A 288,358-nucleotide genomic window follows, 5' to 3' on the forward strand; every position below is an offset into this window, starting at 1 on the left:
AAGGAAGGGGCTCACTCCTGGGGTGGCATTTAAAGTAATTTCTGAGTAATAAAACTCTAGACTCAGGTTTTGTCTGTCCAAGATTGTTTTTACTTCATCCCTTTGTTAAAGAAAAAAAAAAAAAAAAAAAAAGGCCTTTAATATTACCTAATATGAAAAAAAGAGAGCAAACCCAGAAGAGAAGTGATGTGAGAGAGCTTTGATGGACACATGGGGTTTGCAGTGGCTTGAGCTCTCCCATCCATCACAACCATTTTAGTCTTCTTTAAAAAGGCAGAGTTTCTGGGCAAAGAACAGGATGCTGAGAGAAGGACTGAGCTGAAATAGCTTTCTCATCCTGGCTATTTATTTGATCTTGAGATGAAATGAAATACTGAATTACACCATCATTTCTGGAAAGTTGCAGAAAATCCTCACATACTTGGATCATGAAATTTGAGTCACTCTCTTCCTTCAGACTGCTTTTTCATTCTCTGCTTTACTCTTGCTGTGTCCTGAATGTCTTTTTATTTCTTAAGGATTGGACTTAGCTAGTCAGAATAGCAGCACTGCTGTAAGCCCATGATGAAAAGACAACTAGAATGTATCAAGCGAGCTGATGCTGGCTGATGTTACACACATCTTGGAGTGTCTGAAAATGTTTTAAAAAATCATTCTGTGCAGGCATATTGCTACTGTAGAAGGAACAGAATTTCTTTAAGAAGAGACCCAATACAATAAATAAAAGCTGTGTTTTGTCTTTTGTCATTCCACCTACTTTGCAAACTACCTTGGAACTCATCATTTTGACCAGTGTCAGGTTTGCTCTGACTTTCAAAGCTGCAACAAAATGGTTTCAGCCCATATCCCCTATCCTTTCTAAGTTCTCATTACTCCATACAAATTTACTTGCTCTTGCAGGGATTTGATGAGACCAGTGTTTGCAAAGAACTCTAGTACAGCTCAGTTGAATTTACAAGAGGTAAATTGTGGGTGCTGTTTACATTGCTGACCTCTGGGAATACCATTTGGAAGCATGGAATTTTGGGCTGGGGTTTTTTGTATGTTGTATACTTGGAAAACAGAACTATGCTATTGCTTTTCTGCTTTTCTCAGTCTTAGTGCTTCAGAAATCCACCTTTGGTGGTTAACTCCCCAGAGCTCTGTTCCTACTACCTACCTCACATGGACATGAGAATGGATCAGGTTTGACACAGCTGGCTCTTCCAGATTTAGAGCACTGAAAGAAAAATGTCATGCTGAATTTGTCAGCTCTTTGTCTGTGTGTGCCATGATCCCCCAAGGCTTCTATCTCCATCTAGCAGTCTCACACCCTGTCAATTATTTTCCCAGATTTGTTTCAGCAACACCAATTGCCTTTCTGCCAGGTAACTTCTTCCATTACCTGGAAATTGCCCTGAACATCTTTAACAAACACACAACAATCTGGCCCCAGCCCCACCTCACTTCATCCCACAGAGTAATCATCACCCACCTCTGCAACCTCATTTTCTGGATTTGAGATGGTAAAGAATGTGTGTCTTGGAGCCCCTCAGCTCGGCAGGTCCATCAGTCACTGCAGCTGTCAGCAGAGCAGGCAACTGCCATGGAAGTCATGGTTCAGCCTGGGAAAAGACCCTTCACCAGGTGAGTCAAATGCAGCATTTACACAGCTGCTCTGAGGGAGCCACAGAAACAGCTACAGGAGCAGTGTGTTACCATTCAACCTCCTCCCTGTATTACAGAGAATGCCAAAATTGCCTTCTGTGCTTCATTTTAGCTTCCAAAAGCTCTTGCCAAGCACAGAACGAGAGCTAAGGGCTTGTGCTGGCATCCATTTTGAGAAAGTTATCTGGAGGATAGCATGGGAACCAGAGAGCTTCTGAGAGCTGCTTTCACCAGGCCAGAGCTTCCTAGGTTCCCAAAACTGCTCGTGCATTACAGCCCACAGGAGCTGATCCAGATGCTCTGGGGTAGTTAACCAATGTGTAGCAACTGCAGTAAGAGCAGATGTGTGCTGTAAACTACACCTGATTCAACATGATGAGCACAGACATACTATACAGCTGATGCACAGATAACACAGGTTTAATTATGCAGTTTGATTACCCGGTGTTGACATGGTTTTTATGACTAAATCACCCCTGAGACACACGGAATCTGGAAATTGCAACCACAGATAAAAATTTCCTTGCAGCAACATAAAGTCACAATACTTTTCTGACATTTTGGCTGAGAGTTTTGAGCATTTTTAACTTATCTGGTGTGCAGTGTATTTTACAAGGAGTGAAGTCTTAAGGCATAAATCATTGACTTACAGGAAAATAACTGTGTAACAATATTACAAGATATACAGAACAGGATGCACTTGGGTTCCAATTTCTGTTCACTGGCTCACCAGAGACAAGGATCATAAATCAAAAATAGAGAATGGAAATCAAAGAAAAGTAACAGGAAGTGTCAAAATGAAAACCTGGCAGAAATTACCAATAGGAAGAAAAAAAAAAAAAAAAAAAAAAAGGAAAGACTCCAGATGGTTTTTTGTTTTTTTTTAAATAAAAACTTGGGAAAGACTCGGTGAACAAAAGATCTACAAGCAGAAAAGAAAAAATGATAGCTTGGGTAGGGGCTTCTCTTTCTTTCTCACATACAAGCCAGGTCTATTGAGGCAAGAAAATATGTATCTATTAAGAAGATGAGGGAGGTGAGGAGGGAAAAAAATCATATAAACATCATCTCATCTCCTTTCTTCCCATGAAGCACAGCTCTGGAAACTGTGATCCTAGAATTATTCCTATCAGGCTTACAATTCAAAAGGTTTGTTAAATCCAGGATTATTACCATGAGAGAACTTGATCAGAGCAGCCAGGCTGTAAAGTTTAAGGGGCTCCTTATTCACACATTACGTACAGGCTGCAGCACTCGCAGTCACACACCAGGAGCGTGTGAATCCCAGCCCTGCCAGCACCAAGCTCTTTCCTCTGGGGCCATCTGCTGGCTTTCCTGCAGATGCTTTCCAGGACCTTTCTGGGACCACGATGGCTTTATCAGGTGCATCAAAGGTGAGCAGTGAGGAGTAATTCAGCATAATTTCTCAGAGAGCTGCAATCCAAGCTGTGCTGGAAACTGCATCTTTCTTTCCCACATGCCACCACAACTCCCATTATTGGTGCACATTCTACAATCCATCTTCTGAAGACTTTAAAAACAAAATCCAATCCCACTTCCAATACAATCGGATTTTCTTCCTCCTTCCCCATATGTGTGCCATATTTAAATGGTCCTATACTTTAATAATTTTGGGAGTAAGGCACACTAACTCTTACCTCCAACAACTCCAGCCAACATTAATAAATTTGCCTAAGACTTTCAAACAAAACTGTGAAAGAGAAAATTAAGTTGAACACTGACATTTAGAAAGAGTAATTTACTGATCCATGTTTAAGTTCTCTAAAAATCCAACTTAGTCAATAGACTATTAAATCAAGAATACATTACATTTTTATTTTTACAGGATAATTTCAGGATAATTTTACCAACTGACAAATATTTATACCATGCTGCTACTAAACTACAGCGTATTACTGTAAATTCCTTTTCAAGTTCCTTAATAGCTAGATGCTTAAGGCTATCATTAAAAAAAAACAAACAAACAACAAAATACCAAACACAAACAACCTACCCACACTGCCCCACACAAATCAAACACCTTTCTCCCTTTGCCCCCCAGCATATTTTACAAGTTTTATGATTGTTTGAACAATATTCATGAACCGTACTGTAACATGAAGAAAACTTCAATTCTAGCACATTCAATACAAAACTAAATTCATGTTTTGAGGAACAAAAATATCCCCTATTATTAACACAAAATGTGTGCTGACCCTCTGTGGCATTCAGTAGCAATTTGCACCTGAAATGCTTATTACCTTTCAGACTAGGGAGACAGACTGATACGCTTTCCAGTTTAAAAGCTCCGGTTGCTATAATTCAAAATTACATAGCTGGTCTATATTTTGTTTGTAGTTAATTTAAGCATTCAGCTTTCTTTACATAGGTCTGTTGCACTGCAGCCACATCTATTCAGATATGAGGAATCAGGAAAGCCACTTGCTATATACACTGGATCAGACTGCATGCAGTGACATGTGAAACTGCACTGTAAATTTACAGTCCATCTGAGCAAAGACTTCAAAAATTAACATGATGATTTCCTGTATATTGTTATAGCATTCACTGCTTTGAGGAGAAAAAATGAAGAATATGCTTTTTAGAGACAAAGAAGATCATAATGATCTGTTAGAAATATTTAGCAATGCAGACATCAAAAGTAACTCTAGTCTCTTTAGGCATTAGTTATTTTCTTGAATAATGCTGAAAAGCTTTTTAATTATTTCATAATCTTAGAGCTGTTTGAGCTCAGAATAACCTCAAATTTGAGACAAACCAGGAAGGCCACAGAATACAAAACAGAATTCTTTGGTATTTTTGGCATTCTACTGCACTGCAATGATGCTTAAACCTCAATATTAAGTCTTGCAAACCTGTACTGTAAAGATGCTGGAGTCCTTAACAAAACAAGCCCTTTCTTATCTGCTGGCTGGTTGTGTAACATATAAATTAACCCAGTCAAGCTAACAAAACCCAGTGCTTCTCCACAGCCTACAGCCAATGAAAAATCCCCTCTAGTGACATACCCCAAGACAGTTCTGGAGCAGTGAGAAGTAACATCTGGGAGAGCATCTGACCAAAGACCAAGAATGAAGTCTTCATGGTCCTCAGTTGCTTCCTCATCTGGAATGCCTGCAGGGTCACTCTCTAGGGACTTCACATTATCCTTTTTCTTCTTCTTCTTCTCCTCTTTTTGCTTCTGTACCTTGTCCTTGAATATGTCACGATGCTTGGGTTCTTGTGGACCACAGAAGAGTTTGTCTTTGCTTAGATGCAGCAAGTCATCTTCTGTTGGGATGCAAATCATGGCATGTAATTCAGGGTTCCCCTTTCTCAAGAGTGACAAATTGACCCAGATGAGAGCCCTTGGGTAGCTCATCAAAATTGGCAAAAAAACATCTTCAGTCATTTCCTTCTGTCCCAGCCGAGAAATGAGGCGGATTCGCCGATCTTTCCCAGCAGTGGGGTAACACCAGGCTGACAGCTGCATTAGTAGTTTCTCACTCCTATTAACATTTTTCAGAAATAAAAATCACAGATAGTTATTAATAAGCAGTTTAACAGAAATCCAACAGCCCACATATTTGCAAGAGCACACTTTAAAAAAGCACTGAGGCTTTCTGTAACCTTCCAAGTTGATAATTGTATCACTCTTAGCCTAAAAAGAACATTGGTGAGTGGAACTCCTGAGTCTTCTTCAGAAGGAAGGAGACATTACTTGCTAAAACCTCCAAAGCTTGTTAAAACCACAAACACTCTTAAATCTCCAGTGACACTAATGCAGTCTAGAACTTTCAGTGTTTTCTTCCCTTGGTAACCACACAAAAATGAAAGACCTGTGTTCAGGCACTTTCCAATACTGTTGCTGCCCTCATGTGTTGCATTGGAATGCAGAGGATTCTCTGTTTTCTGGAGACCTTGTTAAGGAGTGCAAGAACCACCTGTGGTGATTCTTGTGAAAAGAATGCAAGATGATTTTCACAGCAATAGTACTCAAGTTACAAATATGAGCCTCTAAAAACTCCATCAACCTGGAAGCAGACAGAATATGCCAACTCTAAGAACACAGTAAACACCAGAGTGTTACATTTAAGAAAATTTAAGGAGTTTTCTTTAAGTAGTCATCAAGTTTTCTGGATAAAAGCAGAAGGATTTCCACTCAACAGCAGATTCTGATTCATGATAAAGCTATTTGATCTCACTGTATTTGAATGAAATAATTCTCTCATCTTAATAATCAAGGCTGAGCTCTTCCTTTCCTTAATTCCATAAATACCAATAGAGAACTAAAATGCATGTTATCATTTTGTCATACCTGAGAACAATAAAGTCACTTGTCTTAGTTTCATCTCTCTCACCAAAATCTTGGGTGCTTGTAACATCCTCTGTCTTCAGGGCACCTTCAGAACTTGTTATTTCCATGGTCTCCTCTGCCTCACCATTCTCAGGGGAAGCTTTTCTGACCACTTCTGCTTTGGGGTCACAAAGGGTCTGCCCTTCAGTTGTGCAGCAGTCAGGGTGTGGGGAAGAAGGACATAAAAGTCCTCCTGAAGCTTTCATTCTTTCTTCCCAGTTCTTGGTCAGCTGCCCCCAAGGACAGATGAAAGGAGACAGAGTGCCCAGCTTGACATAATTTGCCCTTTTTGCAGGTGGACGTCTAAATGACAAATCAAATAAGTAGGTAAGAGTATTTTCAAAATCAAGTATTTAAAACAGAAAGGGAATGCACAGTTAACTTTCTAACCTCACTGAACAAGAATTTTAAAATTGCAATCTAGAAAATGCTGCTGTGTTTCTGTCAGCTATATCCTTTCAGCCATGTTGGAAACATCTACCTGCTGTGACTGACACCACCACTTTTTCCTCTGAACTTCTCCTACTTTCTCCTCCTATCTGGAAGGGGAACCAACACCAGTTGGTGCAGAGGACACTTCCAAACTCATGGTTAAGAGTTCTCTTTGTTGCAGTAAAAATGAATGCAATCTTCAGAATGCCTGATATTTAAAATTAGATACCAAAATGTACCTCTTAATTTACTCTAACACTTAGTACATAAATGGATATAATCCTTTGCATTCTCTTATCTCCTCCCCCATTTGCTGCTTAGGGATCTCAAAATAGTTTTGTTTATTTTATTCCTATGCAGCCTTGTTACAGCTCTATAACTCAGCATGTCTCTGGGAATAAAAGGGTTTAATTTATATGCTCTGTTTAGCAGAGTTAAATGTATCTATGATTCCTAAAACACTGCTGAAAGATCTCAAAAAGTCCAAGTCTAAATTAACATAACAGATAATTAAGGTAATATTTTAAGCAGTATTCATTTTTGTTATTCTTACCATCAATTTTTAAATTAATGTTACCGTTTGAATTTTTCAAGAAGACTCGTTTCCAGTTCTTTAGCAAACTGCATTCCTGCCCGGCAGTCTGGGAAATCATTGGGAGTGTGAGGTGTTCTTTGGTATTCAGAATGCTTTAATGCCTCTTGCAAGCCACCAACTCGTACACCTTGATATATCTGTTATAAAAATCAAAAACCCAAAAAGGCAGTGTTTGAACCAATTCTGAGTTCCTAGCTGAAACAAAGTCTTAATTGCCCAGAGGATACTTCCTTAGAAAACTGAAAGTCTAACACTTAAGCTTTAAAAAATGAACTTAAGCATTGTTTCTACAGTTCTAAATGCTAATTTCAACAAAACAGTCATGCTTTAAATTTCATTCTGCAAAACTATCAACAAAACTGAAGAGAATTTCACAGGTTCTGATCTTGTACATTGCCAGGAATGTTGCATTACTTCGACAGCCACGGCCTGATGTATTTTAACCATACAATAGGTATCACTGCAACTAAATCCCCTGCACATTCAAAAGCATAATTTTAACTGCAGTAAGGCATTAAAACTGCCACCTAAATACTCAAAGCAAGATGCTTCAAACAGCACCAAAGGAGTATTCAAGCTTAACTGAAACTTTGTTTTAAGCTCTCTCCCAAATCAGAAGCAACCTTGGTGACAGACGTGTAGATAGCCAAGCTGGAAATTGATTAGCAGCAGGCACCTAATGATTTCTCTTTAGAGGAATATTCTTGTAGAAACACAGAGAGCTTCAGCTTTCTCTCCTGACTCCCAACTGATCTGCTGCTTCTAGACTGCCATGTGGGCATAGCTGTTTTGCAACAGAAGACATGGAAAACTATTGTTTAAGCTTCAAGACTAAACTTCTGTCATGAACCAGTTCATACACCATTTTTTAAAGTGAAATTTTGATCCTGTAATTGGGAATTAGTTATACAATGTGAAGTACACTCTCTAAAATAAATTAATTTAAACTAAATCATATAAATTATCAAATTGACTTGCAATTTGCCATCAAAGTCACTTACAAAAGGAATCCAGAAAGCCATGCCCCAGCCCTTTGGGAGACAGATATCCCAGCCACTCCCCCATCCTGGTCGATCTTCTCCAGCCATTTTCCCTGGCTGCTGCACCAACAGTATGGGAATCTTAGACTCACAAGGACCCAAATCAAGGTGTGATCCAGGTATCAGTAACTGAGCTCTCATATGGTTTAAATCCTGAGAAGGAGGAGACATTTCCCATAAGTTAATAACCATTCTTCTTCCCTCTTCCATATACCCTTCCAAGATACAGAGAAAAGGTGAGTTTACAGCTAGGAAAAATATAGTAGTAATACACTATATATTTGAAAAGAATTTCATCAAGGCATGAAAAATTATTTTAGACAAAGAGTATTAAGCACCGTTTTTCTCCCCTTCTTACTTCCATAGTCCTTCATAAAGAGCAGGTACAAGGTACAACATAGATGAAGGAGGAAAATCAAGTTTTATAACTTTGTATTTATAGACTTGTGCACAAGACTAGATTGAACAGGTGCTTTCAGTCCATCAATACATGGAGCAAATCTGAACTATATCCAAGGAGATGGGAAGATTTGGCTATCAAACAGTTTCACATAAAGCATGGTGGCACCAAGGTTTTGTCCATCACCAGTTATATTCTGTTGTTCCATATTAAGAATACATTTATGAAGAAATAGACCATCAGATTCCCCATGTTTTATCAGGTAAACATTAAATTTCATGACAGCATAAAGAACACTATCTTATACAAAAAGATTGTGGTGGTAACTGTCATGTGCTAGTGTAATATTTTTAAGTACTCTGCTTTTTTACACTATGTCAGACAGTTTGAAAGAGCACAAAATTAAATTTCAGAAAGAGTATTTAAAAAGATGTTTTTTGCTATACAAATATTTTTTCTTTCGGATTACAGGGTGCCAAAAGTTTATCACCTCTTGGGACTATATCACCTTTTTATCCATACACTTTATGGGCTGCCCTCCACTGTCAATGAAAATGTCAAGATAAGAGATTTCAAACCCGCAACAGCAAATTTGAAGTTCTCTACAAATCACAAATTATTGCCCAGCACACCCACAGCACAGTGTGCTGCAGTTCAGAAACACAGGATTTCTCTCCTTTCAGCTTCCACAATTCATCACAAGAATCATCCTGACTACAGCTGAAGGCCAGAGCCTTCCTGTGTCACTCTTTTCTGCTGCACGAGTCAAGGTGATGTATGAAAATCCAAGTCCAAACCCTTCTGTTATATAAACCTACAAGTACAGTCCTGCAGGCAATCCAATAAAAATTTATTTAATTGAACCCATGGACTCTATGAACCATTTCCTCAACGGAAATCCACCTAGTTACCTGCTCTGAGATTTTATTTTCAGTGACGTTCTTACAGATGTCGTGGTCCCAGATAAAGCTGTGAGCACAGTCTGCAGGTACACCCTTCAGGTACAGCTGCCTAACTTCATCATTATCTACAAAAGAAAGAATCTTCAAAAAAAACTCAAACTTCTGTGGTTTAAGTATCAAATTACCAAAGCCATTTCCACATCATAAGTATAATGAGCAGACAACCAAGAAGAGCCTATTAAAAGTTCCAACAAGCATCACTGCTTCTGGCATATCTTATTATCACATGTTTTTCCAAATCCAAATATGAAATCAACTGTTAGTGTTAGAAAGACTAACCTTGTATTTTCTCACCAGCATTTCTTCATAACAAAAGACATGACTGTTGGCAATATAAACTAGTTTTTTACATACCACCTTTAATATTCTGGAATCTGGCAGAGTGTGAAGCTCAACAGATTTGGTGAAAATCAGAAAGAGCAACATTATAAAGCCTGAAGTAAGTCTGCCTAAGTAAACTTGTAAGAGAAGCAAGAGCTACCTTTAAGAAATGTACATACAGGAAACATTCGTATGGCTATGCCTAGCATGCAACACTTATCTAGTACTAGATTTTTGCTCTGGATCTTTTCAGGCTGTGTGCTTCAAGGAAGGGACTGTTCTTGCTTATGCTTGCACAAAGCAGCAGTTGTATACATTACTGAAGAAAAACAACAATTGCAGCTTCAAAATGGATTGCTGAAGTATTAAACCTATCTAAGGAAAGGAAAGAAAATGTGTACCTACCTTTAGTGATCTAAGGATTAACAGCCTTCAATGTACAGTACAGTATGCAGTGAATGCTGATCCACTTAAGCAAAGTAATTATTATTAAGAAACAATACAATAAACCTATTAATAGTTCTGTGATTAAAAACTTAGAGGGATTGTTCTCATTTCATCATCCACAAGGTGTTACATATTAAAGAAACATAATATGTCAGGGTTTGTTTTGTTTTTTAAAATTATTTAAACCCCTTTAAAAACGGTTCTGCTAAAATGTCCAGGTAATGTAGACAAAGACTCAAAACCAAAAGATTAGGATTATTCAGTGGTACTAATGGTATCTAGCAATAGGTACTGCCAAACATAACTGCAGTAATTATTTATTTAAAATCCACAGTCTTTAAGATGCACCCATTGCTAAAAGCTGCAAAATCCTTTGCAAGAAATATTAACTACTGCAGCACTTGTAACCATTTGGTCATGTTACTGATACTTGCCATGCATTCTTGCTAATGAATTAGATCTATGTGAGGAGAAGAAATGCAAAAGAAATTATCAGATTACAGTGGCATTTCTTCACAATAAGAACAATAAAACTAAAAAGGGAATCCTTGCCAATTAAACAGAAGAATTCCTTTTCTGACCAAAAATTAACAACAGTAAACTGATGAGAACCTAAGAGAACTCAACACTCCTACAGGCAAAGCACATTCTGTCTGAAGGTAAAGCAAGAATTAATGGCTCAAAAGAAGGAGAAAAAGAGTAACAAAGTGTGTGGTGGTAGTAGGAAATGCCTTCTTGACTCTTTACAGATAACCAAGGGGGAAGGGCACATAATTACAAGCATAAGGTAAGGAAAGTACTTTTTCCACCTTCTGTACAGAAAGCATTTGTGAACACCAGAATCTCTTTATATTAAATTCTTTAAACATGTTCTAGTTCCTTCAACTGAAAATTTCTCTGCTTTAACATTGCTTTCTATTACTACAGTTCAGGCAGCCTATCCTTGTCATATTCTCAGAGTTCTTTGCAATTCCTCTATTCTATAATGGCATGAATATTTGTTTTCCCACTACAAAAGACCTTTTAAGTCAGTCTCTTTTCATAACCACCACTCATCCAATATCCTCCTTATTAGCCTTAAACATCCTTCTCTAACGTGGTACATTGCTTCTCTTTGATCCTTGCTGAACCTTGAGAATTTATTCTTTCTACTAAGCATACTATAATTCAAATCATAATCCCAAATCCTCATACCAGTTCTTCTTACCTCTCTCCTGTTTTCTTCAGTCTATGTTTTAAGATTTCTGGGGAAATAACCTTACTGATGAATAAGTTGCTGGTAATAGTGAAAGTAAGATGTTAGGGCTAGTACAGGAAATAGGAATTTTCACTACTTAAACACATGAACCTCATCAACAAGCCACTTCTGCTGGTGTCAATAGCTGGTGTTTAGACAATACAGGCAGATAGAAGAAGGCTTTGTTCCATTTCAAGCTATAGATCCGATTTGCATAGCTAATTAGCTGTCTTATCTGGCCTAAGAGTTCTACTTGAAAATTTTCCTTCCTCCCTTTTGCAAAATAAAGCACAAAAAAATAAAACACTGCCCATGAGCAGTCTGAGTGCTCTATGTCTGCAGGAGGGTGGGTATCAGGACAGATGGGGACACATACCTACACCTCTGCAAGAGGTGCATTTACAGGCATGGGCCCAGGCTCTGTGTCTACAGAAGGAACTTTAGTTCACATATCTTTCATGGTGTATTCTCCTCCTACGCATCTCACTCACTGATTATGTAGATGTTTCACCATACTCCATGTTGAGTGTTTTTTAAGGCAGTGGGATTTGTTTTCTCCATACAAGACAGTAACAACATATCAAAATGTCAGAACTGTACTTTAAACTGGAGAAAATAGCAGCACTAATGTGCAGTCATGTGGGAACTGACTGCTTACTGGGAGTCTTGACTCCAGCCTGAAGAAATAAAGACAGTTGATTTGGTTAAATCCGATCAGCCCGTGTTCATGACACACAGCTTGCACACATGCATATGCATTGAAGAGATAAAGCAACTTGGAAAGACTGGAATTATATTTGACTTGTGTGTTACTTACAGGGAAAAACTACACAGGCATATCTCAGAACAGCATTTTGGGAAAAAAACCAGTATGAACAGATGTGTATCATTCCACAGACTGCATGTATGACAATCCCTAAGCAAAGGTGATGGCCATAACTTACCTAAACTAGTCACTCATTTGACAAACAATGCATCTTTAAATTAGTAAAGATAATCTAAGAAAATCATTTGGCTTTCATACAATACTGAAGAACAAGAGAGGCTAAAATCCATATGGAATCTGTATGCTGAGGTACACAGTGCTATTTCAACCTTCCTAATATTAATCCTAATAGTACTTGCATGTCCAAGAAGCAAAAAAAGGGGGGAAAAGTGTGGAATACACCAGTGGTTCCCTTTTACTGCTCAATAAACAAGATGCGATTAAGACAAATAAATTACTATTAAAATTTTTAATAGAGGTCAGCTCATGATATTACTATATCTGAGTAAGTTCACAACACAATCAAGGCTCAGAAAATTTATGTAATTCTAAGGCTTATAAAATGATTTTTTTTTTCAGAAGGAGGAAATTAATAGCACTGAAATGGAATTACAGATCTTAGAGAAGTCTTTTTTTTGGGCAAGTTCTGCTGGAAGACAGTGGTATTGTCTGTCTTCTTTCATCATTTTGCCTACTCAACTTTTTCAGTTGCATGTAACAGTAACTCATTTGGCAGAACCTAAATTAGAAGGAATTACACCATTTACCTTTCCTTGCTAGCTGAACAAGGGCCTCCTCCTGCTAAATAAAAGTCAGAAAGAGCAGAAGCAGTTTTAAGTTCATTATGAAAAAAAAAAAGAGACTTAGAAACAAAAAAGCAACACCAGGTTTTCTGAGTATCTGTGGTATGGAAGATATTTTGCAAGGATAACCCCAGGTAGAAAGAGTTGAAGATGGACATTTCTACCCAGCCAAAGGAAAAAAATACAGAGGTGCTCTTGACTCCCTATCTTACACCATTACATCTTTACCATGGCCATCCTTCCTGAGGGAAAACCAGATCCAGCAGTGGGGGAGAAACTACTGTTGCCCATTTAAAATACCTAAATGCCTTCTGTTGATCCTGCCTTCTTGAACACATCCTCATAGACATGACAAGCAAAATAAAAGACATCAAATTACTTTCTGTAGCTGCTAACTCTTCTAGCAGCTCAAACTGGTATCTGTAAGCAAGTGCTACATATCTCACCTTACTTCTCAGCAGGGAGGAACCAAAGTAGAGGTCATGTATGCTGCAGCATTTCCAACGGGAACACTAATGAGAAAGTTAGCTGAGCAGAACTAATTAACAGAAAGGGTGATCCAGATACAGAGGATAGAACAGGAGGATGTAATTGAAAATAGCAGAATTTTGCAAAGAGCTGAAAGTAATCCTGAAGTAGGTGTTCAACCTGACTTTAGTGATATGTAAGACTAGATCATTCTAGTGTCTTGTAAACAGACCACCAAGGAAATTCAGTATTTTGAAGTCTCTGGAACTTTCAACTTGTCCTATTTGCTACTGCTTGCTACCTGGCTATCATGTTTCTCCTATTAGGTGAGGCAGTCTGTGTCCAGTCAACCTAGTTGGGAATGCTCTCACTATATCCTGTGCATACTTTTGCACATTTCTACAGGACATTCACATCCATATCAATCTGAATTCTGCACTGAAACAATGTGTAAGTCAGCACTGAAATGAAAATTTCAGAAGTTATGCTTGCATCTTTCATTTTCTATCATAACCAGCATCTTGGGCATCTGAAATACTAATCCTGCAAAGGTAGTCACTTTTTTGCAGTGGAATTGCAACTTTCAACATTGTAGGTCTATAAACCAAAAATAGCAGATATCTTCTTGGAGACAGAAACAAGAAGACTGAACACCAAACAGAAAGTTACTATGGAGCTTTTAGCACCTGGTTGGCCTTGCCAGGATTCGAACCTGGATCATCTGTATGGTCAGACAGAGGCTTCCATTGAGCACAAGACCAGCTTTGGTGCATGTCCCTCCCTCACAACTGCTGTTCTAGAACCTATGCCACTTCCAAGCTGTTTCTGTTCTGCCAGGGGCTCTGAAAATGGGAAATATTTTGAACCAAAACCTAGAGGAAAACAGCAAGAGACGATCCATAGAAGATGATAGTAAATGAAAACAAAAGCATAGAAAGAAACTAAATCTTTTCATATAATATTGACAAGAGATTTTACCTTGGTATTTTTCAAAGTCTGGCATGGCTTTTGTCTTCTTTTTTGGCAAATTGACTCGAGGATCTCCAACTGTGAGGCCAAGTATTGTACCTGGTGGCATATCTGATGGTGAGCTTAACCCTTTAAAAACATACAGATGGACATTGACATGAAACCAATTAAGCTGTGATCTTTTTCTGCACTAGTATTTTGTGCATTTTTGCCTGCAGTGGTGTGATACCACTGTAAGCCAGTGAAGCAATTCAGAATACTCTATTTGCTTTGAAAACTCACCAATGCTTGTTAAAATGTTCAGTAACAAAAAAGTCAACAAGAGCATGCAAGGCTTGGTTTGCAATAACATTTACATTTAGCATAAAAATGAAGCCACTGTCACAGACTCATTTCATCCTTTGCATTTGACAAATTTCAAAGAACTATCAACCTTTGTTTTACACCGGTCTTCAAGAGAAAGGAAATTTATAAGTGTTTTGTGAAAGCTTTACCTCATCTCTGCTTAACTGCCTCACATTGGATAGACAGCTTGAGTACAGTGTTGAGATCTACCAAAGTGCCTTACCTGTTTCAGTGCTAGAAACTGAGAAGACATTGTTAACTTTATGATACTTTACAATTCAGCCAAATACACAACTATTAATTTAGAAATCAACATATATAAATGAAGTATAATATTTTCACTTTGGATTGGAGGCTACCATTTTATCTGCAAATGTATTGTACAACTTATATTCTTAATTTGAAGTGTGCATTGAGAGAGAGAGAGCATACATCAGACTCTATACCCCATCAGCAATCCCAGATCTAAGTTCACAAAGATAACAAACAAGATCCAGTTTCTCTATTAAGTTTGAACTACACATAGGGTTTAAATTCCTTTAAATACCCCCAATGTAACATTTTTCAATTCTTTACCATGCCCTAGCAAGCACCTAAGCACATTCTCAAAGGCATCACTCTCTTGATCATGAAAAAACTAAGCATGTACAAAATGAAGTCAACTTTATTAGCATGCCAGTTTTGACACTAGATTTTAAGTTTCCCCCCCTTCCACCAATAGCACCCACAAGCCCAAATACCTTCCAATAGCTCAAAGACAGCACTTTGACATTGATGGAGAGAGACTTTTTCAGAGTCCTTGCAGTTTTCTACCCACCAGTTATTCAGTCCTGTTTCTGAATCTGCCATCTCCTGGAAAACAATGTATCTAATTAAAATGAAATGGTTATTCATTATTTTCTATCAGTATGAATTAAGTCTCAGTTTGCCTTAACCACTATAGTCACTTTCTTCCTCTTCAAGTTTTAAACCAAAGTAATTTTTCCTGATGAAGTGTAGTCCTATACTTTACAATAACCATTAATAAACTATACAATTTAACCTGTGTTCCAAAAAGAAATAAAGCAATCCACAATACTTCCTAATTCTGACATTATTTCTTACAGAAAGCCAGAGATTTCATGGCCTCATCATGTTGGTTTCAAGAGACAGAAACACTCCATTAAAACCACAGTGATGCTACATGCCAAGAAGTGGATGAAACACCTAAATCCTGGAGAAACTCAAATTTGATTGAAAACATCTAAGTTTTCTGTACCTTACATGTCTTGCTCCCTAGTTCTAGGTGCTCTAGCTCATTGCTGGAGAAACAGGATGTATGGTTTGTCAAAGAGAATATGAATTATTCTGGACCTCTCAGCAGAAACTACACAGCCTGTTCAACAGCACCATTGTTTTTATTTTATTCCTACACCCACTGAAAATCCAGGTGGGAGTTCTTCCTGAGATCAACATTAGTTAAGAGACTCAGAACAGAGAAGCACCAGGATAATACAGAAGTTAGCCTTTATAAAAAGTAAGGCTACATAATTTAAGGGTCTTTCTAGCAAAAAACAAGCTTGCATATTCTAATAAGCAAAGTCACATTTCCTTACTGTTTGGACAGGAGCTGCCTTCAGGGTCTCTGTAAGGACAGAGTGTGATAATGGGCCAATCAGTCGGTATCTGAGAATCTCCATGCTTCTGTCACTGAAACAGGAAAGCTTCAGGTGAATGTACAATTGTACAACACACATCCTTTTCCCCAGTACTGTTAAGCCAGAAATGCATTATGTGTTATGGGGTTATGGGCCACAGCTTCTGACTCTACTGTGAACAAACCTGATTGTAATGCCAGTAGTCTGTGAGATCCAAGAGTAAGACTGGAATGGATCTCTAGTGCCGTCACCAATTATTTTTTTCACTGGCACAGCCTTTTCTCCTTCTTTATCCTCCTTCTTTCTTTTATTGCCAAGGCTCATAACTTCCACTTGTTCTTCCTCTTGAATTGATGTTGTAACAGGCTCAGAAATACAGATTTCTTCAGGTTCTGAACACTGAAAAATTGCTTTTAACTCCCTCAGTATGTCCTTAAGAAAAATGAAGTCTGAATTAGGATGATATGCAGTGCACTGCAAACCTTAAGTATACTTTTGAAAATTATACTCTATTATTTAATTTTCCTATATGGATTTCAAGGAGTAAAATTCTGCTGAAGTCAGGGGCTTGCTAAAAAAAGCTGAAAGTAATATTGAAACTTGCTAAGAATTTGTTCTCTTGAAAATTAACACAAGAAAAACTGCCTGTGCACAGCATTTTAATTGTTTTCATTTTCTTTTTTTTAAAGCTGATACCTAAATATCAAATTATATTTATCCATTATGATACTGAACTTATCCTGCTGGGTGTGTTAGTGGAAAGGATGTGAATCAACTAACATCATATTGCACATAAATCCTGAAGCAAGCAACACTGAAAAATTTTACAGAAGCTCAAACACTGAACACCCCAGCAGCACACACTTTGTGTATAAGCTTTATAAAAACAAGTTGAAGAACATGAATATTGTTAGAATGGAAACAGTCTTCCAAGTTTTAGTTCCTGAAGCCACGTATTATACCCAGTTCTTCCATACTTTTCAGATGACCCATTAATGTTTCACATTAATAACACCTAATACATGAAGAAATAAGAGTTCAACTATATAGGAAAAACCACCTGCTTGAGAGCTGGATGCACCCAGATCCACAACTGTCTGTTTTCAGACCCATCCCTGGGTTTCCAAATAAATGTAACAGGACCAAGCATATCCTCAGGATAGCGATCTGCTCGATAAAGATTCAGGGAACCCTCAAATCTTCCAGACAGGCAAGAAGCCTCTTGAAATGTCAATCCTAAAAAAGGAAGATACTTAGTGAAGAACAAAATAATATGCTGTTTAATAAACAAAGTAAAATTGAAATTCAGTCTGGCTGCTGAGTGGCTAATGTTGTACCGTAATTTGCTTATTAATAAGCCACTGAAATAAAAATGTCTAGTCCTACTATGACATCTTAATTACATATTTCACTCAAAATGACAACTCAGTATCAACTCTGTTACTACTATTGAGTAACTACCACTGATACATTACTAAAAAAGGAAAAAGATGGGTCATCTTTTAGTCTATTCAGAATCTTTATTTTGAACTATGTAAATTTTACCTGTGTCAATGCTACATATTCGAGCAAGTTGCTTCAGAAGCTCATTCTCTTTACCCTTCAACTCCAAGCAACAATAATATGATAAGTCCTGAAACAATATAATAGAGTCAAAGTGAGGATAACTCTTTAAAGTGAGCCTGTTAAGAAAGGATCTTACAGGGCCTCACAATTTTTCATTCTCTAGAATTCGCCAAAGTGAAATGAGTTTCTTTTTAACTTAAAATTAATAGCTGTAGGAGAGTAGTGAGGCATTTCTCATGAGGGCCAACTTGCCTCTCAAAACAACAGATCAAAAAGGACATAGAATAAATTATCTCTCCTCAACAGCTGCTCAGGTAGGTGATATAAGGATTCTTAGCTCTTGAGAAAACTGAAAATGTAGTATTTCAGTCCTAGTTACCATAAGACTCTTTTAAAGGTTCATCTAATTCTCTCCAAAACTTGCCACCCAGAATTACACTTATAAAATGATTAATTTCATACTTATCAGTCTTATTAAAAGCTGACCCAACAGTATTCACAAAGACAGAAATATTCATTATAACTAAGCAGTTGATTACTTCACCTTGGCAAAATACCCAACAAAACATGTAGATGTGGTACCTGAAGAAGGCATTGCTTTGTCATGGCTCGGTAACAAGCCCTGTAGCTCTTCTCTGTAGGGCTGTTTCCTAAACAGTATCCCCATTTCTTTACCATATGAAATCTCTTTGCATGCCAAATATGGGTTTCCAGCCAAATATTCTTTCTTTGCCTGTGATTAAACTCTGCTACCAAATTTATGTGGCGTCTTCTAGCTTTGCGGCATTTAGTCTTTGACTGTTCCTTTTTCTGATGTACAGCTTTCTCTGCCTGTTTTTTAGAAGAGAGGATACTGAAGTAAATCTCAAGAGAAAAAAAAATCTGAAAAGAAAAAGGCTGAAACATAAGAATACAGGAAGCACTAACATTAAGTTATGCCATGTTGGATCATTCCTGAAGGTAATTAACTTTGAAATTGTCTATGCAAATCACATCCACAGAAGTGCATTAAGGTTTGACTGAAATCCATATATAAAACAAAATTGCCACACATTCAGAAACTTAACAATGAATAGTAAATGCTACTGCTTCCTGTGTGAAGTTTTTGCCACACATCAATATGAACAAATCAATGTGACCTGGAAAATGCCTGGAGATTTGAGCTCATACAGAAGCAGTACAGACTATCAGACTCACAGAAAGGACCCTATCAGTTCTATAACTCATAGAAGCTGATGAGAGAGGACTGTGGTAACATCCTGAAAAATTCTTGATAACCAGATTTAATCAAGGTCTGAACTATTACATGTAGATGCATGACTAGAGAGGAAGGTGTGACTCAATCAATGGTTGAATTTTATTTTTGTGAAGAAAAGTAGTAAAAAGAAATAGGACTATAAGGCATACAAAAACATTCTTAGAATATTCTTTGTAAGCTCACCAAGAAACACTTGACAACAGACCACTGGTTATAAGAATAGCAAAGGAAAGAAAATGACAGAAGATCAGTGCCAAGAACACTAAAAACAATGAAGCAACCCATGAAATTAAAATAGGACAGGAAAAAAAAAAGAAAGTATTTTCCCTTCAGACCTATCATTCACCACAGAGAAGGAAATACAAGCCATTGGATCAATAGTAGGTGACTGGTTCAGAAAGGCATTTACAGAAAAAGTAATGAGGCATTGTAGGTGAAAAACATACATCTTTAAACTTATTAAAGAGATAAGAGATGGTCCAGGTAAATGTTGCAATGAAGGACAAGGGGTCTTAAGTCAAATGAAGAAAATGCAGCAGAATTGAAGCAGGTAACTTTGAAGATGTAGATCAAACACTGAAAAGTAATAGGCAGAACCTCTACAAAAACAAATAACAGAGATATGACAAGATGCAAGAAAATGTGAGCGTGTGCAAACACATAAGCCACAGCAAAAGAACTGAAGACAGAAAATGTAGAAGAAATACAGTTGCACCAGGGCAAATTAAATCATTTCAAAAATCCAGTGGAATGGAAACAGGGATGGGAGAGGAAGTGTGAGCATGTATACAGAAGTCAGACAGACTGTCATATGAAAGGAGTTAAAAAAGCAGGACACAAAAGAACCAAACATAAACACTAGAGAAATCTAGATTTAACAAGGATAACACATAACTAACTATGCAAAACAGTCCATGCCTTCTTCCTTCAGTTCCCAGAAAAAAGGCCCAAACTGCCTCTCTTATCATGTCTGACAAAGCAAAAAGAATGTGAACCGAAACAGTAAAATGAGATTCAGGTTGTGGAGATCCAATAAAACACCCTAAAAACATGTAATTGGCATGTGGCAGGGAAGTAGCCAAAGTGATTTCTGAACCATGAACAATCATCTTCAGGAACTCAGGGTGGAGGGGGCAAGGTCTCAATTTAAAGACAATGCAAAGAAAAAAAGAATCCAATGAATAAATTTATCAGTCAACCTTAATACACTGAAAATTTACTAAGCAAACTCAATTGATCACTTTAAGAATTCCAAGAGATGATAAAGTGATCAATGCCAAACATTGGGAAGATCATTTCTCAATAACATCCTGCTGAACCAATTTTTAATTTTCCTTTTTAAAGATGCAGGAAGATCACAGTGAGTAAGGAGCAAGTAACCCCCATAGGCATATTCTGACTAAATGCTGAGATATTGCACAAAATTAGTTCCATGAGCATTTAGGACTAGTCAATTAGTAAGTCTTAAGCTGCATGCAGCCTGCCAATAACCCCAGTGTACCTCCCACATTTGAGCTATCACACTCGAACCACTGCATCAGCTGTGCTAGCTTGAGGCTGGCATGGTCACATCCTAAAGCTGTGGTGGGATGCAAGGCAGACAATCAGGAATACTGAGGACTCTTGGACCACCTGGGACCAGTGCACCACATGAACAACCTCTACTGCCGTGGACTCTTTTATCAGTGTTCTAAGAACTTTTCAAGATGTCCAATAATCACAAAGCCAGGTGATTAGTGAGACTTATTTGAGCTACCACCTGAAACTGAGGTGTTCCTGCATTTTGAATCCAAACGTCAGTCAAAATTTAGGGTACTCAGGGAAGTCTGGCAGACGTTCAGGTCTGAACATTAATAGCTGTAGAGCTGAGCACTGTGCTTTGGCTGTACCCACTGCATGAAATGCTGTAAAACACACTTATACCTCTTTCCTGGCCATCTCTTGGAGCCGCCTGGGTAGGCGTTTCACATTGTGACTCATTGCTCGCCTCCGCATGTGCCTAGGGAGGGTCTGGAAAACCAGAGAGTTGGAAGACTTCTGTGAAACTGCTTTCAACATGGCACTGATCTCAGCAGCACGAGCTTGGGCAAAGGTAGACACTGGAATGAAAAGAACTGCATTAGAGCATGACAAACAGCAAAAACACCAGAGAAGGATACTGTAGGTAAATTACACAATTACTCCGATAACAGCAGTCCGATATCTTCTTGACATAAAAGTAAGTACTGTACACTGTCCCTGAAGAAATTTCAGTTCTTTACATATGCTGAAGTTTACAGATATGGTCAAGCAAATATTTATACATTAATGAATCTCAAAGCTGTTTAACCAACAATTCTTTTTTGCACGAAATACTTCTTTGTTAAATAAGAATAGCAATCTTTTCAGGTGGTATTCGTGGAAAGGAAGAAATCTTCATCATGAAAAAAATGGAAGCAGCAACATATTACAGACTGTTTTGCAACAACAAATAAAAATCCAGAGCTTGGTCTCATTTCATGTTTATAGACGTGTTATCTACTATCAGAGCACTGCCACATTTTGCAAAGCTGATTTGCTCTCCTAAGTAAACATTCTGTTAGACAAAAAGCTATATCTAACTTATATCATGAGTAAAATCAGTTTCACTGGCTACATCAAAAGCAGATGACTGTCAGTACTCATTTTGCTGGCAAACAGCAACCAAAATGCATATTCCCTCACTACAAGCAGGTGTAATTTTTCCACTCAGAAATCTGAAAGAACCCATTGAACAACATCTAGTCATTCACTCCAGTTCACAACTACTTCTGTGTTTTGGAGAAAATCAGGAAAAACAGAAGAACATAGCATCAGTTCTAATTTTTGCTCTTGCACAAAAACAAAGACAGCAAACTTAATGGCCAGCAAATTGCCCTGGATATGAAATTATGATCTTTTCACATAAACAAACCTGTTATGTATTTTGGCATTTCCTCAGAAACACTTGGGTGTCCTCCTTGCCATCCTCCTCTTCCTCTGCCTCTCTCTCCTCTATTTTGCCCCTTTGAAAAATTTTGGTCTTTCCTGTAAGAAGGCCCAGATGACTGATTTGAAAATTTCTGCTGCTGCTGCTCAGAACGAACATCTCCTGGAAGGTTTAGAGATTAAAAGAGGTTAGAGAAACACAAATTAGTCTGAGTAACTGATAACTCTTATCAGTCTTTCCTCATAAAACTGCACTGCAGACTCCTATTACATTTAATACATGTAACTGAAAAAGCCACCAAAAATCAGAAGAATTACATTCTTTCTTACAGGAATAAATAAGAATTTTATGCTGCCCTCAAGCAAACTTGTGATAGATTAAGTAACTTTTACATGCTCTGAAAATGGCAAGCAATCCAGACTTTGCCTCCAAGAGTCAAATCGAAATCAGTCCATGCAACATCATAGTGACTTTTAATATTGTCTTGTCAGAGCTTTAGTAACAAACCAGCAAAGTTATTTTTTCCACTTTTTTTTTTTCTATAAGCAAATGTATTCTTGCCCGACATATATTTCTTTCACAGCAATAATTAAGGTAAATATGACACGTGTATGTTGGTGCAGTAAGTTGCTTGTCTGGTACAAGCAAACCCATACTGAAATTAAATAACTAAAGCCTGCAGTAAAGCTTTCTAAGGTACAGACATACCTTTCAGGAGTGCTAAGCACCTAGCAAGTACCTAAAGTTTCAGAGAGCCTTGAAGTCCTTATTCAAAGACCACTGTATATTCAGCCTAACAAATATTATATATTAGTTTAGATTACTTTATGTTCAGTTAAGCCCTTGAGATATGGTTCTCAGGCAGTTCATGCTGGACATTCCAACTAAAAAAGCTGCAGACAGCCACTCCTATGACCCCATCCACTACATCAAGACAAGTGCTTGAGAGAACAAGGGGCTACAGCATTCAGGGATCTTCCCTAGTGAAAATCAACCTGTGTGTCCACAGACATGGAAAGAGAGATTAAAAAATCCGGTTTTCAAGTTGATCAGCTTCTTAACCAAGCCTATCCCAAAAATGCTACCATTGGCATGAAGACCAGCCAGGAGCAGACTCACATCCAGCAGCATCTCAATTTATGAGAACTTAAAAAGACAAAGAATCCCCTTTTTCCATTTCAAAGAAGCAAGAAACTGAAGTTTCATGTTCAGCAGCAGTAGTGTTGTAGCCTGCTGCAACCACACATCATGCAGAACTGCAGTAAAACTGCAGAAAAAATAATTTGGTGTAGAAACAGAAATTAGCTTTTATGTGGAACAATTCCCTGACCTGGTTTTCCACATACTTGAGAGCAGCATCATCCAGACACTGAGGTGAAGGTGAGAAGGAAATAGCTGGGAAAGAGGCATGGAAGCTGTCTCAGCAAATCTGTGTAGGGCTACAGCCTAAAATTAACTCATATCACAAACACACCCTCTTAACGGAGGAAGTAAAAATTGTAATCAGAAGACCAAAGACTGTTTGGCAAAACAGTCACTGACTTAATAACTAAAAAACCCTTATATTATCTTAGCTACTGTATAGATCCACAGTTTTGTAACTCCAATTTACATTTTGGACCTCCAATTTTCTCTCCTATTTCTACAAAACAGCTTTGTAAAACTGTGATACTGACACTACAGAAGAACGCTACATGGATGAAAATCCACACCTTATAACATAACAAAAAAACATAACCATGTAATCTTGGAAGTTCCCTGCTACAAATACAGTTAGAAAGACGTATTGATCTGGCAGTACTCCTGCAATGACATTCCAAAATCTTCAGACATAGCTAAGCATAATTTGCTATGTCATTCTGTCTGCATAGGAACTCTTCGGTCACCTAAATACACAGTGATACTTCAGGGTTTTTTTTTCATTCAATGACAAAGATGCAATTTGTCAGCTTCTGAAGGCCTCACAGTAACAAGTCCTTTTATGTGTGGGGCTTTTCCCAGAAATAATGCAGGTAACAAAATATCTAAATATGTAGATGGTGGTGGAAACTGAGGTCCGATAGAAGCATAGAGGATTGCAGGTCAAACCACAAGGACAAAAAGAGCATCTAGCATACAAGCTGACAGGCTCTTTCAGTCTCTTGCTGCAAAGGTTACCTGGACAGGACACTGCTATTATGGGACACGTCCCGCTGCCTCCTGCCAATACCTTCACAGACAGAGGAGCCACAAGGCGCAGGAGGCAAAGGGGCGGGCGTGCAGATGTGAGGAACAGCAGCGCAAGCATCGCAGCACCAGCGATACACGGCCCTCCCGCAGCTCCCCGGCCCCGCGGAAAAGCAGGGGAGACACCGGATGGGCTGTAGCATCCAAATTCATTTTAGACTAAGAACCGTAGGGATTCGTCATGTAATCGAAGGGATGATAGAGAGAAGGGCCTATTCACAGGGTACAGAATAGTTTGGGTTGGAAAGAGCCTCTGGAGACCATCCAGCCCAGCCCCCCCGCCAAGGCAGGGTCACATAGAGCAGGTTACACAGGAACGCGTCCGGGAGGGTTTGGAACGGCTTCAGACAGGCTCCCACAGCCGTACCTGGGGTCGGGCAGGCTCTGCTCCCGCCGCCGGCGAAGGGCCCCGGCTCCGCGGGCAGCGTGACGCTGGCCGGTTGGTTCCTCATCTTCTTGGCTCGCTTCTTCTCCCGCGCCCCAGACATCTCCGGCGGGGTTGCGGAGCCTCTGTAGCGGGAAGAGGCGGGCAGCGGTCGGCGGGCGGTGCAGCCGCGGAGCTCGGCACCAGCCCCGACGCGGCGCTCACTCGCGGCGCGGCCTCCACCGACACACGTGGACACCCACGCCCCGGCACTGCGCATGCGCACTCCTACAGCACAGCCCTGAAGGACTACATTTCCCAGAGGCCCCCGCGGGCGGTGGTGGGCGGGCCGTGCCCCGGCTGGCGCCAAGGGGAGGGAGCGCAGGGGGGCGGCCCCAGCACTTAGTGCAGCTTCAGCGCCGGCTCCAGCCATGGCCTCGCTCGTGAAGAAAATAATCAGCACTACCAAGGCCCCTGCACTGGGTCCCTACAGGTAATGCCTTAGCTAAGAAAGATGTGAGAGTCTTGGTGGATAACAAGTAGACCATGAGCCGGCAGCGCCCTTGCAGCCAATGCTTTCCTGGGGTGCATCAGGAAAAGTGTGGCCAGCAGGTCGAGGGAGGTGATCCTGCCCCTCTGCTCGGCCCTAGTGAAGCCACGTCTGGAGAGCTGTGCCCAGTTCTGGACTCCTCAGTACAAGAAAGACAAGGAGCTACTGGAGAGGGTCAGCGGAGGGGCACAGAGATGATGAGGGGTCTGGAGCATCTGAGGAGACTGGGGGAGCCGGGCCTGTTTAGTCTGGAGAAAAGAAGACTGAGAGAGGATCTTATCAACACTCATAAATACCTCAAAGGCAAGGTGCCGAGAAGATGGTGCCAGACTCTTTTCAGAGGTATCCAGTGACGGGATAAGGAGCAGTGGCCATAAACTAGAACACAAGAAGTTTCAGCCCCACATGAGGAAGAGTTTCTTTATTGAGAGTGGCAGAGATTGGAACAGGCTGCCCAGGGAGGCTGCAGAGTGTCCCTCTCTGGAGACGTTCCAAACCCAGCTGGATGCATTCCTTTGTAACCTGCCTGCCTTGGCGGGGGGCTTGGACTGAATGATCTCCAGAGGACCCTTCCAACCCTAACAATTCTGTGATTTTGGGAGCAGGTTTTGCTGGCAGGGTTTTGGCAGGTCTCTGCAGGTCAGGCAGGCAGGCCTGGGGCTGAGGTGAGAGCAGGACCCCTGAGTGGGGGCCAGTCCTGGCACTCCCTCCCCCAGTAGCCCCCAGGGAACCTGGAGTCCCAAAGCACGAGTGGGGCTGTGCTGCCATGGCAAACTGCAGGCCAATTAGGGGAGGGGGTATAGTTCAAAAAGTTAGTTTAGGGAAAATAATTCTGGAATTAGTGGTAAGGAGTGAATGGGGGAAAAAGAGGAAGAAGAATGATTGTTCTCCAGAAAAAGGTGCTTGGCTAGAGACGAGTGTGTTGTGTAGGGAAGCTGGAAATGCTGACTGCACAGGTGATACAGAGTGAAGGCTGAGCCCAGTCCAGGACAAGCTTGGTTAGATGTATAATTCAATGCCTGGGAATTAAAAATCCTTTCTTATTTTAAATAGTTATGTTTTTCAGTCTAAAAAACTAACTGCTGTAAAAATATGTAAGATGTTCAACATTTTCACAAATATGTTGTTGTAGCAGTTGTATATAGAATTAAAATAAAGAAAAATACCAGTTTTAATTAGATAAAGACTTCTCTGAAATTTGGATGTGAAAAGATGTTCAGTCAGTATAGTAGATTCTCATAGCTAAAGTACTAAAGGGTTATTACCAGGACGTTTTCTAAAAATTTTTAATTCTGTATTCAGGCTTTATGTTCACAATAGCATCTTCGTGCCTTCCAGGTGCATTTTTGTCTCCATTACACTGTGTCCTAAGCTTTCTAAGCTTCAAACTGTGTGTTTCTTACAGGCTTTATAAAGATGGAAAAATACAAGTGTAGAAGCAGAGAGACATGGCATGAAGGTTAACTTCTGTAAACAATAACCTGTTTGTGGATTGCAGCCAGGGGCCTGACGTTGCTTGGCATCAGGAGAACATCTAAGACAGGGGAAGGCAACAATTCTTTGCACACACACACCAGTGTCCCAGCCCTCAACATAGCTTTCCACTCTGAAATGTTGTGCTTATTGGCAGTTTTTGATGAAATGCTGCTTATTGTGTAGCTTGTTAAATGTGTGACAAGTCTAACATCAGTAAGTTTATCAGTAACTTATTTTATCAGATTTTAGTAAACTTGACAAAGTCCAGAGGGCAGAAGTTGCACAAGAAATAACTGCCACATCTCTGCTGTGAGGTCTGAGCTTGGTTATGCAGGGATGAGGGCTTAATGTGGAATGAAGAATTGGGATGAATGAGCTGCATTCCTGGTTCTGCTGCAGCCCTTCAGTATGCTTTTTGGTGACCTATTTTTACTGTATTTTTCTATTTCCTTTACTCCATCCATTTGCCAATACCTTGAGGTAGGTAGATATATAAAAAGAAACATATCTATGTGTGGGTCTATATATCTCATTAACATTATTAACAGGATACTGTTCTTGTATTAATCCACAATAATTTATGTAAAGAAGATCTGATTAAAAAAGAGCATGGTTCCTAACACCATCTCTCTGACAATGTTGTTCTAAGGTCACAGTGTCAGCCCAGTTATGCGTTTAGGTACACTGAAGCCTGAATTACTTTAACACACATTCACATCCCTGCTGATTAATGAGTAGCTACCGTTGGCCCTAGTTATGAGGTGCATCTACAGTTGAAGAATGATTGGGGTTTGTGGAGTTGAAGTTTCCCTTAGCTGCACTCATGCATTTGAGTGCAATGCAAGTCTGTTCCTTGGCTGGTAAATTGTTCCTAGTCTCAGTGAATGGAGGATTCCACTGGTGAGCACACCAAGAGCAGGAAGCTGATCAGACCCAATAAGGCTGCTGCAGATGTTGATCTGGCAGTGGTATCAGAAGGCTTCAGCCCGTTCTTTCCCAAGTTAATAATGATTTAGGACTCTCAGATGACCTCTGAGATAAACATTTCACTGTCATTGTGTTGTACTGCTTATCACAAACCAAATCTCTTTTAGTGGAGAACCCGTACCTTCTTGTTGTACAGCTCTCTGTGCTTCAAACAGAAACAGAAGTTTGTGCTCTGAGGGGCCCCCTCCACAGCAGGAGTGGTAGGAAAGAAAACTAAAGTGTGTACATGCACACATTTCTATCAACAAGACTGTGTCAGCTAGAAAACTATTCAGTGGTTTCTCTTTGTATGGTGTAGTTTTGTGATTTTCTCCAGTTTTGTTAGTTGATGACAGAAAAAATAATCCCCATGTAAGATAGTTTACTATATCTGAGAAGTTGCTGGCTATTTTTTCCCCATATAAAATTACAGGAGAATGTAGGACAGGTGTAAAAGGAAAGATGGGAATGATGGTATTGTTCAAGCTGCCTAACCCTGATTATTTGACTGAGTCCCTAGATTAGGTTTGTCCCCTGTGAGTCCAACTGAGCGAATCTCAGTTGAGAGATGTACTAAAAATATTCTCTGAATGTGCCCCTCTATTTCCATCAACATTAAAGGGAAGAAAACCTCCTATTTCAGATACCTCAGGGAGGTAATTCTAGTTTGTGTAGCTTGAGAGAATTGTTGAATGTTGAAAACAATGCGTTTCCTTGTGGAATGAGAAGAGATAAGAAAAACAGTTCCAAAATAATCTTTCTATAATTTCTTTGCAAAATATTTTTAATTACTGGTTGAAGAGAATTAAATTGTGTCTCTTGTATAATGTTTGCTAGATAGTTTAAATCTTTGTTTTCAACTTTTAAACTCTTTGTAGTAGAGACACTAATACTTGCCAACTCAGCTTCAGCAAAAGCACATTTGACATTTTTATATAAATGTTTTGCAAATAACTTGAAGTTTGCATTCTTCTGAATTAACCCAGCAAAGAAGTCACTCAGGTTATTTGGTGAGAGGAGAATGAGTGTTCTGGGGATGGAGTGGTCAAGGTGTTTTGCTGACTGGCCAAATTCATTACTCCGGAGGAATACTGCCAGAGAACCAGGGTGCAGGTATCACCTCACAGCTGTAACTCATTTTCATAGTGCCTGTTTAACAAGAAATATGTTAAATCTCTTTTTTATTTTCTTTTGGTTTTTTTTTTCCCTCCATTGATCTGCAGCTGAATTTTGGTTGAAAGGTATTGTTTGCTTCTCAAACTAGGATGGAATATTTATCTGGGCAGGTGCAAAAAATGTTTTTATTTACTCTGCCTTCCCTCTGTGCTATCTGTACAGAAGCTGTATATCTGTATGGAACCTGTAGCTCAGTTTAGTGTTGTGTTGCTGCATTCACACCTTGTGCCTTTGCAAAAAACAGGGTTTATCTCCTCAAGGGAAGAGCTATGCACTCCCATAGGTGATATAATCCCAGCTCTTCAAAAGTTTAAGCAAATTGGTGTATGACTGCATGTACAGGCTTGCATGTGCAAAACTCAGTCTGACACATGATAAAGTACTGTAGAAAATTTGAAATGTGCTTTTGGATTTGAAGTGTTTTTGTGGGGAAACATTAGACCTAAAATGCCACTTGTGTTTTCAGCCAAGCCGTGCTGGTGGACCGGACAATGTATATTGCAGGGCAGATAGGGCTGGAACCTTCCACTGGGCAGCTTGTCTCTGGAGGGGTAAAGGAGGAAGCCAAGCAGGTAAGAAGTCTTCCAGCAATGAACTTGTAATGGAATTGGCATGTGTCTAATTAAAAGTGGAGTTGTGAGAAATTGAGGAGACTAGAAAGCACATCACATCTTCCAGATGGGGGAAAAGCAGGAGGAAGTCATTCCATCTTAACTAACTTAACTTACTTTAGTCATTTTTCCAACAACTTGGAAAACTTGGAGGTCAGGCTAGAAATCTGTTTTGTGTAGGAAGGTAAGAAAGAATCAGTGTTTGAAGCAAAGGTTCACACCCCAATAAAAAACCTGGCTTGAGTCAGGGAAAGTTTTACTCCCTTAGGACCAAAGAGGTAGAGTGAGATAATAGGATGAGATGGAGCTGTGTCATGTATTTACATCTAATGAATGGATGGTTTCATATTTATTAAATGCTCCCTTTTATTAATTTTTATTTAAGTCAGTCTTTTTTTGACAGTTGAGATTTTGCTGATTGAACTTACAGTAAACATGGATTCGGCAAAGTCACAAGTCAAACTTACATACTTACAGAAACATAACCCAGCTGATAGCTAAAATATTTTTGTTTCATTTTTCTTTAGGCTCTAAAAAACATGGGAGAAATCCTGAAAGCTGCAGGCTGTGACTATGGCAATGGTAAGTGCTGCTTACAGATGGTTGTTTTTACCTGAATTAAAATATAAAAAAATCAAGTGACCTTTTAAGAAAAAAAGAAAAAAGCTATTTGTTGGACATTAAATTGTTACCAATAGCTGGAAGAAACAAATGAAATAGTGAATTTAGGTTAAAAAATAAAAGAAATGAATCTATATGCAAGTTTTGCAATGGGTATCCATTGAACACTACCTTTCACCAAAAATTTTTGGCAGTGGTACTAATATTTTAACTCCAACTGGGGAAGCCCAGGTACAGAGACTGTTGCAGTGACTACAGACATTTTAAGGCTTTGCTCCAGGTGAAAGCAGGTTTGTAACTGTGCTATTAATATTCTAGACATTATCAATACTTTTTGGGTGGAGGACTCTACTGATGAAGCCACACCAGAATTGCTGCTGGGTTAGACAGTCCTGAGAAGAAATTCTAGCACAGAGTATATTTTCAGACCTTCCATGATTTTTTTTTTTACTGGCAGCAGATATTATATCTAAGTTATTGCCAGCAGCTATTTTAATTGATCTGCTTATTAGTTCAGTGCCTCATGGGAGGATTTGGCTTTTTCAGAGCTAGTCAGGAATGGCTTAATTTCTTAAAGTTTTATTACACACTAGATGCTCGGATTTTTTTAGATAGTTCCTTACGTTGTAGCTCTAATGGTTAATATCTGCAGAACTTTTCAAAATGTTTAGAATACTTGAGAGAATTCTATGAAATAAAAGCAAGAAATGCACTAAAGTTTTTCAATTTTTTATGCAAGTCAAAGGTCTAAAATTACTGCACTTACATAATTTCTAGTTGTGAAGACTACAGTTTTGATGGCAGACATGAAGGACTACAATGATATTAATGATATTTACAAACAATGTAAGTAGATATTTTGCTTGTGTTTTACCATTATGGCTTGTGGAACAAATTATGTTCATGGTAGTCAAAGTGTTTTAATGGCTCATATGATGTAGGTCCACATTCTTTGAAATTCCTGTATAAATTTTTTTTAATATTTAATTTTCAAGTATAAGATCAAGCAGAGCCTAATTTCATGTGGATTTTTATTCTACCTTTCCACTAACTCACTGTCCTGTGAAGATCATCTCCTGCTATCCTTACAGGTTGATCTTCTTTGCCTCTTACCTTGCTTGATGTTTTGCTGTCTTAGCTATAGTTCTACTGTAGGTAGCCTTCAAATACTGAATTTCAGTCTTTATATCTCCATTTCTTTTGAGTCTGTACTTTTTGAACAATTTGAGGGTCATTGTTATAGGACTGTGCTCATTCTTTATACAAGGATGAGCGATGGTGCTCCCCTTGAAGTAAAAAGAGAACAATGCTTGGTCAGCAAAAGTGAATGTAGACTGAAATAGGTGATTCCAATGAGCTGTTTTGTGCAGAATAATTTGGAACAATTTGCATGAGCTCCTTATTTAGATTGCCACATCTGTTCTTGAATGAAGTGTCATTGATAAACAAGTAACAGTCTCCTACTTGTCAAACTGTACTGGGGGGTGTGCCTGCTTAAGCAGAGTAAAACCAGTACTTGTTGCTTCCAGCCTGGAGTTTGAGCACAGTTGCTGCTGTTCTCTTATTGTGAGTTACTATCTCGATGCAGGACCCCTATATTTCCATTATTAACAGATTCGTGATAACTGTCACTAGTAAAACTTTGACTTCATTATGCAAATTTCTTGGAAGTGATCAGTCAGGGTTGGATGGGATTTTGAGCAATCTGATATAGTGAAAGATGTTCTTGGCCATGGCATGGTGGTGAAGCTCCTATGTCTTTACCAGTACCCTTCCCCATGCCTTACGTAGTTGTAATATCTGTGATTGTCAGGTCTAAATGGGCACGGAGGAATAAATCAAAAGCCTATTTTTCCTCTGTTTTCCTTTGATATGAGTAAGGTTGGACTCCTGGTGACTTTATGTGAATCTGGGATCCTTGCTCATTACTTTTTTGGCAGAGGCCTGTTTCTCTCTCCTGCTCTTTCTGTGAACGAGCCATCTCCCACTCCCTGGTGTTTGAAACTCATCACCATTCTGATTTAATCTTTCTTTTTCAGCCAAGTTGGTGTGATGGCCCTGCAGTGTCAGCAGAATACAAGTTATCACTGGCCAACAGATCACAAATGCAGCTGACTGCTTGGGGATGAGTGGTGGCTTGCTGAGATTGAGCAGTCAGTCACCAAAACAAAAAAACAAGGGGGAAATGACAGCTGGCATGGATGATTTGTAGCCTTGAAACTGAAATAGTTCCAATTATTTAATTTTATACAGATTACTTTGAACTGTGTTTTATCAAGCCAAGTTTAGTGATTGCTGGATGTTTCTGTTTAAATTACAGTTTTCAAGGCAAACTTCCCAGCCAGAGCAGCCTATCAAGTTGCTGCTTTGCCGAGAGTAAGTGTCACTTTTCTATCTACAAAAAAACCCAAAATTTTTTTGAATACCTTACTACTGAAACATTCTGACAGCTTTTTTAAGTCTGAAATAGCTTTGATGGCAATTATTTTAATAAAGACTCCTAATTTCTTTTTTAAGTATATTATTGTTACTCTCACATATTGTCAGAGTCTGAATATGAGATACATATTTCTTTATGGTGGAAGACAGATAAAACATTAGAAATAAGGGGTTATGATACTTGAGTAAGCATAAATTTAATTTACAATATTACTGAACATTGCTAAATCAGTAATACAACTGTCAGAAATTTAATCTCTTTCAAATGTCACTTTTTTATTAAGTTGTATTGTTCATCCAATTGTTTCATAAAATAGATACATTAAATTCCTAATACGTTTCTTCATTGCTTTGTCACAGGGGGCCAGAGTTGAAATTGAAGCTATTGCCATTCAGGGACCTCTCCAAGATGCTTCAGCATGACTATAAGTAGAGACTGGATATCTTACAATGACAGTTTTAGATTTAGTTAATACTTCCTTACATCCAATTCCTACAGCTGATTAACAGCAGTTACACACAGCTTAAATCAGTAAACTTACTGAGGAGAGGTGCTTTCTTCAGGACTTACAGTGAGTTCTCTGCTGGCAAACTCTGAAAAGGGCCTGAGTCCTGCTAAAATCAGCTGAGCCAGATTGTAGGACAGGACCTGCCCTTTGTGGAGGTGACTGGATATTCAGGTATTAAGGTACATACCTGGGTGAATGTATTAGAGTTATACTATGGGTGATCTGGACGCAGAAAACTATATTGATTTGTAATAGTAGGTTTTTAGTAAAAAAATTTAAATCGGAAAAAAATAACAAATGAGAAAACAGAACACTTGAATTGCTTAGCATACATCTTCACTTCTGAGGAATTTTACTGTATTTGCTTCCGAATTTTCTTAACTTCTTTCTTTACACAACAGATTACTGTTGGGACTCAGATGTTTTCATATGTAAGCAACTGCTTAACAAAGTTAATATTGATTTCAGAAAGAAGACAATTACAATTTTCTGAAGTAAAGTGGTACCCTTATAAATCAGATTAAAATTAATATCTACATGTAACCTTTCTCATGATCTTTTTCATAGCAATTCAGCTTTATCTTGATTTAAAAAAAATAAAAATTAAAATATGTTTAATGAGATTAAAATATAATTGCAACTGCAAAAATGTGTTTGTCTATTATGGGAACAAACTTTTCTTTTCCTGATTATGGTTTGATACTCCATTACAAAAAAAGTCTCCAGCTTGCTTATCCAATAACAGATAATTTGAACCAAAAGAATAGGCTTATTATCTACATCTTATAGCTAAGGATGAAATTCTCCAGGACAGGAAGCTTTCAGCTACGACCATTACAGTTCTTGTAATTTTTTCCTCAGTCATTAAGGTCAGAAGCATAGATTTGATGGAGTGATTAATTAATATTAAGAAATCCAACTGGTGATGCTAGTTACTTAGCCCATCCTTCTGTATTGATCTTCTATCGAGTAGAAATGGATACTGTGAGAATAGTCAGCCCTACTTACCAGTCCTAGATTTGATGTGAAACAGCCATTCCTTCTTTTCACTGAGCTTATAAACTGCACCGTTACAGAACAAAGACTCATAATGAGGTTGTCACAGAAAATATGTGCAGATATAAGGATTTTTTTTATTGTATTACCTTGCTTTCTTTGGGGGATAATTATTTTTATTAGAAGCAAGATAATGCCTTTGTTATTTCAAACAGCAAACTTCCAAACAGCCTTTAAAAAATACCTGACTTTTCTCTAAATAAACTTCCCATACATAAACTTTGATTAGTTTTTGCTGCTGTTCTTTTTCTGTCTCCTTGGTTGTACTAATAAGGCATCTTATGCTCTATAGCTCTGATTCCATAGGCAATCCACCTAAGAAAAAACATGGTCAGATGTGTTAGGAAGGAGTTAGTACTAACTAATATGGCAATGACTTTCCAGGAAACACAAAGCAGATGTTCCTTCATTTTGTCAATTAATAATAATTTAAAATAATGTAATTGAAATGTTACATTTAAACTTTTAAATGGAGTTTAATTCCTGATTTATATTTAAGTTTCTCTGTTACAGCTTTGTTTAGATGTAATTATGTGGTTGGGATCTATTTCACTGATTTGCAGGAGATTTAGTTCAAGTTCACTGTAAACCAGCTGGTTTCAATTGTTTGAACATGAGCTGTGTTCAGCCTTTTGTAACCAGTGATTATCCCTTCTTACTGCTCACGTTCTTCCCACCGCATTCCCAGCCTGTGTCCCGCAGCCTCCGTGCACCTCCAGCCCATCACTAGATGGCAGTTGCGGTATTTTTGTGGCGTGCTGACTTGTGCATTGGCCGGTAAAAGCCCATTACAGCCTCCTTGAGACTGTGGTGGTAGGAGAGCAAATACACCATTGCTCTCCACAGTAAGGGACAGGCTGAGGCTGAAATGGAAATGAAACACCTGGGAAAAGTTCCATGCTGGATGCAGCCAACATTTTGTTTCCATTAAGTGTTTTTATCAGTAAGTAGGTGCCATTCTGCAAAAACTTAAGAACAGAAATTCCCTCTTAGCTTTATGATTCTTCAGGTGAAGACAGTTAAAGTTTTTAGACTATATATTTAAATCAAAGCCATTCAAGATATTTTCTTGATACGTATTCTTCTGGTACAGGAAGTCTAGAATAACTGAAATAAAGTCTCTTATTTACAGCTCTAACATAGTAGTTCTCAAAATAAAAAATCAGCCTTCCACAGAGAAGTGTAAAACGTTTATTTTATTTAAGTAGAGTTATGTTATTTGATTCTATTCTTTAAAACAAAACCCATGATTCTCCAATATGAAAAGCCTATCTCTTAGCACTTAATTTGCAAACTACTAGCTACGTAGACATTTAACAAGTTCAGTTTTAAATAGAGATATGCTAAAAACAGGTGGTTTTTTTTTTTTTCCTTTGCTAAACTGAGCTGCATGCAAAATACAAAGTTGCAATTCATCTTGTGGCATCCTGATTTTGGCATTTAAAATCTGTTTCTATCACATATAACTAAAAAAACCACAGCAAAATGCCACTTTCTGTGAAAGTAAAGCAATATATAAAGTACTGAAGTGTGTATGTTCTACCAGGTGTTTCTTTTAGTAAGACTTTTTCTTCTTTAAATTATTATATTTTGCATGGATTAAGCAATGCAACAAATAAATTTCAGTACCTAGTTTTAATAAAACTGTTCTCTTAAACCACATAAATTGCCCCAGTCTTCTTCTAGCAGCACTTGCTCTTGCTGCAGTGTTTACCTAAAAGCAGCTCCTCATTGAGTGAAAGAGCCAACCCCAGCCAGCCAGATGGGCAGGGATCTTCTGAAATCCTGCAGAGGGCATATGTGTCTGCACAGAGCTGACAGGGAGCAAATTTAACCTCTTCTAGGGCTGTATTTATTGGTAATTAGAAAAAAAAATTCTAGCAGAACTTTCTTGTTAGCTTGGAAATTAAGCTTGTTCTTTCAAGTGCACTGCCCAGTACTCCCTTCTGTGAGGAAAGGTTACTTCTGCCTTGGATGAAGTTGAGGACTGAATTGTTTAACTTTTGATAAAATGCAAAACAATTATAAAAAATGCTTGACTGTATTTTTAAAAAAATATGTTGCTTAATATCTGGAAAACACAAATATTGGGGCATATCTTCCTTTTCCCAGCCTTTAACAGCAGAAAGCTGGTTGACAGACCAAGTACATTTGCATGGTGGAGATGTCTTATTTCTCAGGGCAGGAGTGTTCAGCATATTTTTAGCAAGCACATTTTGATAATTTAGGTGATTCAATTTCTCATGTTTAACATAGATAGTATGAAGCATATTTCCTGTTTGGGAAAGGAAAAAGAAAATTCACCTGTTGTGATTATAGACTATGTAAGGATGAAGATGTTGAGAAAGTCTGCTACTGTTGAATCACTGACTGGTTTATATTCCTCTTGTTTTCATCTGCATTGCTTTGTGGCCTGAAGAAGCTGAACACGAGGAAGAACATACATAGTCACCTGTCTTCTTTGTTACAACAGTAGTAGAAACAGTGACTGTGAGGTGAGCAGGTCATTTTGATTCCCTTGTATCTTAACATTTTATTTCCAAGTGCAGTCTCCTCTGTTGCTATGAATACTACTGATCTCTGTCACAGAGCTCTTGTTGGTTTATGCTTAAAAATAATTTAATGCTTGCCAGACTGCAGTTCATGATCTTGCCAGTAGTCAGCCTGCCTCTGCCGATTTAACCTCCTGTGTTTTTGAGTGGAGCTGTGCTGGCACATGTGCTGGTGGCTGAACCGAATTCCCAGCTCACAGGAAGAAATCAGCCACGAGATGCAACTGAAGATGGAAATGCTTAGGGCATCCTGGAACATGGCTGTACACCCAGCCCAGTCCTATGTCACTTTGGGGTGTTCTCATTCTGCTCAGTACCTGTTCCCCCACTCCTCAGCTCTTGAATGTGCATGGTGTTGTTTTTCATTCCTTCTTTTTGTGGAATGGTTTGAGTATGTGGATAAAAACTGTTGACAACTTCTGTTTAATTTTTTGATGCTCACATTAATGGTAATAGATTTTTTAACAGAACCAGCAGCTTGTTTTAGCTTGTCTATTTACAGAAGGCTAGAAAAACTAAAAAATAAATTAAAAGTTACATCTGCCTAGCAAAAATTCCCTAAAAAGAAAAAGGTATGCATTTGGATTTTATGATGTTGCCTACAGGCAGTTAATATTAAATGAAGCTGACAAGTTCATAAGAATGCTGCTAAGCAGAAAGCCTTAGATTTAGTGATACGGCCAAGAACTATGAGCTTATACAAAAGGTTAACAGGCCAAGGATATAAATTAATTATTTAATACAAACCAGAGTCAGCTGGAGTCAGACATGTACATGAAGTTTGAAATTATTTCTTAGAGGGGATTTGTATAATTTGCTGGTGACAGTCAGGATTTTTGTTAAGTTCTATTATACAATAAAGCTAATAAAAAAGCAATGTTGTGCTTGGCATTTTTAGGTAACTGACCTTTTCTCCTACATCCTTATGTCAGAGATCTTGTAAACACAGTCCCCAGCAATGTATTATATAGAGTCCCTTTGCACAGGACATAGCCTCAAGCTGTGCCAGCGGAGGTTCAGATTAAACATCAGGAGGAATTTCTTCACAGAAAGGGTTGTCAAACATTGGCATAGGCTGCCCAGGGAGGTGGTGGAGTCACCATGCCTGGATGAGAAATGGCTGGACGTGGCACTTACTGCCATGGTCTAGTGACAAGGTGGTCTTCAGTCAACAACTGGACTCAAGTAACTTAAGAGTTGTTTTCTAACCTAATTGATTCTGTGATCCTGCAATGTGAGTTTTTGGGGCCCACTCTGGGCAATTCCTTGAGGACTCCCCTGACAAGGGGAAACCCTCCTGAAGCAGTTCTTTGTCAGGAAAAGCAAACTCACAGGACTTTTTTGGTCTTCAGGTTCTTGTTTTATTGTTATCTTATGATGACTTCAGTACACTGTCTCCCCAGACCTTGCATGCCCAAAAACAGCACAAAAATGGCCAATGGCCTCGTGTTGCAAGGCCTTTTTAAGTCTAATCAAAAACTAAACTACCCAATTAAGAAATTATGTGGTAGTCTGTTATTTTACAGTTGGTTCTTCTAGTAGTATGTTTTAATATTCCTTGTTATAAGTTTGTAACGGTTCAGTCTATGTACTCCATTTGGCTTCCCCAATGGTTCAGTCCTGAATTGTTTACCAGTTTTCCTGGCCAAAATGTATGCCAACCCACATGTCAATCCACATGTCGTCCCTCGTTACCTTGTCTTACCCCTGTCTGTCAAAGATAGCACACTCCTTTGGTTCTGGAGAGTTCCCTGTCTCTCATCCCTTCCTCAAAGCAGAACTGGGTTGTGAGGTTTGCTCCCTCTCTGTCTTGACTTCTACTGGGGAACCCTTCCCCTGCAGCCCTCCCCTAATGCCCTCCTACTGCTTACAGGTTGTGTCCTCCCTGAGTTCCCCCACCCCTTAAACGTAGCCCCTTTGGGTTCAGATTGGTTCACTTGTTCTGCCCCAACATCGTCATTAAAGATTTGGAGATTCAGACAGGTGTCCTTCCCTTATTCCTGTGCCTCAGTTTCCCCGTGCTCTGTGCCCCAGCTGTGCTCTCCATGCCGCAGCGATCACCGCCACCCGCAGCAGTCTCGGCAGAGACTCGGGGGCAGGCAGTCAGTGTCTGCCCTGCGGCCACTCACGGGACAGCAGCTGGGGAACCTCCATCCCGTGGCCACTGAGAGCCAGGTGCAAAGTGACACCTAGATTATTTCTCTTTCTAACCCAAAAACTGACCCCTAAAGACCCGCAATGCAGATTTTTCTGCCCAATTACAAGATACTAGCCGAACCCAAGAAGAAGAAGGAAGGAGAAAGGAACTCGAGACAACACCCTGTAACCTCCATCTTGTACCCATCTACAGTATGCTAAAAATCCTGAAACTGAAATTTCTCACCCATGTGACATACTAAACTACTCTCTACAATCCCTACAATCTATTTCACACTGGAATGATTTCTAGTTTACTTTGAAGCTTTGGAGGCCTTCTCCATGAATGAGGGTCAAAGTCAGTGTTTTCCTGGGAGTCAGAGCAGCCCAGGGCAGACAGGGGGATATTCCCCCTGCCCTGGGTTCCCACATCTCCCCCTTCTGTTTGAACAAAAACCACTCCTCTGACAGCCTCATCCATCATCCCTTGGACACACTGAAGTAGGCATGGCACAAATATTAAAAGAATAATGACGCCAATCAGGACAAAAATACCTATCTTCACAAATTCTCTCCATGCTGGAGCAAGATTAAACCAATTGAACATGCCATCCAGCCATGACCCATTCTCTTCCCTGAGTTTGGCCACTCCATCCTCCAACTGTTGTATGCTTTCATGAATAGATTTTGAACGATCAGACAAATTCATCCAAGACATTCCTTCAAATTCTTCACATCCATGTCCATGCACTGACAAAAGATTTCCCAATGCTCCACGGACCACCTTTGACATTGGAAGGGCTGGCAGGCCAAACTCTGTCCCCACAAATGAAGACGATTCCCTGCAGTAATTGCAATGGAACCTTGTTGGATGGTGTGACCATCACTGTTGTGAGATTACACCAAGATGTTGCATTTTTATATATGATATGATTTGGGGTTACATCTACTATTTTATCCTTATTTTGTTTTGACCCAGAAGACCAAATATTTTACAAAAATTCATCTTCACTGAGCCAAGAATTTCCAATTCTTGAGGCTCATGAAGAGCCTTAGGGAGAAATTTGGTCCTAACACCCCAGCTGTCCACTGGATTCAAAATGAATCGTGACCATTTTAATGGAATATTTTTTGGAATTGGCCTTTTGTCTACCAGTAAACAGACTAAACATGTGGAGAATGGCTTTTTCGGCCTGGAGTCAAACAAATGGTGTCCAGACCTGATGCATTGGCCAAGGTCTCCCAAACATTTTCCCTTGGTTGACTCACTGGCAAGACCGCATTGCTTAAAGCAACCAGTAAAGAGATCAGGCAGAAGCATGATACCTGCTCGAGCTTCATGCTTATCCCCCACAAAAATCTGCAATCCCGACACAACCCGCCCTCACAAAACCCCAGTCCACAGATTCTGCACGCAAGATGAAGAAATGACTGATGTCTGATGTCAACTACAATCTTGACACTGGTTCATGTCTCTTGCTGCTCGCTTCTGTGCTGCTGGGGTCACCGCCTGCTCATTTCTGGACTCAGTGTAGTTTCACATGTTTTGCCAGAATCCACTTCGGTCCCGCACCTGTGGAGACACAAGCACACTCCCGGCCCCAGGTCATTAGCTGGAATGGGCCTTCAATCTGCCCTGTCTCTAGGTTTCTGATCAAAACACTTCCCCCTTAGTTTCGCCTGGCTACTATTTGAAAAATGCCCAGCAATTGGTGGAGCAGGTTCTGTGAAAGAACTGTTCAGAAAGTTTAAAACATGCACTTTGTTCAACCGCATCTGAGGCGTAGCCTCTGCCTCCCCCCTTTTCTGTTTATCTAAAAGAGATTTTAAAGTGTGGTGTGTCCTCTCAGTGATGGACTGTCCCGTGGGAGAATGAGGGATGCCAAACTATGAAAAACACCCCAATTTTTTAAGAATGTATCGAGGGTTTACCCTCTGTAAGTTGGGCCATTGTCTGTTTTGACTTCTTGAGGAACACCTAATGAAGCAAATGCTTGCAAAAAATGCTGACATGCTTTACTGTTTCACCTGTGTGGAGGGAAGCAAAGACTGCACCTGAGGAAGTGTCTACTGACACATGAATATTTTTGAATCTCCCAACAGACGGGTATTTTGTGACATGTTTGCCACAGTTTGCAGACTCTGCAACCCTCTTAGATTGACCGCTCCTGTAGAAACAGGAGGTTGCACAAGCTGACAATCAGGGCAAGCACTTATGATGGCTTTTACTCGATCTTTGGAAATGTGAAATGTGTGCATGAGTGCTTGTGCATTCTGATGAAAGAACACATGACTCAGCTTTGCCTGTTCAAAAATGTTTGGCAAGGTGTTTGAAACTATCATGGTCAGGCTGTCTGCTCATGCATTCTCTTCTGCTAGGAATCCTGGAAGGGAAGAATGTGCCCTGATGTGAGAGATAAAATATTTATGTTTTCTCTGTTGTAATACTCTTTGCATGCTTACAAGACAAGAGTACAAATCTTCATTATCTACTTCTTTTAGAAGCGACCCTTCTATTCTTTTGACTATGTTGGCCACATATGCTAAATCTGTAATTAGCTTGAGGAGTTCTTGAAACATTTCTGACCACTACAGCTAATTATACAATTTGAGATGAGCCCTGTATTGTTTGAATGTCTGATTCCCATTCTTTTGCCGTTACATTCTGCCAAGTTATGACTGATTTATGTGTTTTGCCCAAACCATCAGTGAATAATGTTATCACATCCAATGGCACTTCACTTATCATGGGTTTCCCTGTGAAGCTTAATTTTATTTGCAGCAAGCTTATGACCTGGAAAATGGCTTGAACAAACACCCAAATAATTTAACAATGCAGTTTTTAAGTCCTCTGATTTTTGCAATGCCCAATCAAGATAGTCTTTTTTCAACAGCAGATAAATTGTTGTAAAATCTTTGCCCACCATTGTTTGCAATCTGGTTCTGGCCCTGATTATAATCTGGGCTGGCATTTCTAATGTGGTAAAAATATTTTTGGGAGAGCTGTAGGGCAAGAAATCCTACTCTAAAGGGTCTTTTTCTGATGAGTCCCATTGGACTATGAGACCATAGAGTTGTATCTTTTCTCCCAAAACTGCAAGGAAAAATGGTTGCATCATTATAAAATAATGTGCTTGTCTTTGTTGAAGAGCTTCAGCAATCTTCTCAAGGGTGTCTTGAGCCTCAGGCGTGAGAGTTCTGGGGGATTTTACAGTCTCCTTTAAACAGACTGAAAAATGATGAAAGTTCAAAATTTGTGATCCCCAAAATTGGTCTGATCCAATTCATTTCTCACAAAAGTTGCTGTAAATCCTGTAAATTACTGACTTGAGTCCTGATTTGTATTTTCTGTGGTTTTGTTGTGATTTTGTGGTGATTTTCTACCTCAAGCAGTTCCATGGTATCCTTCTGACATTTGCTTAGTTTGTCAATGAAGCATCTCTTTGGCTATTTCTGGGAATAGGAGCCACATCTGGTGGGGTTGCCATTTGCCTGGATGCATCTTCCTCTGGCCCGAAGGGTGCATACATTTCAGGCACCCCTCCCCCTTCCCCTTCTGTTTGGGGGGAGATAAAAAGGCTGTCGGGTTCTGGATATTGAGGAACTGAAGAGGCTGTAACTGCACTTGCTGTCTGTGTTGATGATGAAGTGAATGGAACAGAGTGAGTTCAATGCTTTTGTCCTGGAAAGCACTGAGCAAATTCCTGAAGTTGGAGAAACAGTTGTTTTATAAAATCCTGAGAAAGTGAATAAAATCTTGGTTGAGTTGAAGAAGTGGACTTTTGACCTGAAAGACAAGTCTTTGGAGCAGGCATATAAAAAGCTGAAGTATCTGTTGATGTCCAGAAGCCAGGTGGTTCTTTAGATAAAATAGGAAAGCCTTGTCCTGCTGTGATGGAAATAACATTCTTGTCACTGTTCTCCTGTGGTACAGGAAAATGTCGTTGTGGATCATCCATGGCTTGAGTGCTTGTGTCCTGTCCAGTGTGTGAGGTGCCTTGGCTTGGCATGTCCATTTTTCCTGTTATGATGACTATTGTGTCTTGCTCTTCTTCTGCAAGGCATGCTTTGAGGCCCTCGATTGATCGCGGACGATTCTGGCTATCCTGGATTAAAACGATCTTGCGTTGTTTTTTCTGCAGCCTTTGCAACGCTTGTTGCAACGTTGCCTTTGTTCCACAAGGCGGCGCTGTTGTTCCACGGATCGGCTGTGAGCCGCTTTCCCTGCCGCGACCCGGGGCGGCCGGAAAAGCTGCGCTGTGCCGAGATGTGGCGCTGCGTGCGTCTCCTCCGGGGGCGGTGGCGGCCGTAGCGGCGTGCTGCTTGCCCGCATCGGTCGCTGGCGCGGGACCGCAGCCGCGGCGGCAGAGGGAACGCGGGCTGCGGGAAGGCGGGCAGCCGCGGCTCCGGCTGCGGCGGGCGCGCTTGCGGGCGGGCGAATAGCGGGTGCGCAGGGAGCATGCGCCAGCCCTGGCCGGGACTGAGCCTGCGCGGCGCGGCAAGGCGGGCGGCTGACGGCGGAGCCCGCGGGTGCCCCCGTGCCGCTGCTCCCGGCGCCGGGACCGCTGGGATGGCGCCGGCCGGCCCCGGGGCCGCTCTGGCCCCGCGGCCCGCTGGGGCGAGCCCTGTGCCGTCTGTGTTGGAGGCTGGCAGCCGCCCGGGCTGGGCGCGGCCCGCCCCGAGCCGAGGGCTTGGCCACGAGCGCCTGTGCCGCCTCCCGGAGGTGGGGAAGGGAATGGAACGGCCCCTCCAGCCCCCTTCTCCCACCTCAGGGATGTACACAGACGTAAGAAAGTCAAAATAAGATACGTCTTCTTCCTCCTCTTTACCGATGAGTAATTTACACCGTGGAAGCCGCTGTCTGTCGGGCTCCTCCCGAGACGCAATCGCTTTATTTTCTCCTTCCCGCCCCGTCCCCTCTCCCGGGGGGTTTCTCCAGAAATCCCCTTTCTGCGGCGGCAGACTCCTGCCCTTCTTCCCCGAGGGAAAAACTCTCAGTTGTTTGGGGATTTTTTCAATGATTGATGTGTAGCAGATTGCGAATATTTCACATCATATGTAACTTGATAAACTGCTCTAGAAGCCGCAAACAACACTCCTGCGTGTGGATCGTGGGATGCCACGTCCTCATATAATTTGACGCTAGCATCCGCCCAAAAACAGGGCTGAAATAAATCTTCCTCTTTAAGAGATGGGTAATTTTCCTTTGCCCAAAGTAACAAATTTTCCAAATCCTTTTTGTGTAATTTTGATGGGTGCTGTTTCACTAAGGATTCTAATTTTTGGAGTGCATCTAAATCACTTTTGGCGAGATTCCCTCCCATTTTTGTCCCATGCAGAGCTTACCAAATTTGGGGTTCAGCTCTCAGTCCCAAGATCCGTCCAGCAGAGCACGGGATGCGATTCCTGTGGCCACCAGGAATCGAGACGTTGAACAGCTGAGTACTTTCACCTCCAGAGGAATTTTGATGGATCGGGCTCACTTCCAGGGACTGTGTGGGATGATCTCTTCGGAGCTGGATTCTCTTCTCACTGGGGCACCAGCTGTGAATTTGTGGGCCCCACTCTGGGCAACTCCCTGAGGGCTCCCCTGACAGGGGGAAACCCTCCTGAAGCAGTTCTTTGTCAGGAAATGCAGACCCACAGAACTTTTTTGATCTTCAGGTTCTTGTTTTATTGTTATCTTACCATGACTTCAGTACACTATCTGCACTCAGACCTTGCATGCCCAAAAACAGCACAAAAATGGCCAATGGCCTCGTGTTGCAAGGCCTTTTTAAGTCTAATCAAAAACTAAACTACCCAATTAAGAAGTGACACCTATATTATTTCTCTTTCTAACCCAAAAACTGACCCCTAAAGACCCGCAATGCAGATTTTTCTGCCCAATTACAAGATATTAGCCGAACCCAAGAAGAAGAAGGAAGAAGAAAGGAACTCGAAACAACACCCTGTAACCTCCATCTTGTACCCATCTACAGTATGCTAAAAATCCTGAAACTGAAATTTCTCACCCATGTGACATACTAAACTACTCTCTACAATCCCTACAATCTATTTCACACTGGAGTGGTCTCTAGTTTACTTTGAAGCTTTGGAGGCCTTCTCCATGAATGAGGGTCAGTGTTTTCCTGGGAGTCAGAGCAGCCCAGGGCAGACAGGGGGATATTCCCCCCTGCCCTGGGTTCCCACTCTGTAACATTCACCATCAGAACAAATTTCTACTCTTTACCTGACCCAAAACACAAATCATATCCAGGGCCTGTTTTCACAGGAAATTTGTTTGAAAGTATTGCCATTCAGCTTCATCTCCAAAATGATTATTCATCATTTTGGAAAAGAACCCAGATAGTCTCTGATAGCATATTTCTCCATATTTGTCCTGGAGGACAGCACTCCAGGGAAATATAATAGATCACCTTTTCTTTGGGAACAGGCTTATATTTGTCTCTTAGACAAGTTTGTATTTTCTCTCTTAGAAGTCCATTTTAGAAGCCACAAATGCATATGAGAAGTGCTTCACAGCTAAAGAGAAGTTATTACTGGCCATGAATGTTAACAGCTGTGAAGTTCTCTTCTACGATTTATACAACTAAAACATCCCACTCAGTTAAAAATGCCCATGTACTGTACTACAATCCCTTCAATAAATTTGAGTTTTAAAATGGGGAGTGAGCAGCACACAGCTGGGTCCTGGACACTGCACTCTGTTATCTCCTATTTTCTGGAAAACTCCCCTCTACATTTAGTTAGAGCTTGTTAAATTTCCTCTCCCAGTCCTCTACGAGCTGTACACTTCAGCAGTTCCCTACATTGTTAGTCCAGGCACTCGGAAAACCTGCCTACTTACAATAATTGAAGAGAAAAAAGCTACACTCTATTCCTCATTCTATGTAATGTTGGTTGGAGGTTTCAACAGTTTGAAGCCAGTTAATCTGAACCTGGGAAAAACTCCCAATTGAAAAAGGAATGATCATACTTCTGTTGAAAAATTATCCTGGTATGTAAAGAAGGCACTCTGGCAGGGAGATGAAAGTTTGGATATTTCAAAGACACACAAAGTCTTGGCAGCTTGACTTCAAAAAATCTGTATTGTATAAAACTTTTTCCAATGCCTCCTATTCATGTGTCTGTAGCTTGTGGTTCAATCCATAAAAGCCTTTATATTTTCCCAACCCAATTAGATTTAAAAATATTCATGTGAACAGAAGAGCAGGCCCAAGAAGAGGACGTTCATTGAGACACAACTTCTATTCCTTGTTATTAGCTGTCTCTGAAACACATGGAAAAAATTAATTTAGCAATTAATTGAAGGTATAACTTGATGTTCACTAAATCTGACAGGAACTCAAAGTGAAAGTTCCCTGGAAGTATCACAGGATGAAGGGGATATCTGCTCTTCTCCCAAATCTGTAAGAATGTTCTGTGCGGACCCAAAAGCAACCACTAGTTCTGCTTCCTCTTCCCCCATCCCATTCATACACAGTTCCTGTTACAGACATTAACATCACCTCTGTGATGTTACTCATCACTGCTACATTCTCAAGCTCCTCCTCACCTGCAGCCTTTTAACAACTTTTGAAATCACTACATCCTTCCAGTCAGATTTGACATAAAGGCAGGCACTTCACAGACAGTAAATCCTAAGTAAGGACAAGAGACAAAGGGCACAAATTGAAGTACAGTGTATTACCTTTAAATACACGGGGTTTTTTAGTTTTTCTGTAAGGACACTTAAGTTATGGGAATATGCTGCCCACAGTTGATGGAGTCTCCACCCCTTGGGATTCAAAACCCGGCAGGACAACCTGTTCCTGTTTGAGCAGGAATAGACAAACTCCAGAGATGTTTTTCTACCTCAGCTATTCCATGACAAAGTATGGCTGAGGAACTGTGTCGTCCAGCCCCTGAAGCTACTGGTGGCCATCAGCAGCTGAGAAGCTCCGGGACTCACTTGATAGCTCAGTGATAGTGCCCAAGGGAGTGACTGGCTGAAATCACAGTGTCTGATTTTTTATTTTTTTTTTGTCTAGGATCAGCTTGTATCCTCTTAGTCATACCCTCCTAGAGATAAAGCTGTGAATGTTTTTGATGTCTCTCAAAGTAAGAATTTTTCCATTCCCTTAAGCAATCCTGCTTTCCTGCCCAGAATCTTGCTTTATTTCTTCAATATCCTTTCAAGATGGAAGAATTGCTCCCTTACACAACAGAATCCCAGGTTTAGATCGTCACTATTCCATTCTTAGTATTGTTTGCTCTTCTTGACTGGAGCTGTTCTCTGAGCTGGGTCAGTGCACTCCCATCATCTGAAATGCATTACAGACAGAGAAGCAGGGCTCCTCTTGCTGCTCCCTTACAAAACTGTCAGGAGAATACTGTCAAAGCAGGCAAATGCAAGAAGAATTTCAATAAAGCTGTAATCATTACTGGGTGAAATGTCTGGCTATGTTCAAGGCCAAGCTGGATGGAGCCCTGACCAACCTGATCTAATGGGTGGCATCCCTGCCCATGGCAGGAGGGTTGAAACGAGGTGATTTTTAAGGTCCGTTCAACCCAAGCCTTTCTATGATTCTCTTAACTCTTCAGGAGCAGGAAGATGTTCTTTGAGGTTTTCTAGAATCAAGTTAAGTGTTCTGCTGAATTCACAGCGCACAGAGATGATTCTTTGCAAAAGCATAGGAGCTTTTAAAAACGACATAATTTTAATACATTAAAAACAAGTTGATTGATTAAACTTGTTTTGACTTCATAGGCAAAACTATCTGGCTTAAATTTAGAGATACTGCAAAAGAAATCAGTGGCCAAGAACTGCTTCTCTTCATAGGCTAGCTTATGTAAGTAACAATATGTACAAAGATGAGCAACTGCCAAACATGAAAATTAAAGAGAGGTGAGCATTTTTTTTATCACTGCTGATCTAATTTTACTTGGGTCATAAAGGCACATAAGCCTTGACCAAACTGCTTGACCATCACTCTACTTGTCTTACAGACTGCAGTTCTTGTGCTGAAAACCATTTCCCTTGGCCCTGTGGCAGAAGCATAAGCAGCAGCGCAACACGCTGGCTTGCCCTGAGGCTGTGACATACTAGCATTGGGAAGGAGCCAAAGACTGCTCACCCCAGGTGCAAGGGGCTCCTTTGGAAGCCATGAAAGACATTTGTGTAAGGTATCTGCCACTCTTTCTGCTGAAGCTGTTCTCTTCTGAATTACAGAAATACTTGCTAGCCCAGAGAGATTTTGAGTGTGACTAAGTATGCCAGTGATTAGGAGGGAGGGGAGAGGGAGAAGGCAATTCCAGCTATTGCAGCAACATTTGCTGGGAGAAGGGGGAGCTGTCTGCATCTCCTGCTCGTCATTTTCCATATCCCACCAATACCACAGGGTAACCTGTGGTGGTGGAATCACCATCCCTGGAGGTGTTCAAAAAATGTGTGGATGCAGCACTTATGGACAAGATTTAGTGATGAACCTGTCAGCACTGAGTTAACAGTTGGTTGATACTTTCCAACCTAAATAATTCTGGGATTCTAATTCTGCCTTCTGGGGCATGTCAACACCTTACAAGATAGACTCAAGTGTGAGGTTCTTAGTAAATGTGGAGGAAGAAGAATAAATAACTTTTGTAGCAAGATTGTGGTGACAGAATTTTGACCATAATCTCAAAGTCTGCCAGAGATAATCTTATCCCCTTGAATTTTTCTCTTCAGTGGTGTGACAGTTTTCCACAGGAATTTTATTTGGCCTGTGACTTTTCCTTCCCACCATGTGACCGAATATGCTGTGTAATGTGCTTTCATCACAGCACCACACTGCTGATTTCAGCTGATAAGGAGAACAAGGGGGATCTAAAATGACTGGCATAGAATGGAAATCACAAAGAAGTATTAAGGCTTAGCTTACAAAGACAAGCCTACAAATAATAATGAGCAGAGTCATGACTTTAACAAAGGTTTTTTATTTTCCAAGACTGCATGTTACAGTCTATCATTCTTCCCAAAGAGGAAGAAAGTTACCACTCATAAGGCTTGCGTATTCTATAAAGATGACCCATGTAAAAAGCATGACTTCCAATTGATTGCTTCCAAAAATGTCTTTTACTGTAAAGTATCTTTGACCCTCTTGTGTAAAAATGCAGAAAGCAGCTGTATGCCTACAGGGGAATAACAAGATATGCTCAATAAGGACAGGACAGTCTTTGCTGTCTCTTAAACAATAACCCATGTGGTCCTTCCCTCCTCTGTCAACATACCTATCTCTGTCGCTGCTGCACTATCCACAGCTTCTCCTGTTTCTTCTTCTTTTGTTTCAGGCCCTTCACTTACTGTCTCACTGAGCAGCTCAGTTTCCACCTGTTCTCCCGTCTCACCTGGGAATGGCAACCATGGAGATCAAATTAGGATCCACTAAAAAAAAGCACCTTTTTGGTTTGTAAGCTCTCCAATGCCTGTTATCAAGGTACCCCCTGAATGAACCCAGAGAGAACAAACAGGAAAACAAACACTTTTCATCATCCAGCTATATGGTTGCCTCATGCCCATGAAGTTCTCCTCATGCTTTCACAAAAAAAAAAAAAATCCCCTTGGTGCTGTATCCAAAGGAAATCATGAGTCCTATTTCTGCTCAAATTATTTTTTTTTCCTGTATTTTATTTCATAGATGTGCAGTTTTATTAGCAATTGGAAATAAAACCCCATAAATAGAAAACATGGTAACATGCAAGTCTGGCTGAAACCCTGCTTTCCCAGAGAAGCTGCTGCCTAACTAATTTCCTCCCATAGCTATGGAAGCACAAAAGGAAAGCAAAACAAATGCTAAATATCATAAAAAATCATAAATATCATAAAAATAGAAAATCCCTTTTTCATCAGATGCCTCTGGGAAAAGAATGCAGTCAAGGTAAGGTATTAATGCTACCTTGGAAATAATAGTAGCAAAACTCTTTTCCCCAAAAGCTTCATTCACTCACCCTGCACACATCACTTGGTGCTAAAAGCCTCAAAACTCATCTTCAGACAGTGTAAACATGTTTCCACTGATGAGAAGTGACAGCACAAGATCCAGGGTGTGCTGCTCTGCCTCTGGCACTGCCCTGAGGCTTATAAATTGTGAATAAAGCAATTGGAGTTTGCAGCTGGGCAGGATGTGTGTTTAACAGGTAAGCAGTCTGTCATTTACTGCTTACATAAAACAAGGCTTTATTCCAAAGGATAGATTATTATGTAGAGGACAAAATTCTTTCATGAAAAGACACAGGAAATAACAAAGCAATCCAACAACCATGCCCACCTACAAAGGATGAGCAAAGAATGAGATTCATAGAGCCACTTCAGAGACAAGCAGCACTAAGCCACGGGAGTAGTGGCAGTGGCAGTCTCCAGTATCTGGCTCTGGACTTCACACGGATCAATCCTTCTGCACCTCGTACTTCTTCAAGGTCAAAGTGGAGTGAGGCTATCTGCTTGCAGAGAAATACTCCTCATGTGCTTCACCTGTTTATTCCCTGAAGAAGAGCTACCCCAGGAATGCATCTGATTCCTTACTGAGTTACTTTGTACCTTTTAGGAGAAATTTGATTCCTCCTGTGAAGTGTTCATCTTCTGTAAGTGCAGTCCATGTTCTCTGAGCACTAACCCAAAGGGGAGCATAGCCTGCAATTTCCACCTGCTGCTAAAGGTCCCTCCACAGCACATGGAAATCCCTGTCACCTCAGACACTACTGCTTCCTCACACAGCCCCTCTCTCCCCACCCAGTCATCTCCAAGCACTGGTGCAAAGACAGTCCTATGTCTCTCCACTAGTACTTCTATTCTGCTTGTCTTGTAAGCAAGCTTCCAGGACACACTGGAGATGCTAAGTGTGCATTGAAGAGATCTTTTTCTTCTACATTCAGCTTTATGTGTGCAAGGACAGCTGGTTTATAATCAGTACATGTGACTAAGTAATTGAGCCTTTGGGCTGTGCAAATATTAAGGAAAGTGTCTGAGCTACCAAGAGACACAATGTTTTAAATGAGGGACATTTGATCTGCTAAGAACAAAAAGGACATGAAATGAAATAGCAGAGGTGAAAATGCTGATTAAATTTATTACAGCTTGGACTTGTAAATCCGAGGCTTACCCAGCCACATTCTTCTATGCCTCACATCATACAGACTCCCTCGACCAAATTCTGACTCCAGAACTTCATTTGAGGCTCTTAGTAAAGCCAAAAGGACCCACATAGAACACCCTGGAGGCAAATTTTTGTCTCCTGAATTTATAAAAGCACAAACATTACCCTCAACAAGGTGGTCCTCTTCAGTAATATGTACTTTCTCGACGACTTCCACTACAGAGCTGTCACTGCCCTCTACCAGCCCACTGTCCTCTGCTGGTTCTGGAGATGGTGCCCCAGCATCTTCTCCTGGCGCTGGCGGTGAAGGCTCCCTGCTCTCCTCTCTCCACACGGAGGGCAGCTCAGAGCTCTCCTCCTCTCCTGCAGGCAGGGGCTCGGTGCCCTCTGGCTCCTCCCTTTTACTGACCGACTCTGTCTTCCCCTCCACATTCCGGATCGTGGCTGAAGTCTCCTCTCCCGGCAGCTGCTCGCCTGGGTTGGTCTCCTCAGAAGCAAGGCTCACATGCTCTGCTGGCTCCAGCTGTGTTTGGTCAGCTACAGGTCCATGGTCATCTGCAGTCGGGGTGTTTGCACCTGAGGATGCTTTTAGTTTCAGTAGGGCAAGGAAAGGAAAAAGAAAATTACAGATAATTGGTGAATGGGCACATAAGCTGGATGACAACTAAACCCACAATGAACCACACAAGCACTACCTGTCAAAGAGCTCCCTCCTGGCTAGGGAAAATACTTCCTCACAGGTCTGCTGCACATAACCACACATATCCAGTAGAGGATGATGCTGCTCTTACATTAAAAATAAGTTTTCATTTGATGCATGTAATACATTTTTATATGAAGAGAGCAGACTTGTTTGCAAGTCAATGTTCTATTACATTTTCCCTTTTGAATCTGCAGTGTGCACATGGTTTGCTAGTGATGGGACACTGCAAGGAAGCACAGCATCAGTGTGGGGAGTGTGAGGGATCTGCTGTCCTGGGCTGCATGTGAGAAGTTCTGGTAGTACCTTCAGGTGGACTGAATAAAACCCCTGAGAGCCCAGAGGATGAGCAGTGCTCACTTCTCAAAACAAAAAACACTTTGTCTTTTTCAATACTAAACTACCACTAACAAAAAAAAAAAAAAAAAAATCAACATCAGGAAGACTAAACAAATTAAAACTTCCAATTCTTTTATCAACTTATTGGCTAGTAAAGCAATGGGTTTTGGCAGAAAAAAAAATATGAATAAAGAACTCACAAAATTACTTTGACAGGTATTTAAGGATAAAAGCTGAAGACTCAAAATGAGCTATACCTACCTATCAGACTGACTTACTAACATTCTAACAAAATTCAGTTTGACAGGATCTTGTACTTAACCTTTTCCTAAAGAATGTCAGGATGAAATCCCTGGTAATTCAAGCATGAAATCTGTTTATATAATAATTACAAAACTGGAAAAACTGTATTTTCTGATAAAATTATGATTGCAGTGTCAAAGCCAGTAAGCAGAACCATATGATACTGTTCACAGATGAACATATCTATACATGTTCATATAGACGTAGATGAACAGGAAAAAAAGTCGTACACCGTCCTCTTAAAACATCTGCTTGAACACTGCTGCCCTTAATGTAAGTTTACAGTTCTTTTGAGACATTCAAACAAAACAGCTCCCCAGCAAGTGTCACCTTGTCAGCATGTGCCTACAGACCCAGGCAAGGATGGCTAAGCCAGAAGAAGAGCAATAACTGAGAATCTGGACTGTTGAGACAGACAGAAAACAATTTTGACTATGAGACAGATAAAATCTCATTTGTCCCAGGAACTGTCAAACCATCCAAGTTGCAATCAACCCCTCCAAATCCACAGTGGAATGGCAATTTATAATGCAACTCCAACAACAGGAGGAAAACTCAGCTACGGGTCTCTGAAAACAGACCCAGGACAAGACCCACCCTGTCTCTGACAGTTGCCAAGGGGCAGGAGAAAAGGCTGAGGGCCCCAGCTCACCAGGCTGAGTGTCAGTCTGTCAGTGGAATTCCTCTGTCAACCTGTTCAAGTCCCTTTTCAATCTGTTTACAGTCAGTCTCCTCTATATCCAATGGTAATGAGGGCTGCAGCCCCATTACATCCCCTGTAAAACACATCTTGGCTGGTTTTTATCCTGCTGCTGGTCATTTCATGAAGTGGCAGTTCTTGCATTATGAGAAACAGCAAATATATTTCCCTGATTACTTTCTCTAGATCTCTATTACACCTTGTCTTCCAAGCACTCCTTTTCCTAAAATGAAGCTCAAGGTGAAACAGATACCAAATCAGAATAGTAGTGAGTGAATGTTAAACTTAAGCTACTCTAAGCAGTGATTTAAAAAGCAATGTATGCTCAGAAACCAGAAAATTGATATTTTCACATTTTTATTTTTTGTCCCTTTAGACACTTTTCACACCTTCACCTTGCTCAATGCCAGATGGAGAGAGATCATTTAAATCCTAATGAGCTGTGAAAATTTGCATGTTATATAGTTTTAATTCATGTTAGCAGTAAAAGAAACAATTCAAATGTATTATAACTAAGAATCTCCTGCAGCTCCTATAAGCATCAGCCCTATAACTTTGAGCTAGCCCTCTCTACATCAAAATGTTTTATATAAATTGGATTATAAAATACTGCCATGTGATACAATATCTGCACCGCTGGAAACCCTGGAAGCATTCCTGTGCTCTCATCTGAAATGCAAAGAATTCCCTAATATGGAAAAAATAAATCCTCTAGTAATCTGTTCAATACTTTTATCCCTGAGAAAAATTAACATCATGTGGCAGTCAGCATTCCTAGGATTCCTTCTAGTTTTGCTTTATTTCTAATTTTTTTTTTCTCTGCTATAGACTATTTTAGCTGGAGAAACAAAGAAAAACACAGTGAATGTATGTGAACCATGGCTACAGTATTTACTCTTTGCCTTCTTTCCTTTTGGAAAAGCCTCAAAGTTTTGTGAGCTACACACCAACAGAAGAAAATGAAATACATTTTCCTCTATTAACTTATTTATAGAAGTTTTGTTTTTTTTTTCAAATTATTTTTCTTATTAAAGTAAATTAGCAAATTGTTAACATATCTCATTAGTAATTGCCAAATTAATGCAGATATTTCATCTGTAATTGCAAACTGCACTTCAACCGTGCCATGACATTAGTGTATGTATTTAGTATGTTTCATGACCTATCCTGCCATGAACATGCTTTTATACCAAATAATTAAAATACTCAGAATAAATTACTCCTGCTGTTTCTTTGAGCCCTTCAGTGTTCCTGTGTAGGTATCATTTAGTGGAGGAAGGAAAGGCAGAGGAATTGGTATATTGGCCAGGTGACTGAGACAGCAGGTACAGCATAAAGAGGTTTCTCCTGATACTTTCAGCAGGTGTGTGCTGGCTCTGTAGTGGCACAGCCAATGCTCAGCCCACAACCTGCTCTCCTCTCTGCAGTCACAAGCCACAGCACCACAAGACAGCACACAGAATATAAACCCATGCAAAAAACATGGATTCAGAGTAACAACAACAGATCATAACTCAAGAATATAGGAAAGAAACGCAGTAAAATGAAATGCAAACAACTTTTTTGGATCTGCCTTTAAGACGTATCTTTCTGGAGAGGTCAATTACTGTAACTTCAGCATTCAGATTCTTAACAGAAGTGTTTCCAAACCTTCCTTGGAACAAAGAGCTAAATATAATGAATATAGAAACAAAGTTTTGTTTTACTTCTACTGAATAGCAAGGATATTCTTATGGAACACCCTGCAAATACACCTTGCTCACAAAATTAGTCGGCTGTGACTTAAGTCAATTAAAGCCACAGGAACACTGCCAATGCTGCACACTATGTCTAGGTGGATTTTGTTAGAGAAAGGAAGGATAGTGGGGTCAAATATTGCTAGTTGATTATTCTTTTAAAGAAGGAAAGAAAGGGCACTAGACTGACAAGGTGCTACACAAAAAAACCAACAGCAGGACGTGTCTAGAAACTAAACAAACAAACAAACCAAAAAAGCCTGCGGAGCGGAGCGGAAGGGACTTAGACATTCATTCACAAGAACCACCAGTTTCGAAGCCATCACTCACGGGGCGCAGGACAGAATGAAAAGCCGAGGCAAGTCCGACGGGCTTCTGGCCCCGTGGGGTTTCCCTGGGACGCGCACCCGCGGCGCCTTCCCCGGGCCGGGCCGGGACGGGACGGGACGGGACGGGACGGGACGGGACGGGAAGGGACGGGACGGGACGGGCCGGGCCGGGCCGGGACCACCCCGAGAGCAGCGCGGCCCCGCATCCCCAGAGCGCTCTGCGGGCGGCCCCGCCGGCTCCCCCGCCCCGCTCACCCGGCAGCGGCGGCGGCTCCTGGGGGCGGCTGCGGGCGCTGCTGGAGCAGCCCATGGCGGGGCCGGCGGGCTCCGCACCGCTCCCGACAGCCGGGCCGGGCCGGGCCGGGTCGTGTCGGGCCGGGCCGGGTCGAGTCGGGGCGAGGCGCGGCTGGCGCGGCCGCCGGCAGCAGCGACCTGCGGAGCCGGGGGGCGGCCCCGGCGCTGGAGCCTCCCCCGCCGCTCGGCCCTGGCCACCTGCCCCGGGCGTGTTCCTGCGCTGCGTCAGGCTGCCACAGGTGTGAATGGCAGCAGGGAAGGGACTGCAGGTCCGTGTGCCCCACAGTTAACCCTGGGGTGTGTTCGTGAACCTCGCTAGCAAGCTTTGAGCCACGATAGCATCGAGTAGAGGAGAGCCGTAGCCCGGGTAAGAGGAACCGGGTCTGGGCAGGGGTATTAGACAGACTTGGAGGCCACGCCGGTGTTTGGCGGTCCGTGAATGTGGTTGAGTTTATGAACCTGAGACTGAGGGTGTGGGGTGTCTGTAGGGAACCCCAGAGCGGACCCGGGGAGAGGAGCAGCGGGGCTGGGTTATCTGCACTGACTGTGTCTGGTTTGTGCACACCGAGGGCTGCTCTCGTACTCACACAGGAGCCGCAGCCCCGCCGCCAGCCCTCCCTGCTCACAGGAACAGCTGAACTGAGCGGCACAGACCCCTGGGGTCTCAGCAGCTCGGAGGCAAAAAGGAATCCCTGGTTCACAGAGTCCTCTGGGTTCAGCGGCCACCTGTAACATCCTTACCATCGGCCTGAAAGGTAAAATAAAGAAAATTTTTTATATTTGTATGTAGGCAAATCAACAGATGTCCAGGAAAGCTGAGATGGCCTAAAAACTTCCCAGAGTAAGAATGAAGAATCTTTGCCACACATTTGCTTGCACAAGCAGATAATGTATTTACTGCACCCAATACATAATTTGATTTTGTCAGATTTAGACTAATCACGTGTTCTTCCAAATGAACTTTTTTTATCCACACAGAAATTCATTCAGAAAAATCATATTGTATTTGGACATTTAACCAGTAACAATGAGTCCAATAATTTCTGCAATAGTTTCTGCGTCCTCAATTTTAATTATTTTTGAAGATGCTTTTTAAAAACAACAGAAAAAAAAATCCACTGTAGGCTCTATAGATTTCTATGTGGCTATATATAAGATTACTATGCAATACTAGACATTGAAATGCTGGTAACTTTAGGATTAGCAAAACGTGTTGCTCTGTGACAACAAAAGCAGAAGTGCAACAAAGGGCTTAGCAACTTAAAAATTAATTTCAGAAATATTTAACATTCATGCTGCTGGTGTGAAATCCTGACTGCTGCAGTGGGAGCGAGGTCAGTTCCCTACACTACAGGATTTCCTGTACAGCACAGATGAAGACACCTGAAGGCATCTGGCTGCTCTGCTGCCACAGGTAGGAAACAGAAGTGTCTGTGACTGTGAAGGAGTACTGACATGAGCTGAGGAAGCCCAGCATGCTGGGAAACATACTTGATATCCCGCCTTTCTTCTGTGATTTTTCACAGAACAAAGGAGGATGGGCCACCAGGACAGACTAGGAAACAACACTAGGAAACATCAAACACTGAGGAAAATATAAAAGGGAAGGCTACATTCAGTTCATTCTCTCTTCTGCAGAGCTTTGATACAGGGACCTGACCTGTTCAGAACTACTTAAGGGTTAAATGACTAGAAAAGAATTAAGTGAAGAAAACGTTATGTGCTATGTATATGCACCAGTATCCTGTTATTCTAGACATTAGCAAACAGATGTAGAAACTTTGTCCTTGGCTATGTACTTTACTCTGATAAGCTTCCTTTACTCTGATAAGCTTCCTGATAATATGTAAAGAATGCATACTCAGCAGATGGACTGTGGTCAGTTGAATAGGCCATATATCATGAAAGGAGGAAAAGATGGGGCCCAGAGCACAGAAAAACTACCACGCATGCTCGAAATAAAAGTTCAACTAGCGGACAGAGTGATGAAGACTATGGACGACCACCAGAGGACCCCTGACGACCACCGAAGACCACCCAAAAATGCAACTACGCTTGCGCATCCTTATCTCGGAATAATCATGAATATGTAAATAATTGTCAAGACTTGTAATGAATATGTATGTTTTAGTAAGATAAATCACAGCTTTCTTAGCTGCACGATGCACATGTTAGGAGGAGAGATCCCCCATGTGCCCAGCGCTGCAATAAAGAATATCTGCTGCCCGGATTGCTTCCGTCTTTGATTCAATTTGGCGAGCCAGGCAGGAGGACTCTCTGCTCGGCCGCGGGACCCGCTGGGAACAGGACTCCCTAGGGTACCCCCGGGATCTTCCCGGAGGGGCTCCTCGCCTCATTCGGATCACCGCGGGAGCAGACAAGAACTCCGTTCGCCCCGGCGGCACAGGTATCCTTTATTTTTATTTGTTTGGGACCGGTCATTTGGTTAAGCTCCCCGCAGGGGGTAGCGTTTGTTATACGATCGTATTTGGTTTTGAATAAGCTCCCCGCGGAGTTTGTGTTTGTTATACGATCGTATTTGGTTTTGGTCTACTACTTTGGTATATTAAGACATACACTTCTGAGTTAATGGTTTGGGAACTGTTTAACACGTACTGGGTTTGGTTGCTTATTTTTGGAATTATTCTGATTGTTGTTGGACTTTTGTGTTGCTGTAAAAAGTGTCCTGTTTGGTGCATAGTATAATGGGTGGACGACAGAGCGGGGGAATCGTGAAGAAGAGCCCTTTGGGTTGTATTTTAATGCATTGGAAGGAAATAGGTGGGACTCCTGGAGGGACAGTGAATAAGAAAACATTAATTAAATATTGTAATCAGTGGTGGCCTTTGTATAAGTTGGAAGATGGTGAGAAGTGGCCGTTCAATGGAACTTTGCAGTATAATACTTTGTTGCAGTTAATGTTGTTTTTAAGGCGGGAAGGAAAGTGGAATGAAGTGGGATATGCGGATATGTTTTTCACTTTGCGGAATCACCCTGAATGGCAGAAGGAATGTGGGATAAACGTAGCACCCCAAGATCCGTTGGTGTTAGCTATGGAAAAGGAACAGAGAAAGAATGGGACTAGGTTAAAACGGTGTTGTTCGGCTTGCAGTATAGGGCAAAGGTGTGTGAAACTTAAAGAAACAGAGGAAAGAATGGAAGATTATAGTTCTCCACCCCAACCCCCTTCTCCCCCGGAAACCCCTCCCCCCCTTAGATCCCGACCTTCTACCTCATCAGATGAATCAGATAAAAGTAATCACATAGAAAAATCTGGTGAGGTTGTCCCTGGAAAAATGAGCTTTTCTCCCATCACAGCTCGAACTCGGAGTAAAATGGGGCCGATAATTCAAGCCCCGTTAAGGCAAGCGATGGGAGCAACAGGACCCACCAGAATTAAGATTCCCTTTTCTATGAATGACTTGGATGTTTGGCGAGAAGTAGTAAAGGGATACCGGGATGATCCGGAAGGGGTGGCAAAACGATTTGAATTAATAGTTAAAAATCAGGATCCAGATTGGAAAGATATAGATTTGATGTTGGATGCCTTAACTGAAACAGAAAAACAATTAATAATTAAAAGTGCTCGTACACAAGTACAAATTCAAATCACGGCAGGAACCCTTCAGGGTACGGTCGAAACCCACGTCCCTAGAGATGACCCTAATTGGGACCCAAATGACGACCAAGATTACAGGCTACTTAAAAGATACCAAGAATGGATTAAGATTGGTATCGGGACGGCCGTACCGAAGGCAGTAAATTGGTCAAATTTATATGAAATCAAGCAAAACTCGGCAGAAACTCCTACGGAGTTTCTTGATAAATTACGGACTGCTATGAGAAAATATACCACCCTAGATCCCGCTTCTGATACAGGCAGACAACAGCTAGTTTCCTTATTTTTGGAGCAGTCATCAGAAGACATAAGGAGAAAACTCCAAAAGCTGAAAGAACCTGATATTAGGGATTTAGAAAAGCTGCTAGAAGAAGCCTGGAGGATATATAGAAACCGAGAGGAGCAGGGCAAGTATAAAATGGGACAGGTAATTGCGGAAGCCACGGTGGCCGCATTGGAAAAGCAGAAAAGTGGAACTCAAAATAATAAAGAAAGGAGGCAGCGCCCAACCTTACAGTCAAATCAGTGTGCATACTGTAAGGAGATAGGGCACTGGAAGGGGGAATGTCCTAAGTTGGCAAGAAAGCCCCCTTTGTTAGCCCAGATGGGCTCAGACCAGTGAAGGGGACCGGGGGAAACCACCCTAGCGGATCCCCTGGTTAAAATTGAGCTAGGGAAAGAGAAGAAAAAAATAGATTTCCTTGTTGATACCGGGGCTTCCTATTCGGTACTGAACCAACAATTAATGCTGAAAGACAAAGATTTTATCACTGTAATTGGAGCTACAGGACAAAGGGAAAAAGCTTATTTCCTTAAACCACTTAATTATCGGCTTGGAAAACAAATTGGAATTCACAGGTTTCTATATTTACCAAATTCCCCAAAGCCCTTGCTAGGGCGAGATTTGCTAGAACAACTTGAGGCAAAAATTGTTTTTCAGAAAGGGAAAATTGAATTTCAAATTCAAGAAGAACAATTAGTGGAAGTTTTGAGTCTAGCCTTAATACAAACTCAAAGCCATTCTGAAATACCTAGAGAGGTTCTGGACCCGGTATATCCAGGGGTTTGGGCTAGTGAAGTTCCGGGGAAAGCCAAAAATGCAAGCCCTGTCGTAATCAAGTTGAAACCAGGAGTAAAGCCGGTAAGAATTAAACAATATCCTTTAAGGCTAGAAGACAGGGAAGGAATCAAAAATATTATTAATCGATTTCTGCAATACAATTTACTAACGGAATGTGAATCAGAATACAACACTCCTATTTTACCCGTTAAAAAGGCAGATGGAAAAAGTTATAGATTAGTACAAGACCTAAGGGCAATTAATAAAATAGTTGAAGACATCCACCCGGTTGTAGCCAACCCATATACACTATTAACTAAATTGAGAGATACCTTACATTGGTTTACTGTACTGGATCTCAAAGATGCCTTCTTCTGTTTGCCGCTGGCCTCAGAAAGTCAGAAGCTATTTGCTTTTGAATGAGAAAATCCGGATTCAGGAAAAAAAAACACAATTAACTTAGGCAGTATTACCACAAAGATTTAAAAACAGCCCCACGATTTTTGGAAATCAGTTAGCTAAAGATTTGGAAAATTGGACTCCCCCAGATGGTAAAGGAGTCCTCGTGCAATATGTTGATGATCTTTTAATAGCCACTGAGAACAGGGAAGAGTGTCTCTCATGGACTATAGAACTTCTCAATTTCCTAGGAATGAATGGATACAGAGTATCCCAACAAAAGGCTCAAATAGTGCAACAGCGAGTAACTTATTTAGGATTAGAAATTTCCAGAGGACAAAGAGAATTGGGAACTGAGCGAAAAGAGACAATTTGTCGCACCCCGGAGCCTCAAACAGCCAAGGAATTGCGGACATTCTTGGGAATGGCAGGTTGGTGCCGCTTATGGATATACAACTATGGTATAATAGTTAAACCTCTATATGAACTGCTAAAAAAAACCCGACTTAAAATAGAATGGACGGCGGAGGCTCGAGCCGCCTTCAAGAAACTTAAAAAGGAACTGATGAAGGCTCCGGCCCTCGGCTTACCAGATGTCTCTAAACCCTTTTTATTATTCTCACATGAAAGACAGGGTATGGCACTTGGAGTATTAGCCCAAGAACTTGGCCCTTACAAGCGAGCAGTGGCGTACTTCTCCAAGCAGCTGGACGAGGTAAGCAAAGGATGGCCAGGATGCCTACGTGCAGTGGCGGCAGTTGTAATAAACATTCAAGAAGCACGCAAATTCACATTAGGGCAGAAGATAACGGTAATGGTTTCCCATACTGTCTCAGCTGTGTTAGAACAAAAAAGGAACCATTGGCTCTCCCCACAGAGATTTCTGAAATACCAAGCCATCATAGTAGAACAAGATGATATAGAAATAATTGTTACTAACATTATAAATCCAGCTTCTTTTCTCAGCGGTGCCCAAAGAGAACCACTGTCCCACGACTGCATAGAGACCATCGAAGCCACCTATTCGAGCCGTCCAGATCTCCAGGACACCCCTCTGGAAGACGCTGAAGACTCCTGGTACACAGATGGAAGCAGCTTCGTGAAACTGGGACAGCGGAGAGCGGGATATGCGATAACCACTACTCAAAAGGTAATCGAAGCCAACCCTCTTCCTGCAGGAACCTCGGCCCAGAAAGCAGAAATAGTGGCCCTTATAAGGGCACTAGAACTTGCAAAAGAAAAGAAAATAAATATTTGGACTGATTCAAAATATGCTTTCGGAGTGGTGCATGCGCATGGAGCAATTTGGAAAGAACGAGGACTGTTGAACACCCAGAAGAAACAGATCAAACATGCAGAAGAAATATTGAAATTATTGGAAGTGATTCAACTACCGGAAAAAGTAGCTATAATGCATTGCCGAGGACACCAAAAAGGTAACTCTGACCAAGAAATAAGAAATCGATTGGCTGATAGTGAGGCCAAGCGAGTGGCAGAGGAAGTTAAGGTATGTGCTTTAATACCAGACAGTAAACCAATTGATTTAGAACAGTCACCTAGATACTCAAAGGAAGACTTGAAATTGGCTAATGATCTAGGAGGTGAGCCCGGAACAAAGGGCTGGATACAGTTGAAAGAAGGTCACATATTAGTTCCTTCTAATATTTTGTGGCCCCTAATACAAGCAGAACATAGAAAAACCCACTGGGGAGCAGATGCATTATACAAAGAAGTGACCAAAAGAATAGTAGGGCGAAATTTGTATACCACAGTAAAACAGGTAACGCAGCAATGTGAAATATGTCAACGAAATAATCCAGACACAACTAGCAAAATAAAATTGGGGATGATAGGTAAAGGAAACTGCCCTGGGCAACAATGGCAAATTGATTTTTCTGAGCTCCCCAGAAAAGGGGGGTATAGATATCTTTTAGTCCTGACAGACACTTTCACAGGATGGCCAGAAGCATATCCCTGCAGGACTAACAAAGCGCGAGAAGTGACTAAAGCGCTACTGAATGAAATAATTCCTCGTTTCGGAGTTCCATCGACAATATCCTCCGATCGAGGACCACATTTTAATGCTAAAATTGTTCAACAAGTGGGAAAAGCATTAGGAATAGACTGGCAATTACATACCCCGTACAGACCTCAAGCAAGTGGCCAAGTTGAAAAGATGAATCATATGCTCAAACAACAGATAGCAAAGATTAGTCAGGAGGCAAATTTAACTTGGCCCCAAGCTTTACCATTGGCATTATTGAGAATAAGAGTTAAACCTCGGACAAAGGAAAATTTAAGCCCTTTTGAGATATTATATGGGCGACCCTATCAACTTCAATTTAAGGGTGAAGAATTGGCACAAATTGGGGAAGGATATTTACTGGAATACATGAAAGCATTGCAGAAACAATTATCAGAAATACATAAAAATGTTTTGGGTACTAGAGTAAGGAGATTAAATCACCCCCTCCATGCCTTTGAACCTGGTGATTATGTATATGTTAAGAATTTTTCAGGACAACCCTTGGAGGAAAAGTGGAAAGGTCCATATCAAGTGCTGCTGACAACATTCACTGCGGTGAAGATTAAAGAACACCCAGCTTAGATTCACTACTCGAAAATAAAGAAGGCCCCTACGAAACCATGGACTGCTACTCCCGTAGGACCTACCAGATTGCGATTTTCCAGATTATCTTGACCTATGGGGGAGCCTGGGCACGGTGAGATTTAAATCTTCATCTTTCGCTGACGGAAGGTATATCTCGAACTCTGAATAGAACTAATTGTTGGATATGTACACATATGCCTGAATACAGTGGAAAACAGATCTTGTTAATAGGCATCCCCATACCTGGTAATAATCCGTGGACGAGATATTGGGAGAATACCACCTGGGTAAATTATACATATAGAGCTCAGCCATTAAAAATTCATAACCCTCCAATTAAAAAATCTTACTATAAATGTGTGCAGAGGTGTAACCCACCTAAAAGATTAGATAAAGTTGGGAGTTGTAATAACGTCCAATATGTAGGAAATCAAACGGGTTGTAATAAAATAAAATATATCGGGTCCCCCACCTCTATTAATAGTACCCTCTGGCCAGTTCCAGAAGGAAAAGAATGGTATTGGCTGTGCAATGATACTGCATGGAAAGTATTACCTGAAAATTGGGTGGGAACATGCACCCTGGGAGCCGTAGTCCCAAACATAACTATACATAATCGTTTATCCGAAGGTTGGCTTCAAACACATATTCGAAGAATTAGACGGGAAGTAGAAAATCCCCTAATAAAAAGGCAGAATGCATTTCATTCCTTTGCTAGATGGTTTCTCCCTTGGCTAGGGGTAAGTGAATTAGAAAAAGCTATAATAAATATTTCAGCAGTAGTAAAAGACATAGAAAATAAAACAATAGATGCAATTCAAGCACAGCAGATTAAGATAAATAGCCTTGCACAAGTAGTACAGCAAAATAGAATGGCTTTAGATTTATTATTGGCTTCACGAGGGGGGGTTTGTACCATTATAAATACAAGTTGCTGTGTATATGTAGATCAGAATAATCGAATTGCTACAGATTTAAGTGAAATCTGGAAACAGACTAAGATACTCCATGAAGTAACCAAAGATGACACCTCGTGGGGATTTGAAGAATTGTGGAAAGTCCTAACATCCTGGTTACCTAATTTGAATTGGTTAAAACAACTTTTTATTTCCGTAATACTTGTAATATTGTTAATTATCATAGTCTGGATTTTAATTAAGTGTGTCTTACTTTGTAACAAAGAAGCAACTAATATTGAAAGATATAGATATGGAGGCGTAATATGATTGCAAAAGAATTTGCAATGGTTATAGAAAAGGGGGGACTTGATACAGGGACCTGACCTGTTCAGAACTACTTAAGGGTTAAATGACTAGAAAAGAATTAAGTGAAGAAAACGTTATGTGCTATGTATATGCACCAGTATCCTGTTATTCTAGACATTAGCAAACAGATGTAGAAACTTTGTCCTTGGCTATGTACTTTACTCTGATAAGCTTCCTTTACTCTGATAAGCTTCCTGATAATATGTAAAGAATGCATACTCAGCAGATGGACTGTGGTCAGTTGAATAGGCCATATATCATGAAAGGAGGAAAAGATGGGGCCCAGAGCACAGAAAAACTACCACGCATGCTCGAAATAAAAGTTCAACTAGCGGACAGAGTGATGAAGACTATGGACGACCACCAGAGGACCCCTGACGACCACCGAAGACCACCCAAAAATGCAACTACGCTTGCGCATCCTTATCTCGGAATAATCATGAATATGTAAATAATTGTCAAGACTTGTAATGAATATGTATGTTTTAGTAAGATAAATCACAGCTTTCTTAGCTGCACGATGCACATGTTAGGAGGAGAAATCCCCCATGTGCCCAGCGCTGCAATAAAGAATATCTGCTGCCCGGATTGCTTCCGTCTTTGATTCAGCTTCATACCTGCTTCCCTGCCTGTCATAACCAAAGGGTGAACTGTGCAGAGTGCACCTACCATCAGCTGACTGATACAGCAGAGAAAGGAATTCAAGGTTTGCAAGGCCAGAGAGAGGGAGAAAGAGTATTGGCAGCAAGGCTCACCGGGGGTGCTCTTTTCTTCCTGTTCTTTAAACAGGCCTTGGATAGGATACAGAAATAGAAATGAGAACCCAAGGGCTGTTTGGCAGGTGACTCCCACAAACACTAATTAATAATGTCATGGTCTTCCCTCTTCCTGTATCTTCCTGTATCTTCCTGAAACTTTTCAGCAGGAGGACTGGACATAACAGAGCCAGTGCTGGAGCTGGACACAGGCAGGGCCACGCTGGGACAGGGCTGCTCCTCAGCATTTCAGTTGGATTGCCCTGGCCAGGCAGGCTTGGACAACGTGTGCCCTCTGCAGAGCACTCAGCACAAACATCTCCCTGGGATAACTGCACAGTAGCTGCCTCTGCCACTGTCCTACCTTCTGGGAGCACAGGATTGCACAGACTTTGTACAGAGTCCCAAAGAAATTCATGCAGTGGCTGCAGTATGATGTTGGCAGATGAAAATCCTTGGGAGGTTTTCCGTCCCTTCCCCTTGGCAGGGTACCTCTCCACAGACTCTCTGCCTTCTCTAATCCAAACCACCCTGGTACTGCCCCAACTGAAGACAGTACCAAAGTAGCTAAAAAATCCCCCAAACCTTTAAGAGCAAATAAATGAAACAATTATATTGAACTATTCATTTTATCCAGGAATACAAATTGGGAAATTAAAATTAAATGTAAACTATGAGTATTCAGGGATAGCTGTATATCCAGAGGTAAAGCAACAAATACCTGTGACCTCTTATACACAATCAGCAATATACTTCCAAAAGCAAATTCCATGAAGATTTCTCTAAGGCCCTGATAATTTTTAAGTTCTCCAGGCCAGTACTATATGAACAAATTTGTTGCAGTCATTCCAGAGCTCACTAGCTGTTAAGATTTCTGAGTATTTTAGATATAATTCCTACTATAGCAGTTAAATTTATATCTATTTTCTGATAGTCCCAAATCCTGTGACTTTCCAAATCAAAGTGACTTTTCAAAACATTATGTTAATCAAGAACTTTCTTTTTGATGACTTATTTTCTCAGCTCTTTGGGTGCAGAACGACCAGTACCTAAACAAGTAATAAAATATTCTAAATTGTTTACTTTGTCAAGTAATTCAGGCCAAATGTTTCATGATCCAAATATTTGTAGGTCCATTGATGGCTGTTCTGTGATGCTGATTTATGAACTACAGAGAGTTGTCTTCTGAAACAGCTATTTTTGTTTGGTCTGGGATAGCAACAACCTTGAAACTTAGCTCCTAGTACATGCCTTATAATTTCCTGGAAAGGAGGCAATCTGAAGATTTTCTCATCAAAATGATTACTGTCTTTAGAAATCTGCACCTGTGGATTTCTGCACAATTTGGCCCTTAGAAAATGCATTTCCCATTGTACTGGCACTGGATTTAAGCTGGCTATGCAATTAGGTATAAAAATGTATGTATTTATACATGTATATATTTATGTATGTACATATACACATACTTCTTAGCATGCATTTGCTGGCTGAAAAATTTGACCAGGTCTGCAGATATCCAGGTATTCACAACAGACAGTATTTAACCTCAGAGTTTTCCCTGTTCTCTAATGAGGTAACCTTTCTGCACTCGACCCATTTTCCTCCACAACTCCTTTCTTTCTTTCCTTCCTTTCTCATAGTAAAGCTGCTTCAAGGGTGGCTGAAGAAAGGTTTTGATTCAGATCTAGTGAACATGGGCCTTACTGGGATTCTGAATTCCCAGTAATCTGAAACAAAGAGCTGCATTTGTCTGCCTGACAATACAGGGGATAGTTCAGTGCACAACCCTGTGAAAATCAGATGAACATGTTTGCAATTGCTGTAAATGCAATGATTATCAGAGAACACAATCTGTCACTTTTAATAACCCTGATGTGCAAAACTAGAGAATAATAGCTGCAGGTGTTCACACAACCTTGTTGTGTAATTGTGCAGAGACTTGACCAGACTATAAATCAAAGTAGGACTGGTTTTTTTTGCATATTTTCATCCTATTAAGAAATATTGTTCATATTGGTAAAATAAAGATATAGGCCTAGTTTATCAGAAGATCAGTCTTTTTTGAATTGAATCTCATCATTCAGGGTTAGCGTGTGACCTGTGGCATCTGAAGGATGGCTATGGACACACTGTCCCTCTTGGCTTTAGCAGAGATTACAATTTGAAATCCCCCCCAGTCACACCACACGTTTACTGGAGCTTTCCTGGTGACAGGTCAGTACCCGTTACCATCTCAGGCACCTGGCAGCTCTGACAAGGAGCAAGTGCTGAGCTCTACACAATGCCTACTGACACTCAGGGGAAGGGGCTATGCAGGGGTGCAGCTTCAGATGTTCCTCTGCATCCCTGCTGCCAGAGTGATCCCCACTTTCTCTGAGGATCAGCAGTACTGCCACTTCAGCTTTATAAAGACCTCAGAAGTTCAGAGAATTTAACAGAATGATCCATCCCAGACTGTACCATAGGGTACCCATGTACTGCTAATTTTTCAGACTTCAGAATGATTTTTCTCATTCTTCCCTTTATCTTCTTTCCAACCTTTTCTCTCAGTTAACTATACACTGTCTTCAACAGCACACATAATTAGCATACATACCTGTTTTCTTATTACCTCATTTTACTGTTCACTGGATTTTCTAATGAGTAATGAGAAAAACTGATTATATTATTACCACTACATTTGTGGGGACAGTGCTTGATTCTATAAGACAGAGAAGTTGCTTTGGGATTTCTCTGCAGAAAGGCATGCTGCTTGGATGAACCACATATGCACTATGTCCAGTGCTGATTCCTTGCAGCCAAACTGCTGCAAGGAAAAAGGAAAAAGGATCACCCCACAGGTGATCCTGGCCAGCTCTAGGACTTGCTTGTCTGTCCCCAGGTATGTGTAACCCTGCCACCACGGCTTGTTTGCTGATACACTGGCATTTATGTCAGTGCTGCTGCAGGAGATTCCCTTGATGCTTTAGGATTTTAGCTTTTATATTTTTCATATATTTATAAACCTGCAATTCTTTAGTGTATAACTCTGAACTCCATATAGAGTATCAGCTACTGTCTTCCCATTTTGGTCAGACAAAACAATTCTTCTCTAGGCCTGGGAATCAAGGACATCTTTCTGTCTCAGGCCCCAAGAAATGTAAAACAAAAGTGAGTTGTGGGAGAGCAAACTTGGGGTGAATTACTTCATTACCTGAAGCTGTAATTGGAAGATTAACTTCCAATATTACATTGGAAGTTGTAATTGGAAGATTAACTTCCAATATTGCAAATTCCAAAACTTGCAAATGGACCAAACTTGTAAAAGTATGAAAAACTGTGACTCGTTATCCATTTTTTGGGTGTAGCCCCTGTGAGGGCTCTGTCTGCCCTAAATGTACCTGAAGGCCTTTTAATAAATATAACCACTTTTTAGACCCTTAATTTTGTCTGGCCTCTGCTTTTAATTAATCTCAACAAGGGATCACCCTGACTCCTCTTTTTTAGATACACTGAGTTGGTTTCATTCACCCAAAATGAAGTTGCTTTCTAATTTTTGGGATAGATCAGTGTTCCACCACTGACTTTTCTTGTAGTGCTCTCACTCTTATACCTATTTGTGAAAAACACATATTTTGTGTTTGGCTTTTTGCAAATATTAAATTGAATACTATATGTACTATGTTATGTTGATTAGAAGTGCTGTATTAACATTTTAATAGTATGGTAAATGTAGTTTTGTAGTTACAATAGAGCTTTTGTAATTAAAATAGAAACTATGTACGTGGGAAGAAAGGCATGAAGTACTTGCATCAAGATAGCAGCTGCAGGACACCTGAATCTTCCAGAGAAAAATTTATGGCTCCCTAATTAGAAGAAACTAACTTCTTCCTGCCTCACTCAGCTGTGAAGGTGCCACAGAATTAAGAAGAGGACGTTGACACTGATCAGACAGAGTTCTTTGTTTCAACAGAATTTATACATCATGTATGAGATATATGAATATGCAACAGACTGTTGTTTTTAAGGGTTAATTCTTTGTTCACAAGGTATGCTTTTCATGGCTTAGTGCCCAAGAGCATCCGGACATCTGTAATTCTTTGCTTTTTATTGTCTTGTAATTGTCCTAACTCTAAATTTTTATTACTCTAATTGTATTGCTATTTTTATGACCATTTTATTACTATTAAACATTTAAAAATTCTAAAAACAAGTGCTGGTGTTTTCCACACTCTTCATACCTCTAAATGGTGCTTTCTTACATGATCTTGTCATCATTTTAGTGGGGAAAAGTGGTGAAAGAACTTCAGGGCCACTGCTCTCTGGATTAAGTTCTCCCTCTCTGTTAGAAATCCTGCTTCTATCCTCTCATCAGGCAAGCACAGAGTTAGGCCAGGGTGAGAAGTGGTCCTGCTTTCCCCAAGTACTCTGCATTCCCTGCATGCTCATCTCCCCTGCCAAACTGAGCCCCAGCCCGCAGGGCCCCCGAGCCAGAGTAACTCCCGGCTCAGCCTGGGAAGGAGCTGACCTGCCTGGCTGGGCATGGTGGGGCAGGCGGGGGGCTGGAGGAGGGCACAGTGCCTGCTCTTGGTGCTGGGAGAAGTATCGCTGCTTTTCCTGAGGCTGCCAGCTGCTCCCTGGGTCGCTCCATCTTGAGACTTGTTTGTTGGAAATAGAGACACTGTCTGCTGCTTCCCTGCCTTTCCTCTGTTTCTGCTGCGGAGGGGAGCTCAAGATCCCTGAGGGTGCCTGAGTGCCTGATGTGTCCTCCCCCATTCCTTAATCCTCAAACTGCTGTGAAGGCTCATGCAGTCCCAGATTCTGTTTTTAACAAAACAGTGGCTGTATAATATTGTTTAAGGAATTTTAGTAGGGCCAAAGCCTTTTCTTTCTTCTACTGTAATTTCCATCTGGTTTGGACTATCCCTTTGTCTTTATAAAGGACATTTTTTGGGCCATGGACTCCCAGGAGAGGCTTTCACAGAAAGTAGGTTTGAGGGCTGAGAGACAATAGTGCCCATTTCTGCCTGTATTCCCATCACCCCCAACTCAATCCTTAATTCCACCTAGATTTAGGGACAGAATTTGGGATCCAGTGCCCAAAGTGTCTATCAGAAAGTTCCTTTGGAAATGCAGAGATTTTTTAAAAGCACATTACTAGAAAGAACTAATTTTATAAACAGCTGAGTTCTCTCCGGACGTGAGCGGAGGCTGCAATGGCATCCTTGGGAACAGCTCCCTCTCCCATGCATGGCTCCCGCACTGCAAGGTGACATAAAACCTGGAATAGTCCAATGGAATGGCATCCACGAGGACTTCACGAGGCCCATTGAGCCATTACTCCCTCGCTAGTAATTTCAACAAGAATGAAAGATGAATGTTTCATCAGATCATAACCAACCGAATAAAAGTATAAAGAGTGAAAAGCAAAGCCACAGTTTGATGGGGAATAACAGCAATGAACCTGAGGGCTGGGACAAGGACAAAAAGAGGAGCAGGAGGAGAAAGAGACACAGAATGGAGTTTACTTTTCAGTTGCCAAAGAAAAGTTTGAAGTATATTTCAAAATTGATTTAATCATACTCTGTAAAGGGATAGAAATGGGCTTTTTTCTATAAAAGATACTTGACTATAGAGATACAACAAAATGTAACATTTTTATATTATTATTTATATGCTACATGTATAATTTATGTGCTTAACAGAGACATTATTCCCAGAGAACTTTACCTTTAGAGATGGACCAGTGTCAGAGTTTCACTTATGATATTTCAGTTCCACTTAAGTTTGGTAACATTTTTTCCAAGATACCTTTGTCTCAGTGTTAGTTTAGATGTTAATTTAGATGCTTAAACTGATCTGTCAAAACCCAAGGTTTTTACTCAGAAAAAAAAATTATTGGGATGATGGTTTGCTGCCTGTCACTAAGAAGATTATCCTGTTGGAAATATTTTGGTTAGGTCAGTGATCATACATCAGAAAAAGTTACCATGGAGGTAATCATACCAGGAGAAGGGCATTGCAGTATATTGCTATAAATTATTTCCCTTACTTGAAATAACATCTATTAATATAAGCATACTAGAATAACTGAATGCAGCATGTTTTGTCTTGGATTTTTAGTTTGTTTCTCCATATTCCATATCAATAAATGCATGACACTTCCTAAAGACAACAAGCCCAACACTTTCCGATGCTTGTGCTAACCTGGGCGAGTCTAGCAAAGCTCCTATGCTAGTTCTGTAATTTCATAAGAATTGTACACACTGGGATGCCTTTTTGGTGCAGTGTCTTAAGGGAATAAGTCACACCAGCAGAAAATCACATTTCTATGCCTTTACAGACTACGTCCTGTGGCTGGATCCCTAAGCATCCTCTAGAGGGATGTCATAGGCAACCTCCTCAACTCACATGCAGAACATCCACACTGCTCATCCCTGCAGGCGCCAGCTGAGCTGCTGCTGCTCTCTGCTCTTCCCTGCGCCAGTCTGGGGTGCTTCTTCTAGGATGGACAGCACTGTGGGATCGAGAACAAATGTCCTCGGCCTGAAAATGGGAGCCTCATGTCGCGGCCCTGGTCCCAGACGATGCTGTGCCTGTGTGCTCAGCGAGACAGTTTTCAAGCTGGTGGTTTCTAATGTGCACAGGGGGCAGGAGGAAGTTTCCCTGCACTGTCCCTCCGGCACAGCCAGGGACTGAGCTGCCTGGGGACAGGATAAGGGCACTGTACAGTGGTGGGAGTGCAGAGCCATCACCCCACGAAAAACGGGAGCTGCACTGAGGGTGCCCAAAGCTGAACCTGCTAACAGGCAGAGTTGGGCCCAAGTCTATTCCCAAGCTCGGTGGCTGGTTTCATGCAAAAAACCTGTCTGTCTGCTCAGGCTCAGCCCCGTGCCGGGGCTGTATCCCGTCGGGACAGGCCAGTCATGCAGAACTGGGCAGCTGCGCCGGGCAGGGGGCAGGCGCCGCTGCTTTAGCAAGGCAGTGTGCACGGCACAGAGAGCAGGGACACGGGCAGACCACCGCGTGTCCCTGTGCTGGTGCCTGGCAGTGCCCAAGAGATTTATTTTCTCCATTCCTTAGTTTTCCCCATCAGCCCTGTGTCAGAAGTGACAGTCCCAGGAACACTGCTCTGGTGACACCCCACCTGAAGTGCTCAGCTCTGGAGTCCCCAGTCCTGTCAGACCGAGTCCAGAGGAAGCCACCAAGATGATTAGAGGGCTGGAGCTAGGAGGAAAGGCTGAGAGAATTGAGATTGTTCAGTCTGGAAAATAGAAGACTTTGGGATGACCTGATTGTGATCTTCCGGCATCAGAACACACAGGAAAGATGGACAGAGACTTTTTTTTACAAGAGCGTGTACTGCTGGTGACAGGAGAAAGGTAAATGGCTTCAAGCAGAGAGTAGGTTTACACTTGATATTGGGAAGAAGCCCTTTACTCTGCGGGTGGTGAAGACACTGGTGCAAGTGCTATGGATGCCCGCAGTCCTGTGAGGTATTCAGGCCCAGGTGGGATGGGGCTCTGAGCAACCAGGTCTAGCAGAAGATGGCACGGCAGCGAGGCTGGAGCTAGGCCAGCTTCAAGGTCCCTAGCAATCCAGGCCGTTCCGTGATTCCATGAGGGGAGGCTCCGGCCACTACGGCTCTTCCCGCATCAGCAGCTGAGGCCTTCCGCGAGGCTGTGAAGTGCAACAGGCGTTCAAAGAAAGCCCCTCTGCGGAACGAGGGCAGCAGCGGGGATGGAAAGGGCGGGAGGCAGCAGCCCCCCGGAGTCACCCCCCCGGAGTCACCCCCGCGGCCGGGCCGCCCCGCGCACCGGCCCCGCCCACACGCTGCCGGCCCGCCCGGCCCCGCCCGGCCCCGCCCACGCGCCTCGCGCCCGCCCCGCCCCGCCCGCGCCGCCGCGGTTCGGGCGCGGTGGCAGCCGCGGGGCGGGGCGGGCTGTGCGCGGCTCTCGCGAGAGCTGCCGCGGGGTTCGCGCGGGGCTCGCCGGGGCTCGCTCCTTTCTGGCGGCCCGGCCATCTTGGCGGCGCGTCTGCGGTGAGCGGGGCCGGGCCGGGGCGCGGGGGCCGCTGCGGGCGCTGCTGCCGGGTTCTGACCGCTCCCCTCCGTCCCCCTGTGTTCCAGGTACCGCCCGACCCCGCGTGAGGCAGCAACATGGTGGCCGCGAAGAAGACGGTGAGTGAGAGCGGGGCCGCGCCGGGCGCACGTGGTGGCGGAGCGGCGGGGCCCGGCGTGGCCTGGGGTGGCGGCCGGGGGTGCTGGGGGCCCGGGGCACGGCCCGGCGCGGCCCTCGGGGCTCGGACCGTGCCCTCCGAACACTGACCGCGCCCCTCGGCCGCCTCCCGCTGCGCTCCGTGTCCTCCGGTCCCTCCCGCGCCGTGTCCCGGTGCTTGCAGAGCCCCTGAGGTGGCTGCAGGACGGGAGAGGTGGTGCCGAGGGCCTGGTGCGGGTGGCGTTCAGGTTTTGCCTGTCCTGCTGTGTTCTGGCCTTTCTCAGAGTGGCTCTGACAGATCTGGCTTGGTTTCTTGGTCTATCTAACCTGTTGTCGTGAGCTTTACGCTCCCGTGTTTTAATATCAGCTCGATATCGCACAGTTACTTCTTTCTGCTGCCCTGTGTAATGCTGTCAGTGTGCGCCCTAAGGAGAGACGGATTCTGAACCTGGCTTAGATGTGCAAGGCAGAAGTGGTACGTACTTGGCCTTGACTAGCTGAGCATGACAAAAACTTGTCAGATACACGCAGATGTCGCCGATTTATGTAGATAGCAGCAAACGTGCTTTGAGATGTATTTACTGATTGAGAGACGTGGGGGTAAGAAAGAACTTTCTGAACTTGTGAAAGCACAGTATCAGCAATGCCCCTGTCCATAGGCTTTCTTATACTCAGGTAACTGACTGGTCTTTCCTAGTCCATGTTTCAGATTATAGGGAGATTATGAAAAATGTATATGAAATTTCTCTATTGTGTTCTCTATTGTTCTGAAAAGCATGAAGTAACACAATAATGCTTTCTTACATCTTTTTCAGAAAAAGTCCCTGGAGTCCATCAACTCCAGGCTTCAACTGGTTATGAAAAGTGGCAAATATGTGCTTGGGTACAAACAGACCCTGAAAATGATTCGTCAGGGCAAAGCCAAGTTGGTCATCCTCGCCAACAACTGTCCTGCTTTGAGGTAAGCACATGTGGGAGAAAACAGTTCTAAGTTGGGTTCTTTGTACAAAGGCAATGTGTGCTTCATGATGATTGCTCCAGAGACTTCATACAGAGGGCTTTGCTGGCATGTTCTAGAGTGCTCTGAAACTTGTTTGGTAGTTTGCTGTGTAATTATTCCAAGTCTAGAAGTGTTGAAATGCTTCCTGGTGTTTTCCTGGCTTTCTGATTCAAAGAAAGGCACTAGAGAAAGTACTGGAAGCTTTTCACACTTGATAGTGTTCACTAAGAGTAATGGGGCTGAATTCCTATATTTTTCCAAAATTAGTGTATTGAAAAAATAATTTTATATCTAGGAAAACTGATAAAAGATATAAAGTATTTGAAGCACACAATTTGTCAAAGTTAGTTATAAATTTGGAGTTCTGGCCAGTGAAACTGCTTTTTTGAGAATGTAATTTGTACTAACATCATGATGTTTTCCTCATTGAATACCTGGGCCGTTTTTGTTGTTGAGGGACGTTGTACAGGCTCAAGAAAATGTAAATTCAAAGCCCAGAAATTAGATAATTGAGAAATAGCAGGACTGTTGCAGTGGGCAGCAATCCCCAATATTAGTGTGGATCTGAAAATGCCTGGGAAACAGTATTGACTGCTAGACTCGCCTAGAGGAATTCAGAAGAGAGGGCAGCATAGATGGACTTTCTATTTTAAAATTAAAATACACGGTTCTTTTCTCAGCTGCAAAAACTGTCTCTGTTCAGTATCTGGACACCACTGGCCATCAACTCTCTTAGTTTATGCACTTTGGCACATAAAAAAGGCCTTTCAGAGGTCTGCAGGTGGTGAATCCTTCTACCATGTAGAAATGAGCTTGTGTAGGAGCAGCCTGAAGGGTTTGCTGTTACAAACCTTCAGCAGACATCTAAATAAAGGTTCCTAAGCCACAAGTGTGGAGTGATGCTGCCTCACAAGAAACAGCTGTTTCTTTGGGTGGGAAGGAAAAGTTAATGGTCTTAAGGTTTAAGTGTGGTAGGAGTTAAAGCTGCTTCTGTGTATTGCAGTTGGTCAGAATTGTTTGTGGTCCTGTTAACACCCAATTTTTGGATTTCAGAAAATCAGAGATTGAGTACTACGCTATGCTTGCCAAGACTGGTGTCCATCATTATAGTGGGAACAACATTGAGTTGGGCACAGCATGTGGAAAATACTACAGAGTGTGCACACTGGCCATCATTGACCCAGGTAATTCCCTCCTGCATTATGGGGGCCACATGAGGAGGAGTCTGTGGATCCTCCCTTCTCCTGTGAGTAGCAGCACTGAGCAAGGAATGAGCAGCAGTGATGACACACTTCACTTACTGCCTTTTTCCATCACGTTTAACACTTAAAAATTTCTCTGACCAAGATCCTGTTCTTTTCCAAGTCCTAGGTTCTTAGAACCTGGAAGGAATTCTGCTTCTTTTGCACATAGCTCTTCTAATGCTGAGCCCTGTGAGCATTTTGTCTGCTTGACAGTCTGTAGGGAGATTTCAGTGTCTGGGAAGCAACTGTATGGGAATGCTGAATCCATCAGCTAGGACAAGAGCTTGCACAACATACTGTTTACAACAGCCCTGTTGGACTGTTTTTAGTCTGAGACAAAGATTGTGACTTGTCCTGCTTCCCAGAATAATATGTAGAAAAATAATCAATAGGCATGTGGATATTCATCAAAGGAATGAAAATTACATTCAATAATTCATTTTAAAACTTTGTATGTAATTGCTGTGGTTTGGTAACAATCTTTGACCCAGAGAGTTGCTCAGATTCCTTATATAGAATGCTAAGTAGGTGACTTCCCAGAATGTTTTAAGAGACGAATCAATCCCTTGTTCTGTTTGTTGACCAGAATGCATACACATAGGTTTAATGATTTCCGTAATAACTTTAACCAACTGTTCCCCAAGTCACAATGATTTGAATTTCCTACTGCTTCAGGGAACTTAATTTATCTTGCTTGTATTCAAATAGTAGCTGTAAGCTTAATTTTCCAAACGTCACTTTCAGGTTTGGTTTTGGGTGGGGTGGGGGCTGCAAGTCAGTCCTAATGCTCTGTAGCTGCCAGTGCGAATATTCTCGCTGTCCTGATATTTCTGTGATCAGGGGAGGCTAGACATTCGCTATAGTAAAACTATGCATTGTGTCCTCCAGGACTAGATTGTTGTTTTAGTCCTGGCTTTGTAAATGCTGGTGACAGGTGCATAATTACTGTAAATGCTGTATTTGGATTAGAAAAACAGTTACAAGTGTTCTTAGCAATGTTAGCAGAATTACTTGCTTTTTTCCTAAACAGACTATCTAGAATCACAGTGGTGATTTTACGGGTGGGGTTTTTTTTCCTTAGTTTTATTCCTGAAAATCATCTTCCTGTGGGTCCTCTTGTAACAATACATTTTTGTTTTACAGGTGACTCTGACATCATTAGAAGCATGCCAGAACAAACCAGTGAGAAGTAAATGCTGTAGAGGTGTTATTTCTACAATAAAACTGGTTACAGATCTCTTTTAAAGAAAAATTTGTATTATACCTTTGTTGGTTTTAGGGAACAAACTATATAAATTAAGATTCCTTACCACTGCTATGCTTCTTGTTCTGTTAGAAATAACTTTCACATGGCAAAATTTGCCTTTTGTTCTGTAGGCATTGTGGATCTTAAGAGGTAAGTGAGGGAAGGCTTCATATGATTGTGGCAAGTATGATGCCAAATCCCAGCAGGCTGGGGCTTCCTTAATGTTTCATTTGGAGTGCTAATGCAAACACAAGGCATCACCTAAGGGACAGTAGCAAATTTGGGATGTTGTTGGGGAGCATAGAGATTTACTTACATTAAATATTTCACAACTGTTTTTACCAAGTGAATCAAGTAGTGATGTGCATTAGTCCCTTAATCTTTTCCTTCTAAGAGTACATCTCTGTAAAAGGACAAACAGGATATAGCTTCTAGATGTGTAACATACACTTTCGGTAAGATACCAGTTAACTTCACAAAGCTGTTTTTAAATCAATAGCCCTTTTTTTAGTTTTCTGAAGGTACTACTGAAGATAGATGAGCTGGAGTTCTCAAGTCACAATTGCTGAGAATGTCAGTATCTTAGAGATTTATGGCTTGTTTTGTTTGAGACCATGACTGCAGGATGTTCCTTATTATGAGGGATTGTTAATTGAGGTGCTAGTGATTTTCTGACATGGTAAAAGCAAACACCTAATGAAAGAATGTACCTGTAACCTTGCAGAATTCTAAAGTATGCCAAAGCACAAGGTATCTTTCAAAGCTTGCTGTTCTATGTCCATGCACATTCACCGTCTTGTCTGGTATCACTTAATTGCTTAAGTTTTGCTGCTCCTACTTCTGTTATAAAGTGAATGAAGTTTGGTGTTTCCATTTGGAGATGGTCAAGAGGCAAACTCTGAGGTGTGTCAGAGCAAAGGAGGAAGTGCTGGTGTATTTACCTATTAAACCACAAATATGGATGAGTTGCAGTCAAGGGAAGGGAGTGAAACTTGAAAACACTTCAGGTGGCCAGAATAGAAGCAGTTTGCTGGTTTTGTTTGTGTTTTAGTATTTAACCAGGTGTGCAGCTAGCTGAATTGACCAAGTAATAGTTTCAGAATTAATATACTACTTATAGTCAGGAAAGTTAGAGAATCAGTGAATACTGACCAAAGGCCAGCAGAGAAAAGTTGGGTAGTCTGGACATAAGAAAAATTTTCTGAAACTTCAAGTTGTGATGCCCTGATAATCCAGTGGACTTCCCACTTTGATAATTTAATTCCATCACAGTTTAAACACAAATGTGTAACTATATTTTTGCTTCTACTGATTCCAGTAGTAACTCTTGTTTGAAGAATCCAAGTCAAGCCCATGGCTGTGAATGCTGTCTCTCTTGTTCTATGTATGTCTATACATAGAACTGTATATACACACAAACTGCTTAAAATGCTAGGAGTGGAGGAGGGAAATACAGAAAAGCGAGTAAAAGAAATTCATACCCTAAAAATACTGTAAAACATGGAGGTTTCATTTCAGAAAAATAACAGCATTTTATTATTTTGCATAGCTTATTTCAGTTGTTCTGCTTAATTAGAATGTCTGCTAATTACTAAATGGTTTATATAAAAATTTCAACATTCCTTATCTGCAATCAATGCAAGACAACACATGGCATATAAATGCAAGGATCCAGAATATTCTTTTCAACTTCAGACACAAAGATGTTATTTTACTTTGAATCAATTTAAGAAAATAGCTCTGAGAAGTTTGTATATATAAATATACAGTGTAGCATACACTTAAAATTCTGATCAGTATTTTAGTCTGTTTTCCAAGTCTTCCATTCTCTTTGTCATTTCTTCCAGTGGATAAAAGTTAAGGAAAGCTACTGATAGGATTCATTAATAGAAAAAGTCAGCTACCTGATAGGATGCATTAATAGAAAAAGTAAGCTAACCTGATTACTATGCTCCATAAACATTCTCTTGTTTCTCCTCTTTGACTCCCAGTAGTGTCTCACACAATATTCTCCTGTATTTTCTTGTTCTGATTTGATCAGCTGAGTTGAGAAGCTGTGTGAAGCCCCATTCCTTAACAGGCATACCTTGTCATGGAGTTCAGACTGCAGCTTATTAAAAAGGCGGGTTCTACAAATGGATTGCTTTTCTCTATTTTAAAGGGAGGGTAAATGTTTATCTAGTTAATGCTGTTTAAAAAATGTTTTACTTAATCATATGGAAAACTGCACATAAGTAACAGTATATTATAAAACTATGGGGCTCTGAGACCCCGGTAAGAATGTCTGCTCCGCATGATCTGTTCCAGTCCACAGTTGTGACAGTGCTTCCCAGACAAATGTGGGATAGAGCACAAACTCCAAGGGATCTAGGGCTGTAGCAATGCAAAGTAGTGTACAGCCTCTCTTTCCTGATAAGCACTTTCAGTTGGCAGGAATTCTGTCTCCTGCAGGAAGAGTTTGGACCAGTATTGCTTACTTCAGCCCCTCTCTCAGAGAGGGAGATGCTGCAGCCAGGGGAAGCTGAGAGGAAGAGGAGGCCTAATATCAAACAAGATCTGAAGGTGCTGAGATCTACCTCAGAAGGATAAATTTGCTGCACCCTACTCCTTGCTTCTTTGATTAGAGTCTTGATTTCAGCATTTTAAGGTCTTATACAAGGGAAGATGGAGAACTGGGCATATAAATTGGGATCTTTGACACATTGCTGTTAGGAATTTTTTAGGGCAGACAGGCAAGTAGAATTTGGCCTCTTGAGTTTGGCCAGAACAGCTACATGTGCTGCTCCCCCCTCCATTGTCAGCAGCAAAATCTCTTGCTGGCAAGGAGCAAGGGTAGGCATCCTGCTTCTGTGGGTGTCCAGTCTGCCTGGACATTGGGTTTGGTAATTTCTCATCTGCCTGCTGTGGCAAAGTTACTCTGTGCATGGCAGCACCATGTGAACTGCTTTTTCTTCAGCAGCTATATTTCTTAGGTGTCCACAGAGACAAAGTTGAAAGAGTGGAACTGCACTTGACTTACTAACAGAAGTTAATGTAGCTGGACACAAAACAGTATTGACTGGTCCCTATAAATTTGTATTGTGTAACTGGAGCTACTTTTGCAGGCAGTTCTCCCTCCCTCACCCTCCAGATCTCTGGATGAGGACTAGCCAGCAGTCAGCAGTTCCAAGGACTAGTGTATCACCTCATACCTGAGCTGCTCCTGAGATAAGGCAGAGAAACAAGGTTTGTGATGAGGAAACTGGATGGTTCATACTCTGCAAAGCAGTGGTTGCACAGTGCTCTGAGGAAGTGCTTAGCACTGTTCCTATAAAAATTTCTAGTCTCTGGGTCAGTGTTGACAGGTTTTCCATCACTTTGAGCCATTGGAGTAAAAATCTACAGGGTTGCCTGCTCAAATGGTAAAGCAAAAAATTACATGTTGCTAAGGTTCTAAGCTTAGTAACTAAGTTCTTTGATTCTGAGTAAGCTTAGAGTTCCTCACAGCCCAGCTGCTGGACATTGCAGTAAAGAGCTTCTGAAGGGGCAAGAATTGGTCTCCTTTCTTGTCAGCATGCAGGTTGGAATGCTGCATGTCATATATCACTTAAGGATGTGGGAAATTACCTAGAAATTTTTCTCCAAAGTTGTTTGAAGAAGTCCCATCAGAGTAGTACATATGTTGATGAGCATTTGAAACACCTGGCAAAAACCTGACATGATTGCTTTCTCCTCCTTTATGAAATCTGCTTTGCCTGGAGTAATTTAATCAAGTGACTAGAACATAATTCCATAAAGTGTCTGCCAAAGGATTCCCTTGGGAAGGTGAGAGATAAGCCTGGCTGCTGTAGGGAAGATCTGAACTAGGCAGTGTTCTGTATCAGGTTACCAGCCACAGAGGGCTCTGCTTGCCTCCCTCTGGACAGACTGTTCAGAGTCTGAAGCTGTTCCTGTCTAGAAAGCACAGATGAGCTGTTGGTATCACTGCACTCTTCTGTTCAGAGAATAAGTGCTTACTGCTCTTGCTCACAGTTACACAACTCAAATAGATGTGATGTCTTCTTAGCATTTATTTGATCAGAAGCAGCTTTCATGAAGGAAATGGAATTTGCTGCATAAATAGTGCATGATGAGTTGTATTGCGACTTTACTGCTGTTGTTTCCTGAAACGTGGATATTGCAGGCAGTGTAAAGGCTGCTGCACTAGCAGCTCCCTTGAAATAGACTAACTGGGTGGCAGAAGCTAGTGATCTGTACTAACTTTTATCTGCTTTTCTTTTAATGCAGTATTAAACAAACCTGAGAACTCTGATTTTCCTCTTCATCTAGAGTATGGTTTTAAATGAATCACTGCATATGCTGCTTTTCCAAGGAGTTCAGCAGGGAAACATCTCCTGTACTCTGACACCTGTAGCCATTAAATGCTATTTCAGTGGCATCTGAAGAAGTAACCCAAAGCAAAGAATGTTAGTCTTGAATTTAACCAGTTGTTTCTTTGCTGTTCCTGAAGGTGTTTACTGTAAGGGGTTATTAAAATTCAAGATCCTTGTTAATATTTTGGTCCTTTCTATGAAGGAGAAGCAGATTAAAAGTTAAAGGCCTTACTTCTTGGAAACTATTACATAGTTAAGATTTTCTTTACAATAAATGATTTTAGCTATGGAGGCAGATTAGACTTGATGCAAAAACATTGTTTTAACCTGCCTTACTTATCTTACCTGTAAGAAACAGTTACTCAGAAAGGATATATCGCTGGGTGAGTTTTCTTACTTCACTGGTTGCATAGTTCTGGAATGTCACAAGATTTTCACATTTGCACTGGTCATTATCTTTTGAGGCTTTTGCTGAAAAACACAAACACTTAAGTATAGATGAATGCTGAATAAATTGAAGAGGATGGGGAGGAAATGACAAGGCATAAATGCAGAGCAGGTTTCCTGTTTTCAAAACAGGTCAACATCCCCAGGAACGCCCTGAGGCAGATTCTGTTGGTACTGGAAAACAGTACACAATGTGTAGTCCTCTGTTCAAAGAACAGTCTGGGTTATTCTAAACAAAGGGAACCCAATTACCTGTTGTTGAGTGGATGTGACTGTCTTCAAAAAGATACTTGTGGTGTACTGCAAGATGTGGACAGTCAATGACATCTGTGATGGCTATTGTGGTTGATTCAGGTCCTGCAGAAACCCCCCAAAACTCTAAAAATCAGACCCACTAAATTATAATTTTTTTCTACTTTCATGCACTGAGTTCTCCTTAATTAGTAAGTAATCTCACTAATTGCAGTGAGGATCATTCAAGGAAACGATTAGGGATACAAAGATAAGAAGAAACCAAGCTGTTAGGCTGCATTTGCTCTGTACATGGTATAAATTGTGGGTTGCAGAATTGAAAGGGAATTGTGAAGCTTCCTGTGAAAAACCGAAGTGATTGAAAGCTGAATATGCTTAAAGAGTGAAGCACAGTGTTGAAATACAAGCTTTCCCATGAAGTATTTCATTCAGATGATGTAAGAAGCGTGCAGCCATGCTTTTGTTACAGTGAATCTCCATTTTTCACATTGCAGGGTCATTCAGAGGGGTGAGGAGGCAGGGACATGGGATAAACCATTTTAGCTGAATTGTGAGAGTTCTCTACAGAAGGCGTAATGAAAAGGCAGCAGGAGAGGACACTTGAGTTAAAACAGCCAACCTGAAGGCTGTGGACCAGTCTTATGAAGCCTCCCAGATGATGCATCCTGCTGGTGAGGTGACTCTTTCAAGGCTGGTAGATAGAAATTTCCAAAGGAAATGATATCACAAAAGGAGCAATAAAAATGTTCACATTCTCTAGAATTGGAGATGTTTCTTGCCAGTAGCTTGATATTTGTCTCTCATAACACATAGAGAATGCCTTATACCTGTGCAGTTTGGAAGAGGTGCAGTGTTGATGGAAACTCCACAACTTGCCCTTCAACTCAGACTATCAGAAGGACTCCTCCAAAACCAGAAGTGAATATTTAATAATAGTGAAGCAATCTGAAATGACAGCAATCTACTTTGTGTCCTACAGTGAAAATTCTTTCATGTTTCATTATCATCCATCATCCTTTGGGATGAACTGAATAAGAATATTGCTTGATGAAAGAAAAAGTTTCTTTCTGTCCTTCTTCTTTATAATGGGAAATATTGATCAGGGGGTTGGGAGTTTTTAGGTAAGAAGGGTGCAGCAGAGTCTATTTGATACACTACAGTTGTAAGCAAAAATACACATTTCTAATTCACGAAGCACAGCCTTTAAAATGTAAGGATTTCAGAGTCCACACCCGGATCATTTTAGTCAAGAGATTGGGAGGAAACAAAACGTGTTGCGAGGCAGAACCTCAGCCGCTGTGTGCCCTACCCCGTCCTGCCGCCAGAGGGCAGAGCGGCGGCAGCCGCGGTTCCCCGGGCCCGCTCCCCGCCGGGAAATGAACGCTTCATCCTCCGCGCCCCCGGAGCCCTCCGCGGCCGGATGAACAGCAGCCTCTAACAACTGCACCTCGTGACCGAGCATGCCAGGCTGAGGGAGCATCTGGGACACACCTCCTCCTCTGGAACCTACAGCTCCTTCCCTGAAAATGAATGCACGGGAGTAAAAGATGACAGTGCAAACTTGCCTGATACACCGTGAAGATGCAGTAGGGAGGTGGAAGATGCTTCTGTGACATCCAGCTTTGCTTTAACTATTCCCTGCTGGTTTAGTCAGTTTTGACAGATGAATAATAATATACAGCTGTGCTAAGTTGCACTGGAGAAGAGATGAGGCCCTTTTGAGTGGAGGTTGGAATTACAGAGCATGAATATTAGGGAAGAATAGATGAATGGTTGAATAGGACCAGAGATGAGGCAGCAGAACTACAATATTTATACAGAGATATAGATATCTCTGTCTGTATGGGAACCAGCTGCTGGAAGGAGCTCCGATTTTGGAGTTCAGGGCAGAGAGGTGTGGGATAAGATCACAAGGGAATTAAATGAGAAGCAGAGTCTAGCTGAAGAACAATCAAGTGGGAACAAAGATGGTGAAGATGTCTGTTGTAGGAGAGATAGAGCAGGTAACGTGAATGTTGAGTGTTTGACCCTGGGTCATGATTTGCTCCAGAAGTTGCTCAGCTAAGGAGAAGGTTGTTTAAGAAGGGCAGAGAAACGCTATGGACACTGGCCTGGTATGGACACGTAATTAGGGACAAATGAAAAATGACAGATGCACTGGTAGAGGTGTGGCAGGAGGCCTCCAGTTTGGAATAGGAATTTAGCATTTAAGAAACTCCTCTTCAGGCTTCAGAAAGTAGTTGGGGCTTTGAGATTTCTGATCTCATTGCATCTGTGAAGCTGAATAAAACATAAGTAGTGACAGAGGCTGATCACCCTGAATCCCTTGGTGAAGTCAGTGCAATGAATAAATTTGTTGGGGAACAATGCTGAAGTTGGATGTTAGTTTTTAGTGTTCTGTTTTGTAACAAAACACAATTTGTTAGGAGGAGACTGAAAAAGTGTCATCAAAAGCAGTGTCTGATTATTTGATGAACTGATAACCATCCACAATTTGGAAGGAGAACAGAATGTTAACCAGCTGGCTGCTGAGTACTGTCATCTGATCAGGGCTGGGGTCTTGTGACAAAAATAGCATATGACCATGTAATTAAAAGCTCCCATAATGCACATGCTCAGGGCTGAAAGCTGCAATCATACTCAGTATGTATGACATTGCTGGAGCCTCGTTAGTGCTTCCAGTCAGATGAGAAATTAACATTAACCAGGGTAGTGAATGGGAACCTTCCGACTGAATTCCTTTTAATAAGAGGCAAGAGGAAGAAAAAAACTCCTATTTTTGCCTTTACTATTAGTCATCAAGAATAATTAATAGTAATCAGCAGCTATTTTACAAGGCAGATGCTTTCTTGCAGAATAAAAGAAAAAAGCCTAACCCCCCAAAAAATTTGGAGGACTTTGACATTAGTTGGAAACATGCAGTGCATCTACAGCTGGGATTAGGGATGAGAGGCTCTTTCAGTGAGTCCATGAGGACAGGATCTCCTCCTGTCCTCACAAGGTGGAGCCTCAGCAGACCTCAGCTAAGGACCAAAGCTGGAGTAAAGATAAAAGTCATTGCTATTGAAGAGGAGAAAAACTGCACTGTATACAACAGAAGGAGTTAAAAAAAGAACTTTTAGATTGTGTAACGGTTTGGAGGCAGACCTTCTGGTGGAGTGAGTTGATGAGGAATAGGTAGTCCTGGAGTGTCCAGAAAAACAAGGCTGGGTCAGTCCTCAGTTCACAGGTGTGAGGCATTCATTGCCTGTTGTTGAGAGAGGGGGAGGACAGGAGCTGAAGCACCAGTGCTGCCCAGTTACTGGAGGTGTAGACATGAAACTGCCACAAAGGGGCAGGATTTACTTATTTTCTCATCTTGTAAATAATGTAGTTAAAAGGAAAAAAAAAATGTGGTTGCTAACCACTGTTGTGGGTACCTGAAGGATGCATTTCCATTACTGAGCTCTGGGGTTTGCTGGTCAGTGAGAGTTATTGTGCTGGGGTTTGCTAATGAGTGAGAATTATTGTTCTGGCTGCCAGATAGTTTTGGGTTTGCCTTCTCCAAAAGCTTTTAAGATGACATGCTGTCATTGGAAGATTATCTGCCAAATAAGGTTAATTGAACCTACTTGGTTTTATATTATCATAGTATTTATATTATCATAGTATTATTTCAGAAAGGTGCAAATAGGACTTCTTAGGACTGAAGGACAAAGAGTATGCAAGCTAAGAAAGATCCTTAAAGTCTTTTTTACAGATGCATTCTTGAGATCTGTATAAAGAAATGTCCGGCAGCTGATTTTATACAAAATTGTAGAAGAAAAAAAAAAGGGCAAAATATGTTTGCTTTTAATTCCAAAAAAAACAGCCAGATAAAATCTAGTGTAAATTAAATCATCTTGCACAATTCTAGTCTTGCAACTAACATAATTCCATATGTTGTTTCTGAATTTTGCTTCAGGTTCCAGTTGAATGTACAAAAAAATACTGAGTCTTGGGAAGGTATGAGTGGGAGAGACTTGCTGTCCTCTCCCTGGATCCATAGCTTTCATCTCAGCTCAGATTCCCCTTTCCCTTTACAAAACTTCATCTGGGAATGTTTATATACAAGCTGTTTGTTCCAGAATAAATAAGGGTGCTTTCTGAAACAAACCTTTCACATTTGTGTAGCAAAACTCAGAGCTTATGCATAACTGAAATACACTCTTCATAGCTGTGAACTATTTTTAGTCTATAAATACACACAACAGCTCTTGACAATTTATTTTGCTGTGGTTTAGGTTTTTGCTGCTGGTCTTAGGATTTTTTTTTTTTTTTAATTCTCATTAAGATATTGCAAATCCCTGATTATTTTCCCAAATTCCTAATGAAATAGATTGTGCTTATTTGCTGGAGTGGGGTTCAATGTATGGCTAACTCAGCCATAGAAATACAGTGATGGATTAACAGTATATATTCTTCATGTATTAAAGGGCAGAAAAATCAAAAAAGCAAAACACTTGAAAACATTCATTTCTATCTCAAGGAAAATGGGATTTTGTTACCTTCACAGATTTGGGCTCTTAGCTCTTCACTTATGTCCTCCAGAGCTGTGAAATCCTCAGCATAGAAGAGATGTTTATATGATGGCTCAGATGCAATTTCCAGCAGTTCTTCCTCAATTGCTTTTCCTATTCCAATGGCATAGATGATTATACCTGGATTCAAAAGAAATTGCACATCCTTATTTTTTCAGCAGTTCTAATTCTAAGTACTTGTTCACCCATTAAAGGAAAATAAGAGAGAAAGGGAGAGCCCAAGAAATATATATTACATGTAACATTAAAATTAGTGAAGAGGCTTAATATGCTTAGTTACTGGGAGATTTGCAGAAACTCTCTTGTTTGCTGTAATTTGACATGCAGTTTTTATGTTAAAGAGATGACGCTTGCCTGGCCACTACTGATAGTAAATGGTCCCAGAAAGAGTATTACAAACAATAACGATGCAAGAGAATCACACAGTTCAGCTTCACAATTGCACTGCAAGTCCCTGGTTTCTGTGTGTCTGTAGGGTATATGCAATGCATCTGATTACTGGGTTGATGGGAAAACCTGTTACATATTAGCAAATGGGGCAGAATCCTGAAAGATGGCACTAATTTTTCGGAAAAATACGTAAGTGTTTCATTGAAATCCTCAGAGCACAATGAAACTTGATTCTTGCTCTCTAAGGGGCACTAACAGGGTGGAAGGCCCACATAGGAGAGTAAGAATGGGAAAACAAGAAATTTATGGGGCTAGAAAAGAAAAAGCCTTACAACAGGGATGCTCAGGAGAAGTATTTCCACAGCAGCAGTGCTAGGGAGAAGGTAAGTGAGGACGTGTAGTTTTCTTAACTCTAGAAGCAGGTAAGGAGGAAGTGGTTCAAAGCCCTCTTACCAGATACATTTTAAACAAGCAATAACTACAAAACATAGAGATCTTCAATAATCTCTTTGTCAGCAGTTATGTTTTTATGTTCATGAGCATGTGATCTGATACAGCATTTCTCCTTATATCAGTTCTGGCCTAGAAAGTGTCCACAACAAGTACTGATTTTGTGATTCATAGTACAGCTATGAGCTTCACAGCTCTTACATGATTCAAGAGAAGAAGCTGCCTTCTCTGGTTGGTTTCAGATAAAACTTGAGATGAGGAGTTTTGATATCTTTATTTTACATGAGGTGATAACTGCTGCACACTCACTGAATTGCAACTTTTAACATTTTGCTGAAGAATCATGGGCCTGATAATACCACAAAATATAAATTTTCCAAGTTTTTAACTTCTAGCGTTTCTCCTTACTTTTCTTCATGAGTCTGCCTACCATTGCACTTTAGCCAGGAAAGGAAAGTGTTTACCAGAAGCTAATTCAATTTAATGAATGCACCAGTCATGCTGACGTTATTGCTATTTAAAGACTTGGGGATATCAGTGATAAAGTATTCAAGGTCCATTTCATATTGAGCATTACTCTATTGGTTATGCTGCAGTTTCACAGGGAGTAGATTTGGCTTGTAGCATTGCAGAGTCAGTGTAAGCAGTCCAGGACTGAGGTTTCATTCAGCAAGTAAGGAAGGTAGTGTGCTTCTTTCCTTCTGCAAATCCTCCATGTAGTTTCATCTCACTAGTAAGCCTGCAAATGTTTGGGGTTTTTTAAGTTATTTTAAGATCACTTTATCTTTTACTATAATGGCACTCTTGTTAGCATGTGCCCTTCTTATATCCTTCAATGCTTTTCCCTTTTCTCCTTACAGAGAGGTATTGATCCTATCAATGCTCTCCTAATCATGTATCAAATTCTGATTAATATGTCAAATCAATAAAACAAGCACAGAAAAAAGGATGTGCAAAATCTTTTGAAGTCTGGCTATTTTCTCTGTGTTGTGGCCCATCAGCCATGGTTCTTAAAGCAGTTTCTCATAAAATAACAAAAAAAAGTTTAGCGAAATAAAGAGATTGTTGATTTTCTTGACAAGTTTTAAAAATCTTCAGTTCACTCTACTAAAGAGATGAAAATACTCTGATTTGTGGTACAGGTGTTCGAAGGGATGGATGTCTGCCAAAATATATTAGAAATTAAAAATCACCAGTTTTCAGTCACATTTCAGCATATAGGCATGTAGAAACAGTAAGATAGAGAGCACTACAGTTATATTCTTTTCAAAAATGTAATCTCCTTCCAGAACACCATTAGTACTACAAAACTGGTTAAAAATAAAGAATATGCCCTATCAACAAAAATACAGCAAATTATTACTGTAGTATTTCTCACAAGAATAGAATTGCTCTATTTTGAAGCAATAGCTTGGGATTTCTTTTATTGTTTTCCTAGAATTTTTGATGAAGTTCCCAGTGCTCCCAGGTCTCTGTATCAAGTGTCTACCCTTAGAGGATACGTTCAGGGCACTCAGGGCATTCCAGGTGGGTGGCATCACTACCTGTGGTGAGGCACTCCCCATGAGTCCTGCTGGGGGGGATGATGCACATGGATGGCAGCAAAGGCCCTTGTGAACACGAAGATCTGATGTGCAGGACAGGGGTCACTGTCACTGTACTGGCCAGACTGCTTTGGCAAACACCTCTCGATTAGCACATCCAAACTGTATTTGCCTTTAAGAATGAGACACCAAAAACATCTCCACTTACCACGTTGCTTTGCTCTGGTAGCCCACTCAGAGACTTCATCCTGGGCCCGTCCATCCGTAAACACAATGGAGATTCGAGGGACATTTGCTGAAAATGGTCTTGCTCCTTCTGTCTCTGTGAAGCTTCTCTCAGACATTTGCCTCAGCGCCAGTCCTGTCATGGAACCTCGGCCCATGTATTTCATTTGTGACACAGCTTTCTTCATGTCTTTGGCTGAGCTGAACTGCCTTAATGTAAATTCTGTACGAACCTCAGTGGAGTACTGAAGCAAACCAACTCGAGCAGCTTTGGGTGAAATCTCAAGTGTATCCAAGATTCCTGAGACAAATTGTTTTACAATTTCAAAATTATCCTCTCCAAGACTTTTTGATCCATCAATCACAAACACCAGGTCAATTGGGCCTTCAGTGCATCCTGTGAAATGAGCAACAGAGTGCACAGATCAAGAAAAAACCCCACAAGGCTGGGAAAGGGATCCGGATACCTTGGAAAAAAATTCAGGGATCATCTAAAGTAGCCTGTTCCTGGCTTGTCTTACTGTGCTAATATGTCTGAAGATGTTGTGTACAGCCTGTGTCAAAAGATGAGTGGGCCTATGACTAAGAATTTTACAAAATTATAACTACAGTGAATATTTACTGAGACATATTCTGCTTTGCAGAATACTACAACTCTTAAAAATGCAGCAACAATCAGCAAATGTTTAGAATTACTCTTAAGTGGAGAAAATTGAAGAACATAGCTAGCACACAGACAGAGTTGCCATCATTTTCTTCCAGAGATGAGGTTGTATGCTAACTTTGCATTTATCAAATTTGTCAGCACTGAGAGACATGGAAGAGAATCATTGAAGCTGCATTTGTGCTGCAGGAGTTATAAAATAGTTTTTAAAATATTCAATTATTCAGAGGATCAGAATTGGCTAGATAAGGGGCTTTATGCTTGTGTCCACCAATTTTGTAATTAGAAGACATATATATTGCTGCAATTAATCTTTTCTGGTTTACCCATTAGAGCTAGGAGTTTGTCAGCAGACAGGTGAATTTGTAAAATTTGTTACTTCCCATAGTTTTTGGTAAATGCACATGCAAAAATCAGAGTAGTTTGCAGGCACTGGGCACTAATATTGAGTTTAGGGAATTTAGAGATTGGAGAATGTCTTCCAAGCTGCAGACTGCTTCTGCCAGGTGGGTTGTTTTGGTATGTTTGGTGGTTTTGGTTTCTTTTTTTTGTGGGGTTTTTTTTTTTTTTTTGGTGTGTTTTTTTTTTTCTGGAAAGGAATTTACTTCAGCAGACAGAGATTACTGTGCTTCATGCAAAGGCTGGCTGCAGAGGTATTCAGCTCCCATTGGATCAATGTAGCTTCCAGGGAAAATATGCCATACTAAGGAATATAAGATTTGCTTCTTAGTCTGGACCAAATAAACTTTGACCTCCACTCATCTCTGATCTTTGTACAGGAAGAATGCTGTAAGCACTACATAAAAGAGAACTGTGGACCAGAAATTACTCTGCAGAAATTACTGGAGATGTTTGTTACCAAGTCAAAGTACAAAAAAGGAATTTTCAGCTTTAAAGCCTGGGCTTTTCCTCTTGGAAAATATCTATTTTAAAACTGCTCAAGAACTCCTTTCTGCAATCATCTGAGAAAAAGACACCTCACATGTACTAAGGTGATGAAAATGCAATGAATATACATATCATACTACTGCATGGAAATGCAATGAATATGCAAATCAATACTACTGCATAAGTCAAGAAAGGGCAACAGTTCATGGTTCATGGTGTCAGTTAGGATTGTTATTGTTCTTTTGGTAATCACAGTCTCCTCAACTAAGGCATTCATTTTTGGCAGAATAAATGTTTTTACTGAGTTCAAGTAGAGTTTCTCCCCCAAGTTTTAAGAGATTATCAGATAAATGCATGTTATGTTAAAAGATAAGCAAATAAAATTAATAGGATTTTAAAATATATATATAAATATTCACAGTACATGAACCTGATTAAAATGTACATTCCTTGATAATAAGATTCCCCTTTGGCTTTTTCCTGATGTTTCAAAAGAATTATTATTGTATTAAAACAACTCTTCCAGTTTGCTCTATTATTGCTTTGGAGAACATCAAGTTCATTGTTTGAGACATTTTATGCCACAGAGATATGCCCTGGGGTTTCAAATACTATATCATGTTTGAAATGAGAGGTTGTGACAGTATTCAAAGCCAAGCTGGACTGGGCTTGGAGATACCTGGTAGAGTAGAGGTGTCCTTGCCATCAGCAGGGAGATTGAACTAAGTGATCTTTAATAAGGTTCCTTCCAATCCAGACCATTCTATGATTCTATAATCTTTTTGACGTGAGGTCAGTTGAGTTTAGAACTTAAAGAAACAAATATGTTCTATATAAATATACTTACTTCTGCATGTTTTCTGATCCTCTTTTAGTACATATCCCTCCTGGCATTTGCATATATAGGAATCGCCATTATTAACACAAGCATATTCACAACCATGGTCAACTGATTTACAGACATCTTTACCTAGGAAAAATTGAAGTATTTATCTGTACTCTATTTAACATTTTATAAATTCAAAGACTCCAAACATGATATCTGAAGAACATACGACAAAGGAGTACAATATCTTTTGTTCATTTCTGTAGCAATGCGAGAGAAGAGGGGCTGACAGACATAATGAGTTACTCACTTCGACATGTTCTCCCATCTTGGCGCAGGACAAAGCCCTCATGGCACTGACAGCTGTATGAGTTGTTATTATTAATGCACACATGCTCACAGCCATGGTCAATGGATTTACACAGGTCTTTATCTGAGAATTGTTAAGAGAATCCCCTTATTAGACCATTTTTCAAATACAAAACTGTCATGAACAAGCTTTAAGTGAAAGTGTGTTATTTCTTTTAAGACCGAAAAACATATTCCCCATAAAAGTTTCAGCTACTCACTCCTGCATGTTTTCCTGTCTCGCCTCAATATAAATCCCTTGTGACACTGACACATGTATGAATCGCCAGTTGGAACACAGACATGTTCACAACCATGGGTGACTGTTTTGCAGACATTTTTACCTTGGAATAATGGAAATTGTATTTAGCACAGTTAGCTAAGTAAATAAATTTCACAAAATATAAAAAATTTGGCTATATTTTTCATGAAGGAGCTCACTTACATGAAGCTCATTTGTTATAAAGACACAAAAACCACACTACTGTTGCATAGTGTGTTTCATTAACAGATCAAGAAGTACAAAACAGATTAAATAACTTACTCCTGCAAGTTTTTCCATCTTCCCTCAGTATGAAGTCTTCATGACACTTGCAGACATAGGAATCACCAGTACTAACACAAATATGCTCACAGCCGTGGTCAACTGAGTTGCAAACATCTTTATCTGAGAAAAGTGGATGGGGTTTGTGAGGTGAGGCTTGTTATGGAGATGGTATCCTTTTTAAACCAGCCCAAATAGCTGGAAATCACAAACATACACGTGTGCACTCACACCCACAACACCTGAAAGTCTCAAATAGCTCAGACTACTCACATCTACATGTCTTTCCATCTTCCTTCAGTATGAATTTTTCATGACACTGGCAGATGTAGGAATCTTCAGTATTCACACAAACTTGTTCACAGCCATGGTCAACCGAGTTGCAAATGTCCTTGTCTGCAAACAGGAGAGTTGGTAGTCAGCACTGATCAGCAGAGGCCTTCATTACTGTATGTGTAATTCATCCAATTAAGTTCCTCTGCCGCTTACTTCTGCAGGTTTTCCCATCTTCTCTCAGTAGGAACCCATCATGGCATTTGCAGGTATATGAATCACCAGAATTAACACAAACATGTTCACAGCCATGGTTGACTGATTTGCAAATATCTTTATCTGAAAACAGATGACAACTTTTGCTGGTTAGTGCATTTCTACACAAGCACGAGATGCAAACAAAGAGTATGTTGATAAAGATCAGACTACTTACTTCTGCAAGTTTTTCCATCTTCTCTTAGCAGGAATCCCTCCTGGCACTTACAAACAAATGAATCACCAGCACTAGCACACACATGTTCACAGCCATGGTTGACTGATTTGCAAATATCCTTGCCTGGGAATAGTTAGATAATATTTATATGGCTTGTTAGTTAAAGTTGTTCTTTATAAATACAATGACTGGGGGATCAGTCCCATGAGCAAAAAAAGATGGAAGCTTGCAAACTGAAAGTAAATCTCTTTCTAGTTTAATGATGGACATCTTAGATTACATTGAGTATAGTATCTATTCTGTATTAGTTGACCAGAACTTCATCGTTTGGATGGTCTCCAACTGAAAATAGACCATTTGAGGATTGATCTGACTAGATTAAGGAGTAGGAGGGTTTTACATTAAGAGCACTAAGAGCGAAATGAGGGAATAATTTAGTAGAGTCACGTAGCACAAATGCATGCTGGTAAAAACAAAACTAAGAAAAACATCATAGGACATGATTTAACCATAATTCTTAACATCCATATATCAATGCCAAGAGTCTGCATAAACAAAACCTGAAATAATAGGAACTACTTATTTAAGACTATAACAAAATCTGCCTGGATTGCTGAAAATTGATGCAAGGACTTGTATGACTGCAATGTTAAACCACTTGGTTAAAACCTCTTCAAAAAGGATAGATGGGGAGAAAGTGCAGAAGTAGGTGGAGCCATCTATCAACATTCCCCTTTTCTTCTTCATGCAACACAAAAGAAATACTAGTTTCTAACAGAGAACTACCTTTACACAAAAAGTACTTGGCTCTTTCCTGAGAGCCAAGTTCAACTTGTCTCTTGAGGTTTATATTTTTAAAAGAACTTCAACCTGTCCCAAATTTCATGGGGGTCTCCTGCTACCAAAAGAAAAATTCCAAAAACTACTACATAGTTGAAATATTCTAAATCAAAAATAATTAAATTTAAGACATGGCAATCTAAACTAGATCCAGGCATAGTGGATAAGGGAGAAATTACAACATAAGTAAAAATTAGCATCTGCTTATACACAGCTGTGTACAACAGAAACATTTGCTTATAAACAGAATAAAATACAAACCAGCAGCAGACATAGCTATTACTTCAGAAGAATGAATTTTACATAGCTGAAAGTAAGTACAAGGTAGACTATTTTGGGATGCAGGGGGAAGAAATAATAATAATAATAATAATAATAATAATAATAATAATAATAATAATAATAATAATAATAATCAATGATTGCACTATTTAAGGTTATTTTACTAGACACCCCCAAAAATGTAGTCTCATTATCCAAAAAGAATGCCAGGGTAGTTAAAAATCTAGAAATCAAAGTTGAAAACAGCTATAAGATTTGAAAAATTAATAAAGAAAGGAATATTCACAGTATTTACTAAATGGGAAAATATTAGGAATTTAAAACCACTGAAATAATAAGATAAAGGACAAGGGGGTGCACGGCCAACTGAATAAAGGGTAGTATAAGTACATTGTTTAGATACTATTAGGAAAAAAAGGCATTCTAACAGTGTATTATTAATTAATAGACAGAAAGGTAGAACTGCCAATCTTCATGCAGAAATATAAAACATTTTAGTGCATTCAGATCTGAACCTATGGAATAGATTACTAATGACCTTGTTGGAGTGAAAAGTTTCACACTGTGTGAAGTAGGTCACAGAACATCTACTGAACACACATGTTGCAGATGATACCCACACACACATACATTTTTGAATCAGAAACTCCAGATAACTTGCAGCAGAGAGTTGCAAAAGAGGTTTCTGAAGAATATCTTGGATGCTTAGTGTTAATTTTCAGTAACTCCTAGAACTCTGAGGAAGCCCCAAAACACTGAGCTGTCTCCATTCCCAGTGTATGTATACCCACTGAAAACAGTACCATGGTTCTAGTCCTTAAAAAGATGAGTAGTTCACTGTAAACCTGCCAGATTGACATTTATCCAAATTAAAATAATGCAACAGATAATGGGGAACTTGAGTCAGAGTAAAGTCAAAGAAACAGGAATAATATCAATCAACTTGGTGTTATGGAAAAATAAATCCTGGAAAAACTAAATAAATGTCTTTCTTAATTGCTGATGAGGCTGTTTCTTAAAGTTTATGCTGTTCATAAAATGGAGCATTCAAAAAGACAGCAGTCTTGGTATTATTTTGATTAAAGAATCTATATGGATTTACATTAGCTAGAAAGTGCTTCAGACTCAATTGTAGATGGGTGACTCTTAAGTAGCTTTCTAAGAATTTGCCTTGCTTCTGGACTACTTAATATTTTTACAGACAACCCAGAATAAGCCAAAATAATCACTAACAAAGTTCGTAGATTACTCCACTTCTGAGAGAATAGCAAATAAATATAAAACAGCTGCTGATATAAGGTAATGTCAATCTTTTTGGATACCAGCAAATCATATGTATTTTAAAAGAAGGATATACATTCAGAAACATTAGAAATGAAGGCTGTACTTACAAGACATGGGACACCTGTAATGCTGAGAATCCTAAATACCTTTTGATCATGGTAGATAACTAATTGAACATGAGTATTAGCAGAATATTTTGGTCAGAGACTAACACTATCTTTTGTAAAAAAAAAAAAAAAAAAAGATAAGTGATTAAAAAAAATTTAGGTAGATCCAAATAAGAATTAGATGGGTTATTGTTCCTCTGCCCTGGACCCTGCTGAATCTCCTATTAGAAGACTCTTTCACTGTGGTGCATCCACAAGGATGCTGATAACAGCATAGGTTTTAGGGGAGCAAGAAGCAAGTTATAAAAAGATTAGAAAACACAAAAACCTGGAGGAGTTTAATTTCCTTATAATTTACAAAAGAACATGCTAAGAGGTTACAGAACAAATTAAGTCATGATCTGCATGAATATACACAGAAGAACACAGTGGTAATTAGAACTTCAACCCAGTACAGTAAAATGCAGCAACATCCTCTGCTCAGGATTAAAACTCAGTATATGTAATTTGGAAATGGAGTTCACAGTTTAAAACCTACATTCAAACTTTAAAGTTGGCTGATTTTTCTGAAATATAGCTTTGGTTCAAACAATCCTTAATTCAGACAAATCTTCTGATCTATAGAGAAAAATATTCCATTCTGGCTACAGTGAACTAGTGAATAATATTCTAACAAGACAAAAATTAAATTTCTTCTTTTATTAATAAACTACTTACTTCGGCATGTTTTCCCATCTTGCCTTAGTACAAATCCATCATGGCATTGGCAAGTGTATGAATCATCATTATTAACACAAAGATGTTCACAACCATGACTGACAGATTTGCAGATGTCTTTATCTAGGAATAATTTACATTTTATTTACTACAGTTTGATGAAGAAGAACACTTCCAAAACTTTAAAGATTAACAGTAGTAAACTCCTAAAAAATACAGAGTTTATTCTCCTTTTTGCACGGAAAAATCTCCTATAAGAAGAACTGCCTCTAAATAATGTTTCTCCTGTAGATGTCTGAATATAAAAAATATAGTAACATTAAAATAACTTACTTTTACATGTTTTCTTATCTTCGCTCAATACAAAACCCTCATAGCACTGGCAAAGGTATGAACTAGCAGTATTCACACAAATATGCTCACAGCCATGGTCAACAGAATTGCAAACATCTTTATCTGTTGAAAAATAAGATTGCCATGTTTAAAATATATCTATAAATGTGCAGATTATAAACAAAACCTATTAAAGAGCAGGATACTTACTTCTACATGTTCTTCCATCTTCCCTTAGTGCAAATCCCTCGTAACACTGGCAGATGTAGGACTCATCAGTATTAACACAAACATGTTCACAGCCATGGTGAACTGAACTGCAAATGTCTTTATCTGAGAACAGTTGATGATATTTTGTTAAAGCACATCTACAGCAAATGTATCATGCAGGGAGAAGTAACAGCTTTCATTAGGTCTACTGATACCACTGGAATAAACAGGGTAAATTTTAGGCAAACACCTTTAACTCTTGGTACCTGAACATTTTTGAGTATTTTCTGTTTCCAGTCTGTCAGTTAATCTATTAAAAAACATTATTTTTGTCCACAGGGTCATTTACAAGCATTTGGAAGTTCTAAATGTATAAATATATAAATGCTACTCCTATATTATACATATGAAGACTACTCCTTTATTACAACAGTAAACTGTTGTATTTGTTTGAATGCTTCTCAGATCGACATACTGTAAATAAAATTCTATGAGTAATTCTCAGAGTACTTACTTCTGCACGTTTTCCCATCTTCTCTCAGCAGAAAACCCTCATGACACTTGCAAACATAGGAGTCATCTTTGTTAATACAAATATGCTCACAGCCATGGCTGACTGATTTGCAGATGTCCTGTCCTGGGAATGATTGATATAAATGTAGGTTTTGAATGAAAACATGTTAGAGAAGTGTAGCTGTCAAAAGGAACTTTGTTGCATCTTCTCCAGTAAGAAGTAAAAAATACCCCTTTCCTTCCTTGCCTGATGTACATGCAAAAGTGTTCAACAGATACCAGTCACTCACTTCTGCAGGTCTTGCCATCTTCTCTCAGTATGAATCCCTCATGACACTTGCAGATGTAGGAATTGTCAGCATTAACACAAACATGCTCACAGCCATGGTTGACTGATTTGCAGACATTTTTACCTGGAAATAATTTAATATATAAAAAATTCTTAAGTCAAGACAGTATGTTCAAACTTAACTTGCTTTTAGTGTATCCTAACTTTTTGAGATGGGCAGAATTTGTCTCTGTTTGCACAGAATAACAGAAGAGGGTGCTGTTAAGAAACCCCAGCCAAGAATAAGGAGCTTTTCAGTCATCATGGTAATATCTGGATGCCTTTAATTTTTTTTCTGTAACTATTTCTTAACAGCAGATGTTGATATTAGATATTATGGGGATTGCAGTTACAAGACACTGAATGCCTGTGAGTTATTGCAATACTTATCCATGATTCTTCTTTAATCACTTGGTGACTTACGCTATAAAATTGAGAAAAATTTGCTATAATTTTTTCCTTGATATCTGCCACTCATCATAAGTGTGTAATGTAGTCAAATTTGTAACACAATTATGATATTTCTTCAATCATCCTTATCCTGTTGGACATGCTGGACAAAATGAACTTTCCATTAATAATGTTCCAAGCTTCATGCTGGGTAAGACTTTATAAACATTTTATATTTTTGCCTTGAAATTTTAGAAGAAAATCACAGTCATCTCAGCTCTAAACATCTCCCAGTATGTTTGGATCCACAACTGTCTAATTTCAGGGCTACTTTTTAAATGGCTCTGATGTTTAGGATGTGATTCAGGTGCCTAAAAGTATGCATTCAGTACCATTTTTGATGATTCAGCAAATCCAAGATATTGGCATACTGCTGGCAAATATGACACCAAAGGGGAAATACGACCTCTTGAAATCCTTGAACATGTAGGCAATCCAATCCCACTTTACAGATTTCTTCTATGTGTGAAATATTAGACTCTGAGTTGCTGAATAATAACTTACGTTTACATGTTTTCCCATCGTTACGGAGCCTGTATCCTTCAAAACACTGACAAGTATAAGATCTGTCACCATTTACACACAAATGTTCACAGCCATGATCACTTAGAGCACAATGGTCAACTCCTGTAGGAGCAATCAAAATTATTTTAAAATTTAACCAATAATGACTCAATTATTTTTCATCTCTAGTGCTTGCATTCCATATAAGCAAGTAAATATAAATACATAGAACTGCTTAAACAATAATTCAGTTTCTCATCTGATTATAAAGCTTCAATAAAATGTAAGAGGTCCTAGTGAGGTCCTAGAGGTCCTACTTTTCATTTTTTACTTTAAGTGGAGTTGAGAACTCATACTTTTCTGTGTTTAATATAACTAAACAGAGTCTGGATTGGATTAAAGTGGATTTAAAAACCAAAATACTTTGGCAATGATTTTATATAAGACACTGGCAAAGACATAAAAGCTACCTTGTGAACATTCTTTAAATAGTCCCTAAATGGTCTGAAGTGAAGGTGGCAGTCTCCAGAACTCACTTGTGGACCTGACCCAGTTCCCGTGGCAGCAAGAAGAAAACCTCTCGGATGTCAATGGGATTTGGCTTGAACTATTCAATATTTTACAAAGAATTGCAAATTACAAGTGTGTAATGTGGTACAAGTGTGTAGTGTGTATCAAATGTGGATCACTTTTCATCTCAAATTTCCCAAGCGTCTCTTCTCTGTAATATAAAGACTTAGGGCTCCTGAGAGTTTGCAAGCAGGACTTGCTACTGTCTATAAAGCTTGTGTGTCTTGGCTACACACTTAAGTTTTTAGTAATGAGTTGTCAGAATACAGATTTGGTTACAATTCAGGTGTTCCCATAGCTTTCTTAAGATCCTTGAGCCAGTGTATATAAGACTAGAACGTCCCAGATGTTTTCTCACTAGGACTGGTATATGTTAAATGATAATCCCTTCCACTCAACTTATCATTCAGGAAATTGCAAAGTGCCAAAACTCTGGTAGCCTAAAAATGTTCACGAGGTTTCAACATCTCATCTAGAGCTCAGGAATAGGACAAATCTTTCCTAAATATATATGAGGACAGGGTTATGAGAAGAGGAGCTGTTCAAAAAAGCTCAGTTTCATTGCACTCAGCACCATTTTCATAGAATCACAGAATATCCTGATTTGGGAAGGACTTGCTAGGACCAATCAAAGTCCTACTACTGGCCTTGCACAGGACAGCTCCAAAACTCACACCATCTGCCTGAGGATGTTGTCCAAATGCTTCTTGAACTCTGCTGCTGATAGGTTTCCAAGTACAGCCTGGAGGAAAATAACTCAGGAATGAAAAATCATCTCTTGTTACTAGGAAGGAAAACTGATTTTCTGTTTGCAAGTTGATAAAACTCCATTATTTGTCTGTTTCTAGATTTTCAGTGGTACTGCAGATAAATATCTAAAGAATTGTTTTTAGTAGACTCTATTGTTACATGTACACTAATCATACTTTTGTGTTACTGTCTGCCCCTTTCTATAGAGTGCAGTGGCAGACAGAAGCAAAATCTGTCAAAGTATTGGATGGAGCTATGGAAGCAAATACAAGGATAAATAAAATACAAAAACAAATTGCCTTTGCTGATTTGCTCACTTCTCTCTAGATAATTTTTGTGACTGAGGACTTGCAGTTTGACTTCTCTTAAAACTTTGTGCCTGAGAGCAAGAAAAAGGGCAAACTCTAGAGCTGCTCCAACACTCTACAAGCTTGAAAGATGATGTACCTCCAAAATCTGGAAAAAGTGGACAGAATACTCTCACCAAAGAGGTCCATAAAAAGTCAACAGGTAAAATGCACTCATAGTCTTCTTTTTCTGGCACTTTCAATATATTATTTTTCCAGGGAAGGAGGCCATTCAACTGTGAAATTTTATAAATTCTCAATGCTCATTAGATTTATAAAGAATGGAGAGCAGCCAGGACAACTGCTCACTTATTAAGGGTTCCCATGCTAAATGCAAAGCTCAGTGTGGGGCTCTCAGTTCTCCTCATGCCCCAGGTTAAGGTGGGGCAGTGTGCCTTGGGGACACAGCTCTCCAGGTGACCTGTCAGGCACATTTGTCATGTGACTGAAAAACTGTCCTCAAACCTGAGGATGAATAGGTCTCCCAAAACTTTTCTGAATATATGAGGACTAACAGTTACCTTGACAAGTATTGTTTCCTAAATACTTTTTCTGCTTTCAAATAATTATTGTAGTATTACTGAAATGCAGACTGTAAGAATAAAGGTGAGTTCTTTTCCCTGTATGGAAACAAAAACCTTTCCCAAAGGAGCTGAAATAAAGGTTGTTCTTGCTAGACTCACGTGAGCAGGTTTTTAGGTCCTCATTGATGACAAATCCTTCAGAGCACTGACAGACGTAGGAGTCACCTGTATTTAGGCACAGTTGCTCGCAGCCATGATTGCTTTCAGCACAGTGGTCCACTCCTATTGATTTGTGTTAATGATTGTAGAAATCATATTGGTGTCTTAGATACATAAACTATAACACTGTAGTTAGTACATGATGCAAGGGGAAAAGATTGGTCCAGGTTTTTACTTATGCAAGTATCCCCACCTACTTGAGTAACCCGAGTCAATTAACAACACCTAAGTGAAATTAATACATCAACCCCACCTGACATATAGCAAACTTGGTGAAGGGTAGATTTACTTTGCCAAAAATCACAATGTGATTGAACTAACACAAAGTGGACAGAAGGGAGAATCCTGAAGCCCAGTCTCACCCACAGGTTTCACCCACAGAATCATGCTTTCCTTCTTTAAAAAGCAGGACTCTCTCATCTGTTCACCATTAAATTTTCACAGAGAATATGAGTATTAGTAATTTTTAAAATAGAAATTATGGCTTTCAGATTATTTAATAAAGATAAGATTATTTTTTCAACAGGATAAGAAATCACCAGTTTAAAACTTTAACCTGCCAACAGGTTCAAGCAGTTAAAGCCTCATGGGGGACAGATAGCAATTATGAATATGAGACTGTCTTAACATGTTCCATTTCTTTGATTTTCCTATTCCTATTCCAAGTAAGATAAAATGGAATATGTCTTTTAAGTCTTGTATGCAACTAGTTCTGTGAAAGACAAAAGGAGGAGGAAGGGAGAGAGGTGTGAATTTGATTTAAAAAATACATTTCCTCACAGCGGACAGCAAAGCTGTAGGGTGAGATACGTGCCCTTGCACATGGACTATGCAATTTGCTGACTCTGTGCGTATAGAAAAAGGACAGTTTAGGAAAAAAGCTTTGAACTTCTTCATAGTGTTTTGTGTGCTGTTTTTTTAATGGCTAGTTTTAATTATATAGGCCCAAATCACTTTAGCTTAACTTGATCAAAAGTAGTGGAGTACCCTCAGACACAAACATAGTCTCACGTCTCCTTTGCAAATCATTTACAGATGTGAACAGACATGTCGGCTGCAATTTGTTTACATTTACAAAAAACTGTACTTAATGTTAAATCACTTATTTTAAATATTTCTGTTTATTAGTTTATTTAACTAAGCAACGAGTTTGCAGTAATTGGTCCAGATTTGTCATTATACACAGAGAGACAATGTAAGCTTGAACAAATGAAGCTGAGGTGTCAGTTTTTACTAGCTAAAGCAAGTTCCAGCTGGAACTTCCTCCTTTTTCCAAGAGTTCACATCATCATGAAGAGGCTTGTGTAACTTCTCAGAGCACACAAAAATGTGGAAACAAAAAAAAAAAAAGAAAATATTCTCTGTGAAAAATTACATCTGTTTGGCTCCATCTTTTCAATACAAACACCCACACCAACATGAATTTTTAACATTTAAATATTTGGGGCTCTCATGCAGAATTTTGTAACACACTCTTTCAAAGAGTGCAGTAATCACAAAGATGCTACTTACCAGGCTTTGGAAACCATTGTAACTGTAAATTTTGTAATAGTACGTGCTTTATTACATGTGTAAAAGAAAAAAATGCAAGCAGGGGAAAGGATGGGGAAGGCTCACTGCTTTTACAAACAAGGAATGACATAGGAGATATTAATTTTTAGAAATTCAACTTGAGATAGTCTAAAACTATAACTGTCAAAAGTAACTCATCCAGGTCACCTTAAATCACACGCCTTTATCATAGTTTATTTAAAAATGATTATTCCCTGTCCTACAAGTCTTTTAAAAACTTAAATGACTGAGTATTCCTTTGGAAAAGTGTGTCATAAGTACATAAAGGAAAAATGCTGTCAATATTTTAGGTGATATGCAAAATGGTTCTCTGCAATAAAACTATTTTCTAAAACTGGGTGATGCCAAGTGGGCAGTGCTGTTGGATTTCTCTGGGGCAATACCAATTCTTTGATTAGCAACATTCTTCTGAAAAAGGACACTTCATTGAATGGATCACTGAAGGTGCAAACAGAGAAGAGATGGATCTCTTCATATCCTCACACACCAGCATACAGCAGTATGAGGTGTGCAGGTTACACAGCCCATAGCAATGATATGGATGTTCAGCAGCAAGCACTGCCTTCGTGTTAGACAGTGCCTCTGAGTGAAATAGCTGAACACATTTCCCAAGTTATTTGGATTGGAGAAAATGATGCTTTAGTTCTCAATTGGATCAGGGATCTCACAATTGCATTACTTCACTAGGCCTGGCTTCTGGTGGATTTTGCAGTAACATAGGTTTGCATGATTCAGAAATATCTTAAAAGGGACCCAGGAGTGTTTTCTCACTCTGTTCACACCTCTCCCTTACAGCAAACAAGTCACTGCAGCTCATGAGACACACTCATTGCTGCACGTATCGCTACAGTGTCCTTGGGTGTATCTGGGATGACATTTGGGCACAAACAACTCTTCCATGTTAACACATTCATGTTCACAGTCATGCTGACCTAAAGCACAGAACTTTACTTCTGTGGAGAGAAAAACTGAAGCCAGACATAAGGGCTTCTAAAGTAAAACACCTTAGAAAACTCACTTTTCTTAAACAACACTGTGCTTTGGACACCTACTAAAGCTGACAGTGAGATGAGGATCTGAGAGCAGACTGCAAACACTCAGCTATTTAAGGCTTTGCTTTGACCCCCACAGATCTCCTCCTGTAGTCATCAGAAGTCCCATGTGGTGGTGAAGGAGGAATGCCTGGTGCTTGTCACCACTCACCTACTGTCCCTGATTTCTGAAAAGGGCATATATGAAAACATTCTGTTTTATTTCACAAGCTTCGCTACATGACCCTTGTTACAACAAGATTTGGAATAGGAGCCTAATCTTGGAAACATCATCAGATTTGCAGCCAAATCCAAAGCCCCATAAGGAAAAATACCCCAAATGGGAATTGCAATTTGCCTGTAATTTGCAATTACATCCTTGGCAATAAATATTTTATACGATGCTGTTCCTTTGCTCTATTGGTTCTATTTGCTCTACCAAGGCTATTGAATCTACAAAAACCTGAATGTATTAAAATATCATACAGATAATAAAAAGCAGAATAAGACAGATTAGTGCAAAAGCAGCACTTTGCAGACAAAAATGCTTTATGAGAACATATCTTTAAAATGGAACAAAAATACAGTTTCAAAACCAGATACATTTTATGAGTGTCTAGAAATAGAATTAGATTGCTCCAAACAAATGTATTATTCATAAAATATCAGTACATTTTTCTCTCCCCAACAACTGAGTCACGAGATCAGCTATTTCATTTTGCTGAATATATTCTCTCTAAACTTTAACACATTACAGTAAAAATCTGCTGTGATTTCAGGCCTCCAATAAAAAAGAGCTGTAACACTATGTCTTTCTAAAGCAAGTGGCATATGTGACTGGTTTATAACACGAACATTGCTCGTGATGTTTTTACAATTTTTTTAGGCAACGGTGAAGCTTTGTGTGTGACTCTAAGTTGATTTTGATATCTGTGTTGTCTGTTCAATACATTTCCAAGCTGATGAAATGTATCTGTCCTTGGCTAAACCAACTAGGTAAAACAAGGTGATTTTTTTTCATTTCAAAGCTGCTCATGTCTTTACAAGCCAAGGCCAGAAAGTTTCAAATAAGTAGTGAACTTACTTTAAGTAATTTTGATTCCTACATTAACTCAGGTTTTCATAATAGTCTTCAAAAATGCCTAATATACAAATTAATCTAAAAACAGAGAAATGTATACTTTCCCAGCATGATTCATCCAGTTAAAATTCAAGTTTATAAAGAAACATTTGTTTCAAACTTAATTACAGAGAAAACATCCATCCTTTCAGAAGGGAAACAATTCACTGCAGGTTCAAGAAATAAAAGCAGTTTAATTTTATTATGTCCAAAGGATTACTCACTTTTGCATGTTTTCTTATCTGGATTAAGTCTAAACCCTTCTTGGCACTGACAAAAATAGGAATCATCTGTATTAACGCATTCCTGTTCACAACCATGGTCCTGAAGAGAACAATAGTCTGGTTCTAAACAACAAAAATGTTTGTGTCAGTGAGTAATATAATTTCTCAGAAATAAGCCAGGTAAAAATGAGTTATTTTGTTTTCTTTTGCCTTTTTTTGTTTCCTTAGGCACCATTTTTGTGTTTTACCATATTGTTTCAAACCATTAAAATAAAATTATTCTTTCTTTCCAAATATCTGCTATACTGATGTACACCTGACATATAGTACAAAGAATTATTAGAGAACAGAAATAGTTTATATAATAGAGAAGTTAGAATCTTAAGCATTTCTTAAGATTTTGCAGCTAAGCCTTATACACTGCCTCATCAAAATTGCCTCTACTTACTCAGAGCATGTTAGACAATGTGAAATAAACACACAAACATGCTTTTGTATGCTGTTCATTAGATCACAGCAGGACAAACAGGTCATCAGGAATGTGGATGTTTTTAACAGTTCTGAATGCTTGTTTCACAATTCTTCCATTTGAAATGCCCATGGAAGAGAAGATTAGCAGTCTAGAAACAGCTATCACCTGTGGATAAAGTAACTTAGAAAGGATAGCAATTGTGCACTAAGCACTGAGATATTTCCCCTATAGAGTTTAGCATTATTGATGAAGTCAATGAATTTCAGTGTCAGCGTAGTTAATTTATATTAGTGAAAAATGCTCCTAACCCCTTGTCACTGCTAAAAGTAGATAAATAAGTCACAAATTACATAAATTACACTTCAAAAAATATCCAGGTACTTTTGAACACCTCATTATATAACCTGAAAACTCAGAGGGTTTTATTATTCCCAGAAGTTAACTAATTATTCCCAGAGGTGATTTGCTTTCAGTCAGGGACAGTACTTTCTTTGGATTCATGGCAGGTTAATGGAATTGAGTCTTTATATATGATGAAAGCCCTTTGTGATAATAAATCACCTATATTTTCAGAATAAATGAAGTGGAATGTGACTTCCTAAGAAAACTCGGAAGGACTCTGTTATAATTTCTGAACAGCACTCTGTATATTAATTAACACTGATAACATTAATTAACATTTCCTTTACCAAAGCTTTTTTTGACAGCATATGCACATAGATATATACATAACATGGAGATATCTGTTTACTAAAATGAAAGTTAGAAAATACATTTTTGTTCAAGAGGGCACTGAAGAGACAGAACCCATAAAGCCACATATGTGCACCAGAGGAATGCAGCTGTATGCCTTCTGGACCTAAGCAGTGCTGTGGTGCATTTACCTGCTCAAATCCTTGCTCACTCAAGAAGAGATTTTCCTGGATAACTGATTCTGAAGATGACCACAAGGCTGAAAAATATGTATGATCTTTGTTGAAACCTTGAGGCTATTCTGTTTCAGACACTAAAAACACACTTCACAGGGCTTCATTACCACAGCCCAGATTAAGGATATTAACAGAGCCCTGCCCAGCTACAAATTGTGTGAACCCAGAATTCAAATAGGCCTTTCGTAAAGAGCAACAGTTGAGGCACAGCAGCACCCAGTACAAGCAGAAGCTGCCAACTGTCCTCTTGAGGGGAGCAGCAAGAGTGGCAGGAGTCTCCTTAATAATGGCTTGAATGTCCTCCACCTGCCTCACTGATAAACCAAATCTGCTGTGCTCTTCCAGCCATAGAGCATTCTGATGGTGTTGGCAAGGTTGGCTTCATGAGACTGCTCCTTGTGTTTCATTCTAAGAACTTTGGAATGGTTCCCAGAGAAAACATTTGTTAGATATGCATGACCATACGGACAAAACTTATATTTCCATGCATTTCTTTGTAGCCATGAGCATAAAGGCTTACTTTCTATTTTTGAAAGGGAAGTCAGGATTCTGAGACAATCACGAGCTCTCAGGAGTGAGCACCTCAGGCCTGCTTGCTGATGCAGAGAACTGGTCTGGCATGGGCGTGAGTCTTGACTAGTTGGCCATCATCCCTGAGACTCAGTACATAAGCCAAATATGTAGAAATTTATGTTAGAAGTTTTGAAGTCGCAGACATTTTAAATCCAGTGATCTGTAGTTTGTTTGTTTGTTCACATTGTTTATGCAGACGCAAACTCAGTGTGATTCATAACATGTGGGAACTAGGGGACACTTTTGCTCTGAAGAGCTCTCACCTGTCTTGACTTTTGGGCATTAAGAGCTACATAGTTCTTTCATTCATGCTTTAATTTATCCACAAGGCTCAGAGGATATCAAGTATAAGGAATAGTGGCTTAGTAAATCACTTACTGTGCTTATTTTTGCCTAATATACTGTCTCAAGCAACAGATAGAGACAGGTCAAGCCTGAAATACTACTTTCCCAGAATATTCCCTCAGATGTCAACATTCTATGAATCATCATCATCAATTTAAATATGTTAAAATAATGCATACATTTAGTCCATAAACTAAAAATCAGTCAAGGCATATGAAATGTTTATGCAGTTTTAAGGACTTTCTTTGGTTCAAACTGGAGTAGAAAACACTGCTTAGACTCCAAATCCTTAAATCAAAGAAATCAACGAAAACTTGTCCTTGGGCAGCAAAAAGCACACTAAAATAAGATTTAAAATATATATGGATGTGGAAGTATAATTAACCTGCCCTTAGCTGACAGACACTTGACAAATGGGAATGTTAATACAATCTACAAACGATGTTAATCACTACAAATACTCAGGCCCTTGAGAAGGAGAAATTTCATCTCACCTGTCTCTGAACATCTAAAAATTATGTGTCTAGTCTGGCAAGTCATCCAGACTCCCTGTATATTCAAGGAAAATACAGGCACTTCCAAAAATTTGTGCCAGAACTGGGAACAATCACCTTTGAGAAGTGTATGTCTCTTTTCCTTAATGGTAAGAACACATGCACAGACTGGATTAAATGTTTTCTTCCTAAATGTTCAATTTAAGTGGAATAGATACCAACCACAATACACAATATAAATAAAGACTATGGGCTAACCAAGCCTCTCATAAGAAGGACTGAAATGCCCCTCAGTCTGGGAAAACACATAAATGCAGTGCTATATTGATGCATTTTTTCAGAAAAAAGGTTTGAACATATTCAATGATATGGGAAAATTCACCACAGGCAGTAGCAGCAGCAATCATCTAAAACTAATGGAGCTTGCCTGCTTACAGGCACAATAGTAATATTTCTATATCAAAGCCCACATTTATGAAGAAAGGTAACCAGGAGGGTACATTAAGGTTTTCCCTTGACATTTCCTGAAAAGGAGCTATGACATTAAACACTTTGGAGGTTTTAGCTTGTTTTTTCAATTATGGGAAGCCTTGGCATGATTATTTTCTGGTCTGTCATATCCCCTCCACATCACATCCATTCCTAACTCCAGTAATTTTTGATCTTTTTAGCCTGGTATCAAATTGGACAAACAACAAACAAGCAAAACCATGAAGTTATTGTACGCTGGTAGAAACATGGAAGCCTGGTAGAAGATACTGATATTGCCAGAGCTTTGTGACACCACTAGAGAACTCACTCTGGAGAAAAATCCACAGAAAAACAGACTGCAATGTTTCTGCTGATTGGGAAACTACTCATTATTTTAGATCATCTTACAAAGCAAACTGATTATAAGTTGTCTTGCACAGACTTGTTTGTTTACCCAGTTAGAGAGATTATATACTAACTGAAAAAAAAGAAAAAAAAAAAAAAAAAAAAAAAACCCAAGGCAAAGCTTTAGCTTTTTGCTGTTGAAAAAGAATTGTTTCATGTTAAAAGTTTCCTGTTCATAGGAGGGACCTTTATCCCTAGACCCTCCCCTCAAAACAACTTGCTTTGCTTTCAATACCTTTGGCTTCCAGGGCACTGCTACGTTTTCTATAACTGATGCATTAGTCAGCATTCCCAGGATCAGTGGGAGGATTACTGCTGACAGCTGGAAGACAGAAGTATAAACTTTTCATAATTAAACTTTATCACAACTTACTTCCACAGGTTCTTTTGTCTGGATTTAAAATGAACCCTGGGTGGCATCTACAGTAATAGGAGTCCTTGGTGTTAACACATTCGTGTTGGCAACCATGGTTATCCAAAGCACAGTAGTCTACAACTGAAAAAGAACAAGACAAATATGTGCAATTAGGAAAAAAATTAGAACTATTATGCATAGATATTATGGTTCTAGAGAAACACAGTAGATATAAAAAAAGGAAAAGCTGATGTAATTGCTGTCCTGAAAAGCTTGTCTGCAAAAAGTAGTGCACTCACAACAACAGTTGGTAAATTAGATTTTAAATGAGTCCTGAATAATTTCTCAACTTTGAACATTTATCAGCTCCCAGATTGTCAGGAGCCTTCTCAACATGTTTTCTCAGATCTGGAAACCATGCCTTAGTGACTAACTCTGTCCAGATGTTCACACTGTAGGCCAGGACATAGAAAAGTTTGTTTGACTTAGTTCTGTCTTCTGTCTCTCAAGTCCCAGTCCTGGAATTGCTCTACTTTTCCTTAGTTCCCTCCCAGCCGTATTAATTCTCAAGAGCTGTTCCTGTAGCCTGAGTATATAGGAGAATCTTGGCATATCTTCTACACTGAGGCCTGTCACAGTACATTCATTCCCTCTAATGTGCTCCACATTTGTTCTGTATGAAGCAGCTACAACTACAAAGCCTGAGAGCTTCAGGCTGATATTCACCATAGATATTCTGCTTATGCCTTTTGCATGGAAAAAAGAAAGTCACAGGCAGTCCTGCCACCTATTTCATCAGTCTGGTCATTTATTACACAAATCTATACTTAAAATTTATATTGCCAAAGGGTAATAAAGTAATACTTCATAGTTTGCTCTGTCAAGCCCATTCAAAGTTGCTAAAGAAATTAAAGGATTTTTAAAATTTCTTTGCAGGATAAGCTTCATCTTCACAACAAAAGTCTTAGAAGAAATTAAAGATAAGTCACAAAGCTGGTGCTCTGCCTGCAAAGAGCTCCCAGCCCTAAATTAGGAAAGTGTGTACCTGATTCTTTCTGCAGAAGACAGTAATATGCTTAGCTTCATACCAAAACAGGTTCCTCTTTGCCATCTGAGTACGTTTATTCACTACTTTATACTGATGAACCTCACAAATTCCTTTAAGAGGCAGTAATTTGTTTTAATGCAATCAATTCTTTCTTCAGTCATGCACACTCAGGTGTGCTACTATATTTAGGCAAGATCATCTAGTCAGGAAAGCAGATTCAATTACTGTGAAAGTTTCTTTTAACCCTTCAGAATATTTGCGTTGAATCAAGTTAAGTTACTTACTGGCTACCATATGATACCAGTTTCCTGGCAAGAACCTTCCTGTGTCCAGACTGAATCAATTAATATTAAAACCTATTTACTGAATACATGTTTAAAGGATATTATGTATCATACAATTAGCTTTCCTCTTAAATTAATTCTAACATGCACATTTTCAAGTGTTTAAAAGGCACATTAAGAAACAGGTAGGCCAATGAATACATGCTATTTAGCATCATGCTTGGGAAATAGCCCATATGAATGTTTCTGTAAAGTTACCTCCTCCTCTGCACTTAAACCTTAATAAATTTAATTTCTACTGCAATACCTACAACTGCCCAAATTATAACAGTGAGACTAGAATATTCACTTGGAAGAGACACACAATGACCATTTAGTCCAACTGCTTGACCAGTTCAGAGACGGCTTTGTCCAAATGCCTCTCACACTGACAGGCTTGGAGAATCCACCTCCTGGATAAAGCCTGTTCCAGTGTTTGACCATCCTCTTGGTAAAGAAATGCTTCCTAATGTCCAGTCTAACCTTCCCGTGGCACAGCTTTGAACCATGCCCATATATACTCTCCCTGGGAGAAGAGCGTATTTCTACAATGAGTCATGAGATACACATGAGAATGTGAAAACTTGAGAGTTCACTGTTTTGAATTTTATCTCATGTCTATTTAAATAAGATTTTTTTTTTCTAAATTATTTATTAGTGTCCTTTTTAGTGAGCAAACTATTAATTCAGTTGTCATCTCTGCATATTTGTTCCACCTTGTTTTTCTCATTTGGTATTAGTAAGTGATGAGAACCACCTTTTACTTCCAGTTAGCAGTTCTGCAACTCTGGGTGCTTACATTGTCCTCTCTGAACCATGGACTCACCTTTCTCATAAGGGGTTGTTTTAGCCCTAGGATGTTTATAGAGGTTATTCAGGCTTGGGAGGATGAAGGAAGTTAAGGAGAAGGGTAGGAGAAAAAGGTGTAAAGCAAGTAAATGCATCAGGAGAATGAAAAAGAATGTGAGGGAAGAACAGAGCAGACTCAGGGAAGACTCATAAGAACCTAAGAAGCAGCCAAAAAAATCCAGCAGTGCCAGGACTGCAGAGAGGTGCCAGAAGCCAAACTACTGCCAGGAAAAGGGGAACCAAGCCCAACAACTGCAGCAAGATGGATACAGTCTAGCACTAGTGCCAGGAAAGAGAGGACAGCATGTCCAGCAACACCAAGGTGGAGAGACTGAGTGTCCAGCAGCACAATGGAGAAAGCTCATTACCAGAAGGCTTTCACTGACAGGACTTTGTCCATGTGAAAAACACCTCAAAAAAGGCAAAGTGATAGTGCCCTGTCAGCCAGATTTACCTCTGAGCAGACATTTTCAAGTATTGTTTAGCCTACAAATTAGTTCATAAACTATGCATTGCAAACTCTCAGAGTGGTTGGTTGTTCAGTGGTCAGCTTGAATGGATACTTGTGAGTTCTGACTGTGAGATTTAATTATTGATATTCAGGTAACTGGCTGGCACATGTCAATAAAGCAATTAGTATCACCATTGATCCTTACACTAGCCCATCATAAAAATTTAATAAACATGCCTGTGAAATGAAGTTTTGGCACTTTCACATTTGCTTTTGCTGTAGTTAAAACTTTAGAAGTCTTAGATATCTTAGATGGGAACCCTTGACACTTTCCAAGAATATCACAATGTGTATTTCCTACTGAAATTCTCTTTTCATTCACTGAAAGGACAGGAGCAACTAACCTTAATGAAGTCACTGCTTTTTGCAAAATTGTTATTATTCTCAGTGGTCTCTAGTATATGTGTACATAAAGATATTTCTTTGGATCCTGCTCATTTGATAATAAATACTTCACAGAAAGGAAGGGTTAACTAGCTTAGAAGTAATGAAGACTGAGAGTTATCACTACTGATTCAGTACTGCACATAGTCTCCCAAAAATATTTTCCAGGAAGGATGATTATTCACTGGTGATCATATCTGCAGAAGCTGTACATTCTTAGTAGTAGAATACTCCTCAAAAATCTCAAATTGTTCAAACCTGAAAAGTCAAATTCTGGAGGCTGACAATAGGATTTGCAGACAAATTAGCATCAAATTACCCAGACAATCTTTTCCTGTTCAAGAAATGTAGAGAAACTAAGTTCTGCATAGGCCAAATATAATTAATATACATTGAAACATTCTTGCACATTAGTAAGAAATTTAAAAGTTAAGTGGCCAAATATGCAACTGAAAAAGAAAAATAAAAAATAGAGATCTTAACAGTGTGCTTTAAAATCCCAATTAATACTGCTAATTATTGCAGTGGTATGAATAGTATGTATTCATGTTTTGCTGCTAAAAGGTAAAAATTAATAGAAATGGAGAAGAAAAACTGCTATAAAAGACAAGACAGTGAACCCCTGCATGCTGTATTTTGAAAAGAATTGAAAAGACAATTTGAAATCTTTAACAATTGTGCTTACAATATGTGTATATTTCTTCAAGAAAAAGAGAGTCAGTGAGGAGGTAGGGAAAAAAGTCAAAGATGCATTACGCCTCCAAACAGCACTTTCTCCAGACTTTGTAGATAAGGTATTAAAAGTCAAAAAAACCAAATGCCAATGCAAGTAATTTAGTAAGTGGCATAGAAATATTTTGAAGTTTTAAATAACAAAAATAGACTTTGTATTTATTACAAAAGATAATATTAGACTTGACATACAAAGAATTTCACCAGAATGAAAGCTCTGGTAGCTACCTTCCTGGTAAGGATATCTTGGTCTGTCACAGATCTTCAACTTAACAGAAAGTAGTAACAACAGCTGATGACACTAAACATGAATATTTTGGATTAGAATATATGGTACGAAAGAACTGGGGATGAAAGAAGTTTCCAATAGAAGTCACAGATTTTCTGCCTCAGGACATAGTCAAATAAAGAGCAGAGAAGTATATCCTTTATCCTAATACAAGTAAAGGTCAAGAGGGTCAGCTAAGGTTACTAGGTGAATGTTAGATATAGAAATTTGGGGCAGAACATAAAAACTTGCCTAAATAACCAGTATTATCTGCAATTTCAAAACAATTTGGCTTCAAAAAGCACGCTTTTCAAATGGTATATGAGTGGCCAAATTATGCTGTAGACAAATGATATTGAGACCTTTAAATACTCCGATACTGAAATCATGAAGCTGTAAGTAAAGGAAACATTTCTGATTATTAAGTACAGAGTGAATATTCTTCAAAATCTCATGTTATTCCAGGCCTAAAAAACCTCAAAAACTTGTTTGTGAGTCCTGTGTGAAGCTACATGAAGAAAGTTCCATGAAGTGTCACCTATATTGCATCTCAAAGCCAATAGCTCTTTGAAGGTAATAAGAGAAAGATATGTTAGAACTGTCTTAAAATGACAAGAAATAGTAGGGTGTTGCAGAAAAGCATTGTGGTGGCCTGTGGCATATTTGAGGCTAAGGATTGACTTGGATTCATTTCCATGGGACTTCAATTTGTGTTTGAAATTAAGCATGTATCTAAGTGCTTGCCTGAAGAGAATACCTAACAAATAATATAATTTTTTATCCAGATCTCACTAGGGCTTTTTGCAGTGGAAACCAGAAGACAGCATTTTCTCAGAATGTAGCATGGAATGAAAAGTTTACAAGAATAGGTACATAGGCTTGTAAAAGAGATTATACTAGAAGCATTTACCACACATAAACAGAGAAGAAGACTGAGATATTTACAGAGTAATAGAGAGGGAAGTACATTTTGTGCTAAAGAATTATTGCACCATATTTCCATACCCTCTCTTTTGAGCTGTAATTCTTGGAATTGATATTTGCTTCCACATTGTCCGCAGTGAAAATTAAAGGCACATAGTGGATGGGTTCCTAAAGTGGCTAAACTTTCCTTAAAGCCACCTTTTCAAAAAGGGGATGAAATCTCTCCTCACATCACCATAAAGTGAAGTGAAAAAACGTCAAGAAATTGTCCCTTTTCAATTTTTTCTGTGCATAACTTCTGTCTGAAGAGGAGCTACTGAGTTTGTCCACCTTTGATTTTTTAATGGCCACGTATGTCATTGCCAATACATTGCTAGCCACCTACATGGATCTTGAATAAAACATTGGCTGCGCCATTTCAAAACAGAAAATTACTTTCTGTGTGAAATTGGCTAGAACAATTTTCCCAAGACACTATTCATTATCAGTAAAGACCTACAAACATGTCAATTATGTGTGCTTTCTCATCAACCACTCATACAGGAGCACATAATTGTCAATGGCTAAAGTGGATACTCATTTATATTGAACTTTGGTTTGTGTCAAGAGATAAATGTGAATTGCTGAATTCATACTTACCAACACAACTCTTTCCATCTGCATCAAGCTCATACCCATCATAACATTGACAGACGTAGGACCCCAGTGTGTTCACACAAATCTGCTCACAGGCGTGTTTCTCCACAGCACACAGGTCCTGAGCTGCAACACATAATTGCATGAGTATGACCTTCTTTGACCTTCTACAATGCACAGTAGACCATAGATCAAAGTAAATTTCAGGAAACTATGAACAGCTCTTTACAGATGAGCTCATTTTAACACCAATCATGCCAATGTTCTGTCAAACAGTGAAAGACAGGATCAGTCACTCAAAACTGAGGCACTCATTCATTCAGCTGATGGCAAAGACTATTAATGGACCAATGATGCCTAGTAGAGTTCCTTGATGTATGTTTCCCTAAAATGTTCAAAGCACATTTTTCAGGGATTTTTTTTTTTTATAAAAGTAATTGTGCTTATTTGTGTACTTCTGGGCTTTTATTTTGCATAACCAGATAAATGATGATGAGGCTGGAAAGGGAAAGAAAAGGAAAACAAAACAGTAAAAAATATGGGGATATTTAATTTCTGAGTTTTAGAATTTTTAAGTTTTATGCAAGATACCATCTCAAGTTACCCCTCCCATGCAAAAGATCTCAAAAAAATGACCATGACAAATGAGGTCAGTTCAGCACCTAGCCAAATAAAGCACACTGGGCTCTCTTTTCAACAGACCAAAGCTTTATGAGAACCCCAAGTTTCCCCAGCAAAAGCTCTGGAAGACAGAGTACTTTGTGTTGCTCAAAGACTGCTCAACACATAATGGTCATTTACAGCTACAAAATAGGCTTTTGGAACATGTTTGAAGAAATCAGCCAAGCAAAAACAAATTTTGTTTTATAGCTGTCTGATTCATATCAAGCGGCATGATGAACAGCATAAACAGTCGCTTAACTCTTTTGTTCCAGCATAAACAGCCACAAATAGATAATTTTCCAGCTTGTTTCAGCTACATTCCTCTTTTGTATTATTTTGTTTATTAATGTAAGATTTGAGCATCTCTAGAGAAGAATGGGAGAGATTAGTTAAACAAACAAATACAGTGTAATAAGTAAAGAATACCCATTATCTGACACAAATACTCTTCTCTAGAAAAGTGAGACCACAGTACACAAAAGGAGCATCCTTTCATGGATGCAAAACTATAATAATTAAACAAATGTAAAAATATTTTTAGCTAAAAAAAAAAGCATTTCTCAGCATGAAGTGAAGTTGCCAGTTCATTGCTGATTGAAGCCATTTGGTTAAGGGCTTTAAATAACTGAGTACTGATAGCATATACTCTCACATTAAAAAAAAAAGGGAACAGAAGAATAAAAACAGAGTTGAACAAAAGAATGAAAAGAGACTATAACATTAGCTACATAGCATTCATCTTTTCTGCACTACTTAATTCAGAAAGTGTTAAATGATGTATGTAAAGAAGCTATTTGTTCATTGAAGAGCTGCCAATACAACCAAACCTTATATAAATACATCTGGTTTATGTTGATCATGTATTTAACATAAACATGATGAAGATCTATTTTACTTAGATGTCAAGTTAGGAATCCATTGTCTCTGTGCACTTGTGGGCAATTAACATCTACTGAAAGTAACTAAAATACTCCCAGACTGTGCATTTTTCTTCCACTGTGGTTCTCCTACCTCCAGAACTAAGCTGTCCCCTTTGTTCAGGCTTGGCTCCCCATCCTCATGAATTCTGTTACATCTCTGTGGGGATTTTAGATGTGAGTGATCATTTAATGTAATTGTTTGACCTCCAATTGTTTGACATGAGTGACCATTTAATGCAATTGTTTGATCTCCTCTAGACTGACAGTGCATCATCTCTCTCTTTCACCAATGATTTACACTATCCTAGCATTTATGGCCAGTTTGATGACTCATATTTCCAGTGCTAATTGCTAAAATTAATTAATAATTTGGTGATGTAAAAGAACCAAGGGCTACAAACACATTGAAGGACTAATTTCCCTTTCATATTGATCAAAGTGCAATCTGGTATCATCTTACTGATGATCAAAGCAGGTGAATCAAAGAAATCATGTGAGAGGTAAGTGGGGAAAACTAATAGATATCATAGCTAAAAAAGAAGTTAAAGCAATGCAGCAAAGGGCTTTGAAAAATGGTAGAGAGGGAGCATATTGAGGATTACTGTGCATGGGTCACCAGCAGGAAAATCACACACAATTCCAAAACTCTTCAAAATTAACCTGTATTTGAAGCAGTGCAGTGCCCAAATGCTGGACTACTGTCTGAGAAAAACTATGGAAATGTAACAGAGTAAAAAGAAGAAGATATAATAAAGAAATAATTTTTCATACTTGCAATTTTTTTTTTAAATTTATTTACATACCTTCACTGTTTCATTAGTGCTTAGTATTTGATATTAAACACAGCTCTAAGCAAGAGAGACTAAGAATCCACTAATCACAAGATACCTGGTAGTTTTATGGCACTCTCCTGAGATACAAAACATCAAACACAATTATAGGATTTGAGCCTGCAGTTTTCACCTTAGTTCTAAATTATCAATTGTAAGAGCTACATCCTATGCTCTCATGATTGATAACTGCTTCTCACAGTTTCGTGAAAAGATGTTTTCCAAAATTTTTCTTCTGGCTAAAATCAGTGTAGCAGCTTTAATTTTAATCCGTTCACTTTTATGTGAATCTGTACACTGCTGTGTGATAAAAACTTGAATTTTTAGCATGCACATTTTCCACAAGTAATTAAAGATAGTGTTACAAAATTTCTTTAAAATAAGGGGGATACAGAAATAAATTTGGCATATCCCTCCAATGTAAATTGCAGTTAATTACTAGAAAAGAAGTTAAAATGGACTAACAAAATACTTATCACAAAAATCAAAATTAAAGTGAAATAAAGTTTGTTGTTACAAACTATACAGCAAATTACTCAAAACTGAAAAAAGTCAACATTTTTAAAGAGAGGATAAGCAAGACTTCTGAAACCATTCTTTGAAAGGTTGCAAACCCTTATATTTCCACTAGCAGTCAGAAAGCGCTTTTCAGAATGTTATTTCAGTTTTCTCGTATGGGGTTTTTTGCACCTTTCTGTACCTTCTAGTCCTGTTGCTAGCTGGACAAGTTAGTAAAGTATCTAAACTCACTTCATTTGAGATAATAAAGTTGTTGATTTGGTTGTTTTTAATTAATGAACTTAAAATACCAATAAAATTCAAATGTAATTTCATTATAGTTACAGCATACCTCTGCAGAGTTGTGTATAAAATTCAGCTGGATGTATTTCAGAAAGATTTGTAAGAACTTCACTTAAAGCAAGAAAAAGAATTACAACTTCACCTTTCTAGACACTTTCTGATGATTATCATTAATTATGTACTGACCTCAGTTCTTTATGAGCCCAACAGAAAAGGTAAATGATGTTAAACACTTTTTGGGAATATGAAAGAGAAAAGAAAGATAACATACTGCTGCAAGTCTTCTGGTCAGCATTCAGAATGTATCCTTGTTTACATCTGCACAAGTAGGAGCCAGGGGTGTTTATGCAGAAGTGATCACAGTGATGCTCAACTATACTGCACATATGAGGCACTGAAAGAAAAAAACGGAAAACATTATTAGCTGCTGGTCTTAATTACTTGTAGTCACAACTGAAAAAAAACTGGTGTAGAAAATGTTAGTGAAGTAACTCAGAAATTTCAAATTAAGTGTCACTAGTAAAGACAAAAATGAGAGCTTAAGAGAATAAAAATACACAAGGGAGTATCTGAAAAAACTAATCATTTCATGGCCCTATGAAGACAATGAAACAAACTTATTATAATCAACATTAGAAAATAAGTGAAGTTTAAGTGTAAGCTGATTTAGAGGACGTTCAGTTTCTTGCATGAAGAAAATCACCACACAGCACCCAATAATAAAGAATGACTAAAAAACAACTTAATGAAGAGACTGTTTTAATGAAGAGACTGTTTTGCTTGCTTAGTTATGAATGTTGAGGAAGGTGCAAATAATACATGATGACACTGAGTATATGTATCTCCAAGATTCATTATGCAGGAGCTGAGTTGAGCTACCCTCCATATTGTACGTCTTTCTGAGTCTACTTTTGTTCTGTTTGTATTTTATGTCTCTGATAGCAAGTATTAAAATGCAGCAGACAGATAATGAAAGAGAAAAAGAATGGAGGCCCATTCAGTCAAATTCATTGTTTAACAATTTTTCTCCAGAGCAGCATTTGGGATAAAGAAATTTTGAGGTTTTCTTTCCAGTGCAGCATTGCTTGTATGTAATCTCTATAATATATAAGTTAATTACTTCTCAGAGAACTTTGTGTGGCAAATTATCTATTTTGCTCAACAGCAGTTAGGGATTGATGTGTTCCTTAGCACGCTAGGTTGACAAAGCTCAGAATTTATGGAATAGATATTAACAGTAATCTTCTAGAAGCCACGACAGAAACTTGCTAAGTAACATAATCTGGTAGGTGTGGTACTTGTGGAAAAAACCCACATGTGATTTTAAGATATATACTATGAATCTGCTTTTTGGCATGGTTACAGGAGTTAGGTATTTATTGCTAACGCACAAACCACTAGAATTCCCTAATCTCTCAATCAGCTTCTTGGATTTCACAGATTTGTCCCATAATAAATCTTCTCAAGTACTTTTATTTATGTGAACATAGACCTACTTTGACTTCTAGTCTTGTCATCTTTCTGTCATTCTGAAAATGATAGCATTCAATGACAGGAGTCCAGTAACTCACGTTCTTCTGAGAGTACTTTGTTGCTGTCTATTACCAATCTTCCCATCTACCACACAAGTACAGTGTACATATTCTGAAGTGTTTCTGTTGCCTGCATTTCAAAGCAGTGATACTCTGGTCATTAGTCTGATTTCTGGTGGAATCTGCTCTCTGAATGATTTCTGCAACCGCATCTGTTGCAGGAGGCGTTCAGTGATCACAGGAAGGTAATAGAAAGGGTGATCTCATAGTTAACCAATCTGAACATGAGCCTTGTTGTGAATTAGATCTTATCTCTATATCACAGGGTCCTTATTTGATTTTGGGCAAGACAATTATATCAGTATCTTCAAGGAAACATCTTTCCTTGAACAGCCTTCACACTATAACTGTTCAGATAGAGACGCCTGAATCTGGATTTGCAAGAATGCAAGTGATGGCTATAGAGCTGTGAATAACATGTTGTATTAGCTCCAAAAATGTTACATGTCTGAAAATCATACCAGGGATTGCACTGAGTCAAATATTTAAAGTTAGTGGGTGGTTTTGACAAACTTAACCTTGTTTCTGTGCCTCCATTCCTCCAATACAAAATGGGGATGACACCACTATTTACATTGCAGGAATGTAATGAAGACTTTATTTGCCCTGGCCTACTCCATCCCAAGTTCAGTCTTTCTCACACTTCATCTAATCTCCATCTCCTTTCCTGGATTCTGTTCCCATTTCCACTGACATTCTTCAGAGTTTTCAACTCTTGTCGTATTCTTCATCCTTCTGATCCCTCAGGATGCTCTTTGCTTCTGTTTTACCTTTCTAACTAGTAATAAAAAGGGGTCCTGGCTTCAACTGGTGTTTCTGACATCCCCAAACCTTTAGCAGTCAAGGGCAGAAACTGTAGGGAACCTCTGACTTCATAGAATAGAGCACATCCAGTTTACAGGAATTCTTCTGAAAATATAGGTCCTGGGTACTTAGTAGTCTTCCCCCATCCAGTAATAAGTAGTGGTTATTTTGGCTTACTTTTTGTTTTCCCCACAGAGCTTCACCATTTGGCCATGGTTTTCTATTGTCATCACAGGAACCATGAAGACACATTCTCACAGACATAAGAGTAATTCAAACACAAGGACAGCTCAGGGACCAAAGTCTTTTCCCACAGCACAAAGCTCAGCAGAGAGCATTCCGGAAGACTTGACCAGAGAGGTGCCTTCAATGGCGTTAGCAAAGAAATAAGGTGTCCAGATGTTCCACTCAGCTACAATGATACTGCCTCTGGGTCCACATCTGGGAGGACCAACCACATTTCCAGGAGGAATGTAGGTGCTCTAGGAAGCAGAAGCTATGATTAGTCTCTTGAGCAAAGCTCAAACTGAATGCTGCTTCACAATCAAGAGCAAATAAAATGTTATGGATCCTGACTTCAATTTAGTACCTTATGTTGAAATCCATATGAATCTAACAGCTTAAACTCTCTGTTGAATCTGGGTCTGAATTTTTAAACATGTCTTAGGATCTCACTGAATTCTCAGCACAGCAAATCCTGTGGAGGCACTCCCTTGGAGCAGGAGGCAACCGCATCCTTGTCACCTCCATAGTCCTCCATCAGCAGCAGGGGGGTGGCTTTACTGAGGAACACATAAGTTTGATTAAAAGTTAGATAAAAACTCTAATAAATTTATTAGAGACTGCCCAGTCAGAAAAAAAAAACTAACCAAGTAAATGGCATTTGTACTGGATTTGTTTCTAAAACATAATCTAAAAAATCAGCATTTGCTGTGCATTCCATTTAAACTCTGAATCCATGATTAGTTTACTTTTTCTTGGTTTTTAAATATATCCTACTACGCCAGCTAATAATACAGCAAGGAAGAAATGGGAAAAAAAATCTATTCTCTGATGAATGTCTGTGTTGGTGTTTTGTGCTGAGGCAGTACAGCTGCTCTTTGAAATAATTTTGGAAAAGACCAAGTAAGGAAAATTCTCCAGGCTATCGTTACAATAAGCTGCAGTTATTTTCTGGCAAAAGCATCCCTAAATGTGAATGAGCATTTAATCTTACCATGCATTCTTTTTCCAGATTCTAGTGAAAATACATCAATTTAATGCCAAATTTGTATGAAATACTTTCATATTTATCTCAGGAATAAATAAAAAAGAAAAGTCTACTAAGCACACAGATTAAAATAAAATTAATTATGAATGCCATAATATTTGCAAAAAGTAATTCCTTATCAGGGAATAACAGATGGAAGTGATACCTCTGTTGTTAGTTAATGCCTATTAAAATATTTACCTTATTGTATGAATGAATAATATCACTGCAACAGCTTTTCCTAACTTCTTGTATTTGAAATAGATGTAATACAAAAGCTGCTAAGTCTGTGTTTCACTTCCAGTCACAAGGCATATGTAGAAATGATTCTTTGCATAGAATTAGTATGTAAGCTTTGGAAGAGGAATCCATGAACTCTCAAGACTATTTAAATAACTGAAAGACTGTTCAGCAGATTTAAGTTTTACTACTAAGGGAGGTCACACTTAAAATGAAGAGATGAAAAAACTTATCTAATATCCAAATAGTATAGATCATAAATTTATTGCTATTATGCAATAGGAAAATCATGATATGTGTGTTTGCCTAACTGCTTATGACCATGAGCAATTAAATCACATTTTATGGCACTTAATAGTAGCGTGAGTTTTCCCCACATGTGTGACTGCTGCTCTGGATGTTGTTTGGCTAATCTCCCTTCAATATATATGTTCTAACACATAAGGTTTCATATAAAAACAAAAGTTTAATTATAATGTATATTTTTTCTGTTTCACTTTCATTTATATATTCAAATCTATAGATAAAAATCTTACCACAAAGTTTAGTCTGGAAGGCAGAGGTTAGTGTTTCAATCTGACTGAAATTAGCAACCAGAAACACGTGTTCTTCATGTGGCTCACTCCCAATGGACTTCAGAGTATTCATATCCACTCTTCCCACGCCAATAGCAAAAATCAGGATTCCTGAGTTACGTGCTTTAGCAGCAATCTCTGCCACTGGATCTTGAGGTCTCCCATCTGTCACTATCATGATAATTCGGGGCACATTCTGCCTCAGAGGTCGAGCCCCCTCTGTCTCTGAAAATGCAATGTTCACTGCATACTGCAGAGCCAGTCCAGTCATGGTGCCAGTGCCCAGGTGCATCATCCTCCTCACCGCTCTTTCGATGTCCTGCTTCCGCCAGAAGGTCTTCAATGAAAACTCCTGTTTGACGGTGCTGCCGTATTGAATCAGACCCACGTGCGTGGCATCAGGGCTGATGTCCAGAAACTGCAAGATGGTCAAAATGAACTCCTTCACTTTTTCAAAGTCATAATGACTCACACTGCGAGAGCTGTCAATGATGAAAACAAGGTCCAGATGTTTGTTGTTGCAAGAGTTTTCTAAAAGGAAAATGCAAAAATAATACTTTACAATTTCAAAAGGCAAATAGATTCAGGTTTACTCTGACAAGTGCTCTGAAAATTCAGGAAAAATAGGACATACCACAATTATGACTACTAGGGCAATATAAATTTGTTCTCCAGTAAATAACAAAAACTACCTGATAATTGATCATTTGTGTGTGTGTGTGTATATGTGAGGTAAGTGCCCAGAATGGTTAATGGAAGTGGAATGGTGAGATAGGATCACACAGAGCTTGGGCTGGAAAGGACATTAAAGATCATGTAGTTCAAACCCCCTGCCATGAGCAGAGGCATCTTCCACTAGACTGGTTTACTCAAAGCCCCATCCAACCTGGCCTTAAACACTGCCAGGAATGGGACATTCTCAACTTCTCTGGGCAGCCCATTCAAGTGCACCCACACAAATAAAGAAGTTTTTCCTCCACCTGGTCAGATGGAACTTCCTGTGCATCAGTTTCTGCTCACTGCCTGTTGTCTTATTGCTTGGCACCACTGTGAAGAGCCTGGTCCATCCTCTTAACCCTCTCCCTTCAGAGACTGACAGACATTGATGAGGTCCCCCCTCAGATGGCTCTTCTCAAGGCTGAAGAGGCCCAACTCTCTCAGCTTTTCCTCATATGAGAGATGCTGCAGTCCCCTAATGATCTTTGTAGCCCTCCTCTGGACCCACTCCAGCAGCTCCATGTCTCTCATGTGCTGTGGAGCCTGGAACTGGACAGAGCACTCCAGATGTGGCCTCACTTGGGCTGAGTAGAAGGGCAGGATCACCTCCCTGGAACTGCTGCCAATGCTCTTCCTAGTGCACCCCAGGATACATTTGGCTTTATTGGCCACAAGAACACAGTGCCAGCTCATGGACATTTCATTGTCCTTCAGGACCTCCAGGTCCTTCTCTGCAGATATGATTCCAGCAGCTCAGCCCCCATCCTGTACTGGTGCGTTATTCCTCCCCAGGTGCAGGACCCTGCCTTCACCTTTGTTGAATTTCAGATTTTTCTTCTCTGCCCATCTCTCCAGCCTGTCCAGGCCATTCTGAAGGGCTGCTCAGCATCTGGGGTATCGGCCACTCCTCTCAGCTTTGTGTTGTCAGGCAACTTGCTGAGGAGGCCTCTGCTCCTTCACCCAAGTTATTAATGAAAAGTTAAACAATACTGGGACCAGTACTGAACCCTGGGGGGACACCACCAGTGACAGGCCTCTAACTAGACCTTGTGCAACCCTCTGGCATCTGCTGTTCAGCCAGTTCTCAGATCACCTCTCTGTCCACTCACACAGTCCACACTTCCTGAGTTTGCCTGTGAGGATGTTGTGAGAGACAGTGTTGAAAGCCTTGCTGAACTAGAGGTATCCCCTGCCCTGCCCCATCCCTCCAAGCAGTTGTTTCATAGAAGGCAATCAGGCTAGTCAGGCATGATTAACCTTTAGTAAATCAATGCTGAAATGTTTTAAAGGAAATAAAATAGCAGCCATTTTATCCATCTCCCTTGTCTGTCCTTCCCCTCATATGCACACACATTCTTAGCCTTCTTTTCTGTAATTATCCTTCTTTCCTCTTGGTCTGCTCCCACAAATCATAACTTGGCATTATCTTTGTATTGCTGGAATAATTCATGTTATATTAGTAAAGATAATTTGTAATTTTATGTATATATAAGGTAATTAAGATAATAGGTAGAAAATAGTTATGTCAGGATATCTGTATCCCATTAGAACTGGAATTTTGTTTCTGCTCAGCTTGGCTTATATTCAGCCTACTCTGATTTTGAAATAATAAGCAATCCAAGCATATTCCTATGCTTATGAATAAAGCGGTACTGTAGACCACACATGAATAAATCCAGGCAGTCATCTTTATTGTCATTAAAGAGCATTTTTATTCTGTGCCCAAAAATGTTCTTGGTAATCTATGAAAGAGGCTTCTGAGTTAACGAGTGAAAACAGGCATCTTTCTCACCCCCTGCCTTGGCAGAAATGCTCATCAAGTGTTCGTCAGCAGTCACAAGTGAATTTGTTTAAAAGACAGTCCACAGAGACACATTTTTCCAATTGAGTCCTTGATTGGTCCACTTGTACTAGTGAAGTATGACATGATTTTTGATTATACAGTCAAACAGTACTTTTCCACCAAACATTTGCCTCATTCACTGTACCAGATGGATGACAGTGCACTGGGAATTGAATTGGGTTTGGCAATACAGGAAACTACTGATTAGGAGTGTCTCATCTTAGTAAAATGAGGATGCCACTGCAGTCTGATGAGCATTCTTCCCATCTTTAATCTTTCAAGCCAGGTATACAAACACAACTAACAACCTCACAAGTTTATTCATAGCCACAGGAATTCAAGATGAGCAGACACAATGATTGAAGCCATAGGTATATCTGACCCTATGTTCTGTCTCCGACAGAGGCCAAAAGTAGATGCACGTGGAATAACTTAAGGTGAAGAAAATGCCATCTGCAGTTATTCCCTGAACTGCAATGCTTTTGTGACTCAGGGATTTCCTAATTTGGAGGAGTCTTTAGTATACACATTAAACCTCTTGATTTCTTTTCATCAACATCCCATCAAAGTCCTTTTAATCTTTTTCCATATACTATCTTCTTCTGTGGCAAGTCTGATAGCTCAACTCACAGGCTTGCCTCAAGCCTGTCATGTGCTGGCTTCCTGTGAATGGTCAGTCATCCATTGTCATCATGCAGCTCATGCTTGTGTCTCATATTTCTTATATTCTTTCAGAAAAGTATGCTGAGCAGAAGCTGGAGGACGTACCCAGGGTCCCAGAAAGCTCTTCAGATGCCTAGAAGGCATCCAGCCTTCACTTCTACTGCTGTCCCTAATAGCTTGGCCTGCCCATCTGTGCAGTAGTCAGATATAGACATACTCTGTCTGTAATATTTCTGCTTCAGTGACTCTTATAAAAAAAAGGCTTCTGATAGATGACATAGATTTCAGGGAGTGTTCAGTTATGAGTGTTTTTTTTGGCTGAGTGGAGTGCCACTGCAGACAACAGGATTTTCTCTCTGAGGCAACCATATAATTTCTCTGTGATGCTGAGCTAGTCCAATACATGAAACTTTCCCCAGATGGGTATTAATTACATGTTTGAAATCATGACAGTTGATTTGTAGAACTGCTGAGCACTCACAGCTGTAGTTGACGTCATTGAGAGCAGTAGTTTGTACATACAAAGTGCTGCATAGTGCCAACTTCCTTGAAAAATCAGTCCCTTCACATTTCTTATCAGCCAGCACAATTAACAGATGTTTTTGACATGTATTCCTTTGTGTTCTGTTTTCTCTGCTTTTAATGAAGCACTTATATTCTCTTGACTTGTCACAGTATTAGATTTCTAAATTCTCGGGCCCTGCCACACAAAACATTACCGTGCAGCCCACTTAAATAGTTAACTGTCATTCAGAGAGGATTTTCACTCTTGCATGGGGAATGAAGTCAAAATCTCAACAATGACACAATAGGGTAATGCATAAATACCTGAAGAGTGACATTTGACAAGGGCATGTGGTGGTAGGACAAGAAGTAATGAGCCAATAATAAACTAAAAGAGGCCAGGTATAGATTAGATGTGAAAGAGAATAAGAGTGAAAGAGAATTACTTTGGTTATAAAGATATTTGCCAAAGTTGTGAGAAAAGTTCACAGTTCAAAATGAGAGCTGGTCAGAGGAAGAGATTATAGTTTACAGGACAAATGGAGAAGCATGTAACTACTAAAAAGCTATCACTGAAAAGAGCTACTCATCCATAAACCTACTTCTAAGTCAGCAAAGGTCTTGTATTGCCAACACAAAAGTTAAAAAAACCCTCAGTGTGGGTTGTATTATCCAAAGTAGAAGTCAGGAGAGGCTTTGTCCAGCAAAGACAGAAGGAAAGATCAAGTCAGTAGTAAATATGTTCTCCACTCAATATCCAGTTCATAAATGACAGCTACAGTCATGCCACCTTTGGAAAACTAACAATGCAAGGAAATTTCAGTTCTACTAGGAAGAATTCATCTGGGATCCAATTACTGAGAGATACATAAAACAAAGCTTAAAGTAATACTGAGCATCTTCATTTCCTCTAAAGCTGGAAATTTAGTAAATCACTTTATCTGATGACTGTAGGTTTCCTTCTATTCCTTTCTCAAATCAAATTAGGCTCAACCTGTTTTGGCTTTGACAAAGCTCACAGTACTTTGATTTTGCTCACCCACCCAGAGCCTGTGTCTGAGAGTGTTTTTCTATCCTCTCATTTTTTATTGTTACATTCCCTTAATACAACTAAAGTAGCAATACGGCATTCTTGGGCATTCAAATTGATTCTTCTAGGCTGTTAAATCATTAAAACAGTTCCTGATACTGCTGTCTGAGGACAGTCACATTTTCTCAAGCAGTATTCAGGCATGATATAGGAAGCAGCATAAGCCAGGAATCCATCCTTTGTGGATAGAACTGGTCTGTGAGCTCAGGATACTCCCCATGACAGAAGCAGGCCACGCTGTGCCACTGGTCTCGGTGCTACAGAGCAGTTTAAGGTACCAGCTAAGCTCAGAGGCCAGCTGGCTCCATCCACAGTGTTAAACTCACCATCCTGCTCAGAGTGGCTGTACACAAGAGGATTCCTGGAAATTGTTCTTTGTACCTTCTGAACCACACATGGTGACTGCTAGTCACTGTGGGCCAGAGACAGCTCCAGCCATTTAACAGCAACAACAGTGGTGGAGTTCCAATGTGCAACAATGTGCCCAGCACTGCTTCGTTTCCTCAAACACTTCCATCTGGGCATATTCAAACTGAACACATTCAAGGACACAATTTTTAGATGGTGATTTTTCAAAAGTTTTTGCAAGCTGGTTGTCTTGAAAAAGCTGCTTGTTTAAAAATAAGTTAGTTATTTTCTGGTTTTGTCCTACATCTTTATGACACCTTAATACTTTTTTCCTTAATTTAGATATTACTTATTTGGTTATGTAGGTCTTTATCCTAATAGATGAGACAGGATAAATGTTAAAAAAGGCTATTGTTGTATGCAAAACAAAAGGAAGTTAGCTCAGTTTCGTAAATTCTACAACAAAGTTTATACATTGAAAAAGTAATTTATAACAATTAGCTCCATGAAGATGTTTATTATAGAGTATGACAATTCCAGCAAAAAGAGTTAAGAAAAAATTATATCATAGAACAATTATTGCCTGATGTCAATGGTGATTTTAATATTTTGTGTTTCTTCGCTCACACCCCAGTAATGTATATACAAAAATTACATGTGCTGTGACACTGCCAGCAGTAACACCAGGTTTAATTGTAGATTTTATCTTTGAGTAACAGAACCAGTCTTCATTCAAAATTAAAGGGGGAGAAAACTATTCTCCCTGTTCACATATTTTACAACTTCTTGCTAAATGTCTGTTCTTTCTTTACTATTTTATTATTTCATTTTCCCTCAAGCCCTCAATATTACTTGCCCATCTTCTTTTTAGAACTTCTTTCCTTATAGATCTCTGCATAACTCCTATGAAATTTGTTAAAAGATGTATGAATTTCCTGGGTATCAAATATTTTTTTTATTGAAATCCACAATTCCAGTTTTCCCTAGCTAAATATCCAGCTAGAAAGATGGTGTTTGACATGTTCTCAGAAAATGCCAAAAGATTTCCTAAGTCATCAAGAAGGTTTAATCTTCTTATCATAAAATTACACAAGTTCTACTAGCCAAAGAATACCTAAATTTCCAATTCATTCAAAAACATACTAAGTGCAAAACGCTTTGGGAAACACATTTTGTGATTGTGATTTTTGCAAAGAAGAGCAGTTATTCCAAGTACTTCTTGTCTCTAGTGAGACATTTTGAGAAAGCTAGCTTCCACTCCTTTTGTTTTTTACTTTAATTCAAAGATGGACAAAGTATGGTATGGTACACTTCAGATATAATCATACCTAGGCTCCTGAAGTAAACATTAGAAACTGCCCAATACCCCCTTCCTAGCACACATACATGCTGCACTTGGTTCTGCAGGGGATGTCACCTCTTCCCAGCTCTGGGACAGGCTGTGGATCCAAGACCTGCCCCTGTATTTTCTGGCCCCATCCTTGCTCTGAATCTTTCCCCAAACACACAGACGTATGGCCCTAACCCAAACATTCATTATGAATTTGGCAGCTCACCCATTTTTCCTTACAAATTTCTTCATCTGGGAACAATCTCTAAATGGAACACAGCCTCCAGACATTTCTTTATTGCTTCTGACAAAATATTCTCTGAACTTTCAAAATTTCTGGGACAACTGTAGAGCAGGAGGCTCTTCTCCAGAGATTTCCATTTCCTTCTACATGCAAATGCTACATTATTGGTCACTGCACTGACTAAAGTAGTACATTACTTTGTTCTCATTTCACCTCACTATTTCTATTCCTTCTCTGTCGTGCTTTTCAAAATAACAAGGTTATTATTAACACTAAGTCCCTCTAAATCCAAAGTCCCAGAACTGACTCATAGTATTTCTTCATTTCTTTACCTACACTGGTGCTTCTCTGGTATGAAGCCAAAGTATGGTGTAAGAATAGTCTCAAGTTTATGCTGTTCTGAGAGAAACTGTTTGGTTTCCTGACAGGAGTCAAACATGCTTTCATGGTCAGGAAGACCAGGGAACAGGTTGTTTTCCTTGCAGGCAGTGGAACACCTGCACAGAAGCATAAAGAATCCTGATATCCCCATGCACACGGCAACATGAAAATCTACCCACCACTTTCTGACAGAAACAAATGTTATGTGCTCTCAGCTAAGGATAGCTTACACCCATGAGAGATGAGGAATTCATCTTCTGAGCCACCATAGAGAAACTCATGGTACGCACAGTAATGCTATTTTGCATCCTGTTCCCACAGCCAGCCTGGAAGCACTTATACTGACTGTGACTGTCTTCCTGCACTCACCTGGAAAACATTAAATCACAACCAACATGATTGTATGGGGGAAGGTGATCTTTTTATCTTTCTGCTTGAAGATATGAGACTCCTATCTTGCCTGAGCTACTTAGGGTGCTATTTAGGTGGTGACAAAGAAATTATTAGAGAAAGAATGGATACACAAAGTAAACAACTGTTAGTAGTAGCATAGAAAATCTAGAGAAAAAAACGTGACCTTACTGAGTTTGTCGTGTCCTGCGTTCAGGACATTAGCTTAACATTTTAAAAACTATTATTGATACTTTTTTTTAAAGTTGCCCATGTCTTTGTTTACGGGGAAAGCTGTTAGCAACCTCAACATTACTCATTAATCAGCTGACCTGAAACCACATATTTCTATCTATTGGTAACGGTCTAAGTATTAGATTCTTTTCCAGAACAAATTCAGAAACAGCATGAGGGGACAGTGCTGTATACCATTCCCCCTGTCTCCCAAAACATATGGGACATCATGTCCACTGTTGAACCAGTGTTCTTCCACTTCAGCAGTACTTAAATAAAATGGTGTCTTCAAGGTTCCAAAGAAATTTAAAGTATGTCCTCATCCACAACAGTGTCTGATTACCCACTTATACCTATAAAATGAGATATTCTTGAAGTCATGCAAATACTGTTTCCATTGTTTTCAAATTATTTTGCACATATGTACTTTTTAAATTAAGAAGGCAAAGTGCTCAAAATGAAGTCAAAACCAGCACACTGCTGAATATCAGTGTTCTTTCTTTTGGCCTGATTTTTCTTCAAGACATAATACACAGAGGAGGTTTGAGCTCCTTGATAATATACTCATAACAACAGTTTTTTAACTCACAGTAATGTTCCTCACTGAATTATTGTCGAGGCAAACTCTTTTTCAAACAGAAATGGTATTTTGCAGTAATTTGTGGGGGTTGTTACAAACAAATTCAGAAATACAAAGATCATTTGATGTTTAGTTCATGACTCAAGTTTTTTTCTGTAACAGCAGATATTCTTTCATCCTGTGAAAATATTACAAATTGCCTTTAAAAAAAAGGGAAAAGAAGAAGGAAAGAGGGAAAAGGCTTTGTTAGAGGAAACACACATTAAAGAAATACAATACAGTTTCTTGTGATGCTGGAAATCAAATTATATTCCATATAATTTAAATTACACAAATACTCCATAGGTGACTTAAAAGTGAATGCGATTTTGATACATGAAAATTAATAATGAATACTAAACACAAGATTTGGCAAGCAGAATGTTGTTCTGTGGTTAAAAACTGCTAGCACCAAAATCCAAACTTTCTCATCTCCATGATAATTTGCTACAGATGAGCTACTCAGATTAGGACATAAATCTCTGAGGTCTGTCACAGTCCCAGCTAGTCCTCATGGCTCATTAGCTGGGGCTGTTTAAGGGATAACAGCTGCAGGAACAACTGGCTGGGCAGAGATCTGGTTGCTAATCAGATTTCTCTTTCTCAGACTCTGGGACCTCTGTGAGGGGCTGGGGAGGCACAGCCTTAGCTCAAAGCCACAGAGAGAGGGTGTCCTACTGTGCATAAACCCCGGAATCTGAAAAAGCAGCTACTGTGGGGGAGAGGCCAACAGCTGAAAGTTGAAGCTTTGAGAGTCAGCATAAAGTTCATGGGTGACCTCTCAGCTATAGAAACTAGCACTACTGGGAAGCAAAACACCATTGCTAATATTGCCTTGAGACACAATGATTGCACTGTGTATCTACGCACCTCAGAAGGAAAAAACAGGTGATTTTGTAGGCTGTAAAATGCTTTGCTTGCTCTCTTTCCAAACATAATGTGTTTCTGTTTATATGGCAACTTCATGTGTTGAATAGAAAACTGATAGGTAAATAAAGGCTAGGTATTTGATTACCCTGTATCCTTACAAAAGCTTGGCTAGGATTTTGCTAGTATTTTAACTACTTATATGGTTAATTCAAAATATGTAATTTGCAACCACTTCCTACCTTTGTCTGCTGCATGGAAGAGTTTTCATCTCCCCCAGTACTATACCAGTACAGGATGTCTAACACATGTAGTTACTGTGACATAGCTCTCATTTCAACTGCAGTACAAACATCAGTTACAATAATTCTACTTTCTGACAGGATTATGTCTGAGGACATAAAACTTGTCAGGCTTGCATTTATGTTAAGAAATAACACACACATACTTTGAGGCTGTGAATTAATTCCTTACAGCAGAAAGCATCCCACATTGGCTCAACAGTCCACATTAGCAGAATTTAGAGATCTCTGGTCAGCTCTTACTGTATAAATATACAATGAATTAAACCCAAATTAAACAGGAATCTTATCTGCACTCCACAGAGGCATGATGGGTTGGGCTTACTTTTGTCACATACTTTCCCTTCTGATTTCCTGCTAAAATAACTCAGAATGTTTAACCTGATCATATCTTTAGCCATAGTTACATACACTCAAGTTTAAGAACTAAGTTGGAGATAAGAATCCTTAGACTAATTTTAACTGACTGTAGCAAGTGATTCATAAACTCAGTGAGTGTTCCACATAGTTCTGATTACTTCACATTATTAGTGGAAATATACATATACAAGCAAGAGACAAATCATTGTATATTTTGTTGCAAAATATAATTTAATGCAGACAGATTCATCTGCATTTTGCAGCAGCTTCCACTGAACAGGAGCCAAGTACATTTCCTTCTTGGCCCCCTTTTCCTTCTGTTTTAATTTTGTGCAGTACTTGTTAATTTTTTTGCTTCTTCTGGTATCATGTAATATCTAAATAAATGCCCCCTAAATTAGCTTTTCTCCTTACATAGTTATTTTCAAAATCATGTAGCTGCATGTTTCATATTCCTAAGGAACAGAAATAATGTTATTGCTTAGAATACAAGCTTTCACTGTATTCACTACAGCTTTCATGCATTCACTTCAGATCTTTCCAAAGAAGTATGCCTATATGAAGTGAAATACATGCCCAGTTTACTAGAACAGAGTTCATCAAGAAAAAAAGCAAACACAGACACTTGTGGGGTTTTTTTTTTTTTACAATGTGGGAATTTTGATTTGTTTTGTTTTGTAATAAATTATTAAGATCCAGTAGGGCCTAAGTCCCAAATCCACTTCAGAAAAAAACCCCACAAATTCAAATACCAAGAAGGCACTACATCTTGGATCTACAAGAACTGGATGCTTATTGCTTCTAGACATGAAACCTGCTGAAGGGTGCTGTGGACTTCTCACTGGCCTTGCAAGCATGGTATGGAAATCATCAGTCTGGACAACTGATCTTGCTCTTCATAAGTCTGTTTAGGTGCATTTCATTATATCTGAAGGAAATCAGCTAATCTAACAGGCATCATTTTATCTTTATAACCATGTAGCAAGTATATCACTGCTTTTCTTTAGAAAAAATTGAAATATTATTTTCCTTTCACAAATCAGGATAATCCAAATTTGGTCCAAACTCTGGATCAAACTACTGATGAGGGGAAAAAGAAGGCAAAATTTAGTTCATATGTCAGATAAGTGGAACTTATCTTTTACCTGGAACTTAACTGACTGTTACCTGCTACAGAAAAGAGAAGCTGACCGTGTCACATCTTTCTGTTGTTTCACAAGATCTTACACAACTATGGAAGCAATTATTTAAAACATAAATACACCAGTATGAAAACAGCATCTTCCAGCAATATAATAGAAATTCTTTTATTACTTGAAATACATGCATATCTAATATGCTGCAGGAAAGACTTAAGAAAATGTTAGAAGTTAATTAATTTGGCACAATTGACAAGTTTTTTATATTTTGAAGTCTGACTCAGTGTTTAATAAAAGAAAAACCTGAAAAGAAGTTTGGCTTTTAAGGGCCATATAGTGAGAGTTCCTAAAACTCTATTTCCAATAGGTCCTTGAACAAAATATTTCAGCTCTTTCATAGAAATTACAAGCTACAGCAATAATCAATTTAAACAGCAATAAGCAATGCAAAGACCTGCCAAATTAAAACAACATGCATTGAGATTTAGTTGAAAAATTGAGGAACAAGAAAAAAATATATATTTTCAGACACAGCTAATTCTCCCAGAAGACTTTCTTAAAATGTGTAGGCAATTAGACCTAACAAGACTATTCATAAATCTATGAAGCATTAGTACATGGCTGATGAAAAAGTAAATCCTCCTAAACCTGGATCTCAAAGTACTTTTCTTTCCATATTGACAATCCATTCCATTTTACTTATTTAACTTGTCAGTCTCCTAGAACAATTTTACTTCTGTACTTGGACACTACAGGTATTTTACCAGTAAACAGTTATCACAGCAATACACTTTTTTTTTTTTAATGCTGAAAAGAAGTAAAAAAAGAAGTAAAAATAAGTAAGAAGTAATAAAATTATTTTAATACTGCTATCTTTACATAGCATAAACTTTCATCTTAGTCCTGAAAAGGAGACTTCCATCAAAAAAAAAATCCAACCTCCAATCTTAATTTTTATTACTTTTCCAGATACCTGTTGGTTCCTTGCAGCTATTTTGCTCCATTTTGTCTGCCAAGCAAGTCTTTACACAGCAGCAGCAATTGTCATCACCACCACTACTTATAATATGCATACTACAGAGAATATGACAATTTCTAATCCCTGTTAAATTGCTGGAATTCTGGAATGATTTTATGAAGCCTATTACTTGATGTCACTGAGATCATATTTTGGCCCTGTTCTTTCTCTGCCATTTAAGGAACACTCAACTTTCCAACACAGTGGCACTTCACATATTCTGTTCTTTTCAGAGAGGCATGGTTTCACCATGCCACTGTTTCTATACATTGCTGCACATAAGCAGGTGACCTAATTTCTTGAAACAGAATGCAAGGTCTAAGAGTCTGACTCCAAACTGCCACGTACTTTTATGGGCTGAATCAGAGAATGTTCCAAGTTTTTTGCATCATTTAATGTCTTGAAGGGGTTCCTTTAGCCAGAACTGTTTGCAACCTGCATATGCCAAACTGAGTAAGATTCCAGTGGTTTCCAAATGCAGGGACCAGAAATCTCTTGGCTTTTGAAAGAAGAAATAAATAATTTAATCTACATGTTTTGATATATACTGAACCCTTTCATATATTTTCCACTATTTAAATTTGAAAGAGAGGCTATAAAAGAAATTCTTAAAAATCACAGAAAATGGCAACAGAGAAATGTGACACTTTCTCCAGATAACACCTTTCCTCTACGCTCATTTTCTGGAGAGATGGGCAGTTTATTTCTTAAAGTAATAAGTTCACTTAGGGTATTTGCAAGGAACCCTAAAATATTCAGGAAGAGCTCCTATATAATCACATTTTAGAATTTAGGATTTTACAAAGTTTGAGAGTCTTGTTAAGTCCTACATCCATGTTTTTGTGAATTAGATCTCTAGAGCTGTGGTTTTCAGCCTTCAGTAGCAGAACCCCAAGTGCTTCAGGACTGTGTCTATTAGTTTTGGGGAAGATTAATAAGAAATGGAAATCTGTTATATTTTGCTTTCAATTTGTCCTATTGGAATTGAAAATCAATGTTTTTAAGTTAACAGATTGTGAATGGTACTTTATGGAGTTTTACATCATTTGAAGGATTACATTTTATTTAGACAAAGCATTTCACTGATAAAATGTGGTGCTCTCCTCTCTGTCACACATTCTCCCATATTCTTTCTTCCCAATGTATCTTCTACATCACATTTCACATTCCTCATGGTCACTTGGGTTAGGTGACCTTTATGGAGTCCGCTTACTGTCTCCCAGTGGCTGAAGAGAGGTATCTGATGAGATCTACTACTGATGTGAATCATTAATTCCTAATGATAGGCTGTGTCCAAACCCCATCCATGCTGTGTTTTAATAACCTGACAATTACTTTAAACAATTAGCAAAAGACAGTTATTCTAAGTCACAAACTGTTAGGAAATTATAAAGTTGACTGCTTGGTGATGACCAACAATAGAGAGATGAACTTTATGTTTTAAAACATGACAGCCCACAAGCTGAAACTGATACACCCTGTCCTAAGATTTTTGGCAAAAGAGATAAAAATTAGCTCATAAAAAATTACTCATTATAAAATAAGCTACTCATTATAAATAAATCTGACAAAATAAAGGGATTATCATCAAGTGATGTAAAGACAAGCCACAGATTTCAATAGCCACAGATTTCCATTCAATCATCTTTATGTACATTACACACATGTAGATAGGTAAAACTTTCTGGCATGGTAAAAGGCTTATTTGACAGAACCTCCAAGGACCAGCATGTATTTTCTCTAAATACTGAAAATAAAGTTGTCTCTTTTTTTTTTTTTTTTTTTTTAAGCCAACAGTCCAGTACCAAATATTTATTTAATACCATTTCCATAAAGTAAATCTGGTATCCCAAAAGTAAATACCTTCTTTCAACAGCTGCTACAAACTTTATCACATAGCTGCTCGCAAATTAAAATCTCCTTTTTGTTGTAAACTAATTCAGCCAAGGTTTGGCCAGCTGCTTATGCCTTTTATCATTTGTATTTGAGACAGCTTTTGGTAGTGGTGTTTGGGGTATTTTGTATGCAACTTACTCAGAGATTGTGTGTTAACATCTCTTCTTTGGGCGAAATGTCTTCCGGGGGGATCCTTTGCCATGACAGTGGAGAGCAGAGTATGTGCAAATAGCAGAAGGAAACATGCAATCATTTTCTTCATCTTCATGAAACAGAGGGACATGCAAGGATGTAAAACTGCAGTAGAGAAGAGAAGGAGATAAGTTCTTTGATTACATAAAAAGATGCATTCCAACCACATCAGTCACTCAGCAGCATTGCTTCCCTTCCATCACATACAGACGTGCAGATACACTGACAGTGAATAATACTTACAACTTCACTAAATAAGGTTTACATAATAACACAGCAGTTGGCAGTCCCTGTATACCATTTCTAAGTATTGTTAGTTAGTCCATAGTCAACACTGACAATAATTTATCATAATCAAGTATTTTTAAAGGAAAGGAAGTTTGCTTCACTCAGCCTGTCAGCATAAACAGGTTTGAGGAGGGCACAAATATATTTTTGTTATTCCACTCAGTGCTCCCTTGGAATTTTTTTCAGAAGTTTAATGGTTCCCATAGTCTGAGGGATTCTTGCTTCAGAAAATCCTGGATGATTAAAATAGAGAGAAGAAAATGTATTTCAGAAACAGCAACTATAAATGTGAACTGGTGACAACTCACACGGTACTTTTCAGAAGACAGTACAAGGTTGCTAGCATGAAGATACCAGTGCAAGATTAATCTTTTTTGCAGGAATAGACTTCTGAGGACTGGAAAGGAGCTTGCCATAGATTCTGGAGCAATTTTATCATACAGAAGAACAAATTGACAGCCAAAATTCCTACATTAAGAGAGAATCCCTGACCAGAAGCTTTTTAATGCATCATGAAAAGCTGTGTCTGACTCTGCCACAAACAGAAAACAAAGATTGACATGCTAGGGAATAATTTTCTGGCTCTGTTGCCCACTGGTGGCTTCCTCAGACAGAGGCTCCTTTTACACTCCCCCAAACCATTGTTGTTGTGGTTGAGAGCATCCCACAGGAGCTGGATTCAGTCTTGGAGTGGGTGATACAATGAAACTTAGTAAAGAGCTCCCCTAGGTGTGCAAGACATGGACAGAACTACCCATTTTCATAACAAAGAACTCTTTTGACTGAATCTGAGTGGTACTTCTGAAGCACTGCAAATATTAACAGTAGTTCTTGGTGAAGTAACTAAGACTTGAAAACAATTTTAACAGGATCCTAAACCTAATAGCAGATATGTAACCGAAGGCAACTAAATGCTTCAGTTCTGAAAGACAATTTATTTTCTTTGCAACCATGAGCTATTCAGAAAGGAAAATTCTGAATAAATATTTTCTCTCTAATAAAGATATTTTGTTTATTATTTTTCAGTCTTTCCCACGCAACCATTACACCTAATGTATTTTTCTGACTACCAATCTATTTTTCCTTTTGTATATCCTACTTAGCAGCCCCAAATGTAGGCACAACATTCTGATGGATATGTCAAAATGAGTCTTTGCACCCAAAATGCCCAGCCTTACTTCAGTGTTCAATATTACCCAGTAACGGGCAATACATGATTTAAGGATATTCGAACTAGGAAAGAGATGGAAATAGCTGGTGTTTATAAAAATGGCCACCAGAAAAATTTAATTTCTGGGTATCTGGATGGTATTATTGCTAGAGTTTTTCCAGTGTTCTAGTCAGAAACAGATGAGCACTGGAATCAGCACACACCACTGGAAATGGGACTATGTTTCGCTGGAGGCAACAGTTGTTACATCTGAAGATCACCAATCCCAGGTGGTCTCTTCCCTCCTCAGAACATCAACACAGACAGGGATGTGCCAGGGGTCTCCTCTTGCTCAGGCCTGCTCATTCAGCACACGAGGTAAATGGACTTCAAGGATACATGCCAGTTCCAGCACTGATGTTTTAGAAAATCAGCAGCCATGCTCTCAGGGCTAAAGAGAATAGAGAAATATCCTCCTGCAAGGCTGTTACAGGAACTAGGCATGAACAGAATGCTCAAGAGGGCTTTCTGGCTCTTAACTACTTATCAGAGACCTAACTCATCCCTCCTTTCTATCCACCCTAAACAGCTGTGAAGATGGCACTAAACTCTAAGTAAAGCCATTTTAGCTGTGCCTGATGGCATGTTAAATAACCAAGGACAATGTGGCAGAGCCTTCACAACACATTGCTAAACAACCCAGTAACAACATGATGCCAAAGCAAATGGCAGTAATGCAGTGTCTCAGTAAAGTCCCACCCCAAAATAAACCCTCCTACATTCTGACATTTAACATATTTTATACCTTTGTAGCAATTTTTGATATTTGGTCATAGTTACAAATTCACTACACTCACAGCTGTCCATAAGCAACTCCAGAAATAAGAAATAAAAAGGGTTTGTTGTGATTTTATGTCTTTGAATTCTGTGAGGAAAATGTTTACGTAGCATGCAAATATATGATTAACTGACCATATAAACTGAGGACTCCATAATCATTCATTAGCTGTCATTGAATTCTGAAATACATTAAAGCAGTATATTTTCATTTTAGTGTAATTTTACCAGTCTCTTTGAAAAGTAAGGTTGGGTTACTAAAGAAACAGAACCACTGAATAACATATTGTTCAACAATACTTACTTTGAATTCTGAAACCTTAGATCCTCAGATCTCAATATCTCTACTAGTCTGATAATCAGAAAATAAATCTACTTAAGAGATCCACAAAAAGGATCCAACTCTTGCTAAAATAAAATCTACTATGAACACACTCCTACCCTCATAAACAGTGTTTTAAAATACTGTTCCAAACAAAAGCTATACTTAACAGCAAAGAGATTCAATTGCCTCATCTTCAAAAAAAAAAACAAAAAAAAACCCGACCAAAACAACATATAATTCAAAATAAAAATGTAAGAAAAATTGCATCTATTTTCAATGAGAAGGAAAAAACCAAACAACCCCAAACCCAAATTCCCAAAGCCAAAGGCTGTATATGTGATAGCATACACTGATCCAAGCCTGCTGTCACCCCTTCATCCACACTGAAAGCTTCTGTGCTGCTTTCCTGGGGTGATGACAGCCTGGACTTGTGTGCTTTGCTCTAGTTCCAGGTGCATATTTGTGTCCCTGCTGCTTGCATTTTTACATGACCAGTCTGTATGGTGGTTGCATGGCTGCTCCACATACAGTCCTCCCATGGCTCTCTGTTTATATTCTGGGCCTTTGGCAAGGTCTCCTGTCTTCACTCTAGAAGCTGGATGGTGTTTACTGCACCACATTTAGTATTTAACACCTCATTTTTCCAGCAGGCTAAGCCCTTCTGCTACAGCCCTCTGTATCTTCCTTGGTTAACCCTTGCTCTACCAGCCAAGAACAGATTCCCAAAGTATCAAACTTACAAAGTCATATTTTTATGGCTACTGGGTGAATATATTTTGGGCACTTTGATTCCAGCTGTCAGCACTACAACACTGGGAGCCAACTCCCCTGGGCAGACCCAAGACCAAGTCACTGCAAGACAAACATCCTGAACAGATAAAAAAAAGAAAAAAACAACCAAAACCAAAACAAAATAAAACAAAAAAACGACAAAAACGTCAAAAAGAAAAAAAAACAGCAAGAGGAGGTTTGGCAGTCCATGGGACTCTACCAGGTTGAGCACCAGATTCACCAGCTTTCACTGCTCCACTCCTCTACCCACAGTGAGAGGAAGAAGAGTAGGGCTTTCACAGCAGCCTTGGAGCACAGTGCTGTGCTGGACATGTGAAGAAGCTGCTAACAGAGAAGAGACAGCTGCTGCTCACAGACGTACAACCCGGTGAGGGCTGCTGGCTGTATCTGCAGCTGTCTAGAAGATTGGCATAAAAGGAGATTCTCCCAGAAGATGGCAAATAGGCAGACAGGCTCTCTAGTCTTTTAAGGCTTTCCTCATTCCTTAACTGGCTGCTAGTCAAGAGATGAATATTGGAGTAGTGTGTTCTTATCAATTTTACCTGTGCTAGCTTAGCCATATACCCATGCATCAGAGTAATTTTTCTGATGCACAGTTAGGGACTTCCATGAACCATGGTGTAGGAATACTAAATAATAAAATTGAGATTTCATCTTTAAAATACTTATTTCCTTTGTTGGACAATACATGCCTGTTACTGTGTTTTCAAATATCTTTCCATGGAAGTCTCCTTGTAAGGGATTGATGGCTGTTTCAGGCAGAGACACTACTGAAAATTCAGTGTCAGTGGTAATAAATCAGTGAGCTTCTCCACTGCCTGTTGCAGGTTATTAATATTTGTCCTCTTCACTGTGATAACTCTTAAATAATATCAAGGGGAAAGAGATGCTGTGTAGTTTATGCCAAAGTCAGTGTCTTTCCATCTCTTACCACACTTCAGGAAAATTTCTTTTACAAAGAAGAAGAAAACCCCTCCACTGGCCTGGAAGATCACCTTTTTTTCACTCAAGAACCTTAAAATGTACCTGTCTTTGCTGAGCAGATCACGCTGAAAAACAAATTGGAAAATAAGGGTAGCAATATGTTTCAGCTCATACCTTCTGCTCCTCTGTATGGTCTCCCTCCTTGTCTTGTAGTACGAGTTTCCTTCCAAGGCAAAATCAGAAACATAAAGTTCACAAATTCCTACATCTCTACCTTCTCTAGCTACCAACAAAACACAGAAGCACAAATAATACCAACAAAACAAAGCACAATACACAGAAGGGGAAATACTCAATAGTTACATGGGACATCAACACCTCTCTTGAACCCTGTAAAATTTCTCATCATAGATGGGAGGGAAGCAGGAGACAAAAAAATCACCAAATGCAACAGTTATTAGCACTACAGATGTTGCCTTTGGCTTTTTTTGTTTCATAGTGAAAAGAGACAACTATTTACTCTCATTAAGCTTCCAACAGATCTGTCTTCTGTGTTTTTAAGTTATAAAGAACAAAAGTGCATAGAAGAGAACCATTCTGAAGTTCTTTCAGCATTCCTTATTATCTCCCCATTTTTAAGATAACAGGAAACTGTGATCAAATCAAAAACTTTCACTGAAGGTAAATGAACTGCAAGCAATCTATATGAGTCAATAAAACCAGTCTGTTTCCTCAATTTAGCAAACATGGTGAGTTACTTGGAAAAATAAATGAGGTCTTATTACATGAATGCCACAAAATACCACTTTCTCAATCCCACCATCCCAAAAAAAAAAAAAAAAAAAAAAAAAAGGCAGCAGGCACTATAAAGCCCTTTTAACTATCATTTACAATATATTCCAAAGTACTTCACTATCCACAAGCCAGCACATGCATTACTGGTTCACTACTCATTAAAATCACTGTGTAGCATGGGCATCAGGACACAGAGTGTTAGTAATTTCCTCTGTCTTTCTGGACCAGTTGCTGACACAGGCATTTTCCAGTTCTAAAAAAGAGCTATAGAGGCCTACAGAGTCCAGCATCACAAAACATCATTATAAATCATATATATTATGTCCCTAGACATGTAGGTATTGTGTGGGGGCAGGTGGCTACAACTGGGAAGGTGATATTTAGCACATCAGGAAGAAGCACCATCTTGTCTTCATCATTACAAAGCAGCACTCTACTGTCACCCTGTTTCACCAAGTGATGGACTGGATTTTTTGTAACTCCTTGCTGCATAAGGAAGGCTTCACTGGGCTTAGCAGCACAGGACAGGTAGACACCTATTCTAAATCATAACTATTAACTGCATTTCACCAATAGAGTTAGATCACCAAGAAGAAATGAGGATGCAGCTGCTGTAAGTTTGTAAATTCCTCACATGCTGCTCAACCCTGATGCCAGGCACTAGGTGCCTATGAACCTGGATGCCCATGAACTCACAACTGCACCATGTCCTGCTGTCCATGTCCATTAGAGCAGTACTCACTTACTAAAAGATGTTTTAGCTCCTTTTAAGAGGCTACCTTGGGCCATTCATGCTGTCAGTAGTATGAGATAAATCTGGGAAACTCAGTATCTGAAAGTCAATTAGTAATTCTGGTGTATTCTGAGACAGCCAACCCAATTACAAACAGCTTTCACAGTAGCACAGCAAGCCACCACAGTAACAAAAGGAACTGTTGACTTGGCAACATCAGTCTTGTATCAATCTGAAATAATGAGTGTCCAGACAGTATGGGTAACCTGAATCTGCAGTGGATTTAGGACCAGAACTTGTGTACTCCAGTGTGAGAAGACTGGGACAAATTCTTTGCATGGGTCCATGAAGCTTCATGGCCACAAGTTGTTGTTTTGTGCATGCAGTAGGGCACAATCCCAGCTTGTGATAGCAATGTCTGTTCTAGACATGTCTGCATAGTGGTGGGGACAAGATCACGAACACAGACTCACAGAATCTTCTACCTTTGTCTCCTATGTTTCCATACAGTTCTCCTCATCCAGCATATATCCCTACCTTGGCAACTAAAAGGATATTCCAGTGCTTTCTGTACTGAGAGATGGCCCTGCCTTGCATAGGAATTGGGCTGCAGCTGAATCTCCACCACTACCTGTTTATTTCAGCTGCTGCTAAAAAATCCCACAGCAGAGTTGTAACTTGGACTAATAAAATCAAATGTGACAGTGGAGTAAATTAACTTTGATTTTGAAACAGTACAGGGAAGACCCAAAATGCATTACAGAGCAGTTCCTAGAAGGGGAGGTAAGTGACATTTGGTAATCAGCCAAATATGCCCACAAACCCAACCAACCCTGTACACAATACCCATGTGCAGAGCATAACCAAAGGTGCTACAGGATACAGGAGGGCAACCACATTCTGGAAGCTGTCCAAAGAGTGCTGGGGAAAGGACAACTTGCCTATCCAAGCACAAAGGCCAGATAAGCATACGCATGAATTGATAAGTTCAGACATCACAATATACAGCATACCAGAAAGAGTAGAGATCAGCATTCAATTTTATTGTCAGATGTAAATATCATAGTGGGACTTCCACACAACAGACATTGTTATTTAATGGGCTTAGAGTATATGTACTACATATATAATTTATTTTCTACAGCTCTGATGAAATGAAGAAGACTAAGGGATCTGTTGCTTAATTTAAAGTCATCTGTCTGAATGACATATCAGACTTTCTGATATCACTGTAAAATGAATAACTTCTAAATCATATAATGAAAGAATGATTTAGGTCAGAAAGGACATCTGTAAGCCATCAGGCCCAACCCCTGCTCAGAGGTGAAGTTGAGGACCATTTCAGTAAGTTCTCACCACATAAAAGTTAATGGTAGTGCTACAGAACAGTATACCCATAGTATGGTTTACTCTGCATAATTTCCAGTGGTCAGACATAAAGCTCTAGCAGTGGGAATTCTTATTTTATGACAGCATCAATCTCCATGCCATGATTTTCTTCAGTTGCCGCTTGGACAATAGACCTTTTCATTATCTTGTTCTTTTGAGAAAGACTCATTTGCACTTTCTGGTACTGAATCTCATCTAGACATCAGAGTTTCCACAACATGCCCAGAAAAGTAGCATGAGAAAACTGAGAAAATTCACTTTTACCATGCACAGTAGGTATTTAAATGAAAGCCTATATTCTATGACATATTATACACATAGAGGTTGCTTAGTTTTGTCTCTGAAGTAGTCACAAACCACAACAGACTAACTGCAAACAGAAAGGTTTGGGGGAAAAAAGGCTACAACAGTTATGAAATTTATTTACAAAATCACACTGACCCCAGCACCAGCACCACTGTAAACCAAAAATTTGCGGGATTAAACCCACTCCATTCCAAACACTCTTTGCTCATAATGAAAACATGGAGTACACTGTATAAAAAGAGCTTGTTAATGATACCCACAATACAATTAAACAGTGCTTTACTGTTTTACCTTCCTATGGCGATGGTTTGTAAGTCATGAGATAGTATTTAGATCTGATGAGCCTTTCTGAAGTTTGCCTGGACTGACTAAAATATTTTAACCATCACAGCTGGGTCCCCGAGTCCCAGCTCATAAGCAGTAGAATGTGCATTCCCTTGTTTGTGAGAAATCCCAGTGAAGTCAATGGAAAGACTCACATAAAGTAATTAGGTGTGAATATTGAGTGCAGGATTAAGGATCTTAACGGCAGCTTTGTGTAACTGAATGCTGCATTTTCTGAAGATATAAAAGAAATCAAATTTAATTTGATGAATAGCACAGGGATATACACTATATGAGGAAAAGTTTAGAAAATCTCATGCTTAAAGCTGAAACAATTACATGAAAAGTGTAATACTCCAAAACTATTCTGTAGATTTTGTAGGATTTAATGGAAAAGTCATAAGTGTATTTTATTTAGCTCCATTTAAGAATTGTTGATGGAATACAGTTGGATAATTTCTTCTGAAGTAGTCAGCTATCTGACAGAAGCGCAGCTATAATATGTAACACAACACATTACCTTTTCAGACCTCAGTCAGGATCACTCACCCTTAGAACAATGGTCCCAACAAGCAAACCCAAGCACTCAGGAAGTATTACATAAATCAGCAGGTTGCATTCTTCTCTCTCAGTCAACAATATTCTACATTTTAGCAGTGATATAGGCCAGTCTGACACAGAAATAACTGTCTCTGAAACAGGAATACATGGTCATTAAAGATGCCATGATAATTTTTGCCAGATTAATGAGCACCATCTCAGCAGGGTTTCCAGAGTCAGTATATTACATTCAGCAAACCGTCCCTCACTCCTTCCACCGCAAGCAAACGCAGGGCTCTCAGGAAGCCCGGGCAACCCCTGCCCTGCACGTCCCAGGTGAGCCCTGCAGGGCAGGGCCACCTGTGGGCTGCACCCCGGCACGGGGAGAAGCAGCAGCTACAAGCCGGTAAAGACACCTGCAGGCTACTCTCGAACACGTTTCAAAGCAAAGCTCGGTTCCGATGCTACACTGATCCTACAATACACTGGAGGGGCTTCCTTACCGCAGATGCACTGTTAAATTGTAATGCACTGCATTACTCCGGCGTGCACGGGGGGGAGGATAAATGAAGAGTTTGTTCAGACCCACGCAGTCCAAAGGAAAGGGAAACCCTTCTCCCGCGGGCTGCACCACGAGCAGCAAACCGCTCCAGCGGCACCCAGCAAGCGAGCATCCAGCGCAGCCCCTGACGCCGCCGCGGCCCCTCGCCCCGGCCTCCCGCTCCCCGCCGGGCCCGCGCCGCCCGCGCTGCAGCCCCGGCCGCCCGCGGGGCCCTCCCGGCCGCCCCCCACCCGGAGGGGCCCCGGGGCAGGGCCGTCCCTCCGCCGAGCCGGGGCCCCGGGGCGGGGGCAGCCGCCGGCGGTGCAGACCGGGGACGGCAGCGATGCCGAGCCCCGCCGGGCGGTGCGGGACGCGGCGGGGTGCGGTGTCCCCGGGCGGAGCGCCGCGGACCCGCCTGGCGGGCGGGAGAGGCGAGACGAGGCGGGGCAGGGCGGGCGGCAGAGCCGGGCTTACCTGAGGGGCTGGCGGGGCCGCTCCGCTCGGCGCGGCAGCGGCGGCGGCCGGGAGCGAGCGCGGAGCCTCCTCCCCTCGGCGCGGCCCCGGACGGCGCTCCCCCGCCCGCCCCTCGGGAGCAGCCGCCTCCCGCCAGCCCCGGCGGCAGAAGCGGCTTAGCGCCGAGGGGAGGGAACGCGGGGAGTCCCGCTATGGAGACACCCAGACCTCCAGAGCCGGCGTGGCGCCGGGAGGCCGCGGGATGAGCCGCGGAGAGCCGCGTTCCTCCCTCCTCAGCCGCCTCTGCCGTCTGGACGCGGTGCTTCGCTCCTGCCCCGCTAAGGGGTACGACCTGCCGGCTCGCCCCGTCCCGCCTGCCCCGTGTATGGGACCCGGGCTGTTCTCCCGCTCCCTCACGCCTGCCGGCAGGAAAGAGAGGGACTCGACGGTTCTTGCGGGATACCGGCTGTCGGCCCAGGCGTTCCCGCTGTCCCGAGGGACGCGGACCCGCTCCCTCCCGCCAGCCCCGTCAGGGACAGGGGCCGCCGGTCCCTCTGGGCTCCCGGGCGCGGCGGCCCCGGCCCTGCCCCGCCACCCCGCGCACCTCGGCGGCGCCGCTGGTCCCCCCTGGCAGAGCTGTCCCTGCGCTCGGGCGGGCAGAGAGCGGAGCTCCCGCAGCCCCGGGAGCAGCGCCTACTCCGGCCTGTGGGCTCTCCCGGAAGGGGCCGTGGGTTCCTGCTAGAGAAAAGCGGTGTGGTTTCTGTCTAGCGTCTCAGCGCATCCTTCCCCGGCCAGCGCCGTGCAGCCTTCCAGGGAAGCCGACCGAGGGAAACGTCGAGGAATGGAAATCCCATTCCCCGGGCGCAGGACCCGCGGGCCAAAGCAAACAGTCCCTGGTGATTCATGCGGTGTCTGCCACCGCGGCGAACCGGTGGGAGTCTCCGTCGGGGAAATCGCTGAGGGAAGCGTGAAATAAGCTGGCCAAGTAGCAGGGACCGTCGTTTCTTAGCTGACACAGCAGCGGCGCGGTCAGTAGTCCGGGCGGGAAAACTAAGTGTGGGGTGTTATATCAACAACGGTATTATGTACGAAGAAGAAAAAATAAAATTCCTGCTTTATTCCCAAGGAATTGTGATTTCTGTTTCCTGGCAAACAAACAAACAAAAAGTAGCAGAACTACTTTGTGTAAGTTTTGTAAGGCACAATTAACTGCCTGTGATGTGGGTGTACAAAATCTAATCGCTAAAAGGAAGCATACAGATAACAAGCAAAACTGAAAGTGGTTGGATTCACCTTATCTTTAATTCTGAACACTGGCTCCTGAACCTTTCCTGTAGCCAGAGAAAAGGGAAAAAATAAAATGGCAACTGAGCACTGATAGACATTATAGCAAACCCAGCAGGGCCAAGTGCAGAACAATTCATCCATTCTGTTTCATCCTTGTAAGGTAGCATAGGATGAGGCTCCAGTCATGGTGCTAAATAATGCTCTGCTGTCTGAAAATACAGAAACCATACTTCCATTTCCCTGTGCTGTGGCTTGAGGCATCAGCTGAGTTACCAGAAGAAGACAAAAGTCAGGAGAAAATGTTGTGACAAAATCATGTGGGAGCCCAGAGTAACTCTGGTGGCTTTAGCTCCAGTTTATACATAAGCGAGCCCATCACTAGTGCCCTTCCCAGAGGCCGTGTGGCCTGCTGCTGTTGGCAGGTTGAACACATGAAGGTATCCCAATGGGAGACTGGAGGAAAGGATGATGGCAGCAAGTCAGCACAAAGCATCTCTTTGTTTCATAAGAGACATCCTAGAAGACAGGGAACTTTTATTTTACTTTATTTGACTTCGGTATTTATTTATACCGCACCAGAAGTACTGTGTAATCCCCACTCAAAATCTCAGTCTCTTTGCCACTTGTCCTTTCTCAAATGATGAGCTTCTGTCCTCCACTCCCATCATGTGACTTCTTTTTGATTTGGGAGAGCTGTTGTTCAAGCTGTCTACATTTGATACAATGGGTAGAGGAAGATTGGAAGACGTAAACTAAGGAAAAGCTGGAAGCTTCTATAAAGTCATCCTTTTATATGCAAAACATCAACTATCTGGCCAGAAAAAACAATCAGGCAATTATTAAGTTTCATGAAGATTCCTAACTAGATACCTGAGATTTGAGTCCTTTACTGTCTTCTCAAAATGCCTGGGACAATTACTCTCAGTCTGAAGAAGTGATGTAGGCTGCTTCTCAGTTATCACAGGCAACCACTTAATATAAAAAACACATTTCAGAAAGTAGATTTTATATTATAAGCAGGTGCTTTTAGTAAAACAGCAGTGAATAAATTTTCCTCCTACTGTTAGAGGACTGTTTCAGACCTTCATGGTAGTTAGACACTCTCACTAATTTCTAGTCTTAAAGTATTTATGACCATTTTGAATTTGTTTCCTGGTATCAACATTGTCTTTGAACCTAAAAATCTCATTTTGTTCTCCAAGGCTTGCTTAGGGCATTTAATGACAGCAATAATTTTCTTTTTCAGCTTTCACTCTTGTTTCACTCAACAAGTTCTTGCTGTGTATGTGGCTCCTGAGAGGGTGTGCAGCAAAACTAATCATGATACACCATGCAAGCCCTCTCCACTTCTCCTGATGTGGTCAAGGATTTCATTATAATGAAATATAATTATACAATCTCTGATGGCTGATGGTCATCTTTGTGTTTAGTTTATATATGCAGCTGCACCTGTTTGCCCATGGATTAATCCTCTTTAGTACATCATCTGGAGGGTCTCTTCCAGTCTTAATGATTCAGTAATTCTGTGATTCTGTGATTTTATACTATGGTATTTTATCTCTCTTCTAGTTTACTAATTGTACTTACTGTAGATATCAAAGTAGATGATTGATTTTTCTATCTTTTGAAGAAAAAAATTTATTTATCTGACTGTAAGTGAAACTTTTCCTTTGGCTTGGATTCAGTGGCAGTATTAGAAGTATTCTTTCACTACCTAACCAGGTTGAACTTAGCTACAAACCATAGCAAGATTACTACAGGTCTTTTGTAGCATCTCATACCTTTTTTTTTACTGCAGTTTTGCTGTTATGCATTTTTCTGTGAAATATCATCTTGCATTTGAATGGATTGTCCAGATATTTAGGGGCAGGGAGAGTTGATTTTTTTCTGCCCAATATTACCAGGTACACATTAAATGAAGCTATTCTATAACTACAATATCATATCTACTACTATCTAGTAGTATTTTCAATAAACTTTTTATCATTCATCCTTTCTCTACAACTTATTTTTCAAAGTTTTATTTCTCTTCAGTCTTCTAAAACACAGTGATTGGTGCAGAGCCAAAATATTGGCAAATGCCACCACCACAACCAGTGATTGTACTACAAAGTCATATTTTGGAGAGTTCCTAAGGTAAAGTTTCTTGACTTCAGGTAAAAGAGAAGATTCATCATATGAGGCTATAACTTAGAGATGCTGGACACCATCCTTAGGCATTTTTTGGTCCCTTCCTGCCTAAATTTTTCCATAATACTGTCATTCAGTGCATTACTCACAAAACTGGTAATAGAACACAGGATTGCTTAGGGAAACAGATTTTGTCAAAATATCCCTTTTTTCTTTCTTTTTAATGGTCTATGAAAGGATCAATATGAGGTTGAATATAAACATTATGCACTTGGACATTTCTTAGGCATTCACATAATACAAAATTTTGACTAGGGAGCTATAATGCTGCAGCAATAGCTTTGCACATATGAAATAAATTGCAAAACAGATGATAAATCTTAGCTGTATGTGAGCAAAGAATACTTATTACGTGAGTGTGTTTCAAGAGAAACTCTTCAAGGATAAATTTTTGACTCTGTAGTGCTTTAAATTCTTTATCCACAACATTAAAGAAAATATATTCTATTTTGGCTACACCTTAAAGCTCTGAATAATTCAAGCAGAATGTTTAAAAAACCTTGGAATGGGATAGCAAAGAACTGAAAGAACCATTAGAGAACTGGAAAATATGCCATCCAGTGAAAAACTCAGGCAATGCAATGCCTTTAATAACTCAGATTTAGAAGGTGACTTAAGGACACCATATATAAAGAATAAAACTTCAGTAAAAGGTGTCTTCAATGGAGCCAACAGAAATGTAATAGCACTTAATGATAGAAACCTGCAGATAGAAAAATCATACTAGAAACAGGCTGGTTTATCTACATCTCCGTCCTTCATATTTTATAACATTTCATAAGAGACTTTTTTTCTCCTTTGCATTTTTTTTTTACTAATAAAGAAGTGCTATTGTAAGGCAATCCATAAATTAATGCAGAAAATAACCAGTTTGGGGTGGTTGTTTGTCTTTTTGTATGTTAGAGACTCAAAAAATATCTTGTGTTTTAATTCCAAAAGTGATGTCTAGAGAGCATATTCAATGGTTGCCCAACATTCAAATTGCTCAGTTTCACTGCTCCCTTGGTGCTTACAGTTCTACATTGCAAACCACGTTTTCTCCAACCTGTGGAGCTGGGCATTCACCTCCTGCCTTGGCCCCAGAGGGATCTGGTATGGAAAAAGACACCAGTTTGTTCAAGGTTGAACAGGCTGGTGCCCAGCTCATGCACAAGCTCCCTGCAGCTGTTTGGCTGCCTAAGTTCCCCTGTGTGCTCTCACATCACAACCAGCATAAACCAGAAGAAATCTACATCTCACAAAAAGCAGAGCTGGCTTCTAGTGTTTTCTGCAGGATAGTCTGAGATGCAGGTGTGACATGGCTGCTGCTAACTGCTGTTGGCACAGAGGCTTGGAGCATCTGTCCTGGACAAGTTCCTGAGAGCAAGAACAGGGTGATCAGCACAAGATCTCACAGAGAGCTTGGCAGACCTGCCAACCCTCCGTGGCTCCCAAGGTCCTCTGCACAGCCCTGGCAGCAAAACTCAGACTCCTTTTCTTCTGGATGTTAGAAAAGGATTTGTAACAAAGAGATTAACATTTACATTTCATTATGGACTTCATGAAAGACCAAGTTACTGGGATGACTTCCACAAACCTAGGTGTTGCAGGACCAAACTTTTAGGAGTCAAATATTTTTTAATGTTATGATTTTTTTTGAGAAACCACCAAAACCTCTGAAAATATAATGAATTTTAAGACTGGGAGTAATCTCTTTTAAATCTAAATTCAGTGCAGGGTTTGGTGCCTCCTATCATCTCTTCAAGATGGTTCATGAGTCAGACTTAACTGTGGCTCAGCATTCACAGCTGTACCATAGCCAAAAGAAAAGATGCTTCTAGTAATCAACATCAAAGCTTTTGTTATATGCATATATATGTACATGTATATTCTGTATATTAATAACTATGATGTATATAATACATATATAGTGTAGATTAATAAATTATCATAATGGCCTTTTAACAGAACATATTTCATCTGAGACACACAGAGCGAGGCAGCATTCATTAATTGTACTTTTTTATTAACTTTTAAAGATGTACTTATGAGTTTAAGTACCACTCTCCTGTTGATACGTGCTACAAGACAGTCTTTTTCCTTTTTAAAGAAGTAATATAATCTCTAAATAGGAAATCAGAGGAAATCTCAAGCCAGGAGCCATATCAATGACAGATCAGGCAGGTATTTCTACTGCAAATGTTGCCACAAAAGCCCACGGGAATCTGAATGTGCTGATTACCTTTTGGCTGCTGGGCATCTTAAACACCACATTTTAAATGTTGATATAAGTTTCTTTTTTTATTCTTTGATTTATATAATTCTGTATGAACACCATTAGGTCAAGAGCCATACTGCCTAAATTCTGCCAGAGTTGTAGTTGATATTTGGGTGCTTATTTTGAGCACAACACAGACATTACATAACATTCATGAAGAACCTTGTTATTTAATTTGAGATCCAGACACACATATGAATCCAAAGACATTATTACATTTCGAATATTCATTGTGCAAGGACTGATTCAGTGCTAGCAATTTGCATGCTTTCTGGATCATGTTGTAAGTTGGCTTCTTATGTGTGTGATGTCAATTTTGTCCCAGAACTGAGTAAGAAAACATTGTCTTGGATTCTGAAGGAGAGTTAAATTTAAGCATGGCATGGCTTAAATTACCAAGAGAAATGCTGAAAATGCATTCCCTGCTCACATGTTCAAAGTCACTGCAGAACTAAAGCTTGTGAATGTACTCAGCAGAGTAGCAATCCCAGGACAGTTTTTCAGCTAGATAAAGTAGGTGAGTGCTGTCTGTGGATGAATTCAGTATGTATTTTACCAACAGTATATAACTTCATTGAGTCCTGCACTGATTATATCATATATCAAATTTGTTTCACAGTAAACATTATCCAGGCTGGATGGTAATCATAAGCTACCACATAGTTCTGAAGAAAATTGAGAAAAGATGTAACCTGTGTATAAGGCAAATGCTTGCTTTTTAGTTACCATATGAAAGAGTTCTGATTTTCTTGCTCCAAAACATTTTGAAGAGTCAAATGGAGTTTCCAAGAGAATTTCAGTAGGAAGAACTTAGTTAATTGCAATATATGGGCCTCAATAATCAAAATTTTGCCTTCTGTCCATTTCTCTGAGCCCCTGTGTCTGACCTCAGCTGCACCCAGAAATTTGGAAGTCTGCAGTGGTACAGAGATAGCAAAGTAAAAGGGGCCTGAGCCTCCATGTCCAGCCATGCGCATCTGGGAGTTATTTGCCTTTCTCATTTACTTTAAGAATGTGAAATTATTCTTAGATTCAAGTACAATTCGTCGAGATTCTAATCCTCAAACATCTGGAAATAAAACACAGCAAAATGACCACAGAATTGTGGGAGAGATGGGCAAACTCTTTACATATTCATACTCCTTCAAACCCTTTGACCTGTTTCAGTTCCCCTGTTTTAATATGTATATAATGAATTTACAAACCATGAATTGTGAACAGAACTGTGCAATTCATGTACCATTGGTCTATCACTAACACTCAGGATAGTCCTTTTTACCGCAATTGAGAAATAAACACTTTTCATTACATCTGGGTTTGAGTCTTTACTGAATTTCTTTTTAACTGGTAGCATGTTCCTGGAATTATATAAAATGTCAGCTTAATGAAAAGAATTCAAGTAAGAAAAAAGTATGGATTTGCAAAATATCTGTCCCTTCATTTCCTTTTAGAGGTGATATAATGTACCATGTACAAATTAGAATCATGTAAGTGTCAAGCAGGTGGCTAGCTACAGGAAGAGATGCTCAAAACAGCAAAGAAAACAGTGGAGTGCACATCCAAGGTAGAACTTGTGGGTATAGCAAAAGGATGATGTTTTTAGACGGATGGTGAGATAGAGAAAATTATCTACTTACTGATTCAGGAAAACAGATTCAATTTAGCCTCAAACCCTGTATCCTTATATTTTAAGAGATTTTTAAGTGATAAAAAGTGGAGAATCATATGGTAATTGACAAATGACCAGTAATGGCTGGTCAGAGTGTTACTGACCAGCTGTAACATAACTGCTTTACATGACAGTAGTTTGAACCACAGTAGATGTCTAGGGGAAAAAAGAAGAAAAAAAATAAAAAAAGAATGTCTTGTCTTTATTTAGGAAGAATAGTACAGAAAGAAAAGATTTGTAAAGTTTTGCTTTCAAGATAATGTAACTAACAGGAGCTTGCATTCTTTTTTTTTTTTAAGATACCAAACACCTTCTGACCTGGAACTTCAGGAGTCATCCAAGACAGTTTGATTTCAGTCAGCACTGGACCCAGGAAAGGGTGTTCTCTTCTAATTAAACAATTAAGACCGATGTTTCAACTCACAGACTAAAATTTGCATATGCATTGCAAAATCTTCTTGATTAATTGCAGTACAGTGTGGTTTATAAACCCTATGACCTAGTATTACGCATACATTCTACATTTCCAATCATAAGACTATCAGATACAAACATTTTAAGTGACTTAAAACTATGGTTTGATCTCTCTGTAGACTAATAAAGACAGTTAATAGTACAACAACATTATGATATTGTTTATAAGCAGTTCAAACCTTGCAAGTCAATAAATAAGCTGAATTTGTCCACTGGCAAAAACCATAGACATTTTTATTGCACTAACAACCATTTAAATGTATTTATTTTTTTCAAACTAATTTTTAGTAAGACCTCAAATTTTTTTGTTTGCCATAGAAGCTAACAAAAATTTTATCTGGGTCCTTGATAAATCTGTCTTGCTTCTGTTTGTCTATGCAATGCTAAAGACTTTGCTATCTATACATATTTTATTACAGCAAACAGACAAAGGTAGGATAATGAGCGAGAGCTTCAGCAACCACAGACAAGGGAGTCATGAACCTTAAAACACATTCACATCAAGGGGAGGAGACAACTTCCATCCCAGCACAGGTATACCACATTGAAAAGCAATGAGTACCTCAGAACATCATGATTTGTACAAATGCCATCTCAGCGTCTATTCTGATCCAAATAATACTAAACACTTCAGAACAAAATTTGAAGCAAAAAAAAAATTACAGATGTTTCAAAACATGAATAGGTGATAAATACAGAATTAGTTCCTCAACATTAGGATGTGCTCATCCAACCTGTTGTGGTTTTTTTTGAAGCAAAGGAAATGTAGTAGATCTAATCTGCCTGCATTTCAGAAAAGCATTGCCACAGAGGTGATTTATAACTGAAAAAGGAACAAGCAGAAGGAATGTGAACTAAGTATGGACCTAGCTCATGGCCAGGAAAGACATTGTATGTTGAGTGCATGGGGACACCATCAATACAACCAGAGATCACATCCTAAAACTTTTCCCAGCTTGTGACTCTGGTCTCAGGACCCCTGAGATTTGCTAGATGTTAGGTGTTTGTTTGTTTCCTCAAACATCCACCTCCCTTTTTTCTTAGACATCCCTTTTTTTAGCTCATCCTCAGGCTGATTATGTAAAATGAACTGATCTGAGCTCCACTGGGACTGTGCTGCTGGTGCAGCCTCTTGTACAGGAGCCACAGATAAGGCAGCTCACATCTAAATGTTGCTGCTCTACACCTGCAGAGTGGCATTTATGGAACCATGCATGTTCTGTTGCTTGGTGCTGATAGAGTGCAACAGTTGACAGAGGAGTGTTTCTGAGCTTCCCTTTTCAACTAGGGGCTGCTTTTCTAGATCCCTAGAGTGCTTACACAGTGTCTGTTGAGTGTAGTGATACGTTACCTTTACTTGAAACTTATTTGTCCAAATTCCTATGTCAGAACTTTTTATCCAGGCTGAAAAATTGAATTGCAGAGAGGGATAAGTAATCAAAAGGTAACGATATATTATGTTATGCTTTGGGCTTTTTTTGCAGACAATAACAAGATAAAAAACCACAAAGAAAATATACATTTGAAACAGAAACCAGTCAGTTCTAGATGAACATATGGCCACAGATACCATGACTAAATATCTATGTATTTAAAAAGAAAATATTTGCATTTGGAAATAAGCAAAGGTCAATTTTGTTAAGAAAAAAACACCCAACACTAATAGATCAAATATTCTGTTTTTAAGAGCCTTTTGTACTTCTTTAGCTGTTTTTTTTTTTTTTTATGAGAAGTAAAGCAGCAGGATCACAATAGCAGGAAATTTAGGCTGTTCTGTCCAACTGACAAAACTAATTTCATCTTCTGCTCTAATGCAATGAAAGAAAACAACTCATCCTATTTTTCTAATGATTTAATGGGCAGAAGACTTCATAAATTCCCAAAAGATAAATAATTTTAACTAACTGCCAGCTCTTGCCTTTGTTCTTTTACTTTCATTGTCCTTGCTGCTCCACGTGAGTCTATCTGATATTACCAGGAATGACCACATTCATAAAAATAATATCAATCTCCTGCAGTGTCCCATTGATTTATTTTTCATCTGTTGATCTTAAACTGGTGTAGTGGTGATACACAAAATATAAAACTACTATCCAGACACCTTTTCTCCATAAGAGAGAGGGTGCCTATTTTACACTTGCTTCCAGCACAGAATGAAGGCTAAAATATCTTCCATCCATAAAGTAGAACATATGTCAAATTATTAGGATGGTATCTGAATTTTGAAGAGCACCTTGCCCATCCTGGCCTTGAATGGGGTCAGAAGATTTGGTGCTAAAGGTTTACCCATGTTGGACCTCTAATTTCATCCTTGCCTCTACTGTCATGAAGGGTCCTGAAAAGGGGAGTTTTGGAAAGGGAAACAGTTTCAATATTACATGAAAAAAAGAATATGAAAAAAACCCCAACCCTTTAAAAAACCAGAAGTATTTACATACTTAGGGAAAGTTTATATGAAACAGAAGCCTGTTAGATTTATCACCAGGATGCACACAGGTATTGTGATGGAGCCCAGGTCCTGGGCTAAAAAGCTTCATGTGCCTCATCCCTGCTATTGCTGGCCATGTCGATCTCAAAGAGCAAACAGAAGTCTTCTGAAATGCCTGCAGAGACTCCACAGTGCTGCAGCTCCCTCCCTCCCTCAGAGTAGCTTCACAGCTCTTTTGTCCCTGCTGGCTAGCAAAGCTTCTCATGTAAGCCAAGTAGCCAGCCCTGCTGCAGGCCTGATTCATCTCCTTGCTGTTTATCAGATTTCCAAGTGACCCTGTGGCTTCCACTCAGACTAATTAGTTAAGTCCAGCTCTGGCTACAAATGAAAACATTTCATTATTTCCCAAAAATTCTCCTGTCTGAAACATTTAAATAATCTGTGTCCTGGTTTCAGCTATGGTAGAGTTAATTCCTCTGAAGAAAAAGAAAATAATTTACTGCATTAAATTTCACTAAGGTTTTTCACTAAAACAAGCTACTGTTGTAGCTCGTTGTCCAGGGCATAGTTGTAGAATTGCCTTTTTGCTTTGAAATAGCTTTGTATCTGCTGGCTGGGTGACAATGAGGCTTTCACTCCCGATGCTAGAGTATCCCCTTCTGCTGGAGGTAGACACAGGCTGCAGGCAGAAGGTCACAGATCTGTATTCCACACCCTGCTGAGCTATTCAGCTGAAAAACTGGCCACATTGCAGAACGATTCCAGGTCAAACCCATGGGTGTGGAGACACCATTTACAAATACCAGAGTCTTTCTCTGAAAGAACACTAATCCTGATTTATCAGAGCCAAGCCTCTCTTTAGATAGCTATAGCTGCTGTTTTGGATTTCTAAGAGCTGGGGACTGAGATAGTGTTGAAACATCTCCATAATGAATTTGCAAGAAATACTTTTTTGTGGTATTTGACTGCAGTTGCTATAGCTAATAGAGATGGGTAAATGGGAAAGATACAACCTGGCTCCAGAGAAGCAGCATATAAGGAGAGCAGCCTCTGTGGAGAGAACATCTAAGAAGTCTCTAAGGACAAAACTCAGCTTCAGAGAAGCAGTTTAGAGTCATCTGTCTGACTAGACAGTTTAGCAGGCATTTCACCAACGCTCCTTTTGGTCTAGAAATATTAATCTGTAGATGTCCTTTCATTAAAGAAAGTAAGACAAAGGTATCATCCACTTCAATGATAGAATTCTGGAACAGAGCTTGTCTAACAGGTAATAGAAGAGGTTACATGAGCAATTATATTTTCTCCTGACCATAGCAGAGGAAAAAGAAAGGGCAAATAACTCAACCAATACTGCAGCAGTGAACCTTGTTTCTGTGCTGTTTAAAAGATGTACACGAATGTTGCCCTTCCATGTTCTGTTTCTGTTCCTGCTCCTCTTTCTCTTCTGCCCTTAGCAGTAGCCAAGTCTTCCATTTTGCACATTCTTCCAAGCACCAGTGTGCACAGACTTGTTATTAGCAACAATTTTTAAAACTATGATGTCCCTGGCCAACAGGGAGGAATGTTATTAGGGAGGAATGCCCTAATTTGAAAGAATTTGGAATTTGTTTGGAACTTGTTGACTGGTTATCATTTACTCTGCTTCCTTGCCAAGATTTTATCTGGCTATATATTGATTTGATGTGGCCTTTGCTAACATATCAAGACTGGATTGTTTTTACCAACCAGAGGTTTTCCCAAAGTACAGACAGACCAACACCTAAAATGATGGTCATTAGTCATTGTTTTAGAAAACTTCATGTACTTACAAGCATGAGTGCCATATTGTTGGGTCACCACTACAAATTCCTTGTTACTTTCTGCAATATGAAGCATGAATGAGTGTAAAATGAAGGAAAGCTGCATTGATACATTGTTCAATCAGGAATAAAAGCATCAGGCACATATGAGAAAAGTTGAATTTGTGCCTTAGCATGTGTAGGATTTGTGAATCCTGCAATGTCTTGTAGCACACATGAAAAACAACAACAAAACAACAACAAATCCCAAACAAACAGACAGAAACAAAAACAAAAACCACAAAAAAACCCAACCAAAACCCCAGAAGATATTTCAGCAAAAGAATTATTTATATTTCTGGTGCTATCAGAGTTTCGATTCCTGTTTGCTGGTTTTGGCCTTATATTTTATGATGTTTTATGTCAACATTTCTTCAAAGTATTTTCTTTCCACTCCTAAGTTGCTAAAAATTATTAGTAAAAAGCAGCTATATTGGAGTTTCAAATACAAAACCAGGAGGGCATTTGGGTGAGCAGATGCTCCGAATATCTGTGAGAAAGGAAAAAATGCAAGGAATATTGGAAAAAACTGTTAGGAGTAAGCAGTTCCCAAAACACAGAAACTTAAGAAGCCATCTTTTTAATAGCCTGTGTCGCAGAGGACTATTAAAAAAATGAATTCCAGAAAAGCTGTGGTGTAAATACCCCAGAATTATACACGGAAATTGAGAATGAATTCAACATCTGAGTTTATGCCTCTTCATGTAACCCACAGAATCTCCTTTTACTTTGGGAGGAGTGGAACTCATCTGTCATGGGCATCCTCTGATATGTCACCAGAACTAAACTTATATTACATTATTTGTTACCTCCTACCCAGCTATTTACTCTGTGTGCAAGAATATCATGGTTTTGATACCACAACCTTCCTGCCCTCTTTAAATCAAATTGGACCAAATCCAAGGGGAGTTCTGGCAGGACACACTGTACTCGCATTTATACACACATGGGGTGTATGAAGAAGTCTTGATTCCTTAGTCTTAAGAAATTTCATGTGAATTAGCACGTTATCCCTATTAGGGGTGGAGAAAAAGAAGCCCCAGCTTTCAGTGTAGCTCAGTTTAGCCCTGTTCTTTATTACACACTTCATCAGACCTGAAAAAATGCCTGTGGTTTTGGACAATGAACTAAAACCTTGAATTATCTTTTGGTCTCACTATGCAATAAATTATAGAATTTACTGTCTTCTCCTCCATTTATACAGTATGATGGTAAAGATGATGAATTGACTGGCGAGTGGAGTAAAAAACTATCTTTTAGTCCTCTACAGAGAAAATTCTATTATGACAGACTGATTGGACATGAATTTGTGTATGTTTGTGCTTGGAAGACAATTAAAAAAAATATTTCCATAATATTGAGGAAACAATCCTTTTTATTGTAGATAAGTTTGTATACACAGATGCAATGTATTTACAACCAGCTTTTCTCAAACAGATGACTGCCTAACATCCTTCACACATCTGTCAAGAATGAAAGAAAATGAAGCTCAGAAGCCCAGCCAGCCATCACAACCCCCAAATTCAGATTAATTCCCAAAGATACCTGTAACAAGAGTAGATGGCATTATTCAGAAAGGGAAAAAATAGGACTGTGACAAAGATCAGTGGATGGATTTCACGAGTTTATTTAAATGCATTGCTTAGCTGATCTCAGAGTAGATAAACCATGAACTAAAACTTCAACAAGCAGATGGGGACCTGCCTTTTGCCAGGGGTGTAGAAGAAACAGGCAGAAAGAGTCTGTCCTTTCCTTCCCTGGCCTCTACAAGAACAGTTCACAGTTGCAATCTCTGTGAAAAGAATTTGTTGGTCCTGTGTTCCCCTGGAAAGCTCTTTTCCAGAAAAAGTCAGGATAATTTCCTCATTTCTTCAGTTGTTAGAATGGAGTCAATGCACTAAGGGTGAGAACAGGTGTCCTCCTCAGGAAGGGTGTGGGCTCACATGCCAACCCAGTCACAGGAGAGATGGCACCTTGGTGTCTTTTGGTGCCCCTCCAAAGTGTGACTCAGCTCTGCACAGCCCTTTGCCTGGGGTGCTGTGCAATGGCACCAGTTGAGCTCCAGCCTGTACAATCGTCCCAAATGCAGAGGGAAACAAGGAGAGGTAGAGACACATATTGTATTCCCTTTTCATGTTTCTTTTCAATTAAAAGTAGAAACTTCATCAAAATAAAAAGTTGCATGTGCAGGAGGCACTTCTCTAGAAAAGAAATAAATACCTCACACAAACATTAATGGATGGATAAGCCCCATGAGAAAGATTTTCAGTACAACCAGTTCAGTCATAAAAGGAATCTAATCCCCCAACAGTGTATATGAGAAATAGACAAAACATTATCTGCTAAAGCTCAAGGAAATTACATGCTTAAGTGCTCCACAGGTTGGGAACATGTCTCTTAGAATCTGCATAATTTAGTTTACACTCAGCAGAACATTGCGATATTTACAGGCACATTCCGATGGGAAAGCATTTGCATGTTGAGTGTGAAAGACACAGCTTTGTCACCTAATCATGGGACTTTAAAGCAGGGATTTTGTGACCTCAAAATACTATTTGTGAAGTTAGTGGAGAGGAAAAAGGTGTGTAGGTGGAAAAGAAAATTATCATAATTTGTTAACTTTTTTCCGAGCATTAGAATGGTTTCAGGCTGGGACAAAGTGAGTCCGTGTAGACCACAGGTTCTGGCTTGTTACACATAGGGTGCTTTGTCTATTGTCATTTTCCATACTTATCCTTCCCAATCAAATAGGTTTCCCATTAGTCAGGTTGATGAGAACAGTGCATAAGACTAACTAATTCTTCTTCTTGCAGTCATCATCATCATCACTCATAGCATATTAGCTTCAAAAATACTTGTTGAAGAGGAATGAACTGGAATGTCTTTTTTTTTTTTTTTTTTTTTTTGACTTGGTCTGTATTCTAAAGTTGAATGTGGGCATCTGAGAAACATATCTGTAAGAAACATATCTGTAATGCTCTGGAAGTTTTACAGATTAAAAAAAAAAAATAAGTTACACTCTGAACCTGATTGCAAATGCAAAGTTCTACGTTCTCTAGTACTGTATGTCAGATATGGTGGAAAAAGCTATTCAGTGACTACTGTAACCCTAGTGCTACCCAGAATTATTCTGAAACTAGTTCACTGGTTTCTGAAACACTACTGTAGTTGCAGCAAATTATTAAAACTATCTACAGAATATGAGTCATACATTTTAGGTTTCAATATGTCAGCAAAACTGCAAAGTGTAACCCACAGAGGCTATATCCTGGAAGTGAAATTATCAAACTATTGCTTCAATGTCTGTAAAGTAAAACTATCCTCCCTAGGGACACAGCATTCTCACTTATGCTGACACATAAGGTGGTGGTGGATCTTTAGCAGTTCCATTCACAGGATCATCATATGGTGGTAACAGGACCTGCAGGAAAGGAAAAAAGCTTTTATTTTTAAAAAATAAGTCAGATGATAAAATTTACAGAAAATAAAATCCCTAAGGCCTTGTCCACAACCAACCAATCAACCAAACAAGCCCCAAACCAACAAAAAACCCTAAACAAACCAACAAAAAAAGCCCCCAAGACAAAACCACAAACCAAAAAAGAGTAAAATATTAAGCAGGAGCAGAATAGTGAGGAAAATAAATAATATTAGCTTGAGGTTCTTCCTTTTCAATATATATACTGTTCTCATTATAAAAGAAAACATTATTTCTTCTCATTTCATAGTAACCTCAGTAACAGCTTGATTTCATCCATTCACTGCTGGTACCTGAATCTGTTCAATCTGGCAGTGATAGTGGCTGCTTTTTCTGCAGCTCTCTCTGTCAAGAGTGCTAAACCTTGTCTCCTGAAGATGCGCTCAAACTGCCACAGTGAGAAAAGTCCCAAAAACCTCTCCTTCTGAGCCCACCCTGGAATAGCCAATAATTATTTTGGAGTGGGGAAAAAGAAAGTAAATGGAGAACAAATTATCCAATGTCTAAATAAATCTCCAGTTTTATACTTCTGGAGTACTCAGCCATGAGAAGGAAGATCTATACTCCCAGAAGCATTTCAGTGAATCCTTCAACATCTGATAGCAATTGCGAGAAGTTAGGACAGGTTTAGTCATATATCAACCCCGCTCACTGGAGTCTAGGCAGCTTTCTAGGATATGGGAGATGCGAGTTCAGGCCACACAGGGCACAGAAGAGATTTGAACCAAGATTCCTACTTGTTTAGGCAAGCATGCCAGCCATCATGCAATTTTTAATGGTACCTGCACTGACATTAGTTAGCTTGCATGTGAAAAAACAAAGGAGGAGTTGGGCTGTGGACCCCAGCAGGGACTGAGGATAAAATAGACGTCTGAATGAAGAATGAGTGTACATTCCTAAAATATCTCAATAAAAATAAGAATACCACTGAAGTGCACTGTCTGAGATACTGCAGCTGAGATACTGAGATTTATGCAGCTGATGATAAATTATTAAATTATTCATAATGGAATTTCCAGATTTATCAGCATCACTTCTTGGTCATTAAAGAGCATGCGAAGCAGAATGTCTAAATGTACATAAGGAATATCCATAGGGAGTTCTGCCATGAGAGGATTTCACCAATTCTTATAGAAGTTGATAACCTGCCTTCTGCAAAGAAACATCCATATTCATTCCTTTTGGACCTCAACCACAACATACAAAATCAGTAGGAATTGTTCTGTAGATTTAAATAGGCTTTGGAACAGACTTTTGTGGGATAGTTCCAAGTATGATTCACATTATACTCATGTGAGTTTACAAACGTGCATTGATGACCACGTGTTCAAGTACATCTGTGCATGTTAAGATTACAGAATGGCTACCTTGGCATCTTCAGCCCTTAAACAGAAAAGTTTCATTACTTAAAAAAGGAAATGGTCAGAGCCATTGCTCTTCATTAATACCATATGTTTGAGCTTGTAAATGCAGTATTTTATGCACTACACAATCTAAAAATCCTCGTATTTGAAAAGCATTTAATAAATTATATCACCCTTAAAGGCTGCAAGCATCTTATGACAATTTATCTAGTGAAATTAGGACATTCAAATTTCAAATATATATTTTGATAAAAATCATAAATACATTTTGCAGTGTAACCTCAGTAAATCACAATTCTAAAGGATGTTAACTGTGAAAAGCACTATAGTTTAAATCCCTTCCCTAGCACTGATCACTAGTTTTATAACAGGATTTAAAGTAAAATCCTCATGTTACTAAAAAAGCACTAGTTTCTCAATTATACTGAAACATGTTTATTCGTTTGTTATGATACAATATAATTAGTAATTAAATCTGATCTACAGATGACTCTGAAAATGAAGTTCCCTTTGTGAAGATATAGCTGTCTTACTGCACTTTTGTAATGCTACGCCCCAACCTGTGATGATCCATTTCTTTCAGGTTCAGAGTCTGTTTCATCAGGTGTGACAAGAAGTGTCCAAAGAGCTGTCCATCTTCCAGCTGATAAAGATGACCTGATAAATAATGGATGAGACCTCTTCCTGTGCTCTGATCCTCTTTTAAACCCATGTGTCCTAAGACTCCTGTGTTTACATCAATATTATTACTTCAGCATTGAGGTTGCTGTCATTTTCAGTAGGTCTCCTGGCCTGGAGAATTAATGATATGAGAGAACTTCTCTATTCTGTTCACTCTTGTATGAAGAAAAATCTGTCTGGTAGGAGAAAAGTCTCCTGGTGAGGATTTTACACACTGTTCTTCGTTCTGCAAACCCAAACCTCATACATAGGTAAATGGCCCTAAGGGCCCTCAGAAAACATTTTCTCACTGACAGTTCGACAAGAAGTCAGAGGAGGTAGGAATGCTTGTAGAAGCTGCGACAGCTGTAGCTACACCATTTATGGTATTTGGGAGTGGGGCTGCCATGGAGCCTCATCCCCAATGGGTACAGCTGTGAAAAGCAGGTGAACAGCATTGAAAGAAATGAACCGTGGAGTGCCCAGGTGCACTGACCAACCACCAAAGGGAACAGAAGGCACACAGGTGAATGCATGTAAGATGAAGAATACAAGTGATGGGATGTTACTCTGTATGGGTGAATGCATAAAGCCTTCTGAAGTTGTATGGTGACACTCTGTATATCATGGCTGTCTCAACGTGACATGTGCCATGAGAGACAGCAAAGAGATAATGTATTGCTATGCCTCAAACACTAATGACCATTCAAGTAGGCAAGTTGGAACAGAACATTCCTGGAAAGATGGGACTGTACAAAGGTATGGCAGTCCTCTTCTGGAGCAAATTTTCCTGTTCTGTGGTGACCACAGCACAAGTTCAGAAGCAGGGTCAAACAGTGGTCATATTCCTAGAGAGGACTGTGGACCACTAAGGACTCCAAACACTCCCTGACTCATTTTGGGAACCCTCCATCAGAAAACTGTGTGCTCCATAGTGTTGCATCAGACACAAAGAAACCCTTCCTGGAAGGGATCTGAGTGCTCCTGTCTTAACTTGAAGGTACATAGCCTGACAAACTTTTTGGATTGTGGGTCCCCACTCTCAATGGAACACAACTGTAACCATCATTTTGACCACAGACTTTGAAATTACAACAGTCAAATCTTGTCAGTGGATCCACAGGTGTTTCTTTCCTCTCCACTATCTGCTATCCATCCATCCATCCATCCATCCATCCATCCATCCATCCATCCATCCATCCATGTCCTTCAAACCTAACTGAAAACCTTATATGATGGCTAATGGAAGCAGATAAGCACTGTGAATATAAATCAGCATAGATATTCAGGCAGTACATTATACTCTCCAGAGACAGAAAATGGAAGCCAGGCACCGAGCCAAAGAGTTAATTCAGAAATTGGAAAAATAGAAACTCACTATTCAGTCTTATCTATGAATCTGATTAGAATGGATACAGAATGAATTAATTGACAAAGTACAAAAAATATGTGCATTTTAGGTACATCGTACCCCAAGGCAGAATCTCCACTCAGATAACTGAGGCATTTTGTTTCCCAGGCATTACATTTTTGCATTTCTTTGTTGTGAATTGAGAAAAATGTAGGTTAGTTGCCTGAGTGCTGTGGGATGAATGTTTGCAGAGTGTTTTAGATTGTCACTTACAAGTTACCATAAAAATTATGAAGGCCACCCACTTTTTGGCACTCAGTGATCCCTATGTGAAGACATTCTGGCTTTTTTCAGTAGACCAGCAAGCAAGTTTGGAAGATTAAATAGTTGTAGAGTTCAGTCCTATAGCATGCCTAAAATCTAAAGGACAGAAGCTCCTAACTTCTTTCAGAAGCCCTATAACTGCATTAATTTTATTTTAGAAGCAAGTACCATTTTAACACTATCTTTTAAGATGCAGCCGGATGTAACATCACTCACTGTTTGTACAATAGTCTAGTGTAAAGCATCACAGAGAGACTCTGAAATCAGAGCTCTAGGAGTCTCAAACCAAGAGGGTTCAAACCCACAGCTCCAATCTGCCATATGAATGCTCTAGATATAAGGTTTTCAGTTGGGGAGGGAGGGAGGGAGAGAGGGAAAATGGGGCTGCATAGCCCTATGCTCAAGTGGGACAGAGAATGCTGAGTGCTGGGTGTGGGAACCCCAGCCTTGTTTTGGGGCCACATGTGGTGGTGAAATTCCTCCTCCAACCCGTGCTTCCAAAGAAAAACTCCGCAGGCTTAGCTGTTCGGTCTCAAGGCAGTTTATTGCTAGTTATCTAACAGATTATGTTCTTGGACTGCAGCTATTTGATCAGTGGCCTGGGTAGAGGCACACACACACCCTGACACTGGGCTTTGTTTCCAGTAGCATTTAAGCATTTTGTGATAAGCAGTCATGTATAATAGGCAGAAGTAATCCATAACTGACCCCTAAGAAATCCTGTTCCTGACTTAGCTGGTGTCATCTGAATGGTTTGGTAAATTGTATTACATAAGCATCTCTATTATAAAGTACATGATACAGGATGACCTGCTCTGAAAGAAATAATTACCAAATGGGTTTGCCAATGGCTATAACATATTCAGTTAATATAAGCTTATGTCATTTCATATTTTTTACATTCTAGTTAATCTGGTTTTGGAGAATAAGTTTTTCAAGGCATTGCTCAGAAATATATCTGAGAAGAAACACAGGTAAATACTTCTATATTCAAACCATTTGTAGCTTATCTTGTCCCAACAGTGTTTTGTTTCTTTCTTTGTTTGCCTGCTTTGGGGGCATATTGCATTATTTCAATAATCACTCCATATCTGTGCAGCTAATTCCACATTTACTTGACCTTTCAGGAGAAAATTTTCTTTCTTCAGCATAAGTTTTCTCATATTGCTGCAGTGATTCCTATTTGAACTCAAGCTCTTAGATCTCCCCTTTCTAAAGGAGATGTGCTCAGTTCTGTATGAGTAAAATAAAATATTTGATCAGTTCATTATTTCTACATTCTCACCCAAACCTCACTGAACTCAACATAAATCTTTATGTGTCTCCAGAGAGCTCTGGATTGCTTTTTCCAGCAGCCATTTGTATTCTCCACTAGATAGAATGGTACAGTTGCCACACAACAGCTTTCAGTTTGAACAGCATTCTGTTTGACTGCTGTATAAAACATTTGGAAGTTCCCATGACTCATGACAAAAAAGTCTTATTGATGTCTTGTTAGAAACAAACACAACTCTAATATACTTTCATCCAACACCCTCTAGAACTTAAATGCCAAAAAAAAGCTATAGATTAAAAAGGCCTATGGTAAGTACTGATGGTTATAGTGAGCATTCATGATGTTTTCTCAAACTAGTTTTTCAGTAAAAACACCTTTGCTTTATACTGAAGGACTTCAGGTTACAGCACAGAGATGATGGGGACAGGTGACAATAAATATTTGTGTGGAATTAGGGTAATTACTACTGCTAATTAATCCTGGTCCTGTTGCTATCATTTGGATTTCTAACAAATTGTTTGACTTTGCCTTAGAAGGATCTCACATTCATAAAACAGGTGTATTATTTGAAACTTCTTAAAATAATGTTGGAAACATCAAGGCAGAGTCAAAAGTCTCTTCAATGACACTTGGATATGACTGTATGAGACAGGTGTTAAATTGTGGAAATATTTACAAACTAAATATGTATTTGCAGAAATTTCAGTCTACGTCTGAAATGTTTCTCTAAAGTTCTTCACCACAGCTCTGTATATACTGCATATAATTAATTATTCTGCAGAAGTGACCTTTACATCTTAGACACACAAATCTTTAGGGAAGGCCAATGTGAGTATGTGGGGAGGAAATAAAGAGAAGGCAAAAGGAGCCCTTTGTTCCACACAGGTCAAATACCAAGTGTCAGCAGGCTCAGGCTGTATTGTCTGTTTATTAAAAGAGGAGGGAGAGTAACCAAAGAGTGAATAGTGTTAGATGGGAAGAATATGCCAGCGCTGAATGCAGTGCTGAAATACAGTCACCACATGCTTTCCTAAAGCAGGGCACATTCCTCGATACAGCACAAGGCTGATGCATCAGGTTCAGAGACAACCAATTGAAAGAAGAGGTTTTAAGCAGCATATGCCTAATTGCATCAGCCCTCTGCTTTGGGTTCATTTCACTTCAGTGATTCCAGACGTGGCCAACAACCGACTTGCACCAATCTGACACTACTGTATGGTTTGGAGAGGGTTTTATGGTACACAATCACATTTACTAATTTCATGTTTACTTCCCGGCTGTCCTGGCATTTACCCAGCCAAGAGCAGTGGAATTTCCTCCCACAGCTGTGGTGCTTTGAGGAGCCATTAACTGCAACCATGTTCAGCTGCAGTGAAGCAGCAGCCAGCCTACAAACAGCTCTAGAGGGAAGGCTGCCATCAAGACCACCTGTCCCATTCAAGATAGTCCCAAATGTGCTGTTGGGTTCTTGACTACACAGATGTTATAAAGATCACCTGGGGAAAACAGAAGACGTCTGTGTGCATACCCAGCTATAGCCAGCTGATTGCTTCACTCTGCAGGCAAGAAAGGCTTAGAATAATTCTTTCTTTGCAATGTTTCCCTGTCAAGTTTGACAATGTATTTTTTTTTTTCTGAGCAGTCTGAGAGTACAAAGGAAAATGTAAAATTAAGGTAAATTTTTTCCTAAAAAATTTCTGAAATCCAGATCTCCTCAATTTGAGCTCTGTTTTGGAGACTTGAGCCACAAAGTGGTTGCTATTTCTTTTAGTACTTTGTGTGACAATGAGCTGTGGATTAAATGTAAATATCACTGATTATTTAATAAATTTTGTATTTTATTTGAAAGTAAATAAGCCTATTAATGTAGTACTTGTCTTATTTCCTGTACAAAATTTACTGGAAGCTACTAATTATAGTGATTTTATTGAGGCTGACCTTCAAAATTTTTCAATGTTTCTCTGTGTATGGAGAAAAGAGGTAGCATTTATCAGGAGTATCTGAAGAAATATGTTTTTTCTATAATGAGTTTCCAAGAGTTCACAGAATCATAGAATATTCTGAGTTGTAAGGGACCCACAAGGATCATTGAAGCCCAACTCCTGGCCCTGCACAGGACCATCCCCAAGAGTCATACCATGTCCTTTAGAGCATTGTCCAAATGCTTCTTGGGCTATGTCAGGCTTGGTGGTGTGGTCACTTCCCTGGGGAGCTGTTCCAGTGCCCAACCAGCCTCTGGGTGAAAACCTTTGCGTGATATCCAATCTAAACTTCCCCTGACACAACTTCAGGCCATTCCTGCTGGTCACCAGAGAGAAGAGATTGGTGTCTGCTGCTACACTTCCTCTTGTGAGCAAGCTGTAAAACACTGTGAGGTCTCCCTTCAGTCTGCTCTCCTCCAGGCTGAACAGACCAAGTGATCTCAGCCACTCATACAGCTTCCCCTCTGACCCTTCACCATGCTTGTGGCCCTCCTTTGGACACTCTCTAATAGCTTTCTATCTTTCATATATTGTGGTGCCCAAAACTGCACACAGCACACACCAGTGGGAGAAACAAGAAGTATTAAAACTAAATCCACTGAGAATTCAGTTTTATATTTAATCCTTTAACACAAATTCACATTTTACACTGACTGTATGAAAAGGCTGACAGCCTTCAGGAGAAAAGGGAGCTTTTTCCCAGTAGTGAAAAAAGAGGAATAATAATAATTCTGTGATGAGATGCAGTCAGATGTCACATACAAGGCAAGCACTGGAGACAGAAGTACAGATTAGCTTTCAGAATGCTGCAATTAAGCATTTGCATATAGGAACAGCTCTCATAGATAAGTTAAAAGGTCCATCCAGATACAGTAATAAGTGGTGGATGATAAGGAAACAGAAGCACAAGACAGAATAATGCAAGAAATTTAGAAAGAGCAGTGCAAGCATATGTAGTTACAACTTGCCCAGAATATTCTCTAAACTGTCAGAAATTTGATTATCAAGGACTTGCTGGGCTACTGGTCATTAAAGGAATTTTTCTTTCATTGATTTTTCTAGCCTGCATTTCAATTCACACTGATGTCTAGCTCTGCAATGTCCCCTGGTAAGCAGACACACAGCTCATCTAGGTATTCCAAGAAGAAATACCTTTGGTTTGCTATGAAACCTGCCAGCAGCTATTTCACTGAGTGTCCCTTAGCTCTTTTCTAAGTCAGTGAGCATCCCCTCTGCCACTCATGACTCTAAAGACCTCTGTTAAATTCTGTCTTATTCTGCCCTCTTTCATCTCACTAAGGATCCTTGTTCCTCTGCAGTGCAGCCCCCACTTACTTTATTCATACTAAGAAACCCACTTGACAGTTTTGGGTCTAGGCTGACGGGAGAGCTCCAAGCCCAGGTATGTGAAAGGTGCTGGGGATGTAGCTGACCTACATTGGAACTCAGGAAAGTGGCAGGGGCTTTCACCCACCTGACCTGGTCAAATGATCTTCCAGATGAGATCAACTGCCCTTTAGAAGCAATTCTTATACGTAAATGCTTATGAATATCTGCTTCAAAGGTGCTTATTTACAATGTAAATGGATGCTTTGGTGAAATGAGTCCAGTCAAAGCAAATACTTCTGAGAAAGTAACAGGGCAATGTCTAAACATCTATTCCTTTCTTTTTTTTATTCCCTGTCCCCAGATAAAAAGAGCCCTGGGTATAGGGCCAAAGCCAAAGCTTCATATCTGACTCAAATCTTATTTAATATTAAATGAGAGAGATGTTTGACTTTGCTTCATACACAGATGCTGTTATGGTTTCATTTGGATGCTTTTGCTTGAAAAATCTGTCCAAAATATGCTAGTTAGTTACTATTCAATAATTTCATTACATGTTGTCTTTCAAATAAATCCCAAGAAATCTTCCTCTCAATATTGACAGGAAGTATTTTCATGTTTATATGTATGCATTTCCTTTAGAAACCACACTAGAACAATTACAGATGGAGTAACTGGAAGCAGAATAGCTCAGAGATAATTTATAACCTCATTCAGTAAAGAAGTAGGGTTCAGTGCTCCAAAATCATCTGTGCGAAGTTAGAGCTGGTATGGCTTTTCTTTGGCAAAACTGCTTGTTTATTCCAAGGCAACAGCTCTCCAAGACACTATTTACGAAACTTTACATGAATTTATGAAATTCTTTAGTGAAGCAGCACAATGTTTTCAGCACTCCAGATAGATGAATAAATGTATATATTTCTAGGATACAACAATATTTAGGGAGAGATTGTGATTACCCTTGCGTGGGAAGAAGATTGAATTGAGGAAGCTATTGTCTTGTTTCATCATGTGTAGCCTCATAAAAGTCATCCAGAATAATGGTGTAATTACTGTCTCCATTCAGAGGCATGGAGCAACAGCCCTCTTCAGGTCACAGACATCTTTCCTACATCTTGGTCAGCCTCATACTGCAGCATCTCTAGCTGTACATCGTGATTTTGTTCAGGGAGAACAGTATTATTTTTTCAAATTTTCCTTATTTTTTTTCAAAATGCACATTTTCTGGATGAACACATGCTTTCTCAGGGTATATTCGTCTACAAGTCATCATTATTGAAGACATTAAAGCATACTTTTACTCTGTGTAACAAATGGTTGATGTCTTAAGTGCAGAAAACTGTGAGAGAGCACTACTCTTTCAGTGGACTTTTTAATTACTAAACGACATCTCTTTCTAACCTTTTACAATTACATCGTGTATTCCACTCAAGTGTTAACAAGACAGAAAGCTGGGTATAGCTCACATGGGACACCCAAATTGTTTAACAGGACTGATTATCTTCCAAGAGTGTCATCACAGCCATGCTTACATTACAGATGCTGCTGGAAAGGCTCCTGTCTGTATTAAAAAATCTATTACTGTTAGTAAATCACAACCATAAAGCACCTGTCAGCCAGAAACTCCCTAAAACTTTTGCAGATCTTCTAAATTTGGTGGATGAATACCCACTCAGCCTTGCTCTTTCTGTCTGTCCTAGAGTTAATTTAAAGCAGACCTTGGTTTCCTCACTGCTCATAAGACAGAGGCCCAAACCCACACGTGCTGTGCAGTTTGGAACAGACCGCAGTGGACAGTCCCATGTCCATAAAGTGTCCCAAGGGTCGCCTGGGAAGAGCGCAATTGCTCTAAGGGAGCCACTAAAGGGAAATGCAATGAGACTAAAGTCCAGAGGTTAACTGAAACCATTAAAAACCACAGGACAGGCCTCTTGACCACAGCCAAACCCGGGCAGCTGGCTGCTCGGAGCGAGCGTGGCCTCAGGTGATCTCGGAGAGAACACAGCCACCCACTGAGCCACCAGCTGTCACCACTTCCACCCTGCTGAGGGTCCTTCAGCATCTGACTGCTTTATAGGGTTGGGAAAGCTCTGTCAGAGAGCCCTGGGGAGGGAGGGACTGGGATGTGTGAGGAGCTCCTCCTCTGCTTGGCAAAGGCCAGGGCTGGCTGTGCAGGAGGATGTGATGAGGTGACAGCAGATGAGGTAGTGCTGGAGCTGCAGCAGGACCACGCCTGGGGGAGCAGCTCTGCAGCAGGGCAGGGCTCCTGCACAGGACAACTCTGACTATAAAGCCCCAGCATGGCTCATTTCTGCTGGGACTCTGCCTCTCACACCCTGCTGCAGCTCCCTGTTTGAGCTACACCTGCCTGAGCAAATTCTCACCTCCCCCCTCCACTGGTGCACAGTATAACTATGGCTTGAGCCTGACCTGGAAAATTCACACACAGCTCAGCTTAAGACCCATACATCCTGAGCAACAGGGATTTAAGTTCTCATTGACTTTTGCTGCACTGATATGTATCCTTGGAATCATACTGAAGATTTTGACTTGTGTTTTGAAGCCCAAAAAGTAGCAGCTGTCAGATGGTAGTGAATCAATCCCATTAGGATAAAAAGCACTAAAGAAACACAGCAAATTTATAAACACTGTTTTTTTCCTACATTGCAACATACCCAATTAGTGAACTCAAAAATATTTGGAAGATTTAAATTACACATACCCATTTCATGTCTTCTTTTTAACCTAATTATCAACACTGAGAACAGATTTGTCTATTTTATTGTAAATCTCTCACAAATTGTCTCATATTAGTTCCAAATTCCAATATGTCAACTGCAAATAAATACAGATTCGCAATCTACTTAGGAAAATAGATAACCATGTATATTTTGAACTTGAAATTTAGCTCACGGGTAAATTTATAACTTCATGACAAATGAAAATGCTTTGGAAATCTTATTTTTAAACTTAAGAAGGTATTTGCCCCAGATTGACACTGTTAATAGTCCATTCCAAACAGTACTGCTGGCTTCTGACAGCAGCTACCTAATAATAGTTGAGACCCATACAAGAAGTGCAATTAGCCTATAGCACTAAGCAACAGAGAAAACAGGCACTTCAGGCCACAGGAAATGCTGGACTTTATTTTAAAAAATCTTCCATAAACAGGGAAAAAGTGAAAGCAAGAGCTGAATATAGATGGCAAGTTAAAAAAATAAAGGAGCAATCTCTATGCTAAGATTAAAGGCCAACTGACAAGGCATGGGACTTCACTGCAAGTAGAATATGAAATGCTGGAGCAGCTGAAGAGCTGTTTGTTGGCAGATGCAGTCTATCATGATACTTTTCTGGAACTCAGAATCAAATAGAAGAGGAAGAACTGCAGATGTGGCACATGCATACTAACAAGATGTGAATGGATGCATCCATGTGAATCTTTAGCCCTTTGAAGATTAAATAAAATTCTCATTTTAAAAAATAGCTTTGTTTTTATGTTTACAAAGTGCAATTCTGAAGAAAAACATCTCCAGCATTTAAACCACATTTCTAGGTCTCATGTAGACTATTATATTGGATTATTAATGAACCGTCCCCTTTACTTATTGCACTGGGTAGTTCTACTTATATCCTTTATTTCTTGTCCCTGATTCTTCTTCCTCTTATCTATGTCCTGTTTTTCTCTTGCATGTTTCATCAGACAGTTTCCAATAAGGAAGGTCATGGGTCCTTTGCCTGGACTCCATTGGAGGCCCTAAATGGACTCAGAGTGAGTCACGCCAGGGATATTAATTTGTTGTGTCAGCTCATTTAAAAATATTTCCCTGGCTACTATTCACTGCAAAAAAGTATTTGTGATCTAGTGGCCCAGTAACAGTTTTTGGCATACAAACTGCCACACAAGACCAGTAAGCATTGACCAGTTTGTAGGATTTTTACGGAAAACATTTTTAAAGCAGAATTTTTCTCTGAGCTGTCTTCTACTCTGACACATACCATCCCAAATCTGGCTCAGCAGTTGGAAACCACAGGTTCCAAAGCACCTATCAGAAATAAGAGCTCTTGCTATGATTTATCTGTCTCTGGAATCCATCTCACACTTCAGTCTCTTTAACTGGCTTGAGTCTAAGGGTCCTTCTGTCCATAGCCAAATTAATAACCAAATTAATAACACAATAATACAAAGAATAGCCCTTCCAACTTTACCGAATAATTTCTTCTTCTGCTCAGAGAAATCATCCAGCAGGAATGAAAGACCTAACTCTACACTTCTCCAATAGATCCCCTATTGCTTTGAGCAAGGGAAAGCAAACAAAAATATTGACCAATTAATTACAGGCTACTTAGTTGGGGTCATGTCCGCAGAGGGAATATATCTGCATTTTTTAAAAAAGTAACTTGTTAACCATTGCAGATAAGTCTATGTAAGATAAAATCTATTGAAACGATTTTATAAAGCACATAAAGATCCAAATCCCACTTTGAAGAGAGATTTACAGCTTTACATTTTATCCCCACTGGCAGCATGACTGGAGATGAAACTTCCATTGATTGGCTTCAGTGAGAGTTAAAAATAAACAGACTGAAATCCCCTGGCTGTCCAAGAGCACAATAGAGCTGCTTCTGCTCCAGAGAACAAATGTCTAACTTTGGGTTATCTTTTGCACCTGTACATTGGCCATTTTTCTGAATTGGATGAACATTTCCATGTACCACTGTGACAGTTTAAATTTGTGTGGAAAACTACCCTTCATCCATGGTGCATTCAGGTTACTATGGATTGGGAAAGTGGGACAAGCAATCAGATTATTGCAAGGGAGCCACTTTAATGCCATCTCCAGAAACTGAGGAGAGAGAAGTATTGAAAAAACACTTAGGAGGAGGGTGATCCATATTCTCAAGAGACTCTGCTGTGACTAATGTACACAGCTGGATTCTCAGGTTCTCAGGAGCCTAAGAGTGTCACGTTTTCCCCCTGGCTGGGGTCCAGGCCATTCCCCTGCCCAGCATCAGCTGGCCTTCCCATGTCATAACACAGTCTGTTGATGGAGCCAAGCCAGGCATATTCATGTGGTCTCAAATTTTGATCAAAGGTCACAGAAGGAGGCTGTCTCATCTAGTGGGCAGCAGGAGTATCCCATTCAAGCCTGCAGCAGGAGGAGGCATGTTTGCTCCAGATGGCACACTTGCAAAAAGGATGGCTTAAACCACTTACACTGAGTGACAAAAATCAGATTATCTGGTAGCTGATAAAAGGTTAGTTACAGATCAGATCTATGAGTGTTATTTATAAGAATCAGTTTGACCAGGGGAACTAACTGGAAATTTCTGTGCTGAGAAGAACAGAGCAAATGGGTAGCATGAAGCAATTCAGACTACAGGATGGATTTTAAGACAAAATCCTTCTATATAGAGAAGAAAGCATCCAGGTCTGGCAGGAGTCTCATCATAAGTAGGACATGGACCTGTTGGAGCCAATCCAAAGGAGGGTCACAAAAACAGAGAAAAGGATGCTCCAGGGAAACCTTGTATTGATGGGAATTTAACCCCACATACTGTCATTCCTTCTGAAGCTCAGAGCAAAAGAAAGGAAGAGGCTGCTCAGGAGCACATCAGGTCCTTCTTCACAACGCTGAGTGCACTGGGCTGGTGGGTGCCCAAAGAGCTTGTCAGGGAAGGATGTGAAAGAGATGGATATAAAATGTGTCACCTAAGAGTGAAGGCACTAACCATGACTAGAAAGAAGTAGTGAGACATGGGTTTGAATGAAGCTTGCCTCCACCTCAAATACATAATTAATAACCCAGGCTGTTAGTGACTCTCCTCTTGACTTTCTCCTGAGCCTTTCTGTACTCAAAACCAGGAATTTTTGAGTGATATTTTTTTTTTTTTTGTTACCTAATAAATTCTTAAACAGTTCTTTCTCATTTATTGTCATCTGATTGAACTTTTTTAGAAAGATGCATCATACATTACAGGAACAGATTCTCACCTTACTGAAATTAAAGAAGTGTAAATACTGGGGAAGGAAGAAGAGTCCAATGGTCAGAGCCCTAGCTAGGAATGCACAACCTTTCTCACAACCTGCTTTTGCTTTAGATGTCTTTTAAGAGCAAGATAAGACAAAATTAAATTAAAGGCTCAGTCCAACAATGTCATCTGTGAATGGGATAAAAGGGTTTCCTTTCCTCACAGAGACATTTGGTAATTAGCAAATACAAAAGTACTGAGAAGAGCTTTGGTAGCCAGGCATCTCTAAAATAAGTCTTTTGTTTTATGAAGGCAGCAGTGAAGCAAGAGGTTTTAATGTAACTTTTAAAAAGTAAGTTTCATTTCCTAGATAATCTGGCTGACATTCTCCCACTGCTGAGCCTGCTTGTTCTGTGGGTTACAACTACCTAAAGGCTGAAGAAAAGAGCTATCAAAAGCATTTCACATAAAATTCCTGGTTTTATTCAAAGTAGATTCCAGTACAGAAAATGGTAATACTTCTTAACTCTCAATAAATCCATGTTTTTATTCTTAAATGTCCTGGTTGCCAGCTCTGATCATGGTCTGTAAAACTTCTTATGTTTTTCTTAAAGCTTCAGGTAGAGAAGACAAATAATTATGCAAGAGTTACATCTTTCATGTAAAAGCACTGATGGTTTCTAAGCCCTTGTGGCTGCACGAGAATCACTCATTCCAAAGGATTATAGCTGACAGTCTAAAACCTCAGTGCGTGGAGACCACCCACAGTTAGGAAAACCTGAGGAAAGCAATCCTGGGATTTTACCCAAATTATCCAGTTCGTGCTGCTGTCATTCTGTTATGTAAATGGTGTAAAGAGCCTTGTTACATCAGCCCTGGGTCACCCTAGGGGCTGACCTGGCACAGAGCCCCCAGAGTGTAGCTTGGGTGGAACTGAGCAGCTCCATGGCAACACCACTGCAAGCAGAACTGGCTCTTTTCCAGAGACCCTTTCCTCCGGTAGTCCTTCAGTGCCTTCTGCAAAAAGCAAGACATTGCTTAGCAATCATGTCTTGCACATGTGCATGTAAGCACTAAATGACTATAAAGTGAACCTATGTCTTCCATACTTCAAAGTTAAAATCTGTCTATTAATTTCTTTTATGTTGATCTTTGTTTCATTTAGTCTCCTTACCATACAAACCCCATCATGCACTGGGAAATGAATCACTGAACTTTTGCTGCCTTTTAGCTCCTCTCTGTGAGTTTGTAAAGCACTACACCAGATGTTACGTGTCCTAAATCACAATTTCTATAGATAAATCAGAATTTCACAGCAGGTGTAAACCATAGCATCCTTTAGTCCTTATCAGTCCCTCCACAGTCCAGATCATCACACAGCTAGAGAGCTCAGAACTCTCAGAACCCAGAGGGGTCATTCCTGGGGTTTATACAGATAAACTGTAGTTTATGATTAACACAGATTCTTTAACAGATAATATGCATAAAATAAAACAAACATTTTAGCAATAGACGTGATTTGCAATCATTGCATGCCAGTCCCCTGAGTTTTAAGTCCAAACATCAACAACAGATGAGGACAGCCAAAAAAATTAAGGCAGCTAACTAAAGAAATATAAAATAAAATAAATATAAAATAAAGCCTTTAAATGCATAACATTACACAAATGTTTGCCATCTACCATCCTTACCGCAGTGTCATTGGTGGTAATGTACACCAACACATCCGAGTTGTTTCTGCCACTGATGTATCGGTAACAGTTCCAAACACAGCTTATCAAGTAACCCTGCAAAGAAAAGGGATTTATTACTCTGTGCAGAAAATAAACCATGGATGTTTTCCGATAGAACATTTCCATTCTTTATAAATATGAACATCACCATGATAGAAGCGTGGGACAGTCACTTCCCTGGTTGCAGTGACTGTGAGAATGCCTGGGGACTCTGAGTAATCCAATGTCATTCCTCATACTGATAGCATTGGGGTTCTTTGGAATTGGGAAGATTCTGGGGAAACCTTACTGTGGCTTTCAATACATAAAGGGGGCTTATTAAATCAATATATTCCATGTGACTGGTCTGGGGTTTTGGTGTTCTTGTCTGACTAGAGAAAAATTGCCAAAGTAAAAGCTTTTATTGACATCTAAAGTTATTTCTGACATTTTAAACATTGTTAAAAATACTGGTGGTGTTTTTTTTTTTTTTCCCAGTGTAAAACAAAACTCCTGTAATAGCAGCAATAAGCCTTCTGCAAGGTCATAAACTTCACTGCTTTTGATCTTGGGTAGTGCTGCTTCCTGTCAAACAACTAGTTATTTTGAGTTTTTTAACTGGTTGGGCAAAACGCTCAGCCACTACCTCCTTCACAAGCAGGAGATTCCAGTTTGGGCAGCAGAGATGAGCAAGGTGACTGGAAGGAAGATAAGAGGCAGGAAGATGTGGAGGAGCTGGAGTCAGATCTGCAGCATGTCAGTAACGCAGCTGGCAGGACTAAAGCAGTTCTCTCTGGAGCTTTCTGCTTCCCATTGCTGGAGGTTAGAGTTTTTCCTTTTGTTTTCTTTCAACCATGTAATCACACATGATAGTGATGAGGAGAACTTTGTGTTTTGATAGTGCCCAACTTATATTTTTACTTAGTAGGTCTGCACAGAAATTCTTCCATAAACCCAACACATGCAGATTAAATTGCCAGCACTGGATTTGCATGTGTGTCTCAAAGAATGAGTCATACTTTTGTGACTCACTTGCACTGATGGCCTTCCAAAAGCCTCTTATCCCTTTGAGCTGCCCTGTGCCTCTGTCTCCAGAGCAGACACACATGGGCTGTGTTTTTTAGGATGCCATGTGACTCACTGATGGCTTGCTTGCAGATCAGGAAGGGTTTTTTTTCCACAAGGAAAAAAAAAGATTTTAGCTGAGCTGGCTAAAATCTGGTAAATTTGCTTCCTCTTTTTTCTCAGCACCTTACAGACCCTGAATTGACTTACAGCTGTTGCAGACTTTGACAATACTTTCAGCCATCAAATGGGGAGAGGAAAAGGCTTCTGGAGTGAGCTAAATCCCAAGGGAAGGTTAGACCAAGCTGTGGGCTGTGCAAACCTACCCCAGGCTACTGAAACAAGTAAATGCACATACATGGAGAACTGCATCTTTTCCAGAATTAAGTAAAATGTCATTGTTAAAATGGGAATAAGCAGTTCACCAGCTTTCACTGCTCAGATACTATAGCCTGGGAAAGCATAAAAGCCAATGCAGAACAGACACCGAATATAGCACACTTCTGTGGGGACACAGCCTGTCTTTATAAGAAACGCTTTACATTAAGCCTACCTATTTGCAAAACTATTTCTATACTCCTTCTGTCAAAATCCAAAGTGCGGGAAGCCCTGTTTTGGATAATACTATCCTATCTGGGAGAAACTAGTGCAAGATTGATTTTTTAATGCTCCCATTCCATGTGGTGAATAGGACACAATTAACCCTACAATGAAATGCTACAGCTTTCCCAGCTCTGAACCCTAGCTCTGCATGTACAAGCTGTTTCTCAGTGAGTCAGGTCTGTCCCTTGAATTAAGGAGGTCATCAGCCAGCACATGCCAAGGAATTGGCCCCAAGACACTGACCAACATAGGGCAGAGAGTGGCAGCAGCTTGGAGCATGTTCTTGTCCAAGTGCTTTGGACATGTGCTGCTGGCCTGCAAACCATGATTCACAGAAACTTGTTTTCTTTAACCTGTAACTTTATTTAGCTAATTCCTAATAATTATTTTCTACCAATATTGCTGCATTGTTAAATGTGGCTCCTGATTCAGCTATCAATTTTCTTTCCTGGAAGACTTGGCTGAGGTTTCAAATACTGCTTTAAAATGCGTGGATGGACACACAGTATATAAATATATTGATTTTTATCTCAAGAGACTAATGTTCACATTTGAAATTGGCCCTAGATAAAAGGCCTGAAGTCCCTTGGCGTAATCCACCCTGAGTGGATCTCCTGCCTACCACAGTATAAACTGATGACAGAGAGTGACAACTTTTAGGGGAGGCAGCCCCAAGCAACCACTACGAGAAAGGACAGGTGTGTAAAAAGGCTGAATGTAGAAACAGGCACTGTGCCTGCTTCTAGCCAGCTTTCAGTCTTTCCCTTTGGATAGTGGAAAATTACTTGAGACCCTAAGGATCTGAAACCCACAAAACTTTGTAATGCTGTCTCTCGCTGTTGCAGTTGCAGATGCACCTGCTCAGTTTCATAACAACAGAAATGAACTGCAGAGCTGTGCTCATCAGATGCTTGACCAGAAGACTGACCAGCATCTTTGTGGAAATTAGAGGTTATTGTATTGTGCTGCTTCCTGTAACACAGCAAGGGAAAGTCTGTGCTGATCTGGGTCACAGCAGCCCTCTGGGAAACCCCTCACTGGCAGCACATGCTGGGTGAAAACCACAAACCCAACAGAGCCCCCTCAGGTTAGCAGATGCCTGAACTGAATCCCATTTGACTCCCCAGCTGCTTTGAATTTTCTGTTAACAGAGCTGGGATGGGCTTCAGTAACTGGTGAAAATGAGATAAAGATTTCTACACAAACTGAAATTTATATGAAGATTTCAAAGGGATGCTAATGGCAGACCAATTGACCACATGTATTTCTTCCCCGGTTGGTGTTACAGAAAGAGAAACAATGAGTTGCTGTGCGGATAAAATCTGGAATTAAATCCATCTTCTCAGCACACTAGAATGTGTATCTTGTGAGTACAAAAGGGTTGTATAATAACAATTGCTTAGAACTGAAAGAAATGGTGTAATTGGAAAGAATAATACTAAACCAAACCACTGGTCTGCAACACTTTATACGGCACCGCACAGGGCCAGGACATCAGCTGCTGGCTCAGTCACACACACTGAGGTATGCAATTTCAAGCAATTGATCCCTGTTTTAGAGATGATTCTCCCATAAGTATCCTGTCATCACCAGTGTTGGGACTTGTCCATGGCTTTTGTGGAACAGGGGACAACCTCATGGCTCTGTACTGGTCATTCCTGGGAGTGGGGCTCAGAGCTTGGCTCTTGGGGCTGTGCTCATGGTCCCAGCTGCTGCCCATCAGCCCTGCAGGAAGGCAGCAGACACCAGGTGATGTGCTGCAGGTCAGGGCTCCCCCTGCCAGGAAACTGTGGTATTTGTGAGGTATGTGCTGTTTATGACCTTGGGCTGAGATACCAAATCTCTCAGGGTGAACACAGAACTTCATTTTTACCCTTTCCCATCTGCTGAGGACACCAGGACATGCAGCGTGGTCTCATCTCTGAGCTCAATACCTTGGACATGCAGCTTACAAGCATGTAATGGAGAACAGTGCTAATACTCAGATTGCTGAAGACCACCCTGTCTCACTGAACTGGAACAATTTTTGGCTGCTCCAATGGCAGCTACCTCTTCCTTCCTATTGTTCAGAAAGAGAAAGGCCAAGGAACAGGCCATACTCCAAAGCTGCAGAGTACTTGGGGAGCTCTGGGGAAAAGGTTTGATCTGCTATATTTGTGCTCATGTGAGCTCATTTGTGCCTGAGGAGCTTCCCCATTTTGAGAGTGTTGAAGCCTCAGTTGTTCTGTCTCAGAAGCTGGGGTTGGCTGCAGGAAACCAAGACACTCTTCTCCAAACCAGCTGCAGAGGACACGATTCAAAACTCAGTGTTAGCTATATGCAATTTGAAGTCCTGTGTACATGTATATACATATATTTGTGCTGATAGGAAACATCTATGTCTCATGGTATGCAACTCCAGTTCAGTTTCTAAACAAAAACAGTGAATGGAATAACATATTTTGGTCTACTCTGAAAAGTGTTCTGTGTGAAACCACCTGAAATTCCCATTCGGTGCTTCAGATGCAAGTAAATGATAACAACTAACACGACATGTGCTTGACGGTGGTTAGCTGTCTTTTTTATCACCCTCTCTTGTTCACAAACCCATGACTGCAAAACACAAATAGCATCTAATACTGCAGAATCTTGCTTTCTGTTCAGTAGTGTGCTTCTCTGAGTGTAGCTTCACACAAAACAGAAGTGTCATAACACCAGAATATTTCTGAGCAATTAGGTTTTGTATTTCCCACCAGTTGAATGCAGCTTTTCCAACTGTAGCTTTTCCTAGGTCACAATGTTTTGGTTCCTCTCCCTATTTCTAGTTGAATCCCAGAGGGAGAGGAGACACCTTTTTTTACACACAGTACCTTTCGAGTTTCAATATATAAATGTGGTACCAACTGCTAAGTCTATCAGAGATGAATTGTGATGCATCTGTGTGTGTTCAGCTTTTATTTGAGGGAGCAGATTCTGTAAATCTGCATAGCATCTCTTCTGGAAATGTAAGAAATTAAAATGAAAATGCTAACTGTAATTTAGCATGTGTTTCTGTGTAAGTCACATTTTTTGTGACTCATTTATATGGTAATACAATACTGATAATAAAATGATAATTACTAGAATGAACATTATATGAGCCACATATACTCTTGGAAAAAAACATGTTTTACCACTTAAAAACAAAATGAGTCTTTATCACTAATGATTTCTTAGGTTTTGTGGGAATCCAGGACATCCCTCTGGCTGCCCTGGAAGGTCTGGGACCCTGGCAGGGGGTCAGGAACCCCCCTGGACAGAGCCCCAAGAGACATTGTCTCTGATCTCTGTCCATGGAAAAGAGTTTTCAATCTTGCAGGATAAATTACAAGCTCTGAGTGTTTGATATAAGTAATAATTAGTGTTGCACAGGTGCAAAAGTAGAATTTTAGGATTCTAGATTAGGGGTTCAAAGGGGACAAGATGGAGGAAATTGGGAGTGTCTTGTCCTTTTTCTCCTTCTTCATGCCCTCCATGTTTCACTGTGGTGTTGGCATTTTTCTATTGATTTAGGTTGGGGACACACTGTTCAACGTAGGTGATAGCTATTGGCACATTATTGTAAATATAGCACAGGTAGTTTCTGGTATTTAATGTTTGTAACATCCCACTGAGGGCAGAGCCCCACACGCTGCCCTGCTGGACAGACCTGCGGCAGGGCAGCAGAACATGTTAGAGATAAGCAAAAATAAACAACCTTAAAAACCAGCACAGATGAATTATGACTTCTTCTTTGGCAACGGGGCAGAAAGACAGAGACTTTCTACAATCTTGGGATCATTTAAATACCACAGATTCCGACAAGGTTTCTGGTCTCTGTAGTAAGCATTTTTGCCATTCCAATTTTAGTTGCCTCTTTTAATAAGCTTGAAGCTTTCTTGACATACTTAGTCAATGAAACATCAGACCCACATGGGGTTAAAACAAGCTGTTGGTTGCATAAGAGAATTTTTGTAGAACACATTCCTTGTGGAACCTGAAAATTCTATGGATTTCTTAAATTAACACATATTTCTTAGAAGTGCAAATGAAATCAGCTGTATGGTTGTGAACATATAAGGCCAGAAAGCTAAACTCTATTGCTAAATCACAGAAGAAACGTGAGCATAGCTTCCAACAGAACTTTAATATACCCTATCTGTTGGGTTTCTTGAAGTAGGTTCAATAACCTAATCTAACCCAGTTTTGAAGTAGCTTCAATAACCTAATCTACCTCTTTTGACACAGTAACATTCCCTGTGTATGTTGTCAAATGTGTTGTCTGGAAGCAACATCTTTGCTGTCACTGTGACTCTTTGGGACTTCTGTAATCTAAGGCAAAATTGCTTTGCAGAGAGAGCAAGACTAATCTGAAATAAAGTCCCACACAAGAAATACAAAACCAGCAGCGCTGTGCTGTGAGAAACTCATAGAAGGGTGCCAGAAAAGGGCAAACACACCAGCATATTTTACAAGAGGTCCAGTGCTCAGGGTACTGGTTTGAGCCACAGGTGATTGTTTTTCCTACATTAATTTGTCTGATCTTATCCTGAGCTCCTTTTGAACTTCTGACCCCCAGCAGGAGAGGGTTGCTGCACTGGATAGTCAGCCTAGATATGGTGGTTTCTCATGAGCCCTTTCCAGCTGCTCTGGGTGATGCTCCATCTCCTCTTTGCCTGGTACCTGACACCTCCAGCCCTCTCACCCACTAGATTTGCAAATAAATTCTCATTCTCTGTGTCCTTTTGTTGCCTGGTCTGACAGTTCTTTATGGTGCTGCTCCCAAGAGATATTTCTTGGATTTATTTACCTGCTCTTTCTGAGACAGGACACCAGAAGGGAAGTCATGCTTCCAGAGATGGTGGGCATAAGAACTGGCTAAGAAACTATACAATTTATACTTTCGGTTTTTCTATTACTTTCTTAATATTCTTAGCATTTGATTTACTTGTTTGACCAGAAATGAGCTAAGCTAATATTTTCACAGGTCCATCTGTAACAGCTACAAGACACCTTTTATAGGTGGTCATTCTTACTGCAGTCCACTGCAGTGTTTGTGAAACAAGAGCATGCTTCCTCTGTGAGCACTACTAAGAATTTTTTACCACTAAGTTTCTCTACTATTTCCTTGTTAAGTCAGTCCATCCCATGAGATTCTCCTGCAAAGATTTATTGGCTAATTATTTTCCCTATTTTGAATGACATTGCAAAAAAAAATGTTGTTAGATTTCCTTCCCCTTCCCAGATTTCTTATGAATACACCAAGCTGCATGGGTCACAGTGTTGGAAAGACTGATAATTTAGTTTTATTCCCTATTCCCTAGCTACAGTCAGTGAGGTGATCTTTTCTCCCTACACATCTTTGGATAGTTTTTAAAGTTTTTCATGAGACACACTGCCAAACATGTCCTGAAAACACAAGAAGTCTGTATGAACAGGTTCTCCCTTGTCCACTGCTTCAAAGGATTCATAAGTCATGAATTCCTCCTATAAGCATCACAGTTCCCCATTGTGGACTATATGCTCACATGTTTGTCTATGAGATTTTCCACAATTTTTTCATGATGTCTATAACCCTGTTTTGCATAGGTATCAGGCTGCTGGGGAGTGTAGTTATCCAGAACTCATCTAAAGACAGACCTCCCAGCAAGGGACATTCCACCCATGACCAGAAGTGGACTTTATACAGTGCACTTACCTTAAAAGCTAAAATGATACTTATGAAAAGGAGGATAATCACAACCAGACACGTAGGGTTCACAGACATAATCTCTTCCTTGTAGGGAAAATTGCTGGGCTGCGTAAGCAAAAATAAGCAAAAAACTGTGAGTCAATCTCAGAAGTAATTTAAGAGCCATTCAACTAGTGCATTCTATAATTAACAGCTTACAAAGCTTTCTGTGATCTACTAAATCCGGAACTCTCCCCACCAACAACGAGTTTCAGTAAGTGTGGCTACGACAGGCATTGTGAACACTCAGCTGCCAAAGGCTCCCTGGAGGACTGAGGGATTTGCTTTTTGCTTTGGATATGGTATGAGCCCTTCCTCTGTGCACATTGGGTTTGTGTCTGACACAAACGAGCAGAAGTCTGAGAGCTTTGCAGCAGGAAATCTTCCACCATGGGAAATGGCAAGCAAATCTCATACTTACTGAGTAATCATTACACTGGCACTGGTTGCCAAAGAACAGTGGTGGCTCTTTCCAGAAGGTGAAAGCAGGAAAAACTGGACAGCATAATCCTTTAATCTAATATTTTATGACACTTCAAAATACCTTGAGTCTATTCTAATGCATCTTATTTTGGCTAAATTTGGACTACTTCTCTAGGAGCACTTGTTAGTGCTCCCATGGAGTCCTACATGGGGCCACCTCATGATTTCAAGATTAAATGTGGAAATCTGCCCCAGGCCCTTCTCTTAACACATACATGAAATACAGATGACAGAATGAATTTTCCTGCTTAGCACAGGCTCTAGTGATTTAGAACTGTGAAACACTTTAGGATCAGTGACTGAAAAATAGCCCCTAAAAATGTTTTACTGTATTTTTTATTGCTTAAAAACTCCACGCCCTTTGAAATGAATGTTCCAAATAGTTCTGATACTGCAAGATACAAGTTCCTGTTCCAGTTAGAATAAACCATTGTTCACAGACAGAGCTGTTCTCCACAAAAGATAACTCCACTGCAACAGTAGCTCATTATATCTGAATGCAATCGTTCCTTCCACACAACTCCCTTTTCCCTTACAGGTCTAATTACTTAACCAGGCCAGCTCTGCATCCTTGTCAGGACAATTAACTAGACCGAGCTATAACTGTATTCTTGGCAATGATGGTGTAAATCCAGAGTAACCCCTTAATAACCCTTATTCCAGCACTCAGCCCAGTGCATCAGGAAATTATCTTTTTTTTTTGGACAGCTGCTACTGAGAATAGCTCTTTATTTAGAGCTTCCATGAACTGTTCAGAGTGGTTAACATCAACAGCAGCTGTAACTGTTTGCAGATAGATGTTACATAAGCACATTTTCCACTTCTTGACAGCAATGTTTCTGTTCTTGCGCTGAATTCCACGACTGAAGTTTTTATCATGTTATCTTCTTTGTTAGGGTTGAGGTAGAACTTTTGTAGGGAACTAGCATGCTATAATTCAATAAGTTACTGCACTTTTTTTTTCCCCACAGAAGGTTAGTCTAAATATAGTGGATGCAGTCACCCAGAGACCAAAAAAACAAGAATATATGCAAAGAAATGATGCACTGAAAAATTAAACAAAAACTTTATATGCATAAAATTTCAGTATTAATGCTCCAACCTGCCCTCCTGTTTGCAGAAGGGACACCATAAGTTAGGAAGTTAGAAAGTCCCACCAGTAAAGGACAGTTACAGTAAATCTGTACCCAAATGATTTTTTTCAGTACTGATCTACTATTAAAAGAATAGTCAAAATAGTTTGTGATTGTATTAAAAAATTCCTATTAAGACTTTGGTTCTCCAAAGAAGAACCTGTTATTTGGGAATCAGTCACTGGTCAAAGACCGGATGACTGCATGCTGTGTTTTTGACCATAATCTAATGGGCTGTTTTTAGACATCAGCTCAAAAGGGATTTGCACAGAGGCAAGAAGAGGGCAGGCAAATGACCAAGAAAGTTCCCACTTCCTTGAACATCAGAACATCTTCTGGAGCCATGAACCCTGGTCAAATCTGGTGCAGGGCGTACTGCTCAGCAGTGCCTGGCCTTCCCTTATAGCAGCACCAGTGTTCCAGCAAATATTTCAGCAAAGCCAGGAGAGCACATGAGGAACAAGTACTGTGCTTTGTCCTCTTCAGGCTCAGCTTTCTGGCTCTCTGTACTGAAGAGATGAGAGGTGTAAGCAGCCCCAGCGAGGCAGGCACCCATGCCATGGTCACCCCCATGGACAGGTGCTTGGGAGATCGTGGTGCAGGGAGTGAAAACCAAAGTCAGTCCCTTCTGGAGCTTCCAGAAAGTCAGAGAACATGCAAATTCCTGTGTGGGAGAAAAGCTTTCAGTTCTCTGATGGATAACCCAGGAGCAAGAAACCCCTTTAGCTTTTTTGCTCACTGGGCTGTGACAGCCTATGAGCAGTCTGATCTTAAGTCACAGCTACAAACCCCTTCAGTGCTGTAGGAAAACCAATTTATGAAACCTGCACATTTGGCAAAGAAGCAGGAAAGATGGTAGGAAGCATCTCAGCTGGTTCCAGTCTCACGTGGTACAGGGACCATACTGGAACTGGTGCCATTAGGCAGCCCTTGGGGTCCCATCCCATGGGATTGTTCCCAAACTGGAACTTTGGCAGCAACTGTTCCTAAAATCTCATTAATTCTCGCAGAAAACAGGTACCAAGAGTAGTTCAGATTAATCTAACCACTGGTCTTCACTGACTGCAATAATGAACTTAAATATTGGTGCGGATACGTGAGGTGGGACAAGAAATTCTGCTCCTGTCTTGGGAGTTTGCTCTCCTGTGGGAAGACCAGTAGCTGAAATCCTGCAGCTGGGAAGGTTCCAGGCACCAGGCTTGGTGCTGCACTTTGTGGAAAAAGATCAGTGCCTGATGTTGTGCAAGGTTGGATGAAGCTGTGACTGAAATACATCTGGGTGGGAAAAAATAAGCCTATACTTGGAAATACAGAAGTGATTTTGAAGCAGAACATGACAAAATTTTCTATACAAACAAAAGGCAGTTGCAATGGTGTTGCACTGGCATGCTAACATCAAAATTAAAGTGTCATTTATAACCTTGTCATGGACATGGAGAGGGCTGTGTGCATAATAATATACCTAAAGCATTTCTAATTTTAAAAAAATACTGCTTATTCATATCAAAGCCCTGTTAGACACTTAAAAGGACTCTAAAATGTGCATGAAAAATACATTTCTATTGTGTTGGTATCATACAAACACACAAGAAGAATAAAATGACAAAGGCTAAAACCATTTCTCATTCCCTCAGTCTGCTTGCATGACCTTTCACATTTTCTTTCCCCTTGGATCACAAAAAAACCACTTTAAAATACAGTGGGGATTGTCATTCCAAGTTACAATCCTCCAAGTATCAAAGTCTTACCAAACTGAAAGAAAACAGCAATATGTCTGTAGAATTTGTAAAGCTCTGCTATGAAGTTAGTGGTACTTCTTTGTAAATATAAAATGGCATTAAAAATGTCAGAAAGGATATTTTGGTTTTAAGCTTTATAGGAAAAATTTCTTTAGGTTAATCTCTTTTATGTTCTCTAGGCATTTCTCCATAAATTTAAAAGCATGACTGATACCACCTGAATTATTAGGCAGCAGCATTGCAGGCAGTCCCACAGTAAAGCTACTTAATATACTTTGAAATTTTGCTTAGATGACCTGTCACAGTCCTGAACTGTGATTAGAAAAAAGTTTGCAGAACTCAGTTGCAGACTAGCCTGTTCTGCACCTCTGCTTCAATCCATTTCATATGCTGTTACCAGATGACAGAAGATGGAGTGTTTAATTTGTTTTAAAATACCTATATATCAAAGATTTAGTGGGGCTAAATGAAAGAACTGTGCTTTAGGTCAATCTGCTTTAGACCTCTGCTTAGACCAAGAACTAAAATTATTTTTATTTTACACGTGTTGGATTTGCTGTATGCAAAAGTTTTTGCTTTTTAAATGACAATGATATTGACCAAGATATCCTGCGTAACTCTTAGAAACTTTGATCACATTATCACCATAAAACGTACTAAATCCAAACTTGTAACATTTACTTATTTTACGCCACCCTTCAGGCTAAGATGCTCTTGCAATCTATGGCAATTAAGCAGCACATCTGAGTGCAGCTGGGTATCAAAAGGCAACAAAAGTTTCCAAAGACACTGTTCCTAGGAAAGAAGCAGCCAGTACAGACTGATGTTACCAAACACCCTGTTTGGAACACAATTGCAACATTTTCAGCTATGGCTCCGACCAGCTCATTGATATGTACTCCTTATCTTGCTAAAAGTACATGGAGAGTTTCTCAGTAGCTGTAACTCATCACCCACAGACTGGCATCTGGTAGATGAAAAGTAACTGTAGTATGACACCAAAGTAACTATATAACAACACCAGATAATAGTGAAGTAGAAATTGTTAAAGAAACAGGGGTTCTCTCACCTTAGAGCAAACAAAAAGTTCTTCTAAGACTGCTAAATGCATTCTGTTACCAAATGTAAACTTTCTTCCAGATATTCAATAATGGATTTGAAGAACAGTTGGGATTTTTCATTTACCTTATGGAGCTGTGCCCCCTAACATATCATTTCCCAAATGCAAAGCAGTTTTAGAGGAACAGAAACTGTAAGAATGCCAGGAAGAAACACAGTCCTTGTTTCCTGCCTACCCTGGCAGACCACTGCAAAGGGGGTGAGGGCAAGACAACCCCAGGGCTTAGGGTTTGCAAACCATCAGGAGGGATCACGCAGGAATGGCACTGCATGTATGGTGTAATTGCTTGCATCAATTTTCACCTTGTCCCATCTCTGAGTATCTGATAACAGTGGATGTGCCCTTCACATCCCCCCCTTTGCTTCTGCCCACTCAGACAGATGTATTTACTCTGAGCCAAATGTAACAACCTTGTGCCAACTGATGTAGCACTTCCAGGTAAAGGGACAAGGGGTTCCAGTTCAGCTATTTGTGCTTGGGACCACACCTAAGACACAGGAGGCATAATCAGTTTCAAAGCAGATGCAGAACAGCTTCAAAACTTTTTTGAACAGGTGACATTAACTGTTCAAAATTCATCACAGCTATTGGTAGGTTCTCCCCATTACTAGTCTCCAACACAATTGATTAAATACAAACTAATCCTTGTTTCTAAATGAACTTAACTTAGACTAGTTTCCAGCTGCTCATTAGCATTATGTCTTACATCTAATTTAAATAGCCTTTTAATACATTGTTTTGTGTTTTGCAGAAGTAGAAACCTCTATTGGCACTACCTCTTGGTCTTTCTCAGTAAATAAAGCAGGAAAAGCTGATTGCCTCTCATACTACAGTATATCCAGCTTTTATATATAGTTTTGGGAACTTTTTTGCATGTTCTCTGACTTTCAAGCATTGTTTTTTTTTACATAAATAGATGAATGAAATTTTTTACATAAATAGATGAATGAAATTTGCACTACTGACAGAGAAGGCAAGTCTCCCTTACTATTAATTGCTCTTTTTTTTTCTGCCCATAAATCCCAAGAGCAATTTTTGCAAATAGCAAAACAACCTAGGGATTCTAGTTTTGGCGCTTAAATCCCTAGGCTGCTTACAGGGTTACTGCATCCCAGCCACAGTTGTCAAAACATATGCTCATCTGTATTGCTCAGGCTTTTACACCTCTTTGCATTTGTTTCTGTAGCAACATTAGTGGCTGAATTCAAGTTCTCAGTCTAGCTCAGCTTCAGCCACGCATTTTATTAGAAGTGAATTTGCTGGGAAAAGTCACAAGCACAGGGAAATACAGAGATGTGCTCAGTCTGGGCAATGCAGGGTAGGGTCTTCCAGAGGATGACACAGAACAGACAGATTATACTCCTGCTCACAACTTCCCACCAAAGGACTCAATCCCTTCTAGACTGTGAGCCTGGAGAAGCTCTCCCATGGGTGACATCAGCTTTTTTAAAGTGCCTCTTGGGGTCCAACATTATTAATGGAAGTCAGGAGGAGCATGAAGTCTATTGCTGATTGCTGGAGACCTTCCTCTACTCAAAATAGAAACTCACTGGCAGATGGTCAGCTTGACCACAACCCTTTTCTGTCTGCCAGCTAACCCCTCCTAATCCATGTGATACATCCTGTATTGATCTGGTGCTTTATTGCTGCTCTGAGCATCATGCTGAGAAGTCAAACATCTCATCAAAGTCCATTATGGCCCTGCCCATCGTTATTGATGAAGTCAGTAATCTTGTCAGTGAAGGAAAATTAGTTTGCCTGCAGGACTGATTTTTCATGAAACTGTGCTGGCAGTCATTAATAATTTTTTTCTGGTCTAATCCATTATCAATTGACCATCCTTTCAGCCCCAGCCCTTCTGTTACTATTCTGCTTGGTAGTAGTGTCTGGCTAATCAGTCTATAATTATCCTGGAAATCCCTCTTGCCCTTTTAGGCACTGGCAGTTTAGTGCCACTGAAGACCTGTGACATTTCATTACCAGTCCAGAATATGATTTACAACAGCAAGACAAAGATGTGTGCAACCAACGATTCAACACTCCAGAGTAGCAGTACAGATCACAGAGTGCTCTGCTGCATCATACCCAATCCCTTTCAAGGCCTGTTCTTTCTATTTCTGCCACAAAAGGACCTGTTATTTTTTTATCTGCAAGGAAATAAAGGCATCTTTTAACACACATTTCAAGAGGAACAGCTGGTCTTTGCCCTTCTAGTGAGTCAGCTCCAAATGTAGCACCAGATTTTCAGCAGAAGAGCAAAGGCTTTTAAGTGCATATTTACCAGCTTGTTTTTGTCCCTTCATTTTCTTGTACAGTGACCAAGACTGAATAAAATCTGGTTACAGCTCATGCTCTGGGAGGTGGATGAAGTTCTGCAGCCACAGAGATGCTTGTGCTGCCAGAAGAGCAGGGCTGGCACTGATGCAGCAGCAAGGGTCTGTGGGCGAGGACAGGCAGGAAGGGTCCAGCAGTGGCAGTGCCAGCTGTAGTACTCCCAAACCATGCCTGTAATTTGCTCTTTTCCACTCATATCTCTGAGAATCTTTTGATTTATGTCTCTGCTTCTCTTCCAATGCGCCATCAGCTGTGAATGCAGGTGGGTGTTAAATAAGATGAAGGATAACAGGCACCTGATACATCCCAGCTCTCACTGGCATGACACATTGCCTCTTCCTGCAGATTTGTGTGGCTACTTATCTGCCTGCTGTTTCTCATTACCTGGTATTTGTACCAGCCAGCTTTCCAACCATACAACAAAGTTCACAGCCAAGCTAATCTGTATTCAGGTTCTCAAGGCAGATTTTCAGATACATTTGCAGCACTGGCTTCTCCAGAGCTCTGCAACTCCACGTGAACCCTGCTCAGTGTGGGACGTGGTCCTGTGATGAGACAGAGGCTGGTGGCCTCTTGTCTTTGCTCTAGGAGGTTGTGATCATATCTTGTACACTTATGCAATACTGGCCATAGATGTTTGGCCAAAGCAGAACGAGAAGGGAGACTCTAAATTCCCTAGGCCATAATCCAAAATATTTTCTAGCAAAACCAAACCTACACTCAATCAAACTCCTGCCTAATTAAATGTGTTATAGCTACCAAATAAATTAAAAGGAGCAACAAAATATCCTTGAAATGGTACCAAAAATAAGCCACTGGATATGAACACAACAACTGTGAATGCAAAAACAATTATTTTTCATCCTTGTCTTGCAATATGAGTCTCACTCTAAATGAATGGTGCTGAGCTTTCACATCATTGCAAAACCTCCTTCAGCTTTTCACATATGTTGTAGTAAGTAAGTAATGTAGCCTTGCAAGGATGTTGAATTCAGACTGGCAAGGACTGAAAGAACTTCTCAATGATTGTATGAGAAGGATACCACTGGCTAGAAATACATGGCAGAAATTTCACCTTATAAAAGTTTTTCCCCCAAAGCCCCCAAAGGCCTGTGACCATCAAGTGATTTACCAGCTGACGGAGGTAGTCCTGAATTGTGCTGGGATAGACGAGTACACTGATGGCAACCAACGTGTTGAGAGCAAAGTCAAAGATCTGGTAACAGAAGAAAGGGATGATCCAAACTGCATGTTGCTGAAAAGAAAATAAATTAGAAACTCATCAGCCATAAGTTAAAATAGAGGCATATGTCTTTCTACAGGAATCTAAGGAATATTTGACATTATGGAGTATTAAATCAGCTAAAGGAAATATAACATTCAGCCAAAAGGTTTGGCCAAGGCAATTTGGCTGCTCTACTGCAGTCATATGTGCAGTGCAACTCCCACAGTTCAATACATTAGGAGATTTAGAAACCACACAATAATTTTCCTTTCTAATTAATAGGATTAATGTTGAAACAAACCACAGGCTTGGGGGGTGAATGGGAAAGAATTCCCTTAACTTTGATAGGTACAAGATTCAGTTCTCTGAATTCCCCATTTGCCCAGAGCTTACTCATATTTGAATCTGCAAACAATCGACACAACTGCAGCAGGGGCCCTGGGGTACCACTGATCTAAGCAATCAGTTCTGCTGCCTCTTCAACTTCTTTTCCCTCTCCCAATTTTCAGCTAAACAAGTAAAGAAGCAATTGCTAGAAAAGAGTTTTCTTAATTTTGTTTCTGTGCAATTGTGTGTTTCACTTTATTAATGTCTTCCCCAAATGTAAAGAATTACCTTATATGCACCATATGTAGCCATTGCACAGATCAGAATCATGAGGAGAGAAATTGCAGTGGCAATGCACATATCTGGAAAAGAGACATCACATCAATGATTGCAGACAAACTCAGAGCTTGGTTCAGTTAAATTGCCACCTCCCTCGTGCAGAGCAGTTCAAAGGCAGGGTGGGAGATGTGTGGAGATGGGGTCAGGGGCATCATTCAGGCATTGCTGGAGGAAATCTCTGGCTTTTGTGGGGAACCTCCTAAATACAAGAAGCACACAGTGCTTCTATCTGCTCAAGCCTGCAGCATTACACTGTGCTGACACACACTAACACTGTGCAAACCACTACAGCCTCTATGAGACTATGGAGATGAATGGTCTAGTTTTTATAAGTATTTTCAAAAATCAGGAGCAGTTTTGACAAGACTGTCTTACTGGTGGTGCTGATATCTGTAGTCAGAATGTGTCTGCTTTTCTGCACTACAGATTGTTTCTTCAACAACAGCTGCTGCATACCATTGCTCATATATCTTTATACTGGAAAAGGAGCAAAACTGGCAGATCAAGTCATCTTAGCAGAAATTTTTCATTTCAACCAACAACACTACAAATATATATTTATTAGTGAAAATGTATAACTGTCAGGAAAGGTAAAGCAGTAAAGGAAGGAAAATATTCTATTCTTTAAAGTTTTGATTGGAGGAATTACAGGACTCCTATATTTTTATTCTACTGCTGATCAGTTTTCATTTAACTTTTCATCAGATTTAAGAAGTTCCTAAGCCAGGAACAGCTGGAAGGAGATCCCGGAGGGAAAAATTACATGTTTGGTCTTTTCATATGCACTTCCCTAGGTATCATTACAGACCACTGTCAGGAAATCAGAAGTGAATTTCTGAACTTGACCTTACAGTGAGTTTGGGAGTGCAATTGTGACTATTTTTCTGAGGTTAAGCCTGTGCACAAAGACCATGTGAGGTATATAGGACATGGCTTTAGAGATCCCACCTCTGCTGGTATCTGTGAGGTATGTGCTGTTCACATTGCTGTCAGCAGGTTTAAACTACCTGCCTTCATGAGGAGGCATGGAGGAGCTCTGAGATGCACAAACACACAACAGTGTTCAGGATGCTCACCACCCTGGCTCTGGAAGCATTGAAGTGTAAAGATGGCATCATTTCACCACAGAGCTGCCACAACATCTAACTCCAACACATGATGAGGAGTACCCCATAGCATGGAACAGTCCTCAACTCAACTCCCTGGATGCATCAAAATGAGGTTCTGGGTACGTTCCCTGGATCCTGAAAGGATCTGGCAGCTGTGGACAGGTCTCACCTGCCACCACCAGGAAGCAGTGCAGGCTCACCCAGGTCATGGCTGAGGAGGAAGGACAGGCACTAAGACTTGTCTGTCATTATTTCCAGCCTACCAGAATGATCATCCATGTAGAGAAAAAAAGACCCAGTCCTTGATCCTCCTGTGCCTGAGGGAGTACAAACTTTGCCCTAGATGGCACTAATCCAGATTTCTGCTGGCCCTTGATGTAGAGAGGAACCTGAGATTTGTGAAGATGGAGGAAAAAGCAAAAGCAAGAGGAGACTGCTGCTGGCAGGTGAGGACATCTCCAGAGCTGCTTGTGTTGTCTGGCTCCTTGGGCACTCCATCTACCAACAGCAGGATTAAGGACTTAGAACCCAGGTCTCTCCTTCTCCAGAACACTGCCTGTCTCCTAGGTTTCAGGATTCATGTTCTCTGTCCTGCCCCCAGAGCTTGTCCTTGTGATTGCATAGGAACCCAGCTGCCACAGAAAAAGTCCTCTGGCAGACTACTTCCTAATTTAATGGATTACATTTGAAGGATAAAGTGCCCTTTCCTGGCACTTGGAGGATTACATTCAAACCACAGTAGTCTGATGAGGCCCTGGATCACAGATGTCCTTTCTCACAGTAGAAATGCTTGAATCTTTGTCTTATTGTCAAACTAAGCAGGTCTCGCCCAGGAGAGTGGCCTGCACTCAGCAGTGAGTTCAGCCCACCTGCTTCCTTCACAGTGGCTTCCTGCAACTCAGCTCATGGGTGCTACTCGATGCCATCAGGAGGCAGCTGGGCTCCCTGCTCATCACTCAGGAGGGAATGACACCTCAGTGCATCCCAAACTGCTCTGCAAATGCACCTCCTTCTCCTCTTAGAAAGTGTAGAGAATCCAGACAACCAATGCAGTGTTTGAGCTGCATTACCTCAGCCATTTCTAGGTTTTTAGGAGCTGTAAAGGCTCTGCTGTGCCTGTTAGAAGTGATCTGAATTATGTCCTCAAGAGGAAGAAACATCCACAAAATACACCTCTAATAATAAAAGGTACTGCAGCCTCTTAAGACACTTCTGGTTGTGTAGCCATGTACTCTGTCTGCCTACATACATCCTGTGAAATCAAAATTATTTTGAATAGACCAGGTAAAATTAAGGTAATGAAAGAAAAATAGAGAAGTGAAAATGGCTGCTGTAGCCACTAACTTCAATTGAACCTCTTGTAAAAGAGGCTCTTGGTTCAATATTTTGATTCTGACTACCAGTTTGGAGGCATTGCTTATGCATTTGTTCTTGATCCCAACCACTTCCTGCATCCAGGGGGAAGCTGCTGTCATTGTCATTTGCAGCAGATGCAAATGTCACAAGTTCCACTTTGCTGGTGACTGTGGCAGTATTGGTTCAGAGCCAGAGCCCAGCAAACTGTGATGAACTTGACATTGAAGTTCTGGTCCAACACACTCATGCTCTCTGTCTCCAGTGCCTCCCTAACTGTGCTCCATCGTGCCAAGTCCTAGTTGGCTCAAGCTAGTTCTTTCTCATTTAAGGCTTCATTGGGTTTTTTGAGCTGTGTCAGCTTCAATTAATCAGAATGAAACTAGATATGCAGCACATTAAATGAGAAACTGACAGGGGTGTATGATTTTTTTTTCCAGCCATGCTGTGCTATGGCATTCATAGCTAGAAGGTCTGTACTTGGACTGCTGAAGGGGTTATCCAGCCTATTTGTCCTAGATGGATTTTTGAGCTTTCTCCTTGGGTTTAAAGAAACCAGTTGAGTTTTTTTTAATTCTTATACCTTACAGTGAGATCCTACTTTCCTGCCTCTTTGGAGAGAAAATGCTGCTGGGGCTGGGCAGAGCTCCTGTCACGGGGTGTGCACAGCCAGTGCAGCTCAAGCTCCCTCAAGTCACCTCAAAAGTATTTCCTTGCCTTCCCCTCTCCTCTTGCAGAGGAGGCTGATGGTGGGTGCTGCAGGGACAGGGAGGAGCAGCCAGCAAGGCCAGTCCCTGAGCCAGGACTTGTGTGGAGCAATGAAGACCTCAAATCCCCATCACCTGCCCCAGCCCAGTTAATCACTGGCCCCCAGCTTTGACAGCAGGGGCCAGAAAGCTGCTGATCAGCAGCCTGCAATCCTCAGGCAGTTTCTCCACTCTCCCAGCCTTATTTATCCAAGAGCCTCCTGACTGCCAGCTAAGGATTACTGCCCTGCTCTCTCCTCCAGGCTGCTTGTGCAAGCTTGACACCACTGCTGCCAGGCACCACGCAGCCTCCTGGGTCACAGCCTGCACAGCAGCAGCATTTTCTCCCTGGGAAAGAGGGCTATGAGAAGAAAAGAGTATTCTGCACTTTTGAGCCCAGCACATTTATTCCAGAGTATAGAATTAAGAGGGGAAGATCCTGAATATCCTATACTGGAAAGGGGTCTAGTCTTTTGCCTCTCCCTATATCTGGGACTATCACTACATAGGAGGTGTTCATGGACTGGGACAGGAATGCACCTACTCCACCACTTCCATTTATCCCCCAGCAGAAATCTAAACCTCCTGTTTGTAGATTTCTTTATAAATTTTTTCTATTTGAATTAATATTTTTAAGTCCTGGGTGCATGTATTATTCAGTAGAAAGACCCTCACATTATTCTCCCCTGTCCTGCTTGTCCTGTCTACCCATGCCAGGGCAGGGACATGAGCAGATTTTGACCTAAGTTGCTGATATCAGTGTCAAAGTTCCCCTCAGTTCCTGTAGGGTATGCACAGGATTTCAATCCTTGTTGTCATGTGGCCTGTGAAGTATCACACACACATCTCTGACGCTATGACAGCAGTAAATAAAACCAAGCAACACCCACTGCTTGTTTGGGCTGTTGACATGTCAGGATGATGATCTGTGTGTCTGAAGAAGCTGAGCAGAAGGCTCAGGCAAAACCCCCATGGAAGCCAAAATGAATTATAGGGCTTTTCCATCTCCTGCTCTGAGATTATTAGTCTTTTAACAGCAGCAGTATTACATTGAGCAGCTCACACATTTCTAATTTTCTCTAGTCCAGCTTCTAAACTCCCTCAGGAAATAATAATAAAAAAAAAATGAGACTAAATGGGCTCAGCTGGGCACAGGAGGTAGCCCAGCATTTTACCAGGTTCTGAGATGTACATCTTGGAGAACCACACAAGCCACACAAACTGGTGTCTGCCAGTACTTCCCTCTGCCACATGGTTAAGTCTTGGCAGACTTTCTTCCCCTTGCTTCCTTTTCTAGAATAGAAGGGAAAATAAATAACCTAGAGCTTTTTTTCTAAGTGTTCAGGTAAATCCTTTCCCTGACTAATTGAACTGGTACTTTGGAGCTTCTGGTAATGCCCTTGGAACCACACTAAATCCTGGAATTAGAACAGATGTTGCACTGGAATTTTCAAGCAGTTTGCACTAGACTGGCTGTGGCTCTGCAAGTGGCAGGAATTTTTCACACTGCTGGAACAGAAAATTGAGAATTCTCCATAAACCAGGCACAGCTAGAAATAAATCTGAATACAAATATTGGGAGAATCCTGGTCTCTTGGAAGTCAAGGGAAACCTTGACTTCATTAAATTCATTTGACTGTGACACAGCTGATAAGGTTTTTTTCCAGATGATATTTTCAGATCTTTTATGAGGGATTCCCTTACAGGAGAGAAAGAAAGGGACCGACAAGTTTTACATGTAAACCCTGTGTCTGCATTTTTTTGTTGTTTGCTATTGATAGTAGCATCAATAGGAATGAGAATAATGGCTATTAGTGTTTGTGTCATTATTATTTGTCAACAGAAGTACATGCAGATAATAACTTTGGGATCTTCTTTAACATAAAAAATTAGGTATCTTCCTGTATTTCACACACGTGCTTTCAATGCATGCAGCTAACATGACAAACACTTCTTCAAAAAAGATAAATAAAAGTAGGAAAAGAGTATGTGGAAGCTTTTATGATGATTTATCTCATAATAAAACATTTCATTACATGTGAACAAATACAGTCATGCTTAAATAATAGAAGAAAAAATTATCTCCTGCCAGCTATTTCCAGTAACCATAAGTCAGTAGCTTGATTCAACTGCCTTTACTCAGTAAGGCAACAAACCAGAGGGAGTCAAAGAATAAAAGGAGACATTAATTCAAGTGTTAATTCATAATTTAACTGCCTGTGAAATGTTCCCTTTACCAAATAGAAATTAGGTTGCTTGGCCCATAAGCCATCCTTTCACAATCTTGCAGGATTCACTTCAGAAGCCTTGATAAAAATATACAGAAAATACAATTTTCAAGTGTAGATGGAAATCCCCAATGTCTTTATCTGACAGCTACTGCATTACAAAACAGAATTACAATTTTAAAACCTTGGGCACTGGCAGGCCTCTGATGTCAGCTATATAAAACCACACTGACAGACAGTTATTACCAAGGTTAATCTCTGAGAATTAGGACAAGGCAGTCAGTTTTAATATGTCAGAATCAGCTAGGAGCCCATCTGTATCTACTATGGTCCTTACTTTCTTAAATCCAGTTATATAAAAAGACTTTTAGTCTGAAGTTGTAGGTGGTTTTCCAATGAAGACACAAAAATGTAGCGATCACCCCTTATCATTAATTCAATGTAGACCCTCAAGGCATATTTGCAGTAAAGACCTTGTGGAAATAAGCATCCCTTAAATGATACCCAGCATCTCTGACACAACAATGGGCAATTTTTTTTTAATCACGTGTGGGGCTATTGCTTCTCCTACAGATATTTTTATTGACTTCAGTAGGAATGAGGAAAGGACTTAGAACCTTTAGCTGTAGAAGGGGGGATTCTGAGCAGAAAGACACAAGTGTGATTAGAAAAAAACCTTGTTTCAGACTACTATGAGAAGTGTTGAATGTAGCCATCTTGTGAGCAGAAATTAAAATAAACAGACATTTTTATCAAAATCACATTGAGGGAAAACTTTACTAGATAGGAATTAAACAGTTAAATCAACAAACCACCAAAAAAATTGAAAAAGTTATGGAACAAGGAAACATTTTCAAAGGACAGGAGGTTCTGTAGGAGACAATAAATGGCCTTGCTTACCCTTCTCTGAAACTATATTGAAGATTTTCTATTATGCCTTTCAGTAAGAGAAGGAATTTCTCCGTGCTTTTGTTAATATGCCTGTACAGTTGATATTTGTATTTGCATCTATTCGAGCAGGTTTGTGCAAGTCATGCCACATGCACAGGGGATGCATGAACACATCCAGCATGAACAAATGCACTCAGCTCTCTGAACAGCAGCGTGGGCTCTTGTGCATGTGCAGGCACTTGGGACTTGGTGCTGCGACAGGCAGAGACTCCGTATCTCCCTCTGGCCTGCAAAATTCCCCCAGGGCTTTCAGCACCATGCTCAGGGACACATCTCCCTGCCAAGGGCTGGCTCTGCCTCTGCCAAGCCAGGACACAGCAGAGCAGATGGATTGATTACTAATGGGTATGTGGCAGATAAGGTTACTACTAGGAAACAAGTTTGAACTGTGTCATGACACCTTTCACAATAAAAATGCATCTGTAAAATACAAAGGTGAAACAATAATTAAAAGGACAGTAGTTACTGGAATGATAGGACAGTTACATAAATGCTGGAGTAATGAATGCTAATAATTAGAGAATTTGTACTTACTGGCATCATCCATAAATTCAAATTCACCCCCTAATTCAGCACTAGTCAGGTGGTACTGGTCAGGATCAGTCAGGGCACTCAGCAGAATCAGCAAGACCACTGAATTTATAATCTACAGAGAGGAAAAAGGGAAAAGGATCAGTGAAAGTAATCCATGAAAAACCTCGGGGCAGCACATGCCCACCATATTTCACACCAGCTATGACAGAGATTGTTTTCCAACTAACACTGCAATTAATTTCTCTAAGTTAGTGTAAGCAGGACTTAATTCTTCCCTAAGTGGCAGCATGAAAATTATACAAAGTGTCAATGGATTACCTCTTTTCATTCCAGCTCTATTCCACAGCAGGAAAGTTACCACTGCTCTTTCAGACTATAAAACACGTTAGCACATCAGGCAGGCATTTTGATGTTATTACAAATGGGTGTTGTAATCAAGGACTATCAGCATGGCAGAACTAGAATTGGGGGCAGACCCTGTAAAATTGCTAGATGATCAAAGAGGAGCTCTAGTACTGGAAAGGGCTGTGTTTTCAGAGGTCATGAGTGAGGAGCTGGTTCAGGTGAGCTGCTAAATGAGGAGGCCTGGGGGGGTGGAAGGAGGTGGCAATGTGAGCCCTGTGTCTGAGGCTCACATTCCTGTGTCAGATGGCACAGATGGACATTCACAACCACCAAGAAATGCAGTAAGTGAATTAAATGCCAAGAATATCAAGTGATCCAGCAAAAGCGGATTGTCAAGTATCGGCTATGAACGGATTGGAGAGGTAGCCAAGAGCTGTATTTTAAAACAAATCTGAACAAAATGCTCATATTGCTTTGAAGTCAAGAGAGCTAATTGCAGAAAAGTAGATTGCTCAGCATGAAATAATGCAGCCAGGAGAAAAGCTTATTCTACAGAACTAGGAAGATAACTGGTGAAGAAGAAAATGGAAAGAAGAATGCTGAAAACATTACACTTGGAAAGATGGATTTTATTGCTTTGGTTCTCACTTCAAAGTCATCCTAATCTGATCACAGGTTACCAACAGCAACAAGAAGGTGTAGGTGTAACAGAGGTTATTTCAAGACATAACAGGCTAGAGAATTTTTCAGGTAAGATAAGTAAGTCCTTTTTGATAGGTAAATTCCATCAAGCCTAGCTGATACCAGATCTGCTAGCAATCTTTGAAAACTGCTGAGAATAGATTGACTTAACAAAACAAGACAGGAGCAAGCATAGTTTATGCATTTTCAAAGCAGGAATGTCATGTAATGAATTTCTAGATAGACTGTGAGAACAAAATAAGAACAGATAATCAAGCAGTCTCCCCATTAACACTTCAAATTTGTATGGTAACAAGTAACAATCACCATGGGCTTGTCAAGGACAAACTGCAAGAAAGTTCTCTTATTTTCCTTCTCTGACAGAGTAAGAAGCCTTATGGACAGGGCAGAAGGCATAGATAACATCTCTGCATCTTAGCACACCTTCTGACATTGTGAGATTCTCACAAATGAGCAAGGAAAACCTGGTTTGGTTGAATGTGTGGAAGGTGAATGCACTGCCAGCTGGATAACTGTACTGAAAGAACGGCTGTCACGGATTTAAGGATTTACAGCCAGCAAAAAAGATATATTGATTAGGGTTTTACAGTATCATTGAGAGACTTGTTGTTTTAAGTGACTTGTAACCTCTACCTTTCTCTAATTTGCAGACAATGCCAAGTTGAAAGCACTCTGTGAAATAAGATTAAAATTATTTTGACAAACTAGAGCAGAATTCAGATAACAGAGCACAATTCAGCAACAAAAAGCATAGAGAAATACATTTGTGAAGAACTTCAGAAGAACATGAGGCAAAAAAGCTGAGTAAGTGACAGCTGCTCAGAAAGGAGTCCGAGTATGGCAGTGAATTAACTGAACACGACTCAGTGGAATCCCATAAGCTCATTTTTATGGCTACATGGTGCTGGGCAGTGCTACAGAAACCTGGGCATTAGATGCATAAACCATCCTCCCACTTGCCCTCCACAAGCCTCTGCAGAAAGGATTCAAAGTCCTTCTAAAATGTACAAGGAAAAACCCTGGGGAGGATCCTGCATCAGAACAGAGGGTAGTGAGACATGTGGAATGTAGGACAGACAGGGAAAAAACTGAGGTTGCTTAGCAAGGAAAAGGTAGGGGAAGGTGCTCTCAGTCTTTTATGAGCAGAAAGGCAGGGAAAAAGAACAAGGCAACAGACCTTCCTCCAGATCCACTGGGTAAACAGATCTGAATTATAGCAAAAGAAAACTGAAATTAAACAGTGTGGTGAACAATAAGAAGCAGATGGAGATTGTCCGGAGGGGGTTAGAGATGGTCATTACTGCATGTTTACATATAATAGTTAAATAGCTTTTTGTTGGGAACACTGTAGAATGATCTTGGCTTTCTCTTGGTTTTGAAGACATCAGATAACAATCAAAATTCAAAGTTACATTCCATAAATCTCACTGGGTTTTAATCTTATCACAACCTAGTTCTTGTTGTATACTCCTTTGTGGAAAGCTAGGAGATATAAGCCAGTAATAAATATGTTACCTAAGAAGACTATTCAAAATGTCCAAGCAATCAGAAACCATAAATGTAGAGTGTTGCTATTTTAAAGACATATTTTTTGGATACAGCTATAGCCAGAAAATTCATAAAATAATGACATAGGCGCTCTACTTTCTCCTTATGGATATGTCCTGATTCAGATTATGTGATTGTCAGCATTGCCTTAAATTCTGTATAAGACATAGATGTGTTTGCCTGACCTGAAGTCTGCTGCAGTCAGTAGGAATCTCTCTAATGCTCTTTTAGTGCATTGCTTTTCTGTTCTATCAGTTTGTTCTCTTGAGATTCTCATAGTCATCTGAGCACTTTCCAGCTGTGCTGTTAGCAGTGCAAGTGAAATACACCACATGTTTGTTTGCTCCTCTTTCTCCCAGAAATGTGTGCACAGTTGGGTGTATTGTGTTCATTAGGGTTTTCCTCCTGTTTTGAAAGTGATGTGACTGTTGAATTTTGAAAATTGCTGTGATGCATAAATTCTGTGTGTCTAAAAATTTACTGATGTAATGTTTTCCAAGGACACACAATCAAGGATAAGAGCATAAAAATTATTCCCTGTTGGTATATGCAGCTGGTATGAGAGTTGAAATCTCCATTCCAGGAAAAGCAAAAGAGATTCTTTTGATAGGGCCAAAATTTCCTTCAAGATGTTTTACATTTCTTCAGCAACAAATAGTGTAACAATCAATTAGCAATGCTTAGAAATCATTTTAATTATGCACAGTTTCAGGAAGTCACTAAACCCTGTACCCTCCCAATGAGACACGCTGTCCTCCTTTCATGGATGGAGAAACTGAAACTTGTCCATGGTCATTCAGCAGTGGGGTTGCAGCAGGATGCTCTCCCTGGAATGGGGTGAAATAACTTGAACAGTGTCCTGTCTGCAAAGCTATCAGTGCCTTTGGTGTTGAACAATGGCTGAAGCCAAGTTGGAGTCAATCCCCAAGTCTGATAGTGAGAATGTGGTAGACCTGGTAAAATACGTGGATAAAGGAACAAACGAGTGAGACTGCTGATAGTTTATCTAAAGGTCCTGAGCTGACACAAGTGGCCTGGAGACAGAATGGCTGATAGACAACCACCCAGTCCCAAACTTGAACAGCAGGGTCTTCTACCACACCCCTTCTTGGAGTGCATGTGTGGGGACTTCTCCCTTGTGTGGGGGTGCCCTTCAAGGTTACCCTTCAAGGCTGAGTGAAAGAAACGGGCCCTTGGTCACTGATATGGGTAACATTGATATGTTAATAATAATTAAACTAAATAAATAAAATAAATAAAAAATAAATAATAAATAAATAAAATTAACTAATAATTTTTTTGCTAGCTTTAATACAATTACTTCAGTATTGCTTCATTGTGTACTACAATCATTGTTATAGCTCTTATATTGTGTAGAAAATAATTCTCATTAAGATAGTTTTGTGTAATCATAATAATAAAAAATTATATATATTTATTTAAATATATTTTCTTTGCTGTTCTTTATCCTGTGGGACAAAGTTGTATAAAGTTTCAATTATACCTATATAATCCTTTAGACCTAAACTGTTGACAAAGTCTAGGGTTAAGATTAGATCCAGCCATACCAAGACTCCTCCATGAAGAGTTTAAAAAGCAAGGGGATCCTTTCTACACCCTGTGACTCAACAGGAGGGTTTCTTTAATAAACTTTACCTGGACCTTATTAACAGGAATAAAATACAAATTGCACTATCATGTCAGAACCTTGACCACTGGGTCCTACAGCTGATTGCAGCCCCAGTGCTGCCAGGGGCTCGGGAGAGGGGCTCTAGAGACACTTACAGGGCTTGTTCGACCTCCACAGCCCCAACCTGGGCCTCTCCACACCCTGCCCATGGCCCAGGACCCCAGGCAGGTCAGCCTGGGGCCATCAGTCTCTGTCCCAGTGGTACAGCATGGCACCAGTCTGGTGGACCCTGTAAAGGCATGTTGCATCTTGTCTTCAGTTGTGTCCCTGGTCCCAGATCTCTTTGCCTTGGGTTGGTTTATCACCTGTCCTGTTGGTGAACCCCATGATCAGCCCCAGTTCTGCTTCTGGGCCCTGCAGGATGGTGTTCAGAGTGCCCTAACAACTGGACAAAGAACCTACAGAAAGTCCTAAAAATGTCCAATTGTGCCCTTATTCTGATAATGAAATAAAATAATTATTTTTTCAAAATCCCAAAATCTTACTTCTCTGGCAGCCAGATGGAATTACATCCACTTTTATAATCAATGAAGGGGAGGAAAATAACAGCTTTATAGAGACCACAGAATGTATGAGGCCAAGTGGAAAGAGGAACTATTATGGAAGAGACATCCAGATACTGCAGCAGTAACTGGAGCTCCTGCTGTGGGCTTACAAAACATAATTTCAGATTTGAGTAGAAGACACTTTAAACAGCAACAGCTGTGTGAGGAAGATGCATGCAGGCATGAGCAAGACAGGCAGCAGGTGATGAGACTGGGACTGACCACCAGCCACTGATGCTGCTTCCACCTGCACCGTGATAAAGAACCAGCAGCTTCAGCACAATGTGAGGCAGCTCTGCTGGAGACAATGTCCAGTGTTTAGGATGCAAGGACACAACCTCATGTCTTCCACTGGCAGCATCCAGCAAATAGAAACTATAAATGAAAATTTCAGACTTCTATTGTCAATAAATCACCTTTTTCCATGTCATTTGTTACAGAGGTCAGCAGTGAATCACGGGAATAAAATGCACTGCATCAACAGGTGATCAGAAAACAACTATCACTATAATTTCAGTGACTATAACTTTTGTAGAAGTGCAGCTGCATGGTGTCTATCCCAGCTTATCTAAAATAAAATTAGTTTCAGTAGCTCCTAAGAGCATGCTATTAACACCAGTCTACTGATGATCCCTATCTCAAGCAGACAGAGAAATGCTTTTGCCAGCAACTTACATAAATGTCAGTAAACACTGAAAGAATTGCCAGGAGTTATAATGGCTTTCAGTCAAGAATCAAAATAAAATAGCTTAGTTAAAGGAGTTTAGAAGAGGAAATATTATGCTCACTTTAAATCAATACATTGCATTAAAAAATAGAGTGATGTTTCTATTGAAGTCTGTAGGTTCCCCTCTACAAATATTCTACTGCAGTTCTCCCAAGACTTTCTAATGCAGTGAAGAGAGATAGCTATAGTTACAGGAAAAAAGAAGAGTCCCCCCCCAAGCTTTTTTTCTATTGAGGGTTCAATTTATAACTGAATCCATGCATGTTGCAGTCTGAGTGTTATGGGTGGTGAAAGATGTTTATAGGTTTAATTCTGTGACTGCTTTCAGCCTCACTGAACTCCAGAGAGATCCACTTAAGCACTGTCCTTAAATCTCTGCATAGGTGGAGAACTAATTCCCTGCCTGTGCCCCTTTTCACAGTTCCAGGGCTGGTTTCATGACACTGTGAAGCCCTGTAATATGTAAGAACTGGCACACCGAGTTCTAGCATATTTTTAGTATCCCACAAAACTGGCATGGTTTAGTTTGTTGTCCCCTCCAGAGATACTAAGGAAGCAAATTGCCAGGGACATTAATTTTAGTGGTAAGAAATGCTAAATATATTTAGTAAAACTTAAGAAAATCTCTAGCAAAACCCATGTATCCTCTCCTCTGTTTATCTCCAAAAAACTCAAGGCAATTTTATGAGTCTAGGCACCTGTTCTCTACAGAAATGATAGAAACAAAGCATCAGTCGTAAAATACTTTTGCTCCTTGAAACTAAACAGAAGAGTATTTTCTAGCACTTGGGTATTTGAAGTCAGTATCACTATCAGAAAAAGTAAGAATGAATGGAAAATGTCTTTTAAGTATTTCAATGTCTAATTCTTCCTATCTACTTTTCCCTTTTCACTAAGCATGTTCTTTGCATATTTTCTTAATTTTTTCTTTAGTCATAGAAGATATTAATAAAAGCAAGAACACTTTTTTTTCATCAAAAGGACAAAAGAACTCTACAAAGAAAAAAAAAAAATCAGGTTCAGGATTTAACTAGCTCATGGTAGATTTGCACTATATTTTACCAATAAAGGGTTCAAGCTGAGTGCTGTGAAGAGCAGGCAAATAGCACACAAGAAACACGATGATCCTTCTGCATACCCAAGTTTCTTGACTAGTCTCACAGCAGTGATTCAATCACTTTCCCTCTGGGGGCTCAGGAGCTACATCTGAGCACACCACAGCCACTGCAGGAATGGAGGAGCAGGAGGACCCTGGGTGTCAGGGTAGACACCTCTTTTTCTTTTTTTTTCTGCTGTGTAAGCCTTCTGCCTCATGCTAATGAAAATGTTTCAACATTCCAGTGCTTGGGGACAAGCTGCAGATGTGTTAGTGATGCACAACTTAATGAGTGGTCCAAGTTAGAAACCCAGACACTCTCAATTATCTTCTCATCCAATGGAGCAAAACAGCCTGAACACAAACAGAAAGAGGGACACTTGAACTTGGGTTAAAAGGGAATCCTTCGCCCCTTTGACCAGTGAACTCATTATCAGGCATTATTACTGAAGCCTAAAGGCTGAAAGAATTCAGAAAAGGATGAGCTATTTATTAAGAAAATGCAAGTGTTCAGTCATATCACAAAAAATCTTAAAAACAAAATATAAGCCCTCCTGTTTCAGGTGACTACCCAACCTTAACATTACAGGACAATAAAAGAAAATGTTTTCCCTGAATAAGTTGTTCTTTCTCCCTGTGTGGTCTCTCAAAGCATGGTTCTGGGTGCTATCTGAAATATTGCACTGGAATAGGGAGAGCTTTAGTCAGGTCAGAAGTAGCAATCAGGTTTTTATATACTTTAATTTGGAGAAGATGGGTTATAGTCTGCAATTCGTGTTGCTATTTTTCCATGCCACTTATGAGACGGCAAAGAATCATCCAGGCAGGCTCAGACTTGCACATTACAAAGTCCATATTATAGAGAGCATGTAATAGAAAGCTGCATAAAATATTTCAATCAGATTTTATAAACAATTTCAGCTTTGATTGCTACGACACTAAACACTGAACTTTAAAGACTATGCTGATTAAACTGATATAGGAAGTCCAGAATAACTACCAGCACTCTTCTATACAAATTACTCAACTACTGCCTACTGCCAGCCTTTTAGCAGGCTTAAAGCCCAAACCACAAGAGGTCTGTTATTAGTGAAATATGGTAATGGTTAAATTTATTTTTAAAAAATGGATGGGCAGATTGTGCAATATGCACGAGAGATTTCTGCCTCCCTAGAGATAGTTTGTTATATACTTGTGAGAGATGGAAATGTTATAGTTTGTGGCTTAAATATTGTTATTAAGGACTTTTCACACATTAGGGCAAAACTGTATAAAGAAGCCGCAACCACCAAACCCTCCCCTCTCTGAAGATGCCTCAAGAGGGGAACTTGGGACTGAGTTAAACTGCCAAGGGAACTTGAGATAAGATAAAGGTGACACTATTGTTCAATAATCTCATGTTTAGGGAGAAGGAGACAAGAGTAAGGGAGAATGAAGTATGGCCCAGAAAGCCGAAGAACCCAGCAGCTGTCCTGAAAATCTGCTCTGGCTGGGTTTGAGGTCAGGGAGGCCATAGCCCACAGACTCATCTGCTGAGTTTGCACAGATTCCCTCCCAACCAAGGGGGCAGGAGGAAAGTTTTGGATGTGTGGCATAACCTCAGGTCAGAGACAGTGAACACCCATCGTCCCTTACAGCAACCTGCTCAGCTGTGAAACCCCCAACCCCACAGGCCACATCCACGGCACATTCACGTAGAGGCAGCTGAGGGGGTGCCATAATCCATCAAAACCCCCCCCAAAGTGCTCCCCAGACTTATTCCTAAGGCCTTGCACCAGAGCCTGCACTTGATGCAGCTGCTCCAGAGTCTGTTGCAAGAGGCTGTGTCAAACTTGCTCCTGCAGGGGAGGTCCCTGGGCATTCCCAGCTGGCCTGAGTCTATATTAATCCATTGAGCTCTGTGTTTTGCAGGACCCTCACCACCAAAAACACCAGAGGAACAGGATCAAGAGGACACCATCAGGATCCATGGAGTGGTGATATGTTCTACTTAATCTGTCTCTCTGTCATGCTCTTCTTCTCTCTCCTCCTTTTTCTATTTCCTTCTATCTCTTTTTACCTCCCATTTGCTGTTAAATAAAATCCATACTACTGACTTTGGCATATGGTCTCGCTTGCACCTTAATTTGGGCAGAGGCATCTCTTTCACAATTTTAATAATTGTATCATAACATTATTTAATCTTAGTCCTTCTCTGGTTTAAGGAAATAAACTATTTGTATACAAATGTATCAGTGGTCTTTGTTACTTTTCCAAGGTATTTAAAGAACGTTTAACCTGTATCTAAGGAAAGTCCTTAAAATGATTGCTGAGGTCTTCTGCCCAGCAAGACCTCTAGGGAAATATTTATGGAGAAATATAATCACGTATACAATTATATAATTGCCAGATAAACTCACAATTTCTCCTAGAGGTCATCTTGGTTCAGGATGCAGTGGAGAACTAGCAAAGAATTGGTATGAAATAAAACCTTATTAGAAGAAGGGTTGTTCAACTGGGATTTGTTTGATTTCTGCAATTGTCCTTCACTTCCAAAAATGCGTGTTTGAGCCTCGCAGGTGACTGTGAAAGCTTGAGGGCAGACCTGCTAAAGTGTCACTGTGACATGAGTTGTGGCAGCTCCCACAGATCTAGACTTTTGTGTGCACTTGTGACAGAGCATGGGCCAGGCAGCATCACTGTAGCTGCTTACCTGGGCTGGACTGTCCAGGCACCCGCTGGCCCTGGCCAGCAGAAGGATTGTGTGTCCTTCAGCCACTGCAGCCCCCACGCTGTCCGTGCTCAGGGTCCCCTCCACCCTCCTTGGACTGGCCACTGCACTGCTGAGAGCAAGCCGCATACAACCACTTCATTAAAAAAACAACCTAGCAAAAACCAACACCAAAACACACCAAGTCTTTGAGCCATTATTTTTACATAGCCACCACTGGCAATATCCACAGAAGCCGTACAAGTGACTGCACCCTTGAAGCACTCTGCAGCCCAAGGCAGGGATTTAGTTATGCAAGGAAGAAGTGGAAGGATGGTACAGTACAGATAATTACTGTAATAGTAAAGAACATGATCACATGTATCCTGGCTGGCTGGCCACAGTTTTTTCACTGTTGGGAAATGCATCTCTCCAAGGTGAAAATCTCTCACAAACCTGTGTTTCTGCCAAAAGCGTTTGTCCTGTCTGTTTTAAGCAGCTTAATATATCTCTGGATAGAACAAGACTTTGCTCAGCACATGCCAGCAACAAAATGAAAAGCAGTCACAGCACTCTCAAAATCCTTTCAAGGCTGAGTATCAGGATGACAATAGTTAGAGCTAACTGCAGATACCTGAAAAAGAGCTGACCCACAGGAGGTCCAGGAACAGTGTGCTAGGCTCAAGTCCATATTAATTGCCTCCCTGGCAATTCACCTCATATGGACCAAGAGCACTCTCTCACACCTTCAGACACAAGTGTGGGTTTTTGCTTCTTATTCTGCTGTTTGGAGATTTGGGACTTTAAACCTCCAGCCCTGCTTGAGAACAGCACAGAAATCGCCCTGCACATCTTCAAGCCTCGGCCACTTTAAACTTACAGAGTTTTACAGTCAAGGCACAAGCCTCACAATAAAACAAGAGAAAAAGAAAGCAATCAAGGAAATTAATTCCTGGCTATTTTGCAACATCCGTTCCATATGTCCAAGAATATATAAGACTAATTGCATTTTCACTGACGTCAGTCTAATCAACGATCAGTTTAGGAAGCTTAATGTGCTCTCCTCTGGCTCACTAGGAGATACATATTAACCTTCAACAGAACTTTCAAACACATTTTACTTGATTAATGTAATACCTCCTCTCCTTTCTATAAATATATTCATGATTTTTTGTATAAAAACCCAAATGTAATTATAGCATACTGAACTCTTAATGGGATTCTTTCCTTCAACAAGCATTTATGTAAACTTTGCTCCTCTTACAACCAGCCATCTGTTTTGTCACTAGAGGGAATTTATTAGCCAATTGAAGGCCTTAATAAGAAAAAAGAGGTATTTTACAAAGGTTTACAGTTTATGAGCTGATTATTGTATTGATTACATGAGACAACTGTGCCATTATCAAGACAACTGATGCAGATTATCAGCTGTCACTGCAATGATTACATACTCTATTTTATATCCTCAAATACCTACGGTGGTATTTGAGGATATTAAAAAAACTGCCTATGTTAGGGGATTAGAGCTTAAAGACATTTTCAGAAATCCTTGTGTTGTGTAACAGACTAATAAACAATTCAGTAAATCCAAGGGCTGCCCAAAAGACATTTTCAAGACATTTTATCCCTCCAATGACTTGAAAGGTTTTTACAAGAAAAAACATTTTTAATGTTTTAATATCATACTGATGTATGAGAGGGTCTGGGACAAACTAATAAAATGCTGCTTCTACTTTTTTCTGCAGCAAAGGAAACACACAAATCCAGCTATTTTCACCTAGAGCAGAAAAGACAGATAACTTGGGATATGGTGCACCAATGAACACAGCCTTTGTTCAGATAAGCTTTTTGGTCTGTTCAGGGCTGGATTCTGACACACACAGGTAGGCTCTTTGCAAGCTATTGTTAGCTAAGCTAGAGTGATTAGGCTCTTTGCAAGCTATTCTATTGATTGTGCATTTAAATTCCTTCCACGTGTTCCTTTATTTTGTAATTCAACTGAAAAGGGCCTGAAGCATGAATTGGAGAAAAAAAGATGGGATAAGGTCCAGCACTGCAGAAACTAACCTGGGCCTGTGCATAGCATGAAAGAGTTCTTAAAGAAGTTCTCCGGATGACACTCTAGAAGCTAATAACTGTTAAATTATTTAACAATGTCTCTCTAGAGAAGCTACAATCAGAATATGGTTATTGAGAAGGTCTTTCAGGTAAGATCATTTTGGTCATTTTGATCATTATTGGTCGTTAGTTTTTACTACGACATACCTAAAATTCATACATGTGGTTTCAGTTTGTTAAGAAAATACCATACAGGGCCTGAGCAGGTGTTTGTGTGCAGAATCAGTCATTTTTTCCCCCACAGAATTGAAGGTAATGAAATGGATGTTATCCAGTCCAAGAGCATAAACCTTGAACCTCCTTTGACTCCAGTCTCAGCTGGATATTCAACATGTACATCAATCATCAGGGAAGCCTTTATAAGTAAGAATTAATATTCTCCTTTATTCATAATGAATTCCAAGTTTTTTATCCATTCTCCACAACAGCAAGCATGTGCATAGCAAGAGTCTAATGAGTTACTTGGGAATGTTACTGTTTTTTTCCATGACCTTGTCTTTCATCTTATGAAGTGCAGACAATAGAAAAACTAATGATCATTTTGTAGACATGGCCCTTGGGACATAAATATTTGATCAATTCAGCCACTTCTATTAGAAGAATTTGGAATCTCAAGTAATTTCACATTATGAAACTTTTACTTGCTAGTGGAGAAAATTCATGTACTGCCAACACTACATCTCCTACCAAGGGGTGGGAATTAGAAATGTCATTGGCATCACCCAGCTATTTCCCCTGAATATATAGCCAGGTCTTGGCCATGGAAGGGCAAACACCTGGTGAATCCACAGCAGGCCCTACTCTGTAAGAATCCTTTCCTCAGTGTGGGAATCCAAGGCTTTCCTCTGGCTGCCCTGGGACCCTGGCAGGGGGTCAGGAACCCCCTGTACAGAGCCCCAGAGACATTGTCTCTGATCTCTGTCCATGGAAAAGAGTTTTCAATCTTGCAGGATGAATTACAAGCTCTGAGTGTTTGATATAAGTAATAATTAAGTGTGGCACGGGTGCAAAAGTAAAATTTTAGGATTCTAGATTAGGGGTTCAAAGGGAACAAGATGGAGGAAATTGGGAGTGTTTTGTCCTTTTTCTCCTTCTTCATGCCCTCCATGTTTCACTGTAGTGTTGGCATTTTTCTATTGGTTTAGGTTGGGGACACACACTGTTCAACGTAGATGATAGATTATTGTACATTATTATAAATATAGCACAGGTAGTTTCTGGTATATAATGTTTGTAACATCCCACTGAGGGCAGAGCCCCACATGCTGCCCTGCAGGACAGAGCTGCGGCAGGGCAGCAGAACATGTTAGGGATAAGCAAAAATAAACAACCTTAAAAACCAGCACAGATGAATTATGACGACTTCTTTGGCAATGGGGCAGAAAGACAGAGACTTTCTACAATCTTGGGATCATCAATACCTCAGATTCCGACACCCCGGGCCAGCAAGACTGGGCTGTCACTGGCAGTATTGCAGGATAACCCCACACAACCCCCAGCTGCATCCCACTGGCACAACACGGGAAACGACATCCCTGGCTAATATGAAGGAACTGAGCCTTCAGTGAGCTGGCTGCTCACTTCATAGAGACATAAAATTGAAAATCCTTTCTTTTTAGCCCACTTCATTCTATATAAAGACAAAGCAAGCTGATTTTCTAAGTCAAACATAAGGCCTCATATCGGTATTCATGACAATTCCCACAACCTAACGCTGAGATAACACCTCAGGCTTTTTGAGTGTGCAATTTTGTTCTTTTTGCAACTTCAGTTCTTTCAGTTTTGAAAATCTTGTGATTCTCCCAGGTTTGCAAATAATCAAGAACTTCTCCTTAAAATTTCTTTATTTTCCCTAAAAAGGCCTGTTCAAGGGAGCCTCAGTTACAACTGTTGCTGATGCGAGTAGTCTCAGGCAGTGTAAAGCTTGCAGCAGAGTGGATGGAGCAGCTTGGAAGGATGCAGTGCAGGGATATTTTGTTTACATGAGCAGTCACTGCTGATCTCTACCCCCTGCCAAGTAAGCCAAGATTACTGAAATCTTCTAACTGGTATTTAAGCACATTGCCATACATGCTGTTGTGCATGAGGCTTGAAAAATGCCAGGACATAAATGTGACCTAGTCACACACCATGTATTTTTATTCTCCTTTTGACATCAGATCAAGTACACTCTACCAATCTTGTTAGTGATTTATTAAAAAAATATGGATATTGATCTAGTACCGATATCCAACTGTGATGGACAAAAACTCTCTAACAGTTTAAAGTTAGAAATTGTATGTTTATTCAATCCTGGGCAGTGTGTGGGTTAGCTCCCAAATACACACCGCACCTTCCAGGTGATTACAGAGTCTTTTTATCCAAGTATTGAATACCCAAAATACAAATACATATTCATAATTCTGGTACATCCCATTCCCCGCTTCGTATGCTAATCACTCCAAAAGCTATTAAGCATGTGTAGTTTGTCCCTTGAAATGGGTTGGTGGTCCCTTTCATGGTGATGGGTCCCAAAATGAGGAAGTAAATGAAGTCTTCCTCATTCTGACCTTTCTACATTTTCAAAGCAAATATGACAAATGAACTCTTGGTAGAACTCCCATTCCTTGTCTTCAATTGCTTTCAGAACAGAGGAGGCTCACAATTGTCTTATGTTCCTAAAAGCTATTTGTCAGTTTCTGTATTTTTCATTATAAACCCAGCTAACTAAACATTGTGCTGACAAGCAATCAATTATTAGTTAACTACTAACTCCTAACTTCATCAAGGCCTACTCATTTATTTTAATTAACTCTAGTAAGGCTTACTTCTAACTAAAATCTTAGCTCCTCTAAAATCTCTAAATTCCTTAAAAGTTACATTTCATCAGAGTGTTCAACCTTAAATCAGTAAGACCATAGCACATTGTGCTTTTCTTTTCTTTTACAATATAAATCTACTCCAGTACATTTTTTTCATCATTAGCATTCAATCCTTCTATTAAAAAATGACTGGGACAGAGATAGATATTAGACATGCTTTCATCAGTATATTCAGAAAAATCCAGAACTGAAATGTCACAACTAGCAATTCATGCTGAGCTTTCCACAAATAGCACCTCAAACATTTAACCTACCATGGCTAAAAACTTCGCCTTGCTCTATTTATGTTCTTACTGCACATCCTTCAGTGAGAGCCACACAACTCGATAACTTGTGGTTATAAAAGGTTCTCAGCCTTCCATTAGTTTTTATTTTTAGCCCCTCACTGTCAGGACCTCAGGGAGCACAGAGGGAGGGGCAGCGGCTCCCCAGGCGTGGTAAAGGTGAATCCACAGCAGGTCCCGTTCTGCAAGAATCCCTTCCCAGGACCACCAGCACTGGACTGGCTCTGGAGGTGTTGCAGGGTGCTGGGGGTACTGTGGGACCAGGGCTCTGCTGCACTGAGGCAGGTAGCAGGAGGCACTGGGCACACACAGTTCAAAAAAGAAGACTCCTTCTTTTATTCTTTTTTTTTTTTTTAACTGATACCTTACAATTTCACCTTCTCACCACCAAAGTCAATCAGAAATATCAGGATTCCTGTTATCCCAGATGATGTCAGTGGATCCTCAGGGTGTGCAGAAACTCCACTGTCACTGTCAGGAGAGTGGAAAATCCTTCCATGACACTGTCAGCATATCTGATGTTGCTCCTTCCTTGTGTTTTAGACAAGGAAAGTGGAGTCCATTTCCTCAGGAAGAAGACACGATGTGTTTATAAATGCTGTCACTGACAGGAGTGTTGTTATTCTGACTCACCAGCACTGACTGGGTTACTTGGGAGCTGAAATGCCTTGACTCCAGCACCCACTGGAAACCAGAACTGAAGATGGTTCATTTCAGCATTGTCACCGTCCTGAATGGCACAGTGACAAAATTCATCTATTGGAAGTGACTTTCTAATTTTCCTTGGCTTGTTTTTGTTGTTTTTTTTTTTTTTTTTAATACAACACTTGTAAGACTTTTGTGCCCCAAACTGTTTCTGTGTGACTATTGTGACCTCTGATTTCATGCTATAATACAGAGATGTGTACAGTCCATCTCAGATAAAACCTCAAAAATTAATAACCAGCCAAACCAAACTGGTCCTCAGGTTTGAAATAAACATTAACCCCCAGCCAGCCATAGTACTGACATTTTAATCCTCAGCATAATGTTTGTATTTCACATTGCAGCACCCCCTGTTAAGCTTTTCTCCACAAGGCAGCACACTAGTTCCTCAAGTGTGGGCTATTCTATAACCCCACTAGATATTCTTTTCAGGAAATTTCCTCTAGCTAATCCAACCTTTACAGGTTACTTTTTACACTGAAGTACCTCAGTACTCAGTGACAGTATGCACATTGCACTATTATGCTATATTGCAGTATCATGCAGTGGTGTGTTATATTATTCTAGATGCAGTACCAATGGCTCTACCAGGAAAAAACTACTGAAACACAAGAGCTATAGAAACATTAGTATTCTGAGATCCATTATGTTCTAAAATAGAGTAAAGTTAAATATTTATTTCCCAGCTATTGACATGTTATGAGACCATTGTGTCTGTGGCTGCCGTGCTTGTGCTGGAAGAGCTCTCTGTTTCTGCCCCTCACTTTTGTGGGAAAACTCCCTCAACAGCAGCACTGATGACTCCATGTGCACTCAGCTTCCTGCTCTCCCCCCACTATTTGTGAGACCCCAAACACTCAGTTAAAACATTAAAATTAAAGAGCCCCCAGCTTATCGATGGGGGGGGGTGGTATGTTGAGACACAGCACAAATGCTGTGCCAGCACTGCTCAGCAGCAGCCCAAAACTGGTGTGTAATCAACACCTTTCCAACTCCCAGTGCACAGCGTGGCACTGGGAGGGTTGCTATGGGAAGATGAAGTCCATCTCAGCCGCTATTTTTTCCACATTTACTCAGACATTAAATTCTGCCTCCTGAAATTATGCTAACTCAAAACTGGTTTAACATGTGAAAATGTTGTGTTAAAAGTTTGCCAAAACTTCTAAGCTACAGCTTTTTTCTCCTTCAGATTCTACTACTGAATCATTGTGTTCGTTGTCATAGAATTAATAAAACTTACACCTCACAGGTAGAGAGAAATGAAAAAGCAACAAGAAAACTATTCATTCTCTAGTTTGATTTTTCTCAAGTAATTTCCTGTAAGGAATAATGGCAAAGAGTATATAGAATACTCTTATAAATAGTATATAGAATATGTTGGCGTTGCAAAAACTCAAGAGATGGTTTTTGAACTTTGAAGTAATGCTCAGAGGTCATGTGTGGTTTGGAGTAAAGCAATCACCCAAAATACATGCAGAGAAAAAAATGCCACCAGGACAACATCTATTTTAATGTTAACCCTCAACAGCACATGGTAACCAAACCATATTTTTTCTTCTGAGCCAAAGAAATCCACTTGTATATGACTTGTCAACCAGATTTTTCAACCAGGGCCATTCATTCAAGGAGCTACTCCTTCCTTACTTTGTTTCCTAACATAATAGGCGATCAAAAAGGTTTTGCATTTATTATCTACATGCCTCTAAATATCTATTCTTAATGAATAAATTTAAAATTCAAATACTTGCAGTAGCACAAAAAGCACAGAAAGAAGTGCGTATTGTATCAGTTTGAAGTAATTTAGAAATCCACCTTGAAAAAGTTATGAAAGCAAAAGAAGCAAGAGCTGTAAATCAGGAAATACCTGCTCATAAGAAAGGAAATTTAAGACCAAATTTTGCAGTAAAATACTATGTGAAATTGGCCCACTGGTATTGAAAGGTTTATTACAGATTAGGTAACAGTCTAAAAAGCTATCAGATTTTCCTTGTATCCAAGCCCACCTGATGCACTTCCCTCTTCCTCAAATAACTTTAGGTCCACTGAACAGCTAAAATATCCCTGTCTCCGTGGAGCCAATGTGAAAACGCTTCGTTCATTCAGTTGAAGGCAGAAAGAAATAATAAGCCTCCTAGAAGAAATGTTCAAAAGCTTTCAGGTCATATTACAACTTAGCAAAACTTAATTTCAGCCAGGCAAAGAGAGGCATCTTTTATAATACTATCAGCACAGGCTGTGGATGTTGCTATTAACCATATTTTATTAAACCATGAGGAAGAAATGGTTCAACTAATGCACAATTTTCTCAAAGGTGAAATACATATTTTACAGGTCCAGGGCTAGCCAGGGGACCCCACGAAGACTTTTCATAATGACAACAGAACCGTTTATATGATTTCTAGGACATAAATGTCAACCTAGTTTTTGTATTACACTGTTTGAATTTATTTAATGAGCTGTCCTACAGTGGAGGCAGCCCTGCATTTTTCAATTGCTTCTGCAGGGAATTTCAGTAGTTAGCAAATAAACCCGGGTCTAATCTGCTTCCATCTGCAATCATTTGAAAAATGATGCTTGGCAAACACCTCTGCACAGCCTTGCCATCAGACAGAGATTGATTCCTCACACCGAGAGACTGAGCAGGCTGAGAGTGCATCTACGTTACCTACAGCGAACAACCAGTTCTTTTTATTCTAAAAACCCTGCGATTATGGCTGGACCAGCTCTGGGAAAACTGCTTTTCCCACATTGCGAAGGATGGGGAAACAATCGTCAGAGAGGAACTGAGAGCTTAACGCGGCTCCTCCTCACCGAGTCTTTCCCCGGGTCAAATAACAGAGCATCAAGCAGCCTTTGGTTACAGATGGTAACGCTGATGCCTCCGGGCTAAATTCCTCACTCACGTCCCGTAATCTGGCAGCAGGAAGATATCTTTCTAGTACCTGCGAACTGGAAGGTTTCGGCTCCCTACCAGGCAGACCAAAACGCTACTGCCAAACGATTACCTGCCATAGAGGGGACAGCAGGTGACAAGAACGCCCGATTGCTTTATGAAGCAGCGACCAGAGATGATAAAACATTATTTTCTGCGCAGAGAGCCCAGAGGCCGGGCAGCCTCGCTGGAGCTAATGCACCGGCGGGGCCCCTGTGCTGCAGCCAGCTCCAGCCTGAGACCACCCCGAAGTTTGGGGGAAAACATTCGCCCCAGGGGTCTTCACTTATCACATTTTCAGCCCCCATACAGCTTTTGGGCTGAGGCCCTCCCGCGCCTGCCCGTGCACTGTGTCCTGCCCCGCTGCCCTGAGCCCCGAGCACGCACACGCTGCCCCAGTTTCGGCGCAGCGGCGCCCGCCGCTCGAACCGCGCGGCTCCTCCTGCCACCCGCCCGGGTCCGGCAGCCGGAGCCGCTGCCATCGGCATCCCCGGGCACGGAGCAGCCCTCGGGCTGCCCCTGCGGCCGGCGCCGAGCGCCCGGAGCCGGGGGCACGCTTACCAGGTACCAGACGCCGAGGATGATGGTGCCGGTGCGGACATGGCAGCAGAGGCAGCAGCTGTTGGAGTAGAAGCGTGCCCAGGGCGAGCTCAGCATCTCGGCGGCTCCTCGGAGCTCCGCCGCTCCGCGCCTCTGTCCGCGCCGTGCCGCGGGGCGGGGCCGGGCTGGGGCCGTCCCTCCCGGCGGGCGGGACCGAGAGCGCGGCACGGCACGGCACGGCACGGCACGGCACGGCACGGCCCCGCCGGGCGGGCGGAGGCAGCTCGGCAGCCCCTGCGGGCACCTGTACCCACAGCAGCGGGAGGGTTTGGGCTGCGCAGTTCAGGGCGTTCAGCGAGCTGGCAGCCCGGCCCCAGCGCTGCCGGGCCAGGGCCGCTCCCCGCGGGATGCGCCCCGCGGGATGCTCACCCGCCCGGAATGAGCCCGGGGAGGACGAACCGGCTCGGCGCTTCCTTGACAAAGCTGGTAGTTCGTCTCGCAATTTTTGAGTGGCAAACCAGCAGAAATAAACTCAATTTCTCTATAAGGAAAGATAATATCGGAGGAGGTCATGGAATGTTTTGAATTTACCCCAAATTCTGTAACCATGAACATTTGTTTTCTTTCACAGTGTCCTCTTAATCCACTCCCAAAGCCGCTGCTATTGGGGTGGCTGGAATTTCCTCGTGTAACTGATACACAAGGTAACATTAAGCTCATGGTCGCTACCCACAGTTAATGCCCAGATGATGGTGGGGTGTAAGAGGGAAGGACCCAGTATGATTAGGAGGAAGGATCCAGTCCTCCGTATTCAAGCACTGATGCAGACTTGAGCTGAACTTCCTACCAAGCAGATGACTTTTCATATTTTATTATTTAAGTCTTGCATTGTCTTCCAGATGAAATAATGAAGAAAATACTGTCAGAAAGTCTGTATATCGTATATCTACCCTGACCCTAAGCATAATTTATTTACTGCCATCCATCTTGGCTTGCTACCAAATTCCACGATTTATCATTAAAATATAACATTGAAAATGCTCCAATGCTTCCCTATATGGTTGCTTTGGGGCTCTTCATTATTTCATACATACATACATCTGCACAGAACAGGAACTTCAAGATAAAAGCTAACTTGGCACAGACAAACATTTCTAACTATGCTTTATCCCTACTTATAAAGCCGCTATGTAAATTAAATTAAAAATACTTTAAGTAGGAACTTTACATAACCTCTGTTCTTAGTTTGTCCCTTTAAAACTGGCAAGGGGTTGGCAGGGATTTTTGTGTAGAAAAGAAAAAGCCACATAGCACTGAATTTATAATTTCGACTGGATTCTATGCACAAGCCAAATATTTTCAAGATTCATATTAAAAAATGAAACTAAAATTCTTGTAGAATGAAACATCAGTATTGACAGATAGTCAAGAGGCCAAAGGAAAATCACCAACCATGGGGTCTGAACTGACTCACTGGTAACCTTGACAGACCTTGTCCTTTAGTACCAGAGAGCAGGAAAGTCAGAGGTGGAGCCCTTGTATGCATGCCTTGTGGAAGGTAGGAGCATCTGCTTCGCAAAGGCTATTGACCAAGTACCCGACCTTTTCAAAGCAGAGATGGCAATAAATTAAGGAGGATTCCATAAACAAGGACACAGAGATGCAAACCTGGTGGAAAAGGGTCAAGTGAGACAAAGACAAAACCCAAAAGTATCAGGTTACTGATTGATGGCCCATTGAAAAGCTTTGGGCAGGGTCACCTGGAGTTTGCAACTGATAAGAAAGGGCAAACAAGAAGAACTGGAGGGTTTGGAATATTTGAGGAGGACTCTGCAAAACTTTGGAAGGACTAATTAGAGGGAGGGGATTGTGAAGGAGGAAAGGGGAGGGAATAATTAGAGGAGGGGGATCAGGAAGGAGCAGAGGGAGGGTCAGACAGAAAGGGATATAAAAGAGGTCAATCGTGTGCAGTGTGGCTGAGCAGACAGCCTGCTCACCCTCACTTCTTATAAAACCTTTCTTAAATGTCTCTCTGTGTAGTTTCCATTTTCCAAATTGTGTATAAGGGCTGTAAGGAGCAAGTGCCAGCTGCTGGGGGGATCAGTGAGTGATCAGTGGGTGTTATTTCTTTGCTTGCAAGCATCAAGGTGGACTAGCTGGTCTCTACTTGGATCTTCCATGAGTCCTAGGTGTAGGAGGCACAGATGAAGGCAGCACCTTGTCTGTGGCCATCTGTGCAGCTGTCCCTGCTGGGCTTCTGTGCCTGCAAACAGGAAAGCAGCAGCTGCATCCCTCGGCCTGGGATGGGCACAACAAGCTGGGCTTTAGCAGCCGGGCAGGAGGAATTTGGGTCCTGGAGCTGTGAGAGGCCGTTGCTGTTTATAATATACTCCAGCACAGCCCTCCTCTCTGTAAGGAGAAGTTAACTGCATGTCTGCTTTCACTTATGGTTTCCCATCAGTGGCTTTAACCCCCATATTCTCAGGAGAAAAAGGAAGTAAGAATAAGCAGCAAACATCACTTCAGAGCAGTTTCCTGTATAATTATTAATTTCCATTCAAAAAGCCTGATGGGAAAGAGCAGGACATATCAGGCTTCACATCATGCTCCCGATTTATAACTAGCTGTATTTGGTTTTCTTGGCAAGATTTTGGTAGTGGCAAGGCTTCAGAACCTGAGAATTGCCACAGACACAGACCCTCCTCAACACAGCTTCTGTAAGTAAATCTTCCATGTCTCTCACTTTGCCTCACAAAGCAAGAAATGACAAGCCTGTGTTACAGAGGTGGCTTTGCATCCAGAATACCTGACCTTACACCCTGATGGTGGGAGATAATTTAAGATGCAACAGGGGCAACTTCTGAATTGGATGATATGGGAGTTTTGTCAAGGTACCAGAGGTACAACAGATTCTCGAGATTGTCATCTTTATTCATCAAAACTGGAACAGGACCAGTATGGCTGTCTTGCTCAACAAGAGAGACAAACTCAAGAGAATTAGCATCTTACGTACAAGCACTTGTTTCAGCTGTGCTAAAAAAATAAATAATTTTTACTGTGGGGTCCATATGGTAAGAAATTTTTCCGAGGGAACATTCAATGCTGAAATTAAACACTTCACAGAGGCAAAACCTGGCACACCCTTGCTCAGCCGCTGCTCAGCGTGACGGCTGCGGGACGTACCCAGAAAAAGAAATGCAGGCTCATGGCTCCTGCTTGCCCCTCCTTACCGCAGCAGAGCTGTAGATCACTAAACCCCGTTTATAGAGCCAGACATTCCCCACAGGCAGCTGGGAAGGGACACAGCCCGACTTTGCTGCCTTGCCAACTGTTCTCTGTGCTGCAAGCTGTTTAACAAAACCCAGTGTGCTCTGTGTCCTGCTTCTGCTCTGGATTCCACATGTCTCCCCCGCGATCTTCTCACTGCAGGGACAACTTCTCTCTCCTGCCAGAGGATGCTCTGGTCCATTTAGCATTTTCTTGTGCTTTCTAGTGCTTACTAGAATGAGCACTAAAATTCACTAAAATTGGTTATTGGTACTTCCCAACCCCGTTAACACCTGTCTGAGCAAGACTGCTGGAAGAGGACAGTTGGCTTAGAAACGCTTTGTGATTCCCACCTTCTTATCTGTACTCCCAGCCCACAGAGACGGTGCAGCATAGTTCAGCTGTCTTTGAATAATTCAATTACAGTGTTGCCCAGCATTGCCTACAGCACTTAAACAAAAGGGCAGCTAAAGAGAATCACATCTTCTGCTTGCAGGATTAGCCACGAGCTTCAGAGTGAACAAGGCATTGTTGATTGTTTTGTATTTAGCAAGTTAAGATAAGAAAAAAGTTAAACATTGCCCAGAAGCCAAGGTCTGGGTATTGTCCTCGTGCACAGGGAGGTTTGAGAAAGAGACTCTTATCTTAGTAAAGAGTCCTTTTGTTCAGCTTGCTTCAGAACCGTGTTTCAGGATGGCTGCAAATGATTCAACTATTTAGAGCTGTAGGAATATTTAATGCAATTAAGTTAAAAAAATACTTTCTAAAAGAAGTGAGCCTCTAATAAAAGTCTGACACTACCCTCTGCCTCAAAGACTGGCCAACATGCAATCGAATAGGATTCTGCTGCTACGATTCAAGATTCAAATTGGGTTCAAGAGGTCATTCACTCCCCTGGTTTTCGTAAAAAGGATCAGAGTGAGAACAGCATTTTTCTCCAGCATGTTACAACTCAGAACGGAGCCTGTAAGAAAGCCATTGCATTGACACAGCTTGATATGCTTGCAGAGCTAAATTCTTGTGTTTCAGCACCAAACAGTGGACAAGAATTGGTTAGTTGGTTGGTCTTTGTTTTTTTGTGATTTTCTTTTTTCTTTTAAAAGTTCTGTTTAAATCTTTAAAATTTGTTGAGAGAAATGCCTGGAACCTTTTAGCTCACTACTGGGATATTTTATCATTATTTGTCTTATAGAAGATAGTGACTCTAATATCTTAGGAAATTTATATACTTACACATTTTCCTTCCTGATGGCAAAAGTGTGTTTATTATTAACTTCCTTGGTCCAGAGCTTCATAATTATACTTGAAGGTGGTGGTTTTAAGAAACATGTTATTGAAATATTTTGATATATTGCCTTGCCAAGAGTTGAAATGTTCTCCAAGGAAAAGTTTGCTTTACTGTATGCTTCTTTCCCCCCTTTTCTTACTTGAAAGCCTCTCAATTTTGCTCTGAAGATGCAGGACTCACAAGAGGGCTAGTGAGTTCTAGAGTACACTGAGATTCAGCTCTTTTTTCTTCTGGCCTTCACATTCATGCCAGCCTCACAGATTAATTGTAACATTTTGGATGAGATTAAATCATCTGTGTTACATTTGCAAGAAACCTCAAAAATGAGCTAGGCAGTTATCTAATTATTTGGTTGGCAGCAGATTTGCAATTTGGTAACTGTGAAAAATGTTTTTGTGATTCGTGTCAATTGGCAATGGAATCAGCAAATGCTTGTATCTGCTGTGTCAAAAGCAGACAGTTCCCTGGGATAACTACAAAGAACAGTTTTGAAACTTTCTGACAGAATAGCCAAATAAAGAAAGAAAACAGAAGAAGTAAAGAGATGAGGTAGCAAAATGACTGATGCTTATAATAAAATGAGGAAGTTGTGATAAATCTAAGGGATATTGCAACAAAGTGACTAAATGCTTATGTATAAAAAAAAAACTTGATATACTTGTACGAAACTGAAATCATGTAGCAGACACTGGTGTAAGGCCTTCCTCCAGATGACCATAAGAAGGACAGGAAGCCAATGACCACCTGGAAAGATTATGAAATTGCTGATCCCAGCTTATTGATATTTGCTGATTCAGACTAACACAAGCACACTGGACAATGCTTTGTAGGCTTGAAAACAGAATATATACTCTGGTGAACTTGTAGTGGTGTGTACCATTAATGGAGCAGTGACTCCCCAGCCATCCAGAACTGTTTGCTTGCTTTCTTTAAAATAAAAGACATAAAAATAAAATTCAGTTTGGCTATCGAAATTTTATATTAGTAACATGTTCTTGAAGCTTTCCCTCAGATACAGTTTGCTTTCCATGGGCTGCAGTCTCCTCAGAGATCTCCACATGGAGTGCTGGCTTCTAAAAGTATGTGGTTCTTCCGTGTGTTTCTTCCACTTCTGTCCTCTTCTCCTTTGCCTGTGCTGTTCTTTCTTAATCACTTCTGCACAGGGCTGCCAGAAGCTCACGTTTTGCCTTGCAGAAGATGTTTACACTGGAGTTATAGCCTGTCTCTGCCAGTACCTTAACAATAAAAAACTCTCTCCTTTTGCCTTTGAAGTCTGTACATTTCTGTAATTGTTTCCATTCTCCTGTTTTTTCCCCTGCTGGCTCAGCATACCTGAGATACTGAGAAGTGGAGACATCACCACTGTTTGCAACTGTTATTAACAAAATTGGAAGGTGCAGGTGTCCTGTATCCAACTAAAACTCATCACCTCTTCCTCCACCAGGCTAATTACCTCATATCCTAATAATTTCTACTCTACACAAATTCTTCTCCACGTTTTTTGATAAATTAACTTTCTGCTCATCAGACACTGCTTTCAGTCCTTTAAGTATGTTTATTGCTTCCCTCATTAGTGTGGGGATCTAGACAGTTTTATACAAGCTTTTAAAACTGCAGTCATCAGACATAACAGTGTTCATTTAATCAATAGACACAGCATTGGGATTGTATCCCCATTCTTCTTCACTACTTGTGTCAATTTCTCGGGGTTCCTATAGGTCAGGGTGACCCCAAGAGAGATCATAAAGAGTCTTTGCTTCCCTAGCCCCAAGGAAGCCAAAGAAGGAGCCTGGAATGCTTCAGATTGTGCTTTTTCAAGGTTATTTCTTCTTATCTAAATGCTCTTTCTCTGACCTGTCAAGCTCTGGCTAGCAAGGAGGCCATAACGTTCTGACCTCGAGCCCTGGGTGGCTCCCACATTATGTACTCAAAACTACATGTCTATGTTTACAAATTTTCACCACTCCTATCATCCATGTTAGACTGTGAATCTCTACCTTAAACAAATAGAAAAGTGCCACCATCACACCAAGACATGGAGGCCAAGAAGAAAGGAGAAAAAGGCTAGGATAGGCTCAAATTCCTCCATCTTGACCCCCTGAATCCCATTCTAAAAATCCCAAAATTCTATTTTCCCACCCTTTGTTAGTTCAAATATCACACTACTAAAACCCTGGTGGCTTGTAATTCCTCATCCAGAGTTGGCAGTTTTCCACAGGCTCAAATCGAAGCCACAGCTGTTTTTGACTTCTTGCCAAGGTCTCTGAGACCCCTGCCAGGGTCTCAAGACAGCCAGGGCAGCCAGAGGGATGTCCTGGACTCTGACATACTCAGATTAAACATCCCCAGATTTACACTTGACCTTTTACTACACCAACCCAGTGGAAGGTCATGCTTGGAGCTTTTTGGTCTTTTGGCCTGAATGCTTATACTGGACACAGTATTAAACTGACTGGGACATTTTATCCATAATCTGTAGCCAACTATAGAACATAAAGTACAGCATACAAGGATGAGACAGGGCTGTTGGATAAATTGGTTGTTGTGTTGCCAGCAGTCTCACTGCTTGCCAGATTGCTTGAGCAAAGGAAATCTCAGTGACAGTTTGTAATACTGTGTTGAGTTTGCAGAGAGGTCACAGGCCTTTGATTGATAGGAGAGGCAAACCTTCTAAGAAAAGCTAATATACATCAAACAGCATTTACTTCCTTTTAGTTCCATTAGTTAGATTAGTTAATGTTTAATTTATGGATTCATTTGAGTATGGCTCAACACTGGGAATGTTTCCAGATTTAATTCCCTTCTTTATTATGCCATTATGGGTTTTCCTCTTCTTTTAAAAGGCCACTTTTTTTTTCCTTTTAATATAAAATAATATAGATATCCCCCCAATCCCCCATGATTTGATAATTAAACTTATTTTGTTTACCTACCTGTTTGGATTTTTTTTTGTTATATCTAGTAGAATTCATGATCATTTTGTCTTCTATCAACAGTCTCAGTCTAGTGATAATTCATGTCCTTCCATTCTATTGAGAACCAATACTGATTTTAAGTACAGTCAAGAAGAATTAAAAATACACATTTTCCATAACTAAAATTTATTACTGCCTGTAACTTACATAGGAAGCACTTCCCAGTTTCAGATTTTTAGATGCCAGTCAGGCTTCAAGAAGTAACTCGCCACTTTACCTGGGGACCTGCTTAGACTTTGCCCCAGGCACACTTTATTCTTTGGCATATTAAGCCAAACGTGCCAAAACCTGGAGCTTTGAGCTACCACCAGCTTTAGAGCAACTGAAAAGCATCAACATCATTACTTTGAATATCTTTGGAGTTATCCCTCTTTTCCTGCTCTCTTCCAAGTCTGCTGGACTCTCAAGCAAACTCCAGGAATGCCATCCAGTTCTTCTCAGCATTGTTCAACAGTGGGCAGAGCTTTGCCAGGGAACATTATAGAAACTTTCAGTCTCACAGGTATTGTTTTCTATGCTAAAAAAAGCACTTCACTTTCTCATAGTGTTACATCCTGTGCTTGTTTACCCATCCACTGCCTATTAGGGAATCACCAATGAGATCAATTGCTTTCCAGCCAAGCCTGCAGAGCATGCCATAGGAGCTGGTGGCTTTATACTGTGAAAATATCAGCTGGGTTTGTCCCCTTCAGCTGTCTGTCCTGAATCCCCTTGATGATTGATTTACTGAGCACACAATAGCAATACAAACCCAGCTAGCCAATATGTGCCTTTTTCTGCAGAGGCAAACTGCAAGTACTGTACATGCAATGTAACCTTTTTTATACACTATAAGTAATTACAGGTCTATGGTATGTCCTTCAAGAAGTGCAGACATACAGCACTGATGATATTGCCACTTCAAGAGCAAGGGAAACACTTCTGTACAGTGCTGATGGTGCAGAAAGCTTAATTGGATTAAGTTTGTTCCAATTTATAAATCATTTCTATGTATTAGGAAATGCAGCTAGGAAATCTAGGTTTAAAGCTACATAAGATGGATCCACCAGTACCATGTGTATGTGTGTGTGGGATGAGACTGAAGATAATACTGTATATTTTACATTGTTTGTTTTAAAGAAAAAGATCAAGGCTGCTAATATTCTCCTAATAATAAAAACCAAAGATACTCTTGGCTTCTCTTCTTCACAGTCTCCTAAACATCCTCCTAAGATACATAATGCCAGAAGTAACAGTGATAGTTTAAATCGTATCTCTAATGTTTCATCTTTTGTATAGCAAATCACATAATAAATATAATTCTACTGAAGTAGCATTACTTGCCAGCTGAGCTCCAAGTGCAGTATAAACATAGTTTCAAAAGCACGTCTCACAATCACAGAGCTTTCTGCTGTGTCCCAATATAGGTTATCAATGTATATTATTATACTCTGACAGTAAAGCATTTTATAGACATGCACATGTCTGAACATGTTTGATTACAGCCTTAAGCAACTTTGGGAAATCCTGACTGAGCCAGCATTGCAGAGCTGTCCCAACCCACAGTGGTATTCAGTAATGGACTAGTCAAGGCACAGAGAAAGTGTAATTGCAGTAAGACACAATTGTAACTCATCATCTCCACTGAAACTCATTTAGTGTCAAACATCTGTGCATAAACCTTTGGAGTATCAGAGGTTTAGTCTTAGCATTCAGAAACCCCATCTCTGCAGACCAGAACAATACACATTTACCACTTTGGAGAGAACTTTGTTTTAATTTTTAATCTAAAATTCACTAACACCCAACATGACATTCTCCAAACTCAAACATAGTTTGAAAGTGCAAATCTGTACATTTCTTCTTCCCTTTTGATGTTTAATGTATATGAACCTTTAAACCACTTAATTGCTGTAATATATATATTATGGAATAATTCATGCTTATGTAAAATATACATGAAATAAGTTGTGCTTATATGAAAAATTCTTAAAGTTTTAAAAAGGGCCACAAGCCACAGCTGGGGAAAAAATATGAAACCACAGATGGCAGCGGGGAGAAAGACCTAATTTACAAACAAAAAACCATGGCTTCCTGCAGAGATGGGCCCTTTCCTGGGACAATCCAGGACACACAAGCGATGAAAACTCAAGAAATATCTGTGATCAAGACAGTCAGAGACCTTAGGAGCCACGATCAGCATTCATCACTTCCCAGAAACAGCTCTGTCCAGCCCATAACAGAGAAAAGGAGACCCCATGAATATGTGAATCAATGAAAAGAATAGGAGAACCTCTGTCCCAGGTGGAACAAACTGTATAAAACTGAGCGGACAGAGACAACATTTGTGAACAGAGGGGATCTGAAGTGGTAGAGATCGGATCAGAGTTCACCCAGTGCCAATCCCAGGCTCGGCGCTGTCTCTTTGATTGTGGCTATTGGAGACTGAATTTTGGTCACAAAATAAAAACCTGGTTTTATTATTATTAATTTGGCTCTATAATTTTATTACCTATAACAACTGCCACATAACACAGTTTTGTATTTGTAAGACAAAAAGACTCTTCACTGTGAGTTTTACCATGCTGATGCTGATGGAGACATCCTTAAAACCCTGACAGAACACTCTGCTGATAGTTTACTTCATTCAGAGCAGGGCTGAGCTGCTGATTTACCATAAGAAAAAAAAAAAAAAAAGAAAAAGAAAAGCAATTAGGAATTATTTCTTTAGTTAAACTGCAGTTAAAATACATTTTTTTGAGGTGGACTGCTCAAGAAATATGAGGAATATTTGGCTCTAAATAGTTTAAAGCCTCCAACAGTATCATGTCCTCCATAAAGCAGCAACACAAAGCAGAAGTGAAATACTGTGTGAAAGATAATGTGTGGTGCTCTCAAGAGATGTTAACATTACATTAAGTGTTCACATAAGAAAATATGTTCCAACACAATGCTCTCTGGAAGCATAAATTCCAGTGGCATACTAGTGCAAATTCAAATTCAAGATTTTTAGAGATGGAATTCTTAATGCAAAGTGAAGCACTTGCAGTTCTGCTTTCCCACAGTGATCTTGTGCTGCACAACATTTTCTGCCTCAAAGTGAAACAGACAAAAATTTATTTTCTAATGCGACACATACGACTTCTGACTAAGTTTGACCATAGTCTAGCATTCACATGATGTGATTGCAGAAATCCAAAACACATGGCAATCTTTGGGTATGTAAAACCTGCCCCTCTCAATCATCTGTGGGAGGCTTTGGAACTCTTCAGATATTTATCTCTATTAAATATTTTTTATATTCAAGGTAGTACAAGTTTAAATGTTTTAATCATTACAAAAACAGCCACTAAATTTTCTGTTCTGCATGCCTGCTAAGGGCTCATAGAAAAAGACATGCTCCTAAAACATCATGAAGAACTTCCACAGTTAACAGCAGGCTGCATGAGTTGGATGACTTTGAACTGCATGTCTGTAGTATATGAATATAAAATAGCACAGTATTGATTTGCCAGCTCAATTCTATCAAGTCCTGATCCCACTCCAGAAAAGCACTTAAATAATTTTTACTACTGGTATTACTGTTCAAAAGTGTTCAACACACAGGTGAAGTCTAACTAACATTCTTTTTGTTTATTAAAAAGACAGATTTCATTTTTTAAAATTAAATAAACACATTTGTTCAGAGCAGACTGTTGTTTGCACCTCCATTCTTGAAAAATAAAGAAAATAATTAAAAAAAAGAGAAGAAAATACTGAAAATATCCACTGATTAAGATTTTAAAATGTTTTTAAAATAACCGGCCAGGCATGATGGTGACAGATGGCATCTACAAAGGTGGACCTCAACTGTTAAATACAATTGTGTGAGCTTCATACTTAATGCAACACCAATACTAACCCCACTCTACACAGGCCACAGACTTGACTTACAGCAGAAATATCAGAGACCCAGCTGGAGTAAGAATACTTCTCAAGTATCATCACAGCCCTCACCTGATTTAACAGCTACCTTTGCCCCTACTGGAGGTCAGGCAGAGGGGCAGGGCAGGCATGGATTAGGGTGAGCTGGCATTGATGCTGCTGGGTGTTGGCCACTGCTCTGCAAGAGTCACCATGGAAATCTCAGATTTGGTTTTTCTTGAAGTGGCTACTCAGACCATGCAGGCAAGATTTCTTGGAGAAAGAGTTTAACCTGAAAAAGTTTCAAAGCAATTGAATGACTCCAACTTTGCAGCCAAGCTAAAGGGCAGTGTAACTAAGGCACAAAACTGGAACAACATACTTCAAAAGTCAAATGAAAGATGATGCTGGCACAGCAGGGTTACTTGTAACAGATGACTTGAAACAAGCACCTGAGGCAGCTGCCCTGTCCTAAACTGCCCTGACAAAACTCAGGTGGGCCAAGACTACAGGCTTTTTTATCACTGAATTTATAGATTAATGAATTTATAGGCTTTATTCCCCCTCACACTATCACTGATGGATTATATTCTTCCGTAATTCAGAAGCCATATGGTGGTGTAATGAAAAGGAATCTGTTTAACACTGCAGTTACCTAAAGCAGTAGAGTCTTTGAAGAACACATGGACCCAACAATGTCTCAAACTTCTGGAGAAAATCACCTTGATAACTGTGAATTTCATTGATAGAAATACAAAATACTTGAGATGCATTTTAAGTATCCACAGGAAAAAACCCAAACCACTTACAGAAAGACAGGTAGCAGTGATGTAGAATTTTATTGTAGTCTGTTTTCTGTTCATAATTTTACTGCTTTCAAACAATAAAGTATCTGACCATCTTTATGGCATTTGGTGATGCCATTGTTTTATGGATTTTTTTTGGTTGGTTGTTGTTTTTAGGAGGATCATCTGATCCGATCTTTGTTGGCAAAAGCACAGCTGAGAAAAGATGGCCCATCAATCTATTCAGCCAGATCTCAAAAGTCTCCAATGTTGGGGAAATCCACAACTTCCCTGGGGAGATTATTCCAACAGCTGACTGTTCTCTTTGTGAAAAAATTTCCCCATGTGTACAATTGGAAAATCCTCAGGAATATTCCTTGTCTTTTCCATGTGGCTTCTTGTAAAAAGGGAGTCTCAATTTTTTCTTTAAATAGTGGAACATGGTGATAAGGTCTCCCATAAGCCTTCTTTTCTCAAGGCTGAACAAACCCAGTTCTCTCAGCCTTTTCCCCTCTGACAGGCTTCCCAGTCTGTGGCTCTTCCCTGGACCTTCTCCAGACTGTCCACTTATTTTCTGCACAGCAGGGACCAAAACTGAGCACAGTATTCCAGTGTGGCCTGAGCACTGAGCAGAGTGGGACAATGACTTTCTGGATCTCTGCTGGTGATGCCCTGGTGATGCAGCCCAGCACCCCATTGGCTTTCTGGGCCAGCACAGCACTGTTTGCTCATGTTGATCTGATTGTCCACCTGGATTCCCAGATCCCTTTCCACAGAGATGCTCCCCAGCAGGGGAGATGCCAGCCCGTGCTGGACACCTGGGTTATGTTTTCCTAGGTGCAAGACCTGATGGTAGCCCTTGCTGGACTTCATCAGATTCTTGTTAGCCACTCTCCAGCCTATCCAAATCTTCCTGCAGGGTGGCTCTCTCTTCCAAAGTGTCCACTTTCCCACTCAGTTTGGTATCAAGTTTCATCATAGTACACTTGATCCCATCTTCCCAATCACTTTATGAGGATATTAAACAGCACTGGGCCTGACATCGATCCTGGGGGATCCCACTTGTGCCACGTTGCCCATTTGAAGAGGAGCCATTTACCAGCACCCTCTGGGTGCTGCCTCTCAGCCACTTCCCACCACCACACCAAGCACTCACCCACACCATAGCCCATCTGTTTCTCCAGAGGGAGATTATGGGAAACCGTAATGAAAGCCTTGGAGAAATCCAGGAGACAATGCCCACCCCCCAGCCCACATCAACCAAGCAGCTACTTTGTCACAGAGGGTGACCAGGTTTGTCAAGCTCAATTTGTCCTTAGTCAATCTATGTTGGCTTTTCCCAATCCTGTGCCTCATCTGACTTGTGATAGCTACCAGAAGGTTTTGTTCCATTATTTTCTCAGGGACTGAAGTGAGATTGATAGGCCTAAAATTCCCTGGATTCTCCTTTAAGCTTTTTTTGTGGATGGGGGTACATTAGCCTTTTTCAGTCTTCTGCTGTACCCTGAAGTCCACAACTTCCCAAAGATGATGGAGAGCAGCCTTGCAATGTTGGTTCCTCTAATAGCTCACCCTCCACTGCTGGATCTGTGTTTGCAGCAGCCTGGAGTTTTGGTCCCAAGGCCAGGGGTCCAGCAGTGCTGGTGCAGAGGTGAAGGAACTGTTGAGAGCCTCTGCCTTATCAGTGTTACCAGTGACTAATTCTCCTGTTCTGTTTAGCAGTGGGAACAGTAGTTGTCTTCTCTTTCTGCTTGCCATTTTTATACCCCAAGAACCCATTCTTGTACTTACTGGTATCTTGGCCAAATTCAATTGGAGTTGAGCTTCTTATTTTCTAACTGCATTTTTGCACACCCTGGCAACGTCCACATAGTTCTCAGTGGGTCTTTATCCACATTTCCATCACTGGTATGCTTTGCTTTTGAGTAGACTCAGAATCTCACAGTTAAGCCACAGTTAAAGCTCTTGCTCCTCCTACATCTCTTATCTTTAAAGGGATGAACTGTTTTTGTGCTTCAGAAGAGCATTCTTGAGAAAGTCCCAGCAATCATCAGCTTCTTTACCCTCCAGGGAAACTTTTCCTGCAATCTGTCCCTTTTCGAAAACAATTAACACTGCAGTAATTTCAGATATGGCTGCAGGTATTCTCCACATTCACTAGCTGCCTTTGAAGACTTCTGAGAGCAGAAGCAAAGCTTGCACATGTCCTTAGATATATGCCCAGCCACTCAGCCCCTCAGCAGCAGAGGCTCAGCAGTTGATACAGCTCCTACTCTTATGGCTAACTGGCTCAGGAAGGCATTGGTCTCCCAGGTCCCAAGCCTCTTCAAAAGACACATTAAAGCCTGGCTGAGAGAAAGCCCACGTTACAATGACATCATAGAGGAATTCTCTCCCATCTGGAGCTTTGTTTGCAGATATTGCTCAAGGCATGACTTTATTTGTTAGCTACGTAGGTAAGGTTGGCCAAGGAAAGAGCAGCCATGAAAAACAAACTGCGGCAGCCTTTGTCAGAACAGCCTCTGAAAAAACCCACCTGAGTAACAACATAGTCGGTTTATACTTCATCAGGTATTTGAAATAAGGAATCACTTGAAGTCAGAGTCTATTGAACAGCTAAGTGGAAATACTGGTAATACAGGACTTCCTATCTGTGAGGAAACAGGGAACTACCTCATATCTAGTCAGTTTTGAGTTCATTGTGGCAATCTGGTTCCGAGTGATCTATGACTTAACCTCTATCATGGACTGAATTAAAAATACTAAGCCAAGTTAAGGGATCACTTAATGCTACAAATAAGAGCAAATGTGCTTTACAGTTGCAGATGTTCCTAAGCATGTTTTTTTAAAGAGTATTGTATGAATTCCTGAAACCATGAGTTTCACATTAAGAGTTTTAAATGCACTTTTCAGGATACACCAATATTAAAGACATCACATTTTCAGTTAAAAAAACAATTTTCAGTGAACCAGAAGCCTTCAACTTGGTACAAACAGCCAGAAATGAAAAGAGCAGAAGTTCAATAGTTTCCTCAACTGAAGGACCCACTATGGAAATCAGACAATTTTGTAATGCAACTAAGTTTCAACAGGGAACAACCCATGAATCATTAATAACATGATACAGAACACAGCCAACAATAATTCCCACTCCCACCCATGAAGACACAGAAATCATCCCACCTTGCTCCCAACAACCATCCAAACTAAACAGCAGTTCTGTTAGTCCTGCAGTGAGCAAAATCTGTTGTGTTGCCACATTACTTTCAAGTTAAGAATCATCAGACACACATCCCTTCCTGCTCCTTCTCCCCCAAATTAATTTGTTTGATGCTCCTTATTCTTAAATGAAGTAATTCACTCAGAATTTTAACAATAAAATGTTTTTAGCAGAGTATTTTAAGAAGCAATTAAAATTTTCAGGCTTTGTCTCCTTCCAGTTACAGCAGAACAATGAAGAAACCTTTTAGTACTGCCTTGAAAAACCAGAACTGCTGATTTTTACTCAGTAGTCACCAAGAGCAGACTCACAGGTACAAGTGTCTTTGAGGGACCTGCAATTTTAAAGAATTGAAAAAATGACTAGCAATCTAGTTGAGTTAAAGGCACAACAACTAATAGATGAAAGTTTGCTTAAACCATTGTACTCTGATGTCTGCGCTTTCCAAAAGCCTTATTCACAGGATAATCCCATGGCTAGGAACTATTAATAGGGTAGTTTCAAATGACATACAATTCAGTTACAACACAACAATACTAGCAGTATTTCTATAAATTTTGAAATGCTTTTAATATGTACATTCTTAGTAAATATTAAAGTAGTGCTTTTCGCTTGCACTTTTTTCTTTAGACTTCTAAAAGGGCATCAGAAATACAGTTTTCACCCCCCTCCAAACCAATGCACAGTTACCTTTGTAACAAGCACATATGAATTCTGTACACCTTTCCCTCCCCACAAAGGAAATAAAAATATGCCATGGCTATCCAATTACACATCATCACAAGTTTAAATTACACATACAAATAATTCCAGAGTATTTAGAAAAAAACCAACATATTGGATTTATGAAACCATTCCATGCATTCAACAATAGAAAAAAAAAAGGAAAAAGGAAAAAGAGATTAAGTTTCTTTAAAATGGTGGGTTTTTTTGCTCTATCCAAGTACCAAAGTCTGGATTCAGTGTATCAAGACTAACCACTGCTTGAATCATAGAAACATGACAGTACATAGATAACCAAGTTTCTATTTATAGACAATATGATATAGAGTTACTACCTCTTCAATGAATGTCAAATAAAGCAAGTTTTGCTAAGACAAAACTGCATATTAAGAAAACAGTAAGAGGTGCTGCTAAATAGGTAACAACATTTTGAAAGGAAGGCTATGTATTTATTTATATGGCCCTGCTGAGCAGTAGCAGTTAGCACGGTTCCTATGTTTTAGCTAGTTTGTTTCTTTTTCCAGAATGACAAGCTATTTGACTAACCCAGAAATATCACTGATTTTATTTTCAATAGAAAAAAAAAAAAAGAATTTATGCAGTGAAAGTCATTGGGGGCAGTCTCTTTCATTACATAAAATCTTTGAATTTTCTATAAAAGAGGCTTGTAGCATAACATACATATTGGAAACAGATTTCAGACATACATTAAAAACCTGAATTCAAAGGGTATTTTTTAACCTTACCATGAAGTCAAGTAAAATACTGTTTATATGCAAAGGACTCTGCATGATTTAATAATATCCTGTTTTCATGTTTACCTTAAGATACTCCTTGAAAAGGTGTACTTCAGTTCTAAATTTATTTCACATGAATCATGACAAATATCACTCTTAAACATTACTCCCTCCCAGTAAATAAATCAATACCATCAATATGCTCAATTTATTTTAAGAGATCAATTTAGAGTGTCATGTTCCTGACATACAGGAGTTAATACCTGTGCAAGTTAGTATCCATTTTTTAGGAAAGCTCTCCATTAGCAGGTGCATTTTCAGTACAATTAAACCCAGCTTGCTGCATTATCTGCTCTTGCCTTGCAATACTGTCAAACTGCAGCTGAGTACAGTAAGAGTGCAAGATTGTTGATCAGTACCACGTGTTACAGCTGTTAACAATTCTGTTTGTGCCACAAAACCAAAGTCAATCATTTGAAAAGGATCCTGACTCTTTAACTGAACTTAGCAGTGATGTTAAATACCATCCTTAGCAAACCAATTTTTGTAAAGGCTATTTACAGTGTACATGGCTAAGCATGTACAGACACAAACACATCTCCAGTTTAATACCACCTCATTACAGTGCCTGAAAATGACAACACATCTTCAATGCCATTTTAATTAACAGTTTCAAGTGGGAAATGGTCTTTATTTTACAACTGCTTCACTTGTATAATTTTTTTTTTTAATATAAAAACACTAACTCCTGTCCAGAAGTCTAAACACATTCTACATACTACAGGTTAAGGCAGTAAAAAAATGTGTTCCTGATAACTGTTTTTGACAATGTCAATTAAAGCTGTCTGAAGCTATTCCAGTTCTCCAACAGATCTCTGAAATCCAAATAATTTGTGAGTGAAAAATTTACTTTGATTTCTTCAGCATTTTAATAATATAGACACCAGAATTTGGCATGGGAAGTCAACAAGTGTTAAGAGAAGGGGAAGTTTGATTTAAGTTCATTTCATGAGTATAGAAGTTAAAAGAATAGTTTTTAGCTGGGATCCTAAATCAACCAAAAACTGTAGGGAATGAAAAAGATAACCAATTTTATGCACATTACTGAATTCTTAAAAATATACTGTTATCTTCAATAATTCAAGTAAGGTAATAGACATTATAAAAAATAACTTCATGAACCATACTCAAGTTTCAAATCACATTCTCAAACTTTTAACCCAAAGCAGTTTTATTGTGTTAACTTCATATAATAAACCATGAAGGTCTGACTGTACAAATGGTTAATGATTTGCACTTGTGATTCCTGTGATAGCTAGCAGACTTGCTAACCAATTTACTGTAAAGATATGGCAGATTATGTATTGAATCAAAGCACTTTGATTTAGGCATGAAACAAATTAAAATGGTTGACATTCTGTGCTTCTAATGCACCACTCATAAGAGAGGCGAGAAACACCCATTATTGTACAGACGATTATTTTTACAGAAAACCCTTCCTTGAAATTAATCTTTTATCCGCAGCTGTAGATGAGAGTATAATCTGTTGTAAACAGGGCACTGTGTTGTAAAACCAGTTTTTTTTTAAATTATGATCTCTCTCCAAAAGTTGGAAAAACAGACTCTTCAGAATGTCTTTCAAATGTAGCTTGTTCTGTTTGCTATATCATAAAGTTACTTTCATTTGATTCCTTTTTAAAGATGTTTGTGTTCACAGCAGTTCTGTTTTTAAAAATTGTTTCAAATTTATATAAAATTCTGTACATGTTCACAAATTATTGCATAAACAGCATAATCTTCATGACAATATTCAGCAACAAATGTCCATCTTAGGAAGTTCACGTTTCCCTTCTTGCTTTTTTCTTCTTTTTAACTTGTTTGGGAGATTCCCAGCTTTCTTCAGACTTTGCTAGAAAACAAAACATAATTATAGTGTTAGGACTGAGAACATTTACACAGAATTGGCTTTTAAAATCCTGGATAATACACACTGTATTATTATGAAGTGATTCAGATCAATCAACTAGAAGTTTTATTCACCTGCTTCAAATGAAAATAATTTCATTTGAAATGCATCTAAAACAACAATCCAAACTAAATGCTTGCCAATTTCATCCTACTTTTTTACCCCACAAATACGTCAAGGGTCATTAATTTTGCAAATGTATTATTTACAGTAGAATCGTTGTTTTCTGGCCTAGAAATAACGTACATGTACACAATTGACATTAAATGCTCACTTTTACCAGATTATACTGTTTTTAACCACTACATATGAGTAGTTTTTAGAAGTATTGAACTGTGTAAAGATGTGGTTACATGGAATCCATAATCCAATACAGAAGCACTACGTTCTTAATAAAACAGACTGCCTTAAAACCTCCTGGCTGCCAAAAGCGTTAAAAACCATTAAGTATTGTACATACTAAACCTACGAGATGTTCTTTCAGTCGCTGAGACATGAATCAATCACAAAAGATTTCATGTTTTAGAACCACAATAAAAAGTTCTAAGCTGATACATTGACTTGAAATATTTCATTGTTTCATGTGTTCAAAGCCAAGAAGCCAATTAATGCAGCTGAATGAGATTTTGTAATTATAAAGTCATCATGTTTCTTCTGCAGTCATTAAAATTCATTTAGTACTTCAACACTTAGCCAGCAACTTATGGATTGTCAGTATTTATTAAATTTATTTAAGAATCCGAATCAAAGCATCTTTTTTTTTTTTTTTCCAAGCAATACCTTTCACGTTCTTACTTCCCTTCTAAATTTCCTGTTTTACTGTGCGAGTACTGCAAATGCTTTTGAGTACAAACATGTTTGTCAAGTACAACAGAGGGCATATTTGATGTTTCTGGGCACAGCATATTTTCAAAAAACAATATACCTGCAGCAATTTAGCCAGATCTGTGCGCTGTTAGACTACAAAAAAACCTCCACCCAATACCTTTCTACTTCTAAATAAACAACTGTTTTCCTCTATGATTACATGGAAGCATATGGGAAATAATGCTAATGAGCTAAACTGAGAAATCAAAAGACCTTACTCGGCTGAAAATGGAATTATTTGTATCTTCCCCCGAATTTCTGGTAGCTAAATATTCTGTCAACTGCAATGTCAGTATCTGTTCTCCACTGAAGACTTGCAAGCAGCCCTTTGAAACAATGGTGGCAGAACTCCTTAGTCACAGCATGGAGCTCCAGTCCCAATGGTGATGAGTACATCCAAATGTCTCTTAAGGACCAGACAAGCCCAACAGACATTTTCAGTCATCCAAGCATAAGAAGACAATTTTTCATCACAATGAAAACAAAAATATCAATGTGGTGTTGTTAACTTCAATGAAGTAAAAAATATGGCAAGATGTATAAATAAGTCAAAATCATCTCATATGGCACTTTAAACTCAAATCCCAGGGCAAAGCATTCTGACAGCACTCCATGGACAAAGTACATCCTAACTTCAGACAAATAAACTGCACTGAGAGATACTTACTCTGTGGAGGAGGCACACTGTTTTGCTTAATATTGGGACTAGAAACATCTGTCTCTTGCAGCATCTGTGGCACTTGGGAAGCAATCTTGTCAGAATTGCTCTCTGATACAATTACAGATGGCTCAGTAGAAACAGCAAGTGGAGGAGCCTCCTCAGACTATTTGAGAAACAAAAATAAGAGTTTCCAAAAGTTTTTTAAGTAATACAAAAGCAAACACACTTAAATGGTGTTATTCTGGCAGTATACTTAGCAGCTGCTGAGAAGATTGCATTGAAAAATGAAGCCAATATTAAAATCCTTAAAAATGTTAAATTGAGGCTGTAATACTATGACTGCCATCTAGTGTCAACATTTTTAATTGCATACAAGGAAAGAGAAATGACACTAATTATTAAAATACAGCACATGCAAAGAAAGGGAGACCAATCTATAAGTTACCAAGACCCCAAAAGGATTCTAGAACATTCAACAGAGATGTGAAACAGTGACACATATGCATTTGGTCACAAGGTAAGCAGGCAAGTTAAACAGGACCAAATAGATAACTCAAACCCAAAACAAATTGCATCTCCAGTCACTCTTATAAACCACTCAAAACACTCTTTATGCTTATAAAAGAACAAATACTGGCAAAAGCAGCCAACAAGTATTTCAGTGGAACTTACTGCAGAAGTAACTGCCGAATAAAAGGTACTTGTAGTATTTTCTAATTATCTAGTTGATTTTGGAGGTTCCCATTACAGAGACAAAATATAACTATACCCTAGCGTGTAGCACTTATTGTAATTAAATTACAGCAAAACAGAAAAAAAAAGTTTGATATTCCAAAAGGAAAGTCAGAACATAAAACATAAGATCCCACACATTTGGGATCACCAAATGACAAAAAGCTTAAAAAAAGAATGTATTAGAACACAGCATCTCACCAAGCAATAAACCTCAAACTTTAAGATGTTATTAAGAAATTATAGCTGTAGTTGTGTCACAATAGCCAAGACCTGGAACTATAAAAACAAAACACTGAAGTCTACATCCTTGGATGCAGATGTACAGATCCTACATCACCTGTTTTTACTGCTTCCATCACTATAATGTAAGCATCTCAAAAATTCAGTCAGAACATTTAAGAGAGCAAAAAGATACAAATTTATTTCTTAATCATATCATACTAAGCAAGAAATTAAACTGCTTTAATAGAAAAAATCCCAACATATTAATTTAAAGGATAGCAGTTCTCTAACCTTTCATGAATAGTTTGCTGTGGTCTTACACAACTGAAAAGTTTTTTAATATCCGTAATTGCAGCATTTTTCTCAATCTACTGAAAAATAAGTAATCTCAAAATTTTTTATACATCAATCATGCTGATAAAATGAACTCCCATGCTACAGAATTCCAAGCTTAGGCAATTCTAATATTGTCAAATAGTTAGCAATCATCAGTTACATAAATAAATGAACTTAAACTGTGATTTCTGAAACAAAGGAGGACATAAAGCTTCTAGTGCAAGGTAATCAATTCAGGTTTGGTATCATAGTTTTGCTAGGACAGTCACACTTGACCAGCAGGTAAAACAACTCAATTAGAATTTTAATAGCTTAGCTGTCTCAGGTTGACTAAGAAACATGTTGCAGCTTGAGTGTTACAGCATACAGTATTACTGCAAATGTAATCATACAAATACATACAACACTATCTGGAAATTTTTCCATATACTTCTGTCTGAATTTTGGATACAGGAAAGTGGGTAGTAATGAAGACATTAAAAAATAGATACTACTCTTTGCTAGAATATTGTCTGCTAATTCAGAAAGAAGGCCTGAAACAACAAATAAAGCCTATTAGATAATATAAATAGTTATGTGCATAATTCTATGATTCAATAATGAAGTAGTGACTTGTCAAACTGTTGCTTCTTTTTCCAAGTATCTCTCTTCATTTAAAACTTGTGCTTGTTGATAAATGGCAAAAGGTTTCAATGCAGCCTGATGTATAGCATGGGGGAAAGACCATCACCAGATACTGTGATGTGAAACACAAGGTTCAACATTCAGCTGTTCCTGATGTTTATGAGAATATACTAAAGAACAACTTCTTTGTACTCAGTTTATTTTTCCCTATATTGCATTCTCATGATTTGGAGCATTTGCTTAAGACTAAACTACCCACCTTGGAAACTCAAGTCATCCATTTCATACATCAGCCACAGACTGTTTATAAAACTTTTTACAACAGCCACATCAAACAATATTGGAAGGCATCTTTGTATGTGTGAAATTACAATGAAACCAAACCTGATGGCAAGGAGACTTGATAGACTGACAGTCAGGTACAACAATTCATAAATTGTCCTTTATCAACTCCACACCAAGTTTAATACAGAACACGTCTTGTTTCACAGTTACCGCTTACACAACTATACACAGACACATTATGAACAGATTGAATTTAAGAGTCAAGAGTAACAGAAGCCCTCAAGCCCCTCAAAAACAGTGCAGTGTAGATCTACATGAGATCTAATGCCATCAAATCATCTAGAAAGTTGGGTGTGATTATAAACCATAAAGCACTGAGCAAAATCTCCTGAAACTGGGCTTGTATTTTGGCAATGCTGACAGCTTGTGAGAAAAAAAAAATAAATGCAGATATTTTTCAAATCAATTTAGATTTCTGAACAGCAGAATCTGTAGTCTTCCAGGATGCACTATTTATGCCTTTTTCTAGAAGTTAAAAACCTGCCACCTTAATGTCACAATCCAAATTTTCTGTCTACACATTTTCAACTAAAGCCTCTAAAATAAAACAAAAATTCACACTTCCAGGAATAAAGCCACTTGCATACACAGGTAGATTTATTTTCAAATATAGCTTAAAAAACCCCCCAAAAAACACCACAAAACCCAACAATACACTATTCAGATAGAATAGGCAGCTGTTGCCAACCTTGATTAAAAGCTGAACTGATCTAAACTAATCACTTGTAGCAAACAACTGTAGTAAAGCTCTACTTTGGTAAGCCTTAAGTATGTCTAAATGTGCTTTTCAAGTAATTTTCAACCAAAACAGTACCTCTGCACTTTTTATTTGGTAACTTGCAGCCCCTTGTAAAGGATTTCACTTTGATGTTTTCATTTGACTCTTAAGACCTCATTATTTTTATGAAACTAATGCTTAGCAATTAAAAATTATAGCTCAGTATTCTGACATATACTCTCTGGTACCGAACTGCTGTGTCACTAGTGTTGTTCACTCTTTATGGAAATAAAAAACAAAAATCAAAGACACTGGAAATATTAAGTATTTTACACCTTCCTAGAATGTGATGCTTCGTAGGGTAGCAGTACCTAAGAAAGCTGCTGCTTGGAGAAAGATTGAAAGAGAATTTGTATTGTCTAGAACATGTTTCAACTGTGAGCTGAAGCAAACAGTTTGTGAATTGGTTCAAATAAAATATTTTCTTATTCAGCCATTAAGCTCAGTACAGCTATCAAAAATAATTTTTAGACCACATTTAAGTCAGAATATATTAAGTTAATAACACTTCATTCTATGGCAATGTAACAGTAGAATATGCCACTAGTCTTGTGCTCAGACCTATTAGTTCTTAGGTTTCTACATTTCCAAGTTTTAAACCATTACTGGAATATTAAAACAAGAAAGTAACTTGCCAGTAAAGAAAGTGACTGCTGATTTGGAAGACACTGCTTTACAGAGCAGACATACTTTTTAATAAAAATTAGTAACTGACCTCTACCTAGAATTCATCTGTTCAATCTCCTTTATATTCATAAACACAGAGCCTGAAACAGTATTCCTACTGCAACCTTATCTACACAAATTAATGTGTCAAATGACCTGAGCACTTCCAAATCAAACCATAACATAAATCAAATTTTGCATCCCTACCTTAGCTGGTTCACTAGTACTTATGGTCTTCAAAGAAAAAGCTCTTTCCTGCTGTGCTTGAACTTTTGAGGTATCCGCCTGAAATTGCTCTCCAGCTTCTCTATCCAGTTCTTCAGCATCCTACAAAAAGGGGAGTGGGAGGGGAAAAAAGAAGAGCCTGTGTTTGCAGTGAAGTTCTGACTCTTCTCCCCTGTGAATGAGTTCTGTTGCCATAATCAGCTTCTATAACTCAGAAAAGCTATCAAAAGGAATAATTGAAGTAGTGGGCTCACACTAGCCTACGCTAACACTCAAAATGTATAGAACAACATAATAAATACCCACAGAATCCAATGAAGCCCAGAAAGCAGGATGTTTCATGCATACTAACAAAAATCCCAATCTCAGAATGAACTGCACTTCACACTCCTGTTAAATTGTAAGAATGTGAAATTAAAATGAATTTACACACTTTGCAAAAGTATCACAATGACACTTGACTGCTTTTGGTTCTGTGCTTTGTTACAAGTTTTAAATGCAAGCTGTACACTTTTCTATCCTAATTACACTTTAATATTTGTGCAACCCTGTTTAGTTTACCATAATGCTTGTAAAGTAACCCTCAACACAGAAACTGAAAATATACCCGAAGTATCCAAGCGTCTCAACCTTTACTCCTTAGACAATCTAAAGTGGGAAGTTTTCATTCTAAATATAGAATTAGAGTAGTTACACTTGTTAGTGGCACTAGAAGAATCCTATGGTCATGAGAGGTCTCTGAGTTTAAACTGGAAACACTGTTCCCTCACTTATTTCCTTAGAAAATGCAGTCACAGCCTAAGTCTGATTCCTGACAGGAAAGAACACATATTGGCTTACTCCAAGCACTTCAGTTGGTTTCTACTGCCTTAACAAACACTGAAGTCAAGAAACGAGTGTGAACATTTAAGTATAATCAATGAAAAATGAAGACGTTTAAATGAATGTTTTCCATTTTCAGAGGGTAAGTATATAAATTTTAAATGAGTTTGAAGCAGGACTAGCAAATTAAATTATTAAACTGTTATGACAAGGGTAGCTTCTGTGAGCAGTTCAGCCTATTCCTATCAAGCAAAACTCCCAATTCTACACAAAAATTTAATAAATACAAGTTCTTATCTGTAAACTGATGACTTAATAGACTGATGGGCTGAAAGAAAAAGTAAGAGAACTGGAATGGCTGGAGAACAATGAATAGAATAAAAAATCTGATTACATTAATATAGAAAGTAAGACTCTACTTGACATATATCATTTAAAATACAGCTCACAAGCAATGGAAAAAAGTTCAGAATGCCCTCACTGACCTTAAGACTCAGGTAGGACACTCACAAATACCTGTTAATCATAATTTATTAATCTTGACTTATACTAGAGTCATAGCAGAGACCAGAACAGATTTTAATTAAAAAAAAAAAGCTGCAGCCCAAGTGCTCCCAGACTGAATTTGCTTCAAAAGAAATAAGGGAAATCAACACAAGCTCCACCTCCACATAGACAACGTGAAAATAAAATTTCCTGTAACAGAAATTTAATGTTTTACAACTTTAAAGAAACTGAATATATGATAACTGTAAAAACAAATCCAAAGCAAGCATGACTGAAGTTTTTGCTTTCCCTCTCTACTTCATTCTAATCTAGTCAGATTCCACTGAACATTGGTCGTTCTGTAACTGTAAAGAATATAAACTATGAATGGCTGTCACAATAAACACAAGCAGGATACATTCTGATCATTAGCTATTAAAAGCTTTCTCCCTTTAGTAAAGTACTGGTTTCATCTATTCAAACATAATTCAATTGCCATGTGAAGTGCAATCTGCTTTTGCTATTTTTACGTATCTGCATTAATGCAATTCTTCGAAAGTTATTTAAGCAACACAGAAAACTCCAACCATCCTCAGTCCGAAAATATTCTTTCCCTCACTGAAATCTGACTCAAGGAGTAGCTCCACCAACTGAGCTTGAAGCATTGGCATTTACCATTTCACATAAATCAAATTAAAACAGCACTTCAGAAAACCATTATATTCTCACACAATTGTACTTGAAGACAGCTTAAGAGAAAACTTCAATTTCTTTAATTCTCCTAACTAGCTATATTCACCAAAGCAGCTGTCTTTCAAAGGACATGAGGAAAAGGCTTCCCATGCAGAGGACAATTCTACCTGGAAGTATCCCTACAGTACAGAATCCAGATTTGACAAAAAAAAAAAGAAATTTAGGATAAATACTTTCCATGTACTTTGTGCTTTTCATAAATCCAGCAAAATTACAAATTATCCCATGTTCAACTCGTGAATACAACACATTAAGGAAATACTAGTAAAATAAGAATTACTTTAACTCTTGAGAAACAATTGTACAGAATCCAATCCCATTAAGAAATTAATTTCTGAAAAATAATTTTTGTTCAAGATGCTGATAGCCAAAGGCAAGGCAATTTTGTGAATTCCTTGCAACTGCCTTTTAAACCATTAAGATTTTACCTGTGCAGGAGAGTTGGCTTCTTCACCCTGCTTCTTCTTTTTCTTCTTCTTTTTCTTGGATTTGCCACTTGTAGAACTCTGAAGAATTGGCTCTGCTTTTTCTCTTTCGTTATCTGAAATCTTCATATAGGAACAGAAGGTATTTAGCATTTAAAATGACAATGAAACATACATATAGACTAAACATAAATCAATAGCTATAAGGAATTGCATGTACAAGTGGAAATGAACACAGTCTTCTCTATTCGGTTCATTCTAGAAAGATCACATTCCTTACATGTGATCTGATAATATATGTAGAGGAGCTGGAAATGGAAAACGAAACAGACCACCAGGCACTAGTAGCATGGAAATACTGTTTTCCACAGTGTGAATTAAATATTGTCAAGAAGTATTTATAAAAGCAGATCTAAACTCTCCCAGTCTATACTGATAATGTGGTCCTTATAATTATGGAAAGACAGAATAGTTTAAGATGGAGCTGACTTCCCTCTTCTCAGTAACATTCATTGTTTTCCTCCTCTGTGTACAGAGCAAACACAGTTGTGCTACACCTATCACAGTGTAACTGTGATGAGAAATTACCTTTAGCATTACCCTTTAAGTTACTTTAAGAAATAGCAGTGCTAAGGCCAAAGTCCTGGAGCTAAGGAGAAAATATCACCTTTTACCTTCTGAGTATCAGGTCTCTCTTCACGCTGAGGAACAGAAGCAACTTTTTCTTCATCTACCCAGTTTCCCCACTCTTCTGCTGGTGCATTCCAATCAGAGCTTGGATCAGCTGAAGAAAGTCCATCTACAAAGATTAAAAGGTTTTTTTCAGGAATATTGCCTTACTCTACAGGTGTTAATTTCCAGTTTAAAAATAAAAAAAACCCTACGCATATATCCACTTCTTGGTATCAAGATATAAGTAGTAATTCCCTGTCTTTCTGAAAAAACAGTAAAGACTTTACTGGTAAGTGGAGGACTTTTTAAAGTAATGAGTATGACAGTGATTTTACAGAGCCTATTCACAACAGCAGCTAGCTACATGCAGTTGCTTCAAGACATTTTCCTAAACTATATGAAGAGGAACAAATTTAAGAGTTGTTATCTACCTTAAGACATTCTCTGCATTTTCTTTTTAGCTGGTGAAACAATTAGGATTAACTAACTGTAACACTGATCAATCTTGCCTTAGTAAGATTCCTTTACAAGTGATATATCTGAAACTGTAAATCTGAAGCTGATTCAAGTCAGCTTATAACTTTGCCATTTTTAATAATCTTTTTTTTCCTAAGACTCTTAAGTCCATACTCTATTTTGTTATTATTCATTTATGATGGAATGATAGGTTTAAAGGGTCAGTTGCATAAAACCTAAAAATATCACAAGGGAAGAACTAAGCGTTAGACTGTCTGTTTAGTAGCAAGTTGCAGCAAGCCGGTTTCAAAACAGAACACATTGTAAAAGACCGCATTTTTATTTCACATTTATATTAACATCACAAGTATTTCTGGCCCCCAGCCTATATCCAATTGAAGAACAGGCAAATTTGATCTACCAACTATGGTGGCATTCAACTTAAACAACTAAAAATAAAGTCAAAATAAAGAGCAGTAATAAATCCAATTAAATTTATTGGCAAACATTATGAAGCTAAAAATACATTAAGAGACCTTAAGATTAGTTAGAACATTTAGAATAGTCAGAAACTTTCCTAATAAACATATTATCTTAATGACACTTACTTCAGATGCTAAAATTTACGGATTTGAAAAATATTAATCAACACTTTTTAGTTTACCTACTGCCATCTCAGTAGTTGCTTAAGAAAAAAAAATTCCATTCTTAGTAATAATAAAAACTAGTAATATTTGTACATACAGTTAGTCTTCTTATCCTGATAAAGCAGCAGGGTATATCTGAGTATCACTTTGGTCTAACCTGGTATTTGCTAACTTCTGTTAGTGCACTTCTAGCTGACAATTACAACAAAATTCTATTAACAGAAGCTTCAGCCATAAATATTCTATGCTCAAATATGTGAATCAATTATGCTTTTGATAAAATGTAAAACTGATGACTTTTCAAAGGATTAATAGAAATGTGCTTTCCTTATCCTTAACCTAGATTAAACACAAAAGGTAAGTTTCAAAAATACTTGGCAACAGAGCAATCATGCCAACAATGGTGGAGTCAAGGACTGCATCAATCTATTCCACTGTTCCAGTCATTTAACTGCAATAAGTTGTTCTCAGAGAGAAGCTAACATGCAGGGCTGCATTCTTCTGGAACAATTCTTCAGGTCAATGCTTAATGAGATGCACTATGCTCTTTCATAAACAGGGAGGAGAAAGTGAAACACTAACTTTACTACAACTCCCAAGTAATTTAAGCTATTTCTATCCTGTATACACTTCCTATATATGCAAGAACTTCCTAATGTTTGCTAAATGAGAAAGCAAGTTATATTAAATACAAGAGTCTGATGTTGTCCTAACTTTCCAGTAAGGTACAAACATGTAAAATCAAACTGACTCAAATTCTATCTACTACATACATGTTTTGCAGACTTGCAGTAGGTTTTTCTCATCACTTGCAGCAAGACTGTTTCATGACAAAGATTTTTCTACCTTAAAATGCATGAGCTCTCTCAGTTCTGAGTTTGAATAACCAAGTATTTTTCCTAAAATTAACCATTTTCTATCAGAATTTATTAAAATACTTCTAATTCCTTCAAACTTACAGAATTCAAGTATTTTAGGTTTTTCCTCAGATACCCACCACTGTTTAATATGGGTAGCTAATATAAATAACTACAGTTTAACAGTAATTAACATTATGTTAATGAACATTTTAGAGGAACATACTTAACCCAGACCATTCGTCATCAACAGGGGTTTGAGCATGACTTAAATCCCACTGAAAATCAGAAGTACCAGCCTGAGAAACTGATTCACTGTTGGAACCTGAAAGGAAATAAATAAAATTGTACTTTTAAGTTAGCAAGCTTCCTGAAGTTTTCTTGGGGAAGGAAGTACAATCAAAGTAGGAAAGGCAGACAAAAGGCTCAAAGAAAAATGTCAGATTTTAAGGACTGCAGAAGACAGGAGAACTAGTAAGGTCTTGTGCATAAGGTATATTCAGAAAACAAGGAAGCTGAAGAAGGAAGACAAAGTCATGAGAAAAACTCAAAAAGAGATAACAAGGATGAGTAAAAGCAGTCTTCTCAAACTGAAAAACATGAAGAAATTTCACATGCAATAAAACTGTTACCCTGTTTCCATAAGATCTCTTACAGGGAAAAGCTTAAAAGAAAAGATCACTAGAAAGAAACCTCAATTACATTTGGATCAAACAAATTATACATTACTAAGAATCCACTTCTCATTTAAAGCAAAGGTTTCAAGAACATAAAAACAGCAGGATGAACAACATTAAGGCCAATACCAGTCATGATAACAGAAGGTGTTACACATCTAATGCAACTGTTTTCAGAAAAATAAACAACAAAAATCCCAGTTTCATAAAAAAGTAAAACAAACAAAAACTTATTGTAAGAATTAAATAGTATTTTACAGTATGATAAAACTTCTGAAATTCAGTTTGAATAGAACCTCTGCAAACGATACCGCAGACGACAGAAATATGGACATGTTCTCATTTCTTTTGTGGTCACTTTGCATTACAACATCGTTGACAGAAGTGCATAGAAGAAAACTAATATACTTCACTTCTTTATATTTCTTTCGAAGTTGAAATGGTGATATTGCAGCAGAATCTTAGCTCGGTGTGTCATCCTACTTTATTTAATAAACAGTCCTAAGTTTTAGCTTAGAGACTGAACTTAGATTCAGGTGGTTGTTTGGGAGTTTTTTTAATTAAAATTCTACGTACAATTCAGATGCTGGACACTGAGCCTCAGCTCAACAGTTAAAAGCCTGTAAACTGCAATACAATCAAATGTAGCCGAAGTGCATAAGCACTTGGCCAGCTACTTCCAAAATGAAAACTGCCAAGCCAAGCTCATGGTGTAAGCAAGCAAGAGTAGGAAACCTGACATATGATCCCTTTATTGCATAATAAATCATTGTAGGAGTTATGTTAGTTGTTTAACACACAAGATTTATTATGTAGACAGGTTTGTACTCTATAGCACACAACCCTTCAAAAAAGAAAACCCCAGAGCTTCAGCATTTCCATTTATCATATAGAGGAAAGACTCAAAACTTCAAATCCTGCCTATGGACCATATTTTCAAAGTAGTGATTTCGTTCCTTGATAGGAAAAACTCAATCATCAAATACCAAATACCACACAAGACTAGGGTAAATGGGCTTTCCTAGAAAGAAATTTTCAGATCTCTAACTTGAGACATTGCAATGCTGAGCAACCTCTAATGCCGATTATTTGGGCTTAACAAGCACATAAGGCAGCAAAATAAGAAATCACAGAATCATAGAATGATTTGGGTTAGAGCATACAAAGATCACCACATTCCAAACCCCTCTAGCTTCAAGCTTCTTACTAATATTCTGTGATTTATCTTGCTTTTGATTATCAACTTAATACAGTTACTTTATAGCATAATTTCAGCATAGGAAAATAGATTTTTAAGTATCTTCTGCCTTTTTGCAGTACTGTTTTTAAAGAAAAATGAGAAAATGCATATTAGTATCACCTGACAAACTCCATTCCACCTGGTGGGGTAGAAAAGAGTGGAAAAATCTTTGGAAAGGCACACATACCAGAAACTCCAGGAGTTAATCCAAATGAGGAGAAAGAAGCAGAATTCTGTTCAGAGGTATTAATCCTTGCATCCACATTCCAAGCAGCTGTGGGGGATAGGGAGGAAAAAAAATAGAAAGAGCTTTACACACTGCTGGCAATGTTGAAAATGTAGCTATTTAATTACAAATTGGATCACAAAAACCCTGGCTAGTCCAGCCATGATGACATTTTATATAACTAAAGACATTAATGAATGCTGATAGAGACGTGACTTTATAAACACACAGCTTGAAACAATTTTCAAACTTTCTAAGACCATCTTCCCTTTATGGCCTTTTCTTATAAGCTTTGCACAAAAGACAAGTCAACTGTTTTTAGAGCCTCATACTATTATTCCTCCCATTACTGCAATCATTAAGTTTTGAAAAGTACACGTAGATGGAAGACACATTGCAGTATATTTTATATATATATGTTAAAGAATGCAATAAAATTCAGAACAATTTTTGATGAATAAGAGCTACTGCTTAAAAATGAAGACATACTAGACTGCTATATGCAAGGCAGAAAATAAGCAGAAATAGCCAGTAAAAACTACTAGTGTTTTTTATTCAGAATTACATTTACTTTAATGGGGGAGGAGGGGCTAAAAATGGACAGGTATTCCAGATGTTGTCCAAAAAAGTAGATAGCCACTAACCCCCAATTTATTGATTCCTGTGTTAATGCATCCCAGCATACTGCTGCTGTCCTTTGCTACTAGGATCTACAGCTGGCTCATGTCCAACTTGGTGCCCACCAAGACCCCATATCCACAAAGCTGCAATCCAGGCAGTCAATATCCAGGCAGGGTTGCTTCCAATATTTGTCCTCACTGAACTTCCTCAGGTTCCTGTTGGCCCATTACGCCTATCAGGTTTAGGGCCTTCTGGATGGGATCCCTGACCTGGACTGTTTCAACTGATTCCTGCTCCCACATTTAAGTCTAATGTAATCTGGAAACTGGATGTGAATTACATGGTTGCCTCCTCCAGGTCACTTTTAAAGACAATAAACAGGAGATTTCTAAGTACAACCCTGTGACATTCCCCTTGTCACCAGCCTCCAGGAAGAGTAGGACTTACTGGCCACTACCTTGGGACTGACCAGTTTTTCACCTGTTCAAGGTTGGATAGAACAACACTGAGACAGCATTGAAAGCATTAGTCAAGTCATCATTTAAAACGTTCACTGTTTTCCTTCACCCAGAAAATTGTTCATTTTACCAAAAGCAAATCAGCTTGGTAGACATGATGTATACTCAGTAACAAAAACAACAAAAAGCTGGTCAGTCACTACAAGCTGCCTTATTATAATACACAGCAGAACACATCAAGCTGGAACATGAAAAAAGTCCTTCACTTCCACTTGGCAATGGTAAAGCTTCCACGGGTATATCAGATCTAGCCTCAGAAACTTCATTTCAAAATATGACAGAGAAATAAAGTAAGATCTAGACTTCTGCAGATTATGGCTGGGATAGGGCTGTGTTTTGGATTTGTACGGAAAACAGGGTTGGTAATACAGGGATGTTGCTGAGCAGTGCTCACGCAGAGTCAAGGCCTTTTCCACTCCTTGGCAGCAAGGTGGCTGGAGCTTGTCTCCCCAGCAAGTAGTTGGAAGAGATTCAGCCCAGAGAGGTGACCCCAACTGGCCAAAGAAATATTCCCTACCATGTGGCATCATGATCAGTACATAAAGTCGGGAGAAGAGAGAGGATGGGAAGGGCATTTGGAGTTACGGTGTTTGTTTTCGAAAGCCACTGTGGCATGTGATGAAGCCCTGCTCTCCTGGAGATGGCTGAACACTGACCAGCCCATGGGAAATAGAGAATTATTTCCTTGCTTTATTTGCATGAACTGGTTTTGCTTTCCCTATTAAACTGTCCTTATGGCAACCCTTGAGTTTTCCACCTTTTCTCGTTCCAGCTGTCTCCCCTGCTGGTGGGACAGCGAGTGTGTGGCTGGGTGGAGCTTGGCTGCTGGCTGGGGTTAAGACTGGACAAGTCTGAAGTAACACTGCTGACTACAAAGGAACACTGCTTTCCAGAAGAGATGAGGATACTTTGACTGAACAGTGGGAAGGGCCACGTTACATTTACTAACAAGCATTTACTAATAAGTTGATGATTGCTCCCCAGAGAGAAATCAAGAAATCTGTTTTCCATTACTACTATGGACAGCACAAGTAAAAAAGGCATAAAATTGTACCAAGCACAAAAAAAGTTTCTAATGAGAAAAACAGTGTAACACTAAGTGTCACAAGAGTTAAACAGTGTTTATGCCTCGGCCCTAAACCATACACAACTGATTTGATCACGTTGAATCAACAGAATAGACTTACAACTGGGGTGTTAAGACATTATTTAAAAGAAATTATGCTTCAAAATGGCTTAGTAATCATCTTCAGAACTTCATGAAAGTGGTATACAACATTACATTCCTTCACATAAATAATTTTATGTCAGATAAACTCAAAAAATCTGGTTTGCCTGTACACAGAAACATAGATGCTAAGCCATCAGAACTTACAGTAAACAGAAATTGTTCACTTAACATTTCACTAGACCACATCAATATTTTTTTAATATATTAACATAAAAATATTTCAGAGATCCACTACTAAAAAATACATTTGTGTAAAATTGCTTACATGAAGCAAGTTCTTGGAAATGGCTTACCAATAGGAGTGAACAAAGAACGCTCTTTCCAGGGCCTGCCTACCAGGCTTACACCCCAGTCCTTTCCATTTCCATTAGCATCTCCAGTGTCTTGGCCCCAAGCCAATGTCTCAGTCTTCCTCTTCCCAGCTGCAGTTGAAGGAACAGATGTCCATTTCTCCTCCCCTACACCAATCTGTGAGGAGATTTTTACAGACTTCTCATTCCAGCTTCCCCCATTTACTGTATGGCTTTCACTCAATCCTGGAGAAACTTAATTACAATAATGAAAGAATTATTTAAAATAAGAACCGGATGAAGAATTGATATATCACTTATATGAACATTCACTTAATAAAAAAACCCCAAATGAACAGCAGCTTTGCTACACCAGTGTGATACAGACAGGGCTGCTGCTCTGTCTCAGCTGATTTTCCAGTTCAGATGATATGCACCATCTGTCTACTAACTTGAAGAGGGAGGAAAAAACAGCACCAACTGCACTCTCTCTTCTCATCCCTGTCTTTATAGGGCTGCTGTATTGGTGAACCAGTGCCCCTAGATCAGAAAAAGGGTTGGGAGGGTACTTGCAATGCTGTCAGCTGATTTCTCTTGGAAAGTATGGGGATGACTTGTGGAAAAACCCATGCACTAACTGGAGAGTATTTTCTGTTTCATAACTGCATGCAGCAGTTCTCCGAGCATGATGTAGATGAAATTACCAAGTATTAGAAAATTCTTAAACACTACACAGGATTTACAAAGAGCAGATATCATACGGACCATACAGTCCTTCTCAGTGATAGACAGAAATCATAGCAACACTCAATTTGTAAATAATATATGTTTCACTAAGGTAAAATACCACAACACTGCAAGAGTCTGTTACATGTTATCCTGACGAGAAATTACTAGCCACTGCAAGCTTAATGTATACTTTGAGAAGTCAGCAGTACACTGAGACAAAGATCATAATAAAAGTTTTTTAAACTTCTTTATGTCCCTATAAAATATAAGGTCTAGTGCAGCCAGCCTCCCTTCCTATATATCACAAACCTTTCTTGAAGTGCGTTGTATATCAAAACTACTTCCTCTTTTTATATATGCAGTGGAAAAACAGAAAAACTGTTCTTCTACAAGCAATTAAAAATATTTGCATATTAAAAGTGTAACACTTAAACAGCAAACCAAACCCTTATGCACAAGTCAGTATCATATGCCAACAAAAGATACAGACCAAACATTTTATTTTTCAAATGAACTTGTAACTCAGGCAGCATCAACATGCCTAATTCAACCTTGCCTCACTGACACAGAATTGAGACATGCCTAGATTTTCTCAGACAAATCAATTCCAAACACAGACATCTGTAAGGTCACCACTGCTGTACAAAAAAACACTGCCCTTTCTCTACAGCACTAGCACTGCTCCTGTCAGTCAATGTCCTCCTAGTGTAATATGAAGTCTTTGGGAAAGGCAACAAAAGAATACTGAAGAGACAAAAACCAAACTGCAGTTGCTAGAAAAGTCTTTTTGCAAGTTTGCAAAAAAGCATCAGGAGCTTGATTATTCTCTGTTTATTACACTACTCTCTTGTAAAAAACTAACTTTTAAAAAACCATCCAGTTCTCACTGAATCACAGAAAACTGAAGATTGAAAAGGCAATCTCAAAGTCACCTAGTCCCATCTTTTGTTCAATGCATAGCTAACTTCAAAATTATACTACGTTATTGAAGTTCTGGAAACCATAAAGGCTGATTGTCCAGAGATGCTTTGAACTATCTCATGAGAAGCTTTTTCCCTCATGACCTGTCAGAACTTCCCCTTACTGAAACTTTATTATTGTCTCCTCTTCTCCCATTAGGCATCTCTAAAGAATACAGCTCCCTCTTTCTGTGCCATGGTACAGGAAGTTTTTGTGTGAAACAAAGCTCTCAAAAACAAGCAGAAAGGGATTCACTTTCTGGATCTGTGTGCTTTTAGTGACTAAATTGTTGACTTGCTTATTTACACTAGCTATTTTTAATTAAAGCAACATAGCTAATGTTGGCTATAAGTAAATAACAACCATCTCGATTTCATTATCTCAAACTAATTCACTTCAAGTATTATTATAGCAGTATCTGTTATTAGAAAACTGTTAAGATTCACTAGTCAAGTACTTTAAGTTATGTGTATGACATAGGTCAAGTATGTTCTTTTTGTAAACATGTATTTATATGCAAGAACTTTCAAAACTAATATATTTATACACCTCAAAGGAGAATGTAAAGAACTGAGTAACTTGTATATTCAACCTGAAACAAGTGTAAACTATAAACAGGATTTGTGAGCTCTCTGCAGTTATCTATACCAGGGTTTGAGAAAATAATTCGTTAACACAAATAAGTGAGTATATGTGAAAAGCTAGCATAAAGAATTTTTAAGCAGAGCTTAAAAATAAGTGCTACTGTTCTGTACATAAATATTTTTATAATAGGTAATCTGTCTGAAAATTCAAAATACCGAATTGTATTTCTACATGTAACAGACTGTTTTCAACTTCTTAAGAAATAACTGCAACTTAGAAGTATAATATGTATATAGCCAAAAGAGCCAGATGTAGAATAAAGTTCCGTGTCAGTAACTCAAAATCTGCCACCAACAGTTGCTCTTTTCACTTCTGTAAAATACTTCTCTAGTTACTTTGGATGCCCAATAATAAAAATTTTTTTACCTTGTGGAATTGATGATTCCCCCTTTGCAGGTTTAGAACTGTTAATCTGTGCATTCAAAAGTGCATCACCTGATTAAGAAGAGGAAACAAAGCTAGATGGAGCTTTTTTAAACAGCAACACCTGTAAAAATCTAACAATACATTACAAATATTTTAAGAAAATAATATATTAGTACCTCACAGTAAATTAAGACATTTCCAGAAAACTTAAGGATAAAATTATAATACCCTATTTTTTATTATTTGTGTTTATGTTGCAGACAGAATGCATTCAAAGTGACTTAGGACCCATATACCAAGTAACTGCAGATTTCAAAGAACTTAAACTACTTTCCCAATGAACAAAGAGCATAAATCTAAACCACAGGTTATTTACAAGCAAAGAGTGGCTCCAAGTATTTCAGACCTGTAACTATTTCTAACTTCTACCTCACCATAAAAACACTAGATACAGCTAAATCCTTTTTGGATTAGTCATGTACAAGGTGATACACAAGATACAAAAAAAGAAGATACATGAAGGATTCTCACAGGAGAGGTTACAGTAGTTACAGTTAGGACCGTATATAAAGACTGAAACTCTGTTAAACTGACCGAAGAAAAGCCAACAGGAAACAACTGATCTAGTCATCAGGGCAACAATTATGCACTCAGTCAAGGTGCAAATGAGTGTCAATGAAACAGGAGGGTGAGGCATACAAATTTCAATAAATTCTTTCAAGGTATCAGACAGTTGTTAGACTCAGTCTTTTTGTCACTTTGTGCACTAGAACATTAAGTTTCATTTAATTAAAGAACCTATTTCTCAGTTTTACCCAAACAGGAATTCCTGTGCCTACATATGCTTTAAAAGCAACCCATGCAATCTTTTGTTTCTGTAACAGCAGCAGCCGTATCTATTGAATCCTCAGCTACAGCAAATCTCAGCCACATGTGCTTTACCATTATGAACAGTTTTAGTACAGAATGCTACTAAATCTATGTTGGGAAAAAAAATACCTATATGTTAAGCAGTGAATGATATTTTAAGAGAACTTCAGAGGCATAACCTTCCCACAAGGAAGCACTCAAAAAGTTAAGGAATTGGTGCTGCCTGCAGCAGTCCTGAGGATGCGTTTGAAGATTCTGAAAACAAAGGGCAGAGTCACAGAGCACAAGGGAAGGAACAGGGACAGGCCTACCCAGCTGTGCAGCAACCAACAGCACACCAATGTGGATGGAGGCCAGCGCCTCAGCCATTTGCTCCAAAACATTCTCCTGAGCTCCCTCTAAAATATGGCTAGAAAAGGGGGAGTTTTGCACAATGAGAAAGTAGTTTTACACAGTTTGAAATAATTTCCTCAAGAGTTTCACCTCCAAATATACCTAACATGTATCCAAATCAGAGTCACTATTTAAGCATTCAAGTAAAGTTATCTTTCTAAGACAAATTCACAGACCTATTAAGCATCATACCTTTATTTTTTCTGAGACCAACTGGAAGTGATGGTGTAGGCATCAGCTGTTCAATGGATACAGTAACCGCGTTTTCTATGCCCTGGAGATTAGATTCTCCTGAGCCACCATCGTTCAGCACCTTGTCTCGCTTACGCTGCTGACGCTTCTCTCTGTTACTGATTTTTGTTTCCCAGGCTCCTAAAACATCACCCAAATGAAAACATCAATAAGTCAGAGAGGAAATAAAATTTTTTAGCTTGTATCATATCAAACAGAAGTTTGAGGGCAGTTTAACCAGTCAGCTTCAACCTTAGACTGAAAACAAATGGGCAAAGGTAAGTTTTGCTGTGATAATACTTGGCTTCACAGAGCAAAACATGAACAGCACGAGCACCTTACTATCCATAATTTCTCAGTTTTTGCAAGATTACTTTTTAAAAAATCAGTTGAAGTTACAAAATATTGTTGCTTCAAAGATCAGACTTCCATATGTGACTATGAAGTTATGAGTTTCTCATATTTTTTTATGAACCAAACAGAAGTAAATCTTAAACAGTATTTAAGCCATAATATTTGCATTTTGTGTATGCTTGTGTTCAGTACCTTCATCAACTTCCTTTCCATCTAGACGAGATGAATCCTGAACTGTTTTGGAATCTCCTTTTGATTTCTTTTTTTTCTTTGACTAGAATGAAAATAAAACATTTTCTTAACGATTACTTACTGATCATTTGGCATAGTGATTCAGAACTCCCTCCCCTCCCCACCTAAAATACAGGAATAAATTTAAAACAGATTGTCCTGAACAACCCCCTGTGAAAGACTTACACAGCACAGAATTGGCAGGTGGGGGGAACATTACTTATGCTGCAGAGTACAAAGTCAGGTTAGAAGAAGCTATGCTGGCATCATCACAGTCACAGAGAGTAATGAGCTGTTCAGCAGGCAGATGCCACTCTGTCAAAATTTGTTTTGTGCAGAAGTATAAAGTTACACATGGAGAAATAAATAATGCCAGTAACTCCTTTAAAAAAAAGATTTTAAAAATCCAGCTTGGAAATTACTCAAAACATAAGCTGTGTATATTCCAAACTTTTTTTCCCCCAAGGTTTCATCAGTTATGGCTTCTTGGACATAAAAGCTAAGCTAAACGAATAGGAACAGAATGACTGCTTCTGCAAATAGTTTTGGTGCAACAGGTAGCAATATAGAGTGTTGAAAAGATAGTATTGAGAAAAAAACCCCAATATATAGGGAGAAAATATATTGCAGAAAGCCTTGGAGCAAACTGACTTGACTACCTTCTTAGAAAGAAAATACAATAATGAAAAGCTTTTCAACCTAGTAAAGAAAGGTATAAGAACTATCAGATAAACATGAATGAAAAACAACAAGACTTGTAAAAGAAATACAGTTATCCACTCAAATGTTATAGAGCAAATTATTCACTTATTCACTGCCTCTGAAATTCTCTAAGAATGCTGGACATCTTTCTGGAATACATCTGCCAGAGTCAGACTAATAATTGCCAGCTGTATACCCAAGTTCCCACGATTTGGTTTTGTTGTCTTAAATATCCAAGAAGTGTCTCACAATCTCTCTGGAATGAAGATTTGGTAACACCTAGATTACTACCCAAACTGAATTTTCATTTGCTCAACAGACTACCTTTGCCCACATACCAGCTAACTAACCAGAAATGCCACCAAAAGAGAAGGGCTGGTTTCAAAAGCAACCTGAGAAGAATTGGTTCTAAAATTATGAACAAATCAAATTATTTTCTAGGGCAACTTCTAAGGAAAGAACTGAAAAGGAAAGTGAAAATTAGCATTAAAATTAGTTATAAATTGCCTGTTCAAGCTTGAACAGAGAAAGATTACCAAGTTTCAACCTTTGTCTCCCATTTGCAGCTACACTGAGACTGGAACTTGAGATCCTAAAGTTTCCATCCACAAAGCCTTAACTACCCAACTTCGGCACTATGAGAACAACTGAAATTACTTTAGAAGTCTCCCAGACAACAGTTCAAGATGACTATTCCTCCAAATTGTAACTTCAGTTTCCTTAGTTTCCTTAAAGTAGCTCCTATTTAAGTATTGTCATCAAATTTTATACTTTTCAGGAAAACATCAAAGTTTAACAGCTGAAAAAGAAGTTTGTGATTAACAAACACTGTTTTTAAAAAGTTCAAGAATGGAAATCTTGAAAAAGTGTTTACTTTCCTAAACTGTGTTATCCTGTTCTGGAAAACCATCCTTTTTTATCCAATTAACCTACCACCTGCTAAACTTTACTGTACCAGTTGCTATCTCAGTAGCAAACTGACAGAAACAGCAAGAGATGCAAAAGTCAGAGCAAGCCAGCCGGTCATTCTGCAGAAGTCTATGCATCAGAGTGTCACCTTCTGCAACACACAAAGATGCCAGTGTTGGCTCTGCCAACAACCAAAGAGCACATGAGGAATACTGCAAGCCTGCCAAAATTGTTTAAGTCTTTAGGATGCATTGTGCCCCATGCAAGAACAATAGAAAAATAAACCTTTCTTCTGAGTAATCATTTCTAGTATTCAAGACAAAGCAGTTATGTACTTGCAAACAGAATGGATGATGGCATTTTAACTTCCCACGATTTCAGCCACAGAGTCACTTCTTAGGGAACAGTCCCTTCTACTAAACACTAAAGAAAAACCCTGTACTGTGGCAAGTCACTAATTGCAGAATAATAAACCCTGTGAACAGAGTCCAGACATTACCCAAAGCTTCCCCTCCCACAAAGCAAAAAAACATACACGAAATTCACAACCCTGAAGTACCCAAGAAATAGAGAAACATAAAGGATGTGTGATTTTCGCTGAATGCATATATTGGAGCACAAAAAAATAACCATGCCCTTCAGGCCATAGATTATATGCATATATGTACACACATGCACATAAAACTTCAATCACAGCCACTGTCTCACACCATCCATCCCAAAGATGGTACAAAAAGACACCTATACAGGACTCCCTGCAACCTAAGCAAGTTTGTAATGTTACAAATGTTAGAGATGCCCTGAGAAGCCCAAATAATTAGAAGCCTCTACAGTTACCTGTAATTCAAAGGAAGTTCTTAAGTATGCTTTTAATTGAAGGGTAACAATTTACTCCTGACTCAATCATTTTTTGCCCACGAACCCCCAGAGTGATATGAAAACACAATTTGCATAATCATCCACATCCATTTAGTGGTACTCATTTCCTAGAGCTTCAGCTTCTCATTTTAAAATTCAGGTCACTATCTCTGCAATTTTAACATGAAGTTGAGTTTAGAATTTAAACACCTAATCTACTTGAAAACCTGCAAATAGAGTTATTCATTCAGGTTCAAACTGTGTTATGTTCTTGGGAAAAAAACCAACAAAGTCAATCTGATATGCAAAGCATGGGGAAGAGAAAGAGCCACACAGCATGAAACTTTAAGGCAAACCAATTTCACAGAAAAGTCACTCAATTTGCCAAATGCAAAAACATTTAAAGTCCTACAGCAAACTAAAAGGACACAGTCTTTTAGCCAAAATACAAACTGCAAAGTAAGTTACTGGGGAGGGGGGGGGGTGGGGTGGTAAGCAAGTGTATTTATTCAAGCCTGAATGAGGTAAAGAAATTACAACAATCATGGAATGGCTTGGGTCAGAATGCACCTCAAAGATCATCCAGTTCCAACTCCAGCCATGGGCAGGGACACCTTTCACTAGACCAGGGGCTCAAAGCCCCGTCCAGCCTGATCTTGAACACTTCCAGGCATGGGGCATCCACAACCTCAGTGGGCAACTCGTTCCAGTGTGTCACCACCCTCACAACAAAGTGTTTCTGACTGTTTATACACAACCTTTTATTTTTCCTCAGTATTGTTACAACAAAAGCATTTTATTAAAGAAAATAAGTCAGAAAGCAATGACAGTGAGAAAACTTCATGCACAACTTTAGTAAAAGAACCAAGCAAAAAACTATCAAAGGCCCAAGCATATCCATGTTGCCCAAAAATGACAGATATATAATAAAAAAGATTAGTCCTCACCATTCAAAAAATAACACCGTCAGTAGTAAGGTTACCTTTTAGATTAGACATTGCAGATTGATGTTTAAAAATATATTTTTAATGTATCTACTTAATTTGCATAACAAAAAACTCACACCAGACTTCAAAGCTCACATTTATAATCAAAAATCAAGAGCTCTAATTACTAATGGATACATCTGGCAAAAGAAATAAGCAGGCACATGGTCTAAATCCTTTGAATAGTAGTCCCCCAATTGGTAGACCATTTACATGGCACTTAACAATACTATCATTATGCTGCATCCCCACAGAAGCCATCAAGATGAAACAAACTTTATTTCTGTAGGCTTAACACTGTCACATGATGAACAGACATATCAGTGTTTAGTCGGGGGCTGGGAGCGGGGTTTCCTTAACAAACATTCTGTGATAAGGCATGTCTCAGAAGTGAAGAAAATACTACTTTAGCTCTTTTCAACTCCAAATTAAATTAGTACTCTTCACAGTAAGAAATCTGCCTCTTCATTCATATAACAGTATTTCAAACCAAAACCAGAGTTATTAGATACTGAAGTAATATAAATCAAACTTCAACATTTTTGTTTTGTATCCATAACTAACCTTTTCATTCTTCTTTTCTGTGTCCACAGGCTGCTTTATATTGTCTTTACGGACAGTTTGTATTACTTCATCTTCAGATACATCAAGGAAAGACCGTCCATTAGGCTGTGTAAACAATCAGCATAAATAATAAAAAAATTAGAGAAAGCAGATGAAGCAAAACTCAAACTACACAATTACTTAAATGCAATTACTTGTTGACAGAAAATTGCTTGTAAGATTATTGAATAAAGCAGACCAAATTGTGGATTGTTGTTCAAAGGATATACTGCAATTCTGTATTTACCGAACACAGAAATGAAAAAGGAAAGAGAACAGGTCTTCTCATTTCATCTCACTCCTATTCAGTCCAGGAATTTCATAACAAAAGGTTAATTTCTGAAATTTATCAGCTTTTAAGATTACCCGAAGCTGTTCTGAAAACTGATTCTGAACAGCTACAGTTGCATGTACCATAAATTATCTAATTAATTCAACACAATTACCACTTTGTAGCAGTTTAGCAAGAGGACTAATGTTTAAAAGTAATTTCTACATTAAGCAAACATCTGCAATTTCCCTCCATGCATATCCCTCCCAGCTCACTTCCTTCACAACTTAAATTTTACAGCAGAAGAGAAATTAGAAATCAAACATGAAGCATGACTAAGCAGGTTATCCCACTGTTCTTTTCAGACAGACTTGGTTACAGGTGTTACATTAGTCTACCATTTCCCATCAAAGAATTAAGGAAAGAAAATTAGCATATATTATTCAACATATAGAATTAAAACCCTGGACAATCATTTAACAAGTCTTTACATTACTTTTGACAGCAAAGGCATACACCTTAGCCTACATATTCCCCATACAGAAATGTAACAATGTAGAAATCATTTACTGCTAACAAAAGGCTATGACTGAAGTTACTCTGCTTAAATGCAGAAAAGATGAAAATATTATACTACAGTCAACCATTAATTTAACTGCATGAAAAACAATTGTTAAGAATAGTAAATTATAGAGTCCACACAAATGTCACTGGTTCATGTTCAGAATGACTCAGACAAATTAATGACTGGAAACTAAATAAGCACAAATAGCTACTTCAAACTTGCTTTAAATCCTGAAATTCTTTCAAAATAAATTTCAAGCTCTATTACCTTTAGTTATTTTTTTACCATTAAAAACCCAAAAGTTATTATAACTTTGCATCACACAAACCTAATTGCTTTCAAGTAAAACAAAAGCCTATCACAACTTAGTGTAGCCTATTCCTTCAAATATTAGACCTGATTCTCAATTTAGCTGTTACAAGCATTTAAGTCTTGCCACATTGTGTTATGCTTACAAACCACCCTTGGCATGATTTCACTAGTGTGTAACATAGTATTGCTTACTGTAGTTAGCAAGCATGCCAACTTCTTCAAAATAACTATAAATAGAAACTGAAAGATCAGGTCACCTAACCCCTCTTCTTCAACAACCAGCTTTAAACTAGACTTCTAATATCTCATATGCAGTACATTTCCCTCAGCATTCTGAAAACAACGGATATTTTACAAGTCTGGTCTAGGAACGCTCTCTAAAAGTTCTTCTCAAAGAAGTACACCTTATTGGTATATTCCACAGGGATACCAAAGAACTGATATTTAATCTTGAAAATAACTCATTGCTAAAACTTAGTTCTTGTGCCTCTCTATTTTCTCTAGAGACTGTTTAGCAGTAAAGTTAGATAACATATTTGATGCATCTAGTATTGGATGTGTATCAAAAAAGTTTACAGCCAACTAACTTTTTAAATTCTGTACCTTGCTTTTTTAGCTATTACACAAATACCTTAAAGTGAAAACTACTTTCTTAATCCCTCACAACTATTCAATAAATAGAAGTTTTAATCTTTAATTTAAAAATACTTCAGCTCTTTCTCTGAACCAATAAACTAATTCATATCCATCAAAATACCCCTGGAAAAATTCATCCACATGACTGTTCAAAATGCTGATCATCTAAACAACAACTTTTAGAAATATGTTAGAAAACTTGAACTTTGATACATTTGGGGAGAAATATATCCCTTAATTGTAATACCCTCCTTTCCAGTAGAAGCTTTCCACATTTATTTTCTGCCCACAGATGAATCATAGCATTTTAACCAAAATCCACGTGACCATTTTTGGATATACCAAAGAAAGCAACAGAAGTGACAAAGAAGAAAGTTTTTCTACAGTATACAGAAATGTTTAATTTTAAAAAGACAACTACAGCCCAAAGCTTAAAACTTTACAGATAATATATTAAACATCCACTGACAAAATTAATTAATTCAAAATTGTGCAATTTATTATTTACCAACTTCCCAACCCTCATCTTAAAACTGCCAGGCATGATGCAACAAGACAGAAGTAATGCTGTCAGTAACAGTATTGATTACTGAATGCTTTTCTGGCCTGAGAACCTTAAAATTCCAATACTTAAATAAACCTTTTTCTGCACACATTTATATGAGGGTGTTAAGATATACCAAATGTAGGTTTTGCTTAGACTGTCGAAACAAAAAGTACTCTTTAAACACGGTAGTGCAAAGGATAACTCAGTTTCACACTTTGAAGAGTATTAATGAAATTGTTATCACCTCAATCTTACAAGGCTGTATTAACCAAAGTCCTCAGTTACACATTACAAAGATACCTCTGCTTCCAGAATCTTTGGCCAATGAAAGAATCTGTTTATCAATGTTTTCTGTAAGCTTCTCTTCAGAAAGAAACAAAGCAATTTTCTCTATGAGGCCTGGAGACTCCTACAGCCCTACTTTTGCCATTTGACCATTAACACATACACAAACCAACACCTGAGTACCTGCTCAAAGTATAAAGTGCAAATAAGCAATAAATAACCATAGCCCAGAAAGTTCTTTCAAGCAGATCAAATATGAAACTTCCTCAAATGAATGCAAATACTTTTACTAGAGTGTGCAGCATTTATTCTCCAGATGTATAACAATATGAAGTACAAAGTCAATTTGGTATTTTCCACATCTACGAATAGATGGTGTGAATGGCTTCCTAAAGTGGTAGCAGAGCACAGAAGATGGCTACTCTCAAGTTTCTGTGGTGTTTGGCAGATTGCACAGAAACTATGTAAGAACAGCTTCACTTTTTTCTGCTGAAGTAGGAGAGAGAGGCACAGTACTTATTCAGAAAAGGAAGGAATCAAAAGTAAATATCAAGTTTTTCAGACAGAAAAAACTTCCTTAATGAGGCCAAAGCCCTCTGCCTCTTCCAGGAGTTAAAATAAAAATGAAAAAAGAAAAAAGCAGCTTCAGGTTTACTGCACAGAATATGATGTAAAGATACCATTATACCTTGCTTCTAGCAGCCTGAGAAAGCCAGAACTGGCTCTGTAAACTTTAATGTTAATGAATGGCTAAACAATTTCAGCTCCATTTTTTTCTCATTCTGTTCATAGCCAGTAAATAAACAGAATCTCATAGGTACTATTGTATTCAGTCAATGCAGTTATTCAAAGAAACCTATTTTACTAAGAACATGAGGTAAGTTGTACCCTACTTACACAGGTACTGAATAAAGCCACATGCAAGGAAAAAACCAATTAATACTCTTCCTCAAAAAAGCTACAGTGAAGAACACTTCTGATCCTGACTGATGAGTGTTACACATCACCTGCCATACAGTGAGCTCAGTAATTCTGTATTAAAGTAACCCTACAGCTTTTAATTAGACATCTGTAGTGTGTTCTTAAAGCCACAGACCAGTTGCTCTAAGCTTCCTGAAAGGCTCACAATGGAAATCTAGACCCTGGCATAGCAAGCCCTGTAGTAAATCTACTGATAATAGGCTTACTCTTTTCCCCTCCCAGCCCTCCGTATTAGCATCACAGCACACAAACCCCACGACGAAAATGACCAGGCAGCAATCTGTAAGAATTTTTGTTGCATCTTTAAGTTTCCAATGTTATTTTGAGAATTTTTCACATGTAAGTCAGAAAACACTGGGTCATGCTAATATTGGTCTGTCTAAACTTATCTTGGAAAATGAGCACAAAGCAGGCCTGTTAAACTTTGTCACTGGTATAAACTTATTTGCACTACAGTTAATGATTCAGTTGGTTTGTTTCCAGATTTCCTTCTGGAAGAAGGTAGGATTTTTTTCTATCTCACCATGGAAATGATGAATACAAAGTACTATAAAAATAACTTCTAAAATCTTAAATGATACAGAATGACAGCTTAAAAATTACTTTGCTCTTTTGATTACAAAAACATTTGCTGTTAAATTGCCTTAGCTTTATTCTACTCCTATGTAAACCAAGCTCAATAGAGTACAATTATTCAAACTCACGAAAAATGTCAGTTTTTATATAAAATTACTAAAGTTTGTTTTCATGAAGCTGTATACTACCAAACATTGTCAAGAGTGACATCTACCTATTCACTCAATTTTCTGTGGAGGTATTTTTAATGTTTTAGGCAATGACTTGCAAGAGTTTATTATTTGTTTTCATATTGCAGTTTCAACTAAATAAATTAACCAAAATCGATTTAATTTCTAGGATTAGTCTCTCTGTTGTCAAGAAAGCACAACATATTTATTTGACACTGAAGTATCTGCTTCTCAAGATGGCAAAAAATATACATCTTTAGCATGCCTTCTCCAAAATGGAGAACATAGCCACACTGGAAAGATTCTGAATCATGTTTCCTCTTCTTGGTGCTCAGCATTCAGTCTCTTGCAACTTCCAGAAACAATTTCAGTAGTCAGTGTTCAAAGACAGGTTGATAGCCCATGCAGACTTTTTTTTTGTTTATGTTCTAGTCTTACACTCTCATTAAAGTTTCCCAAACTTCTCAAATGTTAATGCTGCCTCAGACTAAAAGGAAGATACAAATCCATTGTCTCTCCTTTCTCTCATCATTAGGGAAAAAATTCAGATTTTACAGAGCAAGATATGATACAGTTGTAATAGGCAGGGGACATCTGTTACACTTTCATTCCTATAATCCATTTGGACATAAATAGGATTACAAACATCCTAACAATATAAAAGCTATAGAAGCAATCCCTTCAAGCCTCAAAACTATGACAACTGTAAGTTTTAAAAGGACAGTTGACAATTTCTGCATTCTACCAATTTTCTCTTAAGTGGAGGCATACTGTCAAAGGTGGAAGATTCCCACACCACAGATTAAGGATTAAAAAAACCCCAAAAATTACAAGAATGTTCTCTTTTTAAGGGGCTGCTAAGACACAGATTTCCTTATTAAAGGAGATGATCCTTGCTGTAATAACCAAATCAGACACATTCCTACTGAGGCACACTCACAGCAACATTGACACTAACACGTTCCATTGAAAATGAAAAGCAAAAAGCTTACTCAAGTTTGAATCATCACAGCGTTTATAGGACTTAAAATGCTGTTCCCAATAGTCTTTACTTGTCTAGACTACAACTCCTGGCTTAAAATTCTAAGCCATGCTACGGTCTCCACTACTGGTTGCTAACCCTATTATTCAGTGAATAATAATAGCAATAGTACCTTTCATATGATTTTTGTTTAAAATAAAATGCTTTCAAAGAGCCAGCCTTTTCCTCATCACCCAGGGCTTGTTTAAACGCGTAGTTTACTACAGTGCTGCTCCTCCAGATTTTCAAAGCAACAAAATAACCCAGACGACGCGAGACAGCTCCAGAGCAGTCAGGACTCCCCCACCCCTTCCTTTCACAGGCAAATACCGCACAGCGGCTCGGGGAGAGCTCTACGGCACCCAGATCCTTCCCACCGCGACAGGGCCTGGGGAGCGGCAGCCGGCTCGGGGCCGCTCTCCAGAAGCGACCCCCTCGCCTCCCCTCTGGGAGCGGGCCGGGTGCCGCAGCCCGCCCGGTCCCGCCGCTGTCAGCACGCCGTTCACCCCCGCTGCCCTCCCGGCCCTCGCACCCCTCTTACCCGCGCCGCTCTCTCCGGCAGCTTCTTCCTGTTCCGCTTCTTCTGCTCATCGCCTTTGAGGTTCAGCTGCCCGGGGCCCGGGCCCGCCGCCTTTCCCGGGCCCCCGCCGGCCGCCAGGCCCGCGCCGACCGCCTCGTCACCCTTCCTGACGGCCGCGCTCCGCGCCGGCTTCTTGCGGAGGCCGCCCCCGCAGGCCGCGGCCAGCAGCAGCCCCAGCAACACGAACCCCAGCGCGGCCGGCACCGCCAGGGCGAGCCAGGCGGGCAGCGCCTGCGGGTCGAGGCCCAGTTCGAGGCCCAGCTCCGCACGCAGCAGCCCCAGCCCGCCCGACAAGGCGTCCCGCACCCGGGCCGCCGCCTCCTCAGCCCACCGGGCCGCCGCCTCCTGCCAGCTTCCCGCAGCCATCGCGGTCCCCGGCCTCGCAGAGGCCCGAACCGAGCGGGGCGGCGAGGGCGCGCTCAGGCCGAGCGCATCGCAGCCTCGGGAGAGCCCCGCCGGCCCGGAGGCACCGGGGGTGGGGGTAGGGTAGGACGGGACGGGACGGGAGCAGAGCCTCCGCGGGACGCGGCTGCCTCAGCCCCGGGTCTCCTCCTCTTCCTCCTCCCCGCCCTCCGCCTCGCGCGCGACGTCACCGCCCCGCCGCGCGCCCGCCACAGCGCGCCGCCACAGCCGCCACAGCCGTCAGCGCCATCAGCGCCATCAGCGCCATCAGCGCGGGGCGGGCGCCGCGCCTCCGCCGCCTCCTTCTCCTCCTTCTCCTCCTCCTCCTTCTCCCTGGAGCGCCCGGCCCGGCCCAGCCCAGCCAAGGGCGGTGCCGGCGGGAAAGGCAGCGATCTCGACGTGGCAGGCAGCGAACGGAGCGGGAGCGGCCGAAGCCGAGGGATTGGAATCTGAGGTCATCAAATCCAACCTATGGCCGAACACCACCCTGTCTACTAGACCTTGGCACTAAGTGCCACGTCCAGTCTTAGACACCTCCAGCCCATTCCAATGTATGACCACCCTTTCTGTGAAGAAGTTCCTCCTAATGTCCAGAGTGAAGCTCCCCCGGCACAGCTTGAAGTGATGGCCTCTCGTCCTGTCACTAGAAGAGGTCGCCCCATCCCAGCCCCCCCACCCGGCTACACCCTCCGTCCAGGCAGTTGTAGAGAGTGATAAAGTCACCCCTGAGCCTCATTTTTTTCCAAGCTAAACACACCCAGTTCCCTCAACCTCTCCTCACAGGACTTGTGTTCCAGCCCCTTCACCAGCCCCATTGCTTTTCTCTGCACATACTCCAGCACCTCAATGTCCATCTTGTCGTGTGGGGCCCAGAACCGAACACAGGATTTGAGGTGTGGCCTCACCAGTGCTGAGTGCAGAGTGACAGCCATTTTCGTGGTCCTACTGACCGAGCTATTTCTGATACAGACCTTTTTGGCCACCTGGGCACACATTGGTTCACATTCAGTTGCTGTCAGCCGGCACTTCCAGCTCCTTTTCCACTGGGCAGCTTTCCAGACACTGCACCTTAAACCTGTGGCATTGCATGGGTTTGCTGTGACCCAAGTGCAGGACCCAGCACTCAGTCTCATTGAACCTCTTTAAATTGGCCTCAGCCCATGGATCTGGCCTGTCCAGATCCCTCTGCAGAGCCTTCTTACCCTCCAGCAGATCAACACTCCCACCTAATCTGGTGTCAGCTGCAAACTTGCAGAGGGTCAACTTGATCCCGCTGTCGAGGTCATTGATAAAGATGTTAAACAAACTGGACCCAGTACTGATCCCTGAGTAGTGCCGCTAGTGACCAGCTGCCAACTGCTTTAGTTCCATTCACCAACACTCTCTGGGCCAGTATTTTATCCTGCAAACAGTGCACTCAACCAAATCGTCAGCAGCCAGGAGAATGCTGTGGGAGACAATGTCAGAGGCTTTACTAGAGTACAGGTAGGCAGCATCCACAGCCTTTCGTTCCCTCATCCACTAAGTGGGTCACCTTGTCATAGAAAGACATCAGTTACTCAAGGATGCTTTAGCATGGACTGTTTTCACTTTTCAGAAAATATTAACTGTTGTTGTTGCAACTGGTTGCACATTTCAGCCACCCTAACATCCCAAAAAATGTATTCTGTAAATATTTCAAGAAGTTTAAGATGTTGCACTATATAGATAGAGGTGACAGAACAGTGATCAGGTAGTTATAGTTTTAAATACATCAATCAAAAAAATATGCCTAACAAATTTGAAGGCATCTTTCAGCTACAGTGAATGTTTTGTGTTTTGTATGCATTACATATATATATATATGTATGTACATATCCATATCCATATCCATATCCATATCCATATCCATATCCATATCCATATCCATATCCATATCCATATCCATATCTGCCGTGCTCCCGCCCCAGATCCCTGATCTCAGCCCCGGCTAGCTCTCGTCCTGGGGCGAGGGCGGGCAATTGAGGCACCCTCCGCTGGTCCCAGCTGGGGTTTGGAGAGTGCCTTTGTGGGTTCCGGGCAGCGCTGGCAAGCCTCGCGGTGGTAAATGAAGAGCGGATCCTGTTGGGGGCTAAGTCCAAGTTTATTGTAGCCCAATGGGGCCAAATATTCCAGAACGGTGCCTGCCAACAGGAACCCAGACAGGGTTCTGACACCAGCTTATAAACTGTGAGGGAGGGGTAACCGACGACTAATGGGGATAGGGATAAAGAGTGGCTCCGGGATGAGGTGATATGATGTGGTTCAATGGGGGAAGGATATGGGGGGAGCCCCAGGTCCTCGCCCAATCACCCGGTGCCCTGAGTAGAAGCTTCTGGATGGATGGGAAGGAGCACCGAGTGATAGACAAGGCACTCGGGAGGGGTAAAGGGAAAGGCTGCGCCTCTTCCAGGGTGATGGACAGCCACTGGAGAGGCGGGAAGGGAGGACAAGGCGGGAAAACTGGGGACAAACCAAGTTGTACATGGGGGTACAGAGGAATAAACCAATACATAATACAGGGCTAATAAAACATACAAATAACACAACTCCACGTCTCCTCCTTTTTTGTTTAAAAAGAAAGAGAGGGGAAGAGGGTAAAATAAGTATTTAAACAGGGGTTTCACAGTCTCTGGGCTCATTTTGAAACCAGATGTTTCTTTCTTCTGGAAATTCTTCTTCTTGGAACCCTTCCTTGTTCAAGGGTTCCAGTTCATCACTACGCTAAAGCCTATAATAAACACAATGAGTCGCAGCAGCAGCAAAAGTCCTGTTTTTCTAAAAAACAACTGAAATATTAATTAATATTTGAGGTAGGGGAGGTCCAACTCAAAGGGGAACAGAGAATCCCAGGAGCCAGAGAGGGAAGAGGGGGGATCAGGTGAGGGGGACCTTCTCCGCCGTCTGAGGGCGGCGTGCCCAACCTGAGGACTGTCCAGTTTTCTCTTCTGGGTCTTAGGGACATATGGCCTGACGAATTTGGAAGGGACCCATCTCAGGCCTGAGGGCGTGGATACGCAAGTGTACCCCCGTCCCCAGGTGACCAAGTCATAGGGTCCCTCCTGCCGCCAGGTCTCAGGGTCTTTAATGAGAACTGGCGGCTTCTCCCTGACCTTGCTCTGCTCGTAGGAATTAAAGTGCCTCGCGATGGGGGGGTTGAGGCACTCGAAGGAACAGTTTAAGAAATTGATGGTAAAAAGGGCCCGCGCCAACTGAACCTGGGGGGACTCATTTTTAGCTGACGACTGTTGTTGTTTAAGCATCCTTTTGATGCTTTGATGAGTCCTCTCCACCACGGCTTGACCTGATGGGGAATAGGCAATGCCAGTTTTATGTTCTATTCCCCATTGCTGTAGGAAGCCTGCGAATTCCTTGGACGTGTACCCGGGGGCATTGTCTGTTTTTATGAATTTTGGGACGCCCAGCATAGAGAAGGCTTGTATCAGGTGTTTCTCTACTTCTTTGGCCTTCTCCCCTGTGTGGGCAGAGGCGAAAACTGCTCCGGAGAAGGTGTCCACGGAGACATGGACCTACTTCATCCTCCCGAAGGAGGGGATATGAGTAACGTCCATCTGCCACACCTCACAGGACCTCAGACCCCTAGGATTAGCCCCTGTGCTCACCGATGGTAGTGGGAGTGACTTACAGGACGGGCATGTGTCCACAATGGCCTTGGCCTGGTCCCGGGTTAGATGGAACTGCCGGACCAGACCAGGCGCATTTTGGTGGTAAAGCTGGTGGCTTATTTTTGCTTGCTGGAACTTGTCCGGGAGCGGTGCCAGCTGTGCGGGGGCGGCAGCGAGGGAATCGGCATGCCGATTGCCCTCGGCCAAGAACCCCGGCAGGTCAGTGTGTGACCTGATATGCATCACATAAAATGGTTGCTCTCGGTGGGAGACTAGCCTTATCAGCTTTGAGAGCAACCTATTGAGGGCATCGTTGGCGACACCTTGCAGGATTGCATCCTGTTCTCTAGACACTACACCTGCTACATAGGCCGAATCGGTGACTAAATTGAAAAGTTCAGAGAACCGCTCAAAAGCTCTAACGACTGCGGCCAACTCAGCTACTTGAGGGGATCTTTCCACCTCAACAACATCCGCCTCCCACCACTGAGTTTGAGAATCTTTCCAAGTCACTACTGACTTGTGGGACCCTCCGGACGCGTCCGTAAAAACTGTTAGAGCCTTTAAGGGTTTTTTGCTCTGAATTTGCTTTGTTGATAGGGTGAATTGAATTTCCAAATTGAAAATTTTGTGGGCCGGTCTCAAAACAGAAATTTTCCCGGTGTAGCTGTCTAGTGCAAACTGCAATGATTCATTCTCTTGCAGCAGGTGTTCCAACATTGCCTTTGTGAATTGGCCCGATTCCAATTTCAAAGGAATGTGGATGCGATCAAAGTCACACCCCGCCAGCTCCCGAATCCGCGTTCTCACTTTGCGGATTAGCTTTGCCACCAGCTCTTGTGGCCGTGTCATTCTTTTGGATCGTGAATGACTCAGGAATACCCACTCTATGATAGAGAGTGGGTCCCTTTTGTCCTGATCCTTGCCCTTTCCTAGGGGGTCTGCACATTGAAAGATGACTCCATGGAGGTGTGGCAGTCTGCCCAGTATGATAAATCTGAAGGGCAGGCACGGATCGTACCTGTGGGCCTGCCTGGCAGACATTGCCTCCTGAACCTTCTGCAAAGCAGCTTTGGCCTCTGGGGTGAGTTCCCTGGGAGAACTAGGCTCTTCCCCCCCTTTCAATAAATTGAAAAGAGGGGCTAGGTCTTCGTTGTTGATACCTAACCAGGGTCTCACCCAGTTTAAAGACCCACACAGCTGCTGCACGTCGGATAAAGTTCGAATTGAGTTTTTGATGGCCAATTTCTGCGGAACAATGGTCCGCTTGTTTATCTCCAAACCCAGGTACTTCCAAGGTGGCATTCTTTGAATCTTATCTTCTCGCAGCTCGAACCCTACAGCAACCAACGCACTGGTTGTCAGTTCAAGCGCGTGCGTAAGTAGATCGCCGTTGGGGGCACAAATAAGAATATCATCCATGTAGTGCTGGATGATCACGCCCTCGGTGGCTGCACGCACAGGGGACAGCAATGAAGAGACGTACCACTGGCAGATGGTTGGGCTGTTTTTCATGCCTTGGGGAAGAACTTTCCAGTGGTATCTCTCTATTGGGGCTTCTCGGTTGATGGAAGGAACTGAGAAGGCGAACCGTGGCGCGTCATCAGGGTGTAGGGGAATTTGGAAACAACAATTCTTGATATCAATCACAGCCAATTCCCAATTTTCTGGTAATATCATAGGGGACGGCATCCCTGGCTGGAGAGGACCCATGTCTTCGATTATGTTGTTTATGGCGCGGAGATCGTGGAGGAGGCGCCACTCGTCTTTGCCAGGTTTTTTCTGCTGCGCTCCCGCCCCAGATCCCAGCTGTCTCAGCCCCGGCTAGCTCTTCTCCTTGGGCGAGAGTGGGCAGTGGAGGAACCCTCTGCAGCTCCCAGATGGGGTTTGGAGAGTGCCTTTGTGGGTCCCTGGGAGTGCTGGCGAGCCTCGTGATGATGAAAGAAGGGTGGATCCAGCTGGGGGCCAAGTCCAAGTTTATTGAGGCCAACGGGGCCAAATGCACAGGAATATGCCAGACAACTGGAACCCCGAGAGGGGTCTTGCCGCGCTTCCTTGTCCCCAGTTGCCCTTAGATCTTCCGACTCTATCCCCGGCTAGCTTAATCCTGGGGCGAGTAACGGGCAGAGAGGCGCCTCCCGCTGCTCCCTTAACAGGGGTTTGGGAGGCGTCCTGTGGGTTCCGATTTAGCCGCTGGCGAAGCCTCGGCAAGGATGGAAAAGCCGGAACCAGCTTGGGGTAGAAACCTTCTTTATTAATGGGCCAACGTGGCCAAACGTGGAGAAGTAACACCAACAAGCTGGAACCCTGGATGGGGCTCGGAGCAGACTTTTATGGGGTATGGGAGGGGGTGTGGGAGTGGTGGACTGTGAGGGGAGAACCAATGGGGAACGGGGAAGGGAGTGGCTCCAAGGTGGGGTGATTCTGCCTGGTCCAATGGGAGAGGGTTAGGGGAGTGGCCCCAGGCCCTTGTCCAATCACTCAGTGCCCTGAGGAGAAGTTTCTGGATAGGGGGGAAGGAACACCGAGTGACGGACAAGGCACCTGGGAGGGGACAGGGGAATACTGACAGGTGCGGGGAAGGCGGGAAGGGAGGACCAGGCGGGAAAACAGAACAAAAGGATGTACCAACTTACAATATGGGGGAAACAGGGACAAACCATTGGGAAATACAAATATATAAAACCGTACATAAAACATAAGAAAAACACACTACCACATCTCCCCCTTTTTTGTATAAAAGAAAAGAAGGAGAGGGAGGTGAAACATAAGTCTTTAAACTGGGGAGTCAGAGTCTTTCGCTCCTTCATCGAACTAAACGTTGGTCTTTTCTGGATGCTGGTCTTCTTGCTGCTTTTCTTGATTGAGTGGCTGGAGCTCACTGGGGTCAGCTACAGCGGCGTGATTGACATTGAGGTTGGTGGTGAGGGCCTTTACTAAAAGTCTTTTAACCACGCTGAAGCCGACGGCAAGTGCAACGAGCCCCAGCAACAGCACAATGCCCGTCTGTATTAAGGAGTGAATCCACCCAGCGAGGCCCCATCCTTCGAAGAGGGAGTTCAGCCATCCGGCGGACTCTTTCTGTATGTGGTGAATCATCTCCTGCATTCGAGAGATGGACGTCCGGACGTCCTCAGCTCTCGATGACAAGTTCATGCAACACAAGCCCGCAAATTCCTCGCAACGGTGATTATGTAACAGTAAAAGAAAATCTATAGCCGCACGATTTTGTAGGGTTGCCTGTCTCGTTGTTTCTTCATCTGTGAGGAGGTTGCTAAGGGCAGCTGACGTAATATTGGCTTGTTTAACGACCCAGCATTCAAGTCCGGCCAATTCATTGAATGCCTGAGCTATTGACAACCACGGAAGAAATGCGGTGGTGACAACGCTCTTAGTTTTAGACCAATGTGTGACTTTATCCTTGCAATTTTCATCTAAATCTACGAGATCTGTGTCTCTCCTTTTGCGTGCTAATTGACCTGTCGAATTTAGTTGTTTCTAATGAGCTATGTGTGTTTTGTTGGGTGTAAACAAGCTCAGTTGCCCGAATGTGCAAGGCCCTCCGACTAGGTGAGGGGGGATGCCTGCCCACGCTCTGTTGCCACAAATCAAAAAGACACTCTTGGGGAGAGCGTGGGGTTGGTTGTCGGGGGTGGAAAAGCCAGGGATATGAAGGACTTGATCACACCAATTTCGGGCAAGGTACTCGGGGATGGTTTGCACTATTTCTCTCTTAGGATGGGCGAAAGGGTTATCTGAAACGAAAAAATGAATGCACATATATGCGAGGGAGGATCCGAGTAATTCTAATTCTTCTGGGTCATTTTCTAGTAGGGGGAGTGCTCTAACCCACTTCCTCCAGAGCTCAGGCTTCTTCATGGTGTGGGTGAAGAAGATACTGGCCCTGGATTTAGTGGGCGGAGCGGTGGCGTTGGGAGGTAAGGTAAAAGGAAAACTCTTTAGGGGGTACGGGATCCCCACGAGACAGGATAGAAATGGATTGGCGGCAGAGGAGGTGGATAGGCATAAATGATCTTGATTCAGTGATTTGGCAAGGGTTGTCCAAACGTTGGCGGGCGGCTGAGGAACGATCCAGGAATGTAGGAGATGTGGGGCGATGGAGAGGCCCAGAAGGATGAGGCACAGTGATGGTAACATGCTGGGTGGAGCGGTGGTAGCGTGCGTGATTCTGAAAAACAAACTGGAACGAAAATCAATACTTGAAATTAATGGGGAGGTCCATTCGCCAAAGAAAAAGGGACTCCATGGAGCCGAGGAAGGGTAGGGGAAGGTCAAATGAAAAGGATTCGGGGTCAGGGGAAAGGGACCTCCTCTGCCTGCGGAGGGCTGCATGTCCCATCTGAGGACTGGACGGTCTTTTGTCAGAGTTCTTGGGGACGTAGGGCCGGACGAACTTGGAAGGGACCCATCTCAGGCCCGAGGGCGTGGATACGCAAGCGTATCCCCGTCCCCAGGTGACCAAGTCATAGGGTCCCTCCTGCCGCCAGGTCTCAGGGTCTTTAATGAGAAGTGGCGGCCTCTCCCTGACCCAGCTCTGCTCTGACGCACCGAAGTGCCTCACTATAGGGGGGTTGAGGCAGTCGAACGAACAATTTAAGAAGTTTAACGTGAACAGGGCCCGTGATAATTGGACCTGGGGGGACTCGTGCTTGGATGCTGAAAGTTGTTGCTTCAGCATCCGTTTGATGTTTTGATGAGTCCTTTCCACCACCACTTGACCTGAGGGGGAATAGGCGATGCCGGTCTTGTGTTCTATCCCCCACTGCTGCAGGAAGCTGGCAAATTCCCTGGAGGTGTACCCGGTGGCATTATCTGTTTTGATTAATTTGGGGACGCCCAGCATAGAGAAGGCCTGGACTAGATGTTTCTCAACGTCCTTTGCCTTCTCCCCTGTGTGGGCAGAGGCGAAAACTGCTCCAAAGAAGGTATCTACGGAAACATGGACGTACTTCTGCCTCCCGAAGGAGGGGACGTGAGTAACGTCCATTTGCCACACTTCGCAGGACTGGAGACCCCTGGGATTAGCCCCTGCGCTCACTGATGGTAAGGGGAGTGACTTACAGGACGGGCAAGTTGCTACGATGGCCTTGGCCTGGTCCCGGGTTAGGCGGAATTCCCGGACCAGACCAGGCGCATTTTGATGGTGGAACTGGTGGCTGATCTTCGCCTGTTGGAACTTTTCCGGGAGTGGTGCCAGCTGCACAGGGGTGGCAGCGAGGGCATCAGCACGCCGATTTCCCTCTGCTAAGAACCCCGGCAGGTCAGTGTGTGACCTTATGTGCATTACATAGAAGGGTTGCTCTCGGTGGGAGATTAGCCTAACCAGCTTTGAGAGCAATTCATTGAGGGCCTCGTTGGTAACACTCTGCAGGATTGCATCCTGTGCCCTAGATACTACACCTGCAACATACGCCGAATCGGTAACCAAATTAAAGGGTTCAGAGAACCGCTCAAAAGCCCTGACGACTGCGGCTAACTCAGCTAGCTGCGGGGATCCTTCCACCACAGCAACATCAGACTCCCACTGCTGAGTCTGAGGATCCTTCCAAGTCACCACTGACTTGTGGGACCCTCTGGACGCGTCAGTAAAAACTGTCAGAGCCTTCAAGGGTTTTTTGCTCTGAATCCGAGTTACTTTTAGCTCAAATTGAACATCCGAATCGAAAATTTTGTGGGCCGGTCTCAAAACAGAAATTTCTCCGGCGTAGCTATCTAGAGCAAACTGCAAGGACTCATTTTCTCGCAGCAGGTGTTCCAACATGGCCTTTGTGAATTGGCCCGATTCTAATTTAAGCGGTATGTGAATGCACCTAAAGTCCTCACCTGCCAACTCCCGGATCCGCATTCTGGCCTTGCGGATCAGTTCCGCCACCAGTTCCTGTGGCTTCGTTAGCCTCTTGGACCTACTGTGGCTCAGGAACACCCACTCTATGATCGAGAGTGGGTCCCTTTTGCCCTGGTCCGTGCCCTTTCCCAGGGTCTCTGCCCACTGAAAGATGATACCGTGGAGGTGTGGCAGTCTGCCCATGATGATGAATTTAAAGGGCAGGCCCGGATCACACCTGTGGGCCTGCCTGGCAGACATGGCCTCCTGGACCCTCTCTAAAGCAGCCTTGGCCTCTGCGGTGAGCTCCCTGGGAGAACTAGGCTCGTCCCCCCCTTTCAATAAATTGAAAAGAGGGGCTAGGTCTTCGTTGGAAATACCTAACCAGGGTCTCACCCAATTCAAAGACCCACACAGCTGCTGGACGTCTGCGAGATTCTGAATTGTGTTTTTAATTGCCAATTTTTGCGGCACAATGGTCCGCTTACCGATCTCCAAACCCAGGTATCTCCAGGGCGGCATCCTCTGAATTTTATCTTTGTGCAGCTCGAACCCTGCAGCAACCAACGCACTGGTTGTCAGTTCAAGCGCGTGTGTAAGCAGATCGTCATTGGGGGCACAAATCAAGATGTCATCCATATAATGATGGATGATCACGCCCCTCGTGGCTGCACGCACAGGGGACAGCAATGAAGAGACGTACCACTGGCAAATACTCGGGCTGTTCGTCATGCCCTGCGGAAGTACTTTCCAATGGTACCTCTTCATTGGGGCTTCTCGGTTGATGGAGGGAACCGAGAAGGCAAACCGTGGCGCGTTATCAGGGTGTAGGGGAATTTGAAAGAAGCAATTCTTTATGTCAATTATAGCCAAATTCCAATTTTGGGGTAACATCGCTGGGGACGGCATCCCAGGTTGGGGAGAGCCAATATCTTCAGTTACTGCGTTTATTGCGCGGAGGTCGTGAAGGAGCCGCCACTCGTCTTTGCCCGGTTTCTTGAGGACAAAGACGGGGGAATTCCAAGGAGATGTAGTTTCCTGGATATTCCCTTTGGCCAATTGCTCTTCCACGAGCTCCCGGAGCGCTTTTAATTTTTGTTTGTTGAGCGGCCACTGCTCCACCCACACTGGAGTATTTGTTAGCCAATTCAGTTTTTGGGTGGGACGCTCCTCAATGGTCGCTGCCCGAAAAACCTGAGGGGTCGGTATGTCAATTGTGACCCCCCATTGGGCCATCAGGTCTCTCCCCCACAAGGGCTCCGTGTAGTCCAAAACGAATGGGCGTAAATATGCCGATTGCCCATTCGGCCCCTCAATTTTTACGATGTTCTTAGATTGTTTAGCCAATTGTGTGCCCCCTACTCCTTGAATTCTTCCCGCCACGTTCTGCAGCTCCCAACGCGACGGCCAATCCCGTTCGGGAATGACCGTGACGTCTTCCCCTGTGTCCAGGAGTCCATTGATGTGTTTGAACTCCTGGCCCTTCCACATGTAACACCCCAATTTTGGCCTTTCCTTCCCGATCGCCTGGGCCCGGCACACCTGATAGTCCTGCTTGGCAGATCTTCGCCACAAGTCCTCAGGGTGTACCGGAGCCCCAGATACTGGTATGGCTTGGGCGATGATATGCCCCTTGGGAAGGAAAGCCGGGGGACGGGAGCACTGCAGCCACACCACCAATTGCCCTGTGTACCTCGGTGTTATGGAGGGTGTAATGGTGATGTCGAGAGGCGTGTGTTTTGTGTCACCAAGGACGATGTACTTACAGTGGATGTTCTCCTAGGTCCTCGGGTCCACTGCCTCGACTGGGGTGGCAATCCAGTCGTCGGTCGTCAGATGAAGAGCCGATGTCAGGGCCAACCTACATGGGGAGAAACCCAGAGAGGTGTTAAGAACGGGCTTTGGCTGACCGGGAGGCCGGTCAAGCCACTCTGCGGAGATGAAACTAACATCCTCCCGCATGTAGGTCGGTTCGTCTGTCCGGTTCCTACGTGTCCTGTCCGGTATAGAAATGTCCTCAGGTGGGATTATGTTGTTAATGTCGTCCCTCCCCTCCTCCGATGTTACCTTTCCCACCATATTTTTGTCCACGCGCAGGGAGGGACTGCGCTCTGGGACTAGTTTTTTGGTCTAGCCCCCAGGTTGGGGGTAGACCTCCCCTGCTGCTGCTTATATCGCAGGAACTCCTCCTTTAGGGGACACCTGGTGGCCCAATGTCCCCCCTGCCCGCAGAGGTGACAGGTCTCTGGCTGTGGGGGTCCTCGCGGGGATGCTCCTGGCTGGCGGCAGTTGGCGGATGGAGTCGCCGGCGGCGTCGGGGCAGCGGCGAAGGACACCCTCCTCGATGGCACTTGAGGGGTCCTCCGCGGGTCTTCGGCAGGGACCGTGACCTTCCGGGCGCAGACCTGCAGCATTGCCTGCAGGGTTGGCTCAGGCTCCAGAGGGAGGCTCAGGATTGCCTGCCGACAGGGCTCATTGGCATTCTGCCTGGCCACTGTGGCAAGCATCCCCTCCCTCAACCGCTCATCTGGAACCTGAGCCTCCATGGCCCGGTGCAGGCGATCTACGAAGGTCACAAACGGCTCAACTGGTCCCTGCTTAATAGAAAGGAAATCAACTGCTGCCCCGCGCGATCTTAACGTCACTAAGGCTTTTTCCGCCGCCTTTGCGCTGACCTGCAGCGTGCCCCTCGGGATCTTATCAGCTTGCTTAGCCCCCTCAGTCCAATCCCCCTCCCCGCACAGGTGGTCGAGGGAAATAACCGCCCCATCCCCATCCCTGGATGTCTCTGCAGAGGCCCAGAGGTCAGGGAGAACATCCCTGATCTCCCGCTTCCACTCGGACTCCCATATCAAGAATTCCCCATGCGAGATGAGGCATGATATGAGGGTGCGAATGTCCGCGGGGACATATTCGGCCGCGGAGAAGGTCGCTTTTAGCAGACCCTGAAAATATTCGCTCTCCCGGCCGAACTCCCTCTGTGCCTTGCAGAGCTCTTTGATGACATGTTGTGGGATGGGGGACCACTGTGCAAGGGGCCCGGCCCCCTGCCGCGATGTGTAGGTGACCGGCGCGGCAGAGAAGGCCGGAAGGGGTGGAGTTGGTTTGGGGTTCTCACGCCCCCCCCTTCCGGAACCGATGTCGTGGGAACCGGAAGTGGGAGCGTGGGAACCAGGGGGCGGGGCGGAAGGGGCGCAGCCAGAAGCAGGGGGAGTGGCAGGATGGTAGCTCCCCTCCCCGGAGGTGGAGCCAGGGGGCGGGGTATACCCCGCGTTACAGGAGGCGTGGTCAGGGTAGGGTGGAGGAGGGACGTGGGCGGGAAGGTCCGGGGAAGGGGCGGAGCTTTGGGAGGCGGGAAGAAGGGGGTTGTGGGAAGGGGGAGCACAAGTGGCGGGAAAAGCTATGGGGCCTCCGCCATCTTGTGCCCGGGGGAGAAAAGGAGAAGGGTGGCCATTTTGTGGCGACTCGGGAGAAGGGGCAAGGGAGGGATTTTTGGGGTCTGGGGACAACCGAAACCGAACTGAACTCCTACGGGATGGGGCTGTACACTTCGGGGAAGAAGGGGAACGGGTAGAGGCAGGGACGGCGCCAGTCCCGCCATGAGGGGAGTTAGGGGCAGAGGGGGAGGAAGGAGGTTTAGGGTTACTACGCCCACCCACAGAACTGGGGATCGGTTTGTCCGATGGCTGTGGCAAGTTCCCGTAATTGTTCTTAACAATATCACGAATTTGTAATGCCAATAAAGTGAATTTTGCGAGAGAGAGATCTGACCTACGTAAAATCTCTCTCCCGACCTGGTCCCAAAAGGGGACTTGATATAATTTCGCAGCCGAAACATCGGGGAACGCTTGAGACAGCCATTTGACAAAGCGTTTAACTTCACTTTTCTTTACTTTAATCCCACCCACTAAAAGGATTCTTGTAACTTGGATATACAGGCTTTTCTGGGGCACTGAGAGCTTAGCACCCATTGCTCGATGTTAATTGGTGCCCCAGGAGATACAACCAGAAAATAACCAACTAAACCAAAAAGACTATCCCCCCCGCTCTTCCCCTACCCTCGAGCACTCCCACCCGGGAAGGGAGGCAACCAAACCCAGTGAGGGATAGGGGAGAGCCGGACCGTCCCTACGCCGAGGGCCCACCAAGGGAGGGATAGAAAAGAAAAAACTGATTGTACCTGTCCTGTCGAGGCGGAGACCGACGCCGGAGGTGCTGCCGACGCTACCGGCTCCGTCCCCCGGGAGCGCAACTCCTAAAACGGAGCCTGCTCCGACCGGGGGTAGCTGACGGCCACAAGGATCCTGTGCTGGGGTCCAGGAGACCCTAAAATCCTTTTCCGTGGGGTCCAACGACCTAAATCGAGCCCCACGTTGGGCGCCAACTTGCCGCGCTTCCTCGTCCCCAGGTGCCCTTAGATCTTCCGACTCTAGCCCCGGCTAGCTTAATCCTGGGGCGAGTAATGGGCAGAGAGGCGCCTCCCGCTGCTCCCTTAACAGGGGTTTGGGAGGCGTCCTGTGGGTTCTGATTTAGCCGCTGGCGAAGCCTCGGCAAGGATGGAAAAGCCGGAACCAGCTTGGGGTAGAAACCTTCTTTATTAATGGGCCAACGTGGCCAAACGTGGAGAAGTAACACCAACAAGCTGGAACCCTGGATGGGGCTCGGAGCAGACTTTTATGGGGTATGGGAGGGGGTGTGGGAGTGGTGGACTGTGAAGGGAGAACCAATGGGGAACGGGGAAGGGAGTGGCTCCAAGGTGGGGTGATTCTGCCTGGTCCAATGGGAGAGGGTTAGGGGAGTGGCCCCAGGCCCTTGTCCAATCACTCAGTGCCCTGAGGAGAAGTTTCTGGATAGGGGGGAAGGAACACCGAGTGACGGACAAGGCACCTGGGAGGGGACAGGGGAATACTGACAGGTGCGGGGAAGGCGGGAAGGGAGGACCAGGCGGGAAAACAGAACAAAAGGATGTACCAACTTACAATATGGGGGAAACAGGGACAAACCATTGGGAAATACAAATATATAAAACCGTACATAAAACATAAGAAAAACACACTACCACAGGGTCTGACTCCGGTTTATAAGCTCTTAGGGAGGGGTATCCATCAACCAATGGGGAGAGGGGAAGGGAGTGGCTCCGGAATGGGGTGATATGGGGTGATCTAACCTGGTCCAATGGGGGAAGGATATGGGAGGGGCCCCAGGCCCTTGCCCAATCACTCGGTGCCCTGAGCAGAAGCTTCTAGATGGAGGGGAAGGAACACCGAGTGACAGACAAGGCACCTGGGAGGGGTGAAGGGAGAGACCGCGCCTCTTCCAGGATGATAGACAAATACTGGAAAGGCAGGAAGGGAGGACCAGGCGGGAAAACTGGGAACAAACCAAGTGGTACATAGGGGTATACAGGAACAAACCAATACATAATACAAAAATAGTAAAACATACAAATCACACAACTCCACATCTCCCCCTTTTTTGTTTAAAAAGAAAAGAAAGGGAGGAGGGTGAAAACAAGTCTTTAAATGGGGGCTTCATAGTCTATAGATCCATCCTCAAACCAGATGTTCTCTTCATCTGGTGGATCTTCTTCTCGTGACTCTCCTCTGTTGAGGGGCTCGAGTTCATAAGGTGCGGTTAGTGTAGTGTGATTAACGCTAATGGTGGAGTTGATGGCTTTCATTAGCAGTCTCTTAACCACACCGAAGCTGATGATAAAAATAATGAGTCCTAGCAGCAGCATCAGTCCGGTTTGGAGGATGGATTGAACCCACCCAGAGTCCCCATCCTTCGAATAGTGACCCCAACCATCCTGCAGACTCCTTTTTAAGGTGGTGGATCATGTCTTGCATTTTGTCGATGGCAGTGCGGACGTCCTCAGCCCTGGAACTTAGATTCATGCAGCAAAGACCAGCAAATTCCTCACATTTATGATTGTGTAGTAATAAAAGAAAATCAATAGCTGCACGGTTTTGAAGGGTAGCCTGTCTTGTTATTTCCTCATCTGCTAGGAGGTTGCTTAGAGCAGCTGACGTAAGGTTGGCTTGTTTAGCCACCTTGCATTCAAGACCTGCCAATTCGTTGAATGCCTGAGCGATTGATAACCACGGTAAAAATGTGGTGGTAACAATGCTTTTCGCTTTTGACCAATGGGTAACCTCATCGTTGCAATTTGCGTCCCAATCCATAAGTCCTGTGTCTCTCTTTTTTCTTGCCAATTGCCCTGTCTGATTTAGAGTCTTCCAATGAGCTATTTGAGTTTTGTTAGGGGTAAACAAGCTCAGCTGCCCAAATGTGCATGGTCCTCCGACCAGGTGAGGGGGGATGCCTGCCCAAGCCCGATTTCCACAGATTAAAAACACTCCTTTGGGAAGGGAATGGGGCATATTATTGGGGGTGGAGAAGTCTGGAATCTGTACAACTTTCTTGCATCAATACTTGGCCTGATATTCAGGGATAGTTTGCTTAATTTCCCTCTGAGGCTGGGCATAGGGATTGTAGACAAGGAAACGGATACAGGTATAAGCAAGGGAAGAGCCAAGTAGTTCAAGTTCCTCGGGCTCTTTCCCCATAACGGGGAATGCTCTGACCCACGCCCTCCACGCATCCGATTGTTCCATAGTGTGCGTGGTAAAGGGGCTGATATCTTTCTTCATTTGTGGGGCAGAGGAATTCATGGGGAGGGTGAAAGGAAAATTGGATAGGGGATATGGGATCCCCACGAGACAGGATAGAAAGGGGTTGGAAGCGGAGGTGGTGGACAAACACAAATGATCTTGATTAAGAGATTTTGCCAGGGTTGCCCACACATTTGCTGGCGGCTGAGGAACGATCCACGCGTTGTTGGGGTCTTAGGGCGATGGTGATGCCCAGAAGGATGAGGCTCATCGTTGGCAGCATCCTGGTTGGCTTCAAGGTGGAGTGTGCGTCTAAAAAACAACTGAAATATAAATTAATAATCGAGGTAGGGGAGGTTTACTTCCAAGGGGGACAGAGATTCCCTGGAGCCAAAGAAGGAAGAGAGGGGAGTAGGTGAGGGGGACCTTCTCCGACGTCTGAGGGCGGCGTGCCCAACCTGAGGACTGTCTGGTTCCTTCTTCTGAGTCTTAGGGACATACGGCCTGACGAATTTGGAAGGGACCCATCTCAGGCCTGAGGGCGTGGATACGCAAGCGTATCCCCGACCCCAGGTGACCAAGTCATAGGGTCCCTCCTGCCGCCAGGTCTCAGGGTCTTTAATGAGAACTGGTGGCTTCTCCCTGACCTTGCTCTGCTCCTGTGAGTTGAAGTGCCTCGCGATGGGGGGGTTGAGGCACCCGAAGGAACAGTTCAAGAAGTTTAAAGTAAAAAGGGCCCGCGCCAACTGAACCTGGGGGGACTCATTTTTGGATGACAATCGCTGTTGTTTGAGCATTCTTTTAATGCTCTGATGAGTCCTTTCCACCACGGCTTGACCTGATGGGGAATAGGCGATGCCAGTTTTATGTTCTATTCCCCATTGCTGTAGGAAGCCTGCGAATTCCCTGGAGGTGTACCCAGGGGCATTGTCTGTTTTTATGAATTTTGGGACGCCCAGCATAGAGAAGGCTTGTATCAGGTGTTTCTCCACATCCTTGGCCTTCTCCCCTGTGTGGGCAGAGGCGAAAACTGCTCCGGAGAAGGTGTCCACGGAGACATGGACGTACTTCATCCTCCCGAAGGAGGGGATATGAGTAACGTCCGTCTGCCACACCTCACAGGACTTGAGACCCCTAGGATTAGCCCCTGCGTTCACCGATGGTAGTGGGAGCGACTTACAGGACGGGCATGTGTCCACAATGGCCTTGGCCTGGTCCCGGGTTAGATGGAACTGCCGGACCAGACCAGGCGCATTTTGGTGGTAAAGCTGGTGGCTTATTTTGGCCTGCTGGAACTTGTCTGGGAGCGGCGCCAGCTGTGCGGGGGCGGCAGCGAGGGAATCGGCACGCCGATTGCCCTCGGCCAAGAACCCCGGCAGGTCAGTGTGTGACCTGATATGCATCACATAAAATGGTTGCTCCCGGTGGGAGACTAGCCTTATCAGCTTTGAGAGCAACCTGTTGAGGGCGTCGTTGGAAACACCTTGCAGGATTGCATCCTGTGCTCTAGACACTACACCTGCTACGTAGGCCGAATTGGTGATCAAATTGAAAGGTTCAGAGAACCGCTCAAAAGCTCTGATGACTGCGGCCAACTCAGCTACTTGAGGGGATCCTTCCACTTCAACAACATCTGCCTCCCACCGCTGAGTTTGAGGATCTTTCCAAGTCACTACTGACTTGTGGGACCCTCCGGACGTGTCCGTAAAAACTGTCAGAGCCTTTAAGGGTTTTTTACTCTGAATTTGCTTTGTTGATAGGGTGAATTGAATTTCCGAATTGAAAATTTTGTGGGCCGGTCTCAAAACAGAAATTTTCCCGGTGTAGCTGTCCAGTGCAAACTGCAATGATTCGTTTTCTTGCAGCAGGTGTTCCAACATTGCCTTTGTGAATTGGCCCGATTCCAATTTCAAAGGAATGTGGATGCGATCAAAGTCACACCCCGCCAGCTCCCGAATCCGCGTTCTTGCTTTGCGGATTAGTTCCGCCACCAGCTCTTGTGGCCGTGTCATTCTTTTGGATCGTGAATGACTCAGGAATACCCACTCTATGATAGAGAGTGGGTCCCTTTTGTCCTGATCCTTGCCCTTTCCTAGGGTGCCTGCCCACTGGAAGATGACTCTGTGGAGGTGTGGCAGTCTGCCCAATATGATGAATCGAAAGGGCAGGCCTGGGTCATACCTATGGGCCTGCCTGGCAGACATTGCCTCCTGGACCTTCTGCAAAGCAGCTTTGGCCTCTGGGGTGAGTTCCCTGGGAGAACTAGGCTCTTCCCCCCCTTTCAATAAATTGAAAAGAGGGGCTAGGTCTTCATTGTTGATACCTAACCAGGGTCTCACCCAGTTTAAAGACCCACACAGCTGCTGAACGTCGGATAAAGTTCGAATTGAGTTTTTGATGGCCAATTTCTGCGGAACAATGGTCCGCTTGTTTATCTCCAAACCCAGGTACTTCCAAGGTGGCATCCTCTGAAGCTTGTCCTCTCGCAGCTCGAACCCTTCAGCAACCAACGCACTGGTTGTCAGTTCAAGCGCGTGCGTAAGTAGATCGCTGTTGGGGGCACAAATAAGAATATCATCCATGTAGTGCTGGATGATCACGCCCTCGGTGGCTGCACGCACAGGGGACAGCAATGAAGAGACGTACCACTGGCAGATGGTTGGGCTGTTTTTCATGCCTTGGGGAAGAACTTTCCAGTGGTATCTCTCTATTGGGGCTTCTCGGTTGATGGAAGGAACTGAGAAGGCGAACCGTGGCGCGTCATCAGGGTGTAGGGGAATTTGGAAACAACAATTCTTGATATCAATCACAGCCAATTCCCAATTTTCTGGTAATATCGTAGGGGATGGCATCCCTGGCTGGAGAGGACCCTTATCTTCTATTACATTGTTGATGGCACGGAGGTCGTGGAGGAGGCGCCACTCGTCTTTGCCAGGTTTTTTCAGGACAAAGACGGGGGAATTCCAGGGAGATGTTGTTTCCTGGATATTCCCTTTGGCGAGTTGCTCCTTCACGAGCTCCCGGAGCGCTTTTAATTTTTGTTTATTGAGTGGCCACTGCTCTACCCACACTGGTGTATCTGTGAGCCAATTAAGTTTTTGGGTAGGACGCTCCTCAGTGACCGCTGCCCGAAAAACCTGAGGGGTCGGGATGTCAATTGTGACCCCCCATTGGGCCATCAGGTCTCTCCCCCACAAGGGTTCCGTATAATCTAATACGAACGGGCGTAAATAGGCCGATTGCCCGTCCGGCCCCTCAAATTTTACGATGTTCTTTGATTGTTTCGCCAATTGAGAACCCCCTACACCTTGAATTTTTCCCGCCACGTTTTGCAACTCCCAGCGTGATGGCCAATCCCTTGCGGGAATGACTGTCACATCTGCCCCTGTGTCCAATAGTCTGTTGAGGTGTTTGTGCTCCCCATCCTTCCACATGTAACAAGAAAGTTTTGGCCTTTCCTTCCCTATGACCTGAGCCTGGCACACCTGGTAATCCTTCTTCGCTGATTTCTTCCATAGGTCTTCAGGGTGTGCCGAAGGCCCAGGTACTGGAATGGCCTGGGCGATGACTTGGCCCTTGGGAAGGAAGACCGGAGGATGGGAGCAGTGCAGCCACAACACTAATTGCTCA

The 288,358-nt window shown here is 40.6% G+C and overlaps 6 protein-coding genes and 1 non-coding gene across 8 annotated transcripts; 3 read left to right on the forward strand and 4 right to left on the reverse strand.

Annotated features, from left to right (window-relative positions):
* Nucleotides 1-3,462: 3,462 nt before the first annotated feature.
* On the reverse strand, nt 3,463-25,171 carry POP1 (POP1 ribonuclease P/MRP subunit). The gene is made up of 15 exons (XM_021529413.3): nt 24,791-25,171; nt 22,183-22,359; nt 21,174-21,349; nt 18,575-18,823; nt 17,972-18,059; nt 17,487-17,662; nt 16,611-16,858; nt 16,385-16,478; nt 15,530-15,641; nt 14,454-14,573; nt 9,383-9,498; nt 8,033-8,224; nt 7,014-7,168; nt 5,966-6,307; nt 3,463-5,156 (listed from the first exon to the last, which is right to left on the reverse strand). The coding sequence occupies exons 1-15, from the start codon at nt 25,065-25,067 to the stop codon at nt 4,496-4,498; spliced, it is 3,183 nt and encodes a 1,060-aa protein (XP_021385088.2). The 5' UTR covers nt 25,068-25,171; the 3' UTR covers nt 3,463-4,495.
* Nucleotides 25,147-34,410, forward strand: RIDA (reactive intermediate imine deaminase A). Its single transcript, XM_021543258.2, has 6 exons — nt 25,147-25,280; nt 29,422-29,527; nt 30,094-30,148; nt 30,965-31,033; nt 32,508-32,563; nt 32,987-34,410. Exons 1-6 carry the CDS (start codon nt 25,219-25,221, stop codon nt 33,047-33,049), a joined length of 411 nt encoding a protein of 136 aa, XP_021398933.1. The 5' UTR covers nt 25,147-25,218; the 3' UTR covers nt 33,050-34,410.
* Nucleotides 34,411-73,043: 38,633 nt separating this feature from the next.
* RPL30 (ribosomal protein L30) lies at nt 73,044-76,853 on the forward strand. Its single transcript, XM_021543257.3, has 5 exons — nt 73,044-73,122; nt 73,210-73,260; nt 74,113-74,258; nt 75,351-75,481; nt 76,685-76,853. Exons 2-5 carry the CDS (start codon nt 73,240-73,242, stop codon nt 76,732-76,734), a joined length of 348 nt encoding a protein of 115 aa, XP_021398932.1. The 5' UTR covers nt 73,044-73,122; nt 73,210-73,239; the 3' UTR covers nt 76,735-76,853.
* Nucleotides 76,343-76,477, forward strand: LOC116183345 (small nucleolar RNA SNORA72). The gene has a single exon (XR_004147945.1). It is a non-coding gene; the product is annotated as a small nucleolar RNA SNORA72 (small nucleolar RNA).
* Nucleotides 76,854-78,471: 1,618 nt separating the features above from the next.
* On the reverse strand, nt 78,472-136,528 carry MATN2 (matrilin 2). Its single transcript, XM_077782796.1, has 27 exons — nt 136,384-136,528; nt 130,388-130,390; nt 122,262-122,831; nt 118,112-118,234; nt 114,630-114,752; nt 108,970-109,092; nt 104,908-105,030; nt 100,901-101,023; nt 98,551-98,673; nt 97,559-97,681; nt 97,270-97,392; nt 96,756-96,878; nt 96,546-96,668; nt 96,213-96,335; nt 92,983-93,105; nt 92,766-92,888; nt 92,550-92,672; nt 92,277-92,399; nt 91,954-92,076; nt 91,695-91,817; nt 91,406-91,528; nt 88,990-89,403; nt 86,365-86,517; nt 82,458-82,529; nt 81,839-81,943; nt 81,515-81,610; nt 78,472-78,633 (listed from the first exon to the last, which is right to left on the reverse strand). The coding sequence occupies exons 1-27, from the start codon at nt 136,526-136,528 to the stop codon at nt 78,581-78,583; spliced, it is 3,825 nt and encodes a 1,274-aa protein (XP_077638922.1). The 3' UTR covers nt 78,472-78,580.
* A 22,806-nt stretch (nt 136,529-159,334) lies between these two features.
* LAPTM4B (lysosomal protein transmembrane 4 beta) lies at nt 159,335-219,419 on the reverse strand. Its single transcript, XM_021543256.3, has 7 exons — nt 219,241-219,419; nt 200,438-200,549; nt 193,466-193,539; nt 192,758-192,880; nt 184,784-184,882; nt 177,400-177,495; nt 159,335-161,398 (listed from the first exon to the last, which is right to left on the reverse strand). Exons 1-7 carry the CDS (start codon nt 219,334-219,336, stop codon nt 161,324-161,326), a joined length of 675 nt encoding a protein of 224 aa, XP_021398931.2. The 5' UTR covers nt 219,337-219,419; the 3' UTR covers nt 159,335-161,323.
* Nucleotides 219,420-234,296: 14,877 nt separating this feature from the next.
* MTDH (metadherin) lies at nt 234,297-268,604 on the reverse strand. 2 transcript variants are annotated; one of them, XM_021543253.2, is made up of 13 exons: nt 268,185-268,604; nt 262,241-262,345; nt 258,183-258,264; nt 257,598-257,777; nt 256,143-256,211; nt 253,446-253,697; nt 250,744-250,830; nt 248,866-248,964; nt 246,682-246,806; nt 246,011-246,130; nt 243,504-243,623; nt 239,597-239,753; nt 234,297-238,005 (listed from the first exon to the last, which is right to left on the reverse strand). In XM_021543253.2, the coding sequence occupies exons 1-13, from the start codon at nt 268,587-268,589 to the stop codon at nt 237,935-237,937; spliced, it is 1,872 nt and encodes a 623-aa protein (XP_021398928.2). In that variant the 5' UTR covers nt 268,590-268,604; the 3' UTR covers nt 234,297-237,934. The 2 variants fall into 2 exon arrangements, with proteins under 2 accessions (XP_021398928.2, XP_021398929.2); XM_021543254.2 differs by lacking the exon at nt 243,504-243,623.
* Nucleotides 268,605-288,358: the final 19,754 nt, after the last annotated feature.

The sequence above is a fragment of the Lonchura striata genome, chromosome 1 (genome assembly GCF_046129695.1).
Source record: "Lonchura striata isolate bLonStr1 chromosome 1, bLonStr1.mat, whole genome shotgun sequence".
Lineage (NCBI taxonomy): Eukaryota > Metazoa > Chordata > Aves > Passeriformes > Estrildidae > Lonchura > Lonchura striata.

Bases quoted from the DNA above. Each gene is read 5' to 3' on its own strand.
- POP1 (XM_021529413.3), bottom strand. From the start codon at position 25,067: ATGCGCAGTGCCGGGGCGTGGGTGTCCACGTGTGTCGGTGGAGGCCGC. The intron at 18,824-21,173 runs GTATAAGTGTGT...TCTAAAAAACAG, and splicing joins AAGAGATGGCCAGGAAAGAG to GCAGAGAAAGCTGTACATCA. The intron at 6,308-7,013 runs GTAACATTAATT...TTTGTCATTTAG, and splicing joins CTTCTTGAAAAATTCAAACG to ACGTCCACCTGCAAAAAGGG.
- LAPTM4B (XM_021543256.3), bottom strand. From the start codon at position 219,336: ATGCTGAGCTCGCCCTGGGCACGCTTCTACTCCAACAGCTGCTGCCTC. The intron at 192,881-193,465 runs GTAATTCTTTAC...TTTTCTTTTCAG, and splicing joins CTACATATGGTGCATATAAG to CAACATGCAGTTTGGATCAT. The intron at 161,399-177,399 runs GTAAGGATGGTA...CCTTTCCTGCAG, and splicing joins TTACCACCAATGACACTGCG to GTCCTGTTACCACCATATGA.
- MATN2 (XM_077782796.1), bottom strand. From the start codon at position 136,528: ATGTCCCTCTGTTTCATGAAGATGAAGAAAATGATTGCATGTTTCCTT. The intron at 105,031-108,969 runs GTAAGTTGTGAT...TTTGTTGTTTAG, and splicing joins AGACAAAAGAACCTGTGGAA to AACCAGACTATTGTTCTCTT. The intron at 96,879-97,269 runs GTAAGTACTCTG...AACTGTTCTCAG, and splicing joins AGATGGGAAAACGTGCAGAA to ATAAAGACATTTGCAGTTCA.
- RPL30 (XM_021543257.3), top strand. From the start codon at position 73,240: ATGGTGGCCGCGAAGAAGACG. The intron at 73,261-74,112 runs GTGAGTGAGAGC...CATCTTTTTCAG, and splicing joins TGGTGGCCGCGAAGAAGACG to AAAAAGTCCCTGGAGTCCAT. The intron at 75,482-76,684 runs GTAATTCCCTCC...TTTGTTTTACAG, and splicing joins ACTGGCCATCATTGACCCAG to GTGACTCTGACATCATTAGA.
- RIDA (XM_021543258.2), top strand. From the start codon at position 25,219: ATGGCCTCGCTCGTGAAGAAAATAATCAGCACTACCAAGGCCCCTGCA. The intron at 30,149-30,964 runs GTAAGTGCTGCT...CATAATTTCTAG, and splicing joins AGGCTGTGACTATGGCAATG to TTGTGAAGACTACAGTTTTG. The intron at 32,564-32,986 runs GTAAGTGTCACT...GCTTTGTCACAG, and splicing joins AAGTTGCTGCTTTGCCGAGA to GGGGCCAGAGTTGAAATTGA.
- MTDH (XM_021543253.2), bottom strand. From the start codon at position 268,589: ATGGCTGCGGGAAGCTGGCAGGAGGCGGCGGCCCGGTGGGCTGAGGAG. The intron at 248,965-250,743 runs GTATGTGTGCCT...ATTTCCTTTCAG, and splicing joins ATTAACTCCTGGAGTTTCTG to GTTCCAACAGTGAATCAGTT. The intron at 243,624-246,010 runs GTAAAATCTTAA...CCCTTTTTGTAG, and splicing joins AAGCCAACTCTCCTGCACAG to GATGCTGAAGAACTGGATAG.